Here is a 288,358-nt window from a genome sequence, read left to right as displayed (position 1 = left end):
TGATTCGATAGATAGTAAGACAGCATTGGAAGAAGAGTTATGAAATGGGCATCACCTGGAAAGGGAAAACCTGGAGACCGAAATGGACTTGTATAAGAACTGTAGAGACAGAAATGAGATACTGAATACAACTGGAACGTCATAGGGCTTGCCGCACAAGAACAGAATGGAGAGACCTTGTAGCCGCCTTATGTGTAGACATAAATGAAGAAGGTTAAATAAGTTGATTCGATATATAACAGTAAACTCGAAATAAAATACACCAAAAGCAAGGTATTTAGCAGTTGCTCCATGCCTGGTTATTCCAGTGAACACAGAGCTGAACGCTCAACTTTAAAACAAACGGGATGACTTCGGTTCACCCATCGACAACTTCTATTATTCATGCAACAATATACCATGATCACATACATCTGGTTTTATGTCTCTCGGAAATTACTTCTGAAGGCATCGCAGTGGTTGAAAATAAATATACTGTGTTACTTGAAGCAACTCACAAAAATAGTATGTTTGTTGCCTAGAGGGAGGTTTTGTAAAAATTTGAAACTGGTGGGGAGATTTATTGAAAGGGACGTCAAACATTATACATGTACAATCAATCAGCTCTCCTTTGAAAAGTTTCTAGAACCGCCAGTTTGCCTTTTAAAAAAAGTTTATAAAATTGTCATTTGCAAGATGCAATAGTAATAATGGTAAGATGTTTATATCGGTCTGTCTTGTCATGGATTGATTGAATAGCTGCCGTGTTTTCATGTGACACCTTCATAGCAGTTTCACGTTAAAGAGAATTGAAGCATATTGTGAGGCAAATACTAGAACAATTTCTGGAAAATATATTATCCAAGTATGAAAGGTGAAGATAACGAACAGTGATCAATCTCATAACTACTATAAGCAATACAAAATAGAGAGGTGGACAAATACGGTCGACACCTGGACACACCAGAGGTGGGATCAGGTGCCTGATAGGAGTAAGCATCCCCTGTCGACCGTTCCCACCCGCCGCGAGCCCTATATCTTGATCAGGTAAACGGAGTTATCTGTAGTCAAAATCAATGTGGCAAGAACGGTCTAACAATCGGTATGAAACACGTTATACAGCACTTGACCCAACCTAGATAAGCAAAGGCGTTCTCATCTTGTATCATCAGTTTTACCATGATTAGTAGTAATAGTATTATCGAACATTACCTCATATACATCTTATACGTAATCCACCAACATGTTCTTGTTCTTCATCTTCTTTCAACTACAGTCCAGCTGGACATGTCATTACTGGTGATGTTGATATAGTTGAAAATGAGGACCTCAAATCACTTATTCTTAAAGGTCCTAAATACAGAGAACCTCGGTCTTTTAATTGGCGACAGAACTTCATCTCTATTATGAGTTCTGTCGAAGATTATGCCAGACGATGGGCTAAATATGAAAAAGAAGAACTTGATACATTGTCAGAATGGGTTAAAAGCATAAGAGGGATATTAAAATCCCGCATTAGACACATGGAAACAAAAGTACGTACCATCTATCCTTCTGTGTTTAGTAAACCAGAAGTGATAAAAGAATTAGATAGGTTACATGAGGAATATGTTTTGGTTCCAGCTGACAAAGCTAGTAACAACATTGTCTTTGTTTGTAAGGCTCATTATTACAACTGTATTTTAAACGAACTTGGCATTAACTCCACTTTTGGTAATCATACTTATACTCCAACTGCCCTTTCAAAAGACGAAATTCTTCAAAACCATGCTTCAGTTTTAGACACATTTAATATTCCAGTCAATGGGTCGAATGAATATGAGTTACCGTACCTATACTGGATTCCTAAACTACATAAAAACCCTTACAAACAAAGATACATTGCTGGATCCAGTAAGTGCTCTACCAAGCCCCTATCTTTGCTCCTCACGAAAATGTTAACAGCTGTGAAGGAGAAACTTCAAACTTACTGTGCGACTACATATGCCAGAAGTGGTGTCAATTAAATGTGGATTCTAAAAAATTCTAAAGAACTTTTAGTAAACTTGAAATCACAGAATTTTCCCCAAATCAATAGCATTAAATCCTATGACTTTTCAACACTATACACGACCATTCCTCACGATAAATTAAAGACTAGACTTTTTGACATCATAAACAGTTGCTTCTTCAACAAAAACGGAAAACGGAAATATTCATATCTAGTGATCAGTCATTCAAAAACTTACTTTGTTAAACACCACTCTGAGTCCACGCACAAGTACTCTGAAGTTGAAATAAAAAATATGCTAGAGTTCCTCATTGACAATATCTTCGTGGTCTTTGGTGATCAGGTCTTCCAACAGTCTGTTGGAATTCCCATGGGCACGAATTGTGCTCCTTTGTTAGCTGACCTGTTTTTATATTCCTATGAAGCAGAATTTATTCAAAAACTTCTACGTGAGAAGAAAAAATCTCTCGCTGTGACCTTCAATTCGACTTTTAGATATATCGATGACGTTTTGTCTATTAACAATGATAGCTTTCATTCATATGTCGATTTGATATATCCCTGTGAGCTCGAAATAAAGGACACCACAGAGTCGTCCACTTCTGCTTCATACTTAGATATTTTATTGAGAGTAGACATTAACGGCAAACTAACAACTCAACTGTATGACAAACGGGATGATTTCATCTTCTCCATCGTTAACTTCCCACATTTATGTAGCAATATTCCATTATCACCTGCATATGGTGTTTATATATCTCAACTGATTCGATATGCAAGAGCTTGTTCTGGGTATAGTCAGTTTTTAAATCGAGGTAAGCTACTGACAAACAAGTTGATGGTACAGGGATTTCAACAGTCTCGATTGAAGTCAGCATTTCGCAAATTCTATGGTCGTTATAACGATCTAGTTCGTCAATACAACCTCGCATTGGGTCAAATGCTGTCTGACGTGTTTCATACCGATTGTTAAGCCGTTCTTGGCACACTGATTTTGATTGCGGATAACTCCGTTTACCTGATCAGGATATGGGGCTCACGGCGGGTGTGACCGGTCAACAGGGGATGCTTACTCCTCCTAGGCACCTGATCCCACCTCTGGTGTGTCCAGGGGTCCGTGTTTGCCCAACTATCTATTTTGTATTGCTTGTAGGAGTTATGAGATTGATCACTGTTCGTTATCTTCACCTTGCATACATACATGTAGTAACCTAAATAGAACTTAGAAATGGAAAAAGAGAGGGTAATGGGAAGTAAGAAAAGAAACCCAAAAGAAAAGAACAAAATGGTCCCCTAAAACAATAGTAAGGGGTGCACCGATTAAACAGTCAGTCACGTACAATATATAATTATAATTATAATTAGTCTTTATAACTTACACACACATCCGCGCGCCAAAAAATAAATGCCTATTTTCAAAGACGAATACGTGAACTTATTAAAATTACCTTTCAAGGTAATGGTTTGATCACCATTCAGAAATGGTGTATAATATGGTAAGGACCGAAAAAGGAGTGGAGGTAACGTCTGCGTAGATGCTTCATCCAATGCTGCGTTTATCAGAAAAAACAGATATCAACAACGCTGACATAGAGTCTCTTTGGCTAGAACTTTATTTAGCAAATCAGAACCAATCACAGTTGGGTTTGCTACCCCCCCCCACCCCCAGCCTTCCTTTATCGACCTCTTTGAAGAAGATCTATACAAATGACTGTGAAACCATCTTAATAAATTGAAAAAAGCTTGTACAAAGAGGAGTTCAAAAAGCTACATGTAGGTCATGCTACTTGCAGGACAAAATCGAAGAAAATGGGTCTGAAGCAAAGAAATTATGGCAACAACTTAAGAATATTGGTTATAAGAACAAACAAAGAAGTAATGAAAATATTGTTTTAAGCACCGATGGACAGACTCTGCATGAAGGTAAAACTTTTGCAGATTTTTAACAGCTTGTGTGGGTTTTTTACAATGCTATGAAGGATTGGAATAATTTGCCTTTAGATACAAAAGAATTGACAATTAAGCAAAGTATTAAAAAGCTGTGAAGTTGTATTAGCCAGCAAGGCAAGATGTATAGCAAGATAATATGTTTAGTATTGTATTATAATATAAAAAATAACATGCTTGTCATTTTTCAACGCATTATGCATCTATTAATCAAAACATGCCAAATTTTCAATCGTTAGTTGTATAATTTTTTTAAAATTAGTTTCGTATGATGATAATATCTATTACGAGAGAGAGAGAGAGAGAGAGAGAGAGAGAGAGAGAGAGAGAGAGAAAGAGAAAGAGAGAGAGAGAGCACTAATAACGATCATTGAGCCCACCAATATGAAATTGTCAAATTCTCGCAAATTTTCGAAACGTTCTGTCCCTTCTGCAGGACGACAAAATATTGACATCGTAATGAAAACTAGATAGATAAAAGTAAAAACAAAACATATGAGTACTAAAACTAAACTTAAAAAGGCTGGGGAAACGTCTACATACTGAAAGTATCGAAAGTTACATGGAGCAATAAAATGTCTGTCCTTTAAAATAACTACATGTCTATCATTAAAACCAACGAGGTGAAAGAACCCATTGTCGAAATGGACCGAGCCGGAGCAAGGATAAATTCTGAATGCATAGACTGGAGTCATTCCGCCCCGATGCCATGCACAAACTCAATGACTTCACCAGAATGAATGTGACCTAACTTCTTGCTCTGCCTGTTTTATACTTCATAGTAACACATTCTATTTTTCAACATCTAAGAAATTCATTCAAGAGAATAAATATGTAGTAAACTGAAAAATGTGTTTAAACAAATGTACCAAGTTTAGGCAAAAAATATCACGTTTGACGACGCCACAACACTCAGATGGACATACACTGATTTAAAACATTCATTAAACTGTCACTTTAACCTTTGAAGTTATCACAGGAGAAATCAACCGGGTGACTGGTTATGTTTGTTGATATCTTTATCATAGATCCGGGAGCAGGTCATCAACAGACCATTACGAGTTGATTAAAGGGTAGCGTGTCATCGAGCAATTTGAGCAAACGATAAAATCTCAACAACCTCTCGCGTACAACGACCTGTGCTTAAGTACATCATGAACAATTGAATGCATGCTTATCATGCAGAAGCTTTGTGGTTTCTTTTATTATTAATTGTATAACGTGTTATACATGTTTATTACACGGGTATTATACTCAGCATGTTAAACGTACCGCCAATTCGGAAATACATATACATCGGTAATAACTGCAGATCTACAGCTCACTGTTAAAATACCAGGACAAAACAGGGAGCTATTTTTAAGATCCAATTCTCTTATAAAAGCCTTCGATTGACGGCCCAGAAAAAGCTGTGAACGATTGATGCTTACATTGCTCTATTCTTACATCGTCATCTCAAAAAAGTCCTTACATGATAGGTGAAGATAACGAACAGTGATCAGTCTCACGGGCCCCTGGACACACCAGAGCTGGGATCAGGTGCCTAGTAGGAGTAAACATTCCCTGTCGACCGTTCACACCCGCCGTGAGCCCGATATCTTGATCAAGAAAAATCGGAGTAGTCCGTAGTCAGAATTAGTCTGCCAAGAACATATTTCTCTTGAATTCTTTTTTTAACTGAACTAACTGAATTATTTCATCCAAAATACTTAACAAAAGGTCCAAAGCATAGAATTAAAGACGTTATTTAAATGTTTTGCTCATAACCACTACATACCAAGTTTGGTCCCGCCCTGGAGTCAGAACCTCTACGCCGGGTATCATGAAATACACAATTTTGATAGAAGCCTCCCTGTACTACATGCCGTTAAAACGATATAGTTTGCCAACACAACCTGTCATTTGGTCAAGTATTGTCTGACATGTTTCATACAAATCGTTATGCCGTTCTTAGCACACTGATTTTGACTGTAGATTACTCTGTTTATTTGATCAACACATACATATGAAGGGATCATGATGGGTGTGACCGGTCGGTGGGTGGTGCTTACTCCTCCTAGGAACGTGATCTCACCTCTGGTATGTCCAGGGGCTTGTGTTTGCTCAACACTTTACATGTATGTTTTATTCCTTATAGGAGGTATGAAATGCATCACTGTTTGGTATTTTCACCTTTCATTCAATACATTTGAAAGAAAAATGAAGGTATACAATACTTAAGGTAGTACTCTACATCGTCATAATGGCTGACTTCCTTTAAAAACATGGATGAAAAAATCGATATCAGCAATATTTGACTTTTCCCTTTCCATTTAAAAACCTAGCCGAGTAGCTCAGTAGGTTAGAATAACGACTGCTGACCTGTAGGTCGCATGTTCTAGTCCAGCAGGGGTTTTAAATTTTTTTTCAGATTACTTTCTACTAAAACTGTATTTTTTGACAAAATAAAGTCAATTTGAAAATTTTCAACTTCAAAATATTTTTGTACATATCCTCCACTTTTCATCTACATCAAATGTCTCTGGTGTAGCACACCTCCTTAATTCTTTAAGATTTTAATATATGCTGGAGATCCTCATTAACACTATCTTCGTGGTGTTTGGTAATCAGGTCTTCTAACAGACTGTTGGAATTCCCATGGGCACGAATTGTGCTCCTTTGTTAGCTGACCTGTTTTTATATTCTTATGATGCAGAATTTATTCAAAAACATCTACGTGAAAAGGAAACATATCTTGCTGTGGCCTTCAATTCGACATTTAGATATATCTATTAGAAATAGTTATTTTCATTCAAATGTCGATTTGACATATCCTTGTGAACTCGAAATAAAAGAAGCTGCAGAGTCGTCCATTTCTGCTTCATACTTAGATATTTTATTGAAATACATATCAGCGACAAACTATCAACCCAGCTTTATGACAAATGGGATGACATCAACTTCTCCATCGTCAACTTTTTGAATAATAATATTTATGTTGTAATATTCCATTCAATTATTTATCAACTGCATATGGTGTGTGTATCTCTCAACTGATCTGATACACAAGAGCGCCTTCTGCGTATGATCAGTTTTTAACTCGAGAAAGGCTACCGTCATACAAGCTGATGGTGCCGGGATTTCAACAGTCTCGATTAAAGAAGCATTTTGCAAATTCTGTGGGTGTTATAAGGATCTAGTTTGCCAATACAACATATCATTGGGTCAAAGGTTGTGTGACGTGTTTCATACCGATTGTTAGGCTGTTCTTGGCACACTGATTTTGACTACGGATAACTCCTATTACCTGATCAAGATATAGGGCTCATGGCGGGTGTGAACGGGGATGCTTACTCCTCCTAGGCATATAATCCAATTTCTGGTATATCCAGGGGCCCGTGTTTGCCCAACTCTCTATTTTTGTATTGCTTACAGGAGTTATGAGATTGATCGCTGTTCGTTATCTTCATCTTTTATTCGTACGACATTCTACGTAATTTCCAATATTAACCCTTACACATGTATGTAACTCATGACACGATCTGATTACAAGATGATGTTATAAAGCGATAATACTACAATGAAGCCTCCAAGGTTTATCACAGAAAAAACCCCATTAGGAAATAGATATATACATCGATCGCGTGGATACAGGCGGATAAACGTATAAATGCAGAAAATCGGCTCATTTAAGAAGTGAATGGAGACTCAATTGATATTAAGAGGGTGTCCATAATGATATCAGGCAGAGGTCGGCACATGCTATCTCTCAGATTTTCATGAAATTTTGTGCACAGGTTCCTACTGACCCCAATATGAAATTTGCCAAATAAAAAGTTTCTATCATGTTTAGTTTGGGTTCGACATGGAAAAGCAACTTTGAGATAATTTTCGGTGCAAAAAGGTCACGAATTATTGGAATAAAGTGCTATGTTTGAACAGCTCTAAAATGTCATATAACTAAGAATAGAGGAAAGGAATATTTTACATGTTAGATATACACTATATGCAATAACTAAGAGGGATTTTGTGTGTATATTCATCCAATGAATGAATTTATTAATTGTTAATATTGCACATATTTCACACAAATATATTTTACAAAATAATGATCAAAATTTAAGATCTCATAAAACCCAATACAATGTCTCAAAAGAGATAAATCATGTATAATCAGAAACTTGAAGTGGTGTATTTCAAGTTACAAAAATAAATTCAGTGGGAAAAGCAAGGTTTGATGGTGAAAAGTTGAACTGAAATCTCTAAATTTTCAATAAGTGCAAAAAGATCAACTACTTAAATGAAGATTGTTGAACTACATAAATAGAAATAAATATGAAGTACATATAACCAATCAATGATTAAATTATTAAAATTCATGAAAAATTACTAGAACCTATGAACATTCAGAAATAAATTCCATGTCTTTGTATACATTCTATATAATAAAGGCCAAAAAATGCCTATGTAAATCATTATATAAAATTTTACAATGTTGATTTTTAGAGGTCATTTCTGACACAGGATTTGAGATAATAGTCAATTAATTAACACACATATATGAAGTTAAAATTATCAGTAAATCAAATTTTAATCAATTACCTATCATGAAGAATCTTAATTCATTCACTCACATTACAAACTTGACATTGGCAGATCCCGAGGGGGTTGGGGGGGGGGGGGGGGGGGGGTAGAACACACCCTCTCCCTTTCTCTGGGACATCTAGATAGTTATTTAGCATTAACCAGAATTTTTTTTGACTCTCTTGTAAAGCATTTCCTTTTGCATTCATGAAATAACATGCCAGATTCCATTTTCTGCCTACATCAGATTGGCAGACTTGCTTTAATGCATGTTTACTCTGATGTTGAAATATATATTGACCACTTCCAGATACACAAAATGTTTGTTGAATTTTACCCAGTGATGGAAAATGTTCATAAAGTATCTTCAACTGATGCATAAAAGGTTACATGTAACTAGCAATGAATAATAAACATATTTATTTTATCAATTCATCAGATATGACCTAATGCAGATATTAGATCATTTTTCTGGAACAACCCCCCCCCCTTTCAAATCACTAGATCTGTCTCTGTTTAACAAATGACAATAAACAAATCATGTCTTAATGCCTGGTACTTAGTAGCATGGTTTGCAAAGAAAGAGCTAGTGCATATTTTTGACATTTGTTACAAACAAACTTTCCCCCTAGAAATTATAAAAATTGGCACTGAATTTATATTGATACATATATATTAACAATTGATACATTTCACAGTATGGAATCTTATTTTGCCACCCCACTACTCTCTTCTAATTTATGTCTAATGCCATAGCAGTGTTTCTTTTGAATATTGGTTCACAAACAGGAATAAAATTTGTCACTTCAAAAATTGAAATATGCTGCAACCATAGAGTTAAAGTAGTGGTCATCATTTGATTATCTTTGTCAGCTGCAAAGTGTTTCTGTGAAATAACTGTCAACATATTTAGATTGAAGTGGAGCTATGAGTTTTGCAATTCCCCTTATAACTTCACAAGTCTTTTGTCTGTAGTAATTCTGTGTTCTCTACAAAGCCTCTTCCTATCTTGGACTCAGCTGAGATCTAAATAATAACAGTTGTGTAAATTAATGGAAATAAAATGATGAACATGTTTAAATAGCACTGTAAGCAATGCACTAAGAAAGTCAAGATCATATGTTTGATATAGTCACAAGGTCAAAGGTCATGATATAAAATAAATTCTGGTCATTAGGCATTTCACGTGAAGCAAAGTAACCCAATACCTTATCCCTCAAGATATAACAGATATGGTAATAATGAATGTTTTTCAAAAGTAGGTCAACAAGGTCAAAGTCAGAAGTTCAAAAGTAATTAAGCTCTTTTCATTAGTAATCTATAATATGTGAAATCTATATCAAAGCCCAATCCAAAGTGGTTGAGAAACTATATACCAGTTTAAAGTTTTTGAAAATCATGCTATTTTAAAGACTAAGGTCAGGTACTAAATTAAAAGTCTGGTAATAAAGAATATACATATTTTGTATATAATTATGTAAAATATCAATAGAATACAATCTGGGTTAAACTTCAAAACCAAGGTCACAATATCAAACAGCATGGTATCAAATGATAGTTCTTGCCATAAGATATCTAAATACTAAACATAAAAGGCTAGACTACCTTATATATAGTTCAGGAGAATTGCCTACTGTAGGTTATATTTTGTTAAAAGTAGGTCAAACACAAAGGTAAAAAAAATGATACCAAAAGAAATGGTTTATTATAAGGAATAAAAATATGAAATATGAGAGCCCTATTACTAACATGAGCAAGTTCCAGACATACATTGCCAACCCCCCCCCCCCCCCCCCCCCCCAATTTAATCATGGGCGCATAGAAATGAATCAACACAAATCAGGAACATTTGCATTTTTGAAAGGATTTAGTGTGGACCTGCTAACCTTGAAAAGAATTTGTTTTAATTTCCTGTATATTCCCATATCATACTTTGATCTCCTCCATACCCTAATTCTTTAGCCCCTGAATTGAACAAATAAAATTTACACTACCTGAAGATCCTTGCATATGAATATGACTAATCATTGACATACTCTTCTTGAGAAGAGGATTGTTAAAGATGTTTCCTTATATTATCCCTTATAAAACTTTGACCCCCTATTATAGCCTCATCCTACACCCAGGTCATGAATTGAACTAACTCCAATCTACACAACCTGGGAATGCTTGCATATTTTCATTACATTAAACAACCCATCCTATTTTTGCCTTTTCTTGATTATCTCTCTTCAAAGGGGGCGTGACCTTTCATTTAAACAAAAATGAATCTCATTCACCCAATGGAGCTTTTGGTTTGTGCAAAGTTTGATTTAAATTGGGCCATTGGTTCTGGAGAAGATGAAAATGGGAAAAACAAGAGGTACTGTGAGCAATGCTCACTAAGAATACCCCCCGCTTACCCCAATCTCCCAAAGGGTGTTGGTAATAGGTAAAACTTCAGTATTATGATCCAAACGGTATCTAGGAACACATCATCTCCATGCGATGAAAAAAGCCGTTAAAGAATTTAAATGGAAACCATATTGCTACTTTGATGTCCAGTGCGCGTGACCTTTGACCTTTTGACCCCAAAATCGATGGGAACATCTTCATCCCATGGGTAGTCCATATATATGATATGGTGACGGTAGGTGGAAAGGATAATGCTTTAGAGCCCGGAAACCATTGCGTCTACAGACAGACGGACGGACGGACAGACAGACGGACAACCCGATTCCAGTATACCCCCCCCCCACAACTTGTTGCGGGGGTATAATTATTACCACAATGATGACCACAGAATCCAGACAAATTTTTATGAGAAAAGCTCTCTTGAACCTTCAGCTCAGGTGAGCTAACAAAAAAATAAAACTATATATTCATTGATTCAAAAATTAAACCACATTCTGATTTCAAAACATCACCTCTGACTTATATATATATATACGAGCTAGTATTTGAAATTATCTAAACAAGAATTGTCTGAAGAGAGTTTAAAACTTGTCGAGTGAGTTAAAATCTTTGATAATAGTCATGAATTAAAAATGCATGCATGTGTTGTGTGTAGCATGGTGACATCACATAAAACTTCAATATGAAGGGTCAAGGTCGTAAGATAAAAATGTTACTATCATATGACATAAGGAACACACATTTCTGAAATATCCAACCCCCATCTCTAACCATTCTTATGTTATTGTCAAAGTTAAAAGTTTTTATATTCTACATGTATGTCTGTCAAGTAAGTTAAAACAAAGGGATTGTGACATCATAACTTTGGATGCCGTTGGTCAGGGTTTGTCTCAAGAAATATACATGTTAAATGTGGAATTAAGCTCTTATCTGTAATAGTTCGAAACTTACATAATTTATGAATTATGACAAAGTCAGATGTATCATGTTCTGAATTTAAAATCTTTTGATTGCAATAAATAAATATACTTACTGATACAGTCTGATAATTGGCTTGCAGTAGGGATGATTTGACTATAATTATTTTCCAAATCTGTAATGAAATGGGCGTTGTATTCATTATCAAGCTTTGGTAATTGGTATATACGTGTATGTCACACTAATACACTTTAGTATCTGCCACATTAAAATATATTTGCACGTTCATTTTAATTCAGTTTTGTTTTGTCAAATCAAACATAGCTTTATCCTGCTTGGGACCTCTTTTAAATTGTAAATACCCCTTTATTAAACCTCAATCTATTGGAGCATAAAAACCGCCAGTCCGTGCTCTCAGTAGGAACTGCGCTGTCCAGCGAGAAGGACGGATTGATAACTTTATTGTAGACACTTTGGCATTGTTGTAAATGTTGCCCGTGTTCGGCTTGTTTTGAGGTGAGTTTTATGTAACGATTTTTATAGAGTATTTTCTTTGTTTAAAGGTCCTAAAGCTTCCAAGTATCTTTATTCATACTTTGTGTTTTGTACTTGTTTCAATACCGGTTTCCTTTTTCAAAAACGTGTTCACTATATAGTCCTGTTTGTAAAGTTACGGCGTGTAGTACTGGCCATAATTGTTTCGCTGTAAGAAACATTGTGTAACTCATAGGCATAGAATTGCTAGAGTTTTAGTGTATCTTGTTATAATATGAAGTAACTTATATGTATAACAGTGTATGGTATATATATCCATGGATAATGTAAAGTAAGGTTTCAACCTGAAAACCTGTGTGTATGTGTACGTTTATATAGTATGACTTTATTGTCGTAGGTGCTACCTTGTAGTGTGTACCAAGTACACGTGTACCAAGTAACCACAGTATCGAAACCAAACACTGGGGAGCATCGACATGTGTGATATCCACGTATGACAGCAGTCATCAGTGTAGTGGATCCGTGTTTAAGCCAGAAACACTGAGGAACTTTACGCTCAACGCCATAAAACCGGGACCAGAAACTTAAATATTTGTATACCAAATAAATATGTAAATTGTTTTCTATGACTTTATCATTTTCACATTCTAGCACGGTTATCCGTGACAGTATCTGTGTATATGCAAATCAATCATCAGATTTTGTGTGAATGTTAAACCATCTGAATTTTATAATCCATTCAGCTTAAATTTAGAGAAAGAAACAAAAGTAAATTAATGATATACATCAACCTTTAACACCCCCCCCCCCACACACACACACACACATAATGGTTCTTATAGTTGCATAATTACACGAATAAATATATATCATTATTTTTTTATATTTATTATTCGGTTTTTGTCACATACATGTACATATACTACCCTATCACACTGATTCATTCATCCTTTAATAGTTATTAAATCTAGGAATCCAAAAAACAAAGACATGTGAAAAGTAGCTAGTAAAAAAAATCAGTCAAAAATAATCTGATATAATTTTAATATATTTTTTAATGCGTGCATGCTGATATGTACATAGCTTGCAGGGCAATAAACATTTTTATAAACACTTACTGAACTTTTCACCACTTTCATCTTGTTTTTGTGTGATTCTGTTGTTTCTTAATTCAATTATTTGTGGATGAACATTGTGTTGTACAGATTTTAAAAATCCCTACATTCCCAGATTGATTTAATGTTGTTTTTTTACTGTGGGGATTTATCATTTTAATCAGTATTATTTTAAAAAGAATCATTTCATCAATTGAATTGTTTGCATTGACACATTATGAGAAATTGCATCAAAATTGTCTAGCAATCAAAGACAGTTTTCAAAGAAAAATAACAGAGAAAATTCGACATCTATACTTACCACTTCCAACGGGAACAACCACTAACAACAACTTGAAATAGGAAAAAATATTTCCCTTCAAACATTGAAGTTTACTGCTCTGTCTGCTTTACACTTTCCTTTGTGAAAAAATAAAAGTGTAGTAGATAACAATATTTGGTGGTGGCAACTAAATCTCGGTTGAATATTACACGCAGTTCCAACTTTAAAATATCTTGAATATCCACTTATGTCTTTTGAACAATCATTAAGGGTTGACAAGTCCCTAAAATAAGGACCACTCCTAGAAAAACTTCACGTTTCTATCACTTGTCAGCCATATCTTTTTACCCACGAAACTTTGATAAAGTCCGGGCTGAATATTTATTTTTCACTATCAAATTAAAAAAAAATAATTACATGTTTACACTTGATAAAACAAAATCGAGATAAGTCAAAAATGTTCTAAATAAATACTGTTTTCTTCGAAAATTACAATTTACGCAAGTTTCGGATCATTTTACATTTTTTACGCCAAGGGAGGTAACTCAAATTACTGCCTTTTGGCTACTTCTGTCAGTAAATGCTCAACAACAGTGCTCATTGTTTCCCAGCAATTTTATTGTTTCATCTTAATTATTAAGGAATTTCCATCAAATATTGTTTATACTTTCTGGACAAATTTTATTGTATCGGGTATTGTTTAACTTTACAAAATGATCATTTTCTATAGATTATATAGTGTTCTCGAATTATGAAATAGGCCAAGTTTTGGCATCTAACAATGTTTTTTGTGAAATTCACTTTACATACAATACAATTGGCGTATGACCTTAACTTTTATTAGGTATGAATAAAATTTTGGGAAATTGCATGTGCCAGCCGTATTATAGCTACACCGGCAAATGTGCCTCACGTGAATTTCACGTGAAATTCACATGAATTTCACGTGAAAATTTCTATGTGAATGTAGACAAGTGCAAATTGATTATTTTTATATTAATTTCCAATTTTGTCAGAACGTGATTGTCTTGGTATTTTTCGGATGTAGTTATAGTGCAGACGAGGGCTGACGTCATTCTTACTTTACGCTGCAGCATAGACCACACCGCTACTCTGCCTTTTTCTTTATACCATGTTATACTATTAAGAACCTTTGCTGTTATACAGGTGTGTATATTATGTACATTTGCTACTTGTTACTTAGTCTGCAATAATGTAAATTATGATAATTGTGCATTTAATTGAATTCCATGATTTCGTCCCGAGTTGTGTATTCGGTGAACTAATTTCCCGCCATACGCAGTATGTGCGTTCTGGTAGATTATTTAGGTTGACAGAATTGATAGGACAATGAAGTAGGCAATTATATAATTTACCTTTCAGCGATAGTTATTCATAACGATATGAATGTCAATGTCGCAACTTTATTTTGAGTTGCGATGTAATGAAAACAACCTCGTGGAATATTGTATGTATTATTCCGGAACGATTGTTTCCTCAGTTCGTAATTAGGTCGAGGTTCTGATTTTAGTGGGCGATATCAGTTACCTGTTTGTTTGTTTACCGATTCGTTGTTTTCATTTGAACACCATAAGAGGTAATTGAATGCATTAACTGCATGAATAAGACTTCACAAAATGTAAATACTTATGATCTTCATTACATTTTTATGTAATCTTTGTTCTTAATAAGGGAGTAGCTTGTCTTGTAAACATTGACTTGTGACCCCCCCTATGATATATCAGTTTGATGGTGATTATGTTGATGGATAAGTATATTACTTTTCTTGTCTGTATACATGTAGAGGTATGCTTGTTGGTAGCTACTATGTATATTATTGATTTGAAACAGTCAAGTTAGGTCTTGGGACGATTGTATATCATAAGAGTCAGTATCTGTGTCATGTTAAGTTGACCAGTTTGAGTGTATTGGTGTTTACACTTTATCATGAGTACATAATAGTATCATGTGTTATATTTAGTGTTACGCTCGCTATATATACTTACATATGACTCTAGTGTTGAGTGGTTTGACCAAAGGTTGTGTGCACACATTACTTAGATAAACTACATGCAGTCTTCGACGTTAACCGGTGGCCCGATGCCCAAGGCCAGTAAAATCTTGATCGGGCTTCTAAAAATATTTAACCCAGGAGTCCGGAGGGCCTGTAAATGTTTTATTATATGTTTTGTATATATTGCAAATATAGTGTGAGATTGACTCTGACTCAGACTTTGTCATGACTTACAGGTAGCAATGAAATTTCGCATCGAAAAATGATCAACCATCCTGCCTTTTATGAAGTATAGGGAGGCACAGGCACTGGAAGTTAATGTAAATATATAGTATGCGCATATATAAAAAATACATGCACATACTATATATTTACATTAACTTCCAATGTCCGTGTTGGGATTCCTGTGGGGTTTCGGGTTAGAATAGGTCCTCAGTACCCCCTTTGCTTGTCGTAAGAGGCGACTAATACACGTATCAACACTTCGCCGTGAGTAACGTCCCTTTGCGGGGTCAGCCAAAGGTCAATCGGTGAAAAACTAAGTTTTCCTTGTTTACCTTACCAAATGTACGATGTTATTACTTTGAATTTTAGCCAATTACCAAGTTTTCATACAAGTTAATGGGTTGCCCCAATCTGGGGCATTATTGTAGTTGACTGCAATTGATGGCAAAATAACAGATGTCAAAGCTACAGATAGGAAAATTACAAAGGCCAACGTAGGGAAATACGATTTTTATCCGGGAGATGGCGGACAAGGGACGTAACTTTCGCAAAGTGTTGATACGTGTATAGGGGCGGTCCTTCGGAGGAGACGGCAAAAACCGAGGTCCCGTGTCACAGCAGGTGTGGCAAGATAAAGATCCCTTCCTGCTCGATGGCCATAAGCGCCGAGCATAGGCCTAAATTATTTAGCCCTTCACCGGCAGTGGTGACGTCTCCATATGAGTGAACTATTTTCAAGAGGGACGTAAAATAATATTCAACCTGTGTAGGGAGGAGGCTCATCAGTGAAATTCCAAACCTCACATGCGTATTTCGCAATCATAACCATCAGATCCAAATAATTAAAAAAACAAAAACCAGTAGTACAAGGAGAAAAAGAGATCGAAAAGTTAAGCCCCATTGGACCGAGGGTGGGTCTTTGTTGAGATTTAATTAGAGAGAAAACAATGTTTTGTACGTGGTGTATACAAAACACAGTAGAACATGAGCTTCTGATGTCAAAATAAAATAAGATATAATAATGTCAGTTGTTCTTTAACTATGGTCATCTGGATATGTATTTTCCTACAGTATGCTTGTACCTTGCAAATGACAAGTGGTCAAATTAGAAAAAACTTGGGCCATTAAAATATTGTTCGGGCTTGCAAAATTATTATACTGGGAGGCCCGAAGGGCCTGTGCTTCACAAAGTTTTTCGTGAAGACTGTACATGTATTAGGTTACTTTATTACATCACCAACCAACCATCATTCGATATACCTTTGTACATAATTCATAATTGTTGTTTACTGATTTGTACTTTGTTCTTTTTAGATCACTGCTGCCTTTTGGCATAATAAATTAAAAAAACGGACAAAAGTCTTGTCACTTGGCTACATGAAATTCACGTTAAAAGAGCATCAAATGTGAATTCACAGGAAAAAAAATCCCGTGAAATTCACATGAATTTCACTTGAAATTCACATAAAATTCACGTGAATTTCACGTGAAATCTTTAACATGAATTTAACATAAAATTCACGTGAATTTCACATAAACTTTATAACCTTAAATCATACATGGATATTTTGATACTCTGAATCTCGGGTTCAGATGAAGACAAAAAGGAGTACAAATCTGCTTTCAATCTGCTGATAATTTAATTGATTGAATTGGTTTTTACATGGTTGTCTTCATTGCCATTTTTTCTTTATTTTAATCTCTGAAAAAGAAATATTTATGTATTAGAAGGACTGTTCAATATACAAAAGGAGTCATCTTAAGCCTTATGTACACATACTGTACTATGAATGTAATTGCATGTAGATGTAGCAGAAACGAAGAAAAAAAGTTGCAAAATTATCAATAATTTGTGTTTGAAAGAAACATAACCTTTTATATATCATCATACAGAATAGAATAGAATTATTATACAAGATACAGAAGGAAGTCATGGAATATGTTTTCAAATTGTCGTGTTCTAATCCAGAGGCGATTTGAAAATGACTTTGCATTCCTCATTATCTGGATTAAATCTATATAAATGCATTGCTTAAAATGAAACGATTGACATTGATAGATCTTTCAACTTCAAGCTTACATTCTTCTCATTTAAAACTATAGTTAAATGGAGGAACAACCAATATATATACATTTAATTGGCATTACGATACATATAACAATCGATGGACATTGTTACACATCACCACCCCCCCCACCCCCCACCCCCTTCAACGTGCCTGATTTCGATGATGCCTCTATGAAGGTGATATAGAACGTTACTTAGCACCCCTTATCAATATCTAAATCGATTAAATTATAAAAATTATGTTCTGAATTCCGATTACCATGTTCTCTGATGAATAAGGAAAGATTAACAAACCGTTTAGAGTTATGCGATTCTGCGACACGTCCCTGAAGTGACTTCCATATTTTCGCTGTCGTGCCTATTCGTTGACGTACCCCGTCTAAAGTAATTGTCATCAGTCTGAAATAAGCGGTTGCATTAGGAACTTTAGATCACATAAATGTAATAAGCCTAATGGCTTGAATTTACATTGAACATTTATAAATTACAATGCTCAATCTCATCTTACCTGTAGAGTTTCTATGTACTTTCACATTCGCTGTCTTGCATACGTCAGACGCGTCAGACAGCTTACTCGAGTGTGACGTCACAGTCTTGTAAATATTACTGGAATCTGACTGTAGTGTAAAGCTTTATAGATATTTTTTAAAAGTTATCTAAATATACATGGACAGTAATGTTAAGGATTGTTTATGTTTTTCGCTTTCTTCCGAGTGCTAGAAATCTGTGTTTTCCTTTTGATTGACGATCTACAAATTCGGGATAGAAAATTTTCATTTCTATACATGCGTGTATCAGCAATTTCCAGTAGGTCTAACTTTATGCATACACCAGCTTCCAAGGTATCACTCCGGTAATTATTCTCGATGTATCTAATAAGGAGGGGGGGGGGGGTAATTAAAATTGATGCCAAACTACCGACAGCGGAAAACAATATCATGGCATTTTTTCCCACCTGCACAATACTACCCTCAAATCACATACATCTCATATGTAAACAGCTCAAGTGCACCCCGACAAGTAGCCTGTTACTAACATCATAAAACAGCGAGATAAAAAATTTAACTCATCTTCAGTAGTTTTACAAAACTGACAAAAACAATCTTTTGGAATGCATGGTTTTGAATATTCACCAGTTTCAATTTCTAAAGGGTGGGCAAATATTCTTAGCTATTTAAAACGTACTACTCTCACAAATGGAAATTTCAAATGGACTTATTAGTTTTAATTCATAGTTCTTTCTGATTTTACTGTAAAATAGTAATTTTCCATGTTTAGAAAATTTCGTGGTTTTGAAGTTGCATATTCTAACTCTATCAATATAGTGATTCTTCAAGTAGTTGGAAAATATGCTTTCATTAATAGTTATGATGATGGGAGATTTAATTTATATTTTAATTCTTAAGAGAAAAAAATAATGGGAAATGAGAGAAATCAGGTGTGGAAAGTACCTGTAATCATACTGCGTACAGAAGAGTGAGCAGGATCTACTTTATTGGTCGTTTGCCTACATTTTATAAATGTACTCTAACTTTTGAATTGCCTAATCTCCATATCGTTTTATATTTTACCTTAATTTTATTTATTTTTTCGCTTGAATATATTAAGAAGTGTGAATATTTCACTTTAATCGCTTTTCTTGTGAAATTTTTAACGTGAATAGCTTTTTACGTGAAATTCGTGTGAAATTGTTCGTGTGAATTTCACATGAAGAAATTTCACGTGAAATTCGTGTGAATCTTTTCACGTGAATCAACGTTCACATTATTTCCTTGCGAAAATCAAATCACATTAAAATTTTCACAAAGAACTAATGTGAAAAGTGATATAATGCTTTTCACGTGAAATTCATGTGAAAAATTTCACGTGAATTGCTGTTCACGTGAAATTCATGTGAATATTTTAACGTGAATTTCACGTGAAAAGCGATTCACGTGAAATTCATGTGGACATATTAACGTGAATTTCACGTGAATCACTTTTCACTTGAAATTCACATGAATTTTACGTGAAAGGTTCATGTGAATTTCACGTGAACAGCATTTCACGTGAAATTCACGTGAGGCACATTTGCCTGTGTACTGCCTGATATCTCCGTGGACGGCCTCTTAACTACCCATTTAATATAATTAATATTTAATAACTCGTGTTCTAGTTTCTCATTTGTACACTATGTGCAGGTATGTAATGTGGATGCCTTGTACAAATACCCCAAATTCTAAAACTATCAATTAGATTATTTGTCGAAATGCGCATCTGGTGCATGAAAATTGTTACCGTATAAGTTTTACATTCAATGAATAAAAAATAATTAACTTTAAAAGTGAATTTATTGATGTTACATCATTACCATTTGTCGTTAATGTGTGCATCATGCATCAACTTTATAATATTCGGGCAATTTGAACATTTCGGTACATTGCATCGATTCAGCACTTACTTCATCTATACGGCTATGCCCCGCAAACATTTTCGTTTATTACGCTGTTGACTGTAAAAGTCATTCCTTCTCGCAAATGTCCACAATTAAAGCACTAGTTTGTGGCCTGGGGAAGGTCAAAAGAAACTTACATGTAAATGGAAGAAAAATGCACATTCCGCCTTTTAGAATAATGTCAGACATTCAAAGGTCGGTAAGAGTTAAGAATGGGGACATTTATTTGTATATTGTTTCATACGGAAGCATTTTAGGGCAGCAGCAGTATCTTTTTTAATCTGTTATGACAAATTACTAATCTGTTCTTGATTGAAAATTTTTGTACCGATGGTATTTCACATTTTTTCTTTAAAAATATTCATGAATAAATATACCCCCACCCTTTCCAGAAAGGGGACATATTGTTTTAGTGTGAATTCTTCATCTTCTTCCGCTTCTCATACTATGTTTGTCCGGGCCATATTATTTTTGTCTTTAGACATAGACCTTTGATATGTGGAGACTAAGGAGAGAAAATTCACGATTGTCTATTATGATGTCTTGTCGTTGATGTTGATAATCTGTTAAATTTGTTATAACAGATTAATGATTTGTTATAACAAATTATCAATTTGTTAAAACAAATTATTAATTTGCTATAATAAATTATCAATTTGTTAAAACAGATTACTAATTTGTTATAACAGATTATCAATTTGTTATAACAGATTAGTAATTTGTTATAACAGATTGATAACTTGTTTTAACAGATTAATAATTTGTTATAACAAATTGATAATTTGTTAAAACAAGTTAGTAATTTATTATAACAGATTAGTAATTTGTTATAACATATATATATATATATATATATATATATATATATATATATATACATACATACATACACGAATAAATGCTATTGTACACTCACAACGCACTTTGAACATGTTGAAAAAGAATATTTTCAAGGTGCGTAATTTTTTCAAAGTATGTTCTCATAATCCAATTAGAATTTAGCATATTTATTTTTCATTAGTTGAGAGATTTGACATATTAAGTGAGGCAAACACTTGCAGAATATTTCACAAATAAATCAAGTATACTGGCAAAATTGAACGTGCTTAATCATTTTGTTTTGCACTCCGATATATAAAAGGAGAAAGTAACAAATCGTGACTGGTTATGTTCACGATTGAATTACTTGGCTCCGGATGCAGTCTAGAAACACAACATGACGAGAAAGTTTTGAATGGTTAAATGTCTCGACATTCTTAAAATTGCTGATGGTACATTTTTATCTGTTTGTTTTTAATCCAATTGCATTCCATAAACAGACCTTCGAAAGTCATTAAAAAGGTAGCGTGACGCTAAGCACTTTTAAGGAACAAAACAAAATTGGAACAGCTCCTCGCATCCAATGACCTTTCCTGTACTTACATGTATTAATGTTTTGCCTTCTCATCACTTCATTTGCATATGTCATTACAATATAGATAGGGACTCCATTACCTTACACGGAATCACCCTTCCTAGGTAATATTGGTGTTAAGTTTTAAATTGAGATTGCTTTTCGTATCCTTGACGATGAATACATCTTATATGTAGTTGCAAATTAGGGCCTAGTTCGATCCGGTTTTTTAGCATCGCCAATTCACGTAATCATGTCGTCGGGGTCAAAGGGTGTATCATTTGTTCCGTTCAAATTAACGAAATGGGTAAAAATATGTCATATTCGTTATTTGATTTTAGTTTGTTTTTCCATAATGCGGGATATGAATTTTTTCAACAACTAAAAAGAAAGAAAAAATGCATAACCCGCGTGATTTGTCATCGAATACTCAGAATACAGGCATGGGAGTTTAAGACTATTTCACCATAACAATATGTAAACTTCTTACCTCTACTCAATGAAAAGTGAAGAACTCGAACAGTGACCAATGAAATCATTCCCATAAAGAATACAAAACTTGATAGTAGGGAAAACACAATCCCTGGACATACCAGAGGTGGGATCGCGTACCTAGGAGGAGTAAGGAACCCCATTTATCTTAATATATTGCATGATATTATTCCCCCAGTATATTGATTTGAATAAAAAATGCAGTGTATCTAAGGTCGAAATGAAAGTAGAGGTAGGGATACTTCGTACTTTAGTTGTCCCATCATAGTTTTCGAGTAGGGTCTACATTTATGATAAATTGAATAGACACAATGTACGTACAAAACTGCAAGTGTACCTGATTACAGATATCTCATTCAAGCAATATGAGTTTATACAAAATTTGAAGTATGATCATGAGTTATCGCTTCTCCCTAATCTCTATGCTAAATATTCTACTGGGTAATCTAAAGCAATGTTCATCTTCTCAATCTGTAATTCTTCGTGTTTAAATATCAACCAGTGGAAAATGACAATATGAAATGTAGATAGTTACCACAAAAAGCATACATAAAAAGAGATACAACAGTTATACGTTTATGTGTATATCAACCAAATATAGTCAAAATTTAGCTAGATGCTATATGTTTCTTTGCTTCAAGATGCGTGATTTTTGTGAGGTTGGTACATCTTATACCCGTCACAGATATCTTTAACTTAGCCTTGTCGAATGTTTTCATCGTGGTTAGAACGGCTATTAGGTCTCGACGATTTTGGTCTTGGTGAAGGGACTGTTTGACATGCCGATAGATCCCCATTGATAGAAGATTTTTGCTTATCGATCGGCGTTTCCTTATGTTTTTTATCGTTCGTATTGTCAAATGATGTCCAAAATAGTTCCGACGAAGCTCTTCGGGACATAGAATCGACTGGTGAATCGATTACCCTTCCAGTGCCAATAGTGTGGAAGCAGGGAAAGAGCGCATACAGTAATAAAGGAAGAAAGAACGCAGCATGAATCAGTCCGAATCCAATTACCAAAAACATTAGAATACCGAAAGATTGAAAAATGTAGCTGCTGGAAAATGCAAGCATCAGTATCCCCAATAGCGTGGAAAAAGCAGCGTTGACGACAGGACCATCGGATCTATCAATAGCGTTTTTTAGGATTGTTTCGCGACTGTTTCCCTCAACAGACATGAAGGCGTGACAAATGTGGACGCTAAAATCGACATAAAACCCTACACTCATTACCAAATGAATCATAGTTATTGAGCTCAATGTCAGATCCCAGTAGTACATAAAACCCAATATTCCGGACAGGATGCTAATAAGTGTGATGCATACTATGGCAACGACTCGCAAATCCGGCATGAATATAAACGTTACGACCAGCATTGCAGCAATTGCAATACCCAGAGTTTGGAGAGTGCTAGGCAGGATTTGTACATATTGTTCGAAGAAAACGAAAGCCGGGGTATAGAGTATACAGGGAAGTGCCGTATTTTCCGTGATTTCTCTCATACGTTTCATGAAATCCCCTTGTCCACTTGATGTTTTCATGTTCTTTGCCTTAACATAAAATTTGGATGACAGAACTTTGCTTCTAGAAGTATCGAAAACAATGTCGTTTTCAAAGGATTGTCCACTCTGTGACGCCAAGAAGTCCTTCAGACCACTAACAAAATTTGATTCGGTGGCGGCATTATAGTGTGCAGATTGCTTGTAACTTGTAAGCCAATTTATCTCAACATTGTCGTCAATGTAACTGTCCAATTTTGTCTTGGATAACACAGAATTTATAAGATTTTGTGTTTCACTCCTGTGGTATTCTTGTTCTGAAGTCACACAAAGCGTAATCATTGGTTCAGTGGTGAAATAATTTTCGTCCCACACACTATACTTGTAGAAATAGGAATCTTTTGAAACTAAATTGAAGAGCTGAAGGCCTTGTTGAAGATTTACACATCCATATATTGAAGAACTTAGGTAAGCGAGGAATACAACAATGACGAAACATTTTCCGACAGTATGATTTAAGATGAAAAGGATAAACTTTTTGGGATATTTTTCCATTGGACTTTCCACATCAAGTCTCGTTTCGGGGGGCAATCCAGGAACACATAAGAGAAAACATTTTGACTTATTTTCGTATTGGTTTCTCGGTCTTACAGTTTTACAAGAACAACAGAAATGTTTGCTCCCCTTTGTTCTATGTTCATTAATCGTTATAGCCGGACACAAAAAGAAAAGTTGATTTAAATAACAAAAGAACACCGACACACCTGAAAGAAATGAGATATCAAGTGAAATATAATTTATTAAGAAAACATTCAAGCATCGTCAAATTTTGTATGTGTACAACTTAAAATCAGGCCTGGATTTCTCGGGGTAAATAACAACGAAACTTGGACTTAAGTCTGGGATTTTTTATCAATTTTAACGCTTAAATGATAGTTAATTCAAACAGAAATTCAAGTTGGATAAACAAAAGAATGACTGTACCTGTGTAAATGCAGAAATTCCGAATACTTTTGAATACTGACGATGCTCCAACGACAAAAGCCAGCAAATCTGTCAGTGACGTAATCGTTATGGCAACTGCGCCCTTCTGCATCATGAAGATCACTCTTTGTTTGATGGATACTTCAGACAGAGGTGGGGCATCCGCCATTCCGGACATGAGGATGAACATCTCATCTATACCAATCCCTGCAAAAATTGAAGACATGGGCAAATAACTGATACCATTTTAATTGACACTTCACTTAGAATTTACACTTCCAAAAATTATTTTTGTGAAGGAATGGTGGGGAATGTAGTTGCACAATGTGCTTCTCAAGGTAGCTCTATCCATACGTTTCTCAAGTCGACTATTAATGTTTCGCTTTGTTTCATTACCTATTTATTTAGGTTGCTGCCATGTTGTCAACTTTTTAATGATTGATAAAATGTTGGAATTTATTATCAGATGTTTAAAACGGTGAATACATGAACAATTGTTAATGATGATTGTTTTAAAGTATCATTCAAGAATGTAGGGGGGGGGGGTTCACAAGCTGTAAGCGACACTGATTTTGATCAATGAATATCGGCCCCAGGTTTATTGAAGTGATGGTTTGTTATCGTGTGAAAACCCAGCTACCATGACACGGGACCTTTATCTGAAAGATTCTTTATATTTCGCTTTTAATACTGGCCGTTTGGGAACGGAACAATTACTATCAGTGCTAAAAATATTTTAGCTTTAACATGGCTGCCGGAAAAGAAGCCCAAGACTACCCGGATGCGAAGTCAATACCCTAATATTGGAATAATTCACAAATGCCTAGATAAAGGACAAATAAGATATTAATAAGATAAATAACAGATTCTAAAGTGAATAAATAGCTAAATAAATAGAAAACATAAGGAAATAACACATATAAAGAAATAAATGGTAATCAATCACACTGACAAGTGAGTCAACGTCTATATTTTTACAATATACATGTAACCAATGAAAAAAACAATTTTTCTAAATAATTTTCATAAAATAACCTATGGTCAATTTATAGAAATTTTTACAACACGGATGTCTTCAGTGGTTTGTCTCAGTGTCCTATTTTTGCTGAGCAGCAATACATATTTCATGCCTGTAAGAACATCACACTCAATGACATCATTCCATTCTTACAAAGGACTTCACAAGTAAATAAAGTGGGAAAGGTTGATGTCAAAGATCCAGTAGTCATAATTATCCATTTTTGGTAAAAAATTAAACTTCAAAAAGAGAATTAATGTCCACATGTTTTAAAATAAATGCTTTAGATTTCATAATAATCAGAGCAAGAATGAATTCAGAAATCTTCGTCGAAAAAAAAGTATTTTGCAATGAAATATATATCGTAAAACATGAAAGTTTACTAATTCTTGACACTATGCTGTATAAAGCATAGTATAGCGTAACATAACATGTAATATATTCTGACACATTTTTACTATACATTTTATTTAAAAACATTTGTTTAAAAGCTATATTACAATTTTCATGAATAATGTATTTAAAGATGTATGGGACTGACATCAGAGTAATTAAAAAATCCTAAAAATGAGTGAAATAGATAGTATTGTACTCATTTTATCGAAAAAAGACATTTTTTAGATAGGTTCGTGAGTTCGTTTCCATGGTAACGAACATCAAAGATACCCTTGCTGGAGACATTATAATTGACTGAAATTTACTATTTGTCTAAAAGGGGGTATGGAACTGACATCAGAGCAGTGAAAAAATTCCTAAAGTGATTAAAGTAATTAGCATTAGTTTTAATTTAACAGAAAAATTCATTTCTAAATAGGTCTTTGAGTTCGTTACCATGGTAACCATCATCAAACATATCCTTGCTGGAGACATCATATCTAGAACCTGTAGAGAACCCGGAAGTGTATGGCTGACATCAGAATAATTAAAAAATTCTAAAATTGAATGAAATGGATAGCATTATATTTATTTTATCAGAAAAAGACATTTTTGACATAGGTCCGTGAGTTCGTTTCCATGGTAACCGTCATCAAACATATCCTTGCTGGAGACATCATGTTCAAAACCTGTAAAGAAAAAATGGAAAGGTATGACTGACATGAGAATAATTAAAAAATTCTAAAATTGAGTGAAATGGATAGCATTATGTCTATTCTATCAGAAAATGACATTTTTGACATAGGTCTGTGAGATCGTTCCCATGGTAACCATCATCAAACATATCCTTGCTGGATACATCATATTTAAAACCTGTAGAGAACCCGGAAGTGTATGGCTGACATCAGAATAATTAAAAAATTCTAAAATTAAGTGAAATGGATAGCATTATCTCTATTCTATCAGAAAAAGACATTTTTGACATAGGTCTGTGAGATCGTTACCATGGTAACCATCATCAAACATATCCTTGCTGGAGACATCATATTTAAAACCTGTAGAGAACCCGGAAGTGTATGGTTGACATCAGAATAATTTAAAAATTCTAAAATCAAGTGAAATGGATAGCATTATGTCTATTCTATCAGAAAATGACATTTTTGACATAGGTCTGAGTTCGTTTCCATGGTAACCATCATCAAACATATCCTTGCTGGAGACATCATGTTCAAAACCTGTGAAAAATATACGTGTAAGGTTGACATCAGAATAATTAAAAAATTCCAAAAATTACGTGAAATGGATAGCATTATATATATTTACTATTAAATAAATATATATATTAAATATAATAAATATTTATATATAATTATTGCTTTATGAAGGAGCTTTTTAAAGATTTGTTCCCTATATATTCAGATATAAAACTTTGATCCCCTATTGTAGCCCCATCCTACCCCCCAGGAGCCATGGTTTCAACAAACTTTAATCTGCACTATGTCAGGAAGCTGCCATGAACATTTGAACTTTCCTTGCCCAGCAGTTCTTGAGAAGATTTTTAATTGACCCCTCCCTATTTTTGTAATTATCTCTTTTATACCTTTTAAGGTAGCATGGCCCTCCATTGCATGAAATTGGCCTACTTGTTCTGGAAGTATTGTACTGGAGATTGATTGATTGAATATTGTTTTACGTCCCTCTCGAGAATATTTCACTCATATGGAGATGTCACCCATGCCGGTGAAGGGCTGCAAAATTTAGGCCTATGCTCGGTGCTTAGGGCCATTGAGCAGGGAGGGATCTATCTCGTGCCACATCTGCTGTGACACGGGACCTCGGTTTTTGCAGTCTCATCCGAAGGACCGCCCCATTTAGTCGCCTCTTGCGACAAGCTAGGGGGTACTGAGGATCTATTCCAACACAGATCCCCACAGGATTTTTGTGGATAATTTTTTATAAATTTGTCAATATATATCTACTATTTCGCTATTATCTCCCCTTGGAGCAGGGTGTTACCCTTCATTTCATCAGACTTAACTTGCCTTGACCCAAGGATGCTTTTTGCCAAGTTTGTTTGAAATTGGCCAAGTGGTTCTGGAGAAGAAGTCGAAAATGTGAAAAGTTTACAGACAGTCAGACGATAGACAATGGGTGATCAGAAATGCTCGCTTGAGCTAAAAATGAGTTGCATTTCTTTATAAAATCATATCAAAGATAAAAATTCTGCAATCTAAAGTAAAATCAAAATTCCATTTGTAACTAGTTCTAATTGTAACTGGGACCATTACATATGTTCCCCAAACCAGTTAAAAAGTAAAGTCATTGTAAACCTATAGCAAAAATCATTTTATTTTAGCCTTTAATTACATGTAGTACGTTTACTATGATTTACTATGGTCATGTTAGTGCAAAGAAATAAAAGAAAGCAATGCACTTGCATACACACACACACGAGTATGATTCCGTACTTTTGTTGATGTCATTCTAGTACAGGCCTTTCTATCATATACCCACAGAAAGAATTTCTTAATGTTTGCATCAAATACAAGAAAGTTATAGTGATTTTAAAATCATCCAATCAGAAATCAGCACACGTTCGTGCACGTGCTGACCAGTAATTTTAACCACACCAATTTGTAAGGAGTACCAAGACACACCTAAAACCTCAAAATCAAAAGAATTTGATGAAAAACAAAAACATTATCGTCCTTCAAAAAATTAACTTTTGAAATATGATGCATGTGCATGCACGTGTGCGTTGGTATTTTTTGTTACACCAGTATATAGATACACATATCATCTACCTATGATGTGAATATCAACTCATTCGCTTCATTAATAAGAGAGTTACAGATGTTTTAGTACATGTATTATCCAATCAAAAAGAAGCGCACGTGCATGAGCGTGCAGATTGGTAATCTTGACAATGCAGATCAGTTAAGGATCTCAATATCTACCTATAATATGAATATCAAACCATTTGAATGAGCAACAAAAAAGTTACACTGATTACAAAATTCGTGTACGAAAAATGTGATGCATGTGCATGCACGCGCGTGCAGACAACACGACTATCATTTTGCGTATATACAAATGATATACTATCATCCTAACAAGGTTTCATGTTGATTCCTTGTGAATTCTGATTTTCAATTTTTTTGTACCAAAATTGCAATGCACGTACGTGCGCGTACATGCACATGCAGACACATTACTATTGTTTAGTTTTGTGTTTGCATCCCACACTCTTCCATGTTTCTTTCCTGTGGGTGCATTGTTCAAATATTGACAACATGCATTTGAACAATTTTAGGTATCTATTAAAAGAATCAATAAATTATATACATGTAGTTGTGTATGTATAACTTAAAATAAGACATAAAATCGTAATGAAGTATGTGCCCCTATGATATATATTAATAGAATAAATAAACAATATTAAATTTTACAATGAATATCATAAGTATTCAAGATTATTACTTTAGAGGTTATTTTGTATGCAGGGTCCTGTATAAAGACTTATTACTAAGTATAAATTTTGTAGTAAGTTTTCTGGTTATTGGGTCAATGGCAGAGTCAACATACAGAATTTGATCCATGGTTGTTGAGTGTCCATCATGCTTAGGGGCGAAATCAAAAGACGAATGTCAGGAAAAAAATTTAAATTCAAATAGTTAGGGGGCCTCAGGGGGAGTAAAAACTCAAATAAGTTTTTGTCATCCAACATCGATTTCACTTTAGTGGAAAAAAGACAAGTGGCTGTTAAAAACCACATAATAATATATTACATTTTACCGGTAATGAACATTAAATATTTTAAATGTACACTTTAATTTGTGAATAAACAGAAGTAAAAGTATAACAGTATTATTTATACTCGCATGTTTTTACTTGTTAATCGATTAGTTTCAACATTCATAATATTTAGATTTAAGGGGAGTGGGGTGTGATTTCGTGAAAACTATGTAAAACGTATACGGTACCAATTTTGATGTGAATTTCGTTTTTTGTCAGACATTGAACTTTTGATTTCGCCATCGCCACTTAACGTGTTAAATGATTTAAGAATTCCTCTCAAAACTTAGAGGTACACTTGCATCAAATATTTGATGTGTGTCTTGCCCAAACTGCATTTAGTATTAGGACTAACTTATTGACAGGTGCAATTATATAAACCGAGATACATTGTACCTTAATGATAGCCAATAGTATATGATATAATGAAAAAGAGCCAAATTAATTCACTGAATATAACTTTCAATTAAGCTCAATAAAATAATTAGTTAAGGGTACAAATTCAATATATGTGAAACAATAATGGACTTTCAATATTTTGATATAGTCTGTTAAATTGTGATATTGATTTATTACAGTTGAAAAATCAAAGGGCCTTATAAAAGTTACTATATTCACATCAAATACAAAATAATATGTATTAGTAAATAGTTCAAAATAGTTTCAATTTTACATAATATCTCTTATTTAGAGAATTCAGAAAATCAAGTATTTTAATAAAAAGACTAGAAGGATATGAAAAGTTAAAAGCCTACCATTATATATTTATTTGCAAGAGTTATGTATTTGCATCAAAATATCTGTTTCTATGATGTAACACATGTTTCTTTTTTATGCACAAGTAACTTATTTTGGTGAGTGTATACTTATTCATGGTGGGCAGTATATACATGTAGGTATGTATGCATTTAAAAAAAACTAGAGTTCCTTGCAAAATTATGCATATAACAAAAACGTACATATTTATCGTAATGCCATGCTTGTCATTTTTTCATTATAGGACTTGGACAATCTTTAATTTGCATATATATTTTAAAAACAAGCACAATATGATATCATGATATCAAATGCCTTGCAGCAAAATTATCCAGCTAGCTTGACAATTCCCAAATATTGTTTACATGAAATAGATAAAGAACAATTATATTTTACTCTCACATGGTATGTGTAACACAAAAAAGGTGAATACAACTAGATTTCATCATTGAATCTGTCTACATGGTCTAGCTGACATTTAATAGTGGAAACTTTGGCCCAAAGAAACTAGATAATACATTAGGTGAATAGAAAACTAATAATGTTAAATAAATTTCTTTAATGAAGCGTCTTGTTAAAAAAATATTTAGTGTTGTACATGTATAATAGTAGTGTCATAGTGTTGAAATTGTTGGGCTGAATTTAAACTTAATTGGCAGAAAATACCTAGCATCCATCTTCCTGCATGATCGAAAAAGGCCATGGTTACCTTACGATTTTATTGTAGTCAGCTATCAATTAGTGTATTACTATTCCTTTGTAATAAAATTACTTTTTTTGTTACTCCGGGGGGAGGGGAGGGGGTATTTGAATTACTGAACTGAGAAACAATACTGATACATCAATGAACCTCGGCTATTTACATGAAGTGTTAATATTGGGGCCTAAGGAAGCTGAGTGACAATTCATATTCTTTTTGTTGTTCAACACATTCATGCTGGCATAGAATTGCAGCATACTGTCATGAATGAGTCAACTTTCACATCTTACGCTAGGCCTATAACTCATTGAAAAATAACCTTTGTTTAAATCATAATTCTAAACTCATTTTTATGAAATCTAAAACATTTATCAAAAAACATTTGATCTGGACATAAATTATATTCATGATTTCAAAAACTTTTAGCAACATTAGATGCAGAAAACATGCATGATTAATGAAATTTATCATTCCATTTCCTTATATTCCTTTGTAAGAGTGGAACACAATCATATAATATGTGTATGGCTGCAATGTTCTGGGGAAAAAATAAGACACTGAAACAAGATACTGGAGATATTTGTGCTGTTAATGGTGTAAAGGTTACTATGAATTGAATCTTAATAAGTGGATGAAAATGATTTCAAAATCAATTATATAGTAAAATAAATAAAAGTTGACCCATTTATGGCATTATGCTGTATATTTTGCACAAAGTGAAAATAAATCAAAGCATGTCACTGGGTTTGTATAATTTGTATGTGGTGGTAGATTTTTATAGTGTCCTGTCTCTGTTTTCTGTACTGCAAACATCAACTATTAAAGGAAAAAAAAATCTTACTTATCAATTTATGTAAAACCAAAGATCCACCACTGATCTATTGTGTATATCCTAACTTTATATGACCCCTCCTCCAACAGATATTTAAATTTATAGAGATGTATATTAAAACTTGACAAATACTTTAACATATTCATACTCAGATGCTTGTATCATACACTTTGTATGTTTGGCTAAATAATTTAGGTTGATCTAGATCTTCAAAGTCTATGAACAATCAGCTGACATTGACAATTTAATAAGCGCCGGTGAATTCATACCCTATTTCAATACTGTTTTCAAGCATCGATTTTCATGGAATTTTTGGGAAGATTTGCACTTGAACAATTTTGTTTTCTTCTTATTTGACGTACGTGCGTACTCGGCATTAATTTATTAACCTGTTAACAGTGATTGACAAACCTGAACACATGTCTTGCGTCTGCGATTGCAAATATAGATGATCCAGCGTCTGGTGTCTTGGTGAGGCAGCTTTCCATCGTCTTCTGTGGGTCAAAAAACCTTGATGTAACGCTGGATCGCTTTAGCTGACTGAAATCCGCGTTTCCCCCGCATTTCAATGTTTCAAAAGTCTCACTATGTTTACATTGCCGAAAAGTAATTAAAGTCGTAAAATTTACGCGATTTGTTTTTATTTCGAATATAATAATATTTTTGTCATAGTTTATGTAAAATATATATATATAATTAATTGCATTGTAGATATTATCTAACATGCACTCAGAATCAAATAGGAGATGCGAACGACATAGGATTTATATACGTCATTCGGAGTTGCGCGGTAATTTCAAAATCGTCAGTCCCGTACATCCTTAATTCAATCTATTTATCTAACAGCTCTATCACATATTAGGTAAATGTTGCATTTTATTCAATCTATCACCCTTGAAGGCAGAATGCCATAGATTTGTTTATACATGATAATTATAGACCTAAGGTCACAAACTACCAGGAAATGGAGGAAAATTCGCCTTCAGAAGCCCATGTTTTAATTTTCAGATTTTATTACCATGGCAACCAATTTTCAAAAATAATGTATATGGTTCTTGAAAGTACACATGTGAAAGATTTTAAAGGTCCATCATGACATCTGATGCTAGCCTGGAAATGGGTCGAGATACACTCAGGCACCTGCCATCCTGGAAGTAAAAAAGCAACAAAAATGAGGAAAATATACCCATTTCAACCCATCCTAATTCAAAAACAAAAATTTTCCCAGTATAATGACGGATATCAACTTTCAGCAAAATTCCTAACCTTTCCAACAAGGCCAAATTTGCAATAGGGTCCTTGATTCCTTTTCGAGATATTTTACATCAAAGATGCAGCATGCTCTTTTCAACTTACCGTTTAAAGTGAAAGTAGAATTGCCCGCCTAGAAGTCAAACTCTCATACATCTCACAGTCACAGTTTCGAATCCCATAAAAAGGCACTGGATCAATGTAGAATGGTCACCTCCCTATATTAATACAGATATCAATAACAATGAAACTATTTAAATTCTATAAAATACTCTTTTAACATATTTACATTTTAACCCTGGTCACTTTAGCTTCGTATTGGCAATTCGCCAGGTATATTGAGACTTTAGTACATGTTAGTAATGAATTCAAAAATAGTGGCCAGCAAGCACAGAGTAATATTTTCGATCAACACTTTCACTATGAAAGTCGAACATAACGAACAATCTCAATCTCGTATAAGGACTACAAAATAGAGAGTTGGGTAAACATGGATCCATGGATATACATATACCAGGGATAATCCAATATACTATAACCTCAGCTATTCTAATCAAGATTCATGCATATCGCTATTATTGATCTGGAATCCTTTTCTTTGAAAAATATTTTTGAAATATTTATAAATTATCATTATCAATTCATAATCATAATCAAATTATGGTCATTATTATTGAATTATTAACATTAATTTATAAATGAAAACTGTTTTTGAACATTATTTTCTATGACTTATACAATGTAGTAAAAAATGAAAATTTACGCATGCATATTACATTATACTGCATATTTGTGCAGCATCATGTACATAGGTGTACAGTGGATATGAAGAAACATACCGACAACCAAAAACGGCATTACACCAACGATGTTGGTGAACTCCACTCCAATTGCACTCACAAATCCGAAGGCTGAGGCGATGGCCAACACGGGGGCAATAACACCTGCTATTCCTAAATTCATACGATTAGCTACATTATTGCAATTGATGGTCAACGAAGCAATAGATGCAAATGTCATCATGAGCGTAAACGTAACGGAGAAAATTTTTATGTCGCTATTTGTGTTTTTGTCCAATTCTGTTCCGAGGGAATCTGAGGATGTGTAGGCAATATCTGTCAGATTTGTTTGCAGGTTCTCCATTTTGGTAACAAATGCCTTTTCCTATTTCTTTGAAAGTTCCGCTGCACTTGTATTACTTTGTCGAAGATAGTACTGCAATTTTACTCCAATTGCAGAATTTAACATTCCGCTAGCAGAAACTGCCTGTGCAAGAAAGGGCGACAAGATATATTCCCCATACACTGGATAGGTTATATTAGGGATTATGAAATTGTCTTGAAATGTATTCAATAGTACAACAGCACTAGCAATTCCTTCGTTAGGATTCGAACCTGCACTCAGATCATCATAAGTATAGGTTTGTCCAGAGGAATCGCTAACAATTATAGTGTTTCTGATTATAGTATTGATGTTGTTTATTTCATCAACATAGGCTTGGCTCATTATTGTAGTCTTATTTTTAGAGAGAATCATTACATCGCCATACAGTCCAAAGTCTGAAAGTTGGTAAGAACGAAAACTACTGGTCGTGGAATCTCCGTATAGGTTTCGTAATACAGACCGGTCTTTTATTGCTTGACTATCCATCGGGGTATATAGTGTTTCTACACCATTTTCGACTTCTATATTCATGATTCCAATGGTCAGAAGCAAGTTGACAACAATACACACGATCATTAATTTCACGGGATATGATGAAATGAAAGAACCGAGCCTGCCAAATGCATTCTCTATCAAAGATTCCCATTTTCTGTGACATCTCGAACAACAGGAACAACACGAACTTCCCTCACATGCCATTGTCTGAAAATACAGCATAATTATTCTTGAATCATTGCCATTATTGCCAGTACTATTAAAATCAATCAATGAAGTATATTCCTCATAAAAAACCCAAAGTGTATTAAAAGTTTATTGACAGTAATAGAATCATAGAATTTATCTTGATCGTTTGTATTCAGCAAACCATTCCGGTTTTCAATTTTCTTTGCTTCATTTTTTTTTCGTTGATAAATTACGTTTTGGATAGCTGAAATGTTCACTCGATATGAATATTTCATCAAGTAAAAATTATGTATTGTAGATAATTTTTATTTCGCGAGACCTTTGTTTTCGTATGATTTAAAAATGCATTTATTGAAGAGACAAAATTTTCAAATTCACACATTATTAGCAATTGTTTAAATCTTTTATTTGCAAGAATTTAGTCACAAGAACTGATTTTTCGCGAATGGCTGAATAATACGTAACTAATGTTAACGTGATCCTTTTTATACGCCCGTCTTAAGACGGGACGTATTATGGCATGGCGTTCATGTCCGTCCGTCTGTCCGTCCGTCTGTTAGCTTTTTCGTGTCCGACCCGTAACTTAAATACTACAAGGCCTAGAATCATCAAACTTTGTCTGTAGATACATCTTCGGTAGAAGGTGTGTCGCACATTAAAACCAGGTCACTGTGACTTTTCATTAAGAAGATATCCGTCTGTCCGTCCGTCTGTTAGCTTTTTCGTGTCCGACCCGTAACTTAAATACTACAAGGCCTAGAATTGTATCCAATAAAACATTTTTTATATCACCTTAATTAAATGTCACAGTGACCTTAAAGTAGGATGCGACACACCTTCTACCTAAGATGCATTAGTTGACCAATTTTGGTGATTTTAGGTCTAATAGTTTTCAAGTTATGAGCCGGACAAGTTTTTGCCATATATGGCCATATCTTCTTAATGAAAAGTCACAGTGACCTGGTTTTAATGTGCGACACACCTTCTACCCAAGATGTATCTACAGACAAAGTTTGATGATTCTAGGCCTTGTAGTATTTAAGTTACGGGTCGGACACGAAAAAGCTAACAGACGGACGGACAGACGGATATCTTCTTAATGAAAAGTCAATATGTGACGGGCGTATCATGTGCCGTGGGGGTGCACTTTATTAGTCCTTATTATGAGTTATATAACAAAATATTGTTTGTCAATAAATGATCAGAAGCTACGACAACAGCTTATTTATAATGGGATCCTAGCTATATAAGACACGACAATAACTTAGTTCTAATGAGTTACAGATAATGTATGGTACAATATAAAGCAATTTAAATAACGAATGTATAGAACAAAACTACCATTTCTGGCCTACGCTTTGTGAAATCCTGTAGCCTATGGATAAAGTTGTTTTTATAAAGAAAATGCAGTTGAATAAAAGTAATGACCGATGTATTCAAGTGATTGATGTCGTTGCTCAAGTAACAAGGTTAATTCAATTGATGAAAATAACAAAATAATCCATAAATGGAAAGATGAATAAAGAAAAAGCACAGTTACACGAGACATATTACAACTACCTGTCCATTGTACCTTTATATAATGATGACCTGTATATCACAATTTCAACTCTAATTCATACTTACTTGTATATTATGATTATATGTATACGATTTTTATAGATATTTACAAATACCTGTTGTACACAATGATAATAGCATTCCTTTGTTTATAGAGAAGTGCACAGCTAGTTATACAAACTAATTTATATCGTGGATCTATTTTTAACTATCTAGTTATCGAAAACATCCATCATAAAAGATGCAAATATCACATATAATTCACATACATATAATCTACATACATGAAATTTGTAGGTCTTAATCCAGTGTCAAGGCCTTTGTGTCTTATCCCGTATAAAATTCACGGCCTTCAGGAAGTTGTCACTAATGACGGTGGATACGCATAACATTTTACGGTGTATAGGGATATGCGCACGAGTGAACCCGGGAATGAAGGACCCATTCACAATTACAATCGATATTACAGATATAGACCTCCAATGATCACGTGTTCTACACTAATTACCAATCTCGAGATTGGTTGTTAAATCAGTCTTCTACGATTGTATATCCTTAATTTTACATCAATCATACATATTTCTGTCCATTCTTGTTATACCCAAGTCTTCATTGAAAACAATGTCTTACAAATTTATATTATGAAGTGATCGATAAAAATGGCTGTTGTAGTTTTTAACAGACACAACTCCCGCTACAACAACGTTTGAAATGAATATATGAGTTCAGTAAAACAAATTAATCTCTGTTCTATAATAGTTTATATCTTGTGGTAATCACAAAATTGTGTTGATACTTTACTATTATAGTTACGTCAAATCTCTTAAAGTTATGCATAATGTAGCTTTGCAAATGGGAATATTCAGTAAAACTCATTGTTGTTGTAGAAAGACGATACAATGTATGTGTTCAAATACACAGCTGAGGGACCCTGTAGCAGAGTGTAGATATATTAACCTATATCGCACATGTGATATACGCCATATATATAGGGTACATCTATTGGAAATCAATTTTACGTCATCTCATATGCTTTGTCTTTTTTTCCAGGTTACAAATATCGTGTCTTAGCAACACACTTTGTTGTAATAATGTACTGAAAGTATTTTTTTTAAATGTTTCAATTTTATTATATCACGTTTGAGTTCTTTTTCTTTTCTCGGTTTAATGGATGTTTTGGAAATATGACACTTAAGTTATCTTTGAAATGTTTATGTACATAATGTTATGAAAACATTATGCAAATTCCTTTATTTTATTAGCTTTACGCAAATTGACAAATCTATGATTTGAAAGTGTGACAAGGGCAATAAATCTTATTTTAAAACCTTGCACTTTTTAGCGTTACAGTCACACGCAAGATAGACCATCAATACACATCTTCAATTGATACTTGAATTTTAGGAGTCTGTGTGTCAGATATGCAAGAGTGTATATTTCTTTTTTAAATATAGACAGTCAATTGGCATAAAAGTTGATATTAGAAGGGTCTCACCAGTCTCAATTAGAATCAACATTTCGCAAATTGTATGGCGGTTATGATGATCTTACTGGTATGTACATGCTGCCATTGGGTGGAATGCTGTCTTACGTTTTTCATACCAATTGTTAGGCAGTTCTTTAACTGCTGATTTTAACTACAGATTATTCCGTTTACTAGATAAAGATATAGGGTCGCGGCGGGTGTGGCCGATGATCAGATGATATTTACCTGATGTAACCTCTGATGTTTTCAGGAGTTGATGTTGTACACTGTAATACTTTGAATTACAAAGAATTCAAACCAAACCCTGATTCAATACAATAAAAAAAATAGCAAAGAAGTCATCTGTTAGAGATAGAATGACTAGGAAAAAAGAAATAATATAATATCGATAGACAGTGAATAGTATTACTTTTCGGAAGATGTTGCTCCAATTCGAGGTTCTGCTGGGTTCGGACAATTTTTTTATGTTGCAGGGGATTCACTTTTTGACAGGTAATTAGTGTTGTGTAATGATCACAAACCAGAAAGAAACACTCCACACAGATTTACGAGATGAGATAAATAGAAAGATTTTACATAACTGCTTAATATGCCAAGCGCCGTAGAAAAATCCTTGTGGAATTTTCGAAATGCTCGTATCCCGAAAACGTCCACAAATCTTTGTTTTCTTAAATGGAAATTGAGTCCCTCTTCTATCGCCTAATCCCACAAAAAAACATCTTTGGACGATGTAATACTGGCCAATCAATGGTTTTATGGGCGATATATTTTAAATACCGCACACTACACATTTCCTCTTCGTAACAAATGCTATAGACTTACAAGAAGGGGTATTTTCCACGAGAATGAACACGAAATAACAGATCATTTTACAACTGTGGTCGCTATAGCAAAGAAAAAACAATGCCCTGTCAAAGACATATGATCTTAGATGAACTCGATTTCCCCTTTGTATCTAAAGTTAAAGTTGTAAAGATCAAATTTAGCTTTTCTGCTACATCTTTCTTTACTATTTCCATCGTCCATCCCCCTAATATTTAACTATCGAAATATGTAACGTACCTCCACATTATTACTTTTCCCTATCTAAAATACCAAAATTATAATCTCTATCTAAAATTTAAGAAACAACCCCCCTATTTACTGACATTTTTATCATATCTCAGTGATGATCATAATCTATCCCGATTTTAAGACACCAAATTATAATTTTATCCCAAAAATAAATATTTCAATTTCCTTGACATTATAATTATATTGCCGAAATAATCAAAAACTGATTCGATTTAAAGTAATTTAATATCTTTAGAAATACAATTTTTCAAAAACAATAATTATTTCGAACATCGTCGTCAAGAATGATCTGTTTAATTTGAACTGATTTCTATTGAGATCTAACATGAAAAATTCATATAATTTGTACTGACAATAATAATCTGAACCAGCCAGAAAGACAACGTTATTGTTGTTGATGGAAAATATTTGCGTACATGAAATAGAAAATTTCCGACTTTAGAATGGATGAGATTGTTTTATGCATGACTATGCAAGTGGTTGGTCGAGAGGGAGATCACGTGACTTAGTTTCACTTTATGAACTGTAGGAGAATGGTACAATGTGAATAATACAATGAAACGTTAAGATAGCGAACAGTGATCAATCTCATAACTCATATAAGGAATAAAAAATAGAGAGCTGGGCAAAGACATATCCCTGGATATACCAAAGGTGGAACCAAGTGCCCAGGACAATGAACAATAAAGTACACTTTGTAAAAACCAGAGTATAACTCAGATCGCTTAATGTTATGCAGTAAAGCAAATGATTAGAGACCCCGGGGAGGATAAATATGCATCCTCTGTTGACCGGTCACATCCGTAGGCCCTATACCTTGATCAGTTAAATGGAGTAGTCCGTAGTCAAAATTAGTATATCTAAAACAACTAGCAATTGATATTAAACACTAATATCGCCGTTATAATGACCTAGTTCGCCAATACAACCTATCTTTGGATCAAATGCTGTCTGACATGTTTTATACCGATTGTAAAGCGTTCTTGGCACACTTATTTTGACTACGGATAACTCCATTTACCTGATCAAGATTTAGGGATGACAGTGGGTGTGACCGGTCGACAGGGTATGCTTACTCCTCTTAGGCACCTGATTTCTCCTCTAGTTTATACAGGGATCCGTGTTTGCCCAAATTTCTATTATGTATTGCTTATAGGAGTTATGAGATTGATCACTGTTCGTTATCTTCACCTTTCATCTAGGTAACACCGGCAAGCCCCACATCTTATTGTATACATGAACATGAAAGAGAAAAGGGATTAGTCTCATAACTCCTATAAACAATAAAAATAGAGAGTTGGGCAAACACGGACCCCTGGATATACAAGAGGTGAAATCAGGTGCCTAAGAGGAGTAAGCATCCCTTGTCGACCGGTCACAACAGCTGTGAGCCCTATAACTAAATATATAATTGATTATAGGAGTTATGAGATTGATCACTGTTCGTTATCTTCACCTTGCATATACATCATGCAGTTAATTCTCGTCTATTTCCTAAACCATGCAAGGGTCCATACAATGTGTACTTAGAGCAATATCAAATTAAATCAAATGGACCCAGTGTTAAAAAAGAAGACACCTTTGATTATTTACATCATATTTGTATAAGTATTAATGCACGTATCAAATCTTTTAATGAGAGCAACTATTCAATTAAAGAAATAATTAATCAAATTATGGATAAAAGGTGACAACAAACAGTGAACAATCTCATAACTCCTATAATCAATTAAAAAAAAACGAGAGTTGGGTAAACACGGACTCCTGGATATAACAGAAGTGGGATCAGGTGCCTAAGAGGAACATGTTGAATTGAATACATCTCTACCAATGCTCATATTCACAATTTTCCCCAGAGAATATAATAAAAACAATAGTGGTAATTTGCAGCTTGTTTGTGCTATACATTACAAATGAAAAAATAAGAAAGATTACCATTGTGTGAATTTGTCATTTATTGAGATAACAAATGACTACTGACTAAAATTGCATATTGCATAAACATACATAACAATGAATTGGCTGGGATTACATAAGAAAATTGACTAATAACTAGAAAATGACTAGAAAGTGTTTAAGACAGGCTGACTAGTCACATGACACAAGTAGTCCAGCCAATAAAACATGTGCAAATGCTAAAAACCAATAACTATAGCAAAAAGTTGGTCACAAAAAGGATCATAAAGCAAGGGCACATGCTGTATATAGCATGTGAGTTGTGTGCCATCCAAGAATTATCAGAATTGAATATAAGGGAAGCTTCATTTTGCATAATGCGACTTCTCTTTGGCATGTGATGTGTGTTTTACAGAGACAAAAATATGCACAGCAGTCAAATACTGACCAGCGCAATATTAATGACAATACGAAACATACAAAATTACAAAAGAAAACACATTCATAAAATATATTCAGTAAAACATGCTAATATGGTGATTTAGGGGATGCATGATAATCATCTTAGTATTGTGGAATTTCCATGAATAAAAGTAAAAAAAGATGAAGAAAATATATGAATCATAAAAATGTCCCGTGTGTACAACAGTACAAGAAAAAAAATTACAATGCAATATTTTTTCACATTAGGAAAAAACGGTGTAGCAAGTATATACTGACCTACACAGTAACAAAAAGGACAATAAAAACAGCTGTCAAATACTGGCTTGTTCTAGTAGGAATAAACAATACATTTTAAATGTTCCTCACATCCTAGACAGATTTTATCCAGATACCAAACTCCCAGAAAATACCAAAAAGAAACAGTAGTCAAATACAGGCCTGTTTCTACAAACAATTAAGTAAATCTAGAGAAGGATTATATAATGAAAGTACACGCAGTTCGGGGAGAACCAATGATACTGCATTTTTACAGCGTAAAAAGTGATTCTTATATAACATTGAATTGCATTTAAATGGCATCTTCCCGGTTGTTGGGCATAGTTTTCAGAAAGGATAAGCGGACAGTCTTTGTTGCAACACCAGTCCTAGAGCTGTGCCCTTGTACAGGGCTGGATTAAAACTAAAAAAAATATGAAGGCTGCTTTTAAATTTGATAAACCGAAAGCTCTCTGTGGTTAAATGTATACGATTTGAGGAGGAAGTTAATTGTTCAGCCATGGAATTATTGGCCTCCGAATGCTTCATCCCTGATGAAAATTCATGTAAGAGAGAATGAAGTCATTGGTGAGGTTCATGCCTGTAGGGTGAGGCTATCATTGAAATGACGGTATAATGCTGAGAAAGATCGCATCTTATATCATTGACATGACTTAAAATTACTGAAAGACAGTAACATATGTCATACTTTACATGACATAAAAATGCTGAAACATAGTAGCACTCGCTATAACTGACATGCCATGGTGAAACACTGCGGGGAAAAATATCATCCAATATAATTGACGTGACGTAAAAATGTTAAGAAAAAGACCATCTAATATAACTAATATCATGACATGATGCAATATGCTGAAACAGAGTAGCAACCGCCATAATTGACATTAAATAAAAATGCTGAGAAAATAATAGCATAATTCACATGACCTAAACTGTTAATAAAAATAGCATCTGCCATAATTGACATGACGTAAACAAGCTGAGAAAGATAGTATCCGCCATAACTAACATAACGTAAAAATGCTGAGAAAATAATAGCATGTATGACATACACTACTACTTACAGTGTGGAACAGCTGTCCAAACATACTGGTTTATGTAAACCTGTATGCAGAATTGAAACTAGTCTTGAATATACATATACCTAAACACAATGTCAACGAGGTATATGCTACTCATTTGAAATTATAATGAAGATATGATTTAAACTGGGGTGGTATTGAAAACAAGTGTATGCCAAAACTAGTACATACAATAATACTGAAGATTAACTGAGATATGTAACACACTTTAATATAAGACTATTTATCTGATGATGAAGATGGGACACAAAACGATATTGCACATAATGATGCTCTAAGCGCATTTCTGGGGCGGGCGTGTGCTCGGTGATTCGTAACTGTACACCTTCAGGAACTAAATGAGGCAATGTGTGATCATTTCAAAACAATGATGATGCGAAAACGTTAGTATATAGTCAGTTAGTATAGAAAGATTCTAGCAATAAATCAAGTTCCATTATTATGTCGTTGTAACGGGCACCGGAGACAAGGAGAGCGCAAAATCATCTGTCCGACTATTACACTTTCACTTGTCCAATAAGGCAAAACGAAATTCTTGCATTTGCAATGTTTTATCTGACATGGTTATATCACCCAAGTCATTACTTTGAATTTGAAGAAACCAAATATATTGTTCAGTTGCAAAGTTCGTAAACCAAATATATTGTTCAGTTGCAAAGTTCGTAAAGTTAGCGAATTTTCTAGCTCAGTAGCTGTCTGATCGTCAGTCGTCATCTCGCTCGAAATAAAACAGAAACCTGTGATGGATACAAACGTAAATTGTCATAACACGGAGTTGGGGAAAAAAATCGTTAACGACATATAATCGAGTGTCCGATAATCACTACTTTTAAGCTTTCCACAGCCATGTACCTTTGACCAACATCTTGGACTGTCAACACAGCGTGTTCTATTTATAGATGTATACAATCCAGACTTCGATTAAGTTTTAACCGATTTAATTGCAAATTAAATAATTGAATTGCACTTAAAATCTCTCCAAATTAATCCATAGGTGTTTGCAACAGTTCTAATTCACAAACAAATTGCGGTAATGAACTGTTGAAAACACAAATGTAAATGATTCTCTTTTTGGGAATTTCCATGCTTGAAAACAACGGAAAAATTCGCCAGAATGAATTGAATACGTCATAAATAATCAATTGTTTGATTGGTCAGTAACATCGTATAACGGTCAGTTTTAAGAGACATTACAGGGGGAAATGGTAGAATTGCAAACCATCATAATCTACGGTACATAAACACAAATTTACAAAATATGAAACAATTCATTGTACCAATAAACGTTTATAGTTTCTCTTTTTAAATGAATTATAGCATACATCATTTCAGTTGATGATATGATTAAATTGAAGAGGGCAATAATCAAATTATTGCCAGCATTAATTGAATTAACAATTCAATTTTAAAGCACATTAATTCAGCAAAATAACTACTGCTATGACAAATTCTATCAATGCGTGCATTAATTCAAGGTGAAGGATATCATTGATTGGAGACTATTAACTGAATAGCTGTGCTCGTTAAACGGAATAATATCTTCAATTATTTGAATTCATGTTGTTTTGGCGCTCCTCACAACCGAGACGAAAACACAATAAATTTGTCTTATCAGAATGTCATTGTTGGTAATTCTCTTTCAATTTTCCTTTGGATTTCATTTAATGAAACTAAGTAGAATATATCTTTAAGCACAGAAATTTTAAGTCTGTTCGTTTCAGGTTCAATGCTAACCCCAAAAGGGGATTCAATATTAATTCATGACTGACGAAAATCACCGAAATATGATCAAGCATCTTATATAGTGCATATCTAAGTGGTTCAGTGTTTCTTAACAAAGAATGACAATCAGCAAATCGTCCTTATGAGAAAGTTAAGCAAACTTTGTTTTGGTGGGAAAATTCAAGTAGTACATATATAAGAGATATATTTCATTGAACATACAACCTATCATTGGGTTAAATGCTGCCTGACATGTTTCATAACGATTGTTAGACCATTCTTGGCACACGAATTTCGACTACGGATAACCCTTTCTACCTGATCATGATATATGGTTCACACCTGGTGTGATCGCTCGACAAGGGATGCTTACTCCTAGGCACCTGATCCCGTCTCTGGTGTGTCCATGGGTCCGTGTTTGCCCAACTGTTTATTTTGTATTGCTTATAGGAGTTATGTGATTGATTGATCAATGTTCGATATATTCACCTTTCATTGAACAACCACAAACACTAAAAGTTACAAGGTACGTTTGAATTATTTTTATGATGTGCACTTTAGGTTATGTTGTCTTAAATATTAGTTCCGAAAGATATAAAATTATATGAACAATATTGCATAGCATAGATTCCAAAACATACATACACAAGTATGTGGATGCATACTGTAATTTACGTTATAACGACCAAAGTGAATATTTAAGATCAGAACATTGCTTGGCCCACCATAGTCTTGGAAAGCACAAGCACCTTCAGTATCAAAGACAGATACCTGTATATAAATTATTACACAATTATGCATTTCTGACAGTAACAATACATAATCTCACGATGTAGTTCGCCAATACATCCTATCATTGGGTCAAATGCTGTGTGACGTGTTTTATACCGATTATTAGACCGTTCTTCGCACACTGATTTTGACTATGGATAACTCCGTTAACCTGATCAAGATATAAGCCTCACGGCAGGTGCGACCGGTCAACAGGGGATGCTTACTCCTCCTAGGCACTTGATTCCACCTCTGCTATGTCCAGCGGTCCGTGTTTGCCCAACTATCTATTTGTATTGCTTGTGGGAGTTATGAGATTGATCACTGTTCGCTGCCTTCACCTTGCATATAGGAGTTCTGAGATTACTCACTATTCGTTATCTTTCCCTTTCAACAGCCCTAGGTACTAATATTCTGATTATTATATGTGTCACTTCTGAACATTAGGATTTATATTTAATCTTTAATAAAGAATACGGTAAATACGAAATTAGAAACCCATTTTACGTTTGACAGATATTTAATATATAACTCAAGATGGCATGGCTCATGTTTTCATACTCTTTCCACAACAACACAAAACACACGTGTTTCTATTCTAAAAAGTGGATTTTTTGGCATAGCATTAACTCAAACATAACTAGTTATAATTGTAACGGGGACCGTTACATATGTTCACCAAACCTCCCCCAATTAAAAAGTGATGTCCTTGTGAATCTATAGCAAAACATCATTTTAGTTTAGCCTTTAATTACATGTACTATGTTCAATATGGTCATTTCAGTACCAAGAAATGAAAGAAAGCGTTGCACGTGCATTCACGCGCACGCGTGTATGATTCCGATATTTTGTTGATGTCGTTCAACAGGCATTTGTATCATAAACCCACAGTATGAATTTCATAACGTTTCCACTAAATATAAGGAAGTTATAGCGATTTTAAAATCGTCCAATCAGAATTCAGCACACGTGCATGTACGCGCTGAGCAGTAATTTTAACCACAGCAACTTGTAAGGAGTACCAAGACACATCTAAACCTTTACTATCAATAGAATATGATGAAAAACAAAAATGTTATCATCCTTTAAAAATTGAACATTTGAAAAACGTTGCACGCGCATGCGCGTGTGCGTTGGTCTTTTTTGTTACACCATAATATAGATACACATATTGTCTACGTATTACGTGAATATCATCTCATTCGCTTCATAAATAAGATAGTTACAAACGTTTTAGTATTATCCAATCAAAATGAAGCGCACGTGCATGCGTGAGCAAATTGGTAATTTTGACCATGCAAATCAGTTAAGGGTCTCCATATCTACCTATGATATGAATATCAAGCCATATCAATGAACAACAAAAAAATTAGACTCATTCCAAAGTTAGTGTACAGATTTTGTAATGCACGTTCATGAGCATGCGTGCGCGTGCAGACAAAATAACTATTATTTTTCACATCTATAAATGATATACTACCATCCTATTTAGATTTCATATCGATCTCTATAATATTCTGATTTTCTATTTTTTGTACCAAAATTGCAGTGCACGTGCGCGCGCGTGCATGCACGTGCAGACAAAATGATTATCACTATTCACATCTACAAACGCTATACAAACGTCATCCCGGGAAGTTTCATATCGATCCCTTTTGTAGTTTCTGAGAACACTCCCGGACAAAAAAGTACCGGAGAAAAAGAATAATAACTAGGCACTCATCACTAGTAATGAGTAGGTCTTCCGTTTGAACACTTCCGGTACACAGCTTTCTGTTCTTACGAGAATTATTCAAATATATCAGAGAATGTGCCTTTTCAAGACGTGAGAGGTGTGTTAATGAAGATTTTACCCATTTCTCGTAACTTCCGATGACGGCCGAAAGTAATATTCAGATGTGTTTTCCCATAAACCACAGCGACTCTCTATTGTCTATATTCCCTGAAAGTTTCACGTCTCTATTTGAAAGAGTTCTCAAGAAAAAGAAGCAGATTAAAGAAAGAAGAAGTAATGGCTTACTACCGACCGGAAGTGAATTTTGAAATATAAAATTGTCTTAACTCTAGATGTTGATACTGTTCTTAAGATATTTGAAAATCATATCAAACACTTGAAATATAAACGAGATTTATTGGGGGCACAAAGACGAAAGGTATCAGATTATTTTATCGAGAAACCGGAAGTAGCCGTTTTGACTACCAACGGGGTCAACATTCTTTGAATACTTTGAAGGAGACTTAATAAACTAGTGTAGGTTTCAATTTCAAAGAAAATGTTTGAAATTAGTGATTCTTTCAATCACTTCCGATTACGACCGGAAGTGATAACGAAAAACAAATTAATGTGCATGCACTATACAATCGAGAGATCTATAATACTTGAAAGTTTCATTTGTTCCTTTTTAGTCTTTTTAGAGATTACCCCCGGACAAGATGATTTTTTGAAAAATGGAAATCGGACATATCTTACGAACGGAAGTAGATTTTGTAAAAATGAAAGATCGTGTCTAAGGGTACTACAATTCTCTATCATCTTCATAATTGGCAAGAAAATCCACTGAGCCATCTCTGAGAAATCGTGTTGAAAAAATTTGAATATAGTAAATTTTTAACCACTTTCTGTTGAAACCGGAAGTGACGTACACTCATATACAAAATATGTTTAAGATGGACTATAGCTAATCTATAGCTCCTGCAAGTTTCAAGTGTATATCTATACTCGTTCCGGAGATATCAGGGAAACAAAGTCTGAATTTGTCCACACCATATCTAACGACTGGAAGTAAATTTAACAAAAATATTTGAGGTTCCTCTAGACATTTATTGTGGCTATATTATATGTAAAACTCAACTCATTAACTTGTTTCATGACCGAGATTTATGGCACTGAAAAATGAGAGAATGAATAGTCTTTCTTTGATATAACCGGAAGTTGGAGATTCAACTTCCGATGGGGTCAACATTTTTTTAGAATTAGAAAGAGACCTAGCAAACCGATATAGGTTTCAATTTGAAAGAAAAAAGTTTGAAATTTATGATTCATTTAATCACTTCCGGTGACGACCGGAAGTGACGGCAGCAAAAAATATTACGTTCATGCATCATAAAAAAAAAAGATTTATCATCCCTGAAAGTTTCATTGGTTTATCTTTAGTCGTTTTCAAGTTTACCCCCGGACAATGTTGGTTTCAAAAACCGGAAAATCGGACGTATCTCACGAACGGAAGTGAATTTTGAAAAAATAAAAAAAAAAATGCCTTGAGGTACCATTGTTCTACATAATCTGTGAAAGTTTCATGAAAATCCATCCAACCGTCTCGGAGACGAAAGGGAAAAAAATGATAATAATAAACAATACAATCACTAGAATGTCTTCCGTTGGTAACGGAAGACCTTAATAAACAGTACAATCACTAGAAGGTCTTCCGTTGGTAACGGAAGACCTTAATAAACAGTACAATCACTAGAAGGTCTTCCGTTGGTAACGGAAGACCTTAATAATAATAAGAAGAAGAAACAGAGTAAAAACAATATGTTCCCAAACTTTGTTTGGGGAACATAATAAATAGACACGATCTCTGTTGTGAGCAACGATTACGATATTGAGTTGATCAAACTCCATATCCATTCAACTGTCGGAGATTTTAAAGACAATTCCGCTGGAAAATGGGGGGAGAGATAACTAGACACTCATTACTAGTAATGAGTAGGTCTTCCGTTTGAACACTTCCGGTACGCAGCTTTCTGTTCTTACGAGAATCATTCAAATATATCAGAGAATGTGCCTTTTCAAGACATGAGAGGTATGTTAATGAAGTTTTCACCCATTTCTCGTAACTTTCAGTGACGGCCGAAAGTAATATTCAGATGTGTTTTCCCATAAACCACAACGACTCTCTATTGTCTATATTCCCTGAAAGTTTCACGTCTCTATTTGAAAGAGTTCTCAAGAAAAAAAAGCAGACTAAAAAAAAAAGTAGTTGCTTACTTTCGACCGGAAGTGAATTTTGAAATATAAAATTGTCTTAACTCTAGATGTTGATACTGTTCTTAAGATATTTGAAAATCATATCAAACACTTGAAATATAAACGAGATTTATTGGGGCACAAAGACGAAAGGTATCAGAGTATTTTATCGAGAAACCGGAAGTAGCCGTTTTGACTACCGATGGGGTCAACATTCTTTGAATACTTTGAAAGAGACTTAATAAACTAGTGTAGGTTTCAATTTCAAAGAAAAAGTTTGAAATTAGTGAATCTTTCAATCACCCCCAGTTACGACCGGAAGTGATAACGAAAAACAAATTAATGTGCATGCACTATACAATCGAGAGATATATAATACCTGAAAGTTTCATTTGTTCCTCTTTGATTATTTTTGAGATTACTCCCGGACAAGATGATTTTTTGAAAAATGGAAATCGGACATATCTTACGAACGGAAGTAGATTTTGTAAAAATGAAAGATTGTATCTAAGGGTACTACAATTCTCTATAATCTTCATAATTGGCAAGAAAATCCATTAAGCTATCTCTGAGAAATCGTGTTGAAAAAAATTGAATGTAGTAAATTTTTCAACCACTTCATGTTGAAACCGAAAGTAACGTACACTCATATAGAAAATATGTTTAAGATGGACTATTCCTAATCTATAACCGCTGCAAGTTTCAAGTGTATATCTATACTCGTTCCGGAGATATCAGGGAAACAAAGTCTGAATTTGTCCACACCATATTTAACGACCGGAAGTGAATTTTACAAAAACGTTTGACGTTACTCTAGACATTTATAGTGAATATAATATATGTAAAACGCAACTCATTAACTTGTTTCATGACCGAGATTTATGGCACTGAAAAATGAGAGAATGAATAGTCTTTCTTTGATATAACCGGAAGTTGGAGATTCAACCTCCGGTGGGGTCAACATCTTTTGAGAATTAGAAAGAGGCCTAGTAAATCGATATAGGTTTCAATTTGAACGAAAAAAGTTTGAAATTTATGATTCATTTAATCACTTCCGGTGACGACCGGAGGTGACGGTGACAAAAAATATTACGTGCATGCACCATAGAAAAAGGAGATCTATCATCCCTGAAAGTTTCATTCGATTATCTTTAGTCGTTTTCAAGTTTACCCCCCGGACAAAGTTCCTTTCAAAAACCGGAAAATCGGACGTATCTCACGAACGGAAGAGAATTTTGAAAAAAAGTCTCGAGGTACCATTGTTCTCCATAATCTGTGAAAGTTTCATGAAAATCAATCCAACCGTCTCGGAGACGAAAGGAAAAAAAAAATAAACAATACAATCACTAGAAGGTCTTCCGTCTGAAACGGAAGACCTTGATAATAAACAGTACAATCACTAGAAGGTCTTCCGTTGGTAACGGAAGACCGTAATAATAAGAAACAGAATAAAAACAATATGTTCCCAAACTTTGTTTGGGGAACATAATAATAAGAAACAGAGTAAAACAATATGTTCCCAAACTTTGTTTATGGAACATAATAATGATAATAAGAAACAGAGTAAAAACAACATTTCCCAAACTTTGTTTGGGGAACATAAATATACAGATGGTAGAATATTATTAACAATCGTTGAACATGAAAATAGAGTTACCTCTCCTTGTACTATACATGTACCAAATGATAAAAGACGAAGGTAGATTGCTTTCAAAAGGTTTCAAAGTGGATATCAATTTACTGTCAAAGTTATGATAACAGAATCATAGCAGTTGATTTTAACTGTAGCCTTATTCATAAAAATGCCAAAAGTACAAAAACGTTGATAGAAATGCACTTAAAGTTTGACTGTATGGAGTTATGGACAAAACTTAAACCATATAGTGCTGGACTTACTTGGTGTGATGGAAATAGTGTTGCTAAAATAGCTTAGATGATGTATTTGTAACTGTTAACTTTCGTTACAAGCCCGATATAATATATTTAAGAAAACCACTTTCTGTAAATAACGAAGGGATCATACAACAATTCTATTTTTAAAAAATGTTTTGTATACCTAGCAACAAGCAAAGGAGGTACTAGTTGCTGGAAACTGAATACAGCAGTCTTACACGAAAATGAATATTCTGAATTAGAATAAATCTGTGAATTAAAACCATCGCGAGCTCTATATCTTGATCAGGTAAACAGAGTAATCCGTTGTCAGAGTGCCAAGAACGGTCTAACAATCGATATGAAACACTTCAGATAGCGTTGACCCAATGATAAGTTGTACTGGGAAATTAGATCATTCTAACGATCATTGAATTTGGGAAATATTCATTTTAATTGAGATTGTTGAAACCCCTGTAACATCAGTAACCCGCTTCTATTTAACTGATCACACGTAGACGAAACACTTGCGTATATAATCAGTTGAGAGATATAAACACCACATACAGGTGATAATTGAATATTCATACATAAATAATGGAAGTTGAATAACAATAATACGAACTGACATAGAGACAGCGATTCAGTGAAGCCCTTTACTGTACAATTATTTAGTATATACATGCATTACAAATTATAAAACATAAACATTAAATGAAATAATATATACAATATCATTTTTCATCACATGACCTAATCAAACGATCTGCCTTTGACTGTATTTGCCTTTGACTGTATTTGATGTAACTGTAAATATATCCGTCATACAATACGCATATCTTACACATACTGGTAAATATTTCAAGTATATCATGTTTCCACATCCTGCTCGTTGTTTCGCATCGAAATAACACTATAGATATTTCAAAAGATTTATATATCTCGTTAAATCAAAACTGTTAACAGTCAATATAATCTCGCGATTAAACAGTTAAATTAAGTATTCGCTTGTACTCCCTCTCACTATGTATGATAGTGTTACAACATATAACACAATGTTTAAGCTGACATAATCAATAAAAAGTACACCTTATTTCAGTATCTAATATATCTCTGAATAACTATAACTATAACTATATATATATATATAGGGAAGTCGTTGTGGCCGAGTGGACTTACGAACTGGTTTGACAGTTTTGCTAGGCGGTGGGTGCCGTAGGTCGCTGGTTCGACCCCGGGCTGGGGTGAAAATTTTCAGTACCTAGTTGTGATTATTTAGTGCTTTATATATATATATATATATATATATATATATATATATATATATAGTTTGCCCTTCTCTCTTTCGGGTATCTTTGCAAGTTTCCTTACTGTAGAGTTGATCGTTGATTGATTGATTGTATATTGTTTAACGTTCCTCTCAACAATTTTTCACATTGAGACATCACCATTGCCGGTGAAGGTCTGCAAAATTTAGGCCTATGCTCGGCGTGTATGGCCATTGAGCAGGGGAAGATCTTTATTGTGGCACACCTGCTGTAATATTATTAATTAATAGACATCATTTCTATTTCTAATTACCTTTTGATTATCGTTCCTACTATTGTTTAGAATCATTCTTGATATGTTGGACAGGGTGTTGCCCTCTAAGATGAGATGAATCAATGTATTGAACTATGCTGACGAGGATTAAATGGGGATGAAACACACATATTCAGACATTTTGACTAGGAATAGCAGAAAATATATCACGTCACCTCACTAGCGTTTAATCAGTTTAATCAGTCGTTGATATTTGTCTTGGAGGCTCTGCAGTTTGATTACCTTTAGGGGAATTAAATATTCAACAAGAGTTTACAACGGGGCCGACCACCGTGATTAATAAAAGAGGCAATAAAAGTTATATATATCATTCCGGAACCACCTGTTCAAATTTTGCTTATTCCCGATAAGAATGTATTCCATTGACATGACGCTCATCTGTGTTCAATCACTCCCTCATAATTTGTACTGATATACATGTACGTCAACAATGATATGCAGATAAAGTGATACACGCATACTTGCATTAAAAACAATCTGTACAAAGTAAAATACCATTCCTCAACAGCAGCTGTCTGTTAGTTCAGAATAATGTTGAAAGAAATGTGGAAAAAGCATCAATGTCTGACTGTTTTTCTAAATGTTACACATTGTTGACAATTTCGTTTTGTTCTTAGTTCACAAATGAGTACTCTCAAAACGTTCTTAGTTCACAAGTCCGTACTCTCAAAACGTTCTTAGTTTACAAGTGGGTACTCTCAAAACGCTCTTAGTTCACAAGTGGGTACTCTCAAAACGTTCTTAGTTCACAATTCGGTACTCTCAAAATGTTCCTCAAAATATTTTGTCCGTTTCCTCTTCAGAACAGAGATCCAGGCGTCACGGTGTCTTCGATTCTTTGTGAACAAGCGAACTTCAGAATAGGATGTTTTTATATGAATACCATGTAAATCTATGATAAAAACATATTGAAGATTCATGAGGTAATGAAATATCAAAATATTATATTATAAACACAATTACAAGTAATGTCTCATCGGCTAAAACTGTAAATAGATATACCCTCTGAATGGTTCCCTGAGAGCTGAACACCAGTGATTAGTATTATATCTGACGCAGCTACACGTGTTTTCTGCTTCGATCCCCATTCCAATGCAAATACAGGATGGTGTTTTATAAGAACTTTCGTTTTCTTGGGTTTTCCGTTCTTTTTGCACAGAAAGAAGTAAACTGCAAAGAAACGAGAATCTAGCCACAACACAAAACATCACATAAATCATAAGAAACAAAAATCGAACAAAAAGCAAACCAAATGACAGTTATGTACATTTACATCACATTTATAAAGCCATGTCAATGCGAACAATGTGTGATACTTACCATGTGGAAAACCTTCTATTGCCTTTTCCTGTTTGCAAGATGGCTGCCAAGTATGAAGTTTCATGTCAGGATTGGATACAGTATTTAGAAGGAGCTCCTCAATGTTTTCAAGGATATTTTCTGCATTGTATATTCCAACTTTCTGGACTGAGTACCTTAATCGAAGCTCCAGAGACTTTGTGGGGTGAATTATAACACTAAGACATGTTTCATACGTCGAGTCCTGTTCCACACCAAAGTTTGATAGACGGATATGTGACGAGTTGAAATCCTTCCAAAGTGTCAAGTCTTCCATTATTATAGAATGAGTCATGTGAATATCATTTCTGAAAGTTGGCAATTCCTTTGTGTGTTTGAATGGAAAAAGACTTTTTGAAATTCCGTCAGCGATGATCACTTTGTTTTCTGTCAGAACTGTGTGCAAGGTTGATTCTGGGTTTGTTAAATCTGGTGAAACCATGGGAACGTAATTAACACACAAAGCTATTCTATCGCCAAATTCCGGAAAATGTAGCCTCATATCGATTGCGCTAATAACGCATATTCTTTGACACTGTAATTGCTTAGAAAGAGTCAACTGGAAAGCGGTACAAAACAAAGAAAATAGGGAGAAATTGCCTTTTTTCGAGGTATCTTCCAGGTTTTGAAATTGATCGGCGCTCCAAATCTTTGTGGTGACGTCGCTTGACTTTTGGTTGCCGCTCCAGTGATTGATGTTGACATCTTTTGTATTATGATCACTGTCCCAATGCTTCATGTTGATGTCGCTTGTCTTCTGTTCGCCGTTCCACTGCTTTGCAATGGCGTTGCTTGACTCGTGATTGCCTTTCCAATGCTTCGTGTTGACATCGCTTGTCTTCTGTTCGCCGTTCCACTGCTTTGTGATGGCGTTGTTGGACTCGTGATTGCCGTTCCACTGCTTCGTGTTGACGTCACTTGTGTTCTGTTCGCCGTTCGAGTGCTTTGTCATGATTTCGTTTGTGATGTAATCACCGCTCCAATGCTTGGTGATTACTTTGCTTGTGTTATGATCACCACTCCAATGCTTCGTTGTGACGTTGCCTAACTTATGTTCGTCACTCTGCCGCTGCATTAGCACTCCACCTGTGCTGTTAAATGTCTCTTTTGATGTTTCAAGGACTTCAAAACTTTGTGATTTCTTACATTTTGAAAGTTCTGTATTCCAGAAAGATTTAAGTTCGTCCACTTCTCCTCTCATGTGTTTTTCTATTAACAACGCTGAATCCAACGACTCTCGGGCAGTCACCTCTGGAAAACATCGATGAATGATATAATATTTCATGATGTACCCAAGATCTTTAACAATGGTTGAAACACTTCCATTGTCTATACAGCAGTGATTCAATATCAACCTTAAAGCTCCACAAGTAGGTGAGTTCCAAAACAAAGCCTTTATGGGAATGTCAACATGTGGATCAAACTTTGATACTTCCTTGAACACTTTTTGTAGTTCATCATTTGACGAAACTTTGAAGAAATCGAAACAGACATCCTCAATGTCAAGTACTAATTTTCTTTTATCAGCACGCTTTTGTCCCGGTTCCGTTTTTTGAAATATTGTTCGAAGTTCTGGATTGATTAAAATCAAATTCAAGAGGGATGTCTTCCATATTTCTGCACTATTCAGCTCCCAAGAAACAGTGAAATCTAATGTAATTGTGAAATGCGGATTATTCGAATCGCTCTCATACAAATCAAAATAATGTAGCTCAAAACTTGACGGACTTTCAGAAATAAAATCATCATCGCATGTTGCATCCTCCTTTGTTAATTTGGAAAGGAAGTAACCAGCGATGTCGGTAACGGTGTTTTTTCCCGTCATGAGATAAACTACAGGTAGGCGTATTTGACTGGATTGAAACAGGTAATTGATAAGCTCTATTGCTTTCTGGGAATCCAATCCAAAGTCAAGGAGGATTGATGTATCTTTGATTTCCGATTGGTCAACTGATAAAATCGATGCGGCACACAACTTCACAAAGTCAACCCATGACTGAAGTGACTGATCTTTGTTCTCCCTGTGTTCTGGAAGCGCATTGACTAAATCTGCATGTCCGTCATGCAATTGAATATGACTTGACTCAAGATGTTTTTCAAATTTTCTTCCTAATAAAGACGTGTTCAAGTCTGCAACCGCAAATTGCACCTTATTTGTGATCAATGCACAGTTCATTGCATTAACTATCTCATGCTTTGACAATGCATAAAATCCGTTCATTGCATTTATAGCCTGAATATTTTGATCCGCTCCCATTCCGACAGACAACAATCCCCAGTTGATCACCTGTGCCGCTTTGCCAATCGAGCGTCTATAATGAGCAAACGCATCCATAAAGGCATTCCCTGCGGCATAATTAGACTGAGCTCTATTTCCCAAAAGAGAAACTATGCTGGAGTGCATAACAAAATAATCCAAATCCATATTTTCTGTCACTCGATGAAGATTCCACGTGCCCAATACCTTGGGAATTAGCGGAACATCAAACATCTCGGTTGTCAATCTCTTCACAGGTGTATCTCGTAGAACACCGGCACCGTGAAAAATCCCACGGATCTTTGTGATTCCAAGATTTCTTACAAGTCTTGCGAAAACGCAATCTAAATCTTCTTTCTTTGCTATATCAACTTTCTCATGCCAGAGATATGTGCTTCGAATACGTTTTATGTTTTCTATTCGTCGGTTTTCTACCTCAGAGGGAAATCGTCGAGATAAGCTAATTACTATCTTTGCCCCTCGAGCAGCCAATAATTTTGTCACTTCCCATCCTAGACCTGTCAGGCCACCAATAACAATGTATGCCGAGTCTTTTCTTATCAACATGTTACTTGGAATTTCTATTTTTATGGATTCTCTCAAGATCGACACATTCAAAATACCTTCTGAAACGTGTTGAGGGATTCTAGAAGCAACATCTTTTATTTCGAGTATCAAGCGTGTTGCTCGCTTAAACTGATTTTGCATTTTTGTTTGCTCAAATATGTCAAATATATCTACAACATATGATTCTATGTGTGGGTAGTTTGTTGGATCATTTAGAGTTGTAGAAAGTGGTAGTAGGCCCTTGATGCTAAGTAACTGTTGAAGATTTGGAAACAACCGAATGATCAATTCAAATGGGCACGTGACTTGCTTTGTCAACACGATAAGAACAGAGGCTGAAGGATCCTGACTATCATTCGAAATATGAAATTCCTCTGTTTTAACTAAACAGTGTTTCTTTTGAAGTAGTGCTTTCAAAACTGCTGCTACATCCTCATGTTCTTTGTCGTGTAAAACGTAAACATATTTCTTTTTTTCGATTTTCTCTGCAAAGGACATTGCAACAACAGTGTTAAAAAACATCCCCATCCTGTAAAATGGTATATCTTGCAATTCACAGATACAGAGTTTGTTAACTTCTACCGAAGACGCTACATTGATGAGAGAACAGCCAACAATTTGCTTCCCATTTTTCAAAGATTGTCCGGTAAATTCACAAGCCATTACGTCATGTCCGATGTCGAGACCGTGACTCCAGTACCTTGTCACTGGGATTGTACTTGGGGAAGGATACCCATAATTCTTGAAACATAGCAACACTTTATCGATGGAGACGCTGCAAACATTGGTGTTGTTGTTCGTACTTTCTAGGTTTGGAACCAAAAAGAAAGAAGGTTTGTTTGATATGGATCGTGTTCGAACAGAAAAGTGTTTTTCTGTTAATGGGTCAACTGTTTTCACATCATCGACAAAGTATGTTGATGGGAAATGTTGAATTTTAGCTCTCGATACTCCTTTCGATGAGATAATGAATTCCCGAGAGAGAATATTTTCTGTACCGTTTTCGAGAGAACAAATCGTGGATACAATTGAAGTTTGAAGGTCTAGCCAGTTTCCATGAAGATCTATCATTGTAAGTTTAAAGTCAGAGTGTTCTAACTGAAACGAACGACCGATACCCCATAGTTCCGATCCAAAGACACCACACACCTCTCTATCCTCTCCTCCTTGTGTCCATTCTGTAACGATGTATAAGCGCACTGCATCAAGGTCGATCTTCTGTAATATTGTCAAAAGAAGGTGTGCTGACTTCTGCACGTATTGTAACACTTGGTTTCCATCTTCAGAACTTTCAACAGTGACGAAGCCAGGAACGAAATATAAATCTACACCTTTACGTTCAGGCAATGTTGAAAGAAAATTATTCATTTGGAGATTGGAAGATAAGTTGACTGTTTCTAAGTGTGTGGATATTCTGTAAAGAACTGTTTTAGCTTCTATCATTGTTTGTTCGTCCCATGAAACTATCAAACTTGGTCTATTTGCAGAACGCTCTCCTTTTGGGATATCAGTGAGTTGCCATTTTTCTTCAAGGAAGTGCTTTTCGGTTTCATTTTCATCAGAGACTATATGCATTTCGAAACCCTGCATCTCTGCTACAATCGTCCCATTTTCGCGTAAAAGTAATGCATTGCATATTACTTTTGAATTTTGATGTAACATCAATCTTGAAAAGCATGTCATCTTTTTTGTCGGCGATTGTTTAACTGTGAATTTCTTTACCCCAGTAGGTAGAATGCGAGATTGTTTTCCGAGTTCGAATTTCAGTGTTGGATTAAAGCATGACTGAAACATGCCATCAATGATGACGGGATGGAAACAAGCTCTTGGCAATTCCATCTGAACGGTTTTTGTTAAAATTATTTCCGCAAGATTGTCATTTGTTGATGACTGAATCCCCGATATTATTCGGAATGTTGAACCATGTTTGAAACCTAATCTATTCAGGAATGAGTAGATTTCGTTATTTGATTTTTGCTTTCCAAGTGTCCCGTCAATGCTTGCAACATCTACGACTTCTGACTTCGATTGATCCACATGTTTCACCGTCCCTTCAGCCAATACCCCAGACCCTTCTTTTTCACGTACTTTGAATTCAACTTCCAAAGAAGATGGGAAGTCAACATCAATAGGGAGATACCTCTCCTCTGTCATACCTATTTCCAAAGGTTTCAGAATTCGCCATGATATTTCAAGTTCTTCCACATTTCCATTCCATATATTTCTTCCGATTTCAAGTGCTATCTCTCCGTATAAAGCGCCTGGCAGAATGATCCTGTCATCTACAATATGTTCGTATACGAAAGGCGTATTCAATTTTGAGATATACACACTGAATTTCCAGTTTGGGCCTTTTGTGGATTGAATCATACGACCAGAGTAATTTTCTTGATTATTTCCTTGTGTTAATCCCTTATTGATATCCGATTTAATGCTGCAATCATTCTTGCTGAAAACATACCTTGGAAGTCTGCAAAGGCTTCCATTTATTGCTGTGAAATTTTTCCAAATCGGAGGTATCCCTTTTTCGAAAATTTTATTCAATGTGTTTGAAAAGGTTTTCATCTCTGACAGCTTGTTCATGGACGGCAAAATTATGTCATCTGTTTCCGGAAATACCGCAGAAAAATGTGCCTGGAATACTGGTCGAGGTCCTATTTCTACAAAGATTGTTTTGTCTAATGTTTCCTTGATTGACTTCATCGATTGCATAAATAATACAGGTTGTGAAACATTCAATGCCCAATATTCTGGAGACGCAAAGTCTGATTTTATTTCTGTTCCTGTAACTGTTGAAAAGGTTCGAATACATGGCGCATTTGGTTTAATATTGTGTAGCATACCAATCAGGTCCTTACTGGCGTCTTTGGTATGATAACTGTGATATGCACAAGGTGTCCTGAGGGGTATGAATACTGTGTCGTCTGCTAAATCTGTTTTCAGTCTTTCCAGAGCCTCTTTATCTCCAGACACAGTACATGATTCTGTGCTATTGTAAACTGCAACATTCAATTTACATCTAAAATTTTTCTGAATTTTAGCACATGCTAGACTAACTGTCTCAGTTGCACAATTGCGAATGACCATCATTGCACCATTTTGACATGTAGACAGAGCAAGTGAACGATAATAAATAACTGTTACAGCATCCCCAAGTGATAATGCCCCACTTTCGTATGCTGCAGCCACCTCCCCTACAGATTGTCCAACGATCGCTGATGGACATATCCCTATGTGTTTCCATGACTCCGCAAGTGCTAATTGAGTGGCAAAAATTGCAATGTGAGCTAAAATGGGATTTGTATAATCCTCGTTTTTATTTTGAAATGCATCATAAATGGCAATGCTTGCACCAAGCTTTTTCAAATGAGAGTCAATTTCAAGCACACATTTTCTGAAGACTGGATTTACATCTATCATTTCTGAACACATTCCTGTCCATGTAGTTCCCACTCCACAAAAAACAAATGCTATTTGAGGTTTTGTAGACGGCAGTGGGGAAAGGGTCTGTTCGTTTTGCTCTAAAACAGTTTGCAACTGCTTCTGAAGATTTTCTTTGGAGTCCGTAACTATCAGCTTACGGAATTTGAAATGATCTCTACAAAAAATAGAGGTATATGATAAATCCTCTAGTGAAGACATACTAGTGAGATTTTCTCTCACGTCGTGGACGATTTTTTGCAAAGAATCCCTTGTTACTGCAGATAATACTACAGCGTTGCGTCTAGGAAATAAAACTTCAGACATTGACCCTTTATCGCTTTTTCCCAATCTGTTGAACCTTTGGCTGCTGTATACTATTGCATGTGAATTTGTGCCTCCGAATCCAAATGAATTGATCGATGCCAATCGACAGCCTTCAGGACTTTGATTCCATTTTGAGTGGTCTTTGCTTATTGTAAAACCATATTCTTGAAATGGAATGTTGTCATTCTGCTCATCGGCATGCAGTGAGGGTACAAAATAGCCTTGTTTCATCATCAAAAGAACTTTAATGAGTCCAGCAACACCTGCTGCAGATTCAAGATGACCGATGTTAGTTTTTACGGACCCAATTTTAATTTTACGATCTATAAAATGCGATCCAAAGAATTTTCCAAGAGCATTTGCTTCTATCGGATCACCAACAGGGGTTCCAGTTCCTACAATCAAACAGCGGGGTCGTATAAAAAGCGCCATTCTCTTTTCTGTATCGATCAACATTAATCAAATCAACTCATTAGTATTACAGAGATAGCAATTCTGTCAATGAAGAAATCTAAATCAAGTTTTGAATATTCCAAATGTCTTTGTTGGTGAATATGTGTTTTCTAATATTAGGAATGTCGCTATCAAAAACAAAAGAAAATGTATTATTGGTTGGTAGAACAGATGAAAATAACGAACATTGATCAATCTCATAACTCTTATAAGAAATTATTACAAAATATAGAGTTGGGCAAACATGGACACCTAGACATAGCAAAACTGGGATCAGGTGCCTAGGGGGAGTAAACGTTCCCTTTCGACCGGTCACACCCGCCATGAGCCCTATGTCTTGATCAGGTTAACGGAGTAATACGTTGTCAAAAATTAGTCTGCAAAGAACGACCAAACAATCGGTATGAAACACTTTTGATAAACTCTTCTTCATAAAAATATAAAAACAGGTCAACTAACAAGGAGCACAATTTGTACCCATGGGATTTCCAACAGACTGTTGGAAGACCTTATCACAAAAGACTACTAATGTTTTGTCAATGAGGAACTCCAGCATATTCTTTATTTCATATTCAGGGTATTTGTGCATGAAATGAGAGTGGTGTTTATCAAAGTATTGTTTGAATGACTGGTCACTAGATGTGAATATTTCATTTCTCCAGTTTTGTTGATAAAGCAGCTGCATATATTGTCACGAAGTATATTCTTTAATCAATCGTGAGGAATGGTCGTGTAAAGTGTTGAAATGTCTTACGTCTGTATTCAAATACCTAATGCTCAACAGAAATGTACGGTCTTTAACTGATTTGAATCAATTTAATGAAACTAATAGCCAGTTTCTCACTGCATGTACTCTAGAAGTGTAGATTTTCAATAAGAACACACCGAAGCGGTATTTTAGAGGCTAGAGCGGTAGATTAGGTTCGAATCTCGGCCGCGAGAGACCTAAGACGTTAAAACAGAAAGTGACAGTTCCATCGCCAAATGCTTGGCATCAGATGTGAATGTCACGGGTCCTCGGAGATGACCTTAAAAACGGATGTCCCGTGTCGCAGAAGGTGTGGATGTCATGGGTACTCGAAAATGACCTTAAAAATGATGTACCGTAGGTGTTGGTGTGGCACGCTAAAGAATCCTCACTGCTCTAGGGCCGTAAGCGCCAAGCATAGGTCTAAATCTGAAGCCCTTCACCGATTTTGGTGACGTCTCCATGATTTAAAAATTCTCAAAAGAGACGTTAAACAAGATACAATCAATCAAGTAGTAAGAACATGAGACCCACAGGTCTTATGGGTCACCTGAGTGTGACACAAAAGAACCACTACCCCAAGTGCTATTAAAGCTCGATAAAATTCCTGTTCTGAATATCTAAGCTAAATTCTAAATATTCAACAACCGTTTAAAACAAGATGTATTTATAGATTTCAAATGCCTCCAAAATTACCTCTACTGATGAAAAAGTTTACATTCGTTGTATTGACAAAATTCGACTAATTTGAACCCTTCATAAAGTCAAAACTCTGAAGTTGCAAAATTCAAAATTTAGTATTTGTGTATTTTGTGATGAGTATATTTTGAAATAAGTGTTCAGTATTTGTGTATTATGTAAGTGATATTCAGTAATTGTGTATTATGTAATAAGTATTCAGTACTTGAGTATTATGTAATGGGTATTCAGTACTTGTGTATTATGTAATGAGTATTCAGTACTTGTGTATTATGCAATAAGTATTCAGTAATTGTGTATTATGTAAAAAGTATTCAGTACTTGTGTATTATGTAATAAGTATTCAGTAATTGTGTATTGTGTAATCAGCATTCAGTAATTGTGTATTATGTAATAAGTATCCAGTACTTGTGTATTATGTAATAAGTATTCAGTACTTGTGTATTATGTAATAAGTTTTCAGTACTTGTGTATTGTGTAATCAGTATTCAGTAATTGTGTATTATGTAATGAGTATTCAGTACTTGTGTATTATGTAATAAGTATTCAGTACTTGTGTATTATGTAATGAGTATTCAGTACTTGTGTAATGTGTATTTAGTATTTGTGTATTGTGTAATGAGTATTTCGTACTTTTGTGTTGTGTAAGGCATATTCAATACTTGTATAGAAGATATTGTGGAATATAAATTTTGAAACGTAATTCTATTAACATGATTGGCTGGTGTTCGGTTAGATTTTTATGTCCCTGAGATCGAAGATCGGGGGGCATATTGTTTTTTGTCCTGTGTCATTCTGTCATTCTGAATTATGTCATTCTCTCTGAAACTTTAACCTTGCTAATAACTTTTGAACAGTAAGTGCTAGAGTTTTGATATTTCACATGAGTATGCCTTGTGGCAAGACCTTTCTGTGGGTAGTAAACCTTTTGACCTTGACATTTGACCTACTTTTATTAAAAATTTGACATTCTAAAATTTAACTTCTACATGGTAAATATTAGAGCTTTCATATTACACATGGGCATTTCTTGTGACAAGATCTTTTTACAGGTACCAAGATATTTGTCGTTCTGACCTTGATCATCTTTGAAATAGGTCATTATCGGTGGCATTTGTGTTTCACAAACAGATCTTGTTTTTTATATTATGCATTTGTGTCCTCAATTTCATGTCATGTGCTTTTTTATTCAAAATGCAACCATATTATGACCTGCGCCAGATTGCAGTAAAACAGCGCGATTATGTGTTGATTTTCCGCCACTAATTGAGCATAATTATTTTCCCACCAGTTTAGTTATCGATATAATTATTTTCCCCCGTCCCAAAGGCCCACGGGGTGCAGGAATCCCGAAATGTACAATTCATATCACCCTTGTCCCAAAATAATTCTTACCAAATTTAAATAGAATTGAAATGGTAGTACCATGGAGAATTAAAAAATATTCAAATGTTAACGCACGGCGGTCGACGACGGATGCTGACCAATCGCAATAGTTTACCCAGGTGACCTAAAAGTTATAAAATGAAAAAGGTGAAGATAAGGAATGGTGATAATCTCATAATTTCTGTAAATAATGCAAAACTAAGAGTAGGGCAAACACGGAACTATGGATACACCAAATACAGAATTTGAAATGTCGAATTTTTCAACACTTGAAAAGAGAATCGCTACTTCTAAAACAGCTGTTGAAAAAAAAAATACTGTCATGAAAAAGGTGAAGGTAACGAATAGTGAGGAATCTCATAAACCCTATACATGTACATGATTGTCCAAAGCAATCTCAGGATATATAGCTTGTTTGTCGGTTTATGTATAATTCCAGATTTTTCAGCATCTTTATCTGGTGTTCAGGGCCACAACGGTGTGATTTTGTTTTATCTCGTTAACGTCTACATATCAAAATGATTCCGTTTTAAAAGAAATATTCGAAAAATTCCTGACCTTACTCGTCATTTCACGTAATGTCTGAGTTACTTTTATCTGCATAGAGTTTTTAATGCTTCATGCTTTTGTACGCGGTTGAGTTAAGGCTTTCTCCATAAAATGTTTAATACCAGTGATGTACATAAATATACTTTACCGCACTGGCACATCGCACGACGTCACAATGAAAAATACGTCATGACGAAGGTCATGACGTACATATCTACAGTCCTTTTGTGGTTGGAAATGTCAAAATAGTGTTTCGTTATTTATCACCGCTGTCAAACGGTAAACTGCAATCGCGTAAAAGTTTCTGTCAAATGGGTTATATTAGTTCTCTTTGATATTGAAAAAAGTTTCATTTCTTCTTTATATAGCATACATGCTAAAGTAATATCCATATTATATTGTGATCTTGATATCGCCCCTAATCTACACGTATAGTTACTTTCACAATGGACTCATTTGCATAAACAGGGTTTCCGTACATAAAAATTTCATCATTGGCACGACACCCCGAGGTTTTTAAGTGAAATATCTTGGATTTATGTGACATGTGAACTTCAGTGTCAAAGGAAAGTTAGGGGAGCAAGTTCTGGCTTCAACAGAAAATATGTTTTTCAGGCTAGATTCAACTTCGTATGTGCAAACATCGCTGCATCTTGCATATTCAATGCAAAAATTAGACATGTTACAAGTCACGATAAACTTGCTCTCAGCACTTTTCAAATTAAGAAATTAATATGCTTTGAAGTTATATTAACTTCAACTTGCATTGATATCTGGATATCGTGCCAATTCAACGATTTATACATACACGATACGTTTTTATCTTGTTGTTTGATCACGTGATATACAGTTGATGTAGAGACTGTCGGTCTGGTGAAAAATGTATAAGAAGTCAATATGCACTTAATGATATATACATATTGTTTTTGTATAAAAGGGCTGTTTTTACAGAATTTGTCACAAATTGATCTGTTCATTAACGCTTTTTTTCCTGACATATTTATATGGCCCTACTTAACACAACTGCGTAGGTAGTTTTGTTGTTGCATTTATCTATATGACTTGAATTTCAATGCAATTGTACTAGTTTTATCTATGTTTACGTATGTAATATAGTTTTATTGTTACGTGTGTATTTCCATGCTTTCCTCTCTATAGCACCTGATCCCACCTCTTGTGTTTCCAGGGGTTCGTGTTCACTCTGATCTCTATGTTGTATTTTTGTTCGTTATCTTAACCATTTCCGTGACATTTTAGGGTAACATGCATTTTGATGTGGTATCAAAGTAATATGTATTTGTATGCAGATCTTGTTCTACATGTAGCTTCATTCAGTTTTAGTGTTACATGTATACGTATTCAATTCTTATTTAGATATATGTTTAGCATAAGATATATTGCTGTGAAATTTTCTTGTTATATGTTGCTTTATACAGTGGTACTGAATGCATAAAAATGTAAAAATGCTAGTGTTAATGGTACTTGTGATGTTGTTTTGTAATATCAGTCCAATGTGTATTAGTATATGATTCTAACATTGTATGTATTCATGCTTAATTTTGGGGTTACATGTTTCTTTATGTGATTGTGGTTTGTTTAAAGGAAGGCTTTGAAAAATGGGTGGAAGTAAAAATGAGTTTTTCACTGTTGGTTGATTGCTTATAAAAGTAATTTACGTTTTCAATGTATGTATGTATGTATGTATGCATTTAAGAAATAAATCTAACTTATTGAAAAACGTTTTACGCTGGCATCCATTTTATAGAGCGCGTTATTTTCAGGAATGAACTGTATTTCTTGTATTTACATACTACTTACTTTTCTTGTTTTTATATACGGGTAAGATACATACCGTGAGCTTCAATGTACTGCACGCTGCCGGGATCGATTCCTGATTTGTTGAAAATCTTCTCTAACAGATGGATTTGCTGACTCTCTGCAGGCGCTGTAATTGGTGAATTTTCATGTCCATCTTGATTGCAGGCGGTGACAATGGTTCCCCATACTTTATCGTTATCACGAATAGCCTTAAATAGACGTGGAAGCATATGCAGGAAATTCAAAATAAAAGCACATACCGTGTAACGGTTGAATTTTTTTGCGATTTCATCCCTATAATAAATGGTGAAGATAACGAACAGTGATCAATTTCATAATCCTATAAGGAAAACGAAGTCAAGAGTTGGGTAAACACGGACCCTTGGAAGTAATAAAGGTGGGATCGGGTGCATAGGAGGAATAAGCATTCCCTATCGACCGGTCGCACCCTTCGTGAGCCGAGGGCGTGTCAATGATATTACATTTAAGATATCTCAAAGTGAAAGTATATGTAAGATATCGCAAAGTGATAGTATATTGTACATGCAAGATATCTCAAAGTGAAAGTAATTGTAGAGTATCTCAAAGTGAAAGTACATGTAGGGCATCTAAACGTAGACAAATTTCAAATTGTAAGTATATGAGGAAATTTAAAAAAGAAAAACAAACTATTATTACTCTTCATTCTTTGCAATTTAAATCTCGAAATATTGAAGTTCACCGCAACGAAGGGTGATACTTTAGCACACATTTGCAATTCATGACAAGACATTATTTGGAAAGCAGTCCATTTTTTAACCAAATGCATGGAAGAAGCAAGTTTTTGCATACCATGGAATCTCATAACGAATGTTTAAATTGTGACTTATCATGTTCTTATTTCTGTTAATTGTTTTCATGAAATTCACAAGTACAATAAAAAGGCATGTTAAATTTTCAATAATTGCAAAAATATTTACAATGTATATCATAATGCGTGATGTATCTCAAAAGTTGAAATGAATGATGGGGAAATGCAAACATCAGAGAGAGAGAGAGAGAGAGAGAGAGAGAGAGAGAGAGAGAGAGAGAGTGTGTGTGTGTGTGTGTGTGAGAGAGAGAGAGAGAGAGAGAGAGAGAGAGAGAGAGAGAGAGAGAGAGAGATGTTAATAGTGAAGAGAAACCATGACGTTCAGGACATATATTTATTTCGAGTAGAAGATTAAATCCTACATCGCCAAGACGTTTGAGGATGACAACTCCACATCCTTCCCCTCTGACGTATCCATCAGCATTCTTTGAAAAAGTGTGACATTTGCCTGTAGGTGATGCCATCCGTGCCTTTGACAATACTATCGACATCAAGTGACTCAGAAGAACATTCACACCCCCACATATTGCAAGAGTTATCTCTCCTTGAATATAGAAGCATGGCATTGTAACTGATGGTTATTAAGAGTAAATGTTGTACATAATACTGAATTCTTTACTGGTCTGTCAAAAGTTCAATATCATTAAAGTCTTGTGTTTCTCTGTCGACTTGACATTAGGATTATTCAATCAGATATATCTTACATGTGTAAACATTTATCAACTTTAAAACTACACCCAAATACAAGCAAAACAATAATTATCACTTGCATAAAGAAATTAGAAGTTACCTGTTCTTATTGCCTGTGCGCCTGTGTGGATTGCAACAAGGGATGACGAACAAGCAGTATCTAATGTAAGAGCTGGACCATGTAAATTTAAAAAGTAGGCAACCTGTGCTGATATAACACTTCTACTAAGTCCAGTGACGGAATAATTGGACAACACTTTAGTATCCTCGATGGAATGAACTTCGAACTCCCCGTTCATTACACCTATGCAAGCGTAAAAATATTTCACCCCAATCTGTAGTGAATTATGAATATAGCAAAAATACTATTATGGTAAGTTATATGTTTAAGCATGCTTTTCTTTACCTAAAGATTAAACCAAAGCCCATGTAATTATAGTTGTTTTATACAGGGAATTAAAGTTATTATATGCTCTGCTTTATATATATATATATATATATATATATATATATATATATAAAATTTATCCGCTAGTAGAGAGGAACGGCAGTGGTGTAATGGTTAGCTTACGTATTTTTGAATAAGTAGATTTATATATCTTATGTGAAAAGCTTGGGGTAGACAAATAAGTGCGAGTAAAGTTTTACAAAAGAAATAGTGATTGCAAAATATTGTTTGCAGCTTCTAAAAATATGCATTATATATATATATAATAATAATAATAATAATACTAATGATGATGATGATGATGATGATAATAAGATGTGCCGTCCTGGAATCAAAATGTCAAAGAAGGCTAGAGTGTAATCTTTCTGAGTTCCTTGCCACAACGTGCTTTTTGGATCTATGATGTACGGTCGGTAGTCGTAAAATGAAAATCAAACCAGACTAGCGCCGTCGCCATTCTTTGATAAATTCAAACTAAATTATAAGATAACAATATAAGAGGTGAAGATAACAAGCAAACACGGATATCTGAATATACCAGAAGTGGGATTAGGTGCCTAGAATGAGAAGTATCCCCCATCGACCGGTCACACACGCCTTGAGCACTTTATCTTGATCAGGTAAACGGAGTAATCCATAGTCAAAATCAGTGTGTCAAGAACGATTTAACAATGGGTATGAAACCCGTCAGACACCATTTGACACAATGATAGGTTGTATTGGCAAACTAGATAATCAAAACGAAATTGTGAAATACTGATTTTAAACGATACTTTAGAAATCCCTGTAACATCAACTTGTTTGTCAGTAGCCTGCCTCGATTTATAAACTGATGATATGCAAATAAAGCTCTTGCATATCGAACCAGTTGGAGAGATATAAACACCATATGCAGGTGATAAAGGGATATTGCTACATAAATATGGGAAGTTGACGATGGGGAAGCTGAGAAGCTGAAATCATCCCGTTTGTCATAAAGTGGAGTTGTCAATTTGCTGTTAATATTGCTTTTAATGTCTAGGTACAAAACATATGTGAAGTCCTCTGTGATTTCGAGTTCAAAGGAAAATATCGAATCGACATACATGTATGGATGAAAATGAGTATTGCTAATAGATAAAACGTTATCGATATATCGAAAGGTCAAGTCACAGATATAGTACCGTGTACAAGATAAAAGTAAAATTGAAAGTGATATGGCGCATAGCAAACATCCAGAAATCCTAAATGTACTTGAACAGCATATGATGTTCATCAGAGTTACCAACAACATACTCCCTTGTCAATAACCTTTTATAAAATAACTCAGTAACGTTCGGATTTGTTTTAGGATCTTATTTCTTAACATGTCATGAGGTTGAATGTTGTCTGAAGAATTTCATACCAATACTTGGGCCGTTCATTGACTATGGATTACTCCCTTATTCTGATCAAGATATAGTGGTCAAGGCGTGTGTGATCGGTCAACAAGTCATCCTTACTCCTCCTAGGAACCTGATCCCACGTCTGATGTGTCCAGATATCCGTATTTACCCTATTCTTAATTCTACATCAATTGTACGGTCTATGAGGTTATGAGATTGATCACTGTTCGTTATCTTCACCTTGCATTGATCACTGTTCGTTATATTCTCTTTACATGAACATGGATTTGTTAATCATCTAGAACTAAAATTACAAGCTATAGAAATACAAAAATGGAATCGTTAGACGTTAAACCAGTTAGATGGAATGCAATGAAATAAAATTGTTAATACAAAATTAGAAACAGTTCGAAACGTTAAAATGAATATTTAGAGTAAATGTTTTGTTTTCAAATTAATATCATAAACATTCTATATGTAATTGAATTGTTACAATAATCAAATCAAAGTGTTACAACAACATTAAAGAATACTAGTTATAAACAGATACCAAAAATTGAAATATAATTGTTAAAAAAATAAATAATGAATAGAATAAAAATTATGAAATAGAAATGTAAAAGGAAACCTGTTACAACACAATTGCGACACTGACATACATTCTTGGTTACTTGCAATTCTTTGTCAACAGCATTGCTCTACAAAAGGAATTAAGAAACTCACCTATGTAGACACCTGTTTCTGACCGATCCAAATTTGCTTTAGTGATCCCACCATCTTCCATGGCCTTGTATACACACTCTAACACTAACCGCTGTTGGGGGTCCATCCTCTTGGCTTCGTTATCTCCTTTTCCGAAAAACATTTTGTCCCATTCGTTGATTCTATTTACATCGATAGAAATTTGAATATTAACTACATGTGTAATCGCAGTTTTACATTTTACACGGGAAAATGAGACTGATTTTTGTCCGTTGGATATCCCTGTTTTGAACAGTCGTATATCATATATATATATATATATATATATATATATATATATATATGTGTGTGTGTGTGTGTGTGTGTGTGTGTGTGTGTGTGTGTGTGTGTGTGTGTGTGTGTGTGTGTGTGTAGATATTATATTGGTCATTAATAACGCAGCAGATCTAGATGACTAGGACTATCAGTCGCAAACAGTCAACGAAGCCTGGTCAACATCAACTGATCACGTGAGCAAAATGTCATACAAGACCAAAGTCTCCTAATTCTTCTGCTCAAGGGAAACCATTATTTTTCGATAATAAAACAATTAAAAATATAATTGTACGGTAGTTAGCATGATTTTCTAATTCCCCTGACAGGAACTATTTCCGTCTTGAGAAACTCCTATGTTGTTAATTTCCTCAATGATCTGTTTACTTTTGTCTGGTGTCACCAAACCAAGTATGGCGTCAAACGACGTTATAGATATGGTATAACTGGGCGGCGACCACGAATTATGTAAGCATGTGTATACGAGTTATCCGTCATACCAAAAATGATATACATGTACATTAGTTCGTACGAATATTCCCGATAGATCAATATTATATAAAGTGTTTGCAATGAAATGGGTCCAGTTGGGGCACCCACGGGGTTGGCAAAGACACATGTATTTCTTATCAATTACATAAATATCATGAATATGAAAGGTGAATACAGAGAACAGTGATCAATCTCATATTATTTCAATCAAAGTATCGCAGCAAAATCAATCGGGTCTAATAATGTAAATAGAATTAAAGAATTTCTCTGAGTTGGATTTTTTCGGTATAATGAAAGTTGTGATTTTAAGGTGGGTCCTTAGTCCTGGATTTTTGGGGTTTAGGTAGCATTTTTTTGTTTGGAATCAATAAATTAACATTCAGAGTAATGAAAAAAGGCAAAACAGTTAAGGATTTCCATATTAATTTTCATTACATTAACCACTAAAATCATGTACCCCGATGTAGATTTTTATGAAATTCATTGGAAACAGTTATTTGTTTTTATTTTTAATATAACAACAACAAAATATTTTTTGAATTGCATTTATTTATTGGGAAACATGTCAATAACTAAACACATGTCATTTTCAATATGTTTATCAAGTTTTAGAATAATATGTGCAAAATTATTGAATTAGCGTTATTCTCCAAAATGTTAAAAAAAAAACACAAATGTGGACGCACTTTCCTTATAGCATGATTTACATATCATTTTTTCTGTTTATATTAGTAGAGTTACATCTGTTATAGTTATTCAGGGGAAAAAATCCATACCTTTCCTTAATAATGTCAAATCTATAGCTTCCAGATTATGTATACCCCCATCAAAAACTGAAGTATGGTACCATAAAGTTGAGCTATTTAAAATCACTCGGGATTAAAATTTTATGTAATTTCATGAAAAGACACAGATAATGATTCCTTATCACCTTGGTAAAATGTTTGTCAAAAATAAAGAAAATCTATCGCATTATGGACTTGATAAATAATTTAATGAGAACAGAGTTATTGTCCTTGGATTCAATATTTTGAAACATATCATTGACTATTCAAATATAACTAAGACTTTTGAAATACTTTATGGCTAACAAGATTTTTTACAATAACTATTGAAAAAGATTCCAACAAAATTGATGTTCCTATCATTAAATCATTGACTTTGCAAAATCCTATGACGTCACAGGAGTGTGGAACTACGTTAAGGATAATTTATACCGAAGGCGTTATTGTGCACGTCCACCCATCCCCATCCCCAGAGTACTAGACTGTTATTTCGAGATCATTGGAATGTGTCAAAGTTCAGGACAATCTTGGTACACCATTAGATGTTTAATAAGATCGTAGAATTTATTATTTCTCGGACTTTTGTGACAGGCACTTCCTTGCATACGTAGATATTGATACGGAAATATCTTATTGATATGAAGAACATCTAATTATAATCAAGTAAACATAATGCATTTAGATATGCACTTAGAAATGTCATCTGACATTACTCGGTTTTATTTTTGGTGCTATTCAGACCTATTGATACCAAAAGGGTAAGGTGACTCATGTCATATGAATAAATGTTATATCAAGAAAACTTTTATAGACGAGTAGACAGTTGAAATATTATCGGTACATCGTTCTTTAAGAACGCGCTCAATTTTCTATAAAGGTTGTCAAGACACAAAGCTGACACAAATATTGCCAATACTTGAAAATCTTCATTCCTGTTCATCGAACTACGACCACGGAAGATTAACTGGGAATATTGAACAAACACAATCTATCTTTTCTGAATAGTCTAATAACCTTTTAAACACACGAAAACGTCTCATCGATTGATTTAAGTCTATCTCCATAATTCATGGAAGTGACAACCTGAAAGTGCCCGGTGTCCAAGTCATAAAATGTCTGTTCTTTTCAAAGCTATAACTAGTTTACGTTTATTTCATTTCATTTTATTCAGGTATAAGATATCACAGAATGTCATGATTATAAATTTGAAATAACAAATTGAAACCTGGCATAATCTATAGCACTATGCAGTTATAACAGTTAAAGAATAAGTGACTGTATGAATAACATGACAATTGATGATATAATAACCTAATGATAACCCATAAAAGCTTAAATTACCTTATTTTCAATGGGGTCTTTATATTCATATTTATTTATTTATATTTATTTATAATCAACAGGCAAAGAAAATAAATATTACATGACTAACAATTTGAATTTTGGCAGATTTTGATTAATAGTTGCATAATGCATTGAAAAATGACAAGCTTCAGACATATTCTATAATAGAATACTAAAGTGGTAAAAACATAAGTATCAAACAAAATTGGACATGATATCTGGTTATACCCCTTGCCTTGTTGGCTAATAAGGACTTTCAATCAGAATCATCAGTAAGAAGTAAAGATAATATATATATCAAAATATATCTACCTTCATTTGATAACCTTGGTTAACATGTAAAAATCAAGGTATAAGCAAACTCCGTTGAAAAGACGGGACAGCACTGGTGTACCACATGTTCACCATAGAAAAAATACTTTTATCAGAAATATTGGTAAAACGTGAAAACAAAACTGACTTTTAACATTAAGATGAATGTTAATCACATTCCATGGAAAATAGATTTCACGGGTTTATAAAATCTTTTAATATCAACAGCGATTGCTTACCGATCATGTCCTGTAAAATATCGACAAAGAGGTACCATTAAAATTCTACACTGTGTACTAGATCAGAGAACTAAATACTTTTTTCTATTCAATCTTAGAGTTCATAACAATACAAAGTACTGCGTTTAAAATACAACCTCTTCAACTCCTGATAGCATGATAAAGATTTTCATAACTTATAAGAGAGATGTTGGACTTCATGCATCCTCAAGGTCTGTTCATTACAAGTACATGTATAAGTAAATCTGCTAAGAAACTGGACTTAAATTGAAACAAATAGTGTTCTACCCTGTTGTAATTCTACATTGAATCAGAATTAGATTAAATACATGTCTTTCTGCTCACACCATCTTATTGATGACTCGACATTTACATACTAAAAAATTCATAGTCCTTACCGTTACTAGAAATTTAACACTCATTTTAGAATAAAAGATAAAACTCAAAAATAGAATCAGGGGTTCATGTATGTTTAGAAATGAGACATATTTTATTTCATAAACTTTCTAATTCACAAGCAGCAAATACATTATCTTAACAATTTTCTATACATCAGTTTGAACCAAATGACTGTATTAAATTTACATTACGTGAAAGTAATGAGAATGAAGTTGAAATGAATCGAAAAGCGGACCATTTTTTTTAGCAAAAGAAAAACAATATTACATGTATTATTAGGTCATTCTATTAATGAATTATCAATTTTAGCAATATTATCATTTATCATTTACATATATCATTATTATGTATTGATAGTTGAAACATTTGTTTTTCTTTCATATAGGGATATCTGCTCATGATTTCTTTGCTTGTTCTAAATGATGTACATGTGTGTTTCGGTGACTGATCAAGCGAAATGATCGGAAGAAAATATACAGATGTGGTTCCGCTAAATCCGCGTATGAAAACAAAATATATACATTTTATTCCAAATGATAAAACATTTGAGTGAGTATATTTGACTTAAATGTAAATGAAATTTCAACTATGAAACTTTCTGTTTTCATTATTATGAAAATTGAATTCAACAGATTCCTCCGCGTTATTTTCCCGCGGAATGTTAATAAAAATAGAGGACGACAACTGACCGTGAAGAGCCTATCGAGGAAACGCAAATAAAATTATTTTTCGTTTAAATAGTAATATAATTTCTAGATTTAATTTGTTAAGAACAGAAATTATAAACTTAAGAATATTAAAATGCTAAAAAATAATCTGATTTTTTCCTTATATAATCCACATGCTATTTACTTAATCTCCATGGGTAGTTCGTTTTTTCCTTTAAAATAAATTTGCCGATTGATTGTCACTGGATGTTAGGGCATAGCAGTTGCTAGAAATTTGTTTCAAAATGTGACATGTACAACATGAGGAAAAGGGTACATTAGAAAACAATATACGATTAGGTTTTCAAATCATATGTTGCTTTCAACTCTTGTCAACTATTGTATACTTGATTCAATTAGCCTTGGGTTTGATTGATCAAACGTATTAACACGAATTATCTTCGATGAAAAGTCAAAATGTAAAATTGGGGACTCACCCTGATACCAGACCGGCTTTTCTGATATACGATTTTCCGGGAGCATCTGGATCGCTGTCGTAATACGCTTCAACATCGTACCTATCTTTTGGAATATCTTTGACATGATCTTCGCCGTTTGCAAGAACGCGCCAAAATTCTTCCAGGTTTTCGGCACCGGGAAATTTGCAACCGATGCCTACTATTGCAATGGCGTCGTCACTATCCATTGTTTTTTATATCATACACAACCCATCTAATTTAATAATTATTAACATAATGACATATCTAGAAGTCATATTTATGCCATCTACAATATGTAAGCTGCCATTTTTGCCTATAATTTTGGGTGGAGAAAATCGTGTACTTATATAACATTAAATCATAAACAATGGGAGGAGATATTTTCAACCAATCGCGCTTGCTTTAAAATATTTTTTAGCCTCACAATAAAAATAGGAGGGGTTTACTTATGTAAAGTTAATTTTTATTTTAATTTCAAGTTAATGCATCCTAGTACTATCAATTGAATTTAGTATGAAATATAATAATAAGTTAAATAACTGACTTGTGAATTTCGTCATGCATGCATGTCTTTGTAATGCGGGTTCTTTTGTAGCTGAACACAATTATGTGGACTGATTACGAAAATCAGATTTCATTTAAACGATATATGTGTAAACTTTGCTGCGCTGAGAACGTATTGAGACTTAAGAAATGCATATAAAAGAAATTATTCTAAATTTATTTGAGGAAAAACGAGCAGGTCTTTTATATCTGATTTGTGCATGTACCTACATTGGGTTATCTACCTTCATACCATATCAGCAACTCATTCAGGGTATAATTGCATGATGACTTTATCTAAAAAGTCTACCAATTTAACATGTTTATTATAAACGTAACTTTAATATACTAATGTAAACTAAATATATTAGATATATGCCATACAGTCTATGAATAACCATTTTGTCTAAACATGGCATATATACGCGATGGGTTGGGATTTTAATATGCATCTTTATAATTATGTTAACACGTGTCACTAAAATAAATCATTCACTTACTTTTTCAGCCCTACCTCTTCCACTGCTTTTTTCCTTTCAAAAAACAGGTATATCACACTTAGAGCTGTTTAAAAAAAAATCTACTTTCTCTGTGATGGTGTAGGGTATGGCGATGATTTTGTCTAGAGAAACCAGATGAGCATCCCTTCCACCTCCGGTTCCCATCCATCTTTTCCGCTCTTTTTCTCTTCTCCAACTCTTTATCTTTGCTATTCCTTCCTTTCTTTTTTTCATTTTACCCCTTCTAATTTCTCATCATAGCCACTCTCTACCTGTCAATCCTCTCATAGATAGCCGAAAGAGAGTTCTATGGAAATCCTCATAAGAAAACTTTAAAGACATTGGGTAAATACAGGAATAAATGGAAAAAAAGAAATCTCAAGGTAAACCATCACCATAACGATACCGCGAACACGCTTCATGAGTTCTGCCGGAATCAAGCGTCGCACTTCATACCATCATAATGCAGTTTATTTCATATTTTTACATGCACTTGATTTGATTTGCGCTGTATCTTACAGTTTAATATTCTAGAGCTGTTGACATGTTTGCATAGTAGCACTGTCCTTCACCACCTCCTCTTTGAAGTACATATTTTTTTTATTTTGCCAGAATTACATTACAGAGCAGTGTATTCAAAACTGTACCATGAACTTGTCTAACGATTGATCTAACTCAATGTTGTACAAGTATAGTCAATACATACAGGGCTTGCATGGAAATAAAATTCTGTGCTTACCAGTTTCACCGCAGTCCATAAGTGATACGACTTTCCAACGTATAATAGCACTGCCTCTAAAGCATCGTTTTCTTTGCTGTATCCATAGTTACGGCATAAATTGTATATCTCACCCATGTATGTATAACATATATCAATGTAAATTAGAAAAATGATTAATGAATAAAAAAAATGTCCATCTAAGAGATGTTATAATTATTTTTAGGACATTTTGAAGCAAAACCAAAATTGACAGGTCTCAAATGTATTAGTTATAATATTTAACTGGGAATAATACTCCTTCTAGGCACTCTTCTTATTTTCCCTGGGTGTCTTCATGGGCCAGTGTTGGTATTACTCTCAATTCTTAATTTTAAAGGATTTATGAGATTAATGATTGCTTTGTTATCTTCACATTTTCATGGTTAATTATATCATAATTCTAATGCCAATTAAAAGCATTATCTAAAATTATCAATTTATAGTGTCTTTAAAAGCCAGATGACACTAGTATGTCAATATTCAGTTGCTCATTGTCAAAAGATAGAAAACGCAACTCCTAGATGACGTGAACAGATCTCGAAGTTGATTGGCTGCACGAGGAATGGGGAAGTTTAAATAAACTGCTTTGCTATGAAAAAACGGTCGTTGTTCTCAATATCCCAAAAATGAATCAGTGCATAAAATGTCATGATAACCACGCGCGTTTCCTAGTAGAAAAACATTCAAACCATAACTTTTATGTTAAAATTCATCCCGTGAAGATTAGGTTGCATTCTTCAGATCTAAGATTCCCATAACCGGTTTTAAGTGCCGATATTGTTTTGTGTCGACGTTCTTGTAAGATATCTTGGGTTGAATTTTTTTTAGAAAAAATGCGTTTTCTTTCTTCAGTATTGATTCTTCCAATTCGCTATGCACAATGATTTGTGAGTGAACGCGAAACGTTGACCGGAATATCAATTCAGACCAGGTGACCTACATCGTTGGAAACCGACAATGGTCCACATTCAGAATGTGTCACAGAGCACGAGGAAAATAAAATATCGCAAAATCTCAATTCTATCAAGATTCACGGTTCTTGAAAGAAACGCATATTTTAATTGACATCATTGATAACCAATGCGTCTGTATCAATCATTAACTCAATATTTAGGGTTATCAAAATCGTGCAACACTCATTAATTGCTAAAAGGACGAAAATGCATCGTTAAAAATTTTTGCCGCCATCTTTTATTCACTATTTCATGACTAAACATCTTAGAAAATACCCTCTTAAAACAGAACCACTTGTGCTTGAAGGGAATTTACATGTAATAAAAAGACTGATGTAGCTTACACGTCCACGTTTTCCAGTGGGGGACTTATATAAGGTAACAACATAATATTATATATTACACACATTTGTCCTACACATAATTTGCTTTACATGAAAAAAAAAACAACCAACTACATATAAGATACCAATAAGGTGGTTTTAAACCAAAAGTACTGAACAAATAACAGCGTTTCTATGAAAAAGTGGAGATAACAAGCTGTGATCAATCCCGTAATTACTATAGAGTAAAACATTCAGATTAGGGCAAACACATACCCCTGGACACACCATACGGAGTATTTTTCAAATATATGCTTAAGTTTAAACAATGAATTACATAGATATTTCCTAGGCATATTCTACAATAAATAGTTAGCGTTTAACTTCCAACGAAAATAAACTCATGCATCGCATTTGGTTTTTTTTTAATTTGACTATCTGATTGATAATTGTATCCGTACTAATAACAAAGATAAGAGGGGAAAATATGATAGTGATGATCTTAATATTAATGATAGAATAATGATTGATGATGACAATAATTTTATAGAGCCCTTAAAATCAATTCACTTTAATGTGTGGAAAGATGTGCGTACATAAGTGTTGTAGTACTGTTAATATTTCAGAAGTTTAACTTTAACTTCTACGTTTACAAAATTATGAAATTGAAAAGAAAAGATTGATTTTCACCTACATTGCGCATTTCCCCCCTTTTTGCATGTTGGATCTACTTTGGCTTTACTTGCATTAACATTTGTTTGTCGGTTGGTGCCAGGTAACATCAGCAATTTAAATGAAGATAATGAACAGTGATCAATCTCACAAATCTTTGTTTTTTCAATATCTTTTATTTTTAGCTAACATACATGTGATATTTGAGGGTAATGTCTCCGCAGATACCCCCGAATAATCCTCACCTAGGATGCCAGGGGCTCCATGGATTGGATATATATATATATATATATATATATATATATATATATATATATATATATATTCGTTGATTATACATGTATGCATACATGTATTCTAGAAATATATCTACATGATATCAAACACAGTATAGTTGATAAGATTGTTTCTCTATTACACTTAAAGATTCGTATGCTCTGAATCACTATATAACAATATTTTTCAATTTAAAAAAAAGTAGCATGAAATAATATTGTTCATGGTAAAGATAAAATGACGAAATATCAGTGGAAATCATTGTCGCATTAATGGATTTAAATGATAATGATAGTAATAAAAAGACAAATTCATTTAGGTGTCTTTTACATGCAATTTATGTAATAAATGATTTTATGCTGACAACTGTACGTACCATATGATTGATTACCCATGGTGAACCTCAATTATTTACCAATACAGAACCCCGTATGTTACCCCTTAGCGTAACTTCATTTTGATTGGCTAAAAGATAGCGTCCCTTTTGTGAAAGATAATCCTGATAGAAGTCTAAGATCACAGAGAATATTTTTATTGCAAAAGTTTTGTTTTAGCCGATTTATTACGGTTTAAGAGTTGCTGCATCGTTTGAGGTTTGCAGTTCTACGTTATGTGAGCGGAACAGGACTTCTACAGGTAAAAAATGACATAAAACTGAGATTTGTTTTGTTTCACGCACAGCCGAGTGTGACCGCCATACTGAACTCTGTCTTTGTTTACAAACATGGCGAAAGTTTTAGTGGTTGGCCACAGTTTCATACGTCGTCTCGAACGATCATTGGGGCAAATTGAAGGATGTATCAATAATTTGGGATTAGATTCATCTTTATGTACAGTGTATTTCTATGGAATTAGCGGTGGAAAGTTAGATACACTGGAAGTTGACTCTTTGTTATTTGAGAAGCTACGGGCATACAAACCGGACATTATCGTGATTCAGCTAGGTGGGAATAATATGTCCATTAAAGTAGTCAGACCAGAAGTCTTTGCATGCAGACTAGTAGACTGGGTTCAATCTTTGACTGAACAATTTTGCTTCATAAAAAAAACAAAAAAACCAACAACAAAAACATTGTGGTTTGTGAACTTTTTATTCGCACTAAACCAAGACAGGCTAGGGTTGAATTATACGAGTTTAAGCGAGGCATTGTGAATCAAATGTTAAAGGCCATGGAAGACCATCCTAACCTCACATTTTGGCGTCATTTGCGGTTGATGCAAAGTCCCTTGGCCATTTTAAGTGGGGACGGTGTTCACCTCTCTGTGATAGGGACAAAGAAGTTTTATAGGAACCTTAGATTAGCCGTTCTTCATGCTATACGGTATTTCTTTAATATTTGTATTGCTCTTGTGAATGGGTCAATAATCAGATTGATGTTGGTGCAATATATATTTTTGCATATATACAATATAGGTTGTATAGTGTTTGAATATTCAGATTGATGTTGGTTCACTAGTACATTTATGCATATATACAATACATGTTGTGTGGCATTGAAGAAATTTATTGATCAAATAAATCTTGATCAACAATTCAAACATGTAATTGGAACAAATAGAAAAAATAACTACCCAAAAATATTCCTAGGACTACATGCAACTATCCAATACACATGTGAATAAAGCAAATAGAAAACAAATAACAAAATTGCACTCGAGCAATTCAAAACATAAATATACAAAAGCTTACTTTCTCTCTAGACAATGGACATACTTAAATTTACAATTACCCTGAATTGTTCCAGAAAAAAATGACAGACCGAAGTAAAATTTACACATATAAATTACATATCTATTACTGGCATTCCATGTAAGAAGTTATATTCTTAATATTTAACAACAATCCAATAATGGGCAAAGGTGGGGTCCATTACCCACAAGTTGAAAAGATCATGCCAATCATGGTCTTTGAAACGACCGAGATCTTCCAGAGTCGTTAGCAGTGTACATGCACTTGATTAGATCTATTCAGAAAGATGGGGGGGGGGACTGGTTTCATTATGATGTAACATTTAGGAAGGCCAGACAAGGGGACTTGACGATGTCTTGGAGGCATGTCGATCAAGTGTTATATAGTCGTGCCCTTATGAAAAAGTTGGGGGGTCCAATTATTCATAGCCAGAATACAAAAACAGCTGACAAGGAGGGTATTTAATAAGACCCTACAAAAATGTTTGCTCTGTTGTGACTTGGATAGTACACGTTACAAAGGTCACAGTTTTAGGATAGGTGCTGCTACGGTGGCTGCACAGAATGGTTGCACAGATGCGCAAATTAGATCAGTGGGACGCTGGCATCCAAATGCATTTCAGAAATATATCCGATCAAATAACATACCTAGCAATAAGTAATAGTAAATTTTGTCAGAACCCTTGTTTGGCCTAGGATTGTGTATACCTGCTGGGGCCGGTATATGCATTGGTACAATATGACACTTCTATTTAACCAGGCTACTTGCTTGGGCCAGTAACTAGTGCAGTTTTCATGTACGGATTAACATTCTTTTACGTGTTACCTGCTGGGGCCGGTAATACAGTTGAAGTTCATTATATGTATATCATCATATTGTTGAATTATGTTTTGAAGTTATGATCTTTTAAGAGTTAACCTGCTTGAGCTGGTAATTTATTGAAATTAAATTGTATGTACATATCAAAGGTTCGCATGTTATCTACTGGGGCCGGTAACATTATTTTTCTTAAGATTAGTTTAAAATACATGTACATTTTATATTACATCACAATAGCCAAAATCTTTGGTACAATGTGCTTTTTACCAGATAAGGTTATGGATAGTTTTTATGTTTCTTCTAACTTATTAATGGATGATGTTCTGGCAATGGTTTTGATGGGGTCGTTTCAAAGACCATGATTGGCATGATCTTTTCAACTTGTGGGTAATGGACCCCACCTTTGCCCATTATTGGATTGTTGTTAAATATTAACAATATAACTTCTTATTTGTTAGTCCCATATACATGTTACCTTGATTATTATTTGTTTTCTTGACTTACATGGAATGCCAGTAATAGATATGTATTTTATATGTGTAAATTTTACTTCGGTCTGTCAGTTTTTCTGGAAAAATTCAGGGTAATTGTAAATTTAAGTATGTCCATTGTCTAAAGAGAAAGTAAGCTTTTGTATATTTACGTTTTGAATTGCTCGAGTGCAATTTTGTTATTTGTTTTGTATTTGCTTTATTCACATGTGTATTGGATAGTTGCATGTAAAACTTACACGGTAACAATTTTGATGCACCAGATGCGCATTTCGACAAATAATGTCTCTTCCGTGATGCTCAACCGAAATGTTTGAAATCTGAAATAACTATGAAGTTTTAGATCTAAATATAGCCAAAAACAGCGTGCTAAACAAGTGGAGCCAAATTCGTCCAAGGATAAGAGCTATGCATGAGGGAGATAATCCTTAATTTTGAAATGAATTTCTAAATTTTATAACAGCAATTAAATATACATCCGTATTGCATGTAGTCCTAGGAATATTTTTGGTAGTTATTTTTTCTATTTGTTCCAATTACATGTTTGAATTGTTGATCAAGATTTATTTGATCAATAAATTTCTTTTCAACATACATAGAGTTTTTGTTGTAAAGTAAGGAGGAGGCATAAATGCAATTTATGTAATAAATGATTTTATGCTGACAACTGTACGTACCATATGATTGTTTACCCATGGTGAACCTCAATTATTTACCAATACAGAACCCCGTATGTTACCCCTTAGCGATACTTCATTTTGATTGGTTAAAAGATATCGTCCCTTTTGTGAAAGATAATCCTGATAGAAGTCTAAGATCACAGAGAATATTTTTATTGCAAAAGATTTGTTTTCCCACCCTCCTCCCCTTAATGGACCCCACCTTTGCCCATTATTGGATTGTTGTTAAATATTAACAATATAACTTCTTATTTGTTAGTCCCATATACATGTTACCTTGATTATTATTTGTTTTTTTTTTACTTACATGGAATGCCAGTAATAGATATGTATTTTATATGTGTAAATTTTACTTCGGTCTGTCAGTTTTTCTGGAAAAATTCAGGGTAATTGTAAATTTAAGTATGTCCATTGTCTAAAGAGAAAGTAAGCTTTTGTATATTTATGTTTTGAATTGCTCGAGTGCAATTTTGTTATTTGTTTTCTATTTGCTTTATTCACACGTGTATTGGATAGTTGCATGTAGTCCTAGGAATATTTTTGGTAGTTATTTTTTCTATTTGTTCCAATTACATGTTTGATTTGTTGATCAATATTTATTTGATCAATAAATTTCTTTTCAACATACATAGAGTTTTTGTTGTAAAGTAGGGAGGAGGCATAAAATAGGATATCAGTATGTAAAATCTAATCTACACTTAATACATATAAAGCAATGATTGATCCATATTGTTGCAGGGGAGACACAATCACAAACAGTTCACCACTCCCCTAACAACAAGTACGGAGGAACAGGTCACCCTGAAGTACTGGTAGAATGCTATTGTTGGAAACTAAATACCAAATACATAGCACATATTATTGCACTACATTTATGCTATAATATAAAGTATTAAAGTAACAAAGAAAGTCTCGCAGATAATGTGTGATCTAGGAAATCGTATTTTGATTTCTCTAATGTTAAGTATGTTTTATAACAGTTTAATTTAACCTGTATTAACATATTATTCATACTTTCAGTTTTGTTTTCAAATCTTAACATCATTTTACTTTTATAAATTCTAAAAGCAATATATGAAATCACAAAGTTAAATGTATGCACTTTAGGATTATCTTCATGAAAAAAGCTTAGAACAAGATGTTTCCATCGAATGTAAATTTCTAGCATAATTTCAACAGCATTCCATATCGGTCTTACATTTTGACTTCAAAAATTAAATGTGCATTGTTTTCAATGACATTAGCACAAAATATACAGTTTCTATTTTTTTTTCATTTGCTAAGTAGATAATTGTTGCATAAAAGATTGTGCAAAAGTTTATAATCAAATCCAGCAAGACTTTTATCAACAACTTTGCATACATTATTTCTATAAATATTAGACCAGTCTGACTTTTCCAACATAACGTAAAACTTATACGGTACCAATTTTGATACACCAGATGCGCATTTCGACAAATAATTTATAATATTAGCTCCAAAACTTCATAGTTATTTTGGATTTCAAACATTCGGTTGAGCATCACTGAAGAGACATTATTTGTCGAAATGCGCATCTGGTGCATCAAAATTGGTACCATATACGTTTTACATAATGTCTCTTCAGTGAAGCTCAACCGAAATTTTGAAATAAAAAACCCAGTAAACTTCTAGGCCCTAAGAGCTATTTTAGTGGAAAAGAGATTGCCAAAAAAGTGGAGTCAAATTCGTCCAAGGATAAGAGCCATGCATGAGGGAGATAATCCTTAATTTTGAAATGAATTTCTAAATTTTATCACAGCAATTAAATATACATCCTTAATTTCAAGCTAGTAACGAAGTACTTAGCTACTGGACTGTAGAGACTCGGGGATTACAGTCCACCAGCAGAGGCCTCGAACCAGGGGTCATGGTGTGAAACTTATACAGTGCCAATTTTGATGCACCAGATGCACATTTCGACAAATAATGTCTCTTAAGTGATACTCAACCAAAAAGTATTTTCCCACATACTTTTCATACACTGTGTGATCTTAGAAACTTATCATCAACAAAAATGTCGTAAAATAATTTATAACATTTACCAATTGTAGATTCAATTTTCCAATCTTTAAATAAAAAGATGTTTTCTCTTTCTGTATGGTATTTTGCCTTATGACTTATTTTTATTAAAAACATTTCTTAGTATTTCATATTTACACAACCAGTAATGTTTGTTTTTAAGATTTGAAAAATCAGTAATATCCTTGAATCCAATTTCACTAAACAGATCATCTACTTTTAAAAGACCACTTTTCATCCAATTTATAAAACAAAGTGTCTCATTTTTATAAGTAAATCTTTTATTTTTCCAAATATTTTGGGAAAATTTTAATGTTATTGATTTGCCCTTAGCGTCATTGGAATATGTAATAATTCTCTATAAAAATAAGGTATGTATTTATGTAACATTCCACTTTCATTAAAAATGAGTCGTTTGTCTTTAATAGATAGTAAATATCATATCTATTCCTTTGACAGAAACTCTCGAAATAGTCTTTTAATATATGGTTACATGGGATTATTTTGGGATCCTTGATGCTTTAAGTGCTTTGAATTTGGATTTGAAGTCAACTATGTGTATTCCTCCTTTTAGTTTATCTCCTATCAGGGTGTTTCTTTTAATCCTAGCTTTGTTATTCGAAATGATTTAAATATTATCTTATCTATTTCGTTGATAAATTCATCACTAGGAGTTGATAATAAAGTTGCTGCATATATTAATTTTGATATTGCCAAAAATTTATTATGTAGCATTTTCCAAATATTGTAAGTTTTCTGGTTCTCCATAAATCTAATAATTTTCTTTCTTCGATACCGTATCCAGTTTTTTTCAAACACTCTTCTTTATTATGACCAATGTGGATACCTAACGATTGATCCCACAAATCTTGAAAAGAATACAAAATTAAGAGTAGAGCAAACACGAACCCCTCGACACATCATAGATGGGACCAGGTTCTTAGGTTGGTTGGATGGTTGTATATAGTTTACTGTCCCTCTCGCAAATATTGTACTCTTATGGAGTCGTCACCTTTTTGCTGGTGAAGGTCACACCTCATCTGTGACACTGGACCTAGGTTTTTACGGTCTCATCTGAAAGACCGCCCCGTTTAGTTGCCTCTCACGACAACGAAGGGGTACCAATGACCTATTCAAACCCGGATCCCCCAGGGATTAGTTGTTTAGGAAGAGTAAGCATCCCTGTTGACGTGTCAAACTCATCATATTTAATTGCCTTGATAAAATTTTGAAATGAATTTCAAAATTAAGGATTATCTCCTTCATGCATAGCTCTTATCCTTAGACGAATTTGCCTCCACCTTTTTTGGCACACTCTTTTTCCCTTAATAGCTCTAAAACGTCATTGTTATTTCGGATTTCAAACATTTTGGTTGGGCATCACTGAAGAGACATTATTTGTCGAAATGCGCATCTGGTCCATCCAAATTGGTACGGTATAAGTTTTACATGTAGGATATGTTCTTGCGCATCGGATAAGCTGAGAAACGAAAATACCATATGTAAGTGACAGTGGGATATTGCTACATAATTCCAATGTTATTTATTACAAGTGTTTTGATTGGACAAAAATAAAGCTGAACAAGACTTTATACATCAATAAATCCGAAAACTCCATGTATTCATACACGTCTGAAAACAAATAACATAGTGCGGGGAAACTATTCAAATTTTTGCAATTGTTAATGAAGTGGATGAATTGGAATTATAAGAATCAAACATTCTTTTTGAAGAATTCATCGATGTGTAAACTCCGGTCATTTTACTCACAAACTTAACATAAAAGTGCTTCGCACTTTTATTCAGTTTGTGAGAAAAATGTCTGGAGTTTACACATCGATAAATTCTTCAAAAAGAATGTTTAATCCTATAATATGTATACATACATAATTTGGGAAGTTGACGATTAGTCAACTGGTGTCATCCCGTTTGTCATATAGTTGAGGTGTTGGTTTGCGGTCAACAACAATGTTCAATAAAAGATCTAAATATAAAGCAAATATGGAAAACTCTTTAATATCTTATTGACATGGACGTGTTAACCACACAAGATGGCAGTTGCGATCATAAAAAAGCAAAAAAATATCATGACATCTGTTTCTCATAAGACTGTTCAACGAGTGTCACGATGAGCCCTCACAATGTTAAGATGTAAACAGAAAAAGAAAACATTCCATGAGAATAAAATGTTAACCTATATGATTATTTTAGAGTGAAATAGGAAACAAACAAATATGTTATTCTGGCTCAATCGTAAACTATGTTCTTTGTACGTGCCCCTCCATTGGTTCTAAAATTTGAAAATTATTATCTTTTTCACAATATTCGGTTTGTAAAAATGTTTTGAAAAACAGTATGTTTCAGAAACAGTAGAAAGACACTGTAGATGGGCACATTTAGTCGATCTTAGCATCATTTCAATTATCGTTTGTGCACATTCATTATTTTCATGCCCAAAACTTTCAGAAAATATTGTGAAGCAAGATCTTTTTTATATACAGTTGTACAACTGTGTGATGACAAAGTTGTTATTTAAAATAATATTTACTAAATGAATTGGAAATATAATAGATATAATATACGTTTAGTATGTACTAAATATCCCAGTGACTTGTCGGCTTTTATTTTTCAAAACGTCATAAAAGTGATTAAGAAATACATTATCAGCAGACAGCAGCATTTCTTGATTTAGATGTATTTCTCTTCGTGTTCTCTCCCCATGATGTTTCAGGACTAGGATGCAGGATTTACAGTATGTACCTGATGTAAGCATCATAGGTAAAATTTATTATTAAAACATCGAATTAATTCTGTACAGATGCATATTCGCATTTTTTTTTTTAAAGTAAAACCATATAGCAACTTCTTTAGAAGTAAAATCAAATATGTTTTAAAATAATTTCCTTAATGCATCGGTGATTAAAACACTATCCAAAGACTCAAGAACACATAGGTTTATATGATCAAAGTTTGTTTATTGTGTACCTGTCATTTTGTCTAGCATCTCTTCACCTTTTTGGTGAACAGAAATTTAACCAATTTCGATAACAGTTACTTCAAAACATTCTGGATAAAACTTCAAAACAATATTTGGTTCGAAAGAAAGACCACTACAAGGTGAAATGGTAATGAAGAAATGTTACAGTTTGGATAACGCCATTCAAAACCTTCTTCTTATGGACTCAAGGGTTATGAATTATCAACATTAAAAATTGTAGGCAATAACGCCTCATAACTTCCAAGATATGGCATGGATAAATATGCAACAAAATCAGTATTATCAAAATTGTACAGTTTATTTAACTAACGATTTCATTGCATATGTGATTTAATTGATTCTAATAAAAGTTGTTGAAATTAGTGTGATACCATATTTATTTTATTCGTATACATGAATTGCTATAATAGCCTGCAAAATCGTTTGTGAAACAGAGAAATGCTCATCTTGCATTGTTATGGTTGTGTGAAAAGACGAGCAGAGTAACGATTCGAAAATATCTTAGAGGACTGCTCTGGACTGAGAAACCAAACCAGGACCTGTAGCCTAGTACTCTACCCACTGACCAATCCCTGATATATCCATGGTCCAGTCACTACATCATGTCTGGTATCATATTTGGATTTTTTTTTTTTTTAAAAATGTCACCCTACATCTATCTATTCACTTATTTTATATTATTAGATATTTGACATGAAAATAAAAGAATTTTGATATTCTCCAAATCAAAATTTTTAAAGATTTCGGTTGAGCATCACTGAAGAGACATTATTTGTCGAAATGCGCATCTGGTGCATCAAAATTGGTACGGCATAAGTTTTACATACATGCATAAGAAAGTGATTGCATATATATATATGCATAAAATTATGTAATGATATAAGTACATATATATTTGTTGATATAGATAACTTGATTTTGAGATGGTTATTGTCATTGGTATTGTATTACTTCCATTTCGAAAATGCTTTTCATATCTTGATAAAAAGATGGCAATGTAGATGCATTTTAAGACGTTTTCATGAGGAAAAGAGAATTGCTTTTTGGATTAAAATTTGTGAAGAGTAGACACTAGTACATGTGTCAGATTAATGGGAGAAGCCTGCAGAATGAACTTTTATCATTGAGATTTGTGTAAATTGGAATGAAAACCATTAACATAAAATAGCACATATATTAAAGTTATCATCCATGAAGTTTAATACTACATGTATATGTTTCCAAGCCTTTAACCTAGCTGGTCACATATAAAGTTCAGTTACATCAAATCGTGAATGATAGAAAAATCCATAAATACATTGTCAATGAAGGTTTGAATCATGTACGATTATACTTTATAGGAAATACACTCTTAATGATTAAAAGTATATATATGACTACTTTTGGTGATATCACAATAGCTCCCCGAAACAAATTGCACCAAATTTAGATTTGTAATTTGTCTAATTTTCCTGTATGTAAAGTACATGTACGGGGTAACAAAAATGTGACTACCAGTATTCTAGATGACACAAATTAGTAGGATTTATTTGTCAAATGGAAATGTTTAATTCTCTCCACACATATTTAACATTTTGAAGATAAATGACTGAGTATTCATTATTTTCTATAAAAAATATTCTGCATGACTAAAATGAAAAGATTAATATTTTTCACGACTCTGTTTAGACTAGAGTAGATCCACAAGGTAAATACATGTAAGATCGGGCTCAAAATTTTGAAAATTTCCATACATCATGATCTGCAGCAGAATAAGGTGCACCCTCAAGTAGGACCCTGGGTCACCCGAAAATAGTTCTTATATATCGGAATAAGGCACATTATAATAATTGCAAATGAAACTCCTCTATTAGAAAAGGTGCGAATGCTTATTATGTTCCCCAAACAAAGTTTGGGAACATATTGTTTTTACTCTGTTTCTTCTTCTTCTTCTTCTTATTATTATTCTTTTTCTCCGGTACTTTTTTGTCCGGTAGTGTTCTCAGAAACTACAAAAGGGATCGATATGAAACTTTCCAGGATGATAGTATAGCGTTTGTAGATGTGCATAGTGATAGTCATTTTGTCTGCACGTGCATGCACGCGCGCGCACGTGCATTGCAATTTTGGTACAAAAAATGGAAAATCAGAATATTGAAGGAAGCGATATAAAACCTAAATAGGATGATAGTATATCATTTGTATATATGAAAAATAATATTTATTTTGTCAGCACGTGCACGCATGCGCGTGCACGCGCATTACAAAATTTGTACGCTAACTTTGGAATCAGTCTAACTTTTTTGTTGTTCATTGAAATGGCTTGAAATTCATATCATAGGTAGATATTGAGACTCTTAACTGATTTGCATGGTCAAAATTACCAAATTCCACGCGCATGCACGTGCGCTTCATTTTGATTGGATAATACTAAAACGTTTGTAGCTATCTTGTTTATGAAGTGAATGAGATGATATTCACAACATATGTAGACAATATGTGTATCTATATATTAGTGTAAGAAAAAAATGCCAACGCACACGCGCATGCGCGTGCAACGTTTTTAAATTTTCAATTTTTAAAGGACGATAACGTTTTTGTTTTTCATCAAATTCTATTGATATTAATGGTTTAGATGTGTCTTGTTACTCCTTACAAATTGTTGTGGTTAGAATTACTGCTCAGCACGTGCATGCACGTGTGCTGAATTCTGATTGGACGATTTCAAAAATCGCTATAACTTCCTTGTATTTGGTGGAAACGTTATGAAATTCACACTGTGGGTATATGATACACATGCCTGTTGAACGACATCAACAAAAATTCGGAATCATACACGCGTGCGCATGTATGCGCGTGGAACGCTTTCTTTCATTTTTTTTGGGTACTGAAATGACCATATTGAACGTACTACATGTAATTAAAGGCTAAAATAAAATGATTTTTTGCTATAGATTCACAAGGACATCACTTTTTAATTGGGGGAGGTTTTGGGAACATATGTAACGGTCCCCGTTACAATTAGAACTAGTTTTCTACATGACATTTTCAATGTCGAAATAAAAATCTTTCAGCAGGTAGACATGCTTCAATTTACATTAGGTTATGAATCCTTGTATTAGATCTTTTCACCCTGCTGTTTTTTCCTTATGTTTATTACTATTATTATTATTATCATTATGTCTCCGAACACAAAGTGTCGGAGACATATTGTTTTTGCTCCGTTTCTTATTATTATGTCTCCGAACACAATGTGTCGGAGACATATTGTTTTTGCTCCGTTTCTTATTATGTTTCCGAACACAAAGTGTCGGAGACATATTGTTTTTGCTCCGTTTCTTATTATTATTCTTATTATTATTATTATTTTCTTCTTATTTTTCCTCTTCTTTAGTGAGAAATTTGTCCGCTCGATTTTATGAACATGCTTTGACTGATCCACTTCAAACTTTGTGAGGTGATAGAGGGTCACTAGGAGGGGTGCAATCAACTTTTCAAATTTTCAAAATGGCAAAAAATCAAGGTTGTCGGATTTCAACCAAATTCTATTTCTAGGGTATCTTGGTGACCCCGAGTCCATTTCCACCATAATTTTTTTTTTTTGAGCCGCCATTTTCAAAATGGCCGCCATATACTGAAATATTTGAAAGTGTTAAAATCTGTACAACATTTGGGTTCTGGGGTCAATGGAGGGTCCACAATTCATTTCTAGCATCAGTATTTCCTTCCAATCTATTTTCAGAGTTTTCAAAATGGCCGCCATTGACGAAAATGGCGGCCACAAAATCAAGTCCGTCGGATTTCAACCAAATTTAGTTTCTAGGGTTTTTTGAGAATCCTGATCTGCCATCAAAAACCATTTCTGACATGGGGAGGTGTTCGGAGACATTTGTGTTGCCATCCCAACACAGTTATAGCTCGTTATTCTTATTTTCTTCTTCTTTTTATTCCTCTTCTTTCCAGAGAAATTTGTCCGCTCGATTTTATGAAAGTGCTTCGATAGATCCACTTCAAACTTTGTGAGCTGATAGGGGGTCATGAGGAGGGGTGCATTCAACTTTTCAAATTTTCAAAATGGTCGTCGTTTCAAAATGGCGGCCAAAATACGTCAAAAACTCAAGGTTGTCGGATTTCAACCAAATTCTATTTCTAGGGTAACTTGGTGACCCCAAGTCCATTTCCACCATCAAAAATTTTTTTTGAACCGCCATTTTCAAAATAGCCGCCATATACCAATATATTTGAAAGTGTTAAAATCTCTACAACATTTGGTTTCTGGGGTGAATGGAGGGTCCACAGTTCATTTCTAGCATGAGTATTTCCTTCCAATCTATTTTCAGATGTTTCAAAATGGCCACCATTGAAGAAAATGGCGGCCAAACTTCAAGTCCGTCGGATTTCAACGAAATTTACTTTCTAGTTTTTTTTTTTGAGGATCCTGAGTGCATATCTGGCATCAAAAAGCATTTCTGACATGGGGAGGTGTTCGGAGACATTTGTGTTGGCATCCCAACACAGTTATAGCTCGTTATTATTATTATTATTTTCTTCTTATTTTTCCTCTTCTTTAGTGAGAAATTTGTCCGCGCGATTTTATGAACATGCTTCGACTGATCCACTTCAAACTTTGTGAGGTGATAGAGGGTCATTAGGAGGGGTGCAATCAACTTTTCAAATTTTCAAGATGGCGGCCAAAAAACGTCAAAAACTCAAGGTTGTCAGATTTCAACCAAATTCTATTTCTAGGGTCATTTAGTGACCCCAAGTCCATTTCCACCATCAATTTTTTTTTTGAGCCGCCATTTTCAAAATGGCCGCCATATACCGAAATATTTGAAAATGTTAAAATCTCTACAACATTTGGGTTCTGGGGTCAATTGAGAGTCCACAGTTCATTTCTAGCATCAGTATTTCCTTCCAATCCATTTTCAAATGTTTCAAAATGGCCGACATTTAAGAAAATGGCGGCCAAATATCAAGTCCCCCGCATTTCAACCAAATTTAGTTCCTAGGGTTTTTCGAGGATCCTGAGTGCATATCTGGTATCAAAAACCATTTCCGACATGGGGAAGTGTTCGGAGACATTTGTGTTGGCATCCCAACACAGTTATAGCTCGTTCTTATTATTATGTCTCCGAACACAAAGTGTCGGAGATATATTGTTTTTGCTCCGTTTCTTATTATTCTTATTATGTCTCCGAACACAAAGTGTCGGAGACATATTGTTTTTGCTCCGTTTCTTATTATTCTTATTATTTTCTTCTTATTCTTATTATTCCTCTTCTTTAGTGAGAAATTTGTCCGACCGATATTGTGAAAGTGCTTCGACAGATCCACTTCAAACTTTGTGAGCTGATAGGGGGTCACTAGGAGGGGTGCATTCAACTTTTCAAATTTTCAAAATGGCCGCCGTTTCAAGATGGCGGCCAAAAAACGTCAAAAACTCAAGGTTGTCGGATTTCAACCAAATTCTATTTCTAGGGTAATTTAGTGATCCCGAGTTCATTTCCACCATCAAAATTTTTTTTGAGCCGCTATTTTCAAAATGGCCGCCATATATCGAAATATTTGAAAGTGTTAAAATATCTACAACATTTTGGCTCTGGGGTAAATTGAGGGTCCACAATTCATTTCTAGCATCAGCATTTCCTTCCAATTAATTTTCAAATGTTTCAAATTGGCCGACATTGAAGAAAATGGCGGCCAAAAATCAAGTCCGTCGGATTTCAACCAAATTCAGTTTCTAGAGTTCTTTGAGGATCCTGAGTGCATATCTGGCATCAAGAACCATTTCTGACATGGGGAGGTGTTCGGAGACATTTGTGTTGGCATCCCAACACAGTTATAGCTCGTTCTATATTGTTTTTCCTGACGAGGTGATTTTCTGTTTCAATACTTACAAATAAATAAACTTCATCATTGTATAGAACCTAATAAATATACTTCAATGAGGTCATTTTGGTATTGGGGAGTTATTCACATTCTGTTGATGTAATATTTTTAAGATAATCTCCAAGTAAATGACTGTATGGAAAATTACAATTAATTCTAATAACTATATCCATCTGGGGGATTTGTGCGATCTTTTCGTAAAACGGTTTGATAGGAAAAAATTACTATTCGCCATTTTCTTTGTTTATTTGTAAAGTTGCGATTAGCATCAAAATTGGTACCGTATAAGTTTTACATGTACATGTACTAGTGTAGCACATAAAATTACGTTTATTTATAACGTAAACTTAGGTCTACTACTATTAATGAATACCGTCCCACACATGAATGTACGCTACGTTTACGCCAATGTACATGTACTTTAGTAAATATGTGTCCTGATCGCACCTCGTGTATGTCAAGTGGTCCATGTTTACCCTACTTCTAAATTTGCATTCACTGTTCTTCATCGTAATTATTTCATTCACTGAATGGCTTTTAAGACGTTAAACGATTAATGTACCTTATTTCCAAGCTTCATTTAGTCATTGTGAAAATGAGAAAACATCACTTCTGATTTGAATAATGATTTCTATTTTATTTCTCTTCCTTTGTCTTTTTTTTTCACAGTATTTGCTTTAGTAGGACAAGAATGAGGAAGTTTAAATATTTTTCTCTGTTGCGAAATACCCATATTCTTGTCTACCCTTCATAAAAAAATCGGGGTAGAAAGTGTCATGATAACTGAGTCATGTTCTTATCTGAAAAACATCTTAAGCATAATTTGTAAAACACAATGCCTCTATCGAAGCTTGGGTTACGTTGCACAGAACTACGATTCCAGAAAATGTGGGTCTCACGGTTTTAAACGATAAATTCTTTTGTTCTGACGTTCTTGCAAGATATCTTGTTTTGAGACGTTTTAAACATTTCTTTTTTATTCCTAATTTCCGCACCGATAACTCCAGTTCGTCATGCACGCCAATTTTGAGAATTAACGTGGCACAGTAATTGTTAAAAAACCAGTACTTTAGTCCTTAGGCTCTGCAATCAGAGAAGGACTTCTATAGGCAAAATGTGTAAAAGGGTTTGAAGAATAGATAACAAACATTTAGATTATTTAAGTGATTATTAGAGAATTATCTGTTGTGAGGAAAAACTGAATGAGAATATTGCACTTTGTTTTCTGTCAATCGTTTTCTTGGTATATCTTCACCTTTCATAAACATGATTTAAAGCGTTTGAAAACAATGGACAAATCCCCAATAAATTTGGAATGTTGTCGGTATCATTCTCCAGTATTTCACATTGTTAACAGAAGGTACATTATGTAGACTTAAACTATCTTTCCTCAAAAGCAAACAAACAAACAAAACAAAACCAAAAAAAAAAAATCAAAACAAATATCTGCATGAATTTTTTTTCCACGCTATTTCTCTGTGTGAATGTATGGTATTGTATAGTTTTCACAATAAAATCCCTTCAAGTATTATCCCATTTTTTATTATTGAAACGTTTGTTCGTTTATTTTACTAGCATAAGGAAAATATACCTGGAATCATCAACAAACAAGAATCAAATTAGAAGCATCTTCAATTTTTAGAAGGAGCTTCAAAATCAACTTCTGAAATATGCCATTGTTTTAATGTCTCCGTAATATATTGATTTTAAAAATGACTGCAGGTGCGAATCTATGTACATGTGACGAATCTAAGATTGATCTGTACCCCACCTGTCCTAATTGATACGATGCAATGGGAAAATAGAAGAATTGATAATGTAGTTCAGACAATACAACATATAATTCCGGTACTTGTTTTATGACATCTGAAACGCGCCGTGTTATGTGTGATTTTCCTACCAGGGGAAGACATATCTGCTCCAAGTAAAACTAGCGTTTACACCGGGTGTTCGTTTTATCTGACACGTTGGCAAACTACCTCGACTTTACCCATTCCTGATAATAATCATTAACGCACGACCAGAAGTCCTTAATTTTAAACCGTTAAATAGAATCTCTACGATTTAATCGGATATATATATATATATATATATATATATATATATATATAATGTATATATCAATAATGAAACTAAAATGTATGAGAATCAAAAATCAACGTAATATATGAATACTTGTATGGGCATGTATAATGCACTTAATAAACCGTTGTGATACACACAAAGCTGTTGTTGAAAGTAATGGTAATCTTTGAGAAGTTAATTGATGAAAGCAGCAGTTTATCAAGCTTCATTTACTCAGTGTCAAATAAGTCAAACCCACCTTGGTGCAAATACAATAGAAAGGAACCTTTGATTATATTGTTTTCATATGGAGTATCCACTTTTATTCTCAACCTTTGATATTTTAATCAAGACATAAAATGTCATAATGTCCACGCAATTTTGTCATCCGAACATCATCTAAAGTATAACTCATATCATAAAATCGATCTATGAAAGTTTGGATTACATGGTAGCGACCTTATATTCCAGAAAATTTAGGCCATATGGTTTCAAATGACGAGTTCCCTTGGGGCATAATGACAGGACATATTGAGCGCACACTTTACTTTAAAAACAAAATAGAATGTCCCTTTACTTTTACTACCGGTGTAACCGTGGTGGCTGTCGCTGGTGACCAGGGTCGCTCTTAATAGAATGTATAGGGAAAAGAACGACTCAGATCACCCGCTTCTGCGCATGCGTGGTATTTAACTCGAAGCGGTGCCCTACTGGTTTTAAATCCATAGTAATAATAAACCCCCTTTTCAGTTTTCTGTTTCGTATGCACATCATAACTTGAAAGATACAAATTAACTTGTATTATCCAACTCCAAAATTGATATTTTAATGCATAAGATTTCTGAATTATGTCTAAGATATCTAATAACGAATAAACAACTTGAAAACAATGGCTTTTTATTCAAAGCATATTTACAATATTGTTATCTCCATAACAATTCCTAAGTCATCTTTTATATTTTAATCACATGATAACAGGTGTGAACAAGGCACAGCAAGACGCCTTAAACTTGGATTAACGTGCAGGTGTAAACAATTACCTGTAAATAAAATAACACCAGGTTATTCTACCGTGACCAACCTTCGTAATCATAAGTACAAATACCACTCGCCCAATTTACGAACAATACGTAGGCACATATTCAACATTGTTTTATTATTCATTTATTTATTTTGCATAGTATGTTTCTTCTCTCACCCTCTTTTATTTCAAATATATTTTCTGATTATCTGAATTCAAATTATCTCCGATATGCGAACAACCACACATCTACTGTATACAACTTGGAAGTTTACTTTGAGCGTTTTTGTACTAAAGTGGAAGACTTTCCTGTTACGAGATAATTCTTTTTGTGTTAAAATTTAACCAACTAGACTCTATATACATGTACATATAGCAGGGTCGTGTGTAGAAATCAGCAGGCATGAGGGATCGTGCCATCCTTCTTATTCCCAATAAAAACCATAAGACAACAAAACTAACGTTTGGCGGCTTTTTCTTCTTCTGGAGTGAAAGGAAGCCAACCATAATTCTGTCATCAGATTTTGTTTTGACAATCATTAATATATAGTAAACTAAACCAAATGATCATCAAGCTTATTTTTATTTTATCTATATAAGAAATCTCTCTTTTTAAAAATAAAAATGCTATTGTACAATAAATATGATAAAGGGAATAACAATTTAATCTATAATCATTATCAAAATCTCATAGAAAATATAAATAAAACAGATATGTTTTCAAATATAACTATCACTATCAATATCACTATCAAAAATCAATAGATTTTCATTTTCTTATAAATTGTGACTTCTTGTCCTATGACATTTTGTTCTACTATCATAAAATTCTAATTCTGACTTTTGGTTTAATTTTCTTATAAAACGGTGACTTTTTGTCCTGTGACATTTTGTCCTACTTTCATAAAATTTCTTTTTGTAACTGTTTGCCCATGGTCATATGGACCGTGACTTTGTAATTTGTAAAGTTGTAAATGGTTTGAAAGGTACATAATTTCAGCACAATATATATATCAATTCTGACTTTAAAAGTTGAAATATTTTCATGATCCTGGTTCTAAGTAGGAACATTTATTTGAACCATTTTTAATATCATAAAATTACAATTTTCTTATATCAAATTCATGACAAGGAACTACGTAAAAATGAGCAGTACTTTGAGTGAATCTCACTCTTTGCAGTCAGTCAATATTATAGGACTGGATTCACGAGTATGTACAAAAGCCACGGTATCGATGTCCAGTTGTTTAATATCATCATGAAAGCTGCCGTCTTTGGATCGTCATTTGTCTCGCGTCTCGGAAGATCTACCGAAGCAGACCCGAGAATAAAATATTTTGGTGTTGGTGGTATGACAGCAAAGGAGCCAAATCAAACCTGCCTGCAAAACCTGCTTCAGTATTCCCCTGATCGAGTTTTCATTCATCTCGGTGGAAACGACATCAGCGTTGACGGAAAACTTAGGAAGGTGGCTGAAAACGTCCTACAACTGGTGCAGGTCCTAGAAGACAGCAGAGTTGGAACTGTCCTCGTGGGACAGATTCTAGACAGGGGTGGTACTTTCAAGAAGAGCCCTGGTCTGACAAGCGATATCTTCAGGAGGAAGAGGAACAGGATCAACACAATTCTGCGAGCAAAGCTCGGAAAAAGATTTATTTTACTTCGACTGAAATATCCCCAGGACTTTGCGGCTAATGGTGTTCATATTTCCCAGGGAAACCTATGGAAATATGGCGCACAGATAAGGATAGCTCTTCTGACAGAGTAAAGCTCGAGAAGAAAACCGGCCCTTTTAAGGGCCACAGAAATATTTCGAAAAGATGCCTCAAATAACATACATTCAGAGAGACGAAATCTTCTTAAGATTCGAAACATATACTCCCTAATTACCAGCATACAGCCTCACCGAACTTTCTATCAAACACATAAAAATCCACAAATCATTTGTGTTCAGTCTTATGGTCCGAAATATATGTATAAGATCGGCATGTCTTTTTTTTTTTAAAAATTAGCCAAAGTAGAAATGTAATTGAAGAGAATAAAAATATATCCTATTGCAATTGGTGTGAAATATTGGTTATATACTTTCTTCAGTAAAAGGCTTTATTATGCATGTATGAATGCATTATGCTGAGGGGGGGGGGTGTCCTTCATGCACAAAACTGAGCTGAAAGACTGTGGTATCATTGGGGGTTTTCCAATTCAAATGTAATATGCGCTTAATTCAAATTTTTAACAAAGGTTAAGGCTATGTTCTCGTACGTAAGAATTTTTACTGAAATGTTTTTTTTATTTTAAATATTTTGCTAGAACTGACTAGGGTATGGTATGTAAAAGTTGTACAAGGTGCAAATAGGTGGCGGTTTGATTTGAACTAGATACTTTAAGTGTAGTTTCAGAATTGGAGAGAGAGAAAATGGGGAAAATATTTATTTAGAATTAATTATGAGCGTCGGTGACTGGAGTCGCTCTTCAGAATGACCGTTTCATAAATTGCCAGAACTGACTAGGGTATGATCTGTAAAAGTCAACGTCTGATAAATGTTATGAGGAAAACTTTATAAGTACTTTAGAAGTAAATAAAAATGTTTTAAATTTGTTTTATTTTTTTTCAATCTTGCGGTCTATGCCAATTCGATGAGGTCTATGTCATCTTGTTTTGACATAAACCCAGTCTGTACTAAGTTTTAAACCAATTTCGGAAACTGCTTTTTTGTTACTTTAATTCAGAAAAATATACTGACAACACGTCACACCAGCATATTTCATTGGGGGGGGGTCTTCTTTTTTGTTTTACCACACCCAAACATATAAAAGATGTGGTGACTACAATTGAAGGGAAGAAAAAACAAGAAATATATTAAATATATTAAATTGCACCATTTTAAATAATTCTTTTTAAATGGGTTACCCCCCCCAAAAAAAAACCCACAGTAAGGTATAGATATGCCACTGTATTTAAGTGCAACCTGATGTTATTATAGAACAGGCGTAGCTCAAAAATTGCAAATTCCCATGAAATTATGCTACTCTAAAGATTTCTTCGAAAACAATGTATAATTCAAATCCAACAAAAAATCAACAGACTCATTGAAATGGATCACAGATTAAAATGTATCACAATGAGGGAAATTGGGATGTTTTGGAGAATTGACAAATTCAATGCAGAAAGAATTAAAAGGATCAGTAAATGATGTCATAATTCTTGCCCTTTGACCTCTAAATATCAAGGCTCTACCATATAGAAATCTCATGCAAATGATTATGCACATTTTTACTGTATGCTCGAGAATGTCCAATATATAGGATGTTTTCTATTCGTTTTTCACAGGGTAAATAATTCATATTGTTCATTTCCAAGATAATTAATTATTGCATTAGTATAAATTTTCTTCTGGCATGTTTTCAAAGAAATGAATTTAAACTAATTTCACGTGTTTTGAACTACGTGAAGTAAATTACTTTAATGGGGTATGAACTCCACATCTCCATTCTTAACATTAATTCATCATAAATTATCCACATTTCGAATACTGAATGTCTGATATCATCATTGAAAATCACGAGATATATCTATAGATATGATGTTTACCTAGAAATGTAAACCTGAGTCGGTCAAAAACAGGCACCTATCTTCTTAGTTAGTCTGGTCCCCCTTCCCACAATTCCGTTCGCGCACTCTCTACACTCAATGTAGAGAGTGCGCGAACGGAATTGTGGGAAGGGGGACCAGACTACATTTGACCGAGACAATGCTTTTTGTATAATAAGTATATACCATGCAAATTCCTAGGGTCTTTCTCACAGTATAACTAAATTACGGTTAGCTAGTTTGGGTTTTGACTTCTTATGAAAAGTGTGAAATATATTGGGTCGGCGCGATATCAGATCTAGTCTAAGATCACGGGTATCTTGCGCCGACCCAATATATTTCACACTTTCCGCAAGAAGTTAAGCACTTCTGTTGATTTCAAATACACGGATTAGCTGACCCCCATTGTTCTACTGAGGCGAATTGCATGGAATGTACAAGTTATACTCAGGTCATTGTTATAGTCATACATCATAGTACCGCTAACCCGACACACATTTTTTTTTATTTTGAATAAGTTATTGAATGGCGAAGTATGACCAAACTGCAGATTGAACTTTATAGAGCCCCGTGCTAACATTGCTTATATTTTTCAATGTATCAGAAGGGGGCCTGGGGTATGTTGCCGGTTAAGTTGTGTAAAATTCTTGACAAGCAATAAAATAACAACAAAAATGGTGCTTAAATTGTCCGATTACGAAAACCTTAATCAATATTTAAGGATGTAAATCTTCAGTGTCAAATGCAACTAGTTCATGAAAAAAAGACTAATATCAATATAAACAGAAATGACTTAACGATTATTTGCTTTTATTCATATACGCTATCGATTATTAAAATCTTTAATTTAATCTTTAGATGCATTAGATAATGAAAGCAACAGAGAGAGAGAGAGAGAGAGAGAGAGAGAGAGAGAGAGAGCGAGCTTTGGTAATCTTTGATTATAATATTCATGAATGTATGCAGATACGGGAAGTTAAATACGTTCAGTATAAATCTTGAAAGTACAATTTCTTTCTGATTAATTATCCATCCCCTTTCATTCTCATATTTTTTTATTTCCCATATTGTTTTCTTTACATGTTAAATTTTTCGGCTGGTCCGGGTTAGGACTAATGAATGAGCCCCCCCCCCCCCCCCCCTCCTTTGAAAACGATGTTACGTGCTGTCTATCTCGCTCTTAGTCAAAAATAAAATAAATACATGCTATATATACTGCAACATCATTGGATTTACCGGATAATTCTTCGATTTCACCTTCATAATACATGTTAATGCAAGCGGACTATCTAGGCATTTTTTTTTCCATCGCTAGCCAAGATTATTCGTCCACGAAGGCACAGTTGACCCAAAACCCATTGCTAGCGGCGATGAGATGAATTTTACCCCCGTATTATGTTATAACTGACCAAAAACCTAGTACGTTTGTTTTACAACTTTCATTCAGAACACGCACAAGTTTGTGAGTCTGAATAAACGAGAAAACGTCTGCATTTTTATTCCAATCGTTGTCAACTCTATACTGTGTGATATTTCAAGACTACATGCACTCAATTCAATTTATTGGATCTCATCACCATTATGCAATGGTATACAAAAATATAAAGACAAAAAGCTGTTATATATACATTTAGTAGATAATACATGTGTGTAATAAAGTATTTATCAAGTTAGAAAAAAAAACGCGTTATTATTAATGTGAAGTATGGGCATTCTAGGTAGGGAAGCACATTTTATTTTATTATTTTCTTAATGAAAGTACGGAGTTTCCTAACGGTTTGCTTAAAAGTAAAGATATTTTTAATATCTATTTGTTTAGGTGATAAAAATTTGATTCTTTGCTCACACTGCATCACAGTTGAGTACATAATGAAATTCATCTTCAATGTAAACATGTACGTGTATATAGCTGACCTTAATCACATATTCCTAATTACAATGAAAACTTTACGTTAAAAATAAACCACTGCTTATGGTACACATTTCTTTGAACTGCTATTTATCAAATTGAAGTTACTGGCATGTGATTGTCGTTGTTCATGACCCTTCTTTTTTTTTGGTGAAATTGTGCTGCACGTGCCGTGAAACAATGTATCGACGAGTGGTAGGAATAACACAGGTGTTTATATACAGGATGTCGAGAATTTGGGCGTTTCATAAAAAGGTGTGAACGTCTGCAGGGAAGTCTACATACGGATATGTACCGAAAACACCAACGTATCATTAAACAACAATTGCAAGAATTGAATGATTGATAGCTAATTTCTAAATAATTAATGGGGTGGGGGGCATGCATGCTGGCCTAGCGAAAAGGTTTTTTGGGTGAATCATTTCGAAAATTATTTCTTTCTTTTATCACACGAAGGTACACGGTGGCATCGACGCAAGTACAGGTGACATCCACGAAGATCCTCCGTGGACTTCAATGTCTAGCTCGCGCGGAGAAAAGGACATCAAAGGTGCCGACAATTTTATAGGTCCACCGTGTTTGGGGCAAATTTGTTCCACCGCGTTGCGTGGAACACGCATAAAACTCGTGTCGTGTACTGTATCTTAAATCAAGACTACTTCAAAGATAATTTTCAACACAAATTACAAAATAATTAACTTTTCAATAAATTCCAAAAGAGATAGTCTCAATGAGTTTTTTTGTAATATTAATGTCAGTGTGTGTAGATAATTTTCATATTATGATAAGGTAACCAGGAAACTTACATTACAGTTTTATACTGCAATTATACTCGAAGTGTGATGTTTCAGAAGAATTTGTTCGCTTATTACACCTTTGCGAACGGCGTAATATATATATATATATATATATATATATATATATATATATATATATACACAGTGTATATAAGTCTATTGTTGTCGGAGTAAATTTTAATTTTAAAAATCTTGAAATGTTTCGACCGTATTACCGATCTTCTTCAGTCGTGTTTTTCCTTTAACCTTCCATCGGGACTGTCAGTTCTTGCATCCAAAGAATCATTATATTTATAAACAGGTTTGGAACCACTATGTAAAAGACTGGGAATCGCAAAATTAATGACAATGTATACTTGTACTACAATATTTAGGCGATATTATTGACAATTTTCGAAAGGATACATCGCGCTACAATTCTCGTTACGAATATGACTATATACCTCCTTGAACTAAGCAAGAAATATATAATAAATCACTTTTCCAGATGCCATTCACAAATGTTTTTCAGCAAACGAAGGAAAGAAAACAACCTCTATCTGTCAGTTACGCCAAACATTTCTAAGAATATCAATATTTCAATAATGCTTAAACATTTTCTTCTTGGTAAAAGAATAGTAAATGTAATTTGTACTAAATTAAGACATAGCTGTTTGCTTAACAATGATTTACACCTAAAAACATTGCCGATTCTCTTAACTGTGATTGTGGTATTAGAGATGTATATCATTTCTTCTTTGTTTGTAAAAGGTTTTCAGTAGTGCGAAATATTATGTTTAACGAACTTTATTAAATACAATAATTATCTATGATTGATACACGGATTTTACTTTGGGGCAGTGACAATTTAGGGTATGAAATTAACAGCAAATTTTTAATGCTGTCCACAAATTTATATCGAATTCAAGCAGATTCTCATGATAATAAATAATTTTCTGCTATATGTACATGTATCTATTTTGTCTATGCATATGTTTCATGACAATTGTTGTCACTTAATCTTAGGTGAGAATCTCGTAAGTTGTAAGAACTTGTGCTCAAACCTGTTGTATATTATGTATGCAATAACATATGTTCCAATCAAATCAACTTTCCATCCGACGGACATAAAAGCTGAAAATATGTAAACACGTAAAAAATGTAACAGTTCGTGTACATAAGCAGCTATATTGAAAACGTTTTCAGATTGTTTTCATGTAAAAAAAAAAAAAAAAAAATAATAATAATAATAATAATACACTGTTCTCTATCTTCGTCTTTCAATGTTGATATCTCTAAAAAGTTGCACATCCTTTAAAAAGTCTGTGTTGCATGCGAGAAAAACCAGCGCCGATCTGACTTATATTTTATGAACAGTCACAAGATATGATATTTATCACTGTTCGTTATCTTAGCCTTTCAAACATTCAGGCTGAAGTTCTCTGTTAGGTAGGTACAATGTGTCAATTTTGAATGACCAATACCTATTCTTGAAATACCGTTTTCCCCTATAATAGCTCTAAAACTTCATTGTTATTTCGGATTTCAAACATTTCGGTTGAGCATCACTGAAGAGACATTATTTGTCGAAATGCGCATATGGTGCATCAAAATTGGTACCATATAAGTTTTACATTATGACCCCTGGGTCGAGGCCTCTGCTGGTGGACTATTAGTCCCCGAGGGTCTCTACAGCTCAGTAGCTAAGTACTTCGTTACTAGCTTGAAAATACGGATGTATATTTAATAGCTGTTATGAAATTTAGAAATTCATTTCAAAATTAAGATTATCTCCCTCACGCATAGCTCTTATCCTTAGACGAATTCGACTCCAATTTTTTTGGCACACTGTTTTCCTCTATAATAGCTCCAAGACGTCATTGTTATTTCGGATTTCAAACATTTCGGTTGAGCATCACTGAAGAGACATTATTTGTCGAAGTGCGCATCTGGTGCATCAAAATTGGTATCGTATAAGTTTTACATAATAACTTCGTCCTGGCGTTTCAGAACGACGTTGCACGGTTTGTTCACTTTGTTTTGAACAGAATGAAGTTTATTTGTGTCATATAAATTCCAATATATACTACTCAAAATTTGATAAGGATCATTCATCCTGATGGATGATAACGCCCGTCCTCATCGCGCCAGGGTGGTGGAGCAGTACCTTCAGCAGGAGACAATTGTCCGTATGGACTGGCCAGCGCGCTCGCCGGACTTGAATCCGATTGAGCATGTATGGAACATGCTGCAGGTTGCCCTTTCACGCCGTAGAGCACAACCCACGACTTTGGCAGAGCTCGGAAACGCCCTCGTGGAAGAGTGGAACAACCTTCCCATTGGAAACATCCGGGTGCTTATTGACAGCATGGCTCGACGTTGTCAAGCCGTCATTCATGCAAGGGGAGGCCATACCCGGTATTGACACTTCATCGACTAAGTGTAATGATGGACTATCCCCCAAAACTGTGTAATTCTTTCTCTGGTTTGCTGTTAACTTTTTGTAATGAAATGCCTGTTGGTGTTGTTATCAGATTTCAAGCATTCCGTATTAATGAAAGTTCATGCCGTTCATGAATTTTCATTCATAACCTGAGTAAACACGTTTCTGAGTCAAATTTATGTCTTTTGTTATGTTAGTGGTAAATTACACACATATAACCTAGTGATCCTTATCAAATTTTGAGTAGTACATTTCCAAACGAGAGTTTACGTATAGTTTTATTAAATGTGGTATTTCATATCAGTGCAGGAGGTTCAATTGTACAATATCATATTGGGGTACATTTGTTCTCTTTATGTCGTTTTTGGTGTTGTCATGGAAAACATCACGGCTTGGAATCCAACAAAGGTCAATCAGTTCACCTTGTTTAGTTAGAAGATTGATGTTTTCCGCCACACTCAACAATTTTTCAGTTATATGGTGGCGCCCATTTTTTATTGGTGGAAGAGAGAACCCAGATACATTGTACCTGGGAAGAGACCACCGACCTTCCGAAAGTAAACTAGGGAACTTTCTCACTTACTGGCGCGAATGGGATTCGAACCCGCGCCTACAGAAGCGAGAGGCCGTGTGATTTTGAGCGCGATGCTCTAACCATTCGGCCACGGAAGCCCTTAGAAGATGGTGTTGGATTAAAATATTTAAAATGTATGGATGGTCAATATTAATGTTGCTTATTCACTGCTAATAAAATAGGGAGTTTGCAAATATATTGAATTTTTTTGTCATTAGAAATTTCAATGTACCCAAAAGCAATTCGGTTCAACGGTATAAATTGTTTCTTCATTTGGAAGTAGAAAACGTCGTTTGTGATAAATGTTGCTGCATCAGCGGTGGCGTTATCTTGGGCTTTAGAACAATTTATATAATTCTAAATTGTATGTTTAGACTGTTTTGATTAGGATATTATTTACTTTAAAGAACATGCATTCAGATATTGATATAACTACTATCAATTTTCATCAATATTTCAAAACGAAATGAGTGTTTTACAACGTCCAAAAGTAAGTTAGATGATTTCATTTTTTTTATAAACTGGTAGATGATAAGTATTCAGGGAGTAATGAGATACATGGAATTCTTATCATATCACGTTATTTTATTGCTCATATATATCATATCCAGGATATTACTTCCAAATATGATATTGGCTTTATTCTTCCAATTTAGTAAACTATTTCTGTCGATAGTGTTTTGTATTTCCGACATTTACATATTTAAAGAGGAGCCGTTTTTAATACATTGTATCGTGTCTCGCTGACTATAGGTCCATTCTGTCCCACTTAGACATTAAAAGTTCCACTAAATGCACCTCCTCCACATCAAAGGTGAAGATAACGAACAGTGATCAATCTCATAACTCCTAAATCAATACAAAATAGATAGTTGGGCAAACACGGACCCCTGGACACACCAGAGGTGGGATCGGGTGCCTAGGAGGAGTAAGCATCCCCTGTCGACCGGTCACACCCGCCGAGAGCCCTATATCCTGATCAGGTAAACGGAGTTTTCCGCAGTCAAAATCAGTGTGCCAAGAACGGCTTAACAATCGGTATGAAACACGTCAGACAGCATTTGACCCAATGATAGGTGGTATTGACGAACTAGATCATTATAACGACCATAGAATTTGCGAAATGCTGACTTCAATCGAGACTGATGAAACTTCTGTACCATCAACTTGTTTGTCAGTAGCTTGCCTCGATTTAAAAACTGACCATACGCAGAACAAACGCTTGTGTATCGAATCAGTTGAGAGATATAAACACCACATGTAGGTGATAATGGAATATTGCTACATAAATATGGGAAGTTGACGATGGAGAAGCTGAAATAATCCCGTTTGTCATAAAGTTGAGTTGTTAGTTTGCCGTTAATATCTACGTTCAATAAAATAAAGTAAAATAAAATGTCCAACTATGAAGCAGAAGTGGACGAATCTGTGATGTCTTTTATTTCGAGCTCACAGGGATATATCGAATCGACATATGAATGAAAGTTACTATTGTTGATAGATAAAACGTCGTCGATATATCTAAATGTCGAATTGTAGGCCACAGCAAGAAATTGTTCTTACTTAAAAGTTTATGAATAAATTATGCTTTATATAAATATAAAAACAGGTCAGCTAACAAAGGAGCACAATTCGTGTCCATGGGAATTCTGGCAGACTGTTGGAAGACCTGATCACCAAAGACCACGAAGATATTGTCAATGAGGAACTCTAGCATATTTTTTTTTATTTCAACTTCAGCTTAAGATACTTGTGCGTGGAATCAGAGTGGTGTTTGACAAAGTATTTCTTAGGATGACTGATCACCAGTTATAAATATATCCGTTTTCCATTTTTGTTGACAAAGCAACTGTCTATTATTTCAAAAAGTCTTGTCTTTAATTCATCGTTAGGAGTGGTCGTACAAAGTGTGGAAAAGTCATAGGTTTTGATGTTGTTGATTTGAGTTTTGCGATTTCAAATTAGCTAAAAGTTCTTTAGAATTTTTTAGAATCCACATTTGATTTAAACCACTTCTGGCATATGTAATCGCACAATAATTTGAAGATTCTCCTTCACAGCTGTTAATATATTCGTGAGTAGCAAAGAGTGGCTTGGTAGAGCACTTACTGGATCCAGCGATGAATCTTATATATATAAATATATATAAGATATATATATATATATATATATATATATATATATATATATATATATATATATATATATATATGGAAAGAGAGAAATATTTTCGGGATTATCTGTCCATTATGCGGAACGACAGAATGTTTACACATTCATGAAACCTAAATGAACAAATTGAAGCACAGATGCAAACTAGCACTGAGACTAAACTACGAAGGTTGAGGGAGGGGGGGTCTACATACTGAAAATATCGAGCGTTTCATGGAGCACTAAATTGTGTGTATTGAACGAGAATCAAGACCAGGTCTGTGTCAAACAATGTGTAGGTGAAACTGGGGACATACGTAGAAGGATCAATGAACAACGGGCTACCATTAAAACCAAGGCGGTCAAAGAACCCATTGTCGAGCATGAGATGACAGTAGTGGTTATTGACTATAACAGTTAATGGCCCGATGCGGAGAGGAAGAACAAGGAGAAATTCTGAATGCATAGACTGAATTCAATCCACCCCAATGGCATGAACACACTTATGAAAGGTGAAGATAACAAACAGTGATGACTTCACCAGAATGAATGCGACTTAACTTCCCTTAGTTATTACTTAGTGTTGTTTTGCATGTTTTTATACTTCATTTTAATAAGTTCTATTTTTCAACACCTAAGAAATTAATTTATGAGAATAAACATATTTAAAAAGCATATTGTGAAACAAAAATGAAAAATATCACTTTTAAACAAAAGTAGCAAGTTTAAGCAAAATTATCAAGTTTGACGATACAACAATACTAAGATGGACATCAACTGATTTAAATTTTTCATTACACTCTTTTCAAAATATGACGGAGAAACTAACAAACCGTGACTGGTTATGTTTGTTGACATCTCTATCATAGACCCGGGAGCAGATCATTAATAGACCATGACCAGTCTATTAAAGGGACAATGGAACCACAACAACCTCTTGGGTACAACGAACTTTGCTCCACTTAATTTTGAACTTTCATCATTTGATTTGCATGTTCGATTAAAGAATATGCGGCGTCCACAACTAGCTTCCCCGAGACATATCGAATAGATATTACGAAAAGATGCTTCCATTCTATGATGAAAGGTGAAAATAACAATCTTATTTTCAAGTAGTTTCGAAAATCAATAGCAGTATTAAAAATTGATAAGCTAGCCTGATGTCATACAATTAAAGCACTTGTTTTTTTGCCTGATGGAGGTTATAAGAAACTTCCCTGTGAATGTAGCGAAAAATGCACATTCCACCTTTTAGACAGACATTCACAAGTCGGTACGAATTCAGAGTGGGGATATTTGTGCACTGTAAATAGGCCCTTTGGATGAATAGGACAGGATATGTCCTAATTCACCCAGTCCCGTGGGTATCAGTGTAAAAACAGGTCATCAGCATCACTTGCTTGACATAAGAGGCGACTAAATGGAACGGTCCTTCGGATGAGATTGTAAAAACCGAGGCCCCATGTAACAGCACGATAAGAAATCTTCCTTGCCGTTAGCGCCAAACACAGGCATACATTTTATAGTCCCTCTCCGGCAATGGCGACGTCTTTATATGAGTGCAAAATTCTCGAGAGCTGTGTTAAACAATATAAAATCAGTCAATCCTAATTCTATCCGCTCATACGTCGGTTAGCAAGTTTAAAACCAAAATCATAAAATTTGCGGAGTAAATACGTTTTTGTACATATTAACCAAATCATGTAAACTTTTTCATTTGTCCTGAAGAAGGGACAAATCGTCTCGATATTTTTGACAATATGGTTGCTCGTGCTCATATATATATATATATATATATATATATATATAACAACCAAAGTCAAATCATCATCATCTGAAATTTCCGTATTTATTATGTCTTGGGTAGTTGTGTAAAATAAATGAGACACATGAAATACACCTCTGGTGTGTCCAGGGGTCCATGTTTGCCAAACTATCTATTTTGTATTGCTTATGGAATTTATGAGATTGATCGCTGTTCGTTATCTTCACCTTTCATATAATCAAAGGCAACTTTTGAATGAGCTTTATACATAACCAATTGGTTATGTCAGATGAAAATAATTGCCAAAATAGCTATTCTCAAAGCATAGATGATTCTGTAAACAGAAATTTAACTTAGCTCTAAATTGAAGAATATGACTGTAGCGTGAGTAATGTCATCAGACGAGTAGGACTAGATGAAACACATAATCTAGTAAAGGTTTAAAAGTTTAGCCCGTATTCATCCTGGTGAAATCAGCAGGTTTGTTGATATCATGAGGTTCGAATGATATTACTCTGTGCATCCAGAAGTTTTCCTAAAACGTTTTTGATCGGTATCTGACAAACTCGAACCCCTGGTCATACCAGAGGTGAGATGAGGTGTCTTGGAGTAGTAAGCATCTCCTGTCGACCGGTTATACCCGCCGTGAGCCCTATTTTTTGATCAAGTAAGATAAGTAATTCCTAGTCAAAATCAGTGTGCCAAGAACGGTCTGACAATCGGTATGGAATACGTCAAACAGCATTTGACCCAATGATACGTGCTGTTTCCGACATACAACGTAACTGATGAGATGCAGTTATTAGTTTTGCAGGAAATGTTTCCCAAGATCTCGAACTGTGAAAAGACTGCGAAAGCCCTCAGTTTCTGAGCTATATTTTCATAATTGATATTTGAGGACTGAGCAGGTTTTGAAACCTCATTAGGTAAAGATTTATCCCGTATAATGTAGGTGGAAAATTGTCATTCTTTGAATTATTTCTCAAATCGGTCTGTAAATTATTGCAATTTCTTTCTGAACTCTACACTTTAACAAAAATCCATTTAAGATTGAGGATATTCATTTTTCACAAGAGACTTGACTTTAACAAAAATCCATTTAAGATTGAGGATATTCATTTTTCACAAGAGACAAGAGTCAGTTTACGCTTTATAATCCGCGAAGCGGATTATAAAAAGTGTAAAGTGTCCCAAACCAGGTTATACTCGTATAACTTGCCCCAGAATTAAAGTCATTCCTTATAATTTAATGCAGGAGACAAAGATACTAACCTTCGTTTATCAAAATGTACATAAACTCGGAAAAATGCAAGTCAACTGAGCCGCGCAATGATTCACTTAGCAACAACGACGAAACGTCTACATGTAGCCATAGAAGGTCGCCATCTTAACTCGTTGTCAATTTGTCTTAGTTCAACAGAGCCTAGCCTATTTATATTAAATTATTGTATCGAAGGTGAAGTTTGTCATGACAGAAAATATGTGTAGACTATGCATCCAATGCTTATTTCGCTGCTCTTTAGAGATCGACTTTGAAGTCGCTCATCTCCGACAGATTGAGAAAATACGGGAAATTGCATTGTTTAGGCCTAGATCTACCCAAAGTAAGTCTTCAAATATCAGAAAATGGAATAATTTGCGGATTTTAACTCTGTGAAAATTTCTACTACATGAAAACTTACCCTTGCATGCAAAGTTGTCACTAATAGTAAATCTAACACAAGAAAATATGTAAGCAAGTGACAAATCGCGATCCACATGTCAATGTGACTGACGTCATGTGGTAAAATGTGACGTATGATTTTTTTTTTGCTTTGTTGAAAGGCGGATCAGCAATGAAACACCCCCCCCCCCTTCCCCAGTGAGAAATGTATTTGAAAATGAACAGGACAATTCTTACTTGGTAAATCTTTAATTCGAATATAATATCATTGTTTTAATATATTTTAAAATTATACGATCATCATACAGAGAAAGATGATTTACAACAGTGATTAGCGTACAAGTAGATGCTAAATGACAACGAGAAAACAGTATGTGTATCAAACCGAAGTATCTTATTGTACACGTTGACTTTCTATTCCATAGAAGGCTGAAAACAGTGCTGCGATGTAAATTTAGACAGAGAGAAAAAATAGTTCCGGCTTCTGGTTGTCAAGGGGGTGTGTCCCCATGCCAAACCAGGTTATACAAAAATAACCTGCGTTCCTCAATTGGAATTTGACCAATCAGAGACAAGGATACAATAAGAATTAGATTATTCATAAATGACTTGGATCCGGGTGCAGTCTATATACAGACCATTACGATTAGAACTGTGAAATTTTTAAATGTCTAGACATTTAAAAGCTAATAGTACATTTATACCTGCTTGTCCTGAAAACGGGTGGTTTCCATAAACAGACAATGAAACTGAAACTGAAACTGTTTTTATTTGATTTAACGCCTACTTTTACACACAGTATTCAATGGCGTTGTACATGTATAATATAAAAAGCTTTAAAAGAATAAGCAATACATCATATACATGCAAACACACTCTACATATACTAAACTAAAAACATGTACATTAAAATTGCCTAAACAAATGTGTTTTCAATTTGGCTTTAAAAGTACATGATGTAAAGATTTGGACTGTCTTATTTCAGCCGGTAAACTGTTCCACAGTCTCGGACCAATGGTTCCGAAACTACTATCACTGAAAGTTTCACGCCTGTTAAAAGGAACAATGTAGCAACTTTCAGAAGATTGAGCGGAGCGCAACGTTTTATTTGGTACCTGTTTCGTTAAAAGTTATGTTAAATACAGTGGCGCTTCGCCCACATGACACATATACATGAAGGTCAATAATTTAAATGATATTCTAGAATCGATAGACAATGGCGAGTCATTAAGAAAGTAGCGTGAGCAATTTGTAGGAACCAAAAAAAAAAAATCGGAACAGCGCTTCGCACCCAACGACCTTTTCTAAAGTTAATAATGCTTCGCCTTCTCATCACTTCATTTGCATTCATGTCATTACAATATAGAAATGTATTCTATATTCAAACAAGGGTGCACTCCTAACAGGTAATAAATATATTCACTGAATCTTTTATCTAATATTTCTTTTAAAATTGGCATTCCTTTTCGACGATGAATACAAGTTTGTTGCAACCTAGTTTGATTCGGTTTCTTAGCATCATATGTTCGTGGAATCATTACCAAATATGGAGCGCCGTCAAGGTGAAAGAATGTACTGGCTGTTCTGTTTAAAGTAACGAACTGGTCAACAATGTGGTATTTTAGGTATTTAAATCTAGTTTATATTTTGCATAATGCAGGTTATGTTATGATGTTTTTAAAAACAAAAAGCAAGAAAAAGTTCATAACACGCGTGAGCGGTTTATCCATTTTTACTGCAATGGTTGCTACATTCATTATTTGGTAAAATAACAAAGTTTAATTGATCATCACACTATTAATATTATTAATTTCTTCGTGAATGAATATATCGTAATCCACAAACAAATCTGATAAGTACATCGCTGAATTCGGTTGTGGAGACCTATAGTCTCTCACTTTTTTTCTGAGCATGTATTTTGAATATTTCGTACATTTGACCTGTTCATTAATATGTACAAATGTCGTATTCTACTGTTGGCAAGACCATCTTACTTTTCATCATACTTAGGGGATTTTATTTTTGTTTATTTATTCGTACATTGACTCTTTAATACACAGCTCCGAAATGACAAAAAAAAAAAAAAAAAAAGACACGAGTGACTGATTGGGTCAAATGCTCTCTGACGTGTTTCATACCGATTGTTAAGCCGTTCTTGGCACACTGATTTCGACTGCGGATAACTCCGTTTACCTGATCAGGATATAGGGCTCGCGGCGGGTGTGACCGGTCGACAGGGGATGCTTACTCCTCCTAGGCACCTGATCCCACCTCTGGTGTGTCCAGGGGTCCGTGTTTGCCCAACTATCTATTTTGTATTGCTTATAGGAGTTATGAGATTGATCACTGTTCGTTATCTTCACCTTGCATTTAACCATCGAGTTTGCATCTCTGCTGGTGGACAGTCTGTCCCCGAGGATACTTGTCGCTCGGTATATGTTCCTTCATGAATATACACAATAACGAAACAATACTGGCTGACACGTCGCCCATTATAAAAAGGTGTCACTCTGTGGAGTCTATAAGGGACACAGGCTCCCACAGATCGGTTGGTGTCCCTCGGATTATCCTTCGAGATATCAAAGACTCGTCTTATGTACAATCGTGGGATTGTCAGCTTTGGTACAGAAACCAAAATTCGTATACCCAAATTAAAGACTGTTATGTTCCTTTAAGAGATAGTTTTGATAATTCCTTTTCACACCCCACGTGTTCAACCTCAAAATGTTCTGCAAAAATTGTAAAAATTGTGATATACTGATCACTAAAAATTCATTTAGTAGTAATCTAACTGGACGTAGTTTCTGTACCAAAACTTTTGATAATCTGACTTGTAAATCTTCTAACGTTGTCTATGCCATTGAGTGTAACCTGTGTGGCTTAATTTATGTGGGAGAAACCAAGGGTTCACTTAATAAAGGAATATCGGGGCACAGATTTCAAATTAATAATGGTGGTAACCAACTTCTTTACAAGCATTTTCATGCACCGGACCACTCTATCTTGTCCATGAGGGTAAGGATTTTAGAAAAAAATTACCATCACACAAACAATCCTACATAAAGCACCCCTTTTCGTAGACAACGAGAAGATCACTGGATCAGGACCCTAGGCACTGCATTTCCATATGGATGCAATGATAATGTATATGATGTGGGAAATTTGACTAGTCCACGAGGAAATAACGCGAATGTGATGGGACTCTTTCCCAATACCCAAAAACGGAAACGCAGTCATGGACATCGTTCATATAAAAGACCATGTATAAATGATGTCACGTTTGATTCACTTTTGCCTTACGTCAACAGACAATTAGGTCCACATCATATTCGTACAAAACTTTACTCTGTTCCATTGAGAGTTTTACACACGTTATTTGAAGAAGCTATGGCTAGTCTATACTTGGAATTTTCAACACCTGAATATAGACTGAACTCTATGATTATGGATGTTGCCTACCACAGGTTCTATAAACCAGCACGCACCATGGATTATATTCCTTCCAAATCATGCCGCCAGTTCCTTAAGCTCAAATTTACAAACAAAGGAATAGATGCCGTCAACATAAGCAACATCCTTCGTCATAAAAGGGTTCAGTCGTGTATTCCAACTTATTTCAAGTTCAAGTCTACACCCTGTATTTTCTACAGCTATACTTCTACTATTGCATCCAAACTTTTTAATTATAAACAAACTTTGCAGTGCCTAGATATAGACCATCTTATACGTAATCCACCAACATGTTCTTGTTCTTCATCTTCTTTCAAATATAGTTCAGCTGGACATGTCATTACTGGTGATGTTGATATAGTTGAAAATGAGGACCTCAAATCACTTATTCTTAAAGGTCCTAAATACAGAGAACCTCGGTCTTTTAATTGGCAACAGAACTTCATCCCTATTATGAGTACTGTCGAAGATTATGCCAGACGATGGGCTAAATATGAAAAAGAAAAACTTGATACATTGTCAGAATGGGTTAAAAGCATAAGAGGGATATTAAAATCCCGCATTAGACACATGAAAACAAAAGTACGTACCATCTATCCTTCTGTGTTTAGTAAACCAGAAGTGATAAAAGAATTAGATAGGTTACATCAGGAATATGTTTTGGTTCCAGCTGACAAAGCTAGTAACAACATTGTCTTTGTTTGTAAGGCTCAATATTACAACTGTATTTTAAACGAACTTGGCATTAATTCCACTTTTGGTAATCATACTTATACTCTAACTGCCCTTTCAAAATATGAAATTCTTCAAAACCATGCTTCAGTTTTAGACACATTTAATATCCCAGTCAATGGGTCGAATGAATATGAGTTGCCGTACCTATTCTGGATTCCTAAACTACATAAAAACCCTTACAAACAAAGATACATTGCTGGATCCAGTAAATGCTCTACCAAGTCCCTATCTTTGCTCCTCACGAAAATATTAACAGCTGTGAAGGAGAAACTTCAAACTTACTGTGCGACTACATATGCCAGAAGTGGTGTTAATCAAATGTGGATTCTAAAAAATTCTAAAGAACTTTTAGTAAACTTGAAATCGCAGAATTTTTCCCAAATAAATAACATTAAAACCTATGACTTTTCAACACTATACACGACCATTCCTCACGATAAATTAAAGACAAGACTTTTTGGCATCATAGACAGTTGCTTCTTCAACAAAAACGGAAAACGGAAATATTCACATCTAGTGATCAGTCATTCAAAAACTTACTTTGTTAAACACCACTCTGATTCCACGCACAAGTACTCTGAAGTTGAAATAAAAAATATGCTAGAGTTCCTCATTGACAATATCTTCGTGGTCTTTGGTGATCAGGTGTTCCAACAGTCTGTTGGAATTCCCATGGACACGAATTGTGCTCCTTTGTTAGCTGACCTGTTTCTATATTCATATGAAGCAAAATTTATTCAAAAACTTCTACACGGGAAGAAAAAATATCTCGCTGTGGCCTTCAATTCGACATTAAGATATATCGATGACGTTTTGTCTATTAACGATAATAACTCATTCGTATGTCGATTTGATATATCCCTGTGAGCTCGAAATAAAGGACACCACAGAGTCGTCCACTTCTGCTTCATACTTAGATATTTTATTGAAAGTAGACATTAACGGCAAACTGACAACTCAACTGTATGACAAACGGGATGATTTCAGCTTCTCCATCGTCAACTTCCCATATTTATGTAACAATATTCCATTATCACCTGCATATGGTGTTTATATATCTCAACTGATTCGATATGCAAGAGCTTGTTCTGCGTATGGTCAGTTTTTAAATCGAGGTAAGCTACTGACAAGCAAGTTGATGGTACAGGGATTTCAACAGTCTCGATTGAAGTCAGCATTTCGCAAATTCTATGTTCGTTATAACGATCTAGTTCGTCAGTACAACCTCGCATTGAGTCAAATGCTGTCTGACGTGTTTCATACCGATTGTTAAGCCGTTCTTGGCACACTGCTTTTGACTGCGGATAACTCCGTTTACCTGATCAGAATATAAGGCTCGCGGCAGGTGTGACCGGTCGACAGGGGATGCTTACTCCTCCTAGGCACCTGATCCCACCTCTGGTGTGTCCAGGGGTCCGTGTTTGCCCAACTATCTATTTTGTATTGATTTAGGAGTTATGAGATTGATCACTGTTCGTTATCTTCACCTTACATATATTAGAGATGAATTTAAAATGTTTTTGTTTTTTGTTTATTGATCTTAGTATAGTCAGTATTTTGGGAGTAACAGGTGTAGAATGACGTGTCAAGAGTTTTAAATTTCATTCAACATTATGAAGTTTTAAATTTGTCTGCTTCGGACATTATTTCTACCCATCAAAAGTATTATAATCATGTTCTTTAAATCACTTTGATCGTGTTCAGTTTGATATTAGGTATTTAAATATATTATGTATGCACTTATAACTTAGATTCTACATATGTTCCACATTTTGTATCTGTATATTACTGCTGTCAGAATGTGTGTTTTCAGGACCACAATGTGATTGAAGTTTGTAACCTAATTGTACAATTATGTATGGATAAAGCACATTATCATTAGTATAATTAATGCTAATTCGAAAATTATAAATAGAAATGGTGAATGATCTTATGTAATTCTGGTAGACAGTTAATTTTACGTTTAAAAAAACATATACCAAAGGTAGACAACTCATCACTATTTCATTAATTCAAATATAGATACAAGCTTTAAGATACCAGTATAGCAATAGGTTGAGAGGAAAGATGATATCACTTTAATATAGCTGTTCACAATATAGAAATATTCTGAAATTTGTTTTTTTCTTTCAATGCATTGAAACGGAAATGATCTCTGTTTTGCAGTATAAAGTAACCCTTACCTATTGTAAAGAATATAACAGTTTAGTGCATTGATTCCCTGTAATAAGATTCTACCTTCAATTACTTTAATGAAGAAATTCGTTTGTGTATACTATTCACTTTGACTTACAAAGTAAAATATAAAGTTTAAAATCTCTTTTAGTGAAAGGTTTCATTCTTACATACGTGGATAAACAAACATCACACACGATAACCGATCTCAGAAACTTTTGCAACCAATTTCTAGGTCATTCCAAACTATCGGTTTCACAACAAATGACTACGATCCGTTGGTCTTATCAGATTAAAGTATTCATAGCTGTGACCGGTCTGGAGGATGATCACTCATCTAAGTCACTTCATTTCACCTCTGATGTTTTCCGTGTTTTCCCTAGGCATACTTCATCATGGTATTTATAAGTTTGATCATTGTTCGTAATCTTTACTTATTTTCATAGGTAGAATGGGTTGTTATTAAAACAAAAAAAGCAATCCATGATTATTAGAATAAAAATACTGATATTCAAACAATTTTGAAATTATTGACTTTCAAAATGCGTAATGATCAGATTATTTTGTATTCTGTTTATTGTCCGCGTACTTGATGCAAGCTGTTCATTTGAAAGGGGGACACTTCTGAATAGTTATCAATGTTTCTTAAGATGATGGGAAATTCAACGAATGAAAATTTTTGCGATCATTTGTCGTTCTCTCATTTCCTCCACATCAAATTATGTTTAAAATTTATCACTCTGATATATGTTTGTTTCTAATTGACATGGTTTTGAAAATTTTATACGTAAATTGAAAAAAAAATGACAATGTTTTAATTTTTCATAAATACTTTTATTTAAAAAATAGGACATATATTTCAGTTGGGTGAGACATTGTTTATTCGATATTCATATCATGCATCAAATCACAGCAAATGTTTGACTTTAGAATCTCGTATTTGCAAACAAAACACATTTTTATCATTCCGAACAAATCACAAATAATTCATGTAAAATAATTGAAAGCTTCATTCCAGGGTGCGTCTGAGCACGGTAAAAAGGAAATCCCTCACTGCTACAATCCTAGGCATAATCGGTTAGTTGTTAGCATCTCACCTCAACAGATGGTGAAATCTCACCATAAGTGAACAATTTTCTATTGGGACCCAAAACAGGAAATAGACAAGAGAAAACTGGAAACAACCGCTTTTTGGCTTAATCCCTTACTTGTATATTTAATTTCTTTTTATAAAAAAAAAATGCACTTCGTGACTTCATCTTTCAGTCTCCCTTCTTAGTGAAAAATAATAACACAGCTCAATCTTGCAACTTTATTGAGAAAATTATATATATATATAGATATAATCCAGAATTAAGCATATAAAAATCTACACAAGATGTACAATAATAAAACTATCACAAAGCTGCTTTAGTATACTTTATTAGTTTCTTTATTTCTTCAAGAGTATGATGAATGTATATATATATATATATATATATATATATATATATATATATATATATATATATCCATGGTTGATAATACCAGTTTTACATGTACCGAAAATTGGATATGAATGTGATATCAATTCTGTAGATAGAGATTTCAAGCAATAAAGACTCATATGTATATGCGATGGGTGGGGTAAATACATGAATGTATGCATTCAAGTTGAAAATAAACCACATAAATAATTAGCGCTCCCTGAAAAAATATAGCCGGTGTAAATCGTTGCAGTTCAATCCCTCATGCATTTTCAAAAATGAAATGTATTTCTTATCTTCCCAATCTATTTACATTTCTGTCAAAATTTCCAACCGTCATAACAGATATACTATATTTATCACGCACTTTTTACAATTGCACCCCGCTCAGAAGGAAATGACTGTCATTACAACTTATAAAAATAGTAAAAGCAAACAATGGAAATGTATATCTTAATGTTCATAAGTAACCTTTAGCCTTTTCCCATCTTTACTTCATTAGCGTTCATGATAAGGCTACACGTCCAGGTAATTTGGCATCGAATACTCCCAATACAGCCATAACGGTGTTAGGGTATTTCACCAGTATCAACATGTAGATTTTGTACCTCTACTCAATAAAAATTAAAGATATTGAACAGTGTTTAATCTCATCAATCCTATTACGAATACCAAACTTAATAATATAGAAAACACGGATCCCTGGACACACCGGAGGTTGGATCGCGTACATAGGAGGAATAAATATACCTATTTATCTAATTGTTTTGAATAAAAGTTGTAATACATCTAACGTCAAAATGAAAGTAGACATAGGTATACTTCTCACTTTTACTATTACCCCCACCATAGTTTTTCTGTAGGGTCTACATTCAAAACCATTTATAAGTTGATTATACAAACTGTACGTAGACCTCTTTAAGTGTACCTGATTACTTGCATGTCAAACTTGAATAGATATTGGTTTATACACGCTTTGAAGAATAATCATGATTATGATTTATCGCTTCTCCTACATCTCTATGTTAAATAATCCCAGGGGGGGGGGGGCGTCCGAGTTAGAATAGATAATCAGAAACCCTTGCTTGCCGTAAGAGGCGACTATATAAGGTGGTCCTTCAGATGATACCTCAAAAACCAAGGTCCGCTGTCAGAGCAAATATGGCACGATAAAGATCCATCCTCGTGAAAGGCCGTGAGCGTTGAGCAAAGACTTAAATTTTGCATCTCCATTTGAGTGAAAGATTCTCGAGGGGGACGTTAAACAATATAAAAGCTATCAATCAAATTTATGTTAAATTTGCTACGCTTTATTAAAAGCAATGTTCATCTCCTCACTCTATGATTCTTTGTGTTTGAATATCAACCAGTGGGAAATGGCAATATGAAATGTAGATAGTTAACACAAAATCTTACATAAAAAGAGATGCGGTGGATATACTTTGATTGAATATATAAAAAAAAAGTATTGTCAAACTTTAAATGAATGTTATATATTGTTTTGCTCAAGATGCGTGGTTTTTGTGAGGTTGGTACATCTTATACCCATCACCGATATCTTTAACTATGCCTTGTTGACTGTTAGGTCTCGACGAGTTTGGTTTTGGTAAAGGTCTTGGTAAAGGCCTTGTTTGAGATACAGGTAGATCTCCATTCACAAAAGATGTTTGCTTATCAATCGGTGCTTCCTTATGTTTTTTATCGTTGGAGTTGTCAAATGATGACAAACATACTCCTGACGAAGCTCTTTGGGACCTAGAATCGACTGGCGAATCGATTACTCTCCCAGATTCTATAGTGTGGAAGCAGGGCAACAATGCATATAGTAATAAAGGAAGAAAGAACGCAGCATGAATCAGTCCAAATCCAATTACCAAAAACATCAGGATACCGAAAGATTGAAAAATGTAGCTGCTGGAAAATGCAAGCATCAGTATCCCCAATAGCGTGGAAAACGCTGCGTTGACGACAGGACCACCGGATCTATCAATAGCGTTTTTTAGGATTGTGTCGCGACTGTTTCCCTCAACAGACATGAAGGCGTGGCAAATGTGGACGCTAAAATCGACAGAAAACCCTACACTCATTACCAAATGAATCATAGTTATTGAGCTCAATGTCAGATCCCAGTAGTACATAAAACCCAATATTCCGGACAGGATGCTAATAAGTGTGATGCATACTAAGGCAACGACTCGCAAATCGGGCATGAATATAAACGTTACGAACAGCATTGCAGCAACTGCAATACCCAGAGTTTGTAGAGTGCTAGGCAGGATTTGTACGTATTGTTCGAAGAAAACGAAAGCCGGGGTATAGAGTATACAGGGAAGTGCCGTATTCTCCGTGATTTCCCTCATACGTTTCATGAAATCCCCTTGTTCATTTGATGTTTTCATATTCTTTGCCTTAACATAAAATTTGGATGACAGCACTTTAATTCTAGAAGTATCAAACACAATGTCGTTTTCAAAAGATTGTCCACTCTGTGACGCCAAGAAGTCCTTCAGACCACTAACAAAATTTGATTCGGTGGCGGCATTATAATGTGCAGATTGTTTGTAACTTGTAAGCCAATTTATCTCAACATTGTCATCAATATAACTGTCCAATTTCGTCTTGGATAACACAGAATTTATAAGATTTTGTGTTTCACTTCTATGGTATTCTTGTTCTGAAGTCACACAAAGCGTAATCATTGGTTCAGTGGTGAAATAATTTTCGTCCCACACACTATACTTGTAGAAATAGGAATCTTTTGAAACTAAATTGAAAAGCTGAAGGCCTTGTTGAAGATTTACACATCCATATATTGAACAACTTAGGTAAGCGAGGAATACAACAATGACGAAAGATTTTCCGACAGTATGATTTAAAATGAAAAGGATAAACTTTTTGGGATATTTTTCCATTGGACTTTCCACATCAAATCTCGTTTCGGGGGGCGATCCAGGAACACATACGAGAAAACATTTCGACTTATTTTCATATTGGTTTCTCGGTCTTACAGTTTTACAGGAACAACAGAAATGTTTGTTCCCCTTCGTTCTATGTTCATTAATCGTTATAGCCGGACACAAAAAGAAAAGTTGATTTAAATAGCAAAAGAACACCGACACACCTGAAAGAAATGAGATATCAAATGAAATATAATTTATTAAGAAAACATTCAAGCATCATCATATTTTGTAGGTGTATAACTTAAAATCTGGCCTGGATTTCTCTGGGGCGGGGGGGGGGGGTGAAAACGAAACTTGGACTTAAGTCTGGGATTGTTTAAAATAAATTTTGACTGCTTAAATGATAGTTAATTTAAACAGAAATTCAAGTTGGATAAACAAAAGAATGACTGTACCTGTGTAAATGCAGAAATTCCGAATACTTTTGAATACCGACGATGCTCCAACAACAAAAGCCAGCAAATCTGTCAGTGACGTAATCGTTATGGCAACTGCGCTCTTCTGCATCATGAAAATCACTCTTTGTTTAATGGATATTTCAGACAGAGGTGGGGCATCCGCCATTCCGGACATGAGGATGAACATGTCATCTATACCAATCCCTGCGAAAATTGAAGCCATGGGTATATAATTGATACCATTTTAATTGAAACTTCACTTAGAATTTACACTTCCAAAAATTATTTTTGTGAAGGAATGGTGGGGAATGTAGTTGCACAATGTGCCTCTCAAGGTAGCTCCATCTCTACGCTTCTCAAGTCGACTATTAATATTTTGCTTTGTTTCATTATCTATTTATGCTGCCTAGTTTTTAATGATTGATAAAATGTATAAAATGTTGCAATTTATTACCTAATGTTTAAAACGGTGAATAAATGAACAATTGTTAATGATGATTGTTTTAAAGTATCATTCAAGAATGTAGGGGGAGGGTGTCAAAAGCTGAAAGCGACACTGATTTTGATCAATGAATATCGGCCCCAGTTTATTGAAGTGATGGTTTGTAATCGTGTGAAAACCCAGGTACCATGACACGGGACCTTTATCTGAAAGATCCTTTATATTTCGCTTTTAATACTGGCCTTTTGGGAACGGAACAATTACTATCAGTGCTAAAAATATTTTAGCTTTAACATGGTTGCCGGAAAAGAAGCCCAAGACTACCCGGATGCGAAGGCAATACCCTTATCGCTAGACTACCATGTCATTGCTATTAAAAGGAAATTAAAGTATTGGAATAATTCACAAATGCCTAGATAAAGGACAAATAAGATATCAATAAGATAAATAACAGATTTTAAAGTGAATAAATAGCTAAATAAATAGAAAACATAAGGAAATAACACATATAAAGAAATAAATGGTAATCAATCACACTGACAAGTGAGTCAACGTCTATATTTTTACAATATACATGTAACCAATGAAAATAACAATTTTTCTAAATAATTTTCATAAAATAACCTATGGTCAATTTATAGAAATTTTTACAACACGGATGTCTTCAGTGGTTTGTCTCAGTGTCCTATTTTTGCTGAGCAGCAATACATATTTCATGCCTGTAAGAACATCACACTCAATGACATCATTCCATTCTTACAAAGGACTTCACAGGTAAATAAAGTGGTAAAGGTTGATGTCAAAGATCCAGTAGTCATAATTATCCATTTTTGGTAAAAAATTAAACTTCAAAAAGAGAATTAATGTCCACATGTTTTAAAATAAATGCTTTAGATTTCATAATAATCAGAGCAAGAATGAATTCAGAAATCTTCGTCGAAAAAAAAGTATTTTGCAATGAAATATATATCGTAAAACATGAAAGTTTACTAATTCTTGACACTATGCTGTATAAAGCATAGTATAGCGTAACATAACATGTAATATATTCTGACACATTTTTACTATACATTTTATTTAAAAACATTTGTTTAAAAGCTATATTACAATTTTCATGAATAATGTATTTAATTCAATCTATTTATCTAACAGCTCTATTACATTTTAGGTAAATGTTGCATTGTATTCAATCTATCACCCTTGAAGGCAGAATGCTAGATATTTGTTTATACATGATAATTATAGACCTAAGTACATGTTAGTAATGAATTCAAAAATAGTGGCCAGCTAGCACAGAGTAATATTTTCGATCAACACTTTCACTATGAAAGTCGAACATAACGAACAATCTCAATCTCGTATAAGGAATACAAAATAGAGAGTTGGGTAAACACGGATCCATGGATATACATATACCAGGGATAATCCAATATACTATAACCCCAGCTATTCTAATCAAGATTCATGCATATCGCTATTATTGATCTGTAATCCTTTTCTTTGAAAAATATTTTTGAAATATTTATAAATTATCATTATCAATTCATAATCATAATCAAATTATGGTCATTATTATTGAATTATTAACATTAATTTATAAATGAAAATGTTTTTGAACATTATTTGCTATGACTTATACAATGTAGTACAAAATGAAAATTTACGCATACATATTACATTATACTGCATATTTGTGCAGCATCATGTACATAGGTGTACAGTGTATATGAAGAAACATACCGACAACCAAAAACGGCATTACACCAACGATGTTGGTGAACTCCACTCCAATTGCACTCACAAATCCGAAGGCTGAGGCGATGGCCAACACAGGGGCAATAACACCTGCTATTCCTAAATTCATACGATTAGCTACATTATTGCAATTGATGGTCAACGAAGCAATAGATGCATATGTCATCATGAGCGTAAACGTAACGGAGAAAAATTTTATGTCGCTATTTGTGTTTTTGTCCAATTCTGTTCCAAGGGAATCTGAGGATGTGTAGGCAATATCTGTCAGATTTGTTTGCAGGTTCTCCATTTTGGTAACAAATGCCTTTTCCCATTTCTTTGAAAGTTCCGCTGCACTTGTATTACTTTGTCGAAGATAGTACTGCAATTTTACTCCAATTGCAGAATTTAACATTCCGCTAGCAGAAACTGCCTGCGCAAGAAAGGGCGACAAGATATATTCCCCATAAACTGGATAAGTTATATTAGAGATTATGAAATTGTCTTGAAATGTATTCAATAGTACAACAGCACTAGCGATTCCTTCGTTAGGATTCGAACCTGCACTCAGATCATCATAACTATAGGTTTGTCCAGAGGAATCACTAACAATTATAGTGTTTCTGATTATAGTATTGATGTTGTTTATTTCATCAATATAGGCTTGGCTCATTATTGTAGTCTTATTTTTAGAGAGAATCAGTATATCGCCATACAGTCCAAAGTCTGAAAGTTGGTAAGAACGAAAACTACTGTTCGTGGAATCTCCGTATAGGTTTCGTAATACAGACCGGTCTTTTATTGCTTGACTATCCATCGGGGTATAAAGTGTTTCTACATCATTTTCGACTTCTATATTCATGATTCCAATGGTCAGAAGCAAGTTGACAACAATACACACGATCATTATTTTCACGGGATATGATGAAATGAAAGAACCGAGCCTGCCAAATGCATTCTCTATCAAAGATTCCCATTTTCTGTGACATCTCGAACAACAGGAACAACACGAACTTCCCTCGCATGCCATTGTCTGAAAATACAGCATAATTATTCTTGAAGCATTGCCATTATTGCCAGTACTATTAAAATCAATCAATGAAATATATTCCTCATAAAAAACCAAAGTGTATTAAAAGTTTATTGACAGTAATAGAATCATAGAATTTATCTTGATCGTTTGTATTCAGCAAACCATTCCGGTTTTCAATTTTCTTTGCTTCATTTTTTTTTCGTTGATAAATTACGTTTTGGATAGCTGAAATGTTCACTCGATATGAATATTTCATCAAGTAAAAATTATGTACTGTAGATAATTTTTATTTCGCGAGACCTTTGTTTTCGTATGAATTTAAAAATGCATTTATTGAAGAGACAAAATTTTCAAATTCACACATTATTAGCAATTGTTTAAATCTTTTATTTGCAAGAATTTAGTCACAAGAACTGATTTTTTCGCGAATGGCTGAATAATACGTAACTAATGTTAACGTGATCCTTTTTATACGCCCGTCTTAAGACGGGACGTATTATGGTATGGCGATCATGTCCATCCGTCTGTCGGTCTGTTAGCTTTTTCGTGTCCGACCCGTAACTTAAATACTACAAGGCCCAGAATCATCAAACTTTGTCTGTAGATACATCTTGGGTAGAAGGTGTGTCGCACATTAAAACCAGGTCACTGTGACTTTTCATTAAGAAGATATTCGTCTGTCCGTCCGTCTGTTAGCTTTTTCGTGTCCGACCCGTAACTTAAATACTACAAGGCCTAGAATCATCAAACTTTGTCTGTAGATACATCTTGGGTAGAAGGTGTGTCGCACATTTAAACCAGGTCACTGTGGCTTTTCATTAAGAAGATATGGCCATATATGGCAAAAACTTGTCCGGCTCATAACTTGAAAACTATTAGACCTAGAATCACCAAAATTGGTCAACTAATGCATCTTAGGTAGAAGGTGTGTCGCATCCTACTTTAAGGTCTATGTGACATTTAATTAAGGTGATATAAAAAATGTTTTAATGGATACAATCTATACTGTTAACAATATGTGACGGGCGTATCATGTGCCGTGGCGGTGCACTTTATTAGTCCTTATTATGAGTTATATAACAAAATATTGTTTGTCAATAAATGATCAGAAGCTACGACAACAGCTTATTTATAATGGGATCCTAGCTATATAAGACACGACAATAACTTAGTTCTAATGAGTTACAGATAATGTATGGTACAATATAAAGCAATTTAAATAACGAATGTATAGAACAAAACTACCATTTCTGGCCTACGCTTTGTGAAATCCTGTAGCCTATGGATAAAGTTGTTTTTATAAAGAAAATGCAGTTGAATAAAAGTAATGACCGATGTATTCAAGTGATTGATGTCGTTGCTCAAGTAACAAGGTTAAATCAATTGATGAAAATAACAAAATAATCCATAAATGGAAAGATGAATAAAGAAACAGCACAGTAACTCGAGACATGTCACAATTACATATACATTGTACCTTTATATCATAATTACCTGCACAATGTATATTACAATTTCAACTCTAATTCATGCTTACCTATATATTATGATTATATGTATACAATTTTTTAATACATATTTACAAATACCTGTTGTACACAATGATAATATCATGCTTTGTTTATACAGAAGTGCACAATTAGTTATACAAACCAATTTATATCGTGGACCTGTTTTAACCTATCTAGTTGTCGAAAACATCCATCATAAAAGATGCAATTATCACATATAATTCACATACATATAATCTACATACATGTAATTTGTAGGTCTTAATCCAGTGTCAAGACGTTTGTGTCTTATCCCGTATAAAATTCACGGCCTTCAGGAAGTTGTCACTAATGACGGTGGATACGAATAACATTATACGGTGTATCATGCTATGCGCACGAATGAACCCGGGAATGAAGGACCCATTCACAATTACAATCGATATTACAGATATAGACCTCCAATGATCACGTGTTCTACATTAAGTATCAATCTCGAGATTGGTTGTTAAATCAGTCTTCTACGATTGTATATCCTTAATTTTACATCAATCATACATATTTCTGTCCATTCTTGTTATACCCAAGTCTTCATTGAAAACAATGTCTTCAAATTTATATTATGAAGTGATCGATAAAAATGGCTGTTGTAGTTTTTAACAGACACAACTCCCGCTACAACAACGTTTGAAATGAATAAATGAGTTCAGTAAAACAAATTAATCTCTGATCTATAATAGTTTATATCTTGTGGTAATCACAAAATTGTGTTGATACTTTACTATTATAGTTACGTCAAATCTCTTAAAATTATGCATAATGTAGCTTTGCAAATGGGAATATTCAGTAAAACTCATTGTTGTTGTAGAAAGACGATACAATGTATGTGTTCAAATACACAGCTGAGGGACCCTGTAGCAGAGTGTAGATATATTAACCTATATCGCACATGTGATATACGCCATATATATAGGGTACATCTATTGGAAATCAATTTTACGTCATCTCATATGCTTTGTCTTTTTTTTCCAGGTTACAAATCTCGTGTCTTAGCAACACACTTTGTCGTAATAATGTACTGAAAGTATTTTTTTCAAATGTTTCAATTTTATTCTATCGCGTTTGAGTTCTTTTTCTTTTCCCGGTTTAATGGATGTTTTGGAAATATGACACTTAAGTTATCTTTGAAATGTTTATGTACATAATGTTATGAAAACATTATGCAAATTCCTTTATTTTATTAGCTTTACGCAAATTGACAAATCTATGATTTGAAAGTGTGACAAGGGCAATAAATCCTATTTTAAAACCATGCACTGTTTAGCGTTACAGTCACACGCAAGATAGACCATCAATACACATCTTCAATTGATACTTGAATTTTAGGAGTCTGTGTGTCAGATATGCAAGAGTGTATATTTCTTTTTTAAATCTAGACAGTCAATTGGCATAAAAGTTGATGTTAGAAGGGTCTCACCAGTCTCAATTAGAATCAACATTTCGCAAATTGTATGGCGGTTATGATGATCTTACTGGTATGTACATGCTGCCATTGGGTGGAATGCTGTCTTACGTTTTTCATACCAATTGTTAGGCAGTTCTTTAACTGCTGATTTTAACTACAGATTATTCCGTTTACTTGATAAAGATATAGGGTCGCGGCGGGTGTGGCCGATGATCAGATGATATTTACCTGATTCAACCTCTGATGTTTTCAGGAGTTGATGTTGTACACTGTAATACTTTGAATTACAAAGAATTCAAACCAAACCCTGATTCAATACAATAGAAAAAATAGCAAAGAAGTCATCTGTTAGAGATAGAATGAATAGGAAAAAAGAAATAATATAATATCGATAGACAGTGAATAGTATTACCTTTTGGAAGATGTTGCTCCAATTCGAGGTTCTGCTGGGTTCGGACAATTTTTTTATGTTGCAGGGGATTCACTTTTTGACAGGTAATTAGCGCTGTGTAATGATCACAAACCAGAAAGAAACACTCCACACAGATTTACGAGATGAGATAAATAGAAAGATTTTACATAACTGCTTAATATGCCAAGCGCCGTAGAAAAATCCTTGTGGAATTTTCGAAATGCTCGTATCCCGAAAACGTCCACAAATCTTTGTTTTCTTGAATGGAAATTGAGTCCCTCTTCTATCGCCTAATCCCACAAGAAAATCATCTTTGGACGATGTAATATTGGTCAATCAATGGTTTTATGGGCGATATTTTTTAAATACCGCATATGATACACTACACATTTCCTCTTCGTAACAAATGCTATAGACTTACACGAAGGGGTATTTTCCACGAGAATGAACACGAAATAACAGATCATTTTACAACTGTGGTCGCTATAGCAAAGAAAAAACAATGCCCTGTCAAAGACATATGATCTTAGATGAACTCGATATCTCCGTTGTATCTGGAGTTAAAGTTGTAAAGATCAAATTTAGCTTTTCTGCTATATCTTTCTTTACTATTTCCATCGTCCATCCCCCTAATATTTAACTATCGAAATATGTAACGTACCTCCACATTATTACTTTTCCCTATCTAAAATACCAAAATTATAATATCTATCTAAAATTTAGAAACAATCCCCCTATTTACTGACATTTTTATCATATCTCAGCGATGATCATAATCTATCCCGATTTTAAGACACCAAATTATAATTTTATCCCAAAAATAAATATTTCAATTTCCTTGACATTATAATTATATTGCCGATATAATCAAAAACTGATTCGATTTAAAGTAATTTAATATCTTTAGAAATACAATTTTTCAAAAACAATAATTATTTCGAACATCGTCGTCAAGAATGATCTGTTTAATTTGAACTGATTTCTATTGAGATCTAACATGAAAAATTCATATAATTTGTACTGACAATAATAATCTGAACCAGCCAGAAAGACAACGTTATTGTTGTTGATGGAAAATATTTGCGTACATGAAATAGAAAATTTCCGACTTTAGAATGGATGAGATTGTTTTATGCATGACTATGCAAGTGGTTGGTCGAGAGGGAGATCACGTGACTTAGTTTCACTTTATGAACTGTAGGAGAATGGTACAATGTGAATAATACAATGAAACGTTAAGATAGCGAACAGTGATCAATCTCATAACTCATATAAGGAATAAAAAATAGAGAGCTGGGCAAAGACATATCCCTGGATATACCAAAGGTGGAACCAAGTGCCCAGGACAATGAACAATAAAGTACACTTTGTAAAAACCAGAGTATAACTCAGATCGCATAATGTTATGCAGTAAAGCAAATGATTAGAGACCTCGGGGAGTATAATTATGCATCCTCTGTTGACCGGTCACATCCGTGAGCCCTATACCTTGATCAGTTAAATGGAGTAGTCCGTAGTCAAAATTAGTATATCTAAAACAACTAGCAATTGATATTAAACACTAATATCGCCGTTATAATGACCTAGTTCGCCAATACAACCTATCTTTGGGTCAAATGCTGTCTGACATGTTTCATACCGATTGTAAAGCGTTCTTGGCACACTTATTTTGACTACGGATAACTCCATTTACCTGATCAAGATATAGGGATGACAGTAGGTGTGACCGGTCGGCAGGGTATGCTTACTCCTCTTAGGCACCTGATTTCTCCTCTAGTTTATACAGGGATCCGTGTTTGCCCAAATTTCTATTATGTATTGCTTATAGGAGTTATGAGATTGATCACTGTTCGTTATCTTCACCTTTCATCTAGGTAACACCGCCAAGCCCCACACCTCATTGTATACATGAACATGAAAGAGAAAAGGGATTAGTCTCATAACTCCTATAAACAATAAAAATAGAGAGTTGGGCAAACACGGACCCCTGGATATACAAGAGGTGGAATCAGGTGCCTAAGAGGAGTAAGCATCCCTTGTCGACCGGTCACAACAGCTGTGAGCCCTATAACTAAATATATATACATCATGCAGTTAATTCTCGTCTATTTCCTAAACCATGCAAGGGTCCATACAATGTGTACTTAGAGCAATATCAAATTAAATCAAATGGACCCAGTGTTAAAAAAGAAGACACCTTTGATTATTTACATCATATTTGTATAAGTATTAATGCACGTATCAAATCTTTTAATGAGAGCAACTATTCAATTAAAGAAATAATTAATCAAATTATGGATAAAAGGTGACAACAAACAGTGAACAATCTCATAACTCCTATAATCAATTAAAAAAAAACGAGAGTTGGGTAAACACGGACTCCTGGATATAACAGAAGTGGGATCAGGTGCCTAAGAGGAACATGTTGAATTGAATACATCTCTACCAATGCTCATATTCACAATTTTCCCCAGAGAATATAATAAAAACAATAGTGGTAATTTGCAGCTTGTTTGTGCTATACATTACAAATGAAAAAATAAGAAAGATTACCATTGTGTGAATTTGTCATTTATTGAGATAACAAATGACTACTGACTAAAATTGCATAAACATACATAACAATGAATTGGCTGGGATTACATAAGAAAATTGACTAATAACTAGAAAATGACTAGAAAGTGTTTAAGACAGGCTGACTAGTCACATGACACAAGTAGTCTAGCCAATAAAACATGTGCAAATGCTAAAAACCAATAACTATAGCAAAACGTTGGTCACAAAAAGGATCATAAAGCAAGGGCACATCCTGTATATAGCATGTGAGTTGTGTGCCATCCAAGAATTACCAGAATTGAATATAAGGAAAGCTTCATTTTGCATAATGCGACTTCTCTTTGGCATGTGATGTGTGTTTTACAGAACAAAAATATGCACAGTAGTCAAATACTGACCAGCGCAATATTAATGACAATACGAAACATACAAAATTACAAAAGAAAACACATTCATAAAATATATTCAGTAAAACATGCTAATATGGTGATTTAGGGGATGCATGATAATCATCTTAGTATTGTGGAATTTCCATGAATAAAAGGAAAAAAAGATGAAGAAAATATATGAATAATAAAAATGTCCTGTGTGTACAACAGTACAAGAAAAAAATTACAATGCAATATTTTTTCACATTAGGAAAAAACGGTGTAGCAGGTATATACTGACCTACACAGTAACAAAAAGGACAATAAAAACAGCTGTCAAATACTGGCTTGTTCTAGTAGGAATAAACAATACATTTTAAATGTTCCTCACATCCTAGACAGATTTTATCCAGATACCAAACTCCCAGAAAATACCAAAAAGAAACAGTAGTCAAATACAGGCCTGTTTCTACAAACAATCAAGTAAATCTAGAGAAGGATTATAGAATGAAAGTACACGCAGTTCGGGGAGAACCAATGATACTGCATTTTTACAGCGTAAAAAGTGATTCTTATGTAACATTGAATTGCATTTCAATGGCATCTTCCCGGTTGTTGGGCATAGTTTTCAGAAAGGATAAGCGGACAGTCTTTGTTGCAACACCAGTCCTAGAGCTGTGCCCTTGTACAGGGCTGGATTAAAACTAAAAAAAATATGAAGGCTGCTTTTAAATTTGATTAACCGAAAGCTCTCTGTGGTTAAATGTATACGATTTGAGGAGGAAGTTAATTGTTCAGCCATGGAATTATTGGCCTCCGAATGCTTCATCCCTGATGAAAATTCATGTAAGAGAGAATGAAGTCATTGGTGAGGTTCATGCCTGTAGGGTGAGGCTATCGTTGAAATGACGGTATAATGCTGAGAAAGATCGCATCTTATATCATTGACATGACTTAAAATTACTGAAAGACAGTAACATCTGCCATACTTTACATGGCATAAAAATGCTGAAACATAGTAGCACTCGCTATAACTGACATGCCATGGTGAAACACTGCGGGGAAAAATATCATCCAATATAATTGACGTGACGTAAAAATGTTGAGAAAAAGACCATCTAATATATCTAATATCATGACATGATGCAATATGCTGAAACAGAGTAGCATCCGCCATAATTGACATTAAATAAAAATGCTGAGAAAATAATAGCATAATTCACATGACCTAAACTGTTAATAAAAATAGCATCCGCCATAATTGACATGACGTAAACAAGCTTAGAAAGATAGCATCCGCCATAACTAACATAACGTAAAAATGCTGAGAAAATAATAGCATGTATGACATACACTACTACTTAAAGTGTGGAACAGCTGTCCAAACATACTGGTTTATGTAAACCTGTATGCAGAATTGAAACTAGTCTTGAATATACATATACCTAAACACAATGTCAACGAGGTATATGCTACTCATTTGAAATTATAATGAAGATATGATTTAAACTGGGGTGGTATTGAAAACAAGTGTATGCCAAAACTAGTACATACAATAATACTGAAGATTAACTGAGATATGTAACACACTTTAATATAAGACTATTTATCTGATGATGAAGATGGGACACAAAACGATATTGCACATAATGATGCTCTAAGCGCATTTCCGGGGCGGGCGTGTGCTCGGTGATTCGTAACTGCACACCTTCAAGAGCTAAATGAGGCAATGTGTGATCATTTCAAAACAATGATGATGCGAAAACGTTAGTTTATAGTCAGTTAGTATAGAAAGATTCTAGCAATAAATCAAGTTCCATTATTATGTCGTTGTAACGGGCACCGGAGACAAGGAGAGCGCAAAATCATCTGTCCGACTATTACACTTTCACTTGTCCAATAAGCAAAACGAAATTCTTGCATTTGCAATGTCTTTAACTGACATGGTTATATCACCCAAGTCATTACTTTGAATTTGAAGAAACCAAATATATTATTCAGCTGCAAAGTTCGTAAAGTTAGCGAATTTTCTAGCTCAGTAGCTGTCTGATCGTCAGTCGTCATCTCGCTCGAAATAAAACAGAAAGCTGTGATGGATATAAACGTAAATTGTCATAACACGGAGTTGAAAAAAAAATCGTAAACGACATATAATCGAGTGTCCGATAATCACTACTTTTAAGCTTTCCGCAGCCATGTACCTTTGACCAACATCTGTCAACACAGCGTGTTCTATTTATAGATGTATACAATCCAGACTTCGATTAAGTTTTAACCGATTTAATTGCAAATTAAATAATTGAATTGCACTTAAAATCTCTCCAAATTAATCCATAGGTGTTTGCATCAGTTCTAATTCACAAACAAATTGCGGTAATGAACTGTTGAAAACACAAATGTAAATGATTCTCTTTTTGGGAATTTCCATGCTTGAAAACAACGGAAAAATTCGCCAGAATGAATTGAATACGTCATAAATAATCAATTGTTTGATTGGTCAGTAACATCGTATAACGGTCAGTTTTAAGAGGCATTACAGGGGGAAATGGTAGAATTGCAAACCATCATAATCTACGGTACATAAACACAAATTTACAAAATATGAAACAATTCATTGTACCAATAAACGTTTATAGTTTCTCTTTTTAAATGAATTATAGCATACATCATTTCAGTTGATGATATGATTAAATTGAAGAGGGCAATAATCAAATTATTGCCAGCATTAATTGAATTAACAATTTAATTTTAAAGCACATTAATTCAGCAAAATAACTACTGCTATGACAAATTCTATCAATGCGTGCATTAATTCAAGGTGAAGGATATCATTGATTGGAGACTATTAACTGAATAGCTGTGCTCGTTAAACGGAATAATATCTTCAATTATTTGAATTCATGTTGTTTTGGCGCTCCTCACAACCGAGACGAAAACACAATAAATTTGTCTTATCAGAATGTCATTGTTGGTAATTCTCTTTCAATTTTCCTTTGGATTTCATTTAATGAAACTAAGTAGAATATATCTTTAAGCACAGAAATTTTAAGTCTGTTCGTTTCAGGTTCAATGCTAACCCCAAAAGGGGATTCAATATTAATTCATGACTGACGAAAATCACCAAAATATGATCAAGCATCTTATATAGTGCATATCTAAGTGGTTCAGTGTTTCTTAACAAAGAATGACAATCAGCAAATCGTCCTTATGAGAAACTTAAGCAAACTTTGTTTTGGTGGAAAAATTCAAGTAGTACATATATAAGAGATATATTTCATTGAACATATAACCTATCATTGGGTTAAATGCTGCCTGACATGTTTCATAACGATTGTTAGACCATTCTTGGCACACGAATTTCGACTACGGATAACCCTTTTTACCTGATCATGATATATGGTTCACGCCTGGTGTGATCGCTCGACAACGGATGCTTACTCCTAGGCACCTGATCCCGTCTCTGGTGTGTCCATGGGTCTGTGTTTGCCCAACTGTTTATTTTGTATTGCTTATAGGAGTTATGTGATTGATTGATCACTGTTCGATATATTCACCTTTCATTGAACAACCACAAACACTAAAAATTACAAGGTACGTTTGAATAAGTTTGATGATGTGCACTTTAGGTTATGTTGTCTTGAATATTAGTTCCGAAAGATATAAAATTATATGAACAATATTGCATAGCATAGATTCCAAAACATACATACACAAGTATGTGGATGCATACTGTAATTTACGTTATAACGACCAAAGTGAATATTTAAGATCAGAACATTGCTTGGCCCACCATAGTCTTGGAAAGCACAAGCACCTTCAAACTCCATATCCATTCAACTGTCGGAGATTTTAAAGACAATTCCGCTGGAAAATGGGGGGAGAGATAACTAGACACTCATTACTAATAATGAGTAGGTCTTCCGTTTGAACACTTCCGGTACGCAGCTTTCTGTTCTTACGAGAATCATTCAAATATATCAGAGAATGTGCCTTTTCAAGACATGAGAGGTATGTTAATGAAGTTTTCACCCATTTCTCGTAACTTCCAGTGACGACCGAAAGTAATATTCAGATGTGTTTTACCATAAACCACAGCGACTCTCTATTGTCTATATTCCCTGAAAGTTTCACGTCTCTATTTGAAAGAGTTCTCAAGAAAAAGAAGCAGACTAAAAAAAAAAGTAGTTGCTTACTTTCGACCGGAAGTGAATTTTGAAATATAAAATTGTCTTAACTCTAGATGTTGATACTGTTCTTAAGATATTTGAAAATCATATCAAACACTTGAAATATAAACGAGATTTATTGGGGGCACAAAGACGAAAGGTGTCAGAGTATTTTATCGAGAAACCGGAAGTAGCCGTTTTGACAACCGACGGGATCAACATTCTTTGAATACTTTGAAAGAGACTTAATAAACTAGTGTAGGTTTCAATTTCAAAGAAAAAGTTTGAAATTAGTGACTCTTTCAATCACTTCCAGTTACGACCGAAAGTTTCATTTGTTCCTCTTTGATTATTTTTGAGATTACTCCCAGACAAGATGATTTTTTGAAAAATGGAAATCGTACATATCTTACGAACGGAAGTAGATTTTGTAAAAATGAAAGATTGTGTCTAAGGGTACTACAATTCTCTATAATCTTCATAATTGGCAAGAAAATCCATTAAGCTATCTCTGAGAAATCGTGTTGAAAAAATTTGAATGTAGTAAATTTTTCAACCACTTCATGTTGAAACCGAAAGTGACGTACACTCATATAGAAAATATGTTTAAGATGGACTATTCCTAATCTATAACCCCTGCAAGTTTCAAGTGTATATCTATACTCGTTCCGGAGATAGGGAAAACAAAGTCTGAATTTGTCCACACCATATTTAACGACCGGAAGTGAATTTTACAAAAAAGTTTGACGTTACTCTAGACATTTATAGTGACTATAATATATGTAAAACTCAACTCATTAACTTGTTTCATGACCGAGATTTATGGCACTGAAAAATGAGAGAATGAATAGTCTTTCTTTGATATAACCGGAAGTTGGATATTCAACTTCCGGTGGGGTCAACATCTTTTGAGAATTAGAAAGAGGCCTAGTAAATTGATATAGGTTTCAATTTGAACGAAAAACGTTTGAAATTTATGATTCATTTAATCACTTCCGGTGACGACCGGAAGTGACGGTGACAAAAAATATTACGTGCATGCACCATAGAAAAAGGAGATCTATCATCCATGAACGTTTCATTGGATTATCTTTAGTCGTTTTCAAGTTTCCTCCCGGACAAAGTTCCTTTCAAAAACCGGAAAATCGGACGTATCTCACGAACGGAAGTGAATTTTGAAAAAATGAAAAAAAGTCTCGAGGTACCATTGTTCTCCATAATCTGGGAAAGTTTCATGAAAATCAATCCAACCGTCTCGGAGACGAAAGGGAAAAAAATAATAAACAATACAATCACTAGAATGTCTTCCGTTGGTAACGGAAGACCTTAATAAACAGTACAATCACTAGAAGGTCTTCCGTCTGAAACGGAAGACCTTGATAATAAACAGTACAATCACTAGAAGGTCTTCCGTTGGTAACGGAAGACCGTTATAATAAGAAACAGAATAAAAACAATATGTTCCCAAACTTTGTTTGGGGAACATAATAATAAGAAACAGAGTAAAAACAATATGTTCCCAAACTTTGTTTATGGAACATAATAATAATAATAAGAAACAGAGTAAAAACAACATTTCCCAAACTTTGTTTGGGGAACATAAATATACAGATGGTAGAATATTATTGACAATCGTTGAACATGAAAATAGAGTCACCTCTCCTTGTACTATACATGCACCAAATGATAAAAGACGAAGGTAGATTGCTTTCAAAAGGTTTTAAAGTGGATATCAATTTGCTGTCAAAGTTATGATAACAGAATCATAGCAGTTGATTTTAACTGTAGCCTTATTCATAAAAATGCCAAAAGTACAAAAACGTTGATAGAAATGCACTTAAAGTTTGACTGTATGGAGTTATGGACAAAACTTAAACCATATGGTGCTGGACTTACTTGGTGTGATGGAAATAGTGTTGCTAAAATAGCTTAGATGATGTATTTGTAACTGTTAACTTTCGCTACAAGCCCGATATAATATATTTAAGAAAACCACTTTCTGTAAATAACGAAGGGATCATACAACAATTCTATTTTTAAAAAAAATGTTTTCTATACCTAGCAACAAGCGAAAGAGGTACTAGTTGCTGGAAACTGAATACAACAGTCTTACACGAAAATGAATATTCTGAATTAGAATAAATCTGTGAATTAAAACCATCGCGAGCTCTATATCTTGATCAGGTAAACAGAGTAATCCGTTGTCAGAGTGCCAAGAACGGTCTAACAATCGATATGAAACACTTCAGATAGCGTTGACCCAATGATAAGTTGTACTGGGAAATTAGATCATTCTAACGATCATTGAATTTGGGAAATATTCATTTTAATTGAGACTGTTGAAACCCCTGTAACATCAGTAACCCGCTTCTATTTAACTGATCACACGTAGACGAAACACTTGCGTATATAATCAGCTGAGAGATATAAACACCACATACAGGTGATAATTGAATATTCATACATAAATAATGGAAGTTGAATAACAATAATACGAACTGACATAGAGACAGCGATTCAGTGAAGCCCTTTACTGTACAATTGTTTAGTATATACATGCATTACAAATTATAAAACATAAACATTAAATGAAATAATATATACAATAATATCATTTTTCATCACATGACCTAATCAAACGATCTGCCTTTGACTGTATTTGATGTAACTGTAAATATATCCGTCATACAATACGCATATCTTGCACATACTGGTAAATATTTCAAGTATATCATGTTTCCACATCCTGCTCGTTGTTTCGCATCGAAATAACACTATAGATATTTCAAAAGATTTATATATATCTCGTTAAATCAAAACTGTTAACAGTCAATATAATCTCGCGATTAAACAGTTAAATTAAGTATTGGCTTGTACTCCCTCTCACTATGTATGATGGTGTTACAACATATAACACAATGTTTAAGCTGACATAATCAATAAAAAGTACACCTTATTTCAGTATCTAATCTATCTCTGAATAACTATAACTATATATATATATATATATATATATATATATATATAGGGAAGTCGTTGTGGCCGAGTGGACTTACGCACTGGTTTGACAGTCTTGCTAGGCGGTGGGTGCCGTAGGTCGCTGGTTCGACCCCGGGCTGGGGTGAAAATTTTCAGTACCTAGTTGTGATTATTTAGTGCTTTTTATATATATATATATATATATATTTATATATATATATATATATATATATATATATATATATATATAGTTTGCCCTTCTCTTTTTCGGGTATCTTTGCAAGTTTCCTTACTGTAGAGTTGATCGTTGATTGATTGATTGTATATTGTTTAACGTTCCTCTCAACAATTTTTCACATTGAGACATCACCATTGCCGGTGAAGGTCTGCAAAATTTAGGCCTATGCTCGGCGTGTATGGCCATTGAGCAGGGGAAGATCTTTATTGTGGCACACCTGCTGTAATATTATTAATTAATAGACATCATTTCTATTTCTAATTATCTTTTGATTATCGTTCCTACTATTGTTTAGAATCATTCTTGATATTTTGGACAGGGTGTTGCCCTCTAAGATGAGATGAATCAATGTATTGAGCTATGCTGACGAGGATTAATGGGGATGAAACACACATATTCAGACATTTTGACTAGGAATAGCAGAAAATATATCACGTCACCTCACTAGCGTTTAATCAGTTTATTCAGTCGTTGATATTTGTCTTGGAGGCTCTGCAGTTTGATTACCTTAAGGGGAATTCAATATTCAACAAGAGTTTACAACGGGGCCGACCACCGTGATTAATAAAAGAGGCAATAAAAGTTATATATATCATTCCGGAACCACCTGTTCAAATTTTGCTTATTCCCGATAAGAATGTATTCCATTGACATGCCGCTCATCTGTGTTCAATCACTCCCTCATAATTTGTACTGATATACATGTACGTCAACAATGATATGCAGATAAAGTAATACACGCATACTTGCATTAAAAACAATCTGTACAAAATAAAATACCATTCCTCAACAGCAGCTGTCTGTTAGTTCAGAATAATGTTGAAAGAGATGTGGAAAAAGCATCAATGTCTGACTGTTTTTCTAAATGTTACACATTATTGACAATTTCGTTTTGTTCTTAGTTCACAAATGAGTATTCTCAAAACGTTCTTAGTTTACAAGTCCATACTCTCAAAACGTTCTTAGTTTACAAGTCGGTACTCTCAAAACGCTCTTAGTTCACAAGTGGGTACTCTCAAAACGTTCTTAGTTCACAATTCGGTACTCTCAAAATGTTCCTCAAAATATTTTGTCCGTTTCCTTTTCAGAACAGAGATCCAGGCGTCACGGTGTCTTCGATTCTTTGTGAACAAGCGAACTTCAGAATAGGATGTTTTTATATGAATACCATGTAAATCTATGATAAAAACATATTGAAGATTCATGAGGTAATGAGATATCAAAATATTATATTATAAACACAATTACAAGTAATGTCTCATCGGCTAAAACTGTAAATAGATATACCCTCTGAATGGTTCTCTGAGAGCTGAACACAAGTGATTAGTTTTATATCTGACGCAGCTACACGTGTTTTCTGCTTCGATCCCCATTCCAATGCAAATACAGGATGGTGTTTTATAAGAACTTTCGTTTTCTTGGGTTTTCCTTTCTTTTTGCACAGAAAAAAGTAAACTGCAAAGAAACGAGAATCTAGCCACAACACAAAACATCACATAAATCATAAGAAACAAAAATCGAACAAAAAGCAAACCAAATGACAGTTATGTACATTTACATCACATTTATAAAGCCATATCAATGCGAACAATGTGTGATACTTACCATGTGGAAAACCTTCTATTGCCTTTTCCTGTTTGCAAGATGGCTGCCAAGTGTGAAGTTTCATGTCAGGATTGGATACAGTATTTAGAAGGAGCTCCTCAATGTTTTCAAGGATATTTTCTGCATTTTATATTCCAACTTTCTCGACTGAGTACCTTAATCGAAGCTCCAGAGACTTTGTGGGGGTGAATTATAACACTAAGACATGTTTCATACGTCGAGTCCTGTTCCACACCAAAGTTTGATAGACGGATATGTGACGATTTGAAATCCTTCCAAAGTGTCAAGTCTTCCATTATTATAGAATGAGTCATGTGAATATCATTTCTGAAAGTTGGCAATTCCTTTTTGTGTTTGAATGGGAAAAGACTTTTTGAAATTCCGTCAACGATAATTATTTTGTTTTCTGTCAGAACTGTGTGCAAGGTTGATTCTGGGTTTGTTAAATCTGGTGAAACCATGGGAACGTAATTAACACACAAAGCTATTCTATCGCCAAATTCCGGAAAATGTAGCCTCATATCGATTGCGCTAATAACGCATATTCTTTGACACTGTAATTGTTTAGAAAGAGTCAATTGGAAAGCGGTGCAAAACAAAGAAAATAGAGAGAAATTGCCTTTTTTCGAGGTATCTTCCAGGTTTTGAAATTGATCGGCGCTCCAAATCTTTGTGGTGACGTCACTTGACTTTTGGTTGCCGCTCCAGTGATTGATGTTGACATCTTTTGTATTATGATCACTGTCCCAATGCTTCATGTTGATGTCGCTTGTCTTCTGTTCGCCGTTCCACTGCTTTGCAATGGCGTTGCTTGACTCGTGATTGCCTTTCCAATGCTTCGTGTTGACATCGCTTGTCTTCTGTTCGCCGTTCCACTGCTTTGTGATGGCGTTGTTGGACTCGTGATTGCCGTTCCACTGCTTCGTGTTGACGTCACTTGTGTTCTGTTCGCCGTTCGAGTGCTTTGTCATGATTTCGTTTGTGATGTAATCACCGCTCCAATGCTTGGTGATTACTTTGCTTGTGTTATGATCACCACTCCAATGCTTCGTTGTGACGTTGCCTAACTTATGTTCGTCACTCTACCACTGCATTAGCACTCCACCTGTGCTGTTAAATGTCTCTTTTGATGTTTCAAGGACTTCAAAACTTTGTGATTTCTTACATTTTGAAAGTTCTGTATTCCAGAAAGATTTAAGTTCGTCCACTTCTCCTCTCATGTGTTTTTCTATTAGCAACGCTGAATCCAACGACTCTCGGGCAGTCACCTCTGGAAAACATCGATGAATGATATAATATTTCATGATGTACCCAAGATCTTTAACAATGGTTTAAACACTTCCATTGTCTATACAGCAGTGATTCAATATCAACCTTAAAGCTCCACAAGTAGGTGAGTTCCAAAACATAACCTTTATGGGAATGTCAACATGAGGATCAAACTTTGATACTTCCTTGAACACTTTTTGTAGTTCATCATTTGACGAAACTTTGAAGAAATCGAAACAGACATCCTCAATGTCAAGTACTAATTTTCTTTTATCAGCACGCTTTTGTCCCGGTTCCGTTTTTTGAAATATTGTTCGAAGTTCTGGATTGATTAAAATCAAATTCAAGAGGGATGTCTTCCATTTTTCTGCACTATTCAGCTCCCAAGAAGCAGTGAAGTCTAATGTAATTGTGAAATGCGGATTATTTGAATCGCTCTCATACAAATCAAAATAATGTAGCTCTAAACTTGACGGACTTTCAGAAATAAAATCATCATCGCATGTTGCATCCTCCTTTGTTAATTTGGAAAGGAAGTAACCAGCGATGTCGGTAACGGTGTTTTTTCCCGTCATGAGATAAACTACAGCTAGGCGTATTTGACTGGATTGAAACAGGTAATTGATAAGCTCTATTGCTTTCTGGGAATCCAATCCAAAGTCAAGGAGGATTGATGTATCTTTGATTTCCGATTGGTCAACTGATAAAATCGATGCGGCACACAACTTCACAAAGTCAACCCATGACTGAAGTGACTGATCTTTGTTCTCCATGTGTTCTGGAAGCGCATTGACTAAATCTGCATGTCCGTCATGCAATTGAATATGACTTGACTCAAGATGTTTTTCAAATTTTCTTCCTAATAAAGACGTGTTCAAGTCTGCAACCGCAAATTGCACCTTATTTGTGATCAATGCACAGTTCATTGCATTACCAATATCATGCTTTGACAATGCATAAAATCCGTTCATTGCATTTATAGCCTGAATATTTTGATCCGCTCCCATTCCGACAGACAACAATCCCCAGTTGATCACCTGTGCCGCTTTGCCAATCGAGCGTCTATAATGAGCAAACGCATCCATAAAGGCATTCCCTGCGGCATAATTAGACTGAGCTCTATTTCCCAAAAGAGAAACTATGCTGGAGTGCATAACAAAATAATCCAAATCCACATTCTCTGTCACTCGATGAAGATTCCACGTGCCCAATACCTTGGGAATTAGCGGAACATCAAACATCTCGGTTGTCAATCTCTTCACAGGTGTATCTCGTAGAACACCGGCACCGTGAAAAATCCCACGGATCTTTGTGATTCCAAGATTTCTTAGAAGTCTTGCGAAAACGCAATCTAAATCTTCTTTCTTTGCCATATCAACTTTCTTATGCCAGAGATATGTGCTTCGAATACGTTTTATGTTTTCTATTCGTCGGTTTTCTACCTCAGAGGGAAATCGTCGAGATAAGCTAATTACTATCTTTGCCCCTCGAGCAGCCAATAATTTTGTCACTTCCCATCCTAGACCTGTCAGGCCACCAATAACAATATATGCCGAGTCTTTTCTTATCAACATGTTACTTGGAATTTCTATTTTTATGGATTCTCTCAAGATCGACACATTCAAAATACCTTCTGAAACGTGTTGAGGGATTCTAGAAGCAACATCTTTTATTTCGAGTATCAAGCGTGTTGCTCGCTTAAACTGATTTTGCATTTTTGTTTGCTCAAATATGTCAAATATATCTACAACATATGATCCTATGTGTGGGTAGTTTGTTGGATCATTTAGAGTTGTAGAAAGTGGTAGTAGGCCCTTGATGCTAAGTAACTGTTGAAGATTTGGAAACAACCGAATGATCAATTCAAATGGGCACGTGACTTGCTTTGTCAACACGATAAGAACAGAGGCTGAAGGATCTTGACTATCATTCGAAATATGAAATTCCTCTGTTTTAACTAAACAGTGTTTCTTTTGAAGTAGTGCTTTCAAAACTGCTGCTACATCCTCATGTTCTTTGTCGTGTAAAATGTAAACAATATTTCTTTTTTTTCGATTTTCTCTGCAAAGGACATTGCAACAACAGTGTTAAAAAACATCCCCATCCTGTAAAATGGTATATCTTGCAATTCACAGATACAGAGTTTGAAAACTTCTACCGAAGACGCTACATTGATGAGAGAACAGCCAACAATTTCCTTCCCATTTTTCAAAGATTGTCCGGTAAATTCACAAGCCATTGCGTCATGTCCGATGTCGAAACCGTGACTCCAGTACCTTGTCACTGGGATTGTACTTGGGGAAGGATACCCATAATTCTTGAAACATAGCAACACTTTGTCGATGGAGACGCTGCAAACATTGGTGTTGTTGTTCGTACTTTCTAGGTTTGGAACCAAAAAGAAAGAAGGTTTGTTTGATATGGATCGTGTTCGAACAGAAAAGTGTTTTTCTGTTAATGGGTCAACTGTTTTCACATCATCGACAAAGTATGTTGATGGGAAATGTTGAATTTTAGCTCTCGATACTCCTTTCAATGAGATAATGAATTCCCGAGAGAGAATATTTTCTGTACCGTTTTCGAGAGAACAAATCGTGGATACAATTGAATTTTGAAGGTTTAGCCAGTTTCCATGAAGATCTATCATTGTAAGTTTAATGTCAGAGTGTTCTAACTGAAACGAACGACCGATACCCCATAGTTCCGATCCAAAGACACCACACACCTCTCTATCCTCTCCTCCTTGTGTCCACTCTGTAATGATGTATAAGCGCACTGCATCAAGGTCGATCTTCTGTAATATTGTCAAAAGAAGGTGTGCTGACTTCTGCACGTATTGTAACACTTGGTTTCCATCTTCAGAACTTTCAACAGTGACGAAGCCAGGAACGAAATATAAATCTACACCTTTACGTTCAGGCAATGTTGTAAGAAAATTATTCATTTGGAGATTGGAAGATAAGTTGACTGTTTCTAAGTGTGTGGATATTCTGTAAAGAACTGTTTTAGCTTCTATCATTGTTCGTCCCATGAAACTATCAAACTTGGTCTATTTGCAGAACGCTCTCCTTTTGGGATATCAATGAGTTGCCATTTCACTTCAAGGAAGTGCTTTTCGGTTTCATTTTCACCAGAGACTATATTCATTTCGAAACCTTGCATCTCTGCTACAATCGTCCCATTTTCGCGTAAAAGTAATGCATTGCATATTACTTTTGAATTTTGATGTAACATCAATCTTGAAAAGCATGTCATCTTTTTTGTCGGCGATTGTTTAACTGTGAATTTCTTTACCCCAGTAGGTAGAATGCGAGATTGTTTTCCGAGTTCGAATTTCAGTGCTGGATTAAAGCATGACTGAAACATGCCATCAATGATGACGGGATGGAAACAAGCTCTTGGCAATTCCATCTGAACGGTTTTTGTTAAAATTATTTCCGCAAGATTGTCATTTGTTGATGACTTAATCCCCGATATTATTCGGAATGTTGAACCATGTTTGAAACCTAATCTATTCAGGAATGAGTAGATTTCGTTATTTGATTTTTGCTTTCCAAGTGTCCCGTCAATGCTTGCAACATCTACGACTTCTGACTTCGATTGATCCACATGTTTCACCGTCCCTTCAGCCAATACCTTAGACCCTTCTTTTTCTCGTACTTTGAATTCAACTTCCAAAGAAGATGGGAAGTCAACATCAATAGGGAGATACCTCTCCTCTGTCATACCTATTTCCAAAGGTTTCAGAATTCGCCATGATATTTCAAGTTCTTCCACATTTCCATTCCATATATTTCTTCCGATTTCAAGTGCTATCTCTCCGTATAAAGCGCCTGGCAGAATGATCCTGTCATCTACAATATGTTCGTATACGAAAGGCGTATTCAATTTTGAGATATACACACTGAATTTCCAGTTTGGCCCCTTTGTGGATTGAATCATACGACCAGAGTAATTTTCTTGATCATTTCCTTGTGTTAATCCCTTGTTGATATCCGATTTAATGCTGCAATCATTCTTGCTGAAAACATACCTTGGAAGTCTGCAAAGGCTTCCATTTATTGCTGTGAAATTTTTCCAAATCGGAGGTATCCCTTTTTCGAAAATTTTATTCAATGTGTTTGAAAAGGTTTTCATTTCTGACAGCTTGTTCATGGACGGCAAAATTATGTCATCTGTTTCCGGAAACACCGCAGAAAAATGTGCCTGGAATACTGGTCGAGGTCCTATTTCTACAAATATTGTTTTGTCTAATGTTTCCTTGATTGACTTCATCGATTGCATAAATAATACAGGTTGTGAAACATTCAATGCCCAATATTCTGGAGAAGCAAAGTCTGATTTTATTTCTGTTCCTGTAACTGTTGAAAAGGTTCGAATACATGGCGCATTTGGTTTAATATTGTGTAGCATACCAATCAGGTCCTTACTGGCGTCTTTGGTATGATAACTGTGATATGCACAAGGTGTCCTGAGGGGTATGAATACTGTGTCGTCTGCTAAATCTGTTTTCAGTCTTTCCAGAGCCTCTTTATCTCCAGACACAGTACATGATTCTGTGCTATTGTAAACTGCAACATTCAATTTACATCTAAAAAAAATTCTGAATTTTAGCACATGCTAGACTAGCTGTCTCAGTTGGACAATTGCGAATGACCATCATTGCACCATTTTGACATGTAGACAGAGCAAGTGAACGATAATAAATAACTGTTACAGCATCCCCAAGTGATAATGCCCCACTTTCGTATGCTGCAGCCACCTCCACTACAGATTGTCCAACGATCGCTGATGGACATATCCCTATGTGTTTCCATGACTCCGCAAGTGCTAATTGAGTGGCAAAAATTGCAATGTGAGCTAAAATGGTTTTTGTATAATCCTCGTTTTTATTTTGAAATGCATCATAAATGGCAATGCTTGCATCAAGCTTTTTCAAATGAGAGTCAATTTCAAGCACACATTTTCTGAAGACTGGATTTACATCTATCATTTCTGAACACATTCCTGTCCATGTAGTTCCCACTCCACAAAAAACAAATGCTATTTGAGGTTTTGTAGACGGCACTGGGGAAAGGGTCTGTTCGTTTTGCTCTAAAACAGTTTGCAACTGCTTCTGAAGATTTTCTTTGGAGTCCGTAACTATCAGCTTACAGAATTTGAAATGATCTCTACAAAAAATAGAGGTATATGATAAATCCTCTAGTGAAGACATAACTAGTGAGATTTTCTCTCACGTCGTGGACGATTTTTTGCAAAGAACCCCTTGTTACTGCAGATAATACTACAGCGTTGCGTCTAGGAAATAAAACTTCAGACATTGACCCTTTATCGCTTTTTCCCAATCTGTTGAACCTTTGGCAGCTGTATATTATTGCATGTGAATTTGTGCCTCCGAATCCAAATGAATTGATCGATGCCAATCGACAGCCTTCAGGACTTTGATTCCATTTTGAGTGGTCTTTGCTTATTGTAAAACCATATTCTTGAAATGGAATGTTGTCATTCTGCTCATCGGCATGCAGTGAGGGTACAAAATAGCCTTGTTTCATCATCAAAAGAACTTTAATGAGTCCAGCAACACCTGCTGCGGATTCAAGATGACCGATGTTAGTTTTTACAGACCCAATTTTAATTTTACGATCTATAAAATGCGATCCAAAGAATTTTCCAAGAACGTTTGCTTCTATCGGATCACCAACAGGGTTCCAGTTCCTACAATCAAACAGCGGGGTCGTATAAAAAGCGCCATTCTCTTTTCTGTATCGATCAACATTAATCAAATCAACTCATTAGTATTACAGAGATAGCAATTCTGTCAATGAAGAAATCTGAATCAAGTTTTGAATATTTCAAATGTCTTTGTTGGTGAATATGTGTTTTCTAATATTAGGAATGTCGCTATCAAAAACAAAATAAAATGTATTATTGATTGGTAGGACAGATGAAAATAACGAACATTGATCAATCTCATAACTCTTATAAGAAATTATTAAAAAATATAGAGTTGGGCAAACATGGACAATAAAACATAGCAAAGTTGGGATCAGGTGCATAGGGGGAGTAAACGTTCCCTTTCGACCGGTCACACCCGCCATGAGCCCTATGTCTTGATCAGGTTAACGGAGTAATACGTTGTCAAAAATTAGTCTGCAAAGAACGACCAAACAATCGGTATGAAACACTTTTGATAAACTCTTCTTCATAAAAATATAAAAACAGGTCAACTAACAAGGAGCACAATTTGTACCCATGGGATTTCCAACAGACTGTTGGAAGACCTTATTACAAAAGACTACGAATGTATTGTCAATGAGGAACTCCAGCATATTCTTTATTTCATATTCAGGGTATTTGTGCATGAAATGAGAGTGGTGTTTATCAAAGTATTGTTTGAATGACTGGTCACTAGATGTGAATATTTCATTTCTCCAGTTTTGTTGATGAAGCAGCTGCATATATTGTCACGAAGTATATTCTTTAATCAATCGTGAGGAATGGTCGCGTAAAGTGTTGAAATGTCTTACGTCTGTATTCAAATACCTAATGCTCAACAGAAATGTACGGTCCTTAACTGATTTGAACGAATTTAATGAAACAAATAGCCAGTTTCGCACTGCATGTACTCTAGAAGTGTAGATTTTCAATAAGAACACACCGAAACGGTATTCTAGAGGCTAAAGCGGTAGATTAGGTTCGAATCTCGGCCGCGAGAGACCTAAGACGTTAAAACAGAAAGTGACAGTTCCATCGCCAAATGCTTGGCATCAGATGTGAATGTCACGGGTCCTCGGAGATGACCTTAAAAACGGATGTCCCGTGTCGCAGAAGGTGTGGATGTCATGGGTACTCGAAAATGACCTTAAAAATGATGTACCGTTGGTGTTGGTGTGGCACGCTAAAGAATCCTCACTGCTCTAGGGCCGTAAGCGCCAAGCATAGGTCTAAATCTGAAGCCCTTCACCGATCTTGGTGACGTCTCCATGATTTAAAAATTCTCAAAAGAGACATTAAACATTAAACAATCAATCAAGTAGTAAGATCATGAGACCCACAGGTCTTGTCGGTCACTTGAGTGTGACACAAAAGAACCACTACCCCAAGTGCTATCAAAGCTCGATAAAATTCCTGTTCTGAATATCTAAGCTAAATTCTAAATATTCAGCAACCGTTTAAAACAAGATGTATTTATAGATTTCAAATGCCTCCAAAATTACCTCTACTGATGAAAAAGTTTACATTCGTTGTATTGAGAAAATTCGACTAATTTGAACCCTTCATAAAGTCAAAACTCTGAAGTTGCAAAATTCAAAATTTAGTATTTGTGTATTTTGTAATGAATATATTTTGAAATAAGTGTTCAGTATTTGTGTATTATGTAAGTGATATTCAGTAATTGTGTATTATGTAATAAGTTTTCAGTACTTGTGTATTATGTAATAAGTTTTCAGTACTTCTATATTATGTAATAAGTTTTCAGTACTTCTGTATTATGTAATAAGTATTCAGTACTTCTGTATTATGTAATGAGTATTCAGTAATTGTGTATTGTGTAAAAAGTATTCAGTAATTGTGTATTATGTTATGAGTATTCAGTACTTCTGTATTATGTAATCAGTATTCAGTAATTGTGTATAATGTAATCAGTATTCAGTAATTGTGTGTATGGTGTTCAGTAATTGAGTATTATGTAGTAAGTTTTCAGTACTTGTGTATTGTGTAATCAGTATTCAGTACTTTTGTATTATGTAATGAGTATTCACTACTTGTGTATGATGTAATGAGTATTCAGTACTTGAGTATTATGTAATAAGTATTCAGTACTTGTGTATTATACAATGAGTATTCAGTACTTGTGTATTATGTAATAAGTTTTCAGTACTTGTGTATTATGTAATGAGTATTTAGTACTTGTGTATTATGTAATGGGTATTCAGTACTTGTGTATTATGTAATCAGTATTCAGTACTTGTGTATTATGTAATAAGTATTCAGTATTTGTGTATTATGTAATAAGCATTCAGTACTTGTATATTATGTAATGAGTATTCAGTATTTGTGTATTGTGTAATAAGTATTCAGTATTTGTGTATTATGTAATGAGTATTCACTACTTGTGTATTATGTAATCAGTATTCAGTACTTGTGTATTATGTAATAAGTATTCAGTCCTTGTGTATTATGTAATGAGTATTCAGTACTTGTGTATTATATAATGAGTATTCAGTACTTGTGTATTATGTAATAAGTATTCAGTAATTGTGTATTATGTAATGAGTATTCAGTACTTGTGTATTATGTAATAAGTTTTCAGTACTTGTGTATTGTGTAATCAGTATTCAGTAATTGTGTATTATGTAATGAGTATTCAGTAATTGTGTATTATGTAATGAGTATTCAGTAATTGTGTATTATGTAATCAGTATTCAATACTTGTGTATTATGAAATGAGTATTCAGTACTTGTGTATTATGTAATGAGTATTCAGTACTTGTGTATTATGTAATGAGTATTCAGTACTTGTGTATTATGTAATGAGTATTCAGTACTTCTGTATTATGTAATGAGTATTCAGTACTTGTGTATCATGTAATGAGTATTCAGTACTTGTGTATTGTGTAATGAGTATTCAGTAATTGTGTATTGTGTAATGAGTATTCAGTAATTGTGCATTATGTAATGAGTATTCAGTACTTGTGTATTGTGTAATGAGTATTCAGTAATTGTGTATTGTGTAATCAGTATTCAGTAATTGTGCATTATGTAATGAGTATTCAGTACTTGTGTATTATGTTATGAGTATTCAGTACTTGTGTATTATGTAGTGTATTATGTAATAAGTATTCAGTACTTGTGTATCATGTAATCAGTATTCAGTAATTGTGTATTATGTAAAAAGTATTCAGTACTTGTGTAATATGTAATAAGTATTCAGTACTTGTGTATTGTGTAATCAATATTCAGTAATTGTGTATCATGTAATAAGGTTTCAGTACTTGTGTATTATGTAATAAGTATTGAGTACTTGTGTATTATGTAATACGTTTTCAGTACTTTTGTATTGTGTAATAAGTATTCAGTACTAGTGTATTATGTAATAAGCTTTCAGTACTTGTGTATTGTGAAATCAGTATTCAGTACTTGTGCATTATGTAATGAGTATTCAGTACTTGTGAATTATGTAATAAGTTTTCAGTACTTGTGTATTATGTAATGAGTTTTCAGTACTTGTGTATTATGTAATAAGTTTTCAGTACTTGTGTATTATGTAATGAGTATTCAGTACTTGTGTATTGTGTAATCAGTATTCAGTAATTGTGTATTGTGTAATGAGTATTCAGTAATTGTGTATTGTGTAATCAGTATTCAGTACTTGTGTATTGTGTAATCAGTATTCAGTACTTGTGTATTATGTAATAAGTATTCAGTAATTGTGTATTATGTAATAAGTATTCAGTACTTGTGTATTGTTTAATCAGTATTCAGTACTTGTGTATTATGTAATCAGTATTCAGTACTTGTGTATTATGTAATGAGTATTCAGTAATTGTGTATTATGTAATGAGTATTCAGTACTTGTGTATTATGTAATGAGTATTCAGTAATTGTGTATTGTGTAATGGGTATTCAGTGCTTGTGTATTGTGTAATGAGTATTCAGTACTTGTGCATTATGTAATGAGTATTCAGTACTTGTTATTTATGTAATAAGTTTTCAGTACTTGTGTATTGTGTAATCAGTATTCAGTAATTGTGTATTGTGTAATGGGTATTCAGTAATTGTGTATTATGTAATGAGTATTCAGTACTTGTGTATTATGTAATCAGTATTCAGTACTTGTGTATTATGTAATGAGTATTCAGTAATTGTGTATTATGTAATGAGTACTCAGTACTTCTGCATGATGTAATGAGTATTCATTACTTGTGTATTATGTAATAAGTTTTCAGTACTTCTGTATTGTGTAATCAGTATTCAGTAATTGTGTATTGTGTAATGAGTATTCAGTACTTGTGCATTATGTAATGAGTATTCAGTACTTGTGTATTATGTAATAAGTTTTCAGTACTTGTGTATTATGTAATCAGTATTCAGTAATTGTGTATTGTGTAATGAGTATTCAGTACTTGTGCATTATGTAATGAGTATTCAGTACTTGTGTATTATGTAATAAGTTTTCAGTACTTGTGTATTATGTAATGGGCATTCAGTACTTGTGTATTATGTAATCAGTATTGAGTACTTGTGTATTATGTATTGAGTATTCAGTAATTGTGTAAGGTGTATTTAGTATTTGTGTATTGTGTAATGAGTATTTCGTACTTTTGTGTTGTGTAAGGCATATTCAATACTTGTATAGAAGATATTGTGGAATATAAATTTTGAAACATATTTCTATTAACATGATTGGCTGGTGTTCGGTTAGATTCTTATGTCCCTGAGATCGAAGATCGGGGGGCATATTGTTTTTTGTCCTGTATGTCATTCTGTCATTCTGAATTATGTCATTCTCTCTGAAACTTTAACCTTGCTAATAACTTTTGAACAGTAAGTGCTAGAGTTTTGATATTTCACATGAGTATGCCTTGTGACAAGACCTTTCTGTGGGTAGTAAACCTTTTGACCTTGACATTTGACCTACTTTTATTAAAAATTTGACATTCTACAATTTAACTTCTACATGGTAAATATTAGAGCTTTCATATTGCACATGAATATGTATTTGTGTATTGTGTAATATACATATGTATATATATGTATATATATATAATAATAATAATAATAATGATAATATAATAATAATAATAATAATAATAATAATAATGATAATAATAATAATGATGATGATGATGATGATAATAATGATAATAATAATAATAATGATAATGATGATAATAATAATAATAATAATAATAATGATGATGATGATGATAATAAGATGTGCCGTCCTGGAATCAAAATGTCAAAGAAGGCTAGAGTGTAATCTTTCTGAGTTCCTTGCCACAACGTGCTTTTTGGATCTATGATGTACGGTCGGTAGTCGTAAACTGAAAATCAAACCAGACTAGCGCCGTCGCCATTCTTTGATAAATTCAAACTAAATTATAAGATAACAATATAAGAGGTGAAGATAACAAGTAAACACGGATATCTGGATATACCAGAAGTGGGATTAGGTGCCTAGAATGAGAAGTATCCCCCATCGACCGGTCACACACGCCTTGAGCACTATATCTTGATCAGGTAAACGGAGTAATCCATAGTCAAAATCAGTGTGTCAAGAACGGTTTAACAATGGGTATGAAACACGTCAGACACCATTTGACACAATGATAGGTTGTATTGGCAAACTAGATAATCAAAACGAAATTGTGAAATACTGATTTTAAACGATACTTTAGAAATCCCTGTAACATCAACTTGTTTGTCAGTAGCCTGCCTCGATTTATAAACTGATGATATGCAGAAAAAACTCTTGCATATCGAACCACTTGGAGAGATATAAACACCATATGCTGGTGATAAAGGGATATTGCTACATAAATATGGGAAGTTGACGATGGGGAAGCTGAGAAGCTGAAATCATCCCGTTTGTCATAAAGTGGAGTTGTCAATTTGCTGTTAATATTGCTTTTAATGTCTAGGTACAAAACATATGTGAAGTCCTCTGTGATTTCGAGTTCAAAGGAAAATATCGATTCGACATACATGTATGGATGAAAATGAGTATTGCTAATAGATAAAACGTTATCGATATATCGAAAGGTCAAGTCACAGATATAGTACCGGGTACAAGATAAAAGTAAAATTGAAAGTGATATGGCGCATAGCAAACATCCAAAAATCCTAAATGTACTTGAACAGCATATGATGTTATTTTTCATCAGAGTTACCAACAACATACTCCCTTGTCAATAACCTTTTATAAAATAACTCAGTAACGTTCGGATTTGTTTTAGGATCTTATTTTTTAACATGTCATGAGGTTGAATGTTGTCTGAAGAATTTCATACCAATAGTTGGGCCGTTCATTAACTATGGATTACTCCCTTATTCTGATCAAGATATAGTGGTCAAGACGTGTGTGATCGGTCAACAAGTCATCCTTACTCCTCCTAGGAACCTGATCCCACCTCTGATGTCTCCAGAGATCCGTATTTACCCTATTCTTAATTCTACATTAATTATACGATCTATGAGATTGATCACTGTTCGTTATATTCTCTTTACATGAACATGGATTTGTTAATCATCTAGAACTAAAATTACAAGCTATAGAAATACAAAAATGGAACCGTTAGACGTTAAACCAGTTAGATGGAATGCAATGAAATAAAATTGTTAATACAAAATTAGAAACAGTTCGAAACGTTAAAATGAATATTTAGAGTAAATGTTTTGTTTTCAAATTAATATCATAAACACTCTATATGTAATTGAATTGTTACAATAAACAAATCAAAGTGTTACAACAACATTAAAGAATACAAGTTATAAACAGATACCAAAAATTGAAATATAATTGTTAAAAAAATAAATAATGAATAGAATAAAAAATATGAAATAGAAATGTAAAAGGAAACCTGTTACAACACAATTGCGGCACTGACTAAGATTGCACCATCTTCCATGGCCTTGTATACACACTCTAACACTAACCGCTGTTGGGGGTCCATCCTCTTGGCTTCGTTATCTCCTTTTCCGAAAAACATTTTGTCCCATTCGTTGATTCTATTTACATCGATAGAAATTTGAATATTAACTACATGTGTAATCGCAGTTTTACATTTTACACGGGAAAATGAGACTGATTTTTGTCCGTTGGATATCCCTGTTTTGAACAGTCGTATATCATACACATATATATATATATATATATATATATATATATATATATAAAGCACAAACAAACAATTATAACACCCAACCTTACGTTTACCCCTAGGATCTAAACGATACATGTGAAAATCAATTAATTAATATATAAAGCACTAAATAATCACAACTAGGTACTGAAAATTTTCACCCCAGCCCGGGGTCGAACCAGCGACGTACGGCACCCACCGCCTAGCAAGATTGTCAAACCAGTGCGTAAGTCCACTCGGCCACAACGACTTCCCTAAAAAGGAAGCTTTGTTATGCTCCTAAAGCGCTACTTATACACACTGATGCAATCCCACACAGTCGCTGTGTCATTCAGTGTTTAAGATATTTTATAAGGAGAGTGGATCTCTCGATGCAATTGTATAGAATATTTCATATAAAGCACAAACAAACAATTATAACACCCAACCTTACGTTTACCCCTAGGATCTAACATGTATCGTTTAGATCCTAGGGGTAAACGTAAGGTTGGGTGTTATAATTGTTTGTTTGTGCTTTATATGAAATATTCTATACAATTGCATCGAGAGATCCACTCTCCTTATAAAATATCTTAAACACTGAATGACACAGCGACTGTGTGGGATTGCATCAGTGTGTATAAGTAGCGCTTTAGGAGCATAACAAAGCTTCCTTTTTAGGGAAGTCGTTGTGGCCGAGTGGACTTACGCACTGGTTTGACAATCTTGCTAGGCGGTGGGTGCCGTACGTCGCTGGTTCGACCCCGGGCTGGGGTGAAAATTTTCAGTACCTAGTTGTGATTATTTAGTGCTTTATATATTAATTAATTGATTTTCACATGTATCGTTTAGATCCTAGGGGTAAACGTAAGGTTGGGTGTTATAATTGTTTGTTTGTGCTTTATATGAAATATTCTATACAATTGCATCGAGAGATCCACTCTCCTTATAAAATATCTTAAACACTGAATGACACAGCGACTGTGTGGGATTGCATCAGTGTGTATAAGTAGCGCTTTAGGAGCATAACAAAGCTTCCTTTTTAGGGAAGTCGTTGTGGCCGAGTGGACTTACGCACTGGTTTGACAATCTTGCTAGGCGGTGGGTGCCGTACGTCGCTGGTTCGACCCCGGGCTGGGGTGAAAATTTTCAGTACCTAGTTGTGATTATTTAGTGCTTTATATATATATATATATATATATATATATATGTGTGTGTGTGTGTGTGTGTGTGTGTGTGTGTGTGTGTGTGTGTGTGTTCGCGCACTATGCCGGGACTTACGACACGTATAAGGTTACACACGAGCAACCTACGACATTTTCAGAACCTACGACACAAAAGTGTGTCGTAGGTTTGCAGACCCCTTGAAATCGGAATTTTTCATCGTGTTTTACCCAGAAAATACAAAATTTTGTATAGTGTGAATTTCCGGGTTACACACGACTTTTGTTACACACAACACCGAGCCATAATGGGGTGCTTACACACTTTGCATCCTTGCCATATTCGCGCATGCGCAAAAAAAAACTTCCTACGGAAACAAGGTCGAGTGGATGACAATGCAAATGTAAGTGTTTTTGTTTATTTAATTGAATATAAGTAGTCAATTAATGATTTAAAATTGATATTTTTGTTCCCGTCCGTTTAGTTTGAATACATTGGGGTATGTGATGTATCGTTATTCTGCAGTAATGGTGAGAAAAAGTAAGTTGACCTTTGACACGACTAAGATACAATTAGATGCGTGTAAGCTTAAATAGTTCAATGGTTTTCATTTTCTGTATGGTTTTGTGTTTGTTTTATATCATCATGATTATCTTCAGTATTTTGGTTTATCATTGATTTGACAAAATGTTTTACAAATACAGAATCAAGGAATAGTTAGAATTTCCTCTTCAATACAATATCGGTGTACACGTTTTTTTTTTTTTTTTAGACATATGAACATCGTTAAAAGCAACAATTCTCTAAATATTAAATGAGAATTGAATTATTATACACAGTATATTTGTCATTCTTTGATGAATATGCGTATCTTAATGTATAACATTGATATATAACAAACTGACGAACAACTGGAATTTCCTCTTTAGAATATTCTATCTTAGCTTGGCAAAATATTTTCAATATTTTCAAAGATATAAACCCCATTTCATAGCGACAATATCAAAGAAAATTAAACAAGTACATAGCTCCAAAAAATTGGGTCTTTATTACCACTATTTTTGGATATTATTAACTGGTAACCGGTGGATAGCTCCAGCCTCTTTCCCCTTAATAAGGAAGGTGTGGTCAAGCGCGGTTAAACAAGTTCTTGGGGAAAATATTGTTTACCTTATTTTAAGAAATTGTTTAGATTTCATTTTATTCCAACATCGACCAGTTGCAAAGATTTTGGGTGAATTTATCTGATGGTTGACTTTACGCCATAGCTATAAACAACTTTATATAATGTAACTAACGATGCGTTGATAGAAATACAACAACAGCGTAAATCCTTGTTAAAAGTTCGTGTTTATATTTCATTCAAATAGAATAAACTGAAATGCCCTGTAACAAACAGAAAGCCGCATATCAAAATGACATGAAAATGTACATCACGTCAAATACATATATACATTTTATACATGTTATATATACATATATTGTATCATTTGAAACTTAGCATAAAGTTATATCAAATGATATTCAAGCACTTTAATCACAATTTATAAAAGTGATCCACCGAACTTATTTATATTTAATAAGTGAGAAAAATAAGATTAAAAACAAAATATTTATATTATTGCTTTAGTTGACTTTTATATTGCTTAAACAGTCTAAATAGTATAACTTACCAAAGTTATGGACTTTAGGCTTGATATTTATCAAATGTAAAGCTGTAAACTATATTTCAAAGCTTCTTTGGTGCAACTGCAATAAAAGTTAAACATGCACTTTGTTAGATATTAGCAATATAATTAAGAGCGCCAACAACTGCGATGCTATTGCTTCCATAAAAACAAAGAAAAACCAGACATACCACGATGGCGAAATAACTCCAACTATAACTAAAACTCAAACGTCTGTACACTTCAAACCCACTGGACAATATGAAAAAATCCAACCCTGGTCTAAAGTCACATGACTATAAGAGGCGCCAAATGCTCACCAAACTTTTGGCGGGAAAATACTAATTACATCAAATTGGAAATTAAATAAAATCAAAGCTGCTTGCCATTGTTTTGGCATAAGTTTCTAGTAGAACTTTATTATACAATCTTATCAATTGCAAATTCAATTCTTTTTAATCATAAAACTTAAAAGTTATTTACAAAATTTTCACACGGCTACATTCTCCCCCTCTCCATGAAATGATGTCCCATCATTTAATGATACTATGTACAATGTTTTCAATCAATGAAGGAGATGTAGATTTTAAAATATTGGAGCAAAACAAATTTGCTAACAACTGTGCTCTCTCTTGTCTGTTCTCAACCTCCTGTGTTTGAGACATAACATAAGCGTCATGCCACTTTGGTTTCTTCCTCGTTCTTGACGAACGTCTAACCTCCTCTACTGAGTCATCTTCTACTAGCTCCTCCTCAGCTTGTACTTCTGCATGATCATGCGCTTCATGGATTTCCAATGGCTGTGGTGCCATAGTCGTATCCTTCTGTTTATCAGTGTGTCCTCTTTCAATTTGTATGGTGACAAATTGTTCTTCATCTTCACTATCTGATTCCTTTCTCTGTTCGTCCTGTTTCTCCTCTATCTGCGGATTTCTTTCTCCAAGGCCTTTTCTCTCTGCTGGTTTAGGCCTAAATGTCGTCCCAATAGGAATAATAAGATTCCTATGAATAGTTTTCTCATGCCCATCCTCAGCTGTAATTACATAGACAGGAATATCTGTATTCGGTTGAGATTTGATAGTGTAAATTGTTTCTTCAAATTTGTCTGCAATTTTGTGTTTTCCATCATATGCCAATATTTTCAATAAGACTTGATCCCCTATATTCAATTTCTTTGCTTTAGCTTTCTTGTCAAAATTCATTTTCTGTTTATGCCTGGAAGATTCTGCTGTATTCTTTACTAATTCAAAGGTTTCTTTTATTCTGTCCCTTAATTCCGTAATAAATTCGCTGTACGATTCCTTTGTGTTGTGCTCCTCAGGTAATCCAAATGTTAAATCTATCGGTAATCTAGGTTTTCTGCCAAACATTAGTTCAAATGGAGAATAACCAGTACTTTCATGTTTTGTACAATTGTAAGCATGAACCAATGAAGAGATATATTTTTTCCAGTCTTGCTTTTCCTTATTCTCTAAAGTTCCTAGCATATTGATGAGGGTCCTATTAAATCTTTCTGTCATGCCATTACACATCGGATGGTATGGTGTTGTTCTTGATTTTTCCATTTTTGTTATCTGGCATAATTCTTTGATTAAATTGCTCTCAAACTGTGCACCTTGGTCACTGTGTAATCTAGCTGGAATACCATAATGTACAATGAAATTATTGTAAAGTGCTTCTGCTGTTGTTTTCGCAGTCTGATTCTTTGTCGGAATTGCCTGAGCATATCTTGTGTAATGGTCTGTAAGAACTAAAATGTTGGCGATTCCTCCTTTGCAAGGCTCTAATGTTAGATAGTCTAAACAAACTAATTCTAGTGGATAAGACGATGTGATATTCACCATTGGTGCCTTCTGACATGAGGATTTTCTTCTCAAACATCTCTCGCATTTCTTAATCCAATTTTCTACATCCGAGTTCATGCCTGTCCAAAAAAATCTATCCCTTAATAAAGAAAATGTTCTATCCTTCCCTGGGTGACCCATATTATTGTGTAGTCCTGTTAAAGCTATAGGTGTAAGTTGATTTGGCAATACAAGTTGACTGATGATGTTGTCTTGACTCTTAATTTCTCTGTATAATACCCCTCTTTTTAATTTCAAATTGTTGAAGTTCCTACACATGTTCATATGATCTTTGCCTTTTGGAATTTTGTGTTTCACTGGAAGAGCTTTTGCCTTCACTGCATTTATCCAAAATCTAATAAGTGGATCATCTCGTTGAATTCTCCGAAGTTCTCTCAATTCTAGCTGAGCCAATGGTTGTCCTGGAAACTCTGTTGCTTCAATTATATCAAAAGGTTCTACTGTTTCTACCATATTAATGATGTGTTGTTGTACTTGCACAGAGTTGTATACTGTTTTGACTGTCTCCGAACTGATGTTCTTATTGGAATTAGGATACCTAGATAAAGCATCAGCGTCTGTGTTCTGTTTTCCTGGCTTATAAATAATATCGAAATCAAAAGCTGATAATGCAGAAACCCATCTTTGACCTGTGGCATCTAACTTTGCTGATGACAAAACGTATGTTAAAGGATTGTTATCTGTCTTGACGGTGAATTTATGCCCATAGAGATAATCATAAAATTTCTCTGTAACTGCCCACTTCAAACATAGAAATTCCAACTTCATGGCATGATAATTTTCCTCAGATTTTCCTAATGTTCTGCTAGCATAACTAATAACTCTAAATTGTCCATCCTGTTCCTGGCACAAAACTGCTCCTAACCCCTCTGAACTTGCATCTATATGAAGCTCGAATGGCTTGTCATAGTCTGCATAAGCCAAAATAGGTGCATTTGTCATATGATGTTTCAGCTCATTAAATGCTGCTTCAATCTGATGATCCCAAGTCCATCCTTTTACTTCTGATCTAACCCTTTTCTTTCTCTGATTCTGTGGGGGCATAATTTCCTGTAAAGGTCTTACAATTTTGCTGAAATCCTTGATGAAACGTCTATAAAATCCTGCAAATCCAACAAATTGTCTTACTTCATCAGGATGAGTAGGAGTTGGCCATTCTAAAACCTTCTTAACCTTTTCTGGATCTGTAGATATGCCTTGTTCTGATACGATGAATCCGACATACTTTACCTCTTTATGGAATAAATTGCATTTCTTTGGATTCAATTTGAGATTGCACTCCTTTAATCTCCTAAATATGATTTCTAATCTTTCTAAATGTTGCTCATATGAATCCGAAAAAATTATCAAATCGTCCAAATATATGACGCATATTTTCATATTCAAATCTCCTAAGCATTCTTCCATTAAACGCTGATAAGTTGCTGGACTGTTTGAAAGGCCAAATGGTAAACGATTGAATTCAAAAAATCCAATAGGTCCAACAGTAAATGCTGTTCTGTGTTTATGATTTTCTTCGATTTCGATTTGATGATATCCGGATTTCATGTCCAGAACTGAAAAATACTTTGATCCTGATAATGTGTCAAGAATGTCTTCTATCCTGGGAAGGGCATATGAATCTCTGATGGTTTTCTTGTTGAGCATCCTATAATCTACGCACATCCTAATATTGCCATCTTTTTTCCTTACAAGAACAACATTCGATGCAAAGGGTGAACTTGACTTCCTAATTATTCCTGCAGATATTAAATGCTCAATATGTTTTCTAACTTCATCTATCATAGCTGGTGGTATACGTCTGTACCTTTGTTTAAAAGGCGTTTCATCCAGTAAGTTGATCCTGTGTTTAACATCTGTATAATGACCGATGTCAGTATCTCCCTTAGAAAATATACCCTTATAATGCCTGAGTAATCTCCATATATCCTCTATCTGCTTATCAGATAAATCAGTATTATCCAAAGTAAGATTCCTAATCTGTTCTGGTTGGTTATCTTGGTGTGCTTCATCAGGCAGGAGCTGACTCAACTGCACTAGTTGTACTTCACACAGCACCGACTTTGGCTGAACTGATACCATCCGTGTAGTTATATTAGATACATGGACATCAACTTGTCTTGTCTGGGCTGAAAAAGTCATGACTGTTGGAACTATATCCAAATCCTTTGGCAAAATTGACTTTTTTGTATGTTCCAAAATAGCATACGTATCAGGGTGCTGAATCCTGCTATTGGCATCAATGTATCCTCTTATACAGATGCTACTATTTGGCTTGATAATGATTTTAGAATTCTCAGCTGAATGAACCAAGGCTAATCTATTGTTTGTCCTTTTCAGTTCCCTTTCCTGCATCATCATAGACCTAAATGCCAAGTACCATGATGTAAACAAAGCAGCATTCTGTAAAAACCTGTCTCCAAATTGATCTCTACAACCCTCCATTAAATGACGTAAAATGTTAGTGCCAATCAACAAAGGTGTCTTTTCACTGTATGCCGTTGTTGGTACAACCAAAAAAATACATGTATGAGAATCAGATATAGGGATACCCGCTGATTCCAACTCAACCTCTATAAATCCTAAATAAGGGAGAGTATCGCCATTTGCACATTCTATTTGCAAAATGTCATTGAGAGACTGCAGTTCTCTATGACTCAGATTTTCTCTATAACACTTTTCGCTGACTGTACTAACAGCACTACCAGTATCAACCAAAGAATTTACTTCTATTCCATCTACTTTGACCACTGCTTCATTGCTACTACCTACAATCTCCTCAAAAGGGCGTGCTCTCTTTGCACCTAGTACCCGCCCCTCGTACAAGGTGGTCCGTAGTTTAAATTCTTTGAATGATCTAGTCTGACTGTGCATTGCCATTTAAAATGCCCATATTGATTACATCTATAACATTGAGGTCCTAAATTCTGCTCAGAATTATGCCCTCTGTCCTGATTAGAATCTTTTGAGAAATCTGAATTGTAATTCTGCTTATTCCTAGATCGACCTCTTCCTGAAGACTTGTTTCTATTTGGTTGGTGGTGATATGTTTGTTGTTTAAGCTCTGAAATCTCCTTACCCATAGCTTTCATTGTCATCGACATATCCTGTACTAAATACTTGAGCTCGGATATTTCTGACTCTTTGCTAGTACTTGCACTGTCAGTCACATTCTGTTGAGCATTTAATGCTTTCCTAGACCCTTTTTCTGCTACTGGGACTTTATGTTCTCTCTCAATTTTTCTAAGTTCTACTCTCAACTTGTCAAAATCTGCAATCATTTCATATTTGAAACCAGATATATCTTTCAACTCTTGTCGAAGACCAGACCAAAATTTGGACTTCAACATCTCATCTGATCCATAACTCCCTATCAACCCTTGTTCAACAAGTTTCCTTAAAATGTCTTCCAGTCTACATGACCATGAAGTAACATCTTCAGTCTGTTCTTGCTTAGCGCTGTAAAATTTTGCAAGTAATTCTTCTTTTGTATCAACTGTACCATATACACTCTCAAATTTCTCTAGAACAGCCTTAATTCTAACACCAGGTCCCAATTTCATCAAGATTCTGCTAGCTTCACCTCTGACTGACCTTCTAATTGCTTGCATAATAACTTCCTCTTTATAGATCTCATCATGCAATAAACTTTTTACTTCGTAGCACCACTGGTCATAATCTGCTTCACCTTTAGTGGCACTTTCCCCATAGAAAATAGATAGTCGAGGTTGACTAGGATGACCTGATTGCATTATAGTTATCGGTTTAGATTCAACTTTTTCCTCTGATTTTGCTTTTGCTGAAAAATCTTCAAGCCATTTTTTAAGATCCTCGGGTGTATCTGTTTTAGGCTTTAGACCTAATTCCTTAAAAGCACTTAAAAGCTTCTTTTCATCCTCAGATGCCATAATTTAAACCAACCGAGTTCTCGAAAACGACAGCGTAAATAAACCGTGATAAGAAATGAACACGATTTAGTGCACTGACTTAACAACTATCAACCGAAACGCGCAAGTGTAAACACACGGTACATACACCAAGTATGATAATGTCTAGCTATATCTCATGCAAACTACACACCAATGATAATATTGAAGTTTGACAATGAAATACTATGGTAGTTGTTTTGTAAAACTAGTAATTAATACCTTTGGTTTTATCAACTGGACACTTCCGGTTGAAAATACGCACTTCCGGTAGACGACAGACAAACTATATCAACCCGAATACCTTAGCCAAGTCGCTGTCAATGTCTACTTGCTTATACCAATCTGACACTGAATGCAAACTGAAATATGTATCAATAACAAACTGACAGACTCAGATCTAATAATAAACTCCCAATTATCTAATCTTAATACTACCAATCTCTGACTGTATAATCACCAAGAAACAATGTCAAATAATTGCGCTCAACTTGTTCTCTTGGTAGCTATTAACTTAATTATCAACAACACTTGCATGCAATGTTAGTAGTGCCATGCTATGCCCTAACTTAATCATTTATTCATAGAAAGAAATTTTGAAATTTTATTTAGATTTGTTTGCTTACCGATCTGCTGACTTTAGCCTTGACTGTGTCTATTGTCGAATGGATCACAAACACAATTTTAAAAAACAAACAAAAAAACACACACACAAAAAAAAATCACAGGGCCATGAACAATAGCACAAATAAACACAGTAATATGATCCAAAGAATTGTTGTTGTTTGTTTTGTTTTTGAAATAAATAAAAGTCCAAACGATCCAAGAAAACACAAGTTGTGTCACTGTCAAACAATGTTTACATCGAAACTGCAATATTTCCGGTGTGACACGCAGAGACAAGTAGTACGTAAAATAATTCGGAATCTCTCTGTCACTAAGTCCGTCAGATGTTGGTGCGCAAATCCGAATTCTGGAATTCCATTAGTTGATCAAAGTATTGGATACGCCCTCCGAATTCACAAGTCCTTGGCGATTTTGAATCCGCTTTGACGTTACTTGGATCCGCCTCTACAGGTGCGCGCCTTCCTTGCGGAACGAAATCCAGCGAACCGGTCCAATCTGATGAGTAGATTTCACTCGTCAATAGGCTAAGAATAAATTGAATTCTGTGGAGACCAATTTTTTTTTTTTTTTTGTGGAAATAACTCACTGTGGGTGTTCACACGAAGCGGGGCTATTCAAACCAAGCTGGGGGCTCCATATGTAACTAACGATGCGTTGATAGAAATACAACAACAGCGTAAATCCTTGTTAAAAGTTCGTGTTTATATTTCATTCAAATAGAATAAACTGAAATGCCCTGTAACAAACAGAAAGCCGCATATCAAAATGACATGAAAATGTACATCACGTCAAATACATATATACATTTTATACATGTTATATATACATATATTGTATCATTTGAAACTTAGCATAAAGTTATATCAAATGATATTCAAGCACTTTAATCACAATTTATAAAAGTGATCCACCGAACTTATTTATATTTAATAAGTGAGAAAAATAAGATTAAAAACAAAATATTTATATTATTGCTTTAGTTGACTTTTATATTGCTTAAACAGTCTAAATAGTATAACTTACCAAAGTTATGGACTTTAGGCTTGATATTTATCAAATGTAAAGCTGTAAACTATATTTCAAAGCTTCTTTGGTGCAACTGCAATAAAAGTTAAACATGCACGTTGTTAGATATTAGCAATATAATTAAGAGCGCCAACAACTGCGATGCTATTGCTTCCATAAAAACAAAGAAAAACCAGACATACCACGATGGCGAAATAACTCCAACTATAACTAAAACTCAAACGTCTGTACACTTCAAACCCACTGGACAATATGAAAAAATCCAACCCTGGTCTAAAGTCACATGACTATAAGAGGCGCCAAATGCTCACCAAACTTTTGGCGGGAAAATACTAATTACATCAAATTGGAAATTAAATAAAATCAAAGCTGCTTGCCATTGTTTTGGCATAAGTTTCTAGTAGAACTTTATTATACAATCTTATCAATTGCAAATTCAATTCTTTTTAATCATAAAACTTAAAAGTTATTTACAAAATTTTCACACGGCTACAATAATATGTTGATTTATAGGCGTTGAAAGAAATTTCCAAATAAAGGGTGTTGAAATCAAATGGGACAAGGACATTTAAAGTATGTGCGGTTCAAGTGTCTCTCATCAATATGAATAGAATGAAAAATAAAGTAATTTGTCCCAAAATGAAGTCCTCCCCCCCCCCCCTTTCTTCTCTCCAACCCCATCCCCATTTGTGCATGCAGCTAGATCCAGTGTTTTCATACCAGACCAAATTCATGTTAAATTATCAATTTATGAAAAGGCAAGAGCAGATCCGGATTTCTCTCTCTCTCTCTCTCTCTCTCTCTCTCTCTCTCTCTCTCTCTCTCTCTCTCTCTCTCTCTCTCTCTCTCTCAGAGTGTTGTCAAATCGGTGTAACTTAAATTAAAAAAAAATAAAGGGGTTTCGGTCAAGGGCTACCGCTATTTTTAGAGCGACCCTGAACACTAGCGACAGCGATCACCGCTACACCGGCACCAGAACATGTACAGACTGTTCAATCGAGTGGGGAAGATCCCCATAGCTTTTTGTAAATTTCATATAAAGTTGCAGAAATGACATTTTTTATCTTTGTTTATTTTTTTACTTATTCAATTGTAAGAAATCAGATACTATTTATATGTATTTCTAAAAATAAAATAGAAAAAAAAAAAATAAATCCATTACGAGATTCGAACTGGGTACATGTTATCGTGAGTTTCATAGACATCTCTAACGATTACGTAACAGTGTTTTAATCTTCACACTCTTGTTATTTGACACTCTCAAATAAATGAAGTTATGTAAATCAATTTTGTGTAGCCTATGTTTCAAAATATTATCTGTATTATGCACCATTTACAAATGTAAAATAGTATTGTTAAAAATTCAGAAGTTTTTGAATTTGTCAGCACTTGGAGATTATTTTTCTCGTGCCGTAGACCGACTGAAGAAGAAGAAAAAGGGGTCAGATTATTTTCTTAGTGCTGTGTTTAAAGTTATGTATTAGTAAGTATAAAATGAGGATATCATTGTTTATAGACATCAGTCAGTGCTGCATATACATGTATTACCATTGTCTGTCTGTCCGTTTACCAGTATTTACAGGTATCTGAATTTTTAATCAGCTGTTAATCAGTAAATGGATACAAATAGAAAAATGGGAGGGGGGATGCATATAGATAGATAGATAGTGTATTTATCATCTATTTATAGAGATAGAGTTTTTCCCTTTTATTTATTTATATATATTTATTGATTAAAATACCTGTGCAGTATAATGAGTATTGCCCATGTCTGTTGTAGGGGTAGTGGTAAAATAGTATGATATACATGTATGTATGATATTTTAATAATATTAACAATGAACCTACATTGTAATATTTTTGCCATAGTGTGTATATGAATTCTAGGTATCAGGACAACTTGCCCCCAAGACAACTCGCCCCCAAGACAACTCGCCCTCAAGACAACTCGCCCCCTCATCGGGACAACTCGCCCCTAAGACAACCCGCCCTCAAGACAACTCGCCCTCTCTTCGGGACAACTCGCCCCCTCTCTTGAGATAATTCGCTCCTACATATCATACATGTTTACAATTATTATTTTTGGTCTAAATCCAAGAGGTGTATTACCAAAAATTAATGAATTTCTTATAGATAGTATATACATCACAGACAATAAGACGTGTTCACATTAACACCGAACTTCGTGTCTTTTTATGCAAGACGAAAGATTTTAGTGGAAATCCAGTGTTTGGGTTCAGTAAATTCATCATCACTTTTATGTACATGTAAAATATATAATTTCAGCGGAAACAAGTTAGCGTTTGGTATAGGGAGAGTATTAGCTTGGTCTACAGCTGACGTAGTATAATTATCAATAATCTGCGTCTGTTGTTAAATCTAATTGTTTGATTTCCCCTAAGCTGTTATAAATTTACTTCAAACGTTATGAGTTACTCATCATCAGAGTTCTTTACACTTTGAAATCGCCGCGTAAAAAGAATCACACCACGTAAAAAGAATCAGTAAAGCAAAGCCGTTATAAAATTTCTAAAATGGGAATTTTATTTTTCAACGGGTATTAGTTGAGAAATGCATTAAAAGATAATTACATACCTTTACACTTATGTATACTATTTCGATAAAAGAAACACCCACACCCTCAAAATTTTCTCAGTATTAGAGACATTTAATCAATTACCTGAAGATCAGTAAATATAATTTTCCTTGCCAATTGATTTATGAAAAATATAACTTTTTCTGAAATGCAATAATTAAATATATGTGTAATTCTATTAGAATTTACCATTCGTGTTAAAGTATGAAAGAAAAAGACATATCTTTATAATTGTAATTGTAATTAAAAGATTTATATAGCGCCCTATCAACATTAGTTCTCTAAAGCGCTTTACAAATGTGAAAGAAAAGATAATATAAAATCGATGTGCACATACATGTGAATAAAATATTCATAGTGTCAGAATTAAAATGCATAAATATTATTAATATATAGCGATATGATATGATTACCCAAATAACATATGAAACAATTTAAAACAACCCTTAGGAATAATTGAATACATAACAAGGACATAGGCATAATAAACAGCAGGGTTTTTTTTTGGGGGGGGGGGGGTGTTTGTTTTTTGTTAACAGCACTGTAAGAGCTGTATGTAAGAGCACTAAGTATATAAAAATAATCACAAATTAAAAGCTAATTTAAAGAGATGCGTTTTGAGGTCCACTTTAAAATTAGACAATGAAGTACATTGTCTGAGTTTAAAAGGCAGAGAATTCCAGAGACTCGATGCAGCTTTGTCCAAACGTCGATCCCCATATGTATTCGTACGTGTCCGAGGTACCTGGAGAAGATGCAGAGATTCTGATCTTAGTGATCGTGTGGGATTGTAAACTGTAAGGATATCCTTTATGTAAACTGGAGATAGGTTGTTGGGAGATTTGAAAGTATGAAGAAGTATCTTATATTGAATTCTGTATTCAACTGGGAACCAGTGAAGATCTATTAGAACAGGAGTAATATGGTCGGATTTTTTTTAGCGTGTTATTAATCTTGCAGCTGTGTTTTGTGCCCTCTGAAGTTTGCTGGTGTGTTTAGAATGAACACCATAAAGCAATGCATTTCCGTAATCTAATCTGGATGTAACTAGCGAGTTTACTAGAGTTTTACATGCTTCATCATTGATAAATGTTAAAAGTGTAAATAACACACACAAAATAAAAATAAAATGTGATAATATATTTATATATAATATTGGGGGCAGGGTTTGACACTAAGGAACGCCCGACCGACCGAGACTACTAAATGATAGGTCTGGTCGGGTAAAATATTTATTTACTAGTCCGACTGGTCGTGTTAAAAATATGAACAAATTTAAGAAACTTTACTTTAAATCATAAGATATTTTATTCATAAAAAAAATAACTGTAAAGAGTTTGCGAGCAATTTTGAACCGCATGATGACATAATCTCTATCTTTAGTTCTAATAAGTCGCGGTCGTAAGTGATGTTCTACGACATCTACACATTGTTATGGTGTGTAAAGTTATGTTTTGGTTAAATAGAATTATTGAATTCACTTTCATTAAAAAAAAACATAAAAAAAAAATATGTGGTAACTTTCACAGGGGCCTAAGATATCATTTTTAATTATTATAATTAAAAGAGACCGGTTATACAATCTGTTTCGTTTCGGTAGATTTCGTTTCGTTTCGGCGGATTTCGTTATGTTTCGATTTCGTTTCGCACTTTACAGGTACCCAGCAGTTCATGCCCTTAAATACTTTAAAAAATTAAACTTATTTCTTAAATATGCATACATGTATTTGTACTTTAATAATCCATGTTTAGGAAATATTTTCATGCTATATATGTTAATCATATGTGTCACCATGCAATGTTAGATTGAAAAATAAAATAAATACATGTGTATATGCAAGCTAATGTTTCATTAGATTCTTTGCATTTGATTTTAATGTTAAGTTTCTTTTTCATAGTTGACGCAACAGATTATGAGATACAGATGAAACATGCAGGGAACCATGTAAATGATTCTGAAAGTGGCTACCCAGTTGCTGTTTAAGGAAGCTTGTAATAGGAGTGGAAAACCACCCAAAAACTATGTGTCTCAAAATGCCAGTAGAGACATAGAAAGAAGAGAGGAACTGGGATATCATTATGAAGAACCTAACCTCCTTGGAGTCAAGTATGTGACAAATTATTCATATAAATAATCATCCATGTCGCCATGAGATCGAAATTAACTTTTTAACCACAAGAAATTTTAGGTACTGTATTCTTTTCCTACTAGGCTCCAATTCGAAATTTAACCAGCATTTTTCAATCGATTGCTTTTTTTCAGGAATTTAATAAACTAAGCACCCCTTTTATCAAAATAAATGAGAAGAAAGTGCAATATCAAAAACAAGATTGGAATTTCTTTCCTTAAACATTTTTAAATGAATTATCAGGCAATGTATCATTGGTGGGGGTCATAGGGAACATCTATGCAGCATGTACTCACTATCCAGAGGTCCTCCACCTACAATTTACAGCATTATGTGGCTTGAACCTTAAGACTTAGTGTGTATTTAATTCTCTCTCTCTCTCTATCTATCTATCTATCTATCTATATATATATTTCTATTTACTCAATCCTGTGTGTAATCATGCTTAGCAACTATCCAGTATGTTTCTGTGTAACATATTCTCAGCCATGCGGATGTTTTTCGTTAGATGTCATTTTTCTCCCGACGAGTGAGGGGAAACCATCCCCTTACGAAACAGCCTGTAGAGAAATAAATGTTATGTGATTGAACTCCATCTGATCATCAATTTATATATATATATATATATATATATATATATATATATAATCCAAATAGAAAGAGTTGATATCACACAGTCAAAATAATTAAATAAAAAAGCAGGAAAATATGCAGTTCCAAAATATATTCAAATCGCTAGTGCTTTCTGGATTTTAACATCCATCCTCAGGTGAATACAAATATTGAATACAAAGTTGTTTATCTTATATTGTTGTATATGTATATCTAAAACATTTGGAGATTTCATCACAGTGGCTCATCACAAATTAACCCTCTCTCTTCTATATTTACACGGGGGGGGGGGGGGGGGGGGGGGGGGGGGGGGGGGGGGGGGGGGGGGGAGATATCTGATATCCCAATAATCACTCCTTCAAATTTCTATTATGTCTCCTTTATTTTACTGACATAAGATTTTACGACCCCTCTCAATCGATCAGAGAAAGACCATAGTTTGTAAAAATACTTAGAATATCTGTTCGCACCAACAATATATTTGAAGGAACAATGCATTTTCTATCGTTTTTAAAACCACAGGAACTTTTCATCAATCACTCAGAATGGAAGACAGACTTGCATTGGTCAGTTCAAGTTGCTCTTCAGTTTGGATGTGTGAGAGTAGTTTAAGCAAACATCCCCCCATTTAAGAAATTATGTCATTGTGCTTCTGCACAACTAATCATAATCTTACGTTCTAAGTTTTTGTAGTATGTACCTGGAATATGTCAATATAATTCCATTTTTCTCATTCATAAGAGATTTACCAGTTATCTAAATATTACGTATGCAACTAATCAGAATGAAATGCTTGACGTGTGCATGTGTAGGTATTCATATTGTAAATCAACAGCAAAAAATCATTTTAATTTAATTACCCTTTAATAAGAAAGTTGTGGTCATTTCAGTACCAAAAAATGAAAGAAAGCAATGCACGTTATGTGCATATGTCAATCTGTAATTCTGTTGATGTCATCCAACAGGTATTTGTATCATGTACATATGATTAGCATAATTAGTTTGAATTTCATGTTTGCATCATATATAAGAAAGCTGTGGAGATTTTGAAATTGTCTAATCAAAATTTAGCACAATTGTGCATGCACATGCTGGCTAGTAATTTTAACCATACCAATTTGTAAGTGCCAAGACATACTAAAATCCTCAACTTCAGAAGAATTTAATGAAAAACATAAACATTATGGTCCTTGAAATATAGAAAAAATATAGAACCTTCAAAAGACAGGATATGCATATACTGAGTGTTGGCATTTTTGTATTACACCAATCTATAGATACACATACTATCTACTATGCTGTGATATCAACTCATTCACTTTATTCATAAGAAAGTTACAGACATTTTAGTATTAAATCCAATCAAAATGAAATTTTGCATGCATGTGCAGATTGGTCATTTTGAACATGCAGATCAGTTAATAAATATCTTAAAAATATCTTAAAAATAAAAATCTTAAAAATTACAAGTCTTAATTAATAAATGCCTACAATATGAATATTAAACAATCTCAAAGAACAACAAAAAATTTAGACTGATTCCCAAGTTAGTGTACCAAAATCCAATGCATGCACATTCAGACTAAAATACTATCTTTCTGCACATCCAAATGATATACATGTACGTACAATCATCTTAAAAAGATTGCATATAAAGGATCTCTTGTATAGTTATTGAGAACAGAGTATACCCTAAGATCTAGGAACATAAATATAAGGAATCACTGTCTAGTTTGTCAGGGTATATGAGGTGATTAACAAATTAACATCAACTGAAAATATGAGAATTCATGCATAACAGCTTCACCGTTTATATAGTTTGCATGCATGTATCATGTTCATGCTTTTATGGGATCTTTGTGAATTATGTCAAGGATTTGGATGATTTGAATATATTATAAAAGTGGCAAGAATGAAAATAACATGTTCTGCCATATTTTTGTTTTCGACAGTTTATTTTATTTTTCAATGCGTTGTTTTACACCAGTTTTATAACGTATGCAATGCAGTGTACACCAGTTTTGGACAAATGAAATTGGCCTTTAGTTTGCTTCATCAATATACAGACTCTATTTCAATTGATTATATATTAATAGTGAGTCTCATGCCAGTATAAGGCAATATACATCTTTCTCACATAATCACTAGTGTGAGACCAACTCAACCCATGTGAGACAGCCATACAAGATTTTTCTATCTTACACTGCTAAGACATATTTTTGCTTGTGATGTACATATGTATGTCGTATATTTTCTGATTTACATTACACGATAAAGAAAAATAGTTTGTATTGTTTTCTTCAAATTTCAATTTGATATATATTATGTATAGCTTTTTTATGGACAACCTTGGGTTTTGTACTTTACACTTATATTGTAAACCATTTTCAGGTATGCTGAGATCTTCATACTGTGTAATTAATTTTTGCATATATTCAAAGAAGGATTTCAATAATTTTGAATTTTCTCAAAACTCTTGAATTAAAGTACTGAACTGATAAAATGTGAGAAAAATAACACATTATTATTTGCTCATGTGGGATAAGGAAATTCCACCTCTGGAACAAGATTCACTGCTTAAGACTCAGCAAAGCCTCGTCCTAGACTGCAAATCTTGTCCCCTCGGTGGAATTTCCCTATCTCCCATTCATACGAATGAAGGATTCCATTTATCACACACATGCAATGCACACGTGATATCATGCCAATATACATATGCATTTATCACACATGTAGCAAGTTTCAATGTTAGAACACATCTGATACATGCAGTGAGTTTTATGTCAATATATATTTATCACACACATGCAGTGAGTTTTAGTGCCAGTACACATTTGCACACATGTAATGAGTTTCAGTGCCAGTACGCATTTATCACATGCGTGTAGTGAGTTTAAATGCCAGTACACATCACACACATGTAGTGAGTTTCAATGTCAGTACAGATCAATACACATGTAGTGAGTTTCAATGCCAGTACAGATTTACCACACACATGTAGTGAGTTTCAATGTCAATACAGATTTATCACACACATGTGAGTTTCAATGTCAATACATATTTATCACACACATATATTGAGTTTCAATGTCAATACAGATTTATCACACACATATATTGAATGTCAATACAGATTTATCACACACATATATTGAGTTTCAATGTCAATACAGATTTATCACACACATATATTGAGTTTCAATGTTAATACAGATTTTTCACACACATGTAGTGAGTTTCAATGTCAATACAGATTTATCACACACATGTAGTGAGTTTCATTGTCAATACAGATTTTTCACACACTTAAACTGTTAAGTGAGTTTCAATGTCAATACAAAGTGATCAATTCTTTTGAGCAGCCTGTAGTAACCAACCATGTTGATATCCAAGAACTTTTTAACATTGTTATCTCTTTCTAAAATATTCAAAGTTTATATTTGGATTTCAAAAATCTTTTGTCTCTCAATCAACACATTGAAATTTGGTTTAACGTAGTTCCACACTCCTGTGACGTCATAAGATTTTGCAAAGTCAATGATTTAATGACTGGAACATAAATTTTGTTGGAGTCTTTTTCAATAGTTATTTTAAAAAGATTGTCAGCCATAAAATATTTCAAAAGTCTTAGTTATATTTGAATAGTCAATGATATGTTTCAAAATATTGAATCCAAGGACAATAACTCCGTTTTCAATAAATTATTTATCAAGTTCATTATGCGATAGATTTCCTTTATTTTTCACAAAAATTTTACCAAGGTGATAAGGAATCATTATCTGTGTCTTTTCGTGAAATTACATAAAATTTTAATCCATGAGTGATTTTGAATAGCTCAGCTGTATGGTGCCAGACTTCGGTTTTTTATGGGGGTATACATACTCTAGAAGCTATAAATTCGAAATTATTAAGGAAAGGTATGGATTTTTTTCCATAAATAACTATAACAGATGTACATCTACTAATATAAACAGAAAAAATAATATGTAAACCATGCTATAAGGAAACTGTGTCCACATTTATTCGTTTTTTAACATTTTGGAGAACAACGCAAATTCAATAATTCTGCACATATTATTCTAAAACTTGATGAACATATTAAAAATGACATGTGTTTTAGTTATTGGAATGTTTCTTGATAAATAAATGCAATTAAACAATTTTCTTGTTTTTATTTTAAAATAATGACAAATAACTGTTTCCAATGAATTTCATAAAAATCTACTAGGGGTACATGACTTCAGTAGTGTCTGTAATGAAAATTATTATGGAAATCCTTAACTAATTTGCATTTTTTCATTACTCTGAATGTTGATTTATTGATTCCAAACAAAAAAATACTACCTAAACCCCAAAAATCCAGGACTAAGGACCCACCTTAAAGCATGTTGAATTTAATTTCACAATCTTGATATGATTTAATTGTGATGATTTCAAAAATAACATTCCTACTCACCACCCTGCACCTCAGAAATTAAAATGTAACTTAGAAATAATGAATGCATTTAAAAAAAAAGATTTAAAAACATTCAATATTTAAAATGATTGGACCAGTATTTCCTAATGTGAAATAATGTTAACGTGTACTGTGTTGTGCAGTGTGAAGACAAAATGTTAGGTAATAAAATAAGGTTATATTTAACAAGGAAAAAGTTTTTGAACAGGTATTGACCATATATTACACAGATAAGTTAAATAGGCAACTTAATAATTTTCAAATGATTAGGTCACTAAAGATCATTTTGGAAAGATCAAGGTCACTCAACATGTACCTTATATAGAAAAGAACCTTTATTTCAAAAGTTATATATCATTGTGCAAGTCATTTGTTACATGAAGTAGTTCAACTTCATTGGTTAGATGCAGTTTGGGGAAGTAATTACTAATATTCTTGTTATTGGATTTCACTCAAATAGAGACATCAACACTTGCCTGAGTCCCCACATACACAGGGTGGCAGTAACTTGTTTATGTGTTTGGAAAATGCGATATGTATATTACATATTTAATGTTCATTTACATTTTGTTAATAGTAACTTACAGCAGTACAAAAATTTTAAAGCTTTATCTCTTCAATGTTGTAGACTATATTCAGAGGGAATGCAGATACTGAGGCACCCTAGCTCATCTAGGAAGTCGGGAAGAAAAAAGCGAGGTATTTGTATGTCATAATTTGTATTATATTTTGTTATTCCCAAGCAAATGAAGTTTAGGAGGGTATATTAGAATCGCCATGTCTGTCTGTTGGTCTGTCTGTCTGTCGATTTGTCTGTAGGCATAATTTTGGCTGTACTCATTTTAGGAGACTAGCTAATGGAATTTTCTTAAAATGTGTACACTCTCTCAAATCATAAAGACATATAAAAATCTGCACCTAGGGTTTTCATAATGATTGGACAAAGTTTACTTAATTTAGATCATTTTGTTGTTTCTTTGAAATTAGAAAAATTTTGAGCCTTGTTTGCTTTAACTTAAGGGTATGTCCTGACCATAGCAGAGGGTCATTTGGACAAGATTACAGATATTTTTATGCCCCCTAGATCAAAGATCGGGGGGGGGGGGATATTGTTTTTGTCCTGTCTGTCATTCTGTCTGAAACTTTAACCTTGCTAATAACCTTTGAACAGTAAGAGCTAGAGCTTTGATATTTCACATGAGTATTCCTTATGACAAGACCTTTCCGTGGGTACTAAACCTTTTGACCTTGACATTTGACCTACTTTTTGAGAAAAAATTGACATTGGTCATAACTTCTAAATGGTAAATATTAGAGCTTTCATATTGTACATGAGCATTTCTTGTGACAAGATCTTTCTACTGGTACCAAGATATTTGTCCTTTTGACCTTGGCCATCTTCAGAATTGGCCATTATCGGGGGCATTTGTGTTTCACAAACACATCTTGTTTGTCCTTGCCATAAATTGCAAGATGAGATAAACAGGAGAATAATATACTAGGTGCAGAGGTTGCTTGTGTTCAAAGAATGTGCAACAACCAGCATCAGATGATAATCATTTGGACAAGCTAGGTCAAGGTTTCTGGGTGTGCAATGCAAAATTCTTCTCTATAATGTAATTTTATTATGAAATAACTTTAGAAAATTATACAAGATTAATTAAAATATGATCAAAGAAATGTCATGACCCTGAACACAAGTCATTCAGACAAGTTTAGGGGCACAGTTTAGGAGTTTCAGATTATGAAGTCTTAGAAATGTTAATATTCTAAGTTAGAGGTGCATGGAGAAGTCATACTTGACACAGAGGCTGCTTATAGCCAAGAAGTATGTCATAAACCTTATGCCCAGGTTATTTGTAGAGGGTCATGGTCACATGACTCAAAAGTCAAATGTTCTTTAGGCTGCATCAATTTAATGCTGGGATTTTGGACAGTCATATTTTTCTGTTACTCTACTCAAAGTTTACTCATGACCAGACTTTTGGACCAATGTCAATTTGGGAAGGTCAGGCTCACTCAGAATATACACCTTATATATAAGGAAAAGTGCCTTATTTCATTAGTTTTTAAACAAGTATGGATCATAAATCGTGCAGATAGGTAATAGGCAAATGGCTTTCAGACAAAGGTCACTCAAGGTCATTTTGTAAAGGTCAACATCACTCAACATATACCTTATATATGATCAAGAAACCTGCATTCCAACAATATATCAACATTTATTGAGCATTGTGTGAATCATTTGTTATTTGAAATAGTTCATTCAGGTGAGATGTATTTTGGGGAGCATACATCAGTTTTATCAATATTCTTATTTTATATTAAATATCTATTGGTAGTTTAATAAAGGTTTAGGATAGAACATTTAAAAAATATATTATTGATTTGAAATCATTTACTTTAAGTTATGGTAAATGATAGAGAAAATGAGTTGGACAATCTTTCAAAAAACTGTTGTACAACTGTTACAAGTGATATGTACTGTCCATTCTTTATTACAGCCAATGTTCAGTGCCACACTTGGACCACTGCAGAAAAGGCAGCTTTGTAAAGACAATTTGAGACTTTCATCAAACTAGGAAAAACTCTGGCTCAGGTTGACTGTCTAAAATCCATTTGGAAGGAGAAATCGCTGTCCAGTTTAACATGGTGTCGTGGAAAGTTTGCTGTTAAAAATATTACTTCCTGGCAGAGGTGTTACAAAGAGTTAATCCAATTTTTATGCCCCCTCCATTTGAAAAAGAGGGGACGTATATATTGTTTTACATGACTAATTCGGTCTGTAGAGCAAATCTTGTCTGCTCAATATCTAATGAATTCTTTTGCTTGACTGTTTCCAAACTTGGTACAATGATTGCCCCTAGATAGTGAATGAACCATATTAATTTACAGGTCACAGGGTCAAGGGTCAAACTGGACACAGTAAGATATTGTCTGTTCAATATCTTGAGAACGCTTTCCTGACAGACATCAAACTCGGTATACTGGTTTCTTTTAAGAAGTAGGTGGTTTCTTTTAAGAAGTAGATGGTTTCCTTTAAGAAGTATATGTCCCATAATGTCCCATATTCATTTTGAAGTCACAAGGACAAAGGTCAAACTGTACATAATAAAATATTGTCCACTGAATATTTAAAGAACCAACCCTTTACCTGACAGTTACTAAACTTGGTACAGCGGTTGCCCCTAGAGAGTAGATGACCCCTACTGATTTCCAGATCCCAAGGTTGAAGGTAAAATTGGACATAGTAAGATACCGTCTGTTCAATATTTGAGAACCATTCACTTGACAGACATCAAACTTGGTTCACTAATTTTCCTTAAGAATTAGATACCCCATGGATTTTGAGGTCACAAGGTCAAGGGTCAAACTGGACATGACAAGATATTGTCTGCTCAATATATTGAGGACTCTTTGCTTGACAGATATCAAATCAGGTACACTGGTTCTACCTAAGGAGTAGATGACTCCATTTGATTTTGAAGTCACAAGGTCAATGGTCAAAATACTACGGACATAGGTATTGTCTACACAATATCTTGAGTTTGCGTTTCTTGACAGACATCAAACTTGGTACACTGACACATCATAAGTGTAGATATCTAGTATTCATTTTAAGGTCAATGGTCAAACTACTCTGGACATCAGATTTTGTCCATTCAGTATCTTGAGAACCCTTGTTTGACAAACATCAAACTTGGTAGTCTGGTGCCGCCTAAAGAATAGATGTCTCCCATTGGTTTTAAACTCTCAAGGTCAAAGGTCAGGACTCAAATAATGGTTATTTGAAAATATCTGCTCAGTACCTTTAGAGATCACATATAATGGTTGCCTCTGACTAATAGATACATTGTAACTTTTGCTACAGACATTCTAAATGATCATTTTCAATATTGTAATATGGAGGGCATATATGTTTCTTAAATCTTTCTTGTAAATGGTTTTGATACTAGTTTTATATACAAGATGTATTATCAGCATTTGTCATTCATTGTACACCATACATTGGTTCATTCAAAATTGATAAATATATAATCAACAGCAGTACACATGAAATAATTCTCCATCTATATCTTGAATTGAACAAAAAGTTTAATGGTATTCCAAGGCCTTATATTCATGTGCGATTGAAAGACTGAATGAATATACTAAGATAATATAACAGTATTTAACTAAAACTAATTGCAGTTTAACACTAATGTACTTATAATGTAATTGATAGTACCACGCTCTTACTTGTAACTTGTTTTCATTTATATTCAATAGATATTTCAAGTTTGATAGCTAACTCAAATTTCAAATATGAATGAACATTAAGTGTCTGCTGTTTTAAGACTAAAGAGTAGCTTTATTTACATCATATGAGGTTTTTTGAGCTAAATTGATCAGCTTTGTATGCTTATGAAATAAATATGTACACCTATATTTTGCAGTTGATTGTACTTTGCTTTAAAGAGGTCTTAAAATTGGTGTAGTTTTCATTAGGTTTGGACTTCGCAAGTGACAAATTGGATTAGGAGTATTTTTACTTAGTGTCTTCTCAAATACTAATGAAAAATCAAGACAATTTAATAGAGTCTTATAAATTCAGTATCTCTTGATAGTTTGCTGAAAGAGTAGTACGAAAGAAAAATCCTGAACTCTGAACGATCAGATTCATGATGGATGCAGGGACATACAGTATTTTTAAAAGTCCTTGGTACAAGTTCTTCCTGTGACTTGAGCAGTGTCTGTATTCAGATATTTTAAAAAAAAGATCTTTAAAGCACTGTAGTACACTGTCATATAACCAGGAATATTTCCTGTATGGTCACCTTTAAATGGCCTTTGGGGTCGTATTTCGACATAAAGGACATCCAGGATACAGACGCCTTTGAATGCAACATTTGTTATATTACAAGTGTGACTGATAAGGAGCGCCAAATTAACAAAAACTCAGATAAAAAGATCAGTTCAATTATTACCCGTAATAATCAATTGACGTGCGCATCAAATCAATCATTGTTCTCATCAATTGATTAGGTGTTCACATCAATTATTGCGCCCATATATTAAATAATGCGCGCTGCCCATCAATTCAATGTATGAGAGCAATAATGGGTTTGCTGCGCGCATTTATTTAACTGATGACTGCAATACTTCAGCGCGGCATGTGATTTTGAGCTCCGTATAATTGATTTAATAATCTCTTTAATTCAATTGAAAATATCTTAATTATTTACAACGATTTTTGTACAAGAAATTAATGAGCACATCAACTCTTATATAGAGAGAAACACATCAATTAATATAATGAATTCAAGACAGATCTAATTAGATAGTTGTTGTATCTAGAAGAAGTATTGCATGCATCAATTGAATAAATATCAATTCAATTGAAGAGAGCAATAATTAAATTATTACACACAGTAATTGAATTGAAGCGCGCAGTAATTGAATTAAAGCTTTTTTTAATTAAATTGTGGAGGGCATCAATTCAATTGTTGATATCAGTAATTCATTTGAAGAGAACAACAATTCAACTATAGCCTAATCAACTCATCAAAGTATTCAATGCTATAAAGAATTCAATCAATGCGCGCAATAATTCAGAATTGTAGATTTTAGTAATTATCTGAACATGTTTCATTGAATTGTTGCAAGCATCAAATGAATTGATGATATCTTCAAATAATTAAACTTATCTTGAATTTAGCTTCTTAGACTGAAAACCTTTTTCAAATCTTTTTAACATTAATTTCTGTTACAGAAGAGTATATTTTAGTTCAACTGACAAAACACTAGACAGCCTCTCTCTCTCTCTCTCTCTCTCTCTCTCTCGCTCTCTGATATTTATATAAATTCCCCAACAAGTTGTTTTTTGAGAAGTGGTTGAAACACTTGAGTTCCCTTTTAATTCCTTCAATCAACCGCCAGACTAAATGTAGTGACTTTCATGTAATATATCAAGTTTATACACTCTGTAGTGAGTTTCCGGTGTGTGTTCACATGTGACATCGTGTCGTAGGTATCAGGTGAAAATTCAATTTTGTTAAAGACGGATTTTCTATATTTTAAGTATCAGAGCAATATAAACAATTCAATCAATGCGCGCTAGAAATTAGAATAGTAGATATTATTAATTATTTGAAGAGATCTTCAATTGAATTGTTGCGCGCATCAAATGAATTGATATTTTCAAATGCTTAAAGATGTCTTGAATTATTTGAGTTTACGTTGATTTGGTGATTCATAGACTGAACACCTTGTTTAGATCTGCTTAATATTAATTACCGGTATTATATAATGAGACTCCCCCCGGAAAATTGGCTATATATAGTAAGCCCCCCTCCCCCGGAGGAGTCTGGCAATATAGTTAGACCCCCCACACCCACCCCCACCCCACACTTATCAATAGTGAGCCTCCCTCCTTCGTGATTGGTCTGGATTTCCATCGGAAGACTGGCTATGGCATTTAGTGAGTCACCCCCTTTGAGGGGTGGCTATATCCCCTAACCCTAGTAGTGAAACTTCCCTACAATACACATACGTGGTTGGTTGCAATTTCATTAATATCTTTGATATATTGATTAAAGGGGTAAATTCTTTTGGCAGTCGTTCAACTACTGAGTTGAATGCTCATTGCGCTTATGAAGGATCATTTTTTAATAAGATGCATTTTGCTAATGCATGAGCAGACGAATACATTTACTGTATATGTATATTTTCAATATCCACTCTTCGTCTTTTCATCAGACCTTATTTTTATTTGATATTATTGTGTAACACAGGACATATTATAAAATCCGACTTATACTGTGACATAGAAAATGTTAAAAACGGATATTGAACCAGTATTCGTGATTCGATGAAAGGCTCTATATTGTCGAATGATAAATGAACCTTTTTCAAAATTTATGTCGGGGAAAAAAATAGGAGTTTTTTCTTAATTTTATACCAAACACATAAAAAAAATAGTTTAATCTCAATTTAAAAGTACTTTCATACAATGATAGACGATTAATAAAATGGTAAATAGAAACGTTTTAAATTTTCAACCTAGGACGTAAATATCCATCTGGATCCTCCATTATCCTAAATTCTCTGAAAGTAATTACTAAATGGCTAGGCATAAAGCAGATTTTCCGGAGGATGAACCTACTGAAGGGGGTATACGCTACAACACCAGGTGTCTCATCCCATGCCCCACCAGGGCTTAACCATGGACGCACTGAAGGCATAACGCCGGACTATTCAGACCCATTGCCTCTGAGGATTGGTACACGTCCTCCAACCCTTGCATCCACTCCTTGGTAGAACATCAAATACCTTTAATTAATATAACTTATGATCAAATATATAGGTTACAATGTGACAATTCAAACCGAGGCTCTTCTTCGGATATGAAGTCATTGAAATATGAAAATATTCATTGCTAAACACAACCTCATGCACTGGCCGAGAAGCCATATCGTCTGATATAAAAAAAAAAAAAAAAAAAAAAAAACTAGTTCTTTTAAAGGTACCAACTTTCCGGATAATATTTTGTGATAAACTGAAGTAAAACAATGCATAAAAGACTGGGATTTTATTTCAATAAACACACGTAAATTATAGCGAACAGGACTATTCCGTATACCAAAGTAAAGACCCCCCCCCCCCCCCTCTTTACTTTAGTATCCGGAATAGTCCTGTTTGCTGTAAAGGGGGATACTGTAAAATAAAAATTGTTGGGTTTTGTTTTGTTTTTTTGAAAATGGTTGAAATGCTTGAGTTTCCTGTGCTCTCAATCAATCGCCAGACTAAATGTAGTGACTTTCGGGTAATATATCACGTTTAAACACTCTGTAGTGAGTTTCCCGTGTGTGTTCACATGAGTCATGTGACACCGTGTCGTAGGTATCCGGTGTAAATTCAATATTTTTAGAGACGGCTTTTCTATATTTCAAGTATCAGAACAATATACAGATGTCCCACATTACGTAAAAATGAATTTATATTCTGGTTAGCATAACTAGAACATAGTGTAGTGAGTTTCAGGTGTAAAGTCTCGTGTAGTGAGTTTCGGCATTATGCACGTATGTGTGTGTGTGTGTGTGTGTGTGTGTGTGTGTGTGTGTAGGTGTGTGTGTGTGTGTGTACATATTATATTGGTCATTAATAATGCAGCAGATCTAGATGATTAGGACTATCAGTCGCAAACAGTCAACGAAGCCTGGTCAACATCAACTGATCACGTGGGCAAAATGTCATACAAGACCAAAGTCTCCTAATTCTTCTGCTCAAGGGGAACCATTATTTTTTGATAATAAAACAATTAGAAATATAATTGTACGGTAGTTAGCATGATTTTCTAATTCCCCTGACAGGAACTATTTCCGTCTTGAGAAACTCCTATGTTGTTAATTTCCTCAATGATCTGTTTACTTTTGTCTGGTGTCACAAAACCAAGTATGGCGTCAAATGACGTTATAGATATGGTATAACTGGGCGGCGACCACGAATTATGTAAGCATGTGTATACGAGTTATCCGTCATACCAAAAATGATATACATGTACATTAGTTTGTACGAATATTCCCGATAGATCAATATTATATAAAGTGTTTGCAATGAAATGGGTCCAGTTGGGGCACCCACGGGGTTGGCAAAGACACATGTATTTCTTATCAGTTACATAAATATCATGAATATGAAAGGTGAATATAGAGAACAGTGATCAATCTCATATTATTTCAATCAAAGTATCGCAGCAAAATCAATCGGGTCTAATAATGTAAATACAATTAAAGAATTTCTCTGAGTTGGATTTTTTCGGTATAATGAAAGTTGTGATTTTAAGGTGGGTCCTTAATCCTGGATTTTTGGGGTTTAGGTAGCATTTGTTTGTTTGGAATCAATAAATTAACATTCAGAGTAATAAAAAAAGGCAAAACAGTTAAGGATTTCCATATTAATTTTCATTACATTAACCACTAAAGTCATGTACCCCGATGTAGATTTTTATGAAATTCATTGGAAACAGTTATTTGTTTTTATTTATAATATAAAAACAACAAAATATTTTTTGAATTGCATTTATTTATCGGGAAACATGCCAATAACTAAAACACATGTCATTTTCAATATGTTTATCAAGTTTTAGAATAATATGTGCAAAATTATTGAATTAGCGTTATTCTCCAAAATGTTAAAAAACAAACAAATGTGGACGCACTTTCCTTATAGCATGGTTTACATATCATTGTTTCTGTTTATATTAGTAGAGTTACATCTGTTATAGTTATTCAGGGGAAAAAATCCATACCTTTCCTTAATAATGTAAAATCTATAGCTTCCAGATTATGTATACCCCCATCAAAAACTGAAGTATGGTACCATAAAGCTGAGCTATTTAAAATCACTCGGGATTAAAATTTTATGTAATTTCATGAAAAGACACAGATAAAATGTTTGTCAAAAATAAAGAAAATCTATCGCATTATGGACTTGATAAATAATTTAATGAGAACAGAGTTATTGTCCTTGGATTCAATAGTTTGAAACATATCATTGACTATTCAAATATAACTAAGACTTTTGAAATATTTTATGGCTAACAAGATTTTTTACAATAACTATTGAAAAAGATTGCAACAAAATTTATGTTCCTATCATTAAATCATTGACTTTGCAAAATCCTATGACGTCACAGGAGTGTGGAACTACGTGAAGGATAATTTATACCGAAGGCGTTATTGTGCACGTCCACCCATCCCCATCCCCAGAGTACTAGACTGTTATTTCGAGATCATTGGAATGTGTCAAAGTTCAGGACAATCTTGGTACACCATTAGATGTTTAATAAGATCGTAGAATTTATTATTTCTCGGACTTTTGTGACAGGCACTTCCTTGCATACGTATATATTGATACGGAAATATCTTATTGATATGAAGAACATCTAATTATAATCAAGTAAACATAATGCATTTAGATATGCATTTAGAAATGTCATCTGACATTACTCAGTTTTATTTTTGGTACTATGCAGACCTATTGATACTAAAAGAGTAATGTGACTCATGTCATATGAATAAATGTTATATCAAGAAAACTTTTATAGACGAGTAGATTGTTGAAATATTATCGGTACATCGTTCTTTAAGAACGCGCTCAATTTTCTATAAAGGTTGTCAAGACCTTTACAAAGCTGACACAAATATTGCCAATATTTGAAAATCTTCATTCCTGTTCATCGAACTACGACCACGGAAGATTAACTGGGAATATTGAACAAACACAATCTATCTTTTCTGAATAGTCTAATAACCTTTTAAACACACTAAAACGTCTCATCGATTGATTTAAGTCTATCTCCATAATTCATGTAAGTGACAACCTGAAAGTGCCCGGTGTCCAAGTCATAAAATGTCTGTTCTTTTCAAAGCTATAACTAGCTTACGTTTATTTCATTTCATTTTATTCAGGTATAAGATATCACAGAATGTCATGATGATAAATTTGAAATAACAAATTGAAACCTGGCATAATCTATAGCACTATGCAGTTATAACAGTTAAAGAATAAGTGACTGTATGAATAACATGACAATTGATGATATAATAACCTAATGATAACCCATAAAAGCTTAAATTAGCTTATTTCCAAAGGGGTCTTTATATTCATATTTATTTATTTATATTTATTTATAATCAACAGGCAAAGAAAATAAATATTACATGACTAACAATTTGAATTTTGGCAGATTTTGATTAATAGTTGCATAATGCATTGAAAAATGACAAGCTTCAGACATATTCTATAATAGAATACTAAAGTGGTAAAAACATAAGTATCAAACAAAATTGGACATGATATCTGGTTATACCCCCTGCCTTGTTGGCTAATAAGGACTTTCAATCAGAATCATCAGTAAAAAGTAAAGATAATATATATATCAAAATATATCTACCTTCATTTGATAACCTTGGTTAACATGTAAAAATCAAGGTATAAGCAAACTCCGTTGAAAAGACGGGGCAGCACTGGTGTACCACATGTTCACCATAGAAAAAATACTTTTATCAGAAATATTGGTAAAACGTGAAAACAAAACTGACTTTTAACATTAAGATGAATGTTAATCACATTCCATGGAAAATAGATTTCACGGGTTTATAAAATCTTTTAATATCAACAGCGATTGCTTACCGATCATGTCCTGTAAAATATCGACAAAGATGTACCATTAAAATTCTACACTGCGTACTAGATCAGAGAACTAAATACTTTTTTCTATTCAATCTTAGAGTTCATAACAATACAAAATACTGCGTTTAAAATACAACCTCTTCAACTCCTGATAGCATGATAAAGATTTTCATAACTTATAAGAGAGATATTGGACTTCATGCATCCTCAAGGTCTGTTCATTACAAGTACATGTATAAGTAAATCTGCTAAGAAACTGGACATAAATAGAAACAAATAGTGTTCTACCCTGTTGTAATTCTACATTGAATCAGAATTAGATTAAATGCATGTCTTTCTGCTCACACCATCTTCTTGATGACTCGACATTTACATACTAAAAAATTCATAGTCCTTACCGTTACTAGAAATTTAACACTCATTTTAGAATAAAAGATAAAACTCAAAAATAGAATCAGGGGTTCATGTATGTTTAGAAATGAGGCTTATATTTTATTTCATAAACTTTCTAATTCACAAGCAGCAAATACATTATCTTAACAATTTTCTATACATCAGTTTGAACCAAATGACTGTATTAAATTCATCATCTGTTTTCTGTCTCTCCCGCACTATAAAAGCTCGCCATAACACCACGCGTCAACAGTATTTACACAAAGGTGCGAAACGAAAATTAACTAGAATTAAATCTTCTGAAAGCAAATTCTTTATTTCATTCATGATTTTATCAATGCATGTTTCAATCAGTGCATACTATCTATTCGATATATATTATTATATTCGAGTCCGAGTCACACAAAATTTTGCGCTGAAAAAAGTCCCATTTATGATTAGCAGGTGCGTCTTTTATAACAAGTTTGGATTATCGTTGAATTTACATTACGTGAAAGTAATGAGAATGAAGTTGAAATGAATCGAAAAGCGGACCATTTTTTTTAGCAAAAGAAAAACAATACTACATGTATTATTAGGTCATTCTACTAATGAATTATCAATTCTAGCAATATCATCATTCATCATTTACATATATCATTATTATGTATTGATAGTTGAAACATTTGTTTTTCTTTCATATAAGGATATCTGTTCATGATTTCTTTGCTTGTTCTAAATGATGTACATGTGTGTTTCGGTGACTGATCAAGCGAAATGATCGGAAGAAAATATACAGATGTGGTTCCGCTAAATCCGCGTATGAAAACAAAATATATACATTTTATTCCAAATGATAAAACATTTGAGTATATTTGACTTAAATGTAAATGAAATTTCAACTATGAAACTTTCTGTTTTCATTATTATGAACATTGAATTCAACAGATTCCTCCGCGTTATTTTCCCGTGGAATGTTAATAAAAATAGAGGACGAGAACTGACCGTGAAGAGCCTATCGAGGAAACGCAAATAAAATTATTTTTCGTTTAAATAGTAATATAATTTCTAGATTTAATTTGTTAAGAACAGAAATTATAAACTTAAGAATATAAAAATGCTAAAAAATAATCTGATTTTTTCCTTATATAATCCACATGCTATTTACTTAATCTCCATGGGTAGTTCGTTTTTTCCTTTAAAATAAATTTGCCGATTGATTGTCACTGGATGTTAGGGCATAGCAGTTGCTAGAAATTTGTTTCAAAATGTGACATGTACAACATGAGGAAAAGGGTACATTAGAAAACAATATACGATTAGGTTTTCAAATCATATGTTGCTTTCAACTCTTGTCAACTACTATATACTTGATTCAATTAGCCTTGGGTTTCATTGATCAAACGTATTAACACGAATTATCTTCGATGAAAAGTCAAAATGTAAAATTGGGGACTCACCCTGATACCAGACCGGCTTTTCTGATATACGATTTTCCGGGAGCATCTGGATCGCTGTCGTAATACGCTTCAACATCGTACCTATCTTTTGGAATATCTTTGACATGATCTTCGCCGTTTGCAAGAACGCGCCAAAATTCTTCCAGGTTTTCGGCACCGGGAAATTTGCAACCGATGCCTACTATTGCAATGGCGTCGTCACTATCCATTGTTTTTTTTATATCATACACAACCCATCTAATTTAATAATTATTAACATAATGACATATCTAGAAGTCATATTTGTGCCATCTACAATATGTAAGCTGACATTTTTGTATATAATTTTGGGTGGAGAAAATCGTATACTTATATAACATTAAATCATAAACAATGGGAGGAGATATTTTCAACCAATCTCGCTTGCTTTAAAATATTTTTTAGCCTCACAATAAAAACAGGACGGGTTTACTTATGTAAAGTTAATTTTATTTTAATTTCAAGTTAATGCATCCTAGTACTATCAATTGAATTTAGTATGAAATATAATAAGTTAAATAACTGAGTTGTGAATTTCGTCATGCATGCATTTCTTTGTAATGCGGGTTCTTTTGTAGCTGAACACAATTATGTGGACTGATTACGAAAATCAGATTTCATTTAAACGATACATGTGTAAACTTTGCTGCGCTGAGAACGTATTGAGACTTAAGAAATGCATATAAAAGAAATTATTCTAAATTTATTTGAGGAAAAACGAGCAGGTCTTTAAAATCTGATTTGTGCATGTACCTACATTGGGTTATCTACCTTCATACCATATCAGCAACTCATTCAGGGTATAATTGCATGATGACTTTATCTAAAAAGTCTACCAATTTAACATGTTTATTATAAACGTAACTTTAATATACTAATGTAAACTAAATATATTAGATATATGCCATACAGTCTATGAATAACCATTTTGTCTAAACATGGCATATATACGCGATGGGTTGGGATTTTAATATGCATCTTTATAATTATGTTAACACGTGTCACTAAAATAAATCATTCATTTACTTTTTCAGCCCTACCTCTTCCACTGATTTTTCCTTTCAAAACACAGGTATATCACATTTAGAGCTGTTTAAAAAAAATTCTACTTTCTCTGTGATGATGTAGGGTATGGCGATGATTTTGTCTAGAGAAACCAGATGAGCATCCCTTCCACCTCCGGTTCCCATCCATCTTTTCCGCTCTTTTTCTCTTCTCCAACTCTTTATCTTTGCTATTCCTTCCTTTCTTTCTTTCATTTTACCCCTTCTAATTTCTCATCATAGCCACTCTCTACCTGTCAATCCTCTCATAGATAGCCGAAAGAGAGTTCTATGGAAATCCTCATAAGAAAACTTTAAAGACATTGGGTAAATACAGGAATAAATGGAATAAAAGAAATCTCAAGGTAAACCATCACCATAACGATACCGCGAACACGCTTCATGAGTTCTGCCGGAATCAAGCGTCGCAATTCATACCATCATAATGCAGTTTATTTCATAGTTTTACATGCACTTGATTTGATTTGCGCTGTATCTTACAGTTTAATATTCTAGAGCTGTTGACATGTTTGCATAGTAGCACTGTCCTTCACCACCTCCTCTTTGAAGTACATATTTTTTTATTTTGCCAGAATTACATTACAGAGCAGTGTATTCAAAACTGTACCATGAACTTGTCTAACGATTGATCTAACTCAATGTTGTACAAGTATAGTCAATACATACAGGGCTTGCATGGAAATAAAATTCTGTGCTTACCAGTTTCACCGCAGTCCATAAGTGATACGACTTTCCAACGTATAATAGCACTGTCTCTAAAGCATCGTTTTCTTTGCTGTATCCATAGTTACGGCATAAATTGTATATCTCACCCATGTATGTATAACATATATCAATGTAAATTAGAAAAATAATTAATGAATAAAAAAATGTCCATCTAAGAGATGTTATAATTATTTTTAGGACATTTTGAAGCAAAACCAAAATTGACAGGTCTCAAATGTATTAGTTATAATATTTAACTGGGAATAATACTCCTTCTAGGCACTGTTCTTATTTTCTCTGGGTGTCTTTATGGGCCAGTGTTGGTATTATTCTCAATTCTTAATTTTAAAGGATTTATGAGATTAATTATTGCTTTGTTATCTTCACATTTTCATGGTTAATTATATCATAATTCTAATGCCAATTAAAAGCATTATTTAAAAGTATCAATCTATAGTGTCTTTAAAAGCCAACTGACAGTAGTATGTCAATATTCAGTTGCTCATTGTCAAAAGATAGAAAACGCAACTCCTAGATGACGTGAACAGATCTCGAAGTTGATTGGCTGCACGAGGAATGGGGAAGTTTAAATAAACTGCTTTGCTATGAAAAAACGGTCGTTGTTCTCAATATCCCAAATATGAATCAGTGCATAAAATGTCATGATAACCACGTGCGTTTCCTAGTAGAAAAACATTCAAACCATAACTTTTATGTTAAAATTCATCCCGTGAAGATTAGGTTACATTCTTCAGATCTAAGATTCCCATAAGCGGTTTTAAGTGCCAATATTGTTTTGTGTCGACGTTCTTGCAAGATATCTTGGGTTGAATTTTTGAGAGAGAAAATGTGTTTTCTTTGTTCAGTATTGATTCGTCCAATTCGCTATGCACAATGATTTGTGAGTGAACGCGAAACGTTGACCGGAATATCAATTCAGACCAGGTGACCTACATCGTTGGAAACCGACAATGATCCACATTCAGAATGTGTCACAGAGCACAAGGAAAGTAAAATATCGTAAAATCTTAATTCTACCAGGATTCACGTTTCTTGAAAGAAACGCATGTTTTCATTGGCATCATTGATAACTAATGCGTCTGTATCAATCCTTACCTCAATGTTTAGGGTTATCAAAATCGTGAAACACTCATTAATTGCTAATAGGACGAAAATGCATCGTTAAAAAAATTTGCCGCCATTCACTATTTCATGACAAAACATCTTACAATATACCCTGCTAAAACAGAACCACTTGTGCTTGAAGGGAATTTACATGTAATAAAAAGACTGATGTAGCTTACACGTCCACATTTTCCAGTGCAGGACTTATATAAGGTAACAACATAATATTGTATATTACACACATTTGTCCTACACATAATTTGCTTTACATGAGAAAAACAACTACATATAAGATACAAATGAGGTGCTTTTAATCCAAAAGTACTGGACAAATAACAGCGTTTCTATGAAAAAGTGGAATTAACAAGCCGTGGTCAATCCCGCAATTCCTATAGAGTATAACATTCAAATTAGGGTAAACACATACCCCTGGACACACCATACGGATTATTTTTCAAATATATACTTAAGTTTAAACAAAGAATTACAAAGATATTTCCTAGGCATATTCTATAATAAATAGTTAGCGTTAAACTTTTAACGAAAATAAACTCATGCATCACATTTTAAAAAAACAAAAATATGACTATCTGATTTAATTTTATCCGTACTAATAACTAAGATAAGAGGGGGAAAATATGATAGTGATGATCGTAATATTAATGATAGAATAATGATTGATGATGACAATAATTTTATAGAGCCCTTAAAAATCAATTCACTTTAATGTGTGGAAAGATGTGCGTACATGAGCGGTGTAGTACTGTTAATATTTCGGAAGTTTAACTTTAACTTCTACGTTTACAAAATTATGAAATTAAAAAGAAAAGCTTGATTTTGAGCTACATTGCGCATTTTCCCCCTTTTTGCATGTTGAATCATACTTTGGCTTTACTTGCATTAACATTTTCTTATCGGTTAGTGCCACGCAACATCAGCAATTAAAATAAAGATAATGAACAGTGATCAATCTCACAAATCTTTGTTTTTCCATTATCTTTTATTTCTAGCTAACATACATGTGATATTTGGGGATAATGTCTCCGTAGAGACCCCGGAATAATCCTCACCTAGGATGCCAGGGGCTCCCTGGATTTGATATACGTATATATGTGTATATATATATATATATATATATATATATATATATATATATATAAGATTGTTTCTCTTTTACACTTAAAGATTCATATGCTCTCAATCACTATATAGCAATATTTTTCAATTTAAAAAAGTAGCATGAAATGATATTGTTCATGGTAAAGATAAAATGACGAAATATCAGTGGAAATCATTGTCGCATTAATGGCTTTAAATGATAATGATAGTTATAAAAGACAAATTCATTTAGGTGTCTTTTACAAAAGGATATCAGTATGTAAAATACAATCTACACTTAATACATATAAAGCAATGATTGATCCATATTGTTGCAGGGGAGACACAAACACAAACAGTTCACCACTCCCCTAACAACAAGTACGGAGGAACAGGTCACCCTAAAGTACTGGTAGAATGCTATTGTTGGAAACTAAATACCAGATACATAGCACAGATTATTGCACTACATTTATGTTATAATATAAAGCATTAAAGTAAAAAAGAAAGTATCTCAGGTAATTTGTGATCTAGGAAATCGTATTTTGATTTCTTTAACGTTAAGTATGTTTTATAACAGTCTAATTTAACCTGTATTAACATATTATTCACACTTTCATGTTTGTTTTCAAGTCTTAACATCATTTTACGTTTGTAAATTCTAAAAGCAATATATGAAATCACAAAGCTAAATGTATGCACTTTAAGATCATCTTCATGAAAAAAGCTTAGAACAACATGTTTCCATCGAATGTCAATTTCGAGTACCATTTCAACAGTATTCCATATCGGTCTTACATTTTGACATTCAAAAATTAAATGTGCATTGTTTCAATGACATTGGCACAAAATGCACAGTTTCTATTTTTTTCATTTGCTAAGTAGATAATTGTTGCATAAAAGATTGTGTAAAAGTTTATAGTTAAATTCAGCAACACTTTTATCAACAACTTTACATACATTGTTTCTATAAATATTAGTCCAGTTTGGCTTTTCCAACACAAAAGTCTTTTCCCACATACTTTTCATACACTGTATGATCCTTGAAACTTATCATCAACAAAATGCCGTAAAAGAATTTATAAGATTTGCCAATTATAGATTCAATTTTCCATCTTTAAATAAAAACATGTTTTCTTTTTCTGCATGGTATTTTGCTTATGACTTATTTTATTAAAAACATTTCTTAGTATTTTATATTCACACAACCAGTAATGTTTGTTTTTAGGATTCACAAAATCAGTAATATCCTTGAATCCAATTTCACTAAACAGATCGACTACTTTTAAAATACCACTTTTCATCCAGTTTGTAAAACAAAGTGTGTCATTTCTGTAAGTAAATCTTTTATTTTTCTAAATATTTTGGGAAAATTGTAATGTTGTTGATTTTCCCTTAGCTTCATTGAAATATGTAATACTTTCTCTATAGAAATAAGGTGTGTATTTATGTAACATTCCACTTTCATTAAAAATGAGTTGTTTGTCTTTAATATATAGTAAATATCATATTTATCCCTTTGACAGAAACTCTCGAAATAGTCTTTTAATTTATGGCTACATGAAATTATTTTTTGGATCCATGGTGCTTTACGCGCTTTGAATTTGGATTTTAAGTCAACTATGTGTATTCCTCCTTTTAGTTTATCTCCTATCAGGGTGTTTCTTTTAATCCTAGCTTTGTTATTCGAAATTAAATTAAATATTATGTTATCTATTTCGTTGATAAATTCATCACTAGGAGTTGGTAATAAAGTTGCTGCATATATTAATTTTGATATTGCCAAAAAGTTTTTTATGTAGCGTTTTCCAATATACTGTAAGTTTTCTGGTTCTCCATGAATCTAATAATTTCTTTCTTCGATACTACATCCATTTTTTTTCCAAAACACTCTTCTTTATTATGACCAATGTGGATACCTAAGGATTGATCCCACAAATCTTGATTTATTGATTGATTGATTGATTAATGATTTCCGCCACACTCAACAATTGTTCAGTTATATGGTGACGCCCAGTCTTTATTGGTGGAAGAGAGAACCCAGATACAATGTACCTGGGAAGAGACCACCGACCTTCCGAAAGTAAATTGGGAAACTTTCTCACTTAATGGCGCGAACGGGATTCGAATCCACTCCGATAGAGGTGAGAGGTCGTGTGATTTTGAGCGCGATGCTCTAACCACTCGGCCACGGAGGCCCCCATAAAATCTTGAAAAGAATACAAAATTAATATTAGGGCAAACACGAACCCCTCGACACATCATAGATGGGACCATGTTCGTAGGTTGGTTGGGTGGTTGTATATTGTTTACTGTCCCTCTCGCAAATATGTTACTCATATGAAGTCGTCAACATTTTGTTGGTGAAGGGCATACCTCATCTGTGACACAGGACCTAGGTTTTTACGGTCTCATCTGAAGGACCGTCCCGTTTAGTTGCCTCTCACGACAAGGAAGGGGTACCAATGGCCTATTCAAACCCGGGTCCCCCAGGGATTAGTTGCTTAGGAAGAGAAACGAAAACACCATATGTAAGTGACAGTGGTATAATTGGGAAGTTGACGATTAATCAACTGATGTCATCCCGTTTGTCATATAGTTGAGGTGTTGATTTGCAGTGAACAGCAATGTTCAATAAAGATCTAAATATAAAACAGATATGAAAAACTTTCTGATATCTTTTTACATGGGCGTGTTATCCATACAAGATGGCAGTTGCAATCATAAAAAATTAAAAAAAATATCATGACACCTGTTTCTCATAAGACTCTTCAACAAGTGTCACGATGAGCCCACACAATGTTCAAATGTCAACAGGAAAAGAAAACATTCCAAGAGAATAAAATATTCCACCTACTTAACCTATATGATTATTTTAGAGTGAAATAGGAAACAAACAAATATGTTATTCTGGCCCAATCGTAAATTATGTTCTTTGTACGTGCCCCTCGATTCGTTCTAAAATTTGAAAATTATTATCGTTTTCACAGTATTTGTTTTGCAAAAATGTTTTGAAAAACAGTATGTATCACAAACAGCAGAAATATGCTGTAGATAAGCACATGTAGTCGATCTTAGCATCATTTCAATTATCGCTTGTGCACATTCATTATTTTCAAGCCCAAAACTTTCCGAAAATATTTTGAAACATGATATCTTTTATATACAGTTGTACATCTGTGTGATGACGAAGTTGTTATTTAAAATAATATTTACTAAATGAATTGGAAATATAATGGATATGATGTACGTTTAGCATGTACTAATATTGTATTACTTCCATTTCGAAAATGCTTTTCATATCTTGATAAAAAGATGACAATATAGATGCATTTTAAGACGTTTTCATGGGGCAAGATAATTGCTTTTTGGGTTAAAATTTGTGAAGATTAGACACTAGTACATGTGTCAGATTAATGGGAGAAACCTGCAGAATGAACTTTTATCATTGAGATTTGTGTAAATTGGAATGAAAACCATTAACATAAAATAGCACATATATTAAAGTTATCATCCATGAAGTTTAATACTACATGTATATGTTTCCAGGACTTTAACCTAGCTGGTCACATATAAAGTTCAGTTACATCAAATCGTGAATGATAGAAAAATCCATAAATACATTATCAATGAAGGTTTGAATCATGTACGATTATAGTTTAAAGGAAATACACTCTTAAAGATTAAAAGTCTATATATGACTACTTTTGGTGGTATCACAATAGCTCCCCGAAACAAATTGCACCAAATTTAGATTTGTAATTTGGCTAATTTTCCTGAATGTGAAGTACATGTACGGTGTAACAAAAAAATGTGACTACCAGTATTCAATATGACACAAATTAGTAGTATTTATTTGTCAAATGGAAATGTTTAATTCTCTCCACACATATTTAACATTTTGAAGACAATGACTGAGTATTCATTATTTTCTATAAAAATATCCTGCATGACTAAAATGAAAAGATTAATATTTTTCACGACTCTGTTTAGACTAGAGTAGATCCACAAAGTAAATACATATAAGATCGGGCTCAAAATTTTGAAAATTTCCATAAATCATGATTTGCAACAGAATAATTTGAACCCTCAAGTAGGACACTGGGTCACCCAAAAATAGTTCTTATATCTCGAAATAAGGCACGTAATAGTAATTGCAAATGAAACTCTTCTATTAGAAAAGGTGGGGATACTTATTTTCTACAAGGCATTGTCAATGTCGAAATAGAAATCTTTCAGCAGGTAGACATGCTTCAATTTACATTATGTTATGAATCCTTGTATTATATTTTTTTTTATTCGTAGGATTGGTTAACTATATATCGTTAAACGATTGTTGACTGTATTATCTGCCATAATACTATCCATCTCACTGCGATCCAGCCTCACCCTCCAACACCTCCCAAATGCACCAACATAGTGAAGTTGAAGTGTGTTGTAATAACATACATATGCTCCGTATGGGACGTATGGGTTGTCCCATGGTTTAAAAATAAATAAATAAAAATAAATAAGGACCATCGTGTACCAACACGTCTGATGACTGCGGTACTGTGTTTTGATGGCCGGACACATACATGTGGTCACATGTCATAAATCATAATGAAATAAAAAAGTAACTTATATTTATTAAAACTAAATAAAAAGTAAGAGATTAATAAAATAAAATATATTTTTTATTTATTTGATAATTTTAATAATAATTTTTATTTAATTTATTAAATAAGTAAATTAAAATTAAATATTCAAAATATTTTTTTATATGTAATAATTGTTGAGTTAGTACTTATGTTAGAATTGTATGACAGATAAAATATCAATCATTAGAAGTGGTGTACTTAATTACATAATATATAGATTTAATTGAATAATGAAAATACACAATATATGCAATATCACAAATCGCATACATCCAACAAGCTTACATATATTAAATATATTAGTATGCAGCAAACCTGGAATTCATCGTTCTGTGTCCAAGTGTCATGATCTTCAGCCCAGTCCAATCGCTCCCGCCGGTGTCGAACAGTCAGAGGGACTCGAACACATGCCCTTCTCGAGTTGAGACTTGCATTGTGAAGCCGATTCCGTATCGTCTGAGTGGACACATTCACCCCCGAGGCGTTCAGGAGGTCGTTACGTAGGCTGGTTGCTGTCCAGAAGGGATGGCGTCGTGCCTGAAGAGCCACAAAATGGTCTTGGCGTTGGGTTGTCGACCTCTGACGATCACCCCCATGTCGGTGTGCTGCTGTACCAAAAGTTTGCTGTCGGTTCCAGGCCCTGTTTACAACGCTCTGGCTGACGTTTAGTGCATTTGCAACGTCACGTTGTGAATAGCCAGTGTCAAGCATTCCAATACATCTGCCCAGTTGTTCTGTCGTCAGGCGACGCCTTACACGTTGAGGGGGCATTGTGTTGATAAACGTAGTGTAAACACTCAAGTGAGTTTGAAATTTTAGAAAGAATCAGACACCGATGCCTGAGTGAAAATCGTACAATGGTAGCAAAAGCATAAACTGTGATAAGAAACGCATTTCCCATGACATGAAATGCACGTGCAAGTTTGTTGAAGACGTTTTTGATTTCACTTGGACATAATATTACCAGTTATGCAGTTATTAATTTTTCAAACAGAAAAATATCTAAGATCCTTATAAAATTTTGAGTAGTATATATATATATATATATATATATATATATATATGGAAAGAGAGAAATATTTCCGGGACTATTTGTCCTTTATGCAGAACGACATAATGTTTACATATTCATGTAAATTAAATGAACAAATTGAAGAACAGATGCAAACTAACACTAAGACTTAACTATGAAGGTTGAGGGGAGAAAAACGTCTACATATTGAAAATATCGAGCGTTTCATGCAGCACTAAATTGTGTGTACTGAACGAGAATCAAAACAATATGTAGATGAAACTGGGGACATACGTAGAAGGATCAATGAACAACGGCCTACCATTAAAACCAAGGAGGTCAAAGAACCCATTGTCGATCATGAGATGACAGTAGTGGTTATTGACTGTAACAGTTAATGGCCCGATGCGGAGAGGAAGAACAAGGAGAAATTCTGAATGCATAGACTGAAGTCAATCCGCCCCAATGGAAGGTGAAGATAACAAACAGTGATGACTTTACCTGGATTAATTCGACTTAACTTCCCTTAGTTATTACTTAGTGTTGTTTTGCATGTTTTTATACTTCATTTTAACAAGTTCTGTTTTTCAACACCAAAGAAATTAATTTATGAGAATAAACATATTTAAAAAGCAAATAGTGAAACAAAAATGACAAATATCACTTTTAAACAAAAGTAGCAAGTTTATGCAAAATTATCAAGTTTGACGATACAACAATACTAACATGGACATCGACTGATTTAAATGTTTCATTACACTCTTTTCAAAATATGACAGAGAAACCAACAAACCGTGACTGGTTATGTTTGTTGACATCTCTATCATAGACCCGGGAGCAGGTCATTAATAGACTATGACGAGTCTATTAAAGGGACGATGGAATCACAACAACCTCTTGGGTACAACGAACTTTGCTCCACTTAATTTTGAACTTTCATCATTTGATTTGCATTTTCGATTAAAGAATATGCGGCGTCCACAAATACCTTCTCCGAGACATATCTAATAGATATTACAAAAACGATGTTTCCATTCTATGATGAAAGGTGAAGATAACAATCTTATTTTCAAGTAGTTTCGAAAATCAATAGCAGTATTAAAAATTGATAAAACAGCCTGATGTCATACATAAATGCACTAGTTTGTTGCCTGGTGGAGGTTATAAGAAACTTCCCTGTGAATGTAGCAAAGATGCACATTCACAAGTCGGTAAGACTTAAAACTGGGGATATTCGTGCACTGTAAATAGACTCTTTGAATGAATAGGGCAGGATATGTCCTAATTCGTCCAGTCCCGTGGGTATCAGTGTAAAAATAGGTCATCAGCATCACTTGCTTGTCATAAGAGGCGACTAAATGGAACGGTCCTTCGGATGAGATTGTAAAAACCTACGCCCATGTAACAGCAGGTGCGTCACGATAAAAAATCTTCCCCGCCGTTAGGGCCGAGCATAGGCATACATTTGTAACCCCTCTCCGGCAATGGCGACGACTGTATATGAGTGCAAAATTCTCGAGAGGTACGTTAAACAATATAAAATCAATCAATTCTAATTCTCTCCGCTCTTAACGTCGGTTAGCAAGCTTAAAACCAAAGTCATATAGTTTGCGGAGTAAATACGGTTTTGCACATATTAATCATATCATGTGAACTTTTTCATTTGTCCTGAAGAAGGGACGAATCGTCTCGAAATGTTGACAATATGGTTGTTCGTGCTGATATATATATATAACAACCAAAGTCAAATCATCATCATCCGTACTTATTATGTCTTGGGTAGTTGTGTTAAATAAATGAAATACACCTCTGGTGTGTACAGGGGTTCGTGTTTGCCCAACCATCTATTTTGTATTGCTTATGGAATTTATGAGATTGATCACTGTTCGTTATCTTCACCTTTCATATAATCAAAGACAACTTTTAAATGGGCTTTACACATAACCAATTCATTATGTCAAATGAAAATAATTGTCAAAATAGCTTTTGTCAAAGCATAGATGATTCTGTAAACAGAAATTTAACTTTGCTCTAAATTGAAAAATATAACTGTAGCGTGAGTGATATCATCAGACAAGTAGTCCTAGATGAAACTCATAATCTAATAAAGGTTTAGCCCGTATTCATCCTGGTGAAATCAGATGGTTTGTTAATATCATGAAGTTCGAATGATTTTAACCTGTGCATCCAGAAGTTTTCCTTAAATGGTTTTGGTCGGTATCTGACCAACTTGGGCAATGGTCAAAAAGCACTGCTGCCATGTCCTCCCATCGGTGATTACCACCATTGAAATGTGTACTTACTTTCGTGGTTCCGACAGAGGATGGTTGTTGACCCTTTTACGAAGGTCTGTTACTTCTTTTATGTTAAAAGCAAATATTACGAACAGTGATAAATCTCATAACTGCCACATTACAAAATAAGGAGTTGGGCGAACTCGAACCCCTGGTCATACCAGAGGTGGGATGAGGTGTCTAGGAGTAGTAAGCATCTCCTGTCGACCGGCTTTACCCGCCATGAGTCCTGTTTCTTAATCAAGTAAGATAAGTCATTCGTAGTCAAAATCAGTGTGCCAAGAACGGTCTGACAATCGGTATGAAATACGTCAAACAGCATTTAACCCAATGATACGTGCTGTTTCCGTCAGCCAACGCAACTGATGAGATGCAGTTATTAGTTTTGCAGGAAAATTTTCCCAATATCCTGTGAAAGGGCTGCTAAAGCCCTCAGTGTCTGAGCTATATTTTCATAATTCATATTTGAGGACTGAGCAGGTTTTGAAACCTCATTAGGTAAAGGTTTATCCCGTATAATGTAGGTGGAAAATTGTCATTCTTTGAATTATTTCTCAAATCGGTTTGTAAATTATCGCAAATTCTTTCTGAACTCTACACTTTAACAAAAATCCATTTAAGATTTAGCATATTCATTTTTCACAACAGCATTGACATATTAATTGAGATGAACACTTTCATAATGGTTTACAAATATTTCAAAAACATCGGCAGAATTGAATTTAAATCATGGTCCTTCCACTGTGAGATATCAGAGGAGAAACCACCAAATCGTGACGGGTTATATTCATAAATGACTTGGTTCTGGGTGCAGTCTATAGATTAAAATCGTGACATTTTTAAATGTCTAGACATTTAATAGCTAATAGTACACCTGCTTGTCTTGAAACCGGGTTGATTACATAATCTGACAATGGGGGGTGAATATGAAAGCAGCGTGGGGTCAAGCAATTTGAAGGAACAAAACAAAATTGGCACAGCACTTCGTATCTAACTACCTTTTCTAAAGTTAGTCTCGCCTTCTCATCTGTTGATTTGCATTCGTGTCATTACAATATAGAAATGTATTCTATTTTCATAAAAGGGTGCTTTCCTACCAGGCAATTTATAAATTCACTGAATATTTTATCAAATTCTTTTAAATTGGCATATCTTTTATCCTTGACGATGAATACAAGTTTGTTGCAACTTAGTTTGATCCGGTTTCTTAGTATCACCTGTTCGTGGAATCATTGCCAGATATGGAGCGTCGTCAAGGTCAAAGGATGTATTGGCTGTTCTGTTTAAAGTAACGAACTGGTCAACAATGTAGTATTTTAGATATTTGAATCTAATTTATATTTTGCATAATGTAGGTTATATTATGATGTTTTTAACAACAAAAAGCAAGAAAAAGTTCATAACACGCATGGGCCGTTTATCCCTTCTTCTTTTTTTTTTTTTTGCAATGGTTGCTACATTCATCACTCGGTAAAACAAGAAAGTTTAATTGATCGTCACATTATTAACATTATCAATTTCTTCGGGAATGAATAAATCTTAATCCACAAACAAATCTGATAAGTACATCGCTGAATTCGGTTGTGTGGATCTATAGTCTCTCACGTTTTTTTTTTTTTTTTTTCTGAGCATGTATTTTGAATATTTCTTACATTTGACCTATTCATTAATATATACAAATGTCGTATTATACTGTTGGCAAGACCATCTTATTTGTAATCATACTTAGGGTTTTTTATTTTTTGTTTATTTATTTGTACATGGACTCTTTAATATACAGCTCCGAAATGACCCCAAAAAAGACACGAGTGATTGATATATCAGAAATGTATTTAAAATAGGGGTTTTTTTTTTGTTTATTGATCTTAGTATAGTCAGTATTTTGGGAATAACAGGGGTAGAATGACTTGTCAAGAGTTTTAGATTTTATTCAACATTATAAAGTTTTAAATTTGTCTGCTTCAGACATTATTTCTACCCATCAAAATGATTATAATCATGTTTTTAAATCACCTTGATCGTATTCAGTTTGATATTAATATTTAAATATTTTATGAATGCACTTATAACTTAGATTCTACATCTGTTCCACATTTTGTGTCTGTATGTTATTGTTGTCAGAATGTGTGTTTTCAGGACCACAATGTGATCTAAGTTTGTAACCTAATCGTACAATTATGTATGGATAAAGCGCATTATTATTAGTACATGTATAGTTAATTCTAACTCGAAAATTAGAAAAATAATGTTGAATCTCAAAGGTAGACAACTCAAGATTTCATTAATTCAGATATAGATACAAGATTTAAGATACCAGTACATCAATAGACTGAGAGGAAAGATGCTATCATTTTAATATAACTGTTCACAATATAGAAATATTATGAAATTTGTTTTTTGTAATGCATTGAAACAGAAATGATATCTTTTTGCAGTATAAAACAACCTTGACCTATTGTAAAGAATATAACAGTTTAGTACATTGATTCCCTATAGTGAGATTCTACTGCAGTAAAAAGCAACCTTTACTATGACAGTTTAGAACATTGATTAAATATGGTGAAATTCTACTACCGTAGAAAGCAACCTTTACTATGACAGTTTAGTACATGGATTCCCTATAGTGAAATTCTACTTCCGTAAAAAGCAACCTTTACCTATTATAAATAATATGACAGTTCAGTACATTGATTCTCTGTAGTGAAATTCTACCTTGAGTTACTACAATGCAGAACATTCTTTGTGTATATTATTCACTTTGACTTACAAAGTAAAATATAAAGTTTGAAATCTCTTTTAGTAAAAGGTTTCATTATTACATACGTGGATAGTCAAACATCACACACAATAACCGATCTCACAAATCTTATCATTTGCAACCATTTTCTAGGTCATTTTAACTATCGTTTTGACAACAAATGAATAAGACTCGTTGATCTTAGATGAAAGTGTTCATAGCTGTGACCAGTCCGGAGGATGACCACTCCCCCAAGTCACTTCATTTCACCTCTGATGTTTTCCGTGTTTTCCCTAGGCATACTTCATCATGGTATTTATAAGTTTGATCATTGTTCGTAATATTTACCTACTTTCATAGGTAGAATGGGTTGTTATTAAAACAAACAAGCAATCCATGATTATTAGAATAAAAACACTGATATTCAAAGAATTTTGAAATTATTGACTTTGCAAACGTGTAATGATCAGACTATTTTGTATTCTGTTTATTGTTCGCGTACTTGATGCAAGCTGTTCATTTGAAAGGGTGACACTTCTGAATAGTTATCAATGTTTCTTAGGATGATGGGAAATACAACAATGAAAATTTTTGCGATCATTTGTCTTTCTCTCATTTCCCCCTACATCAAATTATGTTTAAAATATATTACACTGATATATGGGTTTTTTCTAATGGACATGGTTTTGAAAATCTTATACATAAATTGGAAAACAATGACAATGTTTAATTTTTCATAAAAAATTATTTAAAAAATAGGACATCTATTTGAGTTGGGTGATGCATTGTTCATTCAATATTCATATCATGCATCAAATCACAGCAAATGTTTGACTTTGGAATCTCGTATTTGCAAACAAAATACAGTTTTATCATTCCGAACAATCACAAAAAATTCATGTAAAATAATTGAAAGCTTCATTCCCTGGTGTGTCTAAGCATGACAAAAGGAAATCCCTCACTGCTACAATCCTAAGCATATCGATAAATTGTTAGTATCTCACCATAACAGGTTTATATATATATATATATATATATATATATATATATATATATATATATATATAAATATATATATGTATGTATATATATATATATATATATATATATATATATATATATATATTAAAAGAAATAGAATAAACAGTACACAAAGTTAAAAATTTAACGCAAGCGCTTTCATTTTATAATCCTCAGGCGTTACATTTTAAAATAGTTTTGAAATGGTTTGACGTCATAAAGGCGTCCTAACATTTCACGTACATAACGACGTCATAAACGAATGAAGGGAAAAGGATTTTACGTTAAGCATATTATGACGTCATAGATAATAACAGTAAACATATTTTACAGTAAGCTATTGAGAGCCGGTTTTAAAGTCTTAATAAAGTGTCTTTCTTTTTCTCGTCGGGAAATAGTATTTTCTGTATACAGTTTATAAAACGGAAATACACTGAATTGTCCGTGGCCACACACATCTATATGTTCACTAACTTTAATTTTTCTGTATTCGGTTGCTGAAATGTGTTGTTTATGAACTCGTATACGAGTTCGCAGAGTAGTTCCAGTTTCACCGATATAATGTTTTCCACAGCCAGCACATGTTATAACATAAATTAAATTTTTGGTGGAGCACGTCATATCTGAATTTATCGTAAATTCCTTGTTGTTAAATTTGAACGAACTTCCTTCCCTTAAGTATGGGCACGTTCCGCATCGCCGATCGTCTCATCGTCGATCGTCGATACAACATACAACCCAAGGAACTCTAATGTTACACCTATCGTTCGGCAACTCAACGACCTACTAAAAACAGATGAAAAAATCGGGAAAATTATGAAGAAATATACTTTTATCAACAGCAAGAGACAACCGAAAAATCTTAGGAGACTGTTATGTAAATCTAATTTTCAGGAAAAGTCCAACAACAACAATTTCACCGTTACCAAATGAGACGATCGGCGATGCGGAACGTGCCCATACTTAAGGGAAGGAAGTTCGTTCAAATTTAACAACAAGGAATTTACGATAAATTCAGATATGACGTGCTCCACCAAAAATTTAATTTATGTTATAACATGTGCTGGCTGTGGAAAACATTATATCGGTGAAACTGGAACTACTCTGCGAACTCGTATACGAGTTCATAAACAACACATTTCAGCAACCGAATACAGAAAAATTAAAGTTAGTGAACATATAGATGTGTGTGGCCACGGACAATTCAGTGTATTTCCGTTTTATAAACTGTATACAGAAAATACTATTTCCCGACGAGAAAAAGAAAGACACTTTATTAAGACTTTAAAACCGGCTCTCAATAGCTTACTGTAAAATATGTTTACTGTTATTATCTATGACGTCATAATATGCTTAACGTAAAATCCTTTTCCCTTCATTCGTTTATGACGTCGTTATGTACGTGAAATGTTAGGACGCCTTTATGACGTCAAACCATTTCAAAACTATTTTAAAATGTAACGCCTGAGGATTATAAAATGAAAGCGCTTGCGTTAAATTTTTAACTTTGTGTACTGTTTATTCTATTTCTTTTAATATTTTATACCGGACACTGTGATTTTTTTAAAAACACAATTTGGATATATATATATATATATATATATATATATATATATATATATAAAGTCATACTTTTATCTATATTTATGTCAGTAGATTTTTAAACAATGTAAACAAGTTCCATTATGACGTCATCCTTGTGACGTTATGTGGGCAACGTTAAACATAATACAGTCATGATTGTGACGTCAGAACATTATACAATGTTAATGTTAGGCACTTTTAAAAATACAGACATATTTTAAACAGTTCCGTCTATAAATTTTAAGCGCCTCTAAATTCCTATGCATTAAAGGAGACATTCTATGTAAAATGTACATGTTAAATAACATGAAGTAAAAATATTAACAGTTTAGTTTCGGCTTAAACAGTTTTATGAAATAGTTTTCCTTGGCTTTGCGTAATTGTTCATTTTTCTCTTTTACTTTGTAATATGGGAAAATATAAAAACTGCCTTCTCCGCACGAATCAAAATGTCCGTTACACGGTGTGGTTCTTATTGTAGGATCTCTGATCTGTTGTTTATGTACACGAACACGGTCAGCCAATTTGGTTCCTGTTTGTCCTATATAGTTTACTCCACATGTAGGGCACGTCATACAATAAAGTAGATTTTTAGATTTACACGTCATAGGTGAATTTACTTTGAAGTTCATTCCGTTTTTGAAAGTTATGGAGTGGCTGGTTTGTATAAATTGGCAAGTATCGCATCGTGGATCCTCGCATTTAAAGACTGCTGGTTTTTCGGGGTTTGCTGTAAATTTGGCTTTAGTAAGAATGTTTTTCAAATTTGGTGGTTGACGTCTGCTGTGGAGTATATTCTTGGGCTGAATGAGGTCATTTAATGTTTCTGATTGTTGAAGAATAGGGAATAACTGCTTGGCTGTTTTGAATATGTTGTGATTTCTAGGGTTGTGTGTAAGAACGAAAGAAATGTTGTTGTTGGTTTATTCATGTTGTTTAGTAGTTCGCAATTCTGTGATGGGAGTTTCTTTAGCCTTTTGTATAGCACTTTACATGCAACAGATGGTGAATACTCACCATGAGTGAACAATTTTCTATTGGGACCCAAAACAGGAAATAGACAAGAGAAAACTGGAAACAACAACTATTTGGCTTAATTCCTTACTTGTATATTTCATTTCTTTTTATAAAAAAAAAACGCACTTGGTGACTTCATCTTTCAGTCTCCCTTCTTAATGAAAACTAATAACACAGCTCAATCTTGCAACTTTATTGAGAAAATTATATATATAAATATAATCCAGAAATAAGTATATGAAATCTACACAAGATGTACAATAATAAAAATATCACAAAGCTGCTTTAGTATATTTTATTAGTTACTTTACTTCTTGAAAAGTATGATGGATGTATATGTATATATATATATATATCAATGGTTGATAATACAAGTTTTACATATACCGAAAATCGGATATGAATGTGATATCAATTCTGTAGATAGGGATTTCAGACAATAAAGACTCATATGTATATGCGATGGGTGGGGTAAATACATGAATGTATGCATTCAAGTTGAAAATAAACTACATAAATAATTAGCGCTCCGTGAAAAAGTATAGCCTGGGTGAATCGTTGCAGTTCAATCCCTCATGTATTTTCAAATATGAAATGTATTTCTTATCTTCCCAATTTATTTCATTTCTGTCGGAATTTCCAACCGTCATAACAGATATATTCTATTTATCACACACTTTGTACAACTGTACCCCGCTCAGAAGGAAATGGCGGTCATTACAACTTGTAAATATAGTAAAAGCAAAAAATGGAAATGTATATCTTAATGTTCATAAGTAAAATGCTTTACCTTTAGCCTTTTCCCATCTTAACTTCATTAGAGTTCATGATGAGGCTACACGTTCAGGTAATTTGTATTGAATACTCAGAATACAGCCATAAAAGTGTTAGGCTATTTCACCAGGATCAAGATGTAGATTTCTTACCTCTACTCAAAAAAATACAGATATGTTTAATCTCATCAATCCTATCAAGAATACCAAACTTAATAATATGGAAAACACGGATCCCTCGACACACCAGTGGTTGGATCGCGTACCTAGGAGGAATAAATATACCCATTTATCTAATTGTTTTGAATAAAAGTTGTAATACATCTAACATCGAAATTAAAAAAGACATAGGTATATTTCGCACGTTTACTCTTGCCCCACCATAGTTTTTCTGTAGGGTCTACATTCAAAACTATTTATAAATTGATTGTACAAACTGTACGTAGAAAACTGTAAGTGTTCCTGATTACATGCATGTCAAACTTGAATCGATATGAGTTGATACACACTTTGAAGTATAATCACGATTATGATTGATCGCTTCTCCTACATCTCTATGTTAAATAATCCCATGGGGACCCAAGTTAGAACAGATCATCAAAACCCCTTGCTAGTCGTAACAGGCGACCATATAAGGTGGTCCTTCAGATGATACCTTAAAAACCGAGGTCCGCTGTCAGAGCAAATATGGCACGATAAAGATCCATCCCCTGTGAAAGGCCGTGAGCGTTGAGCAAAGACTTAAATTTTGCATCTCCATTTAAGTGAAAGATTCTCGAGAGGGACGTTAAACAATATAAAAGCTATCAATCAAATTTATGTTAAATTTGCTACGCTTTCTTAAGAGCAATGTTCATCTCCTCACTCTATGATTCTTTGTGTTTGAATATCAACCAGTGGGAAATGGCAATATGAAGTGTAGATAGTTTAAACAAAATCTTACATAAAAAAGAGATACGGTGGATATACTTTGATTGAATATATAAACAAAATATTGTCAAACTTTAAATGGATGTTATATATTGTTTTGCTCAAGATGCGTGATTTTTGTGAGGTTGGTACATCTTATACCCATCACCGATATCTTTAACTATGCCTTGTGGAATGTTTTCATCATGTTGAGAACTACTGTTAGGTCTCGACGAGTTTGGTTTTGGTAAAGGTCTTGGTAAAGGCCTTGTTTGAGATACCGGTAGATCTCCATTCATAGAAGATTTTTGCTTATCAATCGGTGTTTCCTGATGTTTTTTATCGTTGGCGTTGTCAAATGATGACCAAAATATTCCTGACGAAGCTCTTTGGGATCTAGAATCGATTGGCGAATCGATTACTCTCCCAGACTGTATAGTGTGGAAGCAGGGCAACAATGCATATAGTAATAAAGGAAGAAAGAACGCCGCATGTATCAGTCCGAATCCAATTACCAAAAACATCAGGATACCGAAAGATTGAAAAATGTAGCTGCTGGAAAATGCAAGCATCAGTATCCCCAATAGCGTGGAAAAAGCCGCATTTACAACAGGGCCACCGGATCTATCAATAGCGTTTTTTAGGATTGTGTCGCGACTGTTTCCCTCAACAGACATGAAGGCGTGGCAAATGTGGACGCTAAAATCGACAGAAAACCCTACACTCATCACCAAATGAATCATAGTTATTGAGCTCAATGTCAGATCCCAGTAGTACATAAAACCTAATATTCCGGACAGGATGCTGATAAGTGTGATGCATACTATGGCAACGACTCGCAAATCGGGCATGAATATAAACGTTACGACCAGCATTGCAGCAACTGCAATACCCAGAGTTTGGAGAGTGCTAGGCAGGATTTGTACGTATTGTTCGAAGAAAACGAAAGCCGGGGTATAGATTATACAGGGAAGTGCCGTATTCTCTGTTATTTCCCTCATACGTTTCATGAAATCCCCTTGTTCATTTGATGTTTTCATATTTTTTGCCTTAACATAAAATTTGGATGACAGCACTTTGCTTCTAGAAGTATCAAAAACAATGTCGTTTTCAAAGGATTGTCCACTCTGTGACGCCAAGAAGTCCTTCACACCACTAACAAAATTTGATTCGGTGGCGGCATTATAATGTGCAGATTGCTTGTAACTTGTAAGCCAATTTATCTCAACATTGTCATCAACATAACTGTCCAATTTAGTCTTGGATAACACAGAATTTATAAGATTTTGTGTTTCACTCCTGTGGTATTCCTGTTCTGAAGTCACACAAAGCGTAATCATTGGTTCAGTGGTGAAATAATTTTCGTCCCACACACTATACTTGTAGTAATAGGAATCTTTTGAAACTAAATTGAATAGCTGAAGGCCTTGTTGAAGATTTACACATCCATATATTGAAGAACTTAGGTAAGCGAGGAATACAACAACGACGACAAATTTCCCGATAGTATGATTTAAAATGAAAAGGATAAACTTTTTGGGATATTTTTCCATTGGACTTTCCACATCAAGTCTCGTTTCGGGGGGCGATCCAGGAACACATAAGAGAAAACACTTCGACTTATTTTCATATTCGTTTCTCGGTCTTACAGTTTTACAAGAACAACAGAAATGTTTGCTCCCCTTCGTTCTATGTTCATTAATCGTTATAGCCGGACACAAAAAGAAAAGTTGATTTAAATAGCAAAAGAACACCGACACACCTGAAAGAAATGAGATATCAAATGAAATATAATTTATTAAGAAAACATTCAAGCATCATCATATTTTGAAGGTGTATAACTTAAAACCAGGCCTGGATTTCTCGGGGGGAAATGAAAACGAAACTTTGCGGGTATGTTAAGGCAGGTCATGCTTCATTTATGCACGTATACTGCATAATTTTTAAAATCTGTCTTACACAGAGAGAGGGAGCTACTAACTCTTAAAAACTATTTTGGTTGTTTACATGAGAGCATGTTGTATCATAACAACATGACAAACATGCGTTTCCGTATGACGTCATTGCATGACTGTTATAAATAGATCATGGATGTACCTTAATAGAAAATGGAAAAGTAGCACACTACTCCAAGATTTAAATATTGGTGTAACTGGCGATAATGACGGTAAAACATCCATAGTATATCAGAATTACTGATATAATCCTACCACTTTCAATAAGAAATAATTATTGAACATTTAAACACGAAACCATCTAGCCCATGTTTTACATTTTGCACCGATGCTATGCAGTTTTCTTAACAGACGATTCTATCAGTAATTGCCGTGTACATTAGTTTATGACCTTTCACACGGTGTATATAAAGTCTCTAAAAGTATGCGGCCTAATGCGCTACTTTTGCAGTTTTATTTCAGTGTGTGACAGAGGAAAATCAGATCGACATGCTAAATGGAATGTTTTCCCCGTTAAACAAAATTGTCAATGAATGATATCAACATACCTTCTTAATATCAATAAATTCTCAGCGTTTCACATCTATATTCTATATATCCCATGTCATATATATTTCAAATACTCCACATTTTGTCGATATTTGCAAGGCACACATAAACAAATTCCTTGCATGTGTCAACGTCACTCGATGTATAGTCATGACGTCATCAGTTTACTTTCATTATTGATCAGACAGAAATTACACAACAGCAGTATAGCATTTCGAATTTCGTTGGATCTTAGTAGCTGCATGGTTTATTTTATGCATAAATAAAACTTAAATAAAAAATAAAATCGGAATTTAATATATACTTAGTGAATAGTTATTTCAATTATGACGTCACAGTGTTTCGCGGATTTTATCCCAGTAGATTTTCATAACCTGATTTAACGTACCCGCGTTGGACTTAAGTCGGGCATTTTTTAAAATAAATTTTGACTGCTTAAATGATAGTTAATTCAAACAGAAATTTAAATCGGATAAACAAAAGAATTATTCTACCTGTGTATATGCAGAAATTCCGAATACTTTTGAATACCGACGATGCTCCAACGACAAAAGCCAGCAAATCTGTCAGTGACGTAATCGTTATGGCAACTGCGCCCTTCTGCATCATGAAAATCACTCTTTGTTTAATGGATACTTCAGACAGAGGTGGGGCGTCCGCCATTCCGGACATGAGGATGAACATATCATCTATACCAATCCCTGCGAAAATTGAAAACATGGGTAAATAATTGATATCATTTTAATTGATACTTCACTTAGAATTTACACTTCCAAAAATTATTTTTGTGAAGGAATGGTGGGGAATGTAGTTGCACAATGTGCTTCTCAAGGTTGCTCCATCTCTACGCTTCTCAAGTCCACTATTAATGTTTTGCTTTCTTTCATTATCTATTTATTCTGCCTAGTTTTTAATGATTGGTAAAATGTACAAAATGTTGGAATTTATTACCTAATGTTTAAAACGGTAAATAAGTGAATAATTGTTAATGATGATTGTTTTAAAGTATCATTCACGAGTGTAGGGGGGGGGGGTGTCACAAGCTGTAAGCGACACTGATTTTGATCAATGAATATCAGCCCCAGGTTCATGGAAGTGATGGTTTGTTATCGTGTCAACACCCATCTACCATGACACGGGATCTTTATCTGAAAAATCCATTATTTTTCGCTTTTAACACTGGCCGTTTGGGAACGGAACAATTACTATCAGTGCTAAAAATATTTTATCTTTAAGATGGCTGCCGGAAAAGAAACCCATGATTACCCGGATGCGAAGTCAATACCCTAATCGCTAGACTACCATGTCATTGCTATTAAATGGAAATGAAAGTATTGAAATAATTCACAAATGCCTTGATAAATACACAAATAAGATATCAATAAGATAAATAAAAGATTCTAAAATGAATAAATAGCTAAATAAATAGAAAACATAAGGAAATAACACATATAAAGAAATAAATGGTAATTAATGACACTGACAAGTGAGTTAAAATCTATATTTGAACAATATACATGTAACCAATGAAAATAACAATTTTTCTAAATAATTTTCATAAAATAACCTATGGTCAATTTATAGAAATTTTTACAACACGGATGTCTTCAGTGGTTTGTCTCAGTGTCCTATTTTTGCTGAGCAGCAATACATATTTCATGCCTGTAAGAACATCACACTCAATGACATCATTCCATTCTTACAAAGGACTTTACAGGTAAATAAAGTGGTAAAGGTTGATGTCAAAGATCCAGTAGTCATAATTATCCATTTTTGGTAAAAAATTAAACTTCAAAAAGAGAATTAATGTCCATATGTTTTATAACAAATGCTTTAGATTTCATAATAATCAGAGCAAGAATGAATTCAGAAATTTTTTGCCTTAAAAAAGTATTTTTGCAATGAAATATATAGCGTAAAATATGAAAATTTACTAATTCATGGCACTATGCTGTATATAGCATAGCATAACATGCAATATATTTTGACACATTTTTACAATACATTTTATTTAAAAACATTTGTTTAAAACCTCTATTACAATTTTCATAAATGTTTAATTTTATTCAATCTATTTATCTAACAGCTCTATCACAATTTTAGTAAATGTTGCATTTTATTCAATCTATCACCCTTGAAGGCAGAATGACATAGATATTTTTAAACATGATAATTATAGACTTAGGTACATATTAGTAATGAATTGAAAAATAGTGGCCAGGTAGCTCAGAGAAATATTTTCGATCAACGCTTTCACTATGAAAACCGAATATAACGAAAAATCTCAATATCGTATAAGGAATACAAAATAGAGAGTTGGGTAAACATGGATCCCTGTATATACATGTACCAGAGGTAGGATATAATCCAATATATTATAACCTCAGCTATTCTAATCAAGATCCAAGCAAATCACTAATATTGATCTGTAATCCTTTTCTTTGAAAAATGTTTTTTGAAATACTTATAAATTATCATTATCAATTCATAATCATAATGAAAGTATGGTCATTATTATTGAATTATTAACATTAATTTATAAATGAAAAATCATGTTTTTGAACATAATTTGCTATGACTTATAGTACAAAATGAAAATCTACGGATAGATATTGCATTATACTTCATATTTGTGCAGCATGATATACATAGGTGTACAGTGTTTATGAAGAAACATACCGACAACCAAAAACGGCATTACACCAACAATGTTGGTGAACTCCACTCCAATTGCACTCACAAATCCGAAGGCTGAGGCGATGGCCAACACGGGGGCAATGACACCTGCTATTCCTAAATTCATACGATTAGCTACATTATTGCAATTGATGGTCAACGAAGCAATAGATGCATATGTCATCATGAGCGTAAACGTAACGGAGAAAAATTTTATATCGCTATTTGTGTTTTTGTCCAATTCTGTTCCGAGGGAATCTGAGGATGTGTAGGCAATATCTGTCAGATTTGTTTGCAGGTTCTCCATTTTGGCAACAAAAGCCTTTTCCCATTTCTTTGAAAGTTCCACTACACTTGTCTCACTTTGTCGAAGATAGTACTGCAATTTTACTCCAATTGCAGAATTTAACATTCCGCTAGCAGAAACTGCCTGCGCAAGAAAGGGCGACAAGATATATTCCCCATAAACTGGGTAGGTTATATTAGGGATTATGAAATTGTCTTGAAATGTATTCAATAGTACAACAGCACTAGCGATTCCTTCGTTATGATTCGAACCTGCACTCAGATCATCATAAGTATAGGTTTGTCCAGAGGAATCGCTAACAATTATAGTGTTTCTGATTATAGTGTTGATGTTGTTTATTTCATCAACATAGGCTTGGCTCATTATTGTAGTCTTATTTTTAGAGAGAATCATTACATCGCCATACAGTCCAAAGTCTAAAAGTTGGTAAGAACGAAAACTACTGTTCGTGGAGTCTCCGTATAGGCCTCGTAATACAGAGCGGTCTTTTATTGCTTGACTATCCATCGGTGTATAGAGTGTTTCCACATCATTTTCCATTTCTATATTCATGATTCCAATGGTCAGAAGCAAGTTGACAACAATACACACGATCATTATTTTCACGGGATATGATGAAATGAAAGAACCGAGCCTGCCGAATGCATTCTCTATAAAAGATTCCCATTTTCTGTGACATCTCGAACAACAGGAACAACACGAACTTCCATCGCATGCCATTGTCTGAAAATACAGCATAATTATTCTTGAATCATTGCCATTATTGCCAGTACTATTAAAATCAATCAATGAAGTATCGTCCTCATAAAAAATCAAAGTGATTATTGACAGTAATAGAATCATAGGATTTATCCTGATCGTTTGTATTCAGCAAACCATTCAAGGTTTTATTTTTCTTTGATTCACTTTTTTTGGTTGATAAATTACGTTTTGGATAGCTGAAATGTTCACTCGATATGAATATTTCATCAAGTAAAAATTATATACTGCAGAGAATTTTTATTTCGCGAGACCTTTGTTTTCGTATGAACTTAAAAATGCATTTATTGAAGAGACAAAATTTTCAAATTCACACATTATTAGCAATTGTTTAAATCTTCTATTTGCAAGAATTTAATCACTAGAACTGAATGTTCGTCAATGGCTGAATAATACGTAAATAATGTTGATGGAAACACTCGTGATCATTTTAAGTCCCTATTATGAGTTATATAGCAAAATATTGTTTGTCAATAAATGATCAGAAGCTACGACAACAGGTTATTTATAATGGGATCCTAGCTATAGAAGGTACGACAATAACTTAATTCGAATGAATGGTACAATATAAAGCAACTTCACAAATGTATAGAACAAAACTACCATTGTTGGCGTACGCTATGTGAAATGCTGTAGCCTATGTACAAAGTTGTTTTATATATTTTTTTAAATACCGTTGAATAAAAGTAATGACCAATGGATTCAAGTGATTGATGTCGTTGCTTAAGTAACTAGGTTAAAGCAATTGATGAGAATAATAAAATAATGTATTGATGAACAGATGAATAAAGAAAAAGCACAGTTACACGAGACATATTACAACTACCTGTCCATTGTACCTTTATATAATGATGACCTGTATATTACAATTTCAACTCTAGTTCATACTTACCTGTATATTATGATTATATGTATACGATTTTTATAGATATTTACAAATACCTGTTGTACACAATGATAATAGCATTCCTTTGTTTATAGAGAAGTGCACAGCTAGTTATACAAACTAATTTATATCGTGGATCTATTTTTAACTATCTAGTTATCGAAAACAGCCATCATGAAAGATGCAAATATCACATATAATTCACATACATATAATCTACATACATGAAATTTGTAGGTCTTAATCCAGTGTCAAGACGTTTGTGTCTTATCCCGTATAAAATTCACGGCCTTCAGGAAGTTGTCACTAATGACGGTGGATACGCATAACATTTTACGGTGTATAATGCTATGTGCACGAATGAACCCGGGAATGAAGGACCCATTCACAATTACAATCGATATTACAGATATAGACCTCCAATGATCACGTGTTCTACATTAAGTATCAATCTCGAGATTGGTTGTTAAATCAGTCTTCTACGATTGTATATCCTTAATTTTACATCAATCATACATATTTCTGTCCATTCTTGTTATACCCAAGTCTTCATTGAAAACAATGTCTTACAAATTTATATTATGAAGTGATCGATAAAAATGGCTGTTGTAGTTTTTAACAGACACAACTCCCGCTACAACAACGTTTGAAATGAATAAATGAGTTCAGTAAAAAAAATTAATCTCTGATCTATAATAGTTTATATCTTGTGGTAATCACACAATTGTGTTGATACTTTACTATTATAGTTACGTCAAATCTCTTAACGTTATGCATGATTTAGCTTTGCAAATGGAAATATTCAGTAAAATTCATCGTTGTTGTAGAAAGACGATAAAATGTATATGTGTCTTTGCCCGCTAGAATCGGGTTCAAAGACACAGCTGAGAGATCCGGTAGCAGTGAGTATAGATATGTTGACCTATATCGCACCTGAGATACACATCATATATAGGACACGTATATTGGAAATCAATTGTACGTCATCTCTAGCGCTTTGTCTTTTTTTCCAGTTCACAAATGGCGTGTCTTAGCAACCCACTTTGTTGTCAATAGTGTACTGAAAGTAAAATTTTCTAAATGTTTTATTTTTTCCTATCGCGTTTGAGTTCTTTTTCTTTTCTTGGTTTAATGAATGTTTTGGAAATATGATGCTTAAGTTATCTTTGAAATGTTTATGTACATTATGTTATGAAAACATTATGCAAATTCCTTTATTTTATTAGCTTTACGCAAATTGACAAACCTATGATTTAAAAGTGTGACAAGGGCAATAAATCCTATTTCAAAACCATGCACTGTTTAGCGTTACGGTCACACGTAAGATACACCACCAATACACATCTTCAATTGATAATTGAATTTTAGGAGTCTGTGTGCCAGATATGCAAGAGTTTATATTTCTTTTTTAAATCTAGACAGTCAATTGCCATAAAAGTTTATGTTAGAAGGGTCGCACCAGTCTCAATTAAAATCGACATTTCGCAAATTATATGGCCGTTATGATAACCTTACTGGTATGTACATGCTGCCATTGGATGGAATGCTGTCTTACGTTTTTCATATCAATTGTTAGGCAGTTCTTTAACTACTGATTTTAACTACAGATTATTCCGTTTACTAGACGAAGATATAAGACTCGCAGCGGGTGTGGCCGATGATCAGATGATATTTACCTGATGTAACCTCTGATGTTTTCAGGAGTTGATGTTGTACTACTTTAAGTTTTGTTTCAATATATATATATATATATATATATATATATATATATATATATATATTACACATATATATATTACTTTGAAACTGAACAACGTTAAAAAGATCGAATTTCCTTCTGGAATAATTATGATAATGTAAATTAATGTTCTCAACGATAACTCCTCTTGCCTGACTGAGATATCTTAATACAAAATAAAAGCAATGAATTCAAACCAAACCCTGATTCAATACAATAGAAAGAAATAGCAAGGAAGTAATCTTTTACAGATAGAATGACTAGGAAAAAAGAAACCATAGAATATCGATAGACAGTGAATAGTGTTACCTTTAGGAAGATGTTCCTCCAATTCGAGTTTCTGCTAGGTCCAGACAATTTTTATGTTGTAGGGGATTCACTTTTTGACAGGTAATTAGCGCTGTGTAATGGTGAAACAAAAACGCCACACAGGTTTACGAGATGAGATAAACTGGAAGATTTTAAATAACAGCTTAATATGTCAAGCGCCGTAGAAAAATCCTTGTGGAATTTTCGAAGTGTTCGTATCCCGAAAACGCCCATAAATCTTTGTTTTCTTGAATGGAAATTGAGTCCCTCTTCTGTCGCCTAACCCCACGAGGAAATCATCTTTGGACGATGTAATGATGGCCAATCAATGGTTTTATGGGCGATATATTTTAAATACCGCATATGATACACTACACATTGCCTGTTTGTAACAAATGCTATAGACTTACACGAAGGGGTATTTTCCACGAGAATGAACACGGAAATAACAGATCATTTTACAACTGTGGTCGCTATAGCAAAGAAAAAACAATGCCCTGTCAAAGACACGTGATCTTAGATGAACTCGATCTCCCCTTTGTATCTGGAGTTAAAGTTGTAAAGATCAAATTTATCTTCTCTGATATATCTGTGTTACTTTGTATCTGGAGTTAAAGTTGTAAAGATCAAATTTAGCTTCTCTGGTATATCTTTGTTTACTGTATCTGGAGTTAAAGTTGTAAAGATCAAATTTAGCTTCTCTGAAATATCTTTGTTTACTGTATCTGGAGTTAAAGTTGTAAAGATCAAATTTAGCTTCTCTGGTATATCTTTGTTACTTTGTGTCTGGAGTTAAAGTTGTAAAGATCAAATTTAGCTTCTCTGGTATATCTTTGTTACTTTGTATCTGGAGTTAAAGTTGTAAAGATCAAATTTAGCTTCTCTGATATATCTTTGTTTACTATTTCCACCGTCCACCCTTCTAATATATAACTATCGAAGTATTTAAAGTACCTCAACATTATTACTTTTCCCTATCTAAAATACCAAAATCATAATATCTATAAAAAATACAATAAAAGGTGAAAATTACGAATAGTGATCAATGTTATAACTCTTATAAGGAATCCAAAATAGATTGATTGATTGAATGTTGTTTAACGTCCCTCTCGATAATATTTCACTCATATGGAGACATCACCACTGCCGATGATGGGCTGAAAATTTTAGGCCTATGCTCGGCGCTTATGACCTTTGAGCAGGGAGGGATCTTTATCGTGTCACACCTGCTGAGACACGGAACCTCGGTTTTTGCGTTCTCATCCGAAGGACTGTCCCATTTAGTCGCCTCTTACGACCAGCAAGGGGTACTGAAGACTTATTCTAACCCGGATCGAATACAAAATAGAGAGCTAGGCAAAGACAGCTCCCTGGATATGCCAGAGCTGAGATTAGGAACCCAGGACAATGAAAAATGAAGTATACTTTGTTGGAACCACAGTATAACATTTTGTGCCCTTTTCATTGTGACACGATAGATAGAAAGGGGATTCTGTGATATGGGTCATCCTAGGGCTCTATTACGCATTCAATGACTTGAATCCCCATCATATCTGTGTTTTAGGTTTATTTCTTAATGTACTGGGTAGGGTGACATCACATGAGATCCTTTTCCTCGAACAGGGGATGGGGTGAGTACTTACATGTAGGTAACACAGAAAACTCCCACACTATCTTGTATATATGAACATGAAAGGTGAAGATAGCGAAAGGGATCAATCTCATAACTTATACGCAATACAAAATACAGAGTTGGGCAAACACGGATACCTGGATATACCAGAGGTGGAATCAGGTGCCTAGGAGGAGTAAGCATTCCCTGTCGACCGATCACACCCGCCGTGAGCCCTATATGTTGATCAGGTAAACGGAGTTATCCGTAGTCAAAATCAGTGTGCCAAGAATGACCTAACAATCGGTATGAAACACGTCATACAGCATCTGTCTCAATCCTCCAAGTACATAATTCACAAAGGTGTAAATAAATACATATACGTCATTCAGTTAATTCTTAAGTCTATTTCCAAAACCATGTAAGGGTTCATACAATGTGTACTTGGAAGAATGAAAGGTCAAGATAACGAACAGCGATCAATCTCATAACTCCTTTAAGCAATACAAAATAGATAGTTGAGCAAACACGGACCCCTGGACATACCAGAGGTGGCATCAGGTGCCTAGGAGGAGTGGGCATCCTCTGTCGACCGGCCACACCCGCCGTGAGCGAAATTAAATTAAATGGACCCAATGTAAAAAAAAAAAATAAAAAAAAAAGATTACAAAATGATTACCATGGTTCTCATGGAAAATTCTAGTGTATTTCAATTGAAGATATCTTTGATTATTTACATCACATTTGTATAAGTATCATTGCACGCATTCAGTGAAAGAGATCATTAACTAAATTATGGATGAAAGGTGACGATAACGAACAGTGGACGATCTCATAACTCGTATACCACTATCTTTGCTCCTCACAATAATATTAACAGCTGTGAATGAGCAACTTTCAACTTACTGTGCGACTACAAATGCCAGAAGTGGTGTTAATCAAATGTGAATTCTAAAAAAAAACATTCTAAAGAACTTTTAATAAATTTGAAATCCCAAAATTTTTCTCCGATCAACAACATCAAACCTATTACTTTTCAACACTGTACACGACCATTCCGCACGACGAATTAAAGACTAGAATTTTTTAATTAAAAAACAGTTGCTTTTTCAACAAAAATGGAACACGGATATATCCGTATCTAGTGATCAGTCATCCAAAAATTATTTTGTTAAACACCACTCTGATTCCACGCATTGGTCTTCTGAAGTTAAAATAAGAAATATGCTACAGTTCCTCATTGACAGTATTTTCGTGGTCTTTGGTGATCAGGTCTTTCAACAGTCTGTTGGAATTCCCATCGACACGAATTATGCTCCTTTGTTAGCTGACCTGTTTTTGTATTCATATGAAGCAGGATTTATTCAGAAACTTCTATAGAATAGAAAACATATCTTGGTTTGGCTTTGAACGCGACATTTAGATACATCGACGACGATTTGAATATTAACAATAACTTTCATTCATATGTCGATTCGATATATCCCTGTAAGCTCAAAATAAAAGAACCTACAGAGTCGTCCACGTCTGCTTCATACTTAGATATTTTATTGAAAGTAGGAATTAACGGCAAACTAACAACTCAACTTTATGACAAACGGGATAATTTCAGGTTCTCCATCGTCAGCTTCTCATATCTATGTGGCAGCATTCCATTATCACCTGCATATGGTGTTTATATATCTCAACTGAATCGATACACAAGAGTTTGTGTTTTGAATATATATGTCTATAATTTAAATAATCTTGTATTTCTGTAAACAAACAGTTTATCTGCGATTAGCGAATTCAACAATACAAAGGTATGGCTTAAACAAAATTAATGTGTGGAAGTGTTCAAACAACAAATTGTGTTCATGACTAACCAATTGAAACGAATTATACAGATGTTCAAGAGCATGGATATCCAACGGAAACCGTCAAAAAGGTATCTGCACATTCTCAAAAAAGTGACTCTGAGAGTTGCATTGAGGACGGTTAGATTTCCATACACAGAAATAACCCTTACTACAGATGTGCTCGCTGTGATGGGATTTTATTTGGACACCCCTAGGTACTAATAGTCTGATTATTATATCTGTCACTTCTTAACATTAGGATTTATATTTGGTCTTAGATAAAGAATACCGTAAATATGAAATGAGAAACCCATTTCACGTTTGACAGAGATTCAATATATAACTCAAGATGGCATGGCTATTTTTTTTTTTTTTTCATGCTTTCTCCACAACACACAGCAAACGTGTTTCTATTCTAAGAAGGGGAGCTTTTCCTTGCATAGCATTAACTCAAACATAAATATGTAGATGGTAGGATATTATTGATAATTGTTGAACATGAAAATAGAGTTACCTCTCCTTGTACTATACAAGCACCTAATGATAAAAAACGAAGGTTGATTTCTTTCAAAGGGTTTCAAAGTGGATATCAATGTACTGCCAAAGTTATGATAACAGAATCTTATCAGTGAATTTTTACCGTAGTCTTATTCATAAAAATGCCCAAATATGTAATTGTAGTAGATAATGACTTTTATGTAAAGTGTTAATTGTGTATGTTCTATGATGTATATTTTGGATAAGTAAAATATGGTAAATATATGTTTTTATAACATGCTAAATTTGTTTCTTTCACGTTTGATGGATGTTGGGTATGGAAATTTTTCTGTTTGAGCCCCCCACCCCCACCCCCCCCCCCCCACCCCCACCCCTAGGGATGCCTCATATTGGTATGTTTTCTTATCATCGCTGTCTTGGGTAGAAATTTCTGATCAGACAAACTTAGATGATGTAATGTTTTGTTTTAGGGCCCCTTACTTAGCCTATTACATGGATGACCAATCACAGTGCGCCGTTAGGACGCTTTGGCCATTCCTCTTTGTTTGATTGGAGTGCAAAGACTGCTCAAGTTATTTTGTGTACACAAAAAAATTAATTTGATACCCACCCTCCACATCCTCCTTTCTAATACCACTTTGATGCTAGTAAGTGTGGCCTGTTTTATTTGTAAAACCCACCTTATTTGATTGCAGGCAGCTCTATTTCGATATTTCATCATGTGTTGTAGGAGGGTCAGATTTCGTAATCATACCTATGTGATACACATGTTCTTGTATTTTTGTTTTCGATTCATTATGACCCCCCCCCCTAGCTTATTCTGTTATATAACTTCGTCATTTTTAAAATAAATTACCTATTTTCAATTAGCATCACCGTGCTGTTTTCACTGCCTTGATCAAGTAACAAGCAAAGTCTTGGCAAGTCATATTAACTAAGGAACATAAAGTACAAAAACGGAGCGGCCGAGTACAATTATTGCTGTCCTAGCGATTTCTATCAAAGAAGTAGGTAAGGTTTAGGCCAAATTCTGCCTGGCTTTTATGGAGGAAAATTAGTTTGCGTTGCCGATATTTTTCTGTCAAATTTCTAAAAGAGTAACTCATAGTAACTCTAAAAAGCATTTGAAAATCAACCCATCTATACGCATGCGTAGTACATAATCAAATAAAGTAAGGGATTTGAGACTCTCTGTGGTTTTTCATGGTTTTTGTATAGATAAACCAGTGGAATTGAACACCTCTTCCCTCGTCGTCCGGAACAATTTTCATATGGATCAAAAATTTACTAAATAACTTACAATTCTTCTTAGTTTCATCGATGGAAGAGGGGTTAAAACATATCAGTTGAAAGATTCTAACAAAAATCGTCATCGTGACGTAATTTGCGTTAATCAAATGCACACTTCGTGGCAGTTGAAGAGGAAACGAGAATCATTTGGGTAGTAAATGTATTTTGAAATAATATATGCTCATATGGTTAACGTTATTTTTCTAAACGGTTTAACATTTATCAAAATCATCTTAAAAATAAAAACAATCCGGATAGAGTCTTTTTTACAGACCGCATGCCATTTTTTGTTGTTATGGCTATAGTGTAAACAGAAAGGTGTATAATTAGCACCAACCAACGATTCGTGAGAATTCATGTTACATACCAGGTAAACTAGATTTGAATAGTTTATATAACGATGGATGATTCTTTTAATAAACAATATATTCCTTGAAGATTCAAGCATTAATGTTTTACCAATCACATTCATTTGATTAAACGGAAAACGGCATGTGTATATTACTTGTAACAGCAGACGACAGTGATTTTACCTAGGTCATATACCCACCTAGGTACGTATGTAAATCAGTGACGTATTTAGTGGGAGTGTAAAATTTGATATTTTCAAAAGACAACAATTTATTTGTCAGAAAGTATACGATGGTTATTCACGAATATAAGATTTTAGGCACAGTATCTATAAATACATACAGTCCCTGAAACGTTCTTCTTTCCCACTTGAACGATGAGCGAACGGTGAACGCACGGTGAGCGAACGGTGAACGAACGCAGAGCGAACGGTGAACGAACCCAGAGTGAACGGTGAACGCAATTTGGTGAACGGTGAGCGAATGTAGAGCGCAAAGTGAACGGTGAACAAACGCTGAGCGAACGCTGAACGCAAAATGGTCTGTTTACTCGGAATGTTTCGGATTTTTCCCTGGGATTTTACTTATTTCATAATCAAGTAATAAAATACATGTACATGTATACTTCATCAATTAATAAAAAAAAAAAATGAAATAAACCGGACAGCGTATTTTACAGTTCTGGATATATTCAATGTAATATATTTTTGTACAAGTACCGAGTATACATCACATGTAGATATTTCATGAAATTATCGCAAATTGTACATTAATACACGCAACAGTCATACACAAACAAAAGCAAATTTCGTATGTACATTGCGTATATATGTACCATTACGTGTTCATATACATTTAATGCATGGGTATAATATATATACAATGCATGTGAAAAGGAACACTATAGTCTATATGCGTAGTGACATCCAGAATTTACAGGTGTTCATGTATGGCTTCAAACTTTACGAGCTCGATCGTTTGGGATACCTGTAATTAACAAACACCCCCGAAAGGAATCAAGATAGATGCAGTAAACAAACAACACGGACGGTATACCCTGTGTCAACACCTTAACACTCCTAACAATATTAAATATTCCTACTTAAATTTTAAATTTTGCGTCATTCATTTGTCGCAGCTACATCGACCTGAGGAAATCATCCTAGAATTTATGCACATGTAAGTACAAAACTTACTATTTTTATTATTTATGTGACCATAGATTACAGTCAGATCGTGTAATATTTGTATATATTTGTTGTAGATAAAACTGTTTATTGTACTGAACTACCCGTAGAATGTTTAAAGGCTAATGCAGAAACATACAAGATAAACCATTACATCTTTGCATTAAGGACAAATGTTACAAAAGTTTCAAGTTGGCAAGAGTACTAAATATCAGTTTATTGACAATGTCTTTCATAAATATAGGTGTAAAATTAGCTACATCAGTTTGATATTCTGACACGTACATACGGTACAATGTACATTATGTAGCATCGTTTGTTTTTTATTTTTTAAAGTGGGGGGGAGGGGTGTGACTTGTTTAAAACTCTTGTGAAGCAATGCAAAATAATTTAATAATTTGTGATTTTGCCCGAATTTGTAAATGCTAAATCTTGAACACAGGGGAAGAGGTTTTCTTTACCTGAAACTGCCTAATTTTTTGTACTTGGATTAAACTCATAACGACAAGCTCTTACATGTATATTCGTCTCTCATTTAGAAGTGTTTTTTTGTTTTTTAACAAAAGCTCAAATGAACCTTTCGGCATTCACAGTGGATAATCCTGACATTTTGTACTTCAAAATTAAATTTCTGATATAGTAAGAAAGTCTCCTTCCACTCTTACGCAAATGTTCAATTTTCATTTTCGCCTTGTTATCAAGATTGGTCCTTTCACTTTGGTGTTCCGAATGACAAGGAAAAGATTGAACGATGAACGAACGGTGAGCGCACGCTGAACGCTTTGTGAACGGTGAACGAACGATGAGCGCAAAACTGAACGGAGAGCGCACGGTGAACGCACACTGAACGAACGGTGAACGTACGGTGAGCGAACGGAAAATGGTAAAGTAGAACAATGCGTACAGTGTGTCATAAAAATCCGTGAGGTACAGAGTGGTGCAAAATTTATCTGATGTTTGGGCAATTTTTTTATGGTGGAGTTCGGTTCAGTGTTCTACTTTATCTGCAATGGTTACAAAACTATTTCGTTGTTTGGGGAACACAAATTCACTTTCATTTTTGAAAACACAATACAAAACAAAGAAAAAAATAGTTTGTGTAGCTAAGATAGGAATTAATATACATTTCCTGCAAAGGCACTCTAACTTGCATTAGTCCTAGAAGAAATTAAAAAATGTTCCTCGTTAAATTTATTTTTAAATTGTATAATTGTGATGCCTGGAAAATAATTTGCTATATGTGTTACTTACATCACTACATGTATTTCAATTTACAATGATTGAAATTGAAATATATTATAGGCACGTAGATCATTTTTCACAAAAGGGGGGGGGGTGACTTCTCGAAAACATATGGATATATACAAATACACAAATATAATATCGAGACTCACAGTATTGAGCATTCCGTCAAAAGTTTGTTTTTCACCATTCAAGATAATGATAAAATGCAGTTTATATTTGAATGGTTTTATTTATTCATTGGGGGAGAGGTAGCAAGTATTAAGTTTTATTTCTTTTGTATAAACTATCGAATGGTTTTTGTATATTACAAAAACTTATAAGAAGGATTTTGGGGGGGGGGGGTAAAACAATGACACCGAATTGTGTCAACCAAGTGCTTCGTATCGCTTAGTCGCACAGTCCCGAACACATTGACGATCTTTTGTGGAGAAATCTGAGCCTGATAGTGGTGAGTGAGAGTGTGTGTGAATATGTGTATGAGAGAGTCTGTTTGATGCATGGCATATTTATCAGAGAGAGGGAGAGAGAGAAAGAGAGAGTATTTTGATTTCTTTATGCATACATGTATATGTACAATATAAAAGTGATTCATGTTTTGTTTATTTTAGTCCTATCGAGAACCTGTCACTCAAAATGAGACGTCACCAGATGTATGTGAAGTACCACATATACAACCTACATGTATGCTAAGCACTCCAGGCTGTAGCATTGATTATTTTCAATGTGTCAACGCCTGACACAGGACCTCCTATTTTAAGATCATGAAAAGCTGAAGATATGGAATAGTGATAAATTCCATAATTCCTATAAAGAATACAAAATGAAGAGTAGGGCAAACACGGACCCCTGGACACACTCGAGGTGGCATCAGGTGCCTATCTGAAAGACCCATGATTCTCACTTTTATCGAGCGTTTGTCGAAGAGCACATGTATGTCTACGTCTCAGGTTCGACGTCGCCAAGGCATGCGTGGGGTAGAACTCACAACCTCCCGGTTACGGAGCGAATGCTCTACCACTGATCTCCGTGAATCTTTCATAATTATCTCCTCTTTGAAGTTGTGTTTCTAGTTTCTCAGAAACACTGCGAATTTTCCTGAGTATACCTATAGAATGACATTTTCCTCCAAATACCACGCATATAATATTGAGAGCAAACATTTATGATGTTTTATCATCAAAGTTCATGGAATTTCGCGTATGTCAATTAAAAACAAATACCGATGAATTCCATTGTGTTCCGATTCATGACGAATTACATTGTTGATAACCTAAACTTCAAATAAAATTCAGAGATTTTAATGTGGGCCACCTTTGATGTCGTCATTTTAAGTATAAACATAATTTTTCATAACATTCACCACATTAAAGAAATATGGAGACAGAAATAAGAAATCGCTGTTACTGGTATCTAAAGGTTTCTTTATTTGGTGTTTGGACCATTATATTTCTGCACCAGAATGGCTTTCCGCAAATACCTGCAGTGTTTGTCCCTGCGTGGACTATCTGATGTGGTATCAATTTTCATTTAATACCCATTCAAATCCGTACAAAAACCAATAATTTATCATTTATTAAAAATTAATACTTCTATGTGTGATACAGTTTTTATTTTCCTACTCAGAACATTGTTCAGTAGAACTCTTGTATATTGAGTCAAAATTAACCTCAGAGTTTGGTGACGCCGTCAGTTTGATATAGAATTTTCCGTTGAATATATTACAGCTACTATGGTAGATAAAGAATAACAATGGTCATATTCATAAATGACACATTCTCAAATCCCAGATTTACAATGTAGTATTTTGGTGAATTTTCTTGCTAAAATCGTAACTTGTTCTTTGATTGTATGGAGTTATGGACAAAACTTTAAATCATACAGTGCTAGACTTACTTGGTGTTATGGAAATAGTATTGTTAAAAATATCGTAAATTGTGTATTTGTAACTGTTAACGTTTGTTACAAGCCCGAGCATATATATTTAAGAAAACCACCTTCTGTTAAAAACGAAGTGATCACACAGCAATTTTATTCTTTAAAATGTATTGTATGACCGAGAAATAAGCATACGAGGTACTATATACTGGAAACTAAATACAACAGTGTTACACGAAAAGGAATATTGCGAATTAAAATAAAACTGTGAATTATAACCATCGTGAACTCTATATCTTGATTACATAACCAGAGTAATCCGTGCTCAGTGTGCCAAGAACGGTCTAACAATCGGTATGAAACAGGCATCATTGACCCAATGATAAGTTGTACTGGCAAACTAGATCATTATTACACTCATGGAATTTGCGAAATACTCATTTTAATTAAGACTGTTGAAATCCCCGTAACATCAGTAGCCCGCTTCTATTAAAAAAAAAAACCCTGATCATACGTAAACGAAACACTTGCGTATCTAATCAGTTGAGAGATATAAACACCATATTCCGGTAATTTAATATTCATACACAAATAATGGAAGTTGAATAACAATAATACGAACTGACATAGAGACAGCGATTCAGTGAAGCCCCTTACCTGTACAACAATTGTTTAGTATATACATGCATTACAAAACATAAACATGAAAATGAAATAATAGATACAATAATATCATTTTTCATCACATGACCTAATCAAGCGACCTGCCTTTGACTGTATTTGATGTACCTGTACATATCTCCGTCATACAATACGCATACATGTATCTTGCACATAGTGGTAATTATTTCAAGTATATCATGTTTCCACATCCAGCTCGTTGTTTCGCATTCAAATAACACTATAGATATTTAAAAAAGATTTATATATCCCGTTAAATTAAAACTGTTAACAGTCAATATAATCTCGTGATTAAACAGTTAAATGAAGTATTGGCTTGTACTCCCTCTCAAAATGTATAATAGTGTTACAACATATGGAACAATGTTTACCCTAACAAAAGCAATAAAACATACAGCACCTTATTTCAATATCTAATCTATCTCTGAATAAATATATATATATATATATATATATATATATATATATATACATGTATATAGCTTGCCCTTCTCTCTTTCGGGTATGTTTGCAAGTTTCCTTACTCTAGAGTTGATTGCTGATTGATTGATTGATTGTATATTATTTAACGCTCCTCTCGAGAATTCTTCACTCATATAGAAACGTCACCATTGCCGGTGATGCTCTGCAAAATTTAGGCCTACGCTCGGCACGTATGGCCATTGATCAGGGAGAGATCTTTATCGTGGCACACCTGCTGTGATACGGGACTTCGGCTTTTGCGTTCTTATCTGAAAGACCGCCCCATTTAGTCGCCTCTTTCGACATACAAGGGGTACTGAGGATCTATTATAACCCGTATCCCAACGGGACTGCTTATATATGCATTTTTTATAGAAAAAAAATTAATAGACATCATTTCTATTTCTAATTATATTTTGGTTATCGATCCTACTCATTTTTAGAATCATTCTTAATAGTTTGGACAGGGTGTTGTCCTCTAAGATGAAATGAATCAATGTATTGAACTATAGTGACGAGGATCAATGGGGATGAGACACACATATTCAGACATTTTTACTTGAAATTGCAGAAAATATATCACGTCAACTCACTAGCATTTAATCAGTCGTTGATTTTTGTCTTGGAGGCTCTGCAGTTTGATTATCTGAAGGGGAATTCAATATTTAACAGGAGTTTGCAACAGGACCAACCATCGTGATTAATAGAAGAGGTAATAAAAGTTATTTACATCATTCCAGAAGCACCTGTTCAAATTTTGCTTATTCCATTGACATGACGTTCATCAGTGTTCAACCACTCCCTCATTTTCCACCGATATACATGTACGTCAACTATGATATGCAGATAAATTGATACACGCATACTTGCATCAAAAAGCAATCTGTACAAAGTAAAATAGCATTCCTTAACAACAGCTGTCTGTTAGTTCATAATAATATTGACAGAGATGTGGAAAACAGCATCTATGTCTTACTGTTGTACCAAATGTTACACATTGTTGACAAATTCGTTTTGTTCTTAACTCGCAAGTGGGTACTCTCAAAACCCTCTTAGTTCACAAGTGGGTACTCTCAAAACCCTCTTAATTCACAAGTGGGTACTCTCAAAACGTTCTTAGATCACAAGTCGGTACTCTCAAAACGTTCTTAGTTCACAAGTCGGTACTCTCAAAACGTCCTTAGTTCACAAGTCGGTACTCTCAAAACGCTCTTAGTTCACAAGTCGACACTCCCAAAACGTTCCTCAAAATGTTCTTTCCGTTTCCTCTTCAGAACAGAAATCCAGGCGTCACGGTGTCTTCGATTCTTTGTGAACAAGCGAACTTCAGAGTGGGACGTTTTTATATGAATACCATGTAGAACTATGATAAAAATAAATTGAAGATTCATGAGACAATGAAATATCAAAATATTGTATTATAAACACAATTACAAGTTATGGATTTTAAGTTAAAACTGTAAATAGATATACCCTCTGCATGGTCCCCTAGGAGATTGATACCGGCGATCAGTTGTACATCTGACACAGCTACGCGTGTTTTCTGCTTCGATCCCCATTCCAATGCAAACACAGGATGTTGTTTTATATGAATTTTCTTTTTCTTGGGTTTTCCATTCTTTTTGCACAGAAAAAAGTAAACTGCAAAGAAACAATCATTTAGCAAAAGACGCAAGCAAACATATAAATCCAAAGAAAGAAAATTTGGAGAAAAATCAAACTGAATGACAGCTCTATATGAAAGGTGAAGATAACGAACAGTGACCAATTTCAAAACTCCTATAAGGCATAGAAATGAGATATTTGGGTAAACAAGGACCCATGGATATACCAAGGTGAAATCAGGTGCCTAGGAGGAGTAAACATCCCCTGTCGACCAGTCACACCTGCCGTGAGATCTATGTATTGATCAGGTAAAGAGGAAAATCCGTAGTCAAAATCAGTGTGCCAAGAACGCCCTAGCGATAGGTATGAATTGTGGGACAGCATTTGACCAAAATATAGCTTGTGATGGCCAACTAGATCATTATAACGACCATATAATTTCCGAAATGCTAACTTTAAACAATACTGTTTAAACCCCTATAACATTAACTTGTTTGTCAGTAGCCTACCTCGATTTAAAAACAAACCATACGCAGAACAACCTCTTGCGTATTGAATCAGTTGATCAGTATAAACACCACATACAGGTGATAATCAAATATGGAATGTTGACGATGGAGAAGATGAAATCATATCGTTTATCATAAAGTTGAGTTGTTAATAAAACTTATTCGGTACCAATTGTGACGCACCAGATGCGTATTTCAACAAATAATGTATCTTCAGTGATGTTCAAGCCAAAATATTTGAAATCCGAAATAACAATAACTTCTAAGAACTAAAAAAAACCAGAATACCAAAGACTGGAGTTAAATTCGTCTAAGGATCATAGCTATGCACGAGGAAGAAAATCCTTAATTTTGAAATGAATTTCTAAATTTTATCACAGTAATTAAATATACATCCGTTTTGTTCAAGCTAGTAACGAAATACTTAACTATTGGGATGTAGAGACCATCGGGGTTTAACAGTCCACCAGGAGAGGCCTTGACCCAGGGGTCGTAATGTAAAACTTATACGGTACCAATTTTGATGCATCAGATGCGTATTAAGAAAGCCATATGTATGTGAAATATATGTGGCACTTACCATGTGTAAAACTTTCTATTGTCTGTTCCTGTTTGTAAGATAGCTTCCAAGTGTGAATTTTCATTTCAGGATTGGATACAATATTTAGAAGGAGCTCCTCAATGTTTTCGAGGATATTCTCTGCATTGTATCTTCCAACTTTCTCGACTGCGTACCTTAATCGAAGCTCCAGAGACTTTGTGGGGTGAATTATAACACTAAGACACGTTTCATACGTCGAATCCTGTTCCACACCAAAGTTTGATAGACGGATATGTGACGAGTTGAAATCCTTCCAAAGTGTCAAATCCTCCAATGTTATAGAGTGAGTCATATGAATATCATTTCTGAAAGCTGGTAATTCTTTTATCTGTTTGAAGGGGAAAAGACTTTTTGAAATGCCGTCAGCGATGATCACTTTGTTTTCTGTCAGAACTGTATGCAAGGTTGAATCTGGGTTTGTTAAATCTGGTGAAACCATGGGAATGTAATTGACACACAAAGCAATTCGATCATGGAATTCTGGGAAATGTAGCCTCATATCAATTGCATTAATAACACAGATTCTTTGACAATGCAATTGTTTAGATATAGTTAATTGGTAAGCAGTGCAAAACAAAGAAAACAGAGAGAAATTGATGTTTTTCGATGTATCTTCCAGTTTTTGAAATTGTTCGGTGCTCCAAATCTTTCTGATGACGTCGCTTGCCTTTTGGTTGCCACTCCAGTGTTTGGTGTTGACATCGCGTATATTATCATCACTGTCCCATTGCTTCGTGATGACGTCGCTTAACTTGTGATTGCCGTTCCAATGCTTCATATTGACTTCGATTGTATTATGGCCAACACTGTGATGTTTGGCGATGACCTTACTTGTGATATGATCACCACTCCAATGCTTGGTGATGACCTTACTTGTAATATGATCACCACTCCAATGCCTCGTTGTGACTTTGCCTAACTTATGTCTGTCACTCTGCTGCATTATTACTCCACAATTATTGTTAAATGTCTCTTTTGCTGTTTCAAGGACTTCAAAGCTTTGTAATTTCTTACATTTTGAAAGTTCTGTATTCCAGAAAGATTTAAGTTCGTCCACTTCTCCTTTCATTTGCTTTTCAATTAGCAATGCTGGATCCAATGGCTCTCGTTCCGTCACTTTTGGAAAACATCGATGAATGACATAATGCTTCACGATGTAAACAATATCTTTAACAATGGTTGAAGCACTTCCATTGTCTATGGAACAATGATTCAATATCAACCTTAAAACTCCACAACTGGGCGAGCTCCAAAACATAGCCTTTATGGGAATGTCAACATGAGGATCAAACTTTGATACGTCCTTGGAAACCTTTTGTAGTTCATCATTTGACGAAACTATGAAGAAATCAAAACAGACATCCTCAATGTCAAGTACTAATTTTCTCTTATCAGCACGCTTTAGTCCTGGTTCCGTTTTTTGAAATATTGTTCGCAGTTCTGGATTTATCAAAATCATATTCAGAAGGGTTGTTTTCCATAATTCTGCACTATTCAGCTCCCAGGAAACATTGAAATCTAATGTAAAGGTGAAATGCGGATTATTCGAATCGCTCTCATACAAATCAAAATAATGTAGCTCTAAACTTGACGGACTTTCAGAAATAAAATCATCATCGCATGTTGCATCCTCCTTTGTTAATTTGGAAAGGAAGTAGCCAGCGATGTCGGTAACGGTGTTTTTCCCCGTCATGAGATACACTACAGGTAGGCGTATTTGACTGGATTCAAACAGGTAATTGATAAGCTCTATTACTTGCTGGGAATCCAATCCAAAATCCAGGAGGATTGATGTATCTTTGATTTCGGATTGGTCAACTGATAAAATCGATGCGGCACACAACTTCACAACGTCAACCCATGACTGAAGTGACTGATCTTTGTTCCCCCTGTGTTCTGGAAAGGCATTGGCTAAATCTGGATTTCCGTCATGCACGTGAATTTGACTTGACTCAAGGTTCTTTTCAATTTCTTTTCCTATTACAGATGTGCTCAAGTCTGCAACCGCAAATTGCACCTTATTTGTGATCAACGCACAGTTCAGTGCATTGGCTATCTCATGCTTTGACAATGCATAAAATCCGTTCATTGCATTTATAGCCTGAATATTTTGATCCGCTCCCATTCCGACGGGCAACAATCCCCAGTTGATGACCTGTGCTGCTTTACCAATTGAACGTCTATAATGAGCAAATGCATCCATAAAGGCATTCCCTGCAGCATAATTAGACTGAGCTCTATTTCCCAAAAGAGAAACTATGCTGGATTGCATAACAAAATAATCCAAATCCAAATTTTCTGTCACTCGATGAAGATTCCACGTGCCCAATACCTTGGGAATTAGCGGAACATCAAACATCTCGGTTGTCAATCTCTTCACGGGTGTATCTCGTAGAACACCGGCACCGTGAAAAATCCCACGGATCTTTGTGATTGCAAGATTTCTTACAAGTCTTGCGAAGACGCAATCTAAATCTTTTTTCTTTGTTATATCAACTTTTTCATGCCAGATATGTGTGCTTCGAATACGTTTTATGTTTTCTATTCTTCGATTTTCTACCTCAGAGGGAAATCGTCTAGATAAACTGATTACAATTTTCGCCGCTCGAGCAGCCAAAAATTTTGTCACTTCCCATCCTAGACCTGTGAGGCCACCGATAACAATGTATGCTGAATCTCTTCTTATCAACATGTTGCTTGGAATTTGTATTTTTGTGGATTCTTTCAAGACCGACATATTCAAAATATATTCTGAATTGTGTTGAGATATTCTATATGCAGCTTCTTTCATTTCCAGCATCAACTGTTTTGCTCGCTTAAATTGCTTTCGCATTTTTGTTTGCTTAAATATGTCAAACATATCTATAACACATGATTCTATGTGTGGGTAGTTTGATGGATCATCTGACGTTGTAGAAATCGGTAACAGACCCTTGATGGTAAGTAACTGTTGAAGATTTGGAAACAACAGAATAAGCAATTCAAATGGGCACGTGACTTGTTTTGTCAACACGATAAGAACAGAGGCTGAAGGATCTTGACTATCATTCGAAATATGAAATTCCTCTGTTTTAACTAAACATTGTTTCTTTTGTAGTAATACTTTCAAAAGTGCTGCTACATCCTCATGTTCTTTGTCGTGTAAAACGTAAACATATTTCTTTTTTTCGATTTTCTCTGCAAAGGACATTGCAACAACAGTGTTAAAAAACATCCCCATCCTGTAAAATGGTATATCTTGCAGTTCGCAGATGCAGAGTTTGTTAACTGCTATCGAAGATGCTACATTGATAAGACAACAACCAACAATTTGCTTCCCATTTTTCAAAGCTTGTCCGGTAAATTCACAAGCCATTACGTCATGTCCGATGTCGAGACCGCGACTCCAGTACCTTGTCACTGGGATTGTACTTGGGAAAGGATACGCATAATTCTTGAAACATAACAACACTTTGTCGACGGAGACGCTGCAAACATTGTTGTTGTTGTTTGTACTTTCTAGGTTTGGAACCAAAAAGAAAGACGGTTTGTTTGATTTGGATCGTGTTCGAACAGAGAAATGTTTTTCCGTTGACGGATCAACTGTTTTCACACTGTCGACAAAGTATGTTGATGGCAAATGTTGTATTGTAGCTTTCAATACTCCTTGTGATGAAATAATGAATTCCCGAGAGCGATTTTTTTCTGTACCGTTTCTGAGAGAACAGATCGTGGTTACAATTGAATTTTGAAGGTCTAGCCAGTTTCCATGAAGATCTATCATTGCAAGTTCAAAGTCAGAGTGTTCTAACTGAAATGAACGACCGATCCCCCATAGTTCCGATCCAAAGACACCAAATACCTCTCTATCCTCACCACCTTGTGTCCATTCTGTAATGATGTATAAGCGGACTGTATCAAGGTCTATCTTTTGTAACACCGACAAAAGAAGGTGTGCTGACTTTTGCACGACTTCTAACACTTGATTTCCATTTTGTGAATTTTCAACAGCGACAAAGCCAGGAGCAAAATATAAATCTAAAACTTTACGTTCAGGCAATGCTGAAAGAAAATTATTCATTTGGAGATCGGAAGATAAGTTGATTGCTTCTAGCTGTGTGGATATTTTGCATAGAACTGATTTAGCTTGTGCTATTGTTTGTTCTTTCCATGAAACTATTAAGCTTGGTCTATTTGCAGAAACCTCTCCTAATGGAATCTGACTGAGTTGCCATTTTTCTTCAAAAAAATGATTTACGGTTTCGTTTTCCCCAGGGACTAAAGTCATTTCAAATCCTTCCATCTCTGCTACAATCGTTCCATTTTCTCGTAAAAGTAACGCATTGTATATTACTTTTGAATTTTGATCTGACATCAATCTTGAAAAGCATGTCATCTTTTTTGTCGGCGATTGTTTAACTGTGAATTTCCTTACCCCAGTAGGTAGAATACGAGATTGTTTTCCGAGTTCTAATTTCAATGTGGGATTAACGCATGACTGACACATTCCATCAATGATGACCGGATGAAAACATGTTCTTGTCATTTCCATAATAACGGTTTTTGTTAAGATTATATCCGCAAGATTGTCATTAGTTGATGACTGAATCCCCGATATTATTCGGAAAGTTGAACCATGTTTGAAACCTAATCTATTCAGAAATGAATAAATTTCGTTGTTTGATTTCCGCTTGGCAAGTGTCCCGTCAATGCTTGCAACATCAACGACTTCTGACTTCGATTGATCCACATGTTTCACCGTCCCTTCGGCCAATACCCTAAATCCTTCTTTTTCTCGTACTTTGAATTCAACTTCCAAAGAAGATGGGAAGTCAACATCAATAGGGAGATACTTCTCCTCCGTCATTCCTATTTCCAAAAGGTTCAAAATTCGCCATGATATTTCGAGTTCTTCCACATTTCTATTCCATATATTTCTTCCGATTTCAAGTGCTATCTCTCCGTATAAAGCGCCTGGTAGAATTATCCTGTCGTGCACAATATGTTCGTATACGAAAGGCGTATTCCATTTTGAGATATACACACTGAATTTCCTGTTCGGCCCCTTTGTGGATTGAATCATACGACCAGAGTAATTTTCACGATCATTTCCTTGTGTTAAGCCCTTTTTGACATCCAATTTAATGCCGCAATCGTTCTTACTGAAAACATATCTTGGAAGTCGAGAAAGACTTCCATTCATTGTTGTGACATTCTTCCAAATCGGAAGTAATCCCTTTTCGAAAATTTTATCTAATGTGTTTGAAAATGTTTTTATCTCTGACATCTTGTTCATGGACGGCAAAATTATGTCATCTGTTTTCGGAAACATCGCAGAAAAATGTGCCTGGAATACTGGTCGTGGTCCTATTTCTAAGATGATCATATTATCTAATGTTTCTTTCATTGACTTCATCGATTGCATAAATAATACAGGTTGTGAAACATTCAATACCCAATATTCTGGAGAAGCAAAGTCTGATTTTATTTCTGTTCCTGTAACTGTTGAAAAGGTTCGAATACATGGCACATTTGGTTTGATGCTTTGTAGCATACCAGCCAGGTCCTTACCGGCGTCTTTGGTATGATAACTGTGATATGCACAAGGTGTTCTGAGGGGTATGAATACTGTGTCGTCAGCTAAATCCGTTTTCAGTCTTTCCAGAGCTTCGTTATCGCCAGACACAGTACACGATTCTGTGCTATTGTAGACAGCTACATTTACTTTACAATTATAAATTTTCTGAATTTTAGCACATGCTAGACTAACCGTCTCAGTTGCACAATTGCGAATGACCATCATTGCACCATTTTGACATGTAGACAGGGCAAGTGAACGATAATAAATAACTGTTACAGCATCCCCAAGTGATAATGCCCCACTTTCGTATGCTGCAGCCACCTCCCCTACAGATTGTCCTATGATCGCTGATGGACATATCCCTATGTGTTTCCATGACGCTGCAAGTGCTAACTGAGTTGCAAAAATTGCAATGTGAGCTAGAATAGGATCTGTATAATTTTCTTTCCTCTTTTGAAACGCTTCGTAAATTGAAATGTCTGCACCAAGCTTTTTCAAATGAAAGTCAATATCAAGCACACATTTTCTGAAGACTGGATTTACACCTATCATTTCTGAACACATTCCTGTCCATGTAGTTCCCACTCCACAAAAAACAAATGCTATTTGAGGTTTTGTAGAGGGCATTGGAGAAAGTGATTGTTCGTTTTGCTCTAAAACAGTTTGCAACTGTTTTTCAAGATTTTCTACAGAGTCTGTAACTATCAACTTTCGAAATTTGAAATGATCTCTACAAAAAATAGAGGTATATGATAAATCCTCTAGTGAAGACATATTACTGAGATTTTCTCTTACGTCGTGAACTATTTTTTGCAAAGAATCCCTTGTTACTGCAGATAATACTACAGCGTTGCGTCTAGGAAATAAAACTTCAGACATGGACCCTTTATTGCTCTTTCCCAATCTGTTGAAGCTTTGGCTGCTGTATATTATTGCATGCGAATTTGTGCCTCCGAATCCAAATGAATTGATCGATGCCAATCGACAGCCTTCAGGACCTTGATTCCATTTTGAGTAGTCTTTGCTGATTGTAAAACCATATTCTTGAAATGGAATGTTTTCATTCTGCTCATCGGCATGCAGTGAGGGTACAAAATAGCCCTGTTTCATCATCAAGAGAACTTTAATGAGTCCAGCAACACCTGCTGCAGATTCAAGATGACCGATATTGGTTTTTACGGACCCAATCTTAATTTTACGATCTACATAATGCGATCCAAAGAATTTTCCAAGAGCGTTTGCTTCTATTGGGTCACCAACAGGGGTTCCAGTACCTACAATGAAACAGTGGGGTCGTATAAAAAGTGCTATTGTCTTTTCCGCAATAAAGGTAATTGTATCAATGGGATTGATCACTGTTCGTTATATTTACCTTTCATCAACTCATTATTATAGATATAGCAATTCTGTAAATGAAGAAATCTAAATCAAGGTATGAATATTTCAAACGGTTTTTTTCTTCACTTTATATGTTTTCAAAAACTTTTTCCAGTTAGTTTTCTGTAAATGCAACCATCAATGGGAATGTCGTTATCAAAAAGAAAAGAAACCGTAATATTGGTTTGTATTCAGATAGCTAGTGCTCCACAAAATATACGACCATTACCAGATTTCAATGAATTTAGTTACTCACTACTCAACTATTTTGCTGATAGGAGTTTGAGATTGATCATTGTTCGTTATCTTCATCTTTCGTTTAAAGACGTTTTGAAAAATGAGTGGAACTTGAATTGGGTTCTTCATCGGTCGCGTTGGCCTACTGATTGATTATGAAATAATTTACTTTTCAATGCATTTCTGTCACTTTTACATGTATGTGTAATTATAGTGGATGCAAGTTTTGTACTTACATGTAGCTTTAGTGTTAAATGTATTTATATCTAGGTTAACTAATACACTTTGATGAAAAGGTGAAAATAACGAACAGTTATCAATCTCATAACTCCTATAGCGAATCCAAAATTAAGTGTCAGCCTATTATATAGAATAAATACATGTACAAGTGCATGTATATGTATATTATTCTCCCTTTTACCTGAATTCTATATCTAAAGGACGATTTCATGAAATGGGTTGAACCACTCCAGCGTTTGATCATAGTTAATATATTGCTTGAAAATTGGGGTAATTTTCGTGTCACACGTAATATTGTGTAATTATTTGTAATTTTAATATCACAGGTAACATTATGTACATCTATCTTAGGGCTGAAACTATTCACAGAAATATCGATATTGTTCAATATTAACGCTCGATTCAATGTACGATGCGGTTTTTTTTAAATCTAGGTCAGTACAATGCATCGGGCTTGACCTGCACTTAATAATTGGTATCTGATAACAGTCATTGTTGTGAGCATCGAGTCTGACAAACTCTATAAAGAATTTAATCAGTTTCAATTGCAGAGTCAATAGGTATCTTACCGTTTGGGGGTTTGGAAAGAATTTACTTTTGAAATTGTGATTGCGAATCTTCGTAATTAATTTTTTCTTCAAAGTTATTGGTTTCTTCTGTAAAATGTATCGTATTGAAAATATTGAATCGTGGCATAAATATTACAATACGCGTCGTATCGTGAATGGGGGGTATCGTTTCAGCCCTAAATTATTGTGCAATTGATTGCAATTGTTGAGTTGGATATCTGTATGTAGTGTTAATGGTATTATAGATTTGTATTATTCCCATATGATGTAATTTTATTGTTTAAGTGTTCCGTTACTCATAAGGAAAGGAGAGTTTCAGACAAGTACTTAGTACTTAAATATATTTTTGTGAAAAGGTTCTCTTAATCTCCCTCGGCCACTATGGATCTTTAGGTTTTAACAATATGTAAATAATAATTTTCAAATCAAAAACATGAAAGACAGAAGCTTTAGCAACTGAACCAATGTGAACAATAACAACTTGGGAAAATTGAAAAAAGTGTTTCATATGAAAAAACTATATACTATTAATTTACATATTTCTGATATTAAGCAGCATTTTCATAATTTTGGAGGAAAACCCTAATATGAGTTACAATTATAGGCACATTTAAACTGAGGGGATCTTCAGTAGGTCAATGACCACATTACTTTTAAGGAATGCAGAGGTAATCGGACATTAACAAACTTTCAGTCCTTTATGTATTTCTGTATGAACTTTGATTGTTATCTGGGTTTTTTGTAGAAATGTTTCAGTTATGTTTGTACCAGTAATGTTCGTGCTACATGTATTGCAATGCTTAATTTGGTGTGTATTTGTCTATGCAGTTTTAGCGTATAAAATATATGTTAATAATTTGCTTATGAAAGGTGAAGATAACGAACAGTGATCAATCTCATAACTTCTATAAGGAATACAAAATAGAGAGTTGGGCAAACATGGGCCCCTGGATATACTAGACGTGGGATCGGATGCGTAGGATGAGCAAGCATCCCCTGTCGACCGGTCACACCCGCTGAGAGCCCTATATTTTGATCAGGCAAACAGAGTTATCCGTAGTCAAAATCAGTGTGCCAAGAACGCCCTAACAATCGGTATGAAACAAGTCAAACAGCATTTGACCCAATGATAGGGGGTATTGGCAAAGTAGATTACCATAACGACCATATAATTTGCGAAATGCTGACTTTAAAAAAGATTGTTGAAAGCCCTGCATCATCAATTTGTTTGTCAGTAGCCTGCCTCGATCATACGCGGAACAAACTCTTGCGTATCGAATTCGTTAAGATTTCATCCAGTTTCAGTGTTAGATGTATCGGATTGCTATTTTATGCTACATCTATTCCCATGCAAGTTTAGTGTCCCTAGCTGTTAAGTAAACGTACTGTATTGATCAAGTAGTTATATATCCATGCACACATTGTTTACACCTGCAGTACGTTCATAAAGAAATGCCTATCAGTGCAATTTGTAAAGATAAAGAAACAAGAGCAATAGAAATGTAAGCATACATCTGTAGCTGTCGGATTTTGCGTTGGTCTGTAGAAGTTTTATATACGGATTAGATACATACCGTGAGCTTCAATGTACTGCACGCTGCCAGGATCGATTCCTGATTTGTTGAAAATCTTCTCTAGAAGGCGAATTTGTTGACTCTCTGCAGGTGCTGTAATTGGTGAATTTTCATGTCCATCTTGATTGCAGGCTGTGTTAATGGTTCCCCATATCTTATCGTTATCACGCATAGCCTTTAACAAAAGTGCAGGGAATTCAAAATAAAAGTACATACTGTACAACGGGTATTTTTTAGGATCCAAAACTTTTGCGATTTGATCCCTAAAAGGTAGCCAATTTTATTCTGCGTTTCCAATTTCTGAATTTACATCATAATGATGGATTAAATTTGTTTAGAATATTTCGCGATTGTAATCTATACGCTTTTTCTTAAGACATGCCAAGTGAAAGTATTTATATAGCCAGACAAATGGAATAGTACATGTCAAAATGATACTACTTGCAAGATATATCAAAGTCATGTAGGAAAACTCAAAGTGGATAAATTTCACGAGGACATCTCAAACAAAGCTACTATTACCCTTCCTTGTTTTCAATTTAATTCCCGAAGCATTGAAGTTCACTGCAATTAAGGATGCTACTTTGGAATGCACATATTTAAAAATTATGATACAATTATTTAAAATGCAGTCTATTATTTCACTAAATGCATGCAAAGATATATTTTTCACGCCATAGCGTATTATAACAAATGTTTAAATTGTGACGTATGGATGATGCTAATTATTTCTGCTAAGTTTTTTCCATGAAATTCACAAGTACAAAAATGTAGAACAACATATGCAGATTAAATTTCTAATATTTGTCGATTTCTTTTTATATCACAACGCTTGGATTATAGGCATGCACCCTTAAAGTTGAAATGAGTCATGGAAAAATATGGACATGAGAGAGAGAGAGAGAGAGAGAGAGAGAGAGAGAGAGAGAGAGAGAGTTTATGATTTATATGACATTTATTTCGAGTAGAAGATTAAATCCTACATCGCCAAGACGTTTGAGGATGACAACTCCACATCCTTCCCCTCTGACGTATCCATCAGCATTCTTTGAGAAAGTGTGACATTTTCCTGTAGGTGATGCCATCCGTGCCTTTGACAATACTATCGGCATCATGTGACTCATCAGAACATTCACACCCCCACATATTGCAAGATTTATCTCTCCTTCAATTTAGAAACATAAAATTGTAACTGATGATTATTAAGGGTAAACGTTATACATAATTTTGAATCCTTGAATTGTTGAAAGCGCAATATAACTTATGTTTCTGTGTTTTATTATGCTGGCTTGAAATGACATTTGTTCAATCTGATATATTTGTTAACATTCATCAACTTTAAAACTACACAAAAAGACACACAGAACAATTATCATTTCATTCAACACGTGAGAAGGTACCTGTTCTTATTGCCTGTGCGCCTGCGTGGATAGCAACAAGCGATGAGGAACAAGCAGTATCTAACGTAAGAGCTGGACCATGCAAATTTAAAAAGTAGGCAACCTGTGCTGATATAACACTCCTACTAAGTCCAGTGACGGAGTAATGGGACAACACCTTAGTATCTTCTATGAAATGGGCTTCGAACTCCCCGTTCATGGCACCTATAAAAGACGTGACTTCAATCTGGGGTGAATTATGACTCTAGCAAACATACACATGTAGTATTATGGTAAATTAAGTTAAAGCATAGTTTCCTTTGCCTGAACATCCTATCAAAGTCCATGCAATAGTTGCTATTGTACAGTGAATTATAGTTATTGATATCCAATCTGTCGATGAATATATCTACTAAGATATATCTGTAAGAATGTCAAAGATGTAATACGTATCCAAGTTAATTTTCTGTAAGAAATGAAATTATGGAAGTTCATCCCTATACATGTCCACTACAGATGTCCTTGGTATCAAAATCGTAACTACAATATACAATAACTTACTAAATATACCATAAATAACTAAATTTGAATATTTTATACAATAATTAACCACATTTTACTTTAGCATAAAACAGTTCATAGAGAATGGAAGAAGAAGAATTCACACTAAAACAATATGTCCCCCTTCTGGGAAGAGGAGACATAATTACAAACTAAAAAACTGCAAAAATATGGATTTTTTTTTTAGACTTTAGACCAATTAGAAGGAGTTAAATGAAATGAATTTTTTAATCAGAAACTAATAACAGCTTGCAAAAAATGTTACACTAAAATTGCTACAACAAAAGTATGTAATTAATATCATAAAAAATAACAGAAGAAAAATATCATATTAAATTGTTAAAAACAAAACAACAACCCCCCCCCCCCAAAAAAAAACAACAAACAATAACAACAAATAGAATTGCTAAAACAAGACTAGAGAACAAAAATTTTAAACACATACCAAAAAATTAAAATGATATAGTTAACACAAAAAGGACAGATTCAATTTTTAAAAAAAATATATAATTGTAAAATCAAACATGTTAAAACACCATTGTGGCACTGACATATAATCTTTGTTGGCATTTTTTGCAGACAGCATTGCTCTACCAAACGAATTAAGAAACTCACCTATATAGACGCCTGTTTCTGACCGATCCAAATTGGCTTTAGTGATCCCACCATCTTCCATGGCCTTGTATACACACTCTAACACTAATCGCTGCTGGGGGTCCATCCTCTTGGCTTCGTTATCTCCTTTTCCGAAAAACATCTTGTCCCATTCGTTGATTCTATTTACATCGATAGAAATTTCACTATTAACTACATGTGTCAAGAGAGTTTTACATTTTGGCTCTGTTTCAGTAGTACATAATTATACATATGTTTTATATTGGTCATCGATAATGCACCAGATCTAGATGATTGAGATCATCAGTCGGAATCGGTCAACAAAGCCTGGTCAACATCGACTGATCACGTCAGCAAAATTTCTTACAAGACAAAAGTCCCCTAACTGTTTTGATCTTCTGTTCCAGGAGAATAATTTCTTTTCCGAAAATAAAACAATTAGAAATATATCCACCAAACCATGCATAATGTCAATGACGCTATATATATGGTATGAGAATAGATAATGAGCTGGAATTGGGACATTGGGTTGGGACCATGAGTTATATCATCATGTGTATACGAGATATCCCTGGTACCAAATATTACATACATCAATTTGAACAAATATTCGTGTGTCAATCATTTCTCAATAGGCCAACGTAAAGACTTTAAATTCAAATTAACCATGTTGAAGCACCCACGGGGTTAGCAAACACACGTGTATTTCTAATAGATTACTTACATATCATCAATATTTTACTTAAAGCATCACAGGAAAATTAATCAGGTCTAATAATGTAAATAGATACAAAATCATTTGATTTTAGATTTTTTTTTCCGGTAGAGACTTCATAAGCTACATGTGTACGTAGCGTAATGCATCAGAAAATGCAATGTAATTTGAGATTTTTTTTATTTAATAAAATATTTAGATCCAACACAGTAAATTACTTATGCAATTCATAGATCTATAGCAATCCACATGTTAAGCGCTGAGACATGACGTCATCAGTTGCAAGACATTCACCAGGTATTTTATGCTTCGATAGGTCGATTTCCTAAGTAAAAACATAATGAAACAGCAACTTTGCAAATACGTTTTTTTTTCAACTATGACATCGTTGTACATATCTGAGTTGGTTGTGTTTTTTGTTTTTGTTTTATGTAAATAAAGGCTGTACGTTTTGTTTAAAAATAATCAGATAGTACAGTATTTTATTGTGAACGTTTAATTCAGTTGATTCTTAATTTCATAGGCCTATTTCAAAGGCCTAAGGCCTACCAACGTAACAGTGCTCCATGGTGCAATGTAAAATTAGAAAAGAAAAAGTAGTGCCAATTGGTATGAAACACGTCAGATACCATTTGACCAAGGTTGTATTGGCAAACTAAATCGATATAACGAAAGGTGGATATAACAAAACGTGATCATTCTTATCACTCCTTTCAGGAATACAAAACAAAGAGTTGAACAAACACGGTATCCAGGACATGTACATGGCGTCAGGTGCCTTGGGTGAGTAAGCATTCCCTAGCGACCGATCACATCCTCCGTCTTGATCAGGTAAACTGAGTAATCCGTAGTCAAAATCAATGTGCCAAGAATGGCCTAACAATCGGTATGAAACTCGTCGACCTTTGAATTTGCGAAGTGCTGACTATAAACGATATTGTAGATACCGATTCATGAGAAGTACACGTACATTGTAATTATAATGAGTTTTGGAAAGTAAATGGACCTATTGTATCTAGATATGCATATAGAAATTTCATCACAATCCTCTTTTTTTCTGCTGGTATTCTAACGTATTGATACCAAAAGAATGACGTGACTCATGTCATATGAAGAAACATATCATCAAAACATTTACATACATGTACTAGCACACTGTTGAAATATTATCGGCACATCGTTCTTTAAGAATACGCTCAAAATCAGCATGTTATTTTCTATAAAGGATACCAAGTCCTTTTACAAAGCTGACACAAATAATGTCAATGTTTGAAAATATCAATTCCTGTCCATCGAACTAAGACCGCCGAACATTTACTAAAGTTTGATATATTATATACACGTCTAGATACATGTATCGCTATCAGAAATGAGTCGACGTTTTTTAATCTAATTTTCTACACAAATAATTATACATTTTCTTTGTTTACATTATATGCAAAGTGGAATGTACTAATATGATTTTACTTTAATTAGTACAATTTTACACATTACAGGTAGATCTTTTTGTTTATTATTCTACCTGTAATATAATCAACTGAAACATAAAGACTTACGCGTGTACTACATAAACATGTACTTTCAAAACACGTGGTTTTTTAAATATAGAAATAGATAAGCATGGTACTTTCATTAATAATTATACGAACCCAGATATTTATAATATATTTTGCTTCTAGGCAAATTCGATCAAGAGCCCGAAAAAAGGAGAGGAGGTGTCTTTACTTATTGGTTTATTTACCGGGAACACTGGTGACATATGTTTAGTACACCACAATATAATATAGTATTTGAACGAAATGTATGTTGACGGTTCACAGTTCTAATATAATTTCCGTATTTAGTTGGAAATAACTTTTTGAATGACAATAAGATTTGTACTGATTTCTGATTTGTTTTTCAGCGGCGGTATCAATGACCGAATGAGCTTTTGATAATGTGTTTAGGTACATGTATCAGCAATATCATCACCACGAATAAATAGCATGCATTAGAAATACCGATCGCATATACAGCATATAGGTATTCAGTGAAAATCATGCATAGCTTCCATTTGATAAAAAAAATATCAAGATTTTAACATAATTAAATAATGTAACGTGATTTGTAGACGGGGAAAGCACGAAATCTATTCATATTCTTAAAGTGAATGTTGTCCTTTGTGTTAAGACCCGCCCACTTTGTTTATCATTATTCATGAAGGAAGCCGATGACTAAAACTGCTTGTTATAGGGTTTAAAAATCAATTGATATTTCGGCATTCCTCTTGACAAAAAACAAATGGAACTATTCAAACTACTTAGAAATCATCGTCTGTGGCCTCTATGTATAACATTTTAACTTTTCTACAGTAGAATTGCTTTTATTGACCACGGAAAAGGGGACCAACTTTAATTGCTGTTTCATCGCATCCTTTTGCAGCCCTTTACCGACAGTGGCGACGTCTCCATATGAGTGAAATATTCTCCAGAGGGACGTTACACAATATTCAATCAATCAATCTTCAAAAAATATCTGAAAGTGTCCGAAATATGTGAAAGTGATCTGAAATGGTATGTTACAATGAAAAAAAGCTTCCTTATGTTTCAACACGGTGTAGTAGATTAGAGATAAAATACTCGTTTCTATTCAATCTTCTATTTCATTACAATAAAGTAAAGATAGCATGATACATATTTTCCTATCTTAGAAGAAAGAGAAAGAAACTTCATGTATCTTCAACGTCTGTTCGTTACAAGTATACTTAATATCCCAAATTCAATGTTCATTTTTATAATGCAGTTTTCCAAATTGAAAAATAAAATATGTTTAGAAAATAGATTAAATGTACTAAATATAAACCAAATTCATCAAATACCTTGGTAGAGCATTTAAAAAAGTAACACATAGCTCTTATAACTAACTTCAAAGGGACTTGCAATTGGACCTATAAAAAAGAAGTAAAACTTTTGACATGGTAAATCATGACGTATTACTTCACAAACTACTGTCTTTTGGAATATGTGAAAATTCATACAATTGGTTTAAATCTTATTTGACAAATAGGTCACAGTGTGTTAGATGGAATGGAATTCAGTCCCACAAACTAGATATTACAATAGGAGTACCTCAAGGATCAATACTTGGTCCTTTGATTTTTATTCTATATGTAAACGACTATCCAGATTGCTTACAATACTCTGCAGCCCATATGTATGCGGAAGATACAACCCAAGATGTCTCGGATAAAAGTATAGATGTTATAGAAAAAAAATTACATATGGATCTTAAGAATACTTTGGAATGGATGGATAAAAACAAACTTACAATCAATCTCAAGAAAACGCAGTGCATGATAATTGGTACAGGAAATAGATTAAGAAATTGTAGAAAACTTTCAATAAAAGTGGACAATATTGCCATCGAAAATGTATCATGTGCAAAACTACTTGGTGTTTATATTGACAGATGTATCACGTTGTCTGAACATGTTGAAATTCTAACCAAAAAACTTGCAAGCAAAATAGGTGTGTTATCTAGATTACATTCATTCTTGTCAACTGAATTATTACTGAAAATTTTTAATACAATTGTTGTTCCTCATTTTAACTACTGTTGTACTGTTTGGGGCAATACCAAAAACAAGGACGGTCTTTACAATTATGCAAACTTCAAAAGCGAGCTGCTAGAGTGATTTTAAATAGAATTTTTTATACACCTACAACAAAAATGATACAGCAACTTAGACGGATGCCTCTGTCAGACTATTTTGTATATAGAACTATCATTCTTGTCTTCAAAGTTTTACATAGTCTAACCCCCGATTATTTAGATGTTTTTCAGTATGTTCATGAAATTAGCAGTAGATCTACCAGATTAAGTCAAAATAATTCATTATATATCCAGAGGGCAAAGACACAATATTTTAGAAGATCTTTTACAATTTACGGTTTGCAGTTATGGAATAATATGCCAGACTTTTTAAAATATTACCGAACATTGGAAACTTTTAAATCCGCTTATCTTAGAATTTTTTTTTCATTCAGGAAATTAAAACCATATATATTTGTTTTTGATTACTTTCAGTTTTATTTTTATTTGTTTATTTATTTATTTTGTTTTATTTTCAGTTTTAAATATGTAATATTTAATATATATTAAACATGTATGCAAGGTGAAGATAACGAACAGTGATCAATCTCATAACTCCTACAAGCAATACAAAATAGATAGTTGGACAAACACGGACCCCTGGACACACCAGAGGTGGGATCAGGTGCCTAGGAGGAGTAAGCATCCCCTGTTGACCGGTCACACCCGCCATGAGCCCCATATCCTGATCAGGTAAACGGAGTTATCCGCAGTCAAAATCAGTGTGCCAAGAACGGCTTAACAATCGGTATGAAACACGTCAGACAGCATTTGACCCAATGCGAGGTTGTATTGACGAACTAGATCTTCATAACGACCATAGAATTTGCGAAATGCTGACTTCAATCGAGACTGTTGAAATCCCTGTACCATCAACTTGTTTGTCAGTAGCTTACCTCGATTTAAAAACTGACTATACCCAGAACAAGGTCTTGCATATCGAATCAGTTAAGATATATAAACACCATATGCAGGTGATAATGGAATATTGCTACATAAATGTGGGAAGTTGACGATGGAGAAGCTGAAATCATCCCGTTTGGCATACAGTTGAGTTGTTAGTTTGCCGTTAATGTCTACTTTCAATAAAATATCTAAGTATGAAGCAGAAGTGGACGACTTTGTGGTGTCCTTTATTTCGAGCTCAGAGGGATATATCAAATCGACATATGAATGAAAGCTATCATTGTTAATAGACAAAACGTCATCGATATATCTAAAAGTCGAATTGAAGGTCACAGCGAGAGATTTTTTCTTCTCACGTAGAAGTTTTTGAATAAATTCTGCTTCATATGAATATAAAAACAGGTCAGCTAACAAAGGAGCACAATTCGTGTATGTATACAATATACCTTCATATACATGTACTATTTTATATTGTATCTGCATAATACTGCTGTCTGTATATATGTTTTCAGGACTACAATGTAAACTAATTTAAACTAATTGTGCTATCCTGTTTAAATAAAGGACATTATCATTATTATCATTATACGTGTTCTACCCCGTAGTCGTACTTGAAAATTGAATCGGAATTAGATTAAGTACCTGTATTCATGATGATATCATCTTTTAAATGACTCATAATTCTCATATTCACCAAATCAAATCCTTCCTCTATCTGTCGTCTCTTGTAAGATCGGACTCAAAATCTTGAGAATTGTTACACTATTGCAGTACTGTTGATCCACAGAAGGATAAGTTGTACCTTCAAGTTGGAGCAAAGTACATACTAACTACTGCAATTAAAATTTTCATCGCATCCTAATTATTTAGTAAATTGAGAATATTAAAGAGCAAACCATCAAAACATATAAGATAGTATCTGTTGACGTCAAAACACTCATGGTTTGCCACTGAACCAAAAAGATTGGAAATAGAGCATGACGAGCGGATACAAGAGTGTTGTGAAGATTGTGGAAAGCACGAAAAAATTCAAATAGGTTATCATGTACATCGACATATTTTCTCTGGTTCATTTAACCATTTCGACAGTTCATTTGCATTTATATATTTGTATCATTGCACATTAGAAATTAATTTTATGTTTCATGGACGACTATATCATTTTCCATGGTATTGGTCCTTACAAAGATCACTTTTTTTCCGTTAAAGAGTATATACTCTGATTTAAAAAAAAAAACTTATAAACAAATAGCTAAATTTGGCTGCGTAGAATTTGTTTTATATTCATCTTGTACATATTTTATTCTGTCAACTTTTCAGATTCCTCTCTAAACTCTTCAAATACTTAGAAAGAAACACAGAAAGATGGTGGTCATTTGCATACACGACTCAAAATCTCGTCAACACATTAGTTGCTCACGTTTATTAGATATCTTTCAAGAAAATGTTTCCATTTAGTGATCTTTTTCTCCTTCGATTTTTTAATGCTAATATCTATTGATTGATATTGATGAAAGGTGAAAATACATGTAACGAACAGTGATCAATCTCATGACTCCTATAAGCAATGCAAAATAGAGAGTTGGGCAAACACGGACCCCTGGACACACCAGAGGTGGGATCAGATGCCTACGAGGAGCAAGCATCCCCTGTCGAGCGGTCACATCTGCCGTGATCCCTATATCTCTAAGTTCTCGTGATGGCATTTGATCAGTGTGCAAGTGCATATAGTGATGTTTTGGTCTGGTCGCTGACGCGAACGAGTCACATTTACTTCCATGTGAATGCAGGGGAATTGTTTTATCATGATTGAAGATTTTAAAGTAATGCAAGACGTAAATTTGGGTCTCATTCTGAGCAAGGCCCTTCATCATTAATGTACTCTTTATTTGTCAATGATTTTGAATATTTTCTTTCACAAAACAATTGTGGTTTACATTAAATTTAGATTTAAATTTTATCATCTTGACTATTCCCTTAAGCCCCCTTATCTTATATCCATTAATGTATGCAGATAATATTGTTTTATTTACTCAATCAAGTTAAGATCTACGGGATTTATTTAGAAGCCATTTAGAATCATCTGATCTATCTATAAAGATTGCACAAAACAAAAATCGTTATCGTCGGAAATAAAGAAAGGGATTCTTCGTCATATGACAATCTACAATTAAAAGTAGTTGATAGAAATAGAAAAATAGAATTGTTTCAAACTTATATCCCTCAAAACAAATCTGAGGGGCTATGTACCCACTTTAATGAAAAATGAAAACAACGAACAATATTATTATAATTCCTATAAAGGATACAAAATGAAGAGTAGATATATATATATATATATATATATATATATATATATGAAATGTGAAGATAACGAACAGTGATCAATCTCATGACTCCTATAAGCAATACAAAATAGAGAGTTGGGCAAACACGGGCCACTAGACACACCAGAGGTGGAATCAGGTGCCTAGGAGGAGTAAGCATCCCCTGTCGACCGGTCACACCCACCGTGAGCCCTATATCCTGATCAGGTAAACGGAGTTATCCGCAGTCAAAATCAGTGTGCAAAGAACGGCCTAACAATCGGTATTAAACACGTCAAACAGCATTTGACCGAATGATAGGTAGTATTGACGAACTAGATCTTTATAACGACCATAGAATTTGCGAAATGCTGACTTCAATTGACACTGTTGGAACCCCTATACCATCAACTTGTTTGTCAGTAGCCTACCTCGATTCAAAACTGATTATACGCAGAACAAGCTCTTGCGGTACCGAAATAGTTGAGAGATATAAACAACATATGTAGGTGAAAATGGAATATTGCTACATAAATATGGGAAGTTGACGATGTAGAAGGTGAAATCATACCGTTTGTCACACAGTTGAGTTGTCAGTTTGCCATTAATGTCTACTTTCAATAAAATATATAAGTATGAAGCAGAAGTGGACGACCCTTTTTTTTCGAGCTCACATGGATATATCGAATTGACATATAAATGAAAGTTATTTTTGTTAATAGACATAACGTCGTCGATATATCTAAATCTTGAATTGATGGCCACAGCAGGATATTTTTTTCTGATCTCGGATAAGACTGGGTATATTTGAGTTAATGTAAACGAAATTACAACTATTCAAGTTGATGTCTTCATTATTATGAGGATTAGATTCAACAGATTCCTCCGCGTTATTTACCCACGAATTGTTAATAGAAAATGTGGACGATATCTGACCGTGGCAGGCCTATCGATGGGACACAAATATTTTTTTATTCGATGTATAGTGTAATATATGGCAAGGATTCCTTGTTTCCCAATTCTCTCTTTTGTATTACTTATATCACTGAAGAGACATTATTTGTCGAAATGCGCATCCGGTGCATCAAAATTGGTACCGTATACGTTTTACATTATGACCCCTGGGTCGAGGCCTCTGCTGGTGGACTGTTAGTCCCCGAGGGTCTCTACAGCCCAGTAGCTAAGTACTTCGTTACTAACTTGAAAATACGGATGCATATTTAATTGCTGGGATAAGATTTAGAAATTTATTTCAAAATTAAGGATTATATCCCTCTTGCATAGCTCTTATCCTTGGACGATTTTGGCTCCAGTTTTTGGCACTTTAGTTTTCCTTTTAGCTCTTACAAGTTTATTGTTATTTCGAATTTCCAAAATTGCGGCTTGAGCATCACTGAAGATACATTATTTGTCGAAATGCGCATCTGGTGTATCAAAATTGGTACCGTATACGTTTTACATTATAGAAGTTACAAAACTTATCACTGATCTTTATCTTCAATTTTCATATTCTAGATTTATTTCTGAAGAACAGAAAATATCGACTTCCAAATGTAAAATTGTTAAAAAATCCACATGTTCGTTTCTTAATATCATTATTTCATTGTTTTCCTTTAGAATATCTTACAAATGAAAAATGTAGCCTACTTAATGACAATAATACAATCAAAATATTGGTGTAATGCTATGCATTATCAATATGTAAACTAAGGGGTAAAGCATATCATTTTCTGTTCATAGTTCATTTCAAAGAAGCGTTTTCCAAATATCCTTGGGAGACCTTAACACTCGATCTACACACGGATGTGTAACAATTTGTCGATTTTTAGCTTATAGCAGTGTATATTTTACAATGTACTAGACATTTGTTTCATCATTTGATGTGTACAACATGAGAAAAAAGGTACATCGGACATTAATATACTATCAGGTTTTCAAATCAAATGTTGCCCTCAACTCTAGTCAAAAAGTGTATACTATATCCATTTCAAGGAGTGACATTTCAGCCTTATGTTTGATTAATCAAACAAATGGATGTGTTATATTCAAGGAAAAGTCAAAATAACGAATGAAGATTACAAACAGTGACGAACAGTGATCAATCTTATTACTCCTATAGAAAAAAGCAAAATTGGGGACTCACCCTGAGACCAGACCGGCTTTTCTGATATACGATTTCCCGGGGGCATCTGGATCACTGTCGTAATACGCTTCAACATCGTACCTATCTTTTGGAATATCTTTGACATGATCTTCGCCGTTTGCAAGAACACGCCAAAATTCATCCAGGTTTTCGGCACCGGGAAATTTGCAACCGATGCCAACAATTGCAATGGCGTCGTCACCATCCATTGCTTATTTATATCATACGCATTCCATCTATTTCAATAATGTTTAACACAATAGAATATTTAAAAGTCATATTTGTGCCGTGTACAATGTTTCATCTAACTTTTTAAAATCTAATTTCGGATGAGGAAAATTGTGTCCTTATATAACATTTAATCTTAATCAATGGGATGGGAGATTTTCAACCAATCGCGCTTGCTTTTAAGTACGTTTTAGTCTCACAATCAAAATAGGAGGAGCTCACTTATGTACAGTTATATTCTTTTAATTCTACGTTTATGCATCCTAGGAGTACCAATCGGATTTCGTATTCAAATACATCAATAAGTTAAATCCCTTAGAAGTGAAATTCATCATGCATGTATTTTTCTAGTCCGGGTTCTTTCGAAGCTGAACACAATAGTGCACTGCTTACAAAATCGGATTTCACTTTAACGATATTTGTGTAAATTTTGTTGAGTTTAGAACATTTTGAAACTTACTATACACATATAAAAGAAATTCTTCTTAATTTATTCGAAAAACAAAAAATGTCTTCTTTCATCTGTTATGTGCATATACTTACATCGGGAATGAGTTATCTAACTTTATCTTATATCAGCAACTAGTTCAGTTATAATTGCGTGGTAACTTTGTCTATAAAGTTTTCCAATTTAACATGTTTATCATAAACACAGCTTTGATATACCAATATAAGCTAAATATACTAGATAAACGGTGCAGATAATGAACAGTGCTCAATCTCATATCTGCTATAAAGAATACAAAAGAGAGTTGGGTTTGGACCGGTGGTTATATCAGATGTGGAACATGTTGGGTTGGGTGTTTGATATGCATCTTTATATTCAAGTTAACACGTGTTTCTGTGATTGATAAATTATTCACTTACTTATTCAGTTATACTTTTTTCCTTCTCAAAGTGTTGATGTAGGGTATGAAGGTATGGCGATTGTTTGGTCTAGAGAAACCAGCTACGCGTCCCTTCCACCCCCGGTCCCCGATCCATATTTTTCGGTCTTTTTATCTTCCCCATCCCTTCATATGACTATTCACCACCGCGGTGGCCGAGAGGTTAGAGCGTTCGCCCCGCGTGCGGAAGGCCGGGGTTCGAATCCTGGCCGCGACAGACCTAAGTCGTTAAAACAGGTAGTGACAGTTCCATTGCTAAACGCTCGGCATCAGGTGTGAATATCACGGGTCCTTGGCGATGACCTTAAAAACGGATGACCCGTGTCACAGTAGGTGTGGCACGTTAAAGAACCCTCACTGCTCAATGGCCGTAAGCGCCAAGCATAGGCCTAAATTTGAAGCCCTTCACCAGTCTTGGTGACGTCTCCATATGAGTGAAAAATTCTCGAGCGAGACGTTAAAGAAGATACAAACAATCATATGACCATCCCATATACTATTCCCTCCTTTCGTTCATTCTCCTGACACCCCTGAGACCCTGTAGACATAACAACACGTTATACAAAATTGGTACCGTATAAGGTTTACATAAAGTGGATGATGACGCGGTTAGCGCTCATGTTTAAATCTCACTCAACTTATACCACACTTGAATATATATATATATATATATATATATATATATATATATATATATATATATAGATGGAAAACACAGCTCTTATAACATCTCCCATCGTCAATAGATACCTTCACCACAAAATAGAACACAATCAAATCACATAAATGTGCATGATATAACTATACAAGAAGATTTACGAAATCATAATGACATGTCTTTATCACCAACACAGTTCTTATAACACCGTTCATCATTTATGACATCATACATAGTCACATAATAAACACATATGAAAACCACATTACTAAGAATGTATAATATAACTCATGTAATAATAATACAAAATCCTATGCACAGTCCCATCAAAAACGAAATATTTATGTGTGGACTGGTTGAGCGCCAACACGTCGAATGACAAATTCTTGCCTATAACCCATGAACCCGCCAAAAAGACGCGAAAATGCGCCATCTACAGTGTCTCATATCAGGAGAAAATAATTCTACTCTAATTTATCAATTCAAACGAATATAATTATATTTCTCCTGACACCCCTGAGACCCTGTAGACATAACAACACATTATATAAAGTGGATGATGACGCGGTTAGCGCTCATGTCGAAAAATTTATGTGTGTACTGGTTGAGCGCCAACACGTCGAATGATAAATTCTTGCCTATAACCCATGAACCCGCCAAAAAGGCGCGAAAAAGCGCCATCTACAGTGTCTCATATCAGGAGAAAATAATTCTACTCTAATTCCTCAATTCAAACCAATAGAATTATATTTTTATTGCTTTTTAATTCCCCATCATATCCCTTCTCAACCTGTCCGTCCCTCCTAGATAGTATAATACCCTAACATTGAGAGTTGTATGGAAATCCTCAGTCGAAAACTCTAAAGACATTGGAGAAATGAAGAAATAAGAAACAAAATAAAGATAAACTATGACCCTAACGATACCGCGAACGCGCTTCATCGGTTATGCCGAAAATGAAGTGTCCTAATTCATGTGCCCATGTATTTTTAAAACAAATGAAAGTTATCCCTTAATTGCACATGCAAAAGATTTGCGCTCTACCTTACAGTTTGATATTGTAGGGCTGTTGAAATGTTTGTATAATAACAGTGTCCGCTATCATTTTCTCTTTAAAGTGCGGAATAACGTTTTCAATTCTAATGAATATTCATTTATCTATAAATTAGAATGTCCATCCTAATCGTTTAGAAATGTGTTATTATATATGCATATCATGCATCAAATCACAGCAAAAGTTTGACTCTTTTTATGATTCCAGAAAAATCACGAAGACGTCATAAACTAGAGTCCTTATCATTATTTCGATGTTGAAATCACATACATCATAAGAGGCGTTTTAAGGAGCCATTAAATAAAACTTTGGTGTAATGACCTACCTTCAGTAAATTGCTTCGCTGTGAAAAAAGCACTTCTGTTTAACATTTCAAAAAGGGATCAGAGCATAAAATGTTATCATAACCACGCAATTTCGCTACTTAAAAAACATTCTTAAAATCTACGATTCCAATAAAATGAAATGACGTGGTTTCAAGTGCAAATATTTTATTATACCGACGTGCTTGCAAGAAATATTGGGTTATATTTAAAGATAATGCCTTTTCTTTATTCAGTATTGAATCCTCTCCATGCACAATGATTTGTGAGTGAACGCGAAACGTTGACTGGGAATATCAATAAATAACGTGCTTCTGAGGTTTAACAACTTAAGACCAAGTGACCTATATCGTTGGAAACCGACAGTGATCAAAATATAGCATGTATCAAAGAGCACGAGGAATATAAGATACAGCAAAATCTTAATTCTATCAAGATCAGTCATCCAAAATTACTTCGTTAAACACCACTCTGATATTCTGAAGCTGAAATGAAAAACTCATTGACAATGCCTTCGTAGTTTTTCGTGAAAGGACTTCCAACAGTCAAATTGTGCTCCTTTGTTAGCTGATCTGTGGGTATATTCTTTTGAAGCAGATCAATAGCCTCTACAATAAGAAAGTTCTTGCTGTGGCCTTCAACTCGACATTTAAATATAAGTTTTATCTATTAACAAGAATAGTTTTATCTATTAGCAATGCTAAGTTTCATTCATAATTATGTCGATTCGATATATCCCTGTGAACTCGAAATAAAAGACACCACAAAGTCCTCTACATCTGCTTCGTACTTAGATATTTTATTAACAATAAATATAAACTGAAAAGTAACAACTCAACTTTATGGCAAACAGGATCACTCCAGCTTCTCCATCGTCAGTTTCCCATAGTCATGTAGCAATAGTACATTATAAATTGCATTTGGTGTTCATATATCTCAACGGATTCTATACACAAGAAATTGATCTGCATATGGTCAGTTTTTAAATCAATGCAGGCTACAGACAAATAGGTTGATGTCACAGGGGTTTCAACTATCTCGTTGAAAGCCATCATTTCATCAGACTGAAAGCCATCAATTCATCAGACTGAAAGCCATCATTTCATCAGACTGAGAGCAATCAAATCATCAGACTGAAATCCATCATTTCATCAGACTGAAAGTCATCAATTCATCAGACTGAAAACCATCATATCGGAAACACGATGGTTAGGCCGTTCTTCTCGCATAGACATTTGACTACGAATTATTCCGTTTACCTGATCAAGATATAGTACTCAAGGAGGGTGTGACCGGTCGACAGGGGACGCTTACTCCTCCTGGGCACATAATACCACCTCTGGGGTATTGAAGGGTCCATGTTTGCCCAACTCTATTTTATATTCCTTATGGGAGTTATGATATTGATCGCTGGTCTTTCATCTTCAACGTTCATGCATTAAAATTGTTTGCATGTACATGTATGTTTATGCATACAATTATGTAATTATATGATTACATTTATAATTGTTGAGAGAAATGAATTAATATTGAGATGAATTTCATGATTATCTACATTCTTATTGCATTATTTCCATTTCCAAAGACGTCTCCATTTGAGTGAAAAATTCTCGAGAGGGACGTTAAATAGATACAATTAATCAGACCATTTTAAAAATGATTTTGACATATTAATAAATGAAAGGTGAATATATCAGAACAGTGATCAATCTCATGACTCCTTTAAGCAATTCAAATTAGGCAGTTGGGCAAACACGGACCCCTGGATACATCTGAGGTGGGATCAGGTGCCTAGGAGGAGTAAGCATTCCCTGTCGACCGCTCACACCCGCCGAGAGCCCTATATCTTGATCAGGTAAATGGAGTTATTCGAAGTCAAAATCAGTGTGCCACGAACAGCCTAACAATCGGTAATAAACCCGTCAGACAGCATTTGAACCAATTATTGGTTGTATTGGCAAACTAGATTGCTATAACGACCATATGATTTGCTAAATGTTGACTTTAAACGAGACTTGTGAAACCCCAGAACCATCGACTTCTTTGTCAGTAGCCTGTGTCGATTTAAAAACGGATCATATGCAGAACAAGGTCTTGCGTACCAAATACAGGTGATAATGGAATATTGCTACACAGATATGGGAAGTTGGCGATGGAGAAGCTGAAATCATCCCGTTTATCATAAAGTTGAGTTTTTAGTTTGCGGTTAATATTTATTTACAATAAAATATCTAAGTATGAAGCAGAAGTAGACGACTCTGTGGTGTGTTTTATTTCGAGTTCACAGAGATACATCAAATAGACATATGAATGACAATTAACATTGCTAATAGATAAAGCTTCGTCAGTATATCTAATGTCGCATTGTAGGCCACAGCAAGATATTTTTTCTCATGTAAAAGTTTTTGAATAAATTTTGCTTCATAGGAATATAAAAACAGATGAGTTAACAAAGGATCACAATTCGTGCCCATGGGAATTCCAACAGACTGTTGGAAGACCTGATCATCAAAGACTACGATGATATTGTCAATGAGAAAATCCAGGATATATTTTATTTCATTGAAGACTTTATAGATAAATTTAAAGAAACGTTTTCAGAAGACAACAGATTTAATTTTCAAAAGGTGTGAAGAACAGCAGCAGTTCATATGCCGGATTAATGCAAGATTCCTTAAAGATTGCACTTTTATCAATGACAAGTGTGTAAAGCTGAAAAAAAAACATTGCCATAAACTACTATGTTTGTTAAAGGCACCATGATTGGAATTTGATACCATATGCTACCAAAACTTTAATCTAGCTGGTTAATTACGTCAAATCGTGAATTATAGTATAATCCATAGATACATTGTACGTTACATTTAATGGTTTAAAAGTATGCATGACTATGAACGGATTATGAACTAGTTTAAAGCACGCGACTGAGAGAGCGTACTGATTTGGAAAAAAAAATACAACATATGTTACATGAATCTCGCAAAGTCACAACTCGGATTAAGATTGTGAACTTACGTAGATTATCATCCCAATCGTGTGGTCTCCTAGCTCTAAAATAAGTGCACCATGCAATGTTGATAAACGAAGTGTGACGTCATGTCTATGTTTTGACGTACGTCACAATAGGACTGTAACATAGGTGGATCTTAGGAGTTCATTTTATGCAACAAAATATTTCCTGACTTGCACAAGCAATGTAAAAAATGGTGATTTAGTAAATGGACGGATTTGGATTTGAGGCAAATTCTCTGTGAATCGCTAGCACGAGTTAAAATGTAAACCGACCTCGAAATGCAAGGTATGTTTTGAACGCATTTCAAAGCTCCGAGAAGGCTTAACATAGCTGCGCACAAAATTGTAATCTTAGAATGAAATTGCTTTCCTGATCAAGATATACGGATCACGGCGGGTGTGACCGACCTATAGGGCACCTGATTCCATCTCTGGTATATCCATGGGTTTGTGTTTCCCAAGCTCAGTCTTCATTTTATATATTAAGAGGCTAATTTCCCTGTGTATGTTTAAGTTACGGGGGAAAAAACGGAACTACAAGTATTTACAAAATGTATAGATCACCTATTTATCAAATACATTTAGAAATGGGGTTTTTTTCTGTACACACATATTTTACCATTTGATTGATTAATTGATTAGCTCAACAATTTTTCAGTTATCCGGTGGATACAATGTACCTGAAAAGAGACCACAGACATTCCGAAAAGAAACTTCGAAACTTTCTGACTTACTGGCGCGAGCGCGATTCGAACCCGCGCCGTCCAGAGTTAAGAGCCCGTGTGATTTTGAGTGTGATGCTCTAACAACTTGGCTACGGAGGCCCCCTTTTACCATTTGAGGGGAATGTGAATATGTTATACAGTACCAGCAACGTTATTCTTGACATGATAAACGATAGAACACGATACACGCACGATATGATAGGATACACGCACGATATGATAGGATACACGCACGATACGATAGGATACACGGTAAACCTGATAAACGCAAAACCTGATAAACGATCTTCACGATAGACCTGATAAACGCAAAACACGATAAACGGAAAACCTGATAGAAATGTTGTAAATTTAGAAACAATTTAGACAGAACGAAAGTTTGATACGTACAAAATAATTACATTATGTTGATAATAATATTGAAGGATTTTAATACTCAATATATACCTAAAGCATATTATATAAATATTGCATGTAGTTGAGGGTAACATTGAAAATTTTCACCCCGAGAAAACCATTGTCAACCGAGACGTAGCCGAGGTTGACAATGGTTTCTACATGCAATATTTGTTTTATTATACTGAATGTTATGTAAACTGGAAAGCAGAAAAACTTACGATGCCGAGCGTTTAGCAATTAAACAGGGAATTAACAAAATGTAATATAATGTAGTGATATCATGCTTCAATAGCTCTCTTATTCTAATGTATATTATCTTGGGTATCGAATAAAACCAAGTAATATTTTGTGTGTAGCGAGGAGGGGGGTTATTTTGCATCAAGCTCTGAGTTCACCGCTCATTCAACAACTACAATTATTTTCATAATGACCGCTTTAAATACAATCCACTGTACTACACCATATGTTCATATGTTAGACATTTCTACACTATGAGTGATAATTGATAGTCATAAGTAATTGTAACATATTTATATGAATTGATATTTTGTTAACAAATAATAAATAAACTATTAAAAACATATACGAAACCCGGCTTGATTTAAAGTCGCAATTTAGAAACGCTTTAAAATGTTTGTGTATAGCATGTAAAAAATTCAAATAATCATCAAAACCAGCGTAAATTTCCTGTATCTACACGTACGACTATTGGTATATGTGTACATGTACAAATAAAAAAAACAACGATGACAGCTGAATCTTTCCCATTTGAGCAGAATTTTGGGAGATGCAATATACCCTTGCACTCTTTTAAAACTTAATCTTCTAAATGTGTGAAATACAATGTCCCTGAGAATGTTTACTGTCAAAACACGGGTGATACACAAAATCAGATAGATAAGAACGTGCACGTTCAGTAGTTGGTATATAAGTTGAATACAGGTGAACAAAATCGGAAGAAAAAGAACCATTATTAACATATATGTAATAAACAATGTAATTTACTGATTTTCCCTTTCAGATCGGAACTTCCTATTTCTCTGTTAGTGTTAATTACAAATAATTGTTTCTAGACAAGGAAATGTTTATGAACTTCAGATGAAGGAGCTTTCAGATTTACTGTCCTCGGTTTGCGTGGCAAACCACTGACTACTTTTCATACTACTTAGAATGGAATTGTGATAAATTTTCACCCTCTTTGGACAGACATATAGCTCTTTTTCTGCCTTAAAATCTACAGCTTTATGTTCTCTTTCAAATATACTGTCTTTCCTCGATTCATAAAAATAGCTTCTTTAACAAAACGAATAAAGCTTTTGGAAAGTATTTTATTTTTTCATTAAATTTAATATACGATCCCGATAGTTTCCTAAGCTACACGATAAACGATTTTCACGATAAACGGAAAACCTGATATACGCAAAATACGATACACGATAGACCTGATAAACGCAAAACACGATAGAAAACGGAAAACTTGATACATGATAGGATAGGATACACGCACGATACGATAGGATACATGCACGATACGATAGGATACACGCACGATAGGAATGTCAAGAATAACGTTGCGGGTACTGTACATGTAATTTCATTATAGGTAACATCATGTATCATTGTACACATAATGGCCCTCTTTTGAAATCTAAAATATTGCTTGTACCATTACAATCCGTTCTTCTTTTTTTTTGAAAAATTCAAAATCAATAGTTTTCACTTGAAAGATGTTAGATCTAACTTACACAGCAAGATAAAGGACTTAGATTGATTGATTGAATATTGTTTAACGTCCCTCTCGAGAATCTTTCACTCATATTGAGACGTCACCACTGGCGGCGAAGGGCTGCAAAATTTAGGCATATGCTCGGTGCTTATGGTCATATAGCAGGGAGGGATCTTTATCGTGCCACATCTGTGACACGGGACCTCGGTTTTTACGGCCTCATCCGAAGGACCGCCCCATTTAGTCGCCTCTTACGACAAGCACAGTGATACTGAGGACTTATTCTAACCTAGATCCCCACGGGATATAAACGACTAACGTTTTATAATTTCTTAAATGAATATTCTGCATGACCCAAAGAAAACATTCCATTATTTGTAATATCTGCTCGTTTGGACAAGAGTAGATCCCCCACAAGGTAAATAAGATCGGACTCAAAATCTTGAGAATTGTCACACTATTGCAGGTGATCCACAGAGGAATAATTTGTACCTTCAAATAGGAGCAAAGTACATACTAACTACTGCAATTAAAACTTTCATTGCATCCTAATTATTTTCTAAATTGAGAATATTAAAGGACAAACCATCAAAACATATAAGATATTATCTGTTGACGTCAAAACACTCATGGTTTGCCACTGAACCAAAAAGATTGGAAATAGAGCATGACGAGCGGATACGAGAGGATCGTGTTGTGATGATTGTGGAAAGCACGAAAAAATTCAAATAGGTTATCATGCACATCGACCTTTTCTCTGGTTTATTTAACTATTTCAACATTTCATTTGCATTTATATATTTGTATCATAATGCACTTTAGAAATTAATTTTATGTTTCATTGACGACTACATCATTTTCCGTGGTATTGGTCCTTACAACGATCACTTTTTTTTTCGTTAAAGAGTATATACTCTGATTAAAAAAAAGCAACTTTATAAACAAAGCGCTAAATTTGGCTGCGTAGAATTTGTTTTTTATTCATCTTGTACAGATTTTATTGTCAATATGACAAAGACTTTCCATATTCTTCTCTAAACTCTTAATATAACTAAAAAGAAACAGAGGAAGAGGGTGCTCATTTCCATACACGACTAAAGTCTCGGCAACACATTAGTGGTTCACGTTTATTAGATATCTTTCAAGAAAATGATTCTTTCTCTCTCTCTATTTTTTCAAGCAGTTTGGAAAGCTAATATCTAACGATTGATATTGATGAAAGATGAAGATAACGAACAATGATTAATCTCATAACCTCTTTAAGCAATACAAAATAGAAGGTTGGCCAAACACCGACCTCTGGATATACCAGAGGTGGGATTAGGTGCCTAGGAGGAGCAAGCATCCCTTGTCGACCGGTCACACCCTCTGTGATCCCTATATCTTTTAAGTCTTCGTGATGGCATTCGATGTACAAGTGCATGTAGTGATGTTTGGTCTGGTCGCTGAGTGTAATACAGGGGAATTAATCCATGTAATGCAGGGGCATTATTTTATCATGATTCGAGATTTTAAGGTAATGTAAGATAATTTTGACGTAAATTTTGGTCTCATTCTGGGCAAGACCCTCCTCTCACCATTAATGCACTCTTATGTGTAAATGATTTTGAATATTTTCTTTCACAAAACAATTGCGGTTTACATTTAATTTAGATTCTATCATCTTGACTATTCGCTTAAGTTCCCTTAGCTTGTATCGATTAATGTATGCAGATAATATTGTTTTATTTACTCAATCAATGTCAGATCTACGGGATTTATTTAGAAGCCATTTAGAGTCATATGATCTATCTGTAAAGATTGCAAAAAAAAAAAAAAAAAAAAAACGTTATCGTCGGAAATGAAGAAAGGGATAATGTCATGATTGTTCGTCATATGACAATCAACAATTAAAAGTAATTGATAGAAATAGAATTGTTAATTACAATGGAAACACTTATATCTCGCAAAACAAATCGGAAGGGCTATGTACACACTTTAATAAAAACTGTGAAAATAACGAACAATAATAACTTTATTGCGAAAGACATACATCTTATAGCATTATAACAAAATTGAACATGGATAATAATTACAAAGCTGAAAATAAACGGCCAATTCTTTCAAAGACATCTAGCATACAATAGTATATAGTAAACATACTAGTATAGTGATAGTAAAAAAGGAGAATGACGATACAAATTACATATTATGGACTGTTCTTTGTTCAAGAGCTTTACAGATAAATTTCCCCAAGTTACAGAGTTCTTTAACATTGTTCACACTTAGTAGTTGTATAAATTTGAACATGGAGGGTTTACTCCAGTAATACTTCTTCACTAATTTAGCTCTAATCTGGCAATATACAGGACAGACTAACAAAAAGTGGTATTCATCCTCAATTTCAGTGATACATATTTTACAAAACCTTTTTTCACGTGGTACATTTTTATGTCTGCCAGTTTCTATGGATAAATTATGTGATGATAGCCTTATTTTGGAGATACCCTTTTTGTACAATTTAGGAATAGATTTTTTTAGGTAATATTGCAAGCAAAAATTATCAACCAAATGTTTGTAAATAGTGCATTTTGATTCATACTGCATGTTGCTATGTAAATTTTGAATAAAATGATCCTTCAATCTTTGTTGTATTATTGGCAAACAAACATGGCTATTTAAGTTATGTTGATCATGCCACATATAACTAAGTCCCAAACAATCAAGTTGTTCCTTGATAAAAGTAGCCCAGTTACGATTTGTGTGCTTTGTATTTCCACAGATATTGTATAAACATTCATATGCAGCATTAAGTATACAATTTTCAGATTGCAATAGTTTAAACCAAAACTTGAACATTCTCAAAATACGAACATAATACAATGGTAAACGCCCTGTTTCAAAATATACCATGGTTGTATTAGTGTTTTTACGAACACCAAGTGCAAATTTTAAAAAATCCAGATGAACCTTTTCAATGTCAGGTGCTTTATGTAATCCCCACACTTCACATCCGTAATTCAAAATACTACAGACATAGGTATCGAAAAGGGAGAATAAGGTACAATGATTTAAATACAATTGTTGATTTAAGGGCAAATAATGCTTTGCGACCTTGTGATGCTAACTGTTTCTGCGTTACCAAAAATTTACCATTAAAATTAAATAAAACGCCCAAGTAAACAAATTGATCTAATACTTCTATACTTTCATCTTTATACACCCATTTTTCATCTGTGCGAATCTTCCCACCATTTCTAAATACAACAATTTTAGTTTTTGCTACATTAACAACTAAATCCCATTCATCTGTATAACTTTGCAGTGTATTTAACATATTTTGTAGTTCAATAACCGATTCTGCAAGCAACACCATGTCATCAGCATACATCAAAATATAAAGACTTAATAACTGTAAATCAGTCGGATGATTACCTCTTTTGATAAATTCAATTTCAAGGTCATTCACATACAATACAAAAAATAAGGGAGACAACACTTCTCCTTGTAATAGACCAATGTGATTTTCAAAAAATTGTGAAATGTGACCAGAGGATTTTACACAGGTTCTAATCCTACTATACATGGAACGAACAATAGTAAGCAGCTTCCCTTGTATACCGTAGTGTTTTAATTTTCTATACAGTTTTTCCCTGTTAACTGAATCGAATGCCTTCTTATAATCCACGAAGCAACAATATAATCGTTTTTTGGATTGGAGTGATTGTGTTATAAGACAATGAAGCGCAAAAATTGCCTCCGTAGTACCTAGCTTGGGTTGAAAACCAAATTGTGCATCTGAAATAATATCATACGAGGCTGCCCATGAGACGAGTCTTCTGTTTAGTATGGAAGTAAACAATTTGCAGAAACAACTAACAAGACTTATTCCTCTGTAATTATTTGGATCAGAAGGATCACCTTTTTTGAAAAAAGGCTCACTAACAGCGTCAGACCATTGTGTTGGAAAAAATCCTGATGATAAGATTCGATTAAAAATAATATGCAAATATGGTACAAAAAATTCTTTAAATTCCATGAAATGCTCATTCAGAAGTCCAAACCATGAGATTTCCCCCGTTTTAATTGATCAATAGCTTCGGATATTTCTTTCTCGGTAATTTCCATATCTAGTTCATTAAAAACTGTAGGTCCTGTGTCTTCCACCTTAGAATAATCTTCTGTGGGAACAAATGTAGCTAAATCTTTAAAATGAGTGTGGAACGATTCTAAGTCTATTGGAGTATTTTTTGGCTTTCTTTTTCGAAAATGTTTGTAGAATACTTTTGGGTTTTGTTTACGGAGATATTCGAGTAAATCACCCTCCTTTCGTAGATACTGACGCCTGCGTTTAGCTTCTAAATGTTCATAATTCTTTTTTGCTTCAATTAAATTCAAGTGATTTTCTTTGTTTTTGTAATGATTGGACTGGTTTAAGGCTACACGATATGTGTTATATTTACTTTTAAGCTCTCTGTTAAACCAGGGTTTATCATGTACTCTATCAGGGCGCTGGTCCCCTTTATTAGACTTTCTATGGACTTCAAAACTAGAACGCATTAAATCAGCCAAGCGTGTAGTGAACGAATTGACCGATTCATCGATACTGGTTTGGGACTCACACGGGTATTTTTCAAAGCATTCCATAAGTTCCTGAGAATTTTCTAATAGTGTCGACCTTGCCTGTGAATGAAGTTCCTGGTTCCAGGCGAAGTATGATGACTCTTGATTTACCTCAACAGTAGAATTAATGTTTTGGATAATATGTTTTCCTGATTTGATTCTGATATGGAGCGGTGCGTGGTCGGAGTACATAGTAAAATTTGACACAATAAACTGATCAATAGAGGGAAATACATCAGGGGAAGTTATAACATAATCTACAACGCTCATATCCCTTGGTCCAACAAATGTATAATCATTGTCCATTCCTAAATGGTGCCGACCGTTTAGAATTCTTAGCCCACTACTTTTACATAAAGACAGTAACTTGTTACCCAAGTCATTAACAACCTTGTCTGGATTTGATCTAACTTGGAGTTGTGTATCTGAACCATAGAATAACAATTCTCTCAAATCACGTAAAACATCATTATGTAGTACATCGTGTAGAATAAAATCACTTGAGTTAGAAGTTCTAGCATTAGTTTCACCGATTAGCATGACTTTACCCAGGCTCATATATTTAACAATGTGGTTTTCTAAGTCACTAAATACATCACAGTCATAGGTTTGATAAAACGTGGAACTACTAGGGGGTATATAAACACAAGCTAAATAGACATCTCCAAGACTTGGCATTAAAATCTGGTCAAGTTTAAGCCATATGACAGTGTCGTGCATATTCTCCAGTAAAGAAACATTGTTTAAATTCATCGCGTATTAAAATAACACAACCCCCACCTTGTACTGATTTTGTTAATTTTCGTGGAAAAACATAACTATGGAATCCCTCAACATCAATACAGAAATCTTTTTCGATCCAACATTCTGTAAGTAAAATTATATCATACGAAAGAATGTAACATTTGAATTTAGTGTCATTAACTCTTTGCCTATCACGTCGCCTGTGACGTAACAGTAGCATTTGCTTTCGCCGCTGAATGATGACGTTACCCTTTTCCCCACAGCGCTTTGGAGTTGATTTGTGAAAATTCGGAATTTTGAACACATTTCTTCACTACGTTTTCCATTGTTATATATTCTGTTAGTTTATCGCGGATAGTTCTGATAAAAGTTCATACTTTAAGACTATCGAATCGGGAGTGAAAGCAAGTGAAAAATTACGATAAATATGGAACAAAATATTTTCTTTTGAAAAGATATATAGTCCAAAATTTGCCTTTTTTTATTGTTTATTTTATTATTTATTCTACATGTATGTTTGTATAACAAAGAAATGCCACGAATGAATACTTTTTTATCTACTAGTATTTTTAAAAATCATATCAATATACATGTATCTACATTTCCAATGGGTTTTTCCCCTTCGATATGTTCTGTATATATTATTTGTTTTAATTCAAACAATCTTATCATAAAATTTCATCTTGATTTCAAAGAAAAAAAATGACGACTGATTCATAGTTTACTTAATAAAAATAAACGAATACAATGTATAAGTATATCCATATAAGTATATATAAGTACTACATCTTGTTCTGTAAATAAGAATTATCCTATGTAGTTGAAATTTTTTTTACGCATGCATAAATTCTCTTCAATGTTCAAAACAAGATATGAAAAAAGCAAAGCACTGCTGTACATTACACAGTCCGTATCCATATGCCGCGAACTATGTTTTTTTTTTTTGGAGGGGGGGGGTGCTTTAGAACAGAAATTGCAAAAATGCACTGTAGCCACCTTGCAATTGTTTTTGCGGTGTCCTACATGTTCCAATTAGGAGCTGTGTCAGTACGAGGCCTACAGGTACGTACAATGTAGCATCGTCTTTTCAACAACATAAAAATGGAGAGGGGGGGGGGGGGGGCGAAGATGTCTTGTCTAAAATTATTGACAAGGAAATAAAAATAGGGGAGGTTGTCCGAACTTCAAGTCCTAATTCGTGGAAGGGAAGGAGTGTTCATCTACTAAAACTACCTCCACCTCCGCCCGACTGCGATTAATTAGATAGTGTGTGTGTGTATGTCAAACATGTTAACGTCTCGAAAAAATGATTGGTCTGAACAGAAATTTATAAGAACATGTCGTAACTTATCACAACATTTGTAATTCTATTAAAATGAATTTAAAACTACACTTATTTTCCTTCTATTACAAAAATTATGGATGAAACGGCCCATGTCAAACAGTCATAATGTGATAAAAGAAAATATAAAATTTTTGGTATAATAATCATTTGATAAATACTTACATGTACACATTGTACTTAACAACTGATCCAGTAAAACACTTAATTTATAAGCAATTTAAGTATATTGTCTCTCTACATTTAACATACATATCAGCTAGTTAGTGTACCCACTCTTAAAATTGGTTAAAAGTAATGATTACATAAATCTGAACCAAAACCCAGTCTTTAGATGTTTGATAAATGAATCATCATAATTGAGTGACTTATGAGAAAGATAATTCAAATTATCGATGAATCTTCTCGTGTTTATTTTGACACCATTCATTTTGCAAATCATTTTATGCGCTGGAGGATGCGCATTTTACTGGTAATTGTATCTTAATTAAATGATAGAATATTTACATATGTGTATTTGCCTTGTTACAGTGTATCTATGTATGATTGCGCAATATTTCCCGCCTACCAGTGCGCCCGAGTCTTGATAATTATATTATCCCGCGGTTCGCTAGTAAAAGCGGGAAAATTATGTATTCACGTTATAGTAGCGTGTTTTGATAAAGTTGTTTTGGTCCATTATAATACTGACCAATATAGGGGGTAGTATACTGCCACGGGGAGTAAGCGGGTTTGTTAGACTGGTCACTTAATGCGGATAGGACAGCTTTTGCTATTTTCAGTTTTCATCTAGCAGTTTATATATTTGTAAAGTGTGAGGTCCGTCACACTCCCCCTGCATCATGGAGCAATGGCATCAGATACAGGTTTCCTAGAGTTTTTCACGATTATTATCGTTTTATTTCTAGGTTTTTCCTGGCCGACTCCTGGTGTTCACAAAGGGGGTTGATGTACTATTAAATACAATTGTACTAGTATATTTATAGGAACGGTATTGTGTATTTTCACTCACATTTGTGTATAAGTCTGAATGATAAATGTGCACGGTCTCCAGCGTACACGGCTGGCTGTATGCTATGTACTTAGGTGTTGAGTTATGTTAAACAGTGTTAAATACATGTAGGTAGTAAAGTCAATACTTACACGAGCTTTATTAACAATCGATACACTACAGTAAGTAAGTAAGTAATTTTATTTATTCTAGTGGCATGTGTACATATATTCATACATCCAATTTTATCACAATATACAAATCAATAAACACCCAGCCCGTCGGGCCTATATGCCACTTTAAACGTTGATATAATAATATATAACTACATGTGGCCAGATTGGCAAATACATTTTATTGGGATTAAAATTGATGGGTTGGTGTTCTTTTCCTTAAACATATATTTCTTTTTATTGAATCTTCAATTTAAAAAAGAAAAATAATTGCATAGATCTTAACAAAAACTCGACCAGTCTTACTTTCGTTTGAATCTTCTCGTGTTTTTTTTTTTTTTTTTTGTTTTTTGTTTTTTTTTTATAGCAGATTCTGTTGCATAGATCGTTTTATTCTTTGGAAGATGGTCTGACAATGGTAAATGTAATTTTTCTTTAAAAATTTCATCCTTGGCTTTACTCTTCTCGTTACATGTAATTTTCATTTTATACATATTTATAAGCAGTGTGATTTTATGGTTACGTAATACTTCCTGTCTTCACGCGTGTTCAATCGGAGTTTTGAAAAGCACGGGTTTTACGAGGAATTGTCAGTTCGAAGCGGCATGGTTTATCTGCAAATTCTACCTGAAACTTGGCCAAATTGGAGGCACACCCCCCCCCCCCTCTTATATTAAGAATTGCTACTTATTCTGTCATTCATCTTTCATTTATTGCAAAGTAAAAAATCTTAAAAATGAAATAAAAATTGCTTAGATCCAAGCCTTCGATAAATTAATGAAATCACTTGCAAAAAAAAACGATAAACAAATTGAAAGATTTTGGGGCGAGATCAAAAGTTCAATGTCTAACAAAAAACTAAGTTCACATAGGTTACTTACCAAGACCCCCCCCCCCCCCCCCCCCCCCCCCCCCCCCCCCATAAATTAAATATGATAACTGTTGAATCTAATCGATTAACAAGTAAGGGCAAACTACTATAAATAACACTGTATACCTTTTCCGCTGTTTATTCACAAAAGAAAGTGTACATTAAAACTATTTTAAAATGTTCATTAAAATGTGATATTATCATCTAGTTTTACCAGACACTTGTTTTTTTTTTTCTCTCTCTTTCCACTAATATGTAATCGATGTCGGATGACAGAAACTTACGGAAGTTTTCAACCCCCCCCCCCCCCCCCCCCCCCCTATACCCCTAAGCTAACTATTTGAATTTAGATTTTTATCCGACATCGATCTTTAAATCTCGCCCCTTACATATATACTTCATTTTGCCAACAATTTCATTTAAAATCTAATAAAATGTTATATTTCATGTCCATTACTGACTTCATTTGTTTCGGTAAATTTTTAAGTAATATGATTTTTTAAGGTTGCGTAATCTGTGCGTCCGAGTTTTGAAAGGCACGGTTTTGACTAGGGTCTCTTTATCAACACTACAAATTACCAAATTGAAAATGTACACACATTTCCTCTCTCGTTTAAAATAAGAATGTTGTTGTGTCAACATCGCAGGGGAACACATATATAATGTCTTTTAAAAAATAGTCCCCCCCCTTTTTTTTAATACTTTGTTTGATATAAATCACTTATGCATACCACGAAATTCATGATGTAATTTGTGTTGGATTTTTAACCTTCACCCCCACCCCTTCTTTCTGATGCTACTTTAAAACAAGAGATGTTTGTAAAACACATATGCCCCCCATGGTGCAAAATTGAAAAGGGTTATACACACACACAGCATTTAATTGAGAGTAGTATCATCAATTCAAAATATTGAGCAGACAATATCTTCCTATGTCAAGAGTGGATTGACCATGTGACCTAAAAATCAATAGGGGTCATCAACTCCTGAAGATGTACCAGTGTACCAAGTTTGATGTCTGTCAAGCAAAGGGTTCTCAAGATATTGAACGGACAGTATATTCCTATGTCCAATTTGACCCTTGACTTTTGACCATGTGACCTTAAAATAATTAGTAGTCATCTTCTCCTGAAGATGTACCAGTGTACCAAGTTTGATGTCTGTCAAGCAAAGGGTTCTCAAGATATTGAGCGGACAGTATATTCCCATGTACAGTTTAACCCTTGACCTTTGACCACGCGACCTCAAAATCAATAGGTGTCATCTTCTCCTGAAGATGTACCAGTGTACCAAGTTTAATGTCTGTCAAGCAAAGGGTTCTCAAGATATGGAGCAGACAGTATATTCCAATGTCCAGTTTGACCCTTGACCTTTGACCATGTGATCTGAAAATCAATAGGGGTAATTTTCTCCTGAAGATGTACCAGTGTACCAAGTTTGATGTCTGTCAAGCGAAGGGTTCTCAAAATATTGAACGGACAGTATATTCCTGTCTAGCGTGACCCTTGACCTTTGACCATGTGACCTCAAAATCAATAGTGGTCATCTTCTCCTGAAGTCGTATCAGTGTACTAAGTTTGATGTCTGTCAAGAAAAGGGTTCTCAAGATACTGAGCAGACATTATATTCCCATGTCAAGTTTGACCCTTGACCTTTGACCATGTGACCTCAAAATCAATAGGGGTCATCTTCTCTTGAAGATGTACCAGTGTATCAAGTTTGATGTCTGTCAAGCAAAGGGTTCTCGAGATATTTAACGGACAGTATATTCCTATGTCCAGTTTGACCCTTGACCTTTGGCCATGTGACCTCAAAATCAATGGGGATCATCTTCTTTTGAAGATGTACTGGCGTACCAAGTTTGATGTCTGTCAAGCAAAGGGTTCTCTAGACATTGAATGGTCAGTATATTCCTATGCCCAGTTTGACCCTTGACCTTTGACCATATGACCTAAAAATCAATAGGGGTCATCTACTCCTTAGGATGTACCAGTGTGCCAAGTTTGATGTCTTTCAAACAAAGGGTTCTCAAGATATTGAGCGGATATTATATTCCTATGTCCAGAGTAGATATACCCTTGACCTTTGACCTTTTGACCTGAAAAACAATAGGGATCCTCTTCTACTCATAACTAACCCACATATGAAATATCATTATCATCAAGTGAATGGTTCTCAAGAAATTGAGCGGACAACACATGGTATACAGACCGACCGACATACCGACCGACCGACTGACCGACCGACCGACCGACAGGTGCAAAACAATATGCCCCCTCTTTTTCAAAGGGGAGCATAATAAAATTATAATTTTTCTGACGATCAGTAATATTCATAACCCTGTAGGTTTACAATAAATTGAAATAATCAAATAAAATAATAAAACCAAACATGAATAATTCCTCTACAATACCGCGTTAGATTTTCCTGTCAGTAAACAATGGAGCTGCGTTCCAGTAGTGTACCCCTAATCTAGCTCTTTGCTACTGTTGGAACTATCAAAGAAATCTGGCAAATGGCTCATTTTATCATTATTTTGTCTTACAACCCAAAATATTAAAAAACAATTAACACTTTTTGCTGTATCAACGATAAAACGCAGTCAAAACAACTGCGCATTGAAAGTGCGTTAAAGTGCGTGATTGTGGGGCAAAGGTATATGCGTTAAAGTGCGTGATTGTGGGGAAGGGGGTTAAATTTAGAGGCAAACCCTCCATTAATGTTCCAGCTAATTATTTTAACAAAATCACTCTCCGCGCGCCCCTAGGTCTCATCATCGCCTCCAGACACCTCGATTTGTGTCTCCACGATCTGCTGATCCTCGTCCATATCGACTTCGTTTGGTGCCACGTACAACTTGCCGTCAATGAAGAGCTTATCGACTTTAAGCACGGCCCTCCTATTGTTCCTCAATGCTCTCTCCATGACTGGGATGAGTGATTTTCACTTCTGAACAATTTCTTTTGGGAACTGCTCACGTACACTGAAATTACTATTTTTAGCCTTGAATGCATTGCTTCTAATGTTCTCCCTGACTCCAAAACTAGAGAATTTAACGACGATTGGCCTGGTTTTGTTTCTGTCAAACTTTCCTAAGCGATGAGTTCTTTCGATATTTTCAAAAACCCCAGAAACACCTAACTCTGTTTCACAAAAGTCATTAATAATGTTGACACAGTTTTCTCTTCCATGACCTCTATACTCTGCGAGTCCAAAAAAGAGCAAGTTGTCCCTCATGCTACGTGCCTGGAGATCTGTAATTTTACTTTGTAACTGTTCGTTAACAAGTCGCAATTCTTTAACCTCTTTCATTGTATCTTTCATATCAACTTTTAGGTGATCTTGTGCTTTTCTGATTTCCCCTATCGTGTTCCCCATATTTCCTGTGAATTTCTCCAAATGACTCACCCTATTCTGAACAGTTTCGATCTTGTCACATAAATAACTCAAATCTTTACTTACTTTGTCAATTTCAGAGATTTTTACGTCGAGATCATTTATACGGATCATCAATTGGTCCACCCAAGCAGGCTGTGCCGTGTTCGAATGGGCTGGCGGTGGCGCATTGTTGAACTTGTTTCGTTCGGCGGTATCACCATTTCCATTGTTCACCGACTTTGCTGACTTATTGTTTGGCTTGGGAGTAGATCCATCTGAGGACAAACGTCTCTTATTGTCGTCCGACATGTCTGATATGTCCATGCGTGTTCACAGGTCATCAAAATTACACACAACACTTTCCAAATAGAAGAAATGTAAAACTTGCAGCTTTTCAAAAATCTCGACCGTCCATTTTCAGCGCATGCGCACATAAACACAGAAGACTGATCTTATAATTCCTATAAAGAATACAAAATGAAGAGTATGGAACACCTACATGTTGGCTCATGGACGTATATGTACCAAAGCTCCCCAGCCTACAGGACCCACTAGCCGCGAGCACTATATCTTGACTAGGAAAACGGAGTAATCCGTGGTCAAAATCAGTCGGTAAAGAACGGCCTAACAGTTGGTATGAAACACGTCAGGTAACATTTGACCTTATGGCAGTAATGTATTGTAATGAAACAAGTGCTTTTTGTATTTAGATTTGAAAAATCTATTTATCAAATATATGTTGTTGTGGCCTTCAACTCATCATTTAGATCTACCGACGGTGTTTATTCGTAATACTCATTTTCACTCTTTTGTTGATTCGATAGATAGTAAGACAGCATTGGAAGAAGAGTTATGAAATGGGCATCGCATGGAAAGAGAAAACCTGGAGACCGAAATGGACTTGTATAAGAACTGTAGAGACAGAAATGAGAGACTGAATACAACTGGAACGTCATAGGGCTTGCCGCACAAGAACAGAATGGAGAGACCTTGTAGCCGCCTTATGTGTAGACATATATGAAGAGGGTTAATAAGTTGATTCGATATATAACAGTAAACTCGAAATAAAATACACCAAAAACAAGGTATTTAGCAGTTGCTCCATGCCTGGTTATTTCAGTGAACACAGAGCTGAACGCTCAACTTTAAAACAAACGGGATGACTTCAGTTCACCCATCGACAACTTCTATTATTCATGCAACAATATACCATGATCACCTACATATGGTTTTATGTCTCTCGGAAATTAATTTTGAGTTGCTTCAAGTAACACTGTAGATTTATTTTCAACCACTGTGATGCCTTCAGAAGTATCAATATATCAGATATAATTTTAATATGATGCCTGTTTTACAACAGCAGCTCAGTCTTACTACACCAAGATTTTCAACTTCCCGTGAAGGACCTAGAGGGGGTATAAGCCTATAAGGTATAAATCTCCCCACCAGTTTCAAATTTTTACAAAACCTCCCTCTAGGCAACAAACATACTATTTTGAATGGGCACTTCCTCCTTTGAGGTCCTGAGGAGATTCGGGTCAGAATAAGTCCTCATTGCCCCTTGCTTGTCGCAAGAGGCGACTAAATGGGGCGGTGCTTTGGATGCGATAGCAGATGTCGAGGCCCCGTGTCACAGAAGGTGTGGCACGATAAAGATCTATCCTTGCTTAAAGGCCGTAAGAGCCAAGCATAGGCCTAAATTTTGCAGCCTTTTACCGGTACTGATGACGTCTCCATATGAGTGAAACACTCTTGAAAGGGACGTTAAACATTATACATGTACAATCAATCAGCTCTCCTTTGAAAAGTTTCTAGAACCGCCAGTTTGCCTTTAAAAAAAGTTTATAAAATTGTCATTTGCAAGATGCAATAGTAATAATGGTAAGATTTTTATATCGGTCTGTGTTGTCATGGATTGGTTGAATAGCTCCCGTGTTTTCATGTGACACCTTCATAGCAGTTTCACATTAAAGTGAATTGAAACATATTGTGAGGCAAATACTAGAGCAATTTCTGGAAAATATATTATCCAAGTATGAAAGGTGAAGATAACGAACAGTGATCAATCTCATAACTACTATAAGCAATACAAAATAGAGAGGTGGACAAATACGGTCTACACCTGGACACACCAGAGGTGGGATCAGGTGCCTGATAGGAGCAAGCATCCCCTGTCGACCGATCACACCCGCCGCGAGCCCTTTATCTTGATCAGGTAAACGGAGTGTGGCAAGAACGGTCTAACAATCGGTATGAAACACGTCATACAGCGCTTGACCCACCCTAGATAATTCAAGGCGTTCTCATCTCGTATCATCAGTTTTACCATAATTAGTAGTAATAGTATTATAGAACATTACCTCATATACATACATGTAGTAACCTAAATAGAACTTAGAAATGGAAAAAAGAGAGGGTAATGGGAAGTAAGAAAAGAAACCCAAAAGAAAAGAACAAAATGGTCCCCTAAAACAATAGTAAGGGGTGCACCGATTAAACAGTCAGTCACGTACAATATATAATTATAATTAGTCTTTATAACTTACACACACATCCGCGCGCCAAAAAATAAATGCCTATTTTCAAAGACGAATACGTGAACTTATTAAAATTACCTTTCAAGGTAATGGTTTGATCACCATTCAGAAATGGTGTATAATATGGTAAGGACCGAAAAAGGAGTGGAGGTAGCGTCTGCGTAGATGCTTCATCCAATGCTGCGTTTACCAGAAAAAACAGATATCAACAACGCTGACATACATGTAGAGTCTCTTTGGCTAGAACTTTATTTAGCAAATCAGAACTAATCACAGTTGGGTTTGCTACCCCCCACCCCCCACCCCCAGTCTTCCTTTATTGACCTCTTTGAAGAAGATCTATACAAATTACTGTGAAACCATTATCTTATTAATTGGAGAAAAAAAAGCTTGTACAAAAAGGAGTTTTAAAAGCTACATGTAGGTCATGCTACTTTCAAGACAAAATCGAAGAAAATGGGTCTGAAGCAAAGAAATTATGGCAAAAACTTAAGAATATTGGTTATAAGAACAAACAAAGAAGTAATGAAAATATTTTTTTAAGCACCGATGGACAGGCTCTGCATGAAGGTAAAACTTTTGCAGATTTTTAACACCGTGTGTGTTTTTTTTTTTTTTTTTTTTTTTTTTTTTACAATGCTATGAAGGATTGGAATAATTTGCCTTTAGATACAAAAGAATTGACAACTAAGCAAAGTATTAAAAAGCTGTGAAGTTGTATTAGCCAGCAAGGCAAGATGTATAGCAAGATAATATGTTTAGTATTGTATTATAATATAAAAAATAAACATGCTTGTCATTTTTCAACGCATTATGCAACTATTAATCAAAACATGCCAAATTTTCAATCGTTAGTCGTATAATTTTTTTTAAAATTAGTTTCATATGATAATAATATCTATTACGAGAGAGAGAGAGAGAGAGAGAGAGAGAGAGAGCACTAATAACGATCATTGAGCCCACCAATATGAAATTGTCAAATTCTCGCAAATTTTCGAAACGTTCTGTCCCTTCTGCAGGATGACAAAATATTGACATCGTAATGAAAACTAGATAGATAAAAGTAAAAACAAAACATATCAGTACTAAAACTAAACTTAAAAAGGCTGGGGAAACGTCTACATACTGAAAGTATCGAGAGTTACATGGAGCAATAAAATGTCTGTCCTTTAAAATAACCACATGTCTATCATTAAAACCAATGAGGTGAAAGAACCCAGTGTCGAAATGGACCGAGCCGGAGCAAGGATAAATTCTGAATGCATAGACTGGAGTCATTCCGCCTCGATGCCATGCACAAACTCAATGACTTCACCAGAATGAATGTGACCTAACTTCTTGCTCTGCCTGTTTTATACTTCATGGTAACACATTCTATTTTTCAACATCTAAGAAATTCATTCAAGAGAATAAATATGTAGTAAACTGAAAAATGTGTTTAAACAAATGTACCAAGTTTAGGCAAAAAATATCAAGTTTGACGACGTCACAACACTCCGATGGACATCCACTGATTTAAAACATTCATTACAGTGTCATTTTAACCTTTGAAGTTATCACAGGAGAAACCAACCGGGTGACTGGTTATGTTTGTTGACATCTTTATCATAGATCCGGGAGCAGGTCATCAACAGACCATGACGAGTCGATTAAAGGGTAGCGTGCCATCGAGCAATTTGAACAAACGATAAAATCTCAACAACCTCTCGCGTACAACGACCTGTGCTTTAGTACATCATGAACAATTGAATGCATGTTTATCATGCAAAAGCTTTGTGGTTTATTTTATTATTATACATGTTTATTACACGGGTATTATACTCAGCATGTTAAACGTACCGCCAATTCGGAAATACATATACATCGGTAATAACTGCAGATCTACAGCTCACTGTTAAAATACCAGGACAAAACAGGGAGCTATTTTTAAGATCCAGTTCTCTTATAAAAGCCTTCGATTGACGACCCAGAAAAAGCTGTGAACGATTGATGCTTACATTGCTCTATTCTTGCATCGTCATCTCAAAAAAGTCCTTACATGATAGGTGAAGATAACGAACAGTGATCAGTCTCACGGGCCCCTGGACACACCAGAGCTGGGATCAGGTGCCTAGTAGGAGCAAATATTGCCTGTCGACCGTTCACACCTGCCGTGAGCCCGATATCTTGATCAAGAAAAATCGGAGTAGTCCGTAGTCAGAATTAGTTTGCCAAGAACATATTTCTCTTGAATTTTTTTATTAACTGAACTAACTGAATTATTTCATCCAAAATACTTACTTAACATATGGTCCAAAGCATAGAATTAAAGACGTTATTTAAATATTTTGTTCATAACCACTACATACCAAGTTTGGTCCCGCCCTGGAGTCAGAACCTCTACGCCGGGTATCATGAAATACACAATTTTGATAGAAGCCTCCCTGTACTACATGCCGTTAAAACGATATAGTTTGCCAACACAACCTGTCATTTGGTCAAGTATTGTCTGACATGTTTCATACAAATCGTTATGCCGTTCTTAGCACACTGATTTTGACTGTAGATTACACTGTTTATTTGATCAACACATACATATGAAGGGATCATGATGGGTGTGACCGGTCGGTGGGTGGTGCTTACTCCTCCTAGGAACGTGATCTCACCTCTGGTATGTCCAGGGGCTTGTGTTTGCTCAACACTTTACATGTATGTTTTATTCCTTATAGGATGTATGAAATTCATCACTGTTTGGTATTTTCACCTTTCATTAAATACATTTGAAATAAAAATGAAGGTATACAATACTTAATTCTTTAAGATTTGAATATATGCTGGAGATCCTCATTAACACTATCTTCATGGTGTTTGGTGATCAGGTCTTCTAACAGACTGTTGGAATTCCTATGGGCACGAATTGTGTTCCTTTGTTAGCTGACCTGTTTTTATTTTCTTATGATGCAGAATTTATTCAAAAACATCTACGTGACAAGGAAACATATCTTGCTGTGGCCTTCAATTCGACATTTAGATATATCTATTAGAAATAGTTATTTTCATTCAAATGTCGATTTGACATATCCTTGTGAACTCGAAATAAAACAAGCTGCAGAGTCGTCCATTTCTGCTTCATACTTAGATATTTTATTGAAATACATATCAACGACAAACTATCAACTCAGCTTTATGACAAATGGGATGACATCAACTTCTCCATCGTCAACCTTTTAAAAAATAATATTTATGTTGCAATGTTCCATTCAATTATTTAACAACTGCATATGGTGTGTGTATCTCTCAACTGATCTGATACAGAAGAGCGCCTTCTGCGTATGATCAGTTTTTAAACCGAGAAAGGCTACCGCCATACAAGCTGATGGTGCAGGGGTTTCAACAGTCTCGATTAAAGTAAGCATTTCGCAAATTATGTGGGCGTTATAACGATCTAGTTTGCCAATACAACATATCATTGTGTCAAATGTTGTGTGACGTGTTTCATACCGATTGTTAGGCTGTTCTTGGCACACTGATTTTGACTACGTATAACTCCTATTACCTGATCAATATATAGGGCTCACGGCGGGTGTGAACGGGGATGCTTACTTCTCTTAGGCATATAATCCAATTTCTGTAAAATCCAAGGGCCCGTGTTTGCCCAACTCTCTATTTTTGTATTGCTTACAGGAGTTATGAGATTGATCGCTGTTAGTTATCTTCACCTTTTATAAGTACGACATTCTACGTAAATTCCAATATTAACACTTACACATGTATGTAACTCATGACACGATCTGATTACAAGATGATGTTATAAAGCGATAATACTACAATGAAGCCTACAAGGTTTATCACAGAAAAAAACCCAGTAGGAAATAGATATATACATCAATCGCGTGGATACAGGCGGATAAACGTATAAATGCAGAAAATCGGTCCATTTAAGGAGTGAATGGAGACTCAATTGATATTAACTACCCATTTAAAATAATTAATATTTAATAATTCGTGTTCTAGTTTGCCATCTGTACACTATGTACAGGTATGTAATGTGGATGCCTTGTACAAATACCCCAAATTCTAAAACTATCAATTAGATTATTTGTCGAAATGCGCATCTGGTGCATGAAAATTGGTACCGTATAAGTTTTACATTCAACGAATAAAAAATAATTAACTTTAAAAGTGAATTTATTGATGTCACATCATTACCGTTTGTCGTTAGTGTGTGCATCATGCATCAACTTTATAATATTCGGGCAATTTGAACATTTCGGTACATTGCATCGATTCAGCACTTACTTCATCTATACGGCTATGCCTCGCAAACATTTCTGTATATTACGCTGTTGACTGTAAAAGTCATTCCTTCTCGCAAATGTCCACAATTAAAGCACTACTTTGTGGCCTGGGGGAGGTCAAAAGAAACTTACATGTAAATGGAAGAAAAATGCACATTCCGCCTTTTAGAATAATGTCAGACATTCAAAGGTCGGTAAGAGTTAAGAATGGGGACATTTATTTGTATATTGTTTCATACGGAAGGATTTTAGGGCAGCAGCAGTATCTTTTTTTTTAATTTCTTATAACAATTAATAATTTGTTATAAGAAATTAATAATTTGTTATAACAAATTACTAATCTGTTATGACAAATTACTAATCTGCTCTTGATTGAAAAGTTTTTGTACCGATGGTATTTCACATTTTTTCATTAAAAATATTTATGAATAAATATACCCCCACCCTTTCCAGAAAGGGGACATATTGTTTTAGTGTGAATTCTTCATCTTCTTCCGCTTCTCATACTATGTTTGTCCGGGCCATAATTTTTTTGTCTTTTGACATAAACCTTTGATATGTGGAGACTAAGGAGAGAATATTCACGATTGTCTATTATGATGTCTTGTCGTTGATGTTGATAATCTGTTAAATTTGTTATAACAGATTAATAATTTGTTATAACAAATTATCAATTTGTTAAAACAAATTATTAATTTGCTATAATAAATTATCAATTTGTTAAAACAGATTAATAATTTGTTATAACAGATTATCAATTTGTTATAACAGATTAGTAATTTGTTATAACAGATTGCTAACTTGTTTTAACAGATTAATAATTTGTTATAAGAAATTGATAATTTGTGAAAACAAGTTAGTAATTTATTATAACAGATTAGGAATTCCAAATCCGTGCAAAAATGTGGTGATTCACGTTGCGGTACATTCAATCATCTAGAGGAAGGCAGAGAAAAAATTCTTAAATGCGGCAAAAAATTAACACCAAATTCTAACATGACATGCAAATCCGAAAATGTAATATATTGTATGACCTGCCCTACCTGTAATGAAAACTATATCGGACAAACCAACAAACTGAACGCCCGTGTGCGCGTCCACAAGCAGCAAATTCGCGATCCAAGTATCAGAAATTTGCCATGTTCCGAACATTTTGCCAATTGTGGTCATGGAGATTTCAACATATTTCCATTTTATAAAATGTATATAATGACTGCGAAATTTCCAGAGTTACAAAGGAGGAATACTTTATAAAATTGTTTAATCCCAAACTTAATAGAAAATAACTGTGTAAAATTGAAACTACATTGAACTGAAATCTGTAATTGATTTCCAAGTTTTGTCTAATATTGTGTGTATTATACCGCTACCAGTGTAATTTATTATGACGTCACAAAGGACAATTACTTACGTCGTGATATGTTGACGTTACTTAGCAATATTATTTCATTTTATAACTGTCTGAAGAGGCATTAAAGCCGAAAGCGCTAACAGTGAAATGTTATTCGAGTTTTGTGTTTCTTGACTTTTATTATTGGATGTATTTACTGTATCAAATACCGAACTCTTTATTTACAAACTATATATATATATATATATATATATATATATATATATATATACACACACACACACATATATATATATATATATATATATATATATATATATATAATATATATATATATATATATATACATACACGAATAAATGCTAGTGTACATCCATAACGCACTTTGAACATGAAAAAGAATATTTTCAAGGTGCGTAATTTTTTCAAAGTACGTTCTCATAATCCAATTAGAATTTAGCATATTCATTTTTCATTAGTTGAGAGATTTGACATATTAAGTGAGGCAAACACTTGCAGAATATTTCACAAATATATCAAGTATACTGGCAAAATTGAACGTGCTTAATCATTTTGTTTTGCACTCCGATATATAAAAGGAGAAAGTAACAAATCGTGACTGGTTATGTTCACGATTGAATTACTTGGCTCCGGATGCAGTCTAGAAACACAACATGACGAGAAAGTTTTGAATGGTTAAATGTTTCGACATTCTTAAAATTGCTGATGGTACATTTTTATCTGTTTGTTTTTTATCTAACTGCATTCCATAAACAGACCTTCGAAAGTCATTAAAAAGGTAGCGTGACGCTAAGCACTTTTAAGGAACAAAACAAAATTGGAACAGCTCCTCGCATCCAATGACCTTTCCTGTACTTAATAATGTTTTGCCTTTTCATCACTTCATTTGCATTCATGTCATTACAATATAAATAGGGACCCCATTACCTTACACGTATGCACCCTTCCTAGGTAATATTGGTGTTAAGTTTTTAATTGAGATTGCTTTTCGTATCCTTGACGATGAATACATCTTGTATGTAGTTGCAAATTAGGGCCTAGTTCGATCCGGTTTTTTAGCATCGCCAATTCACGTAATCATGTCGTCGGGGTCAAAGGGTGTATCATTTGTTCCGTTCAAATTAACGAAATGGGTAAAAAATATGTCATATTCGTTATTTTATTTTAGTTTGTTTTTCCATAATGCGGGATATGAATTTTTTCAACAACTAAAAAGAAAGAAAAAATGCATAACCCGTGTGATTTGTCATCGAATACTCAGAATACAGGCAAGGGAGTTTAAGACTATTTCACCATAACAATATGTAGACTTCTTACCTCTACTCAATGAAAAGTGAAGATCTCGAACAGTGACCAATGAAATCATTCCCATAAAGAATACAAAACTTGATAGTAGGGAAAACACAATCCCTGGACATACCAGAGGTGGGATCGCGTACCTAGGAGGAGTAAGGAACCCCATTTATTTTAATATATTGCATTATATTATTTCCCCAGTATATTGATTTGAATAAAAAATGCAGTGTCTCTAAGGTCGAAATGAAAGTAGAGGTGGGGATACTTCGCACTTTAGTTGCCCCATCATAGTTTTCGCGTAGGGTCTACATTCATGATAAATTGAATAGACACAATGTACGTACAAAGCTGCAAGTGCACCTGATTACAGATATCTCATTCAAGCAATATGAGTTTATACAAAATTTGAAGTATGATCATGAGTTATCGCTTCTCCCTAATCTCTATGCTAAATATGCTACTGGCTATCTAAAGCAATGTTCATCTTCTCAATCTGTAATTCTTCGTGTTTAAATATCAACCAGTGGAAAATGACAATATGAAATGTAGATAGTTACCACAAAAAGCATACATAAAAAGAGCTACAACAGTTATACGTTTATGTGTATATCAACCAAATATAGTCAAAATTTATCTAGATGCTATATGTTTCTTTGCTTCAAGATGCGTGATTTTTGTGAGGTTGGTACATCTTATACCCGTCACAGATATCTTTAACTTCGCCTTGTCGAATATTTTCATCGTGGTTAGAACGGCTATTAGGTCTCGACGATTTTGATCTTGGTGAAGGGACTGTTTGACATGCCGATAAATCCCCATTGATAGAAGATTTTTGCTTATCGATCGGCGTTTCCTTATGTTTTTTATCGTTCGTATTGTCAAATGATGTCCAAAATAGTTCCGACGAAGCTCTTCGGGACATAGAATCGACTGGCGAATCGATTACCCTTCCAGGGTCAATAGTATGGAAGCAGGGAAAGAGCGCATACAGTAATAAAGGAAGAAAGAACGCAGCATGAATCAGTCCGAATCCGATTACCAAAAACATCAGAATACCGAAAGATTGAAAAATGTAGCTGCTGGAAAATGCAAGCATCAGTATCCCCAATAGCGTGGAAAAAGCCGCATTCACAACAGGGCCACCGGATCTATCAATAGCGTTTTTTAGGATTGTGTCGCGACTGTTTCCCTCAACAGACACGAAGGCGTGACAAATGTGGACGCTAAAATCGACAGAAAACCCTACACTCATCACCAAATGAATCATAGTTATTGAGCTCAATGTCAGATCCCAGTAGTACATAAAACCCAATATTCCGGACAAGATGCTGATAAGTGTGATGCATACTATGGCAACGACTCGCAAATCAGGCATGAATATAAACGTTACGACCAGCATTGCAGCAACTGCAATACCCAGAGTTTGGAGAGTGCTAGGCAGGATTTGTACATATTGTTCGAAGAAAACGAAAGCCGGGGTATAGAGTATACAGGGAAGTGCCGTATTTTCCGTGATTTCCCTCATACGTTTCATGAAATCCCCTTGTTCACTTGATGTTTTCATGTTCTTTGCCTTAACATAAAATTTGGATGACAGAACTTTGCTTCTAGAAGTATCGAAAACAATGTCGTTTTCAAAGGATTGTCCACTCTGTGACGCCAAGAAGTCCTTCAGACCACTAACAAAATTTGATTCGGTGGCGGCATTATAGTGTGCAGATTGATTGTAACTTGCAAGCCAATTTATCTCAAAATTGTCGTCAATGTAACTGTTCAATTTTGTCTTGGATAACACAGAATTTATAAGATTTTGTATTTCACTCCTGTGGTATTCTTGTTCTGAAGTCACACAAAGCGTAATCATTGGTTCAGTGGTGAAATAATTTTCGTCCCACACACTATACTTGTAGAAATGGGAATCTTTTGAAACTAAATTGAAGAGCTGAAGGCCTTGTTGAAGATTTACACATCCATATATTGAAGAACTTAGGTAAGCGAGGAATACAACAATGACGAAACATTTTCCGACAGTATGATTTAAAATGAAAAGGATAAACTTTTTGGGATATTTTTCCATTGGACTTTCCACATCAAGTCTCGTTTCGGGGGGCGATCCAGGAACACATAAGAGAAAACATTTCGACTTATTTTCGTATTGGTTTCTCGGTCTTACAGTTTTACAGGAACAACAGAAATGTTTGCTCCCCTTCGTTCTATGTTCATTAATCGTTATAGCCGGACACAAAAAGAAAAGTTGATTTAAATAGCAAAAGAACACCGACACACCTGAAAGAAATGAGATATCAAGTTAAATATAATTTATTAAGAAAAAATTCAAGCATCGTCAAATTTTGTATGTGTACAACTTAAAATCAGGCCTGAATTTCTCGGGGAAATTTTAACTGCTTAAATGATAGTTAATTCAAACAGAAATTCAAGTCGGATAAACAAAAGAATGACTGTACCTGTGTAAATGCAGAAATTCCGAATACTTTTGAATACCGACGATGCTCCAACGACAAAAGCCAGCAAATCTGTCAGTGACGTAATCGTTATGGCAACTGCGCTCTTCTGCATCATGAAGATCACTCTTTGTTTGATGAATACTTCAGACAGAGGTGGGGCATCCGCCATTCCGGACATGAGGATGAACATATCATCTATACCAATCCCTGTGAAAATTGAAGACATGGGTAAATAATTGATACCATTTTAATTGACACTTCACTTAGAATTTACACTTCCAAAAATTAATTTTGTGAAGGAATGGTGGGGAATGTAGTTGCACAATGTGCTTCTCAAGGTAGCTCTATCTCTACGCTTCTCAAGTTGACTATTAATGTTTTGCTTTGTTTCATTACCTATTTATTCTGCCTAGTTTTAATGATTAATAAAATGTTGGAATTTATTATCAAATGTTTAAAACGGTGCATACATGAACAATTGTTAATGATGATTGTTTTAAAGTATCATTCAAGAATGTAGGGGGGGGGGGGTCACAAGCTGTAAGCGACACTGATTTTGATCAATGAATATCGGCCCCAGGTTCATGGAAGTGATGGTTTGTTATCGTGTGAACACCCAGCTACCATGACACGGGACCTTTATCTGAAAGATCCATTATTTTTCGCTTTTAATACTGGCCGTTTGGGAACGGAACAATTACTATCAGTGCTAAAAAATATTTTAGCTTTAACATGGCTGCTGGAAAAGAAAGCCATGACTACCCAGATGCTAAGTTAATACCCTAATCGCTAGACTACCATGTCATTGCTATTAAATGGAAATGAAAGTATTGGGATAATTCACAAATGCCTAGATAAATGTACTACAAATAAGATATCAATAAGATAAATAAAAGATTCTAAAATGAATAAACAGCTAAATAAATAGAAAACATAAGGAAATAACACATATAAAGAAATAAATGGTAATCAATCACACTGACAAGTGAATCAACGTCTATATTTTTTACAATATACATGTAACCAATGAAAATAACAATTTTTCTAAATAATTTTCATAAAATAACCTATGGTCAATTTATAGAAATTTTTTAAAACACAGATGTCTTCAGTTTGTGGTCTTATTGTCCTATTTTTGCTGAGCAGCAATACATATTTCATGCCTGTAAGAACATCACACTCAATGACATCATTCCATTCTTACAAAGGACTTCACAGGTAAATAAAGTGGGAAAGGTTGATGTCAAAGATCCAGTAGTCATAATTATCCATTTTTGGTAAAACTTTAAACTTCAAAAAGAGAATTAATGTCCATATGTTTTATAATAAATGCTTTAGATATCATAATAATTTGAGCAAGGATGAATTCAGGAATTT

The 288,358-nt window shown here is 34.3% G+C and overlaps 7 protein-coding genes and 1 long non-coding RNA gene across 14 annotated transcripts in view; all 8 read right to left on the bottom strand.

Moving 5' to 3' along the window:
- Window positions 1-22,940: 22,940 nt before the first annotated feature.
- Window positions 22,941-37,298, bottom strand: LOC130052131 (patched domain-containing protein 3-like). Of its 3 annotated transcripts, XM_056156238.1 has the most exons (4): window positions 37,193-37,298; window positions 34,340-35,366; window positions 24,774-24,980; window positions 22,941-24,553 (listed from the first exon to the last, which is right to left on the bottom strand). In XM_056156238.1, the coding sequence occupies exons 2-4, from the start codon at window positions 34,641-34,643 to the stop codon at window positions 22,986-22,988; spliced, it is 2,079 nt and encodes a 692-aa protein (XP_056012213.1). In that variant the 5' UTR covers window positions 34,644-35,366; window positions 37,193-37,298; the 3' UTR covers window positions 22,941-22,985. The 3 variants fall into 3 exon arrangements, 1 of the variants encoding a protein (XP_056012213.1); XR_008800496.1 differs by lacking the exons at window positions 22,941-24,553; window positions 24,774-24,980; window positions 37,193-37,298 and adding exons at window positions 33,245-33,397; window positions 33,606-33,718 and having other exon boundaries at window positions 34,340-34,456; XR_008800497.1 differs by lacking the exons at window positions 22,941-24,553; window positions 24,774-24,980; window positions 34,340-35,366; window positions 37,193-37,298 and adding exons at window positions 33,245-33,397; window positions 33,516-33,621.
- Window positions 26,735-32,916, bottom strand: LOC125676886 (uncharacterized). The gene is made up of 2 exons (XR_008800498.1): window positions 32,661-32,916; window positions 26,735-26,855 (listed from the first exon to the last, which is right to left on the bottom strand). It is a non-coding gene; the product is annotated as an uncharacterized LOC125676886 (long non-coding RNA).
- A 13,844-nt stretch (window positions 37,299-51,142) lies between the features above and the next one.
- Window positions 51,143-78,044, bottom strand: LOC125682248 (mycocerosic acid synthase-like). Of its 2 annotated transcripts, none has more exons than XM_056156237.1 (8): window positions 76,790-78,044; window positions 70,738-70,898; window positions 68,303-68,506; window positions 67,875-68,056; window positions 66,697-66,871; window positions 54,421-61,404; window positions 54,103-54,270; window positions 51,143-53,992 (listed from the first exon to the last, which is right to left on the bottom strand). In XM_056156237.1, the coding sequence occupies exons 2-8, from the start codon at window positions 70,877-70,879 to the stop codon at window positions 53,847-53,849; spliced, it is 8,001 nt and encodes a 2,666-aa protein (XP_056012212.1). In that variant the 5' UTR covers window positions 70,880-70,898; window positions 76,790-78,044; the 3' UTR covers window positions 51,143-53,846. The 2 variants fall into 2 exon arrangements, with proteins under 2 accessions (XP_056012212.1, XP_056012211.1); XM_056156236.1 differs by lacking the exon at window positions 76,790-78,044 and adding an exon at window positions 75,744-76,100.
- Window positions 78,045-119,978: 41,934 nt separating this feature from the next.
- Window positions 119,979-131,450, bottom strand: LOC130052128 (patched domain-containing protein 3-like). 2 transcript variants are annotated; one of them, XM_056156232.1, is made up of 4 exons: window positions 130,081-131,450; window positions 125,687-126,713; window positions 123,502-123,708; window positions 119,979-123,267 (listed from the first exon to the last, which is right to left on the bottom strand). In XM_056156232.1, exons 2-4 carry the CDS (start codon window positions 126,708-126,710, stop codon window positions 121,652-121,654), a joined length of 2,847 nt encoding a protein of 948 aa, XP_056012207.1. In that variant the 5' UTR covers window positions 126,711-126,713; window positions 130,081-131,450; the 3' UTR covers window positions 119,979-121,651. The 2 variants fall into 2 exon arrangements, with proteins under 2 accessions (XP_056012207.1, XP_056012205.1); XM_056156230.1 differs by lacking the exon at window positions 130,081-131,450 and adding an exon at window positions 128,470-128,701.
- Window positions 131,451-139,686: 8,236 nt separating this feature from the next.
- LOC125679758 (polyketide synthase Pks13-like) lies at window positions 139,687-243,978 on the bottom strand. 2 transcript variants are annotated; one of them, XM_056156234.1, is made up of 6 exons: window positions 243,067-243,978; window positions 242,650-242,831; window positions 241,667-241,841; window positions 141,993-148,976; window positions 141,675-141,842; window positions 139,687-141,564 (listed from the first exon to the last, which is right to left on the bottom strand). In XM_056156234.1, the coding sequence occupies exons 1-4, from the start codon at window positions 243,263-243,265 to the stop codon at window positions 148,948-148,950; spliced, it is 585 nt and encodes a 194-aa protein (XP_056012209.1). In that variant the 5' UTR covers window positions 243,266-243,978; the 3' UTR covers window positions 139,687-141,564; window positions 141,675-141,842; window positions 141,993-148,947. The 2 variants fall into 2 exon arrangements, with proteins under 2 accessions (XP_056012209.1, XP_056012208.1); XM_056156233.1 differs by lacking the exons at window positions 241,667-241,841; window positions 242,650-242,831; window positions 243,067-243,978 and having other exon boundaries at window positions 141,993-147,679.
- LOC130052127 (patched domain-containing protein 3-like) lies at window positions 207,674-220,578 on the bottom strand. 2 transcript variants are annotated; one of them, XM_056156228.1, is made up of 4 exons: window positions 218,357-220,578; window positions 214,361-215,387; window positions 212,176-212,382; window positions 207,674-210,939 (listed from the first exon to the last, which is right to left on the bottom strand). In XM_056156228.1, exons 2-4 carry the CDS (start codon window positions 215,382-215,384, stop codon window positions 209,300-209,302), a joined length of 2,871 nt encoding a protein of 956 aa, XP_056012203.1. In that variant the 5' UTR covers window positions 215,385-215,387; window positions 218,357-220,578; the 3' UTR covers window positions 207,674-209,299. The 2 variants fall into 2 exon arrangements, with proteins under 2 accessions (XP_056012203.1, XP_056012204.1); XM_056156229.1 differs by lacking the exon at window positions 218,357-220,578 and adding an exon at window positions 216,534-216,897.
- A 2-nt stretch (window positions 243,979-243,980) lies between the features above and the next one.
- Window positions 243,981-254,218, bottom strand: LOC130052130 (phenolphthiocerol/phthiocerol polyketide synthase subunit B-like). Its single transcript, XM_056156235.1, has 2 exons — window positions 253,922-254,218; window positions 243,981-244,382 (listed from the first exon to the last, which is right to left on the bottom strand). Exons 1-2 carry the CDS (start codon window positions 254,128-254,130, stop codon window positions 244,100-244,102), a joined length of 492 nt encoding a protein of 163 aa, XP_056012210.1. The 5' UTR covers window positions 254,131-254,218; the 3' UTR covers window positions 243,981-244,099.
- A 30,147-nt stretch (window positions 254,219-284,365) lies between these two features.
- The window catches only part of LOC125682244 (patched domain-containing protein 3-like), a 7,174-nt gene continuing 3,181 nt past the window's right edge, over window positions 284,366-288,358 (bottom strand). Inside the window, exons 3-4 of the mRNA XM_048922716.2 lie at window positions 286,982-287,188; window positions 284,366-286,802 (exon numbers count right to left, since the gene is read on the bottom strand). Of these exons, the coding sequence (XP_048778673.2) occupies window positions 285,175-286,802; window positions 286,982-287,188 (1,835 nt within the window). The 3' untranslated portion in view covers window positions 284,366-285,174. The remainder of the gene's footprint in view (window positions 286,803-286,981; window positions 287,189-288,358) is intronic.

The sequence above is a fragment of the Ostrea edulis genome, chromosome 2, assembly GCF_947568905.1.
Source record: "Ostrea edulis chromosome 2, xbOstEdul1.1, whole genome shotgun sequence".
NCBI classification, from domain to species: Eukaryota; Metazoa; Mollusca; class Bivalvia; order Ostreida; family Ostreidae; genus Ostrea; species Ostrea edulis.
Note: the sequence above shows the minus strand (reverse complement) of the source record. Positions and strands in the feature narration are given on the sequence as shown.

What these genes read in the sequence shown, in the direction of transcription:
- LOC130052131 (XM_056156238.1), bottom strand. Translation starts at nt 34,643, where the DNA reads ATGGAGAACCTGCAAACAAATCTGACAGATATTGCCTACACATCCTCA. An exon ending in AATGCCGTTTTTGGTTGTCG is followed by an intron (nt 24,981 to 34,339) that starts GTATGTTTCTTC and finishes CAATTTTTGCAG; the next exon opens with GGATTGGTATAGATGAGATG. An exon ending in GAATTTCTGCATTTACACAG is followed by an intron (nt 24,554 to 24,773) that starts GTACAGTCATTC and finishes CATTTCTTTCAG; the next exon opens with GTGTGTCGGTGTTCTTTTGT.
- LOC125682248 (XM_056156236.1), bottom strand. Translation starts at nt 75,952, where the DNA reads ATGGATAGTGACGACGCCATTGCAATAGTAGGCATCGGTTGCAAATTT. An exon ending in AGAAACAGGTGTCTACATAG is followed by an intron (nt 68,507 to 70,737) that starts GTGAGTTTCTTA and finishes ACGCTTGCATAG; the next exon opens with GTGTAATGAACGGGGAGTTC. An exon ending in GCAGTACATTGAAGCTCACG is followed by an intron (nt 61,405 to 66,696) that starts GTATGTATCTTA and finishes GTTTGATTGTAG; the next exon opens with GAACTGGAACCCCTGTTGGT.
- LOC130052128 (XM_056156232.1), bottom strand. Translation starts at nt 126,710, where the DNA reads ATGGCATGCGAGGGAAGTTCGTGTTGTTCCTGTTGTTCGAGATGTCAC. An exon ending in AATGCCGTTTTTGGTTGTCG is followed by an intron (nt 123,709 to 125,686) that starts GTATGTTTCTTC and finishes CAATTTTCGCAG; the next exon opens with GGATTGGTATAGATGACATG. An exon ending in GAATTTCTGCATTTACACAG is followed by an intron (nt 123,268 to 123,501) that starts GTACAGTCATTC and finishes CATTTCTTTCAG; the next exon opens with GTGTGTCGGTGTTCTTTTGC.
- LOC125679758 (XM_056156233.1), bottom strand. Translation starts at nt 144,976, where the DNA reads ATGCAAAATCAGTTTAAGCGAGCAACACGCTTGATACTCGAAATAAAA.
- LOC130052127 (XM_056156228.1), bottom strand. Translation starts at nt 215,384, where the DNA reads ATGGCATGCGATGGAAGTTCGTGTTGTTCCTGTTGTTCGAGATGTCAC. An exon ending in AATGCCGTTTTTGGTTGTCG is followed by an intron (nt 212,383 to 214,360) that starts GTATGTTTCTTC and finishes CAATTTTCGCAG; the next exon opens with GGATTGGTATAGATGATATG. An exon ending in GAATTTCTGCATATACACAG is followed by an intron (nt 210,940 to 212,175) that starts GTAGAATAATTC and finishes CATTTCTTTCAG; the next exon opens with GTGTGTCGGTGTTCTTTTGC.
- LOC130052130 (XM_056156235.1), bottom strand. Translation starts at nt 254,130, where the DNA reads ATGGATGGTGACGACGCCATTGCAATTGTTGGCATCGGTTGCAAATTT. An exon ending in AAAGCCGGTCTGGTCTCAGG is followed by an intron (nt 244,383 to 253,921) that starts GTGAGTCCCCAA and finishes CGATGTAAATAG; the next exon opens with AATCAACGAATGGGACAAGA.